The sequence below is a fragment of the Numida meleagris genome, chromosome 16, assembly GCF_002078875.1.
Source record: "Numida meleagris isolate 19003 breed g44 Domestic line chromosome 16, NumMel1.0, whole genome shotgun sequence".
Lineage (NCBI taxonomy): Eukaryota > Metazoa > Chordata > Aves > Galliformes > Numididae > Numida > Numida meleagris.
Genome location: NC_034424.1, coordinates 2,579,763 through 2,868,120, shown reverse-complemented (window position 1 = coordinate 2,868,120; position 288,358 = coordinate 2,579,763). Strand labels below are relative to the sequence as shown.

The following is a 288,358-nucleotide window of genomic DNA, read 5'->3' as shown; positions in this document are numbered from 1 at the left end:
GAAGTAAATTCCGAGGCACCGAGATAGTGGATACTGATGGAAAATTGAAGCTCGAAGGCCCAGTGCTGACAGTCAAATTCAGAAAACCAGTAGAACAGTTTCTCCCTTTATTTTTGAAGTGAAATGTCACTTCTTTGGCTACCAACCCACAGCTGTTCCCAAATACAACTGCTCATCACACCTGATCTCTTCCAGGAAGTGTTAAACAAGGCCAGTTCATGATTTCTTTCCACAGAGGGCGGTGAGGCCTTGGCACTGCTGCCCAGAGCTGTCAGTGCCCATCCTTGGAGGCACTCAAGGCCGCGAATGGGCCCTGGGCAGCCTGAGCTGGGGGGTGTCCCTGCCCATGGCAGAGGTTGGGACTGGATGGGTTTAAGGTCCCTTCCAACCCAAACCATTCTACGATTCTACCTCAGTTTGTTCTCAGAACCTCACTGGAAACTTACAGCCACGCTGTCAGGCCTTGTGTGCTGGATGGGATGGGGCAGCATGAGGCCAACGGGCAACACTGTCCGCTGAGTTCTGAGGGAAGTCCTGGCTTTGGGCACAGGGCAGTGCCTCCTCGCAATGCCAACAGGAGCACGCGGCTACCAGGAGCTGTCAGGAGCCGCCGCAGAGTCGGGAACTCACAGCTACAGGCTGCGGCTGCGAGTCATAAGCAGCTCTCTGTGGGCAGAGTTTGAAAGAAGAGGCCAGAGCAGCCCATGCAAGCTGCTGTAATTCGTTTTAACATTATCAATAACAGACTCCAGGCCTCCCTCGGCCCTTTCAGTGCCAGCTCTTGCATCTTGCTAACAGCATGCTTCCCGGTAATCAGCCCAGCCATAGAATTACCTAAGAATTTATTTCTCTACGCAGAAAAAAGTTTCCCCCCTTTGCTGAGCAATGGGAAGGAATAAAATCGAGACTTTGTTTTGCTTTACTTTCCAGGAGCTGAGGCTGGGGGAAGGGGAAGGAGGAGGTTGCTCCAGCACTGACCACTTTGGCCGTGCTGCAGAGATGTCCCAGCCGCACAGCGGAGTGGAAAGCAGTGCTCCACACTTCTGGAAGTTGGCTGAGCCTGTTTTGCTGGGAGACTACAACCAGAGGTGACAGGACTCAGTTATGAAAGGGGAATTTAGGTCAACAATCAAAGCTGCAGTCAGGGGGCCCAAGAACAGGGAGCTAAAGGTTGGGGCTGTTTTTTTCTTTAGCATGCTTTAATCGTTTAGTATCAAAGCACAGAGGAACGCTTGAAAGAGCAAATATTCTACAGGAACCTATAGAAAGCTTTTATCTGTCCAGAGGAAAATAATTAAAACCGACAGATTTGGGTTAAGTATCCCCATGTTCCACACAATTGGATAAGTCAGCGAAGATCCACTGGAGCAGTTCTTGAGTTCTGCACTGGATATTTCATGGTATGTTGTTGAACCCAATATAGTTTTACAAAGGGGAGAAATAATCTTTCCTTTCCTTTGCCATGCTTCTCCCAACCCCCAGCTTCCTTCCACAATAGTTAAATAATTCAAAGTCCAGAGTACTTAAGGCAACATCTCTGTCTATACCATTTCCAAAGCAGCTGAGAGGCCTCCTGAGGTCAGCCCCTGAGCCCAGGAGTGTCTCAAGCAAACCACCTGAGACCTGCTCAGGTGGCAATGTACTAAGTGAGGAAAAGGGTGTTGTTTGCTGCAGCTATCAATCCAGCTAATTTCAGGCCAGATATTAACATTTCCAAGCTATGCAATAGGATTCAGATCCAAGACAGAAGGATGGAGTTCTTTCCTTTTGACATGAAAGGCAGCACCTTCTTTCTCTAGAAATACAGGGACTAATACAGCAATGCCTGTCTAATGCTGAGAATTTGGTACAAGGCTCTTCACAATATCAAATTTTTTATATTGTTGCCATTTAGCATTGAACTACGCACATTTTCTGTACCATTTTTCAAACTCCTAGATACTCATATGCTCAAGAAGATAGCTGGAAGCCTGAAACAGGGAAGTGAGAAAGGCTACAACAGCAGCGCATGAATTTGTAGTTGCTAGTTAGCTACGAACATTACATAAATCCTTCACTTCTGATAAGAAAATCATGTAGGCTGCAACCGAGCAGCCACTGGCATGGACAATCATATTAGCAACACTTCGCTGAGCCCATTGTGAGAATATACCCACTAACAGTATATAAGAGCTTACTGCAAACAGAGCTGGTAGGCTGGAGTTAGTGAGAAATTATTAGATTGTGGGGGATTTTGAGGTGTAAGTGAACACACAACACTGCATAACCATGTGGCACAGAGGAGTGAGCTCCAGGCCTGGCAGCATCGTAACAGGGTCATCCCTGGACCGCGCACTGCTTTTGCAAGGGCTCCTCTGTATATAGGATCAGCATAAACAAGTATTAGTGGGAAGGGTGCCTTCTTATCTAGATCTCCCTAAGCATTTCACAGCAAAGCTGCAGAACCAGTGGAGACTGGTACTTGGTTAACAAACTGTGGCTGTTTATAATCCAATAACTACATTTGGGCAGGCTTTTAGATGGATGGAAAAAGCACATCTTTCACAAGGGTCAAACTTTAGGCCCTGCTATAAAGCCCAGGACAACAGGAACATTCCATAGAACAAGGGTAAGAATTTTCTAATACCTGCAGGATAATTTATTTCACCCACCTCGTTCTCAGAAACAACCAAAAATTTTGGGCTGAAGCTTGGAAAACCAGCACGTGTCCGTGTTGTTAGAGATGATCACAATGAGAGCACACTTGGGAACAGTAATTAGGATGGTACAGCCAGTCTCTGTTGGGATACTACTGCAAGTGCAGCCATTAGCATGTTCCTGCAGAAAATCACTGGTGTATGTCATAAAAGTGGAAGACTTTTAACCAGGTTTGATTCAGACAAGAATCAGGTTGGTGGCCACCAGCTTTAGACACACTACTGTGGCCCACTGATAATAAAGCAGTTTGGTGTTGCTGAAAACCCAGATATTCTTCAAGTAGAGACTGGGAATGGAGAACCCTCAACAGTTTGTTGGCTTAACTCAAAGCAACCTGAAAACTTCTCAGCTTCAAAGCTTACCTGCGCTCACTGATCAGCAGAACCAGGTTACAAATTAACCGTCCCATTGTAGCTCAGGCAGTGTGTTCACCTTTGGAGAAATTCAGCTTTTTTTTCCCACTTCGTAAGTGCATATTCCAAAGCATATGGGTACACATCAAGAGACATGCATGAACACTATCCATCTCTCACAGGTGCACGCACAAACAAACTGGGAGCACACAAAACCTACAAGGACATAAATGCAATGGCACGCCAGGGAACTGTCCCCAGCAACGTGCTCGGTGGCACATCCGCTACCTCTGCTCCCAGGTCTCCTCCTCCCTTCTGTGCTATTAGCCAAACACTGATTAGCTATCAAAGTTCTATTGACAAATTTACTTTTGAGCATGCTAACACAGAGTGACTTTCCTCCCTTTGGTAAGAGTTAATGCTTGAGAGCAAACAGAGAGTATCTTCTACGGAAGGGACAGACACGTAAGAACCACAACTTCCAGGCAATCTAAATGATAAAGTGGTATTTCTGGTCTCCTTTCAGAAAACAGCAGAGAGAATTGATCATAAACTGGGTCAAGATAGGTCAGCATACCTCCGAGCAGATCAGATGGCCAGAGCATCCCAGGAGGAAACGCTCTCCTGGAAGGATTATTAGGGCCACATCTGTGCCATCAGATGACCGCGCACAATACCCATCAGCTCACTGGGAGTTCAATATGGCATTTCCTTTCAAAATGTGCTTTGTGCCTGACAAGCACTGCAAGTCAATCAGCTGCAGCAGTGGCTGAGCCCGGAGCCGTGCTGGAAAGCCTCCCGACACGCTGCCCCACGGAGCCCTCGCCACAGCCAGCAAAGCGCAGCGGCAAGCAGAGGAGGTCCGCGCATGAGACTGCTTGTGGTGCTGATCAAAATACATAGCAAGAACTGAAAGGGGGACAACAACACAGCTTGTTTTGCTTTTTAGAATTCCCTAGTCACTGACCTTTACAGCAGCTTTAGGGCAGCACTGGAACCAGCTGAGCTGTTACTACTCCCAGCTGCAGAGAGAAGAGCTTTTACACCATTGCACAATGCGTGTGTGTTTGTAGGGGGCAAGTTAGGGCTAGAGAACAAAGAAGGAAATCTAGTGGCACCTAAATCAAACATTATGATCAATGAGGGAGAGGGAAGAGAACCTGGGGAGCGGGAACAACCTTACAACCTTTCCAGGATCAGACAGATGGCCAATATCCACATTATTACAAAAACAAAACGAAAACAAAAAATTCCATGAATGCAAACTAGGGCACCCTGCAAGGAGACTGTAAAAATCACATCATGATAGCTTAGACTTGTCTTTGTAATTGAGGGGCATTTCCACATGAAACAGTTCTAGTTATTTAATTGGATTTTGAGAACATTCTTGGGCAGACACTTTGTGAGCACAAAACTGAGTGGTTCCAGTGCATTTGCACTGATTTATACCATGCGAGATCTTGGCCTCTGTGAGAATTAAATCTCTTATTGCAAAAGTATCCCAGATCTAATCCAGACTCAAGTATCTTACCGCATCTGGCTTTCCCATACGACTGCATCTTTCCCATACTCATAGAAGCAACCGAGGGATATACCACCCTTACCAGAAACGTTGCAGATGCAGTGCACAGAACAGCATGCAGTACCAGCAGGCAGAGCAGAACTCACTGGGCCTCTTTTCTGCTGTCCCTTTTAACAGGGATCCAGGTCCTCTCTAATCACGACTATTTCGTGCCTCAAATTCCCCGCTCCATACTTGCATATAAGTTCCAAACCCATACACAAACCACAGAGATATTTTTGCTTTCTAGGAAACATCCTGCTGAAAAAAAAAAAAAAAAAAAAAAAACCTGCCTCTCCAACATGATATAACTACTATAGTATGCATTCCAGATAGACTGTAGTCACCACACACTAACTTTAGTACATGATCTTAGAGCTCTGTTTTCCCTGCTCAGTTTGAATCCAAGCTCACTTGTTTGGGCATCATTTTCCTTCTGGAAATACCTGAGTCTGCACTTATGCCACACAAATTGCAGTGATCACTTGATCTGTGAGCACAAGTAAATAGACATCTAATAAGAAAGTCTCACGTAAATACTAGCAATGTCTTAGAAGCGTACAGACACAAATTCACACCTATTACACTGAAGGCTGGAGCTTAACATTCAGCCCTTAATTCTGAAAGGACGAGATGGGACAGCGATGGGCAAACCTCCAAAAGGTCATAATTCTAGTTCACTTTCCATGAGCGTTGCCAAAGTCAAATGCTTCTCAAAAGTAATTGACCTTCTCAAGTCTGCAGAACTGGGAGAAAAAAAAATCTAAAAGAAACAAGCTACCTTGGAAGATTGTTGGCAATTCTTATGTTTAGCTGAGCAGCAGGAAATATCGTATGTTCAACCCTTCTTATGTTATTTCAGCCCTTCCACTTTTGGTTAAATCTGGAACCAAAGAAATGAAGACTAACAAAAAGGTATGTACACGTACTACCTTCTCTGTGCGTATACACTCACACGCACATGGGTTTGCAGGAGCAGGCTGGGGCATTTTGAGCATTGGGCTTCATTCTTTATTTTGAGGGAAGATCTCCAGATGGGGTTGGATCACACAAAATTCGTGTTCTGAAGCAGAATTTCATTACCTTGGTCAGGTCTTTGTTCTGTATTTGTATTTTCAACTTGGCCAAAGTCACAGGAACAGGTCATTTCAGCATAGAGCCTGCATGCCCTTCTGGACTGCTGTCCTGCCCTGAGACTGACAGACAGACCACCCGGCAAGGAAACGACAAGCAAAAGTCACCCCAAGCTTATTTTCTGCTTTCTCATTCACTTCTTTGTTTTAAACAATGTCTGCCGTGTTAGTTTCACAGCCCTGACATTGTCAGTGCTCCAGTTTGCAGTGGGGAACCTTGATTTTGCTCCCTGAAGGTCACATTCTGTAGTTAAGCTCTTGGTCTCACTGAAGTCAACAGTAAGAGTCTGAATACCTTCAATGAGAAAAGATTTTAGTCTTATTCTTGAGCTGGTCTTCAGACTAGCATTAGTCTTTTTAGACTAGTTTTGAGGCAACCTCTCTTGGTTAAAGGTGACAAAACCTAAATAAGATGAAGATCACCGTGTTACACTGAGCCTGACAGTTCAACCACAGCAATGCCCAGGAATCCCAACAAAGTGACCAGAGTCAAGAAGAATCCATAGTTATAATGGAATATTAAAGGATTTGAAATCAGAATCCTACTGTTTGCTTCAATTAGTTAGAATCATAAAACCATAGAGTATCCCAAGTTGGAAGGAACCCACAAGGATCAACTCCTGGCTCCACATAGGACTACCTAAAAATCAAACCATATGTCTGAAAGTGTTGTCCAAACACTTCTTGAACTCCAGCAGGCTTGGTGCCATGACCACTGCCCTGGGGAGCCTGTTCCGCCCTCTTGGTGAAGAACCTTTTCCTAATATCCAGTCTGAACCTCTCCTGACGCAGTTTCTTGCCATTCCTGTTTCTGCAGTAATAACTGAAAACCCAAGAGTGATCAGACATTAGAAGCACTCAGGCACAATAGGGGGTGAGGACTGAATTAAATCCTCTTTAAACAAGAATTTGAAAAAACACTGAATTCTCATTTAAAAGAACCTGGTGACAGATATTCCACCATCCTACTCAGAAAGGCTTTTCAATGACTGACTACTTTCATGGCCCAACCAGTGCATTTTCTCTCTGTTCTGAAGTTGCTCAGTTTCTGTGTGCATTCATTGGATTTACTCATATCCTCTATTATTAGATTTCCAAACTCCAATTATCAGATTAATGTTCCCTAAACATATACTTAAAGATCATGATGACCAACTCACCTCTTAATCTTCTTGAGTCAAATGCTTTAGGACTTGTTACAAATCCTATAATCATTCTCATGATTGTTTTTTTTTCTCTAAATCCTCTCTCATACAACATCCTTCTTAAGCTGTGGATGGACACCAGAACCGTACAAAGTGCCTCAGCAGCAGCTTCTCCATTGTCAACACAAGGATAACACAACCTCCTCGATCCCGTTCAACGTTTCCTTGTTTACGCAGCTAATGATGACCCGAAACCTTTGGCCACAGCATCACACTGGCAGTTCACATTCAGATGCTTTATCTGTTCCGACACAGAGTCGCTCCTACACGCTTAGCTTCCAGGTGAAAGATCTTTCCCCCACCATCCATCCTTTATGCATGACCTGCCTCCTGTCTTTCTTTCTATATGTATGACTTCACATTTGGCTTTATTCTGATGCATACTGTTTGCATGTTCTCAATTTATGAAAACACCCAGATGAGAGTCCTGTTTTGGTCATTGTTTACCACTCCCTGAACTCTGCAACATCTGCAAATTTTATCAGCACTGATTTTATGTTTTCTTGCAGGTTGTTGACAGAAAATATTAACTAGTAAAGAGCCAAGATTGCATTGTGCTGAATAGGAGGGAATGTGGCCAGAGTCACTGTTCAGGCAACAGCACTGTTTTTCAGTGGGGGGAAAACAAATACCTGTGATATTCACGAACACAAGCTCACACAAGTCAAGACAAATTGACAAGCTGAGATTGGCAAGAACTGCATCTTTTTGTCTCTTCAGCATTCTACAACCCCAGTTTTCATTTTAGAGCTGCACAGCACTGCAGGGACCTAACGTGACCCTAGCCAATGGGAACTCTTGGCCAAGCATTTCTTTCTCTTTGCACAACGGAGTGGTGTTCGCCATGTACTGTATGACACACAATCAAAGAGCTACAGTGGTGTAATCACCGCTTCCTCACATGCAGTGTCTCTCTGAGGGCTGCTGAGAGCCATTCTCCCACCCTCACCAATGCCAAGGACTGAGCCAAGGACACCTCAGTGCAGCTGCAGAGAAGGAACTAAAACCCCAGAGCAACCTGTGCATCCCCAGCTATTCTGCCACAAAACAAGAAACCTGCATTTGCAGGAGAGAGAGCCTACTTATCTCTCAGCAGTGTCACCGCTGTCTAACCAAATACCCTTTCTTTCTTCCAAAACATCTAATTTATTGCTGGAGGAAATTGCTGTTCTCTTCCCGAAACCACCAGTAAAAAAGGAACCTTTTGCAACTGCCTTTGTTTTCCTTTCTGCCAGTTACTCTCTGTCTGTCCTTTCCTTCCAGAACATCTACTTGCAATGCCCATAACATCCCCATAAAAACGTGTGCCTCGTCATGCTTGCCCCGTCACCAGTGTTTGACAACTGTCAGAGAAACCCCATAAAAGAAGCCAGGCTGCAAGCTCATCAGTGCAAAGGACACCATGTGTGGAACACATTGACAGCTCTCAATAAATAACATCTCTGCTGAACAGCTGGTTGGAGCGCTTGGCTTTAGAAGAATGTCGTTCACGTTACCCATTTACGTGCGTACTTCTCAGTGATGCACTGAAGATCCTGGGCATGGGGAGCGGAAATACATCACTTCCAGAAGGCACCGAAGTTTTTTTTTTTAATTGTATCTGAACAGAATTTTAGATCCTGCTTCAAGGTTTACGGCTCATTACAATAATACAGTTGTGCAGTAAAGTGTTGACTTCTTGATAAAGATGCTCACCCTGAGGGAGAGGTGATGAGAGACAGGCAGTAGTAGGAAGGGCTATCCCCATCTTAGTTCCTTCCTCCTTCTCTCTCAAGAAACACATAGCTTCCATTTCACTTAGTGTTTTCTTAAGTACCAGAGCACAGAAACTGTCAGAGTGGATGTTCACTGTCTGGCCATCACAAGTGGGATAGAAAACACACAGTTGGTGTAAAAACACCGCGTCTATCTCTGCACTTGAGGCAAAGGGAAGAGTTCAGTGCTCACCTTCCTGCTGCTGGGAGGTGTCTTTTTCTCTGAGTGCAAGTGCTCCTGGCCCACCTTCATTGACAAGCCCCAACCCTGCAGACAGCAAGCTGCAGAAGAAACACAGATCCCCGTGCAGGATCATTCTGCCTCTGTGAGATGCAGCTGCTGCTTCTTTCTGGCTTGTTCCATGGAGTCTGCAGGTGTTTGGATACGGCCTTTTCCCAGTAAAACTGGTGGCATGCTGATGTTTAAAATTAAATAAAATAAACCCCCAGTATTATGGCATATAGCTGAAGACCACCCCAGTTTGAGCACTGCCTCTGGTGAGACACAGAATGTAAACAGTCTGTTTGATTAAACCACCCCTAGCAAGAGGACTTTGGGGAATTCCAATCTTTCCCAGCTCAAAGAAGAGCAGAAGATATGCTGGTACTCTGTCCTTCATTAATTCTGAGCTCTCCAAAGGGCAAAAATGAAGCACTCAACTTTCCTCATGGGACGAATTGTTGATAGTTATCCTGGAATTCCTGGAGGAAGCTCACCAGTATAAATCAGGTCTATTTTCTCCCCTTCTTTTTTTAATCTGTTCACAGACAAAGAGATTGTGCAACGACTGATAAACTTTGCCCATGTTGCAGTGCAAAATCCCCATTTCTGATTGTCTGAGAGGGGGAGGTGGAAAGACCACACTGGAACTGTCTTACAGATAAGGCTATTAATTACATACCAGAAAATATTTGTGCAATAAGAACCGCTCTTTCAACAAAAAGCAACAGATAAGACTGTTGGAAGCCACCACATTTTAAGGTACAGAGATTCTGCCAGCACTTGGAAACTTTTAGTAACACATCTGAGCTTTCAAGGTTCTTAAAATTAAAAGTGGGACCACAATTTTCACATCTAGAATAGTTGGGAAAACTCCTTCATCCTCACTTCCCAAATGCACTCCTGGGAACAGGAGCACTGCATGGCTACCACACCTCTGTACGAGTGAGGAACCACAGCCCTACCACTGCAACCTCCTCACTCACAGAGCCCTTCTCCATCCCATCATTTTCCCATGCATCCTGAAGAGCCAGAAAGGCTTTTCAGAGGATTCCAATGTCTCCTGGATGGAACCAAACAGGTAATGCCCTCACGTCCCATCTGAGACCACCAAGGTGCACTGCTACAAGCACAAGCCAGAAGAAGCCACAAGACAAAGACCTTTTGTTTGGGTTTCCCCTGTGCTGTGGAGGCCTGGGGGGGGTATCTCTGGAGCATGTGAAAGCAACTTCATTCAAGCTTGTCTCCTTGCTTGGGGTTCCCAACTACCGTGTGGGCATTACTTCAAAGCAAACCGACACAATAATTTGACTCCATCGTTTTTTGTATTTTCCCTGAGAGAGGGAAAAGAAGAGCAGGGCACATAGAGAGGTTGACATCTCATCAACTAAACTCCTCCAAGCAGATGTAGAGTAGGAAACATCCAGTAACCCTGCTGGCTCCAGCCCACAGCTTGGACCTGAGTGCACGCTGATTTTCATTAACTGACTTGTCTTCCTGTGAACTTCCTCCGAGGGTGTTTGTTTATAAACAGAGGAGGGGATATTATTGCTGGAGATGGGACAGTATGGGAAGGGGTGAAGGAGCCTCCAGCCACAAGACTGGAGAGCAGAGCTGAGAAGTGTTTGTTGCTGGAAACACAAAGGGCTCACTGTAAAAGCGGTATATGGCCTACTTTTACAGCCTAAAGGGAATAGGTTAGGTGTACGTAGAAAATGCTCCAAGAAGTGAAAACAACCCCACATTGTACAAATAGTTCCCACTGCATCATCATAACCATTACACAGAGCGACAGTGCTTGGAGGCCACATCCACTTCTCAGCTTGTTTGTTTTCCCCATTGCACGCGCTGTATCGGCCCCACACTTGATTGCCAGCCTGCAGCAGCCCCCTGGTTTCCTCTCCAAAGGAGTAACTCTGGGTTTACACTGGTGTGCTCAACAGCAGAATCTGGCTTGTACTACATACCCTTCCCTCTGCCAAGTACATGTTTCAAAACCGTGTGCGTAATGCATTTAGTTAACATTTGCTTTTTCTCCTGGTACTGCGTTTCTCCCTGAACATCTCCATTCATGAGCTACAGCACAGGAGGCTTCCAATTCTTGTCTAGTTTGTGCTGAAAATAATTCCTATTAAATTATGACTGGTAGAAGGTGCTGTTTTGACCTCAGAGAGGCTGCTCTGTTTACCCACAAGGCAGAAGCAAAAGAAGACAGTAGTAATGCAAGCTCCAGATTTCAACCTTAGCACCTCAGCCTTTACAAGCACAGATGCTGCTGAACTCAGAGTAAAATGCAATTCAAGTGGATCACACAAGGCACAGCCTTGCTGTTGACATTTCCAACAGAAGCACTGGCTGTTCAGCCATGAGGGTGTGCACTGGGTGCTGACCCTTCCCCAAAACAGGCTGCAGTTACCGGGGCACTAACACGCTCTGTGCAATGCCTGGTCTGCAACCACACATCTGCTCCAGGTGCAGCTTTAGGGTAAATTAGTTGGTTTCGCCCTTAATTAATACCCTCAGCTATCCAGGGCCAGTTTTTTGCATTTTGGAGGAAAACGCTTAGCAGCTACAACTTACATGTTTGAAGATCTGTTTCAGCAAGTCAACATACTAAGCAATGTGCAGATGTATCAAAAGTAGGAAAGCTTTCCAACTCAGAGAAGGGCCCTGAACCGAAAGGCTTCTGTGATGTTTGCTCTTCTCTCCCATTCTGGGCTGCATACACTGCTGCATTTGAGAAATACAGTAACTCTTGCTTATTCCAAACTCACCACCACGTCTGGATCAGAGAGATAAACTCAAGATTGTTTCATTTTCTACCATGTCCAAAGAGCTCATGTCCCTTGTTGCCAGTCTGATGCTAAGTGAAGGGCTTCGTAACTACCACTAGCACAGCACAGTGGTCCCCCAGCAAAGAACCATCAATAGCTACAAGGAACCAGCCTGCAGGAATTAAGGTGCATTGACTCCACGTGCAGAACAACCTAGGCTGAGGAATAACTACCATCGCCACTAAAAATGGGGTTAACAAAAAGCCAAGCCTGCTGCAATCAGTTTCCAGCTCTGTCCCAAACACACAGCAACAGCTCAGACAAATCAGAGCATCCCTCTGTTCCTCAGTTTCCCTGAATTGAAGTGCAATGCCCCCCTGGGAAACGTATCCCAATTAGCAGAATGTTTTGAGGAAGTTACCAGCACCACACAACTGCAATCTTACTGCACGATAAAGGAAAACAACAGCACCAAAATACATTAGGACACGAGAAAAAGAACCTACATTCAAAACGAAGTAACACTGGTAACAGCGAAGGCCCATCCTTTCCACTTCTTCCCCTGTCTTAAATAAAACAAACAAAACAACGGTGATAAGATCTCTTTCCTCAATCCAATGGATGATCTTGGTGAATATGCTTCCAACACTAACAGCGGAGAACAGGCAAGGAAGAGAAGGAAGGAGGAGAGAAGCCTGCAGCTGATGCCCCGTGTTGGGAGCAGGCCTGCTCTTCTCCCAGTTCCAAGACGATAGAAGACTCTGGGGAATCAGAGGAGGGAGGAGAAGATGGGTCAGAAGAGAGAAATCCATATGGGAAAGTGATTTAAAGCAGATAAACAATAAACTCCATAAGGAAAAGGAGGAACACCACAGCAGAGGGCCCTAAGTATCACTCAAAAGGAAGACTCAAGGAAAGCCTAACAGACCCCAGGAGTTAATCAGCAAAGAACAGGGTGGTTTTCTTCTCCAACCCCACAATTCTTTTGCTTTCTTGAGCTGGTGTCATATCTCTCAGATGCTGCCTCACCAGGCCAGCTCCAGATGCTTCTCAGTTTCACTTCACCCTCACTCCCTCTTTGTGAGAACAACTGCTCCCTCCTTGTTTGTGCACCGCCAGGATAGGTATTAAACAGAATCATACCAATAATTCCCAGAAAATATGCATGAGCATCTGCCTGCCTCAGTGCACAAACACTGAGCCTGCTCACCCTCTGTTCCCACAGCAGTCCCAACACTGCGTGGCTGAAGCCACCAACCCAGGAGCCAGCAGCCTTGGTCTGCAAGGAGGGGATGCCAACCTTGCATGGGGACAGAAAATGGCAACTAGAGAGCATGAGGCTTTCCACAGCACGGGCTTGCTAGGGAGGAAGAAAACAGCAGTTGTGCAGAGCAGGAAAAAGGGAAAGACGGGGGAATCAAGGACACCAGATAGCAGAGAAAGAACTGAGACTATGATGATGATAAGAGAGGGTGGAGGGATTGGACGGGAAAGTTACACACATCACCCAGCAAAACAGAAAATCGGGCAGCGTGTTTTGAGTAAGTGCTCGTTTTAACGCTGAAAAAAAGGGAGAAAGGTTGACAGAGACGGAGGCCAAAGTGGGATTTGGAGTATAGCAAAAACAACTAGAATAAACATGTCCCCTTCCCCTGGCCAATTTCTCTGACGTTAGAGCTTTGCAATTTTTCTTTTCTTGTATCCAAAGCAAGAAAGGACAGCAAAATAAAGGATGATAATGCAAGGACCATGAAAGGGTTTGGGATGTAGAGGAGGGATGCAAAAGACTCTGAAATCAGAGCCTAAGCCAGAGTCAGCCAAGGTCAATGGTATTTTTCATGATTTTGGATAGGTTTAGGATCAAATCCATGCTGCATGCGTAAGTCTAGACACACGAATACATCTCCATTCTCACTAAGGGATAATCTGACTTGTATTTATGCTTGTTCACAGTTTTAACTATGATACACAGTGCAGCTTCACTTGCTGCTGCAACCTTAGGGACTCCGAGCAGTTCCCAACTAAGCAAACTGTTCAGACTGCGATGAAGAAAGATGGCAGAAACACTCTGGGATAAGATGCCCACTTATTCTCTTCTTAATTCCTTTTTATTTGCCTTCTAGAGTTCTGCTCTGCTCATGTTTAGAGTAAGAGTACTTTGACTTTATGGATGGCTGTGGGGAGAGCAAACTATATAAAAGGCACTACCATCAAATCAAAGCAGTTTACAAGATCTGCCACTTGTGTCAGAATACATAGGGAAATAAACAAGCTGCTTTTCCTTGATCACTGGAGTTTAAATGCTCTATTGATCTGGGGAAAAAATCAAAGGTGCTTTGGAAATTGTGTGCGTATGTGCATGCGTGCTCACACCAGAGAAAATAAAGAGGCTGGGGAGAAGCAGAAATTAGCAGAAGACCAACCAAGGATTTCTCCTCCACTGAAAGCTGAAATAAAACCAAGGTTCACAGTCAGATGCCAGCTACCATGAGGTAGGGAAACGCTCACAGAGCAACGTAAGATCAGAAGGAAGGTACACCTTAATTTTTAACTCCTCATTTCTGGGGAAAAAAAAAAACAAAAAAAATGCAGGTACTCAACTGTTCTGTGCCTATAACACACTAACCAAATGCCCAGAACCAGGAAAATAGAAAAGCATAGAGCCCTTTCTGTATTTGAAATAGGATGAATATATAATGAAAGATTAATACATAATATATAATGGTTAAATGAAGGGAAAGATGACATCAGAGTGGCTGATATAGCTTGGAGAAAAATGTAGAGGGTTTTGATCAAACAAGACTTTTCTGATCCACGTTCAGAATAATGGGGGAAGAAGCAAAAATGTAATAAAGTGAACATGGTCACTCTTCCTACGGTGGGATATAGGAACTGCCACACAGATGACGATCAGAGAAGGGTGGGAAATGGTTGATAAAATATTTTTCTCAGGAAAATGGGAAATTAATCAAAACAGACTGTCTGTGGGAAAGGATCAGCTCTGGCAGATATTCTAACTGAACATTTCAGTAGAAGCTTCCTAACTGTCAAAGCACCTGATTCTTTTGTAACTTTTGAAAAATAAGAAAGCTAGTGTCTTTCACCAGAAAATGTTTTTCTTTCTCATAGTTAACATAGTTAACACTTTTCTAAATCAATGCCTTGGATTTCTAGGTACTTACGATGTCAGTCTGCCTCTCTTCCTGCCTTACATTATAGCGGTGACTCTGGGTCTTTGCTAAAGATCTTTGGTTTACAGTAGAGCGCTGGGAAATTTTCTGTGCCCTGTGCTATATCAGAACCAACAAAGTGGATATTCTGTGAATGTTTGAACTAATTATCTACTGTTATATCCCTGACGCGGCAGGGGACTAAATTTGGCAACCCAGGTGGTCCTTTCTCTGCTTGTGCTCCTGTAATTTCTTTCAGAGCAAAGAAAAGAGGAGCTGAAAAACAACAGCTAAAATTGGAAGCAAAACTATTATATGGGAACATCTCAGCTGACCCCTCACGGAAGGCTTCATTTTAATTTTTTTCCAATACACCTTTTTGAAAAAAGACGCTATATTTTGGCTTTGCATTCTTGCTCAGGCCGATCTGAGCCACGGAAATCCAAGGTGAATGCGCCCAGTCCATGCCCAGCTCTGTGAGCACCAAGCACCCGCTGCTCCAGGGGTCCTTCTGCCTTCGGGCTGCTCAGGCACACGTCCCTCTTGCAACAGACCTGAAAGGGTTTGGGGTGAGACAGAATAGGCCTCTTTTACACCTGCTCCAGCGCTCAGCAAGACCCAGGGATCTGGGATTTAAGCACATCCTACAAGTAAATCAGGCCCAAGCGAAGCTCAGCTTGGCCAGCTCGGCCTGGGACACATCTCAGTGCCTGCAGGAGGCAGCCGTACGTCACTGAGGAATCTAACCTGGCCATCACACATAAAAAGGCAAACTTCCCTCTTTATTACCATTTTATTGATTAGAGTAGCCCGCAAGGAAGCACTACAAGGAAATAAAACACGTTCTTCAGACTATATGGTTCTGACTCTGGTGTGTAGAGCCTTGAAAGAATGAGACTGGTTGAAACTGGAAGTCTTAAGGGAAGAAAAACCTCTTTTCGGCTCCCGTTTCTGACTCCTGTCCCAGCTTCTGCAGGCTGGAGGAAATGAGCTGCTCACCAATATTTAGTAAATGACAAACCACGCCACATGTTTCCAGTGGCCCTATTAGTATCTGCTTACCCAGGGCTGCAGCTGTGAAGTGGGGAATCGTTGGAACTCCGGGATGTATGGTGAGCTGTGTCCCATGGGAATGGTGTGCTGGGGGCTGTCACTATGCTGGAGCGGCCGTGCACCGTCTGAGCCCCTGCCACCCCGTCCCCCGGGACCTGGCGCACGCCAGCGCTAATTAACGACGAGCTTTATGACTGTCTCATTCTATAGCCCTTCATTTCAGTACTTCATTACGGATCAAAGCAAGCAAATCTGTGGAATAAAAAGGCAACAAGCTGTTGAAGATGAGAAGAAAATGATGCATTATCCATCTACCCACGATTTCAGTGCCAGTGAAACTCAGTGTAAATTCACTGTCGAAGAGCTCCCTGAGCACCTGCTATGGGGATCGGCTTTGGGGACAGGGCCCAGCTCACTGCTTCCACCCGACGTGTATTAATTCAGTATCAGACTCCAAAACTCCAGAAGAAGACCAAATAAAACCAAACCCCAGATAAAAGAAAAGATATTCTTAAACCCCGTGGAGGGAGCAGTGTCAGTTACATATCTTTATGACATGCCCAACGACTGGTCTCAGATATAGATGTTTCTCAGACTCTCACGTGCAAGAGCTGCGGCTTTAAGAGAGCTGCACTGTGCTGATTTTGGCATTTCTTTCCCTTTGGATTCTGCTGCAGTTTTATGTTCACCAAGGACTGAAGTTGGGAAAACATAGGCACTCCCTTACATATGAAGCTTTATTAAGTTGGGATCATGCTCTCTGTTGGCAGGCAGAGGAACAGAGAGACAGAGGAGAATGAAACCAGGAAGGCAAAAAAAAAAAAAACCAAAACACAAATAACTTTCACTCTTCAGAGCAGGCACGCCTTCCTACTCCAGCTCCCGCTGCCGATCATTCATCCCGCTCCTCTCAGCTCCCAGCCAGTAAAGAGTCAACATCTCCTTCCTGCGAAAACATGAGCTCCTGCTCCTGAGCCATGCACCAGAAAACACCCTGACAGGGACTCAGGAGGATCCTGTTTCTCAGGATGGGGTTGCATTTCCACAGCAGAACTGAAATATCTTTGATTACAACAGAAGCAAGGTCAATGGCGCTTTGAAGCGTTCTACTTTGCATGGCACGCGTGTTATCTAACTTGATTACGGTCCGGACCTTAACTCCTTCGTTCACAACTGGAGATGAATTCAAAGCCTGGGGGGGAAAGCACGCAAACCTGAGTGATTAATGCCATGTAAGAGCGGTGTGCTGTGCCATGTGATAGGCGCGCACTTCCAAGGAGTGTCCGTCCAAGAATGATGTGGCCCGGGGAGAGACCCAGGCACGCACGAGCCAGGGCCGCACCGCGGGAGCCACGCGAATGAGGCACAGCCCAGCTCCCAAAACACTGCTGAGGTTTTGCGTAACACGGATCAATGGGTCAGACTTCCAGTTTCCCAACTGCTTTCCCTGACAAATGCCAGAACAGATATGAGCGAAGTCAAACAGGGTGGCAATAACATCACTGCCAACCAGCGTGAAAATTGGCAGAGCCTGGCACCAAGGGCTGCCTATCATTAGAGACAGGGCACGGCCCGGCGCAATGACGAACCCACTTAACAGCGCTGTAAAATTAGCCATTTATGAAAACAAATTGAATACTGCAGCAGAGGGTGACGTAAGGAGAGTTGGCTCCAGACAGAAACAGAAACTCCTGTAGCAGGATTAGCAGAGGAGCTCCTTTCTATCAGGGCTCAGGCATGGAAGCTGATAACAACTTGAGTCCTACGTGAAATTTTAGCAGGCAGGATCCCCCCATAGGCTCACGTGTGGGTGTGCGGCTCCTGCACGACTTGCAGTGCCTACTCCTATGCCAGCAAGGAGGGAGCGCAGAAGGGCTGTCAGCACGGGCAGAGGGTAGGGGCAGAAAGCAGATGAAGATACAGGCAGGACTCTGTAAATGAGGTGCTGTCCAGCCAGCCCTGCCCTCCCCTTCAGATCGGTGCAAACACAATTTCCCACTTTGCAGCTGCAATAGAAGTTGGGGAGAAACTCTCTGTCTGCAAACTGGAGCCATTCCCTGCCCACCCAACACCCAGAAGGGCTTTGGCTTTCAGCGAGGTCCTACAGATGTAACATCAGCAGCAGAACAGGGCTCCGGAGTCTGTCACATCCCAAAACAGTGAAAACGAGAAAGCCAAACGTTTTGGCAGCCAGAACCCTTGATTTCCTCACGGAGGGAAGCGTAATCTCTCCCTAAGCTTGCTGCAGGTCTGGGAGGCTGTGGTGTGCGGAGGATACTCCGAGTGAGTTCCTCTTGGACCTCTTCCAGGTGTTTACACACAGAGCCAAACCTGGCTCCTCTTCAAGAGTGTGTGATGGGGGGAAGGGGGAGTTTAAAAATAAAATAAAAATCACAGAGCCCTCCCGAGCAGAGCTGCGAGCTCAACAGTGCTAAACTGGGGCATTTCTTTTCATTTTTCACCATGGAATGCTATTTCCATGCATAAAATGGGTCAAGTGTTTTACACAGGCAACGACCCAACCTCCCCCATCCAATCAAAGTATTTTACTACAAATGATCTTTGTGTGTGTTTGTCTGCGTCCCCTATTGTATGAATTACAGATACTCGCACCAAAGACAGACAGAGGCTCTCAGATGCTGGATTAAATACAAACAAAAACACAGACCGTATTCTGCCACTGATGAGATCTGTGTAAACCCAAATTCTGCCTCCGCTAAGCTGAAAGGGAAGCGCTTTGAGCCTGGGGGTTTAGGATAAGATTGGGAAACAGAAGAGCGGAGCACGAGAAAGCCTTCTCCTGTGGAATTCCTCATCGGACTGCCCTACTGAAAGCAAAGGGGACCATCCCATGCCCGGCACCTCCTGCCCACCCCAGCAGCCACACACGCTGCGTCCCCCTCCCCACCGCGAGCAGAGCAGCTGCGACTGGGGAAAGTGAAGGAAACGCGCTGCTGAGTTCATCGTAGTTTTTGTTTTCTTTCGGACAAAGCAACTTCACCAACAGGCGACGGCGGCGCGGGTCAGGGACGGGGCAGCGGGGACGGAGCAGATGGCAGCGGACGGCGGCAGGGACGGGCGAGCGGGGCGGGCGGCGGTGCCAGCAGCGCAAGCATCCGCCTGCTCTAGGAAGTGCCTCCAGTTAAAGGGAAAGGGGAAATCCTCCCTGTCTCTTTAAGGCATCCTAGGACATGGAAACTTTGTACTTTCAGGGAATCTCCTTGCCAAAAGAGCTGTAAAACATGTCTTTCACCCCCCCCCCTCGCTCCCCCCTTCTCCTCCCCCCCCGGCCCGTTTCTCTTTCTGACTTGCTTCCTTTTTTTAAGGGCATTTCCATTTTCTATGACTTCCTTCAGAGCAAAGATGGATGTGGCGACATTTATAAGGGTTTGTAGCCCTCCAAAAAGTATCCGATTTCACGACAACTTTGCTGCACTTTATCACTACAGCGGGGAGAGGGAGGGAGATGGCGGGAGGGAGGGGGAGCGGGCGCGAGCGCGGGGGGAAAGGACCCAAATCCGCGATGGGCTCGTAAAATTTAAGCAAGAAAAGTGCAATATTCCTCATTATTGTTCAGCTCAGACAGCTCAGCCTGGTAGCTGCTTTCAGTACTAAATGGTTTTATAGGGCTATTTGACCTTACAATCATTTGTGTTACACTTGCCGTTTCTAAGGGGAGACGAAAACACTCGACATCCTCTAGCTGCAGCGCGAGTCCCAGCCCCAGCTGAGCGCCGAGGGGTTGGGAACTTTATAAACTCATTTGATTCATTTGAGGTTTCACAATAGCCAAAAGTTCCTTTATAGCTTTTTGGAAACCACACGCTAACCTAGCATCTACAAAGGTAACAGTGAAAGTACGCTAAAGAGCTCATAAAACTAAGGAAATCGTACAGGGACCTTACGCATGCATTTCTTTGCAGCCACACACTCGACATACATTTCTTTCCATACGTACACACAAGCTACTTTTAAATGCTCTACTTACAGTTTTCTGACCTGCAAATGAGTTACAAACCCACCGCAAGAGCTCTCCCTCCTGTCTGCATCTCAATCCATACACACAGAAATACAGAAACTAGCCCGGATACTGCCATTTCCCTATGCAAAAGTTTACATAACTTTTCCTGCCAGCATATACTTTCGGAGAGTTTGCCGAGCCCCAGTTATTCCACGGAATATATGTACAAGAAACACACCCGTGCATGTTTACACACGCACTCGCAGACGTCCCTGTGTTGCAGGGCACACACGCACATTTAAACGTACACACACGTATCCTATACACACGCACGCCTACAGCTGGCTGTTCTGCCGGCTCCCGAAACGTACAAGGGATGCTGCAGCCACGGGCACGGCGAGCGACCTACCTGCAATGACAGCCGGAGATCTCTGTCCTCCTTCAGCTTTCAGCCACACTTGCAAAGTGAAGGCATCTCGGGGCAGCTCAATATCTGCCTTCAGCCGCAGCTGATCACCTTGTCCACTGAAATAGAGCGCCCTGCTCGGGGTAAGGGACTCCTCGCCGTCCTCTACCTCCCGCTGTTGCCTCCTGCGGGGGACATGCCCAGGCTCCAGCCCAGCAGTGGAGCGCCTTCCTCGGGCTAACCTGGTGGCACAGGTGCCCGGGGCAGTGTAGAGGAGCTGGCGGCTGTGCCTGGTGTCCCTTCTCGCCCTGCGGGAGCGCTCGTCCATCCCACATTCGGGTCCACTGGCTAGGGCTGTACAGAGAAGCGCAAGAGGCAGCAGCAAACTCCAGAGCTGCATTTCCAATCTTCCCCCCCCTTCTCCCCTGCAAATCCTCCCGATCTGCCAGCTTTGGGCTCCTCCTTGCCTTGACTTTCTTCTCTTGTTCACCCTTCTTGGTATTTGCTCTTTTTATAACCCTTCTCAGTTGCTTTTTCTTTTCTTTTTTTCTTTTTCTTTCTTTCTTTTTCCTGCTTATAGATTTTTTTTTCCTTAAAACAAATAAAAATAAAATAAATCAAAACTCCCTCTTGGTTGAAATGTATTTCTCTGTTCTTCCTCCTCTATCTGTCTTCTTCTCCTCTATTCCTCCACAGCTGGAATTCCTCTCTCTTCTTTTCTCTGCTGGATTTTCTTCCCTTTATTTTTTTCTTCTTAAAAAAAACACACGCACACACTCACACGCACACAAAACAAAACAAAAAAAAAACCCAAAACAACCCCCCAAGCTTTCTCCAAGACTCAGACCCACTGATTTCCCTCCCCCCAAAAGATGCTCTAATCTATTTATTTTTTTGGCCTCCTTTATAACATAAGCCACAACCCCCTCCTTCCCCCCAACCTCCCCCCCTCCCTTCTTCTCCACAAAATGAAAGAAAAGAGAAAAAGCCCCTCAGAAGATGAGTAAACAAGAATATGCTAATCTACTCTAGGGTGCTCCACCTTCCCAATTGAATGATTCCCATTAAAACTGCAGGGATCATGACTAATCAATCAGCTTGAAGAAGCAGATAGCTCCAGAGGTTCAAACAATTTTGCTGTTTTCTTTTTTTCCCCCTTCTCTTCTCCTCTTCCTCTTTCCCCCTATCACTTTCTCCTCTCTTATTTATTTTTTTTTTTTCAAGGAGACAATCAAGATGAATGGATCAATGTGACAAAAATCCTGCACCCCCCTTTTTGCAGTCTCCCCAGCTTTCTTTCTCAGTCCAGTCCAAAACACACATTCCTATTTTTTTTTCTTGGCAAAAGAGAAAGCTATTTCTCCTCTCAGACTCCCCGTTGCACTTTGCTGGTAAACCTTATGCTCCTCTGCAGCACATAAAGAGTCTTGAAACTTGAGTCTCAGATATTTTTTTAATTGCTTTCTTTCTTTCTCTCTTTTTCACTCTCTCTCTCTCTTTCCCTAATTCTTTCTTTTCCTCTTATTATTTTCTTAAAGTTATGCAATCAGCCAGGCTCCCCCTTTTGTGGTCCCCCTCAGAGCGGTTGTGTGCAGCTAATCCAAATGTTGCATCAAAAGGTCCCCATCGAATCATGAGGAGCTAAAAGGAGAGAAGCTTGTTGGAGAGCAATTGCCTTCCAGAAGCTGTAGCAACAGAGCAGGATTTGGCTTTTGAATGCTCCCAAAGACTCCTGTTGTTGTTGTTTGTTTGTTTGTTTTTTAAGTAATTAAAAAAAAAATTATAATTTTGTTGATGGACTGAGTCAGAAAATCCTCTCCCAATATTGCTAGCTTTTCAGTCTAAGGAATCCAGCTCCCCTGGCTTCCCTGGCTTAGTTGTAGCCACAGGTAAGATTCTGGCTGCTTGCTGGTTTGAAGATCTCTTTCTGAGCTGGGACGTTTCTCTTTTTTCTCCTCTTTTTTTTTTTTTTTTTTAAATAATATTTTTTTCACTCTTGAAAGGTCTCAAAAGCTCCCCCTGATGGCAACAAAAAGTATTTTTCTAAGTACTTAATAAGTGGAAATAGCAGTAGCACACTGAACCAACTGGCCGCTATTCCGCTCAGATGAAACCCAGTAGAGTGGAGCTGAGTTACAGCAAATTCAGCCTCAAACCCAGGAATTCCAACCGCCCTCTTCTTCCATGTCCAACTCAATGACCTCCACTCCTTGTTTTCCTACAGACAATCTCTGAAGAGTTTTCCTGGGACCGCAACCTCACTGCTTTTGCAGACTACCCTATTGGTACGAGTCATGATGGCCACTTACACTAGAAATACACCTGATGAACTTAATGAAAGTAAATACTGCAGCGTGGAAGAATTGTCATGTATTTTCAAGGCTTCCAGGAGATGGTTTTCCAGCTGCTCGCCAATGTGCAAACACTCAGGAATGCACAACTGGCATCTGATCTTCAGCGATGCCGCACAGAGCCACAAGGACCCACAGGAGTCAACAAGAATCAGAGCTGATCAGCCCCTTCCACGCAGCTCTGCTGCCAGCAGAGATACAAAATACCAGCAACATCCATGAAGTTTTGAATACAAGACCTCAAAGTAATTAAGCCTCTCGCCAATCAAGAGGAAATGGGTAGGTAGCAAACAAACTGTACCATGGTCTAAACTCCCACAAACGTCCCGGGGAACTCAGAGGGATGCAAAAAAGCCACTTACACATCCACGTCTGCTCTGCAGAGCCTGTGCGCTCCAGTTTACTATCATAATCCAGCACATAAGGGATACTGAAAATCAAGCAGAAAATCACAAAGTTAACGTGAACGGGCTCAACTTCAAATCCGAGCTAAACCAGGAAGAGCTGTGATGCCCGGGACACTGCCTTCCCCACTGGAAACCTCTCCAATGTCCGCAGGAGCTGTGCCCTGGATGGTAGGACAGGTTCTTCAGCTGAAATAACGTGGCTTCCAGTTTTTCCCGTGGAGAAAGTTAATTCTGCAAAATCAGAATGGTTCTTCAGGGCATTGCGATTTGGCTGAAATCATCAAAGAGAACTACTGGAATATTTCAATTTGATGGCATTGCATCATTTCATTTTGAACATATTTGACCTTCTACTCTTAAAATAGCAATGGCAAGAGCAAGTGCTTCACTGTGACCAACTTGATGTTCCAATGCAGTGGATTACAATTCCTGTAACAATTTCAGGAGTATTCCTGCTACAAACAAAATGCCCAAATCTCAACTTCCTGTATTTATAGAGGGCAGAAGAAAGTACGAAGAGATGGAATTTACTTCTAGAGGATAAATTACAAGTTCAGTCGGTTTTACTTCCAAGACATTGCAAAAGCGTGAAGAAAATGTGCTGCATAAACTCCTGAGTCCCGAACGATAAAGAACAGAGAGTAGAAGAGTGATGTGATTTTAAGAATAGGGAGTAAATCTGGGATTCCTTAAGTCCATGGGTCAGATCTAACTTCCCTGACAACAGATGAAATTCTACCCTGCACAGATGGACATTTATTTTCTGCTTAAGCCAGTACTTAAGTGATGTACGGGCCTTCTGGCAGGGGGGTTTCTACCCAAGGAGAATAATCCTCCTGTTGAACTCGAGTGGAGTATTCTCTTAAGTAAAGGGAGCGGGATATTGTCCTGCATCTACAGATATTTTCACAAGGAAAAGGAAAAAAAAAAAAAGCACCAAACCCTACGTACATATATAGAGACAAGAATTAAAATAGATATTTATGATATTATGCCAAAAAAATAGCACTGAGCTACATGCTGCATGCAGTCATTATAAGTAGAAATACTCAGCAGGAATCTTAGCTGAAGCTGCCAATAACTCCCAGGTTCAAGACTAGAGCTGAGTGAATAAATCATAACAAATAATGGTTTTGTCAAATTCTGACTTTTTTTCCCCTCCTATTTGCAGGCTGACTGCAAAACCTCTCAAATATGTTTGAAATTACATGCCCGTTTCTCCCTCATATTTAGAATTTCTTTAAGGCCAATTAGCACACAATTTGCCGTAATGTACACATTTTCACATTTGTTCTGTGGCAATTAGGCGAGGAAGTCACACAGCATTATTTTCGGCTCCCTGGGGGTCACGTTTAATCACTCATGGTATAGTAAAATTACTAATTACACATATGACGGGAGACTCCACAGTTTGAAATCTTCTTCGTCAAGAACGGTGTTGAATCTTCAAATTACTCATGTGAAGGTCAATTAAAAGCAATGTTTCTTGAAAGGCAGGCTGAAAACTCTGCCAGACGCGGCGGAATTGAGGCCCTACTATTCTGAGCAAGTATTTGTACATCGTCGCCCTCGCTGTGCACAACTCCATCAATCACAGCGGAGGTTTATATGGTTTTTACCCCTCACCGACATCCCAATCAAGTCTCTCTGAACTTGGCCTGGGTTGGAGATGGCTGACGCGCAATCCAACAGCGACGCTGCTCAGAATCAGACAGGGCCCAGACACCAGATTTTAATGCAACGTGTTGGATTCAGGGAATATTTTATGCAATCAACAGTGGTATGATAGGAATCAGGCTGCCTCCACAGAATAGCGAGAAATGAAACCCAGAGAGCCGAGACCAGCGTCAAAGCCACGGGGATCTGGGCATTCCGGGCTGCGAATCCCACACAGCCCAACACCTCCTCAGCATCCGCGCCGTGAGACAGGCCTTACGTGGAACGCGGCCACTGCCCCTCGCGAGCCCAGGAAAAGGCAGAATCAGCAATAACTGAAGAAACAACCATAACAAATGTCACATACGCTCAATCCTGGAAAAAGATTTAACAGAAGACCTCATTTGGACTCGGTAAATTTGCCGATTTTTTTTTTTTGCTGTTTTCTCTGTCTGTCCTTTCTCCTCGTGTTTTAGAAAGGACAAAGAATTGAACGTTGCGCTCCGTGCTGACAAAAACCCAGAGTTTCGGAGGGTTTTACTACTGCCTGCGCTTTCACAATGCCATCTAACGACCCTAACTTGAGCAGAAACCAAAACACCAGCACTATGTTACCTTTATTAGTGGGTAAGGGACCCTGGTGCTGTTCCCCGAGTTGCCCCACGTGTGAAACACACACGCTGTTACTTCACGTCCATGAAACAGCCTCACGTCAATTTGAAATACACCGTTTAATCCAGAAAAGTTTCCTGGACAATAAAGAAAGAACTGCAATAAATGACAATCAAGACTAAACACATAATTGATGGCTTTACAAAGGTATCAGTAATTTTATAAAGTAATTTGCAGTCAGTGGCTATAAATTCCTACTTAAACCTGGCATACCACTCTTTTTTGCCCTGCAGAGAGCTGTATTACCTAACAATACTGATGCCTGTTTGCCTGGAATTCGGTTACTTTATCCTCCAAATTTCCCACATGAAATATCGTATTTCCAGAGAAGTTACATATTCTTTGTATTTTTTTTTTTCACCACATTCTTGAAATACATTCTCGGGGGTTGGGCTATAATCTCTATTCTACAATGTTGTGGGGAGAGCAAAAAGTGATGTTTCTCACTGTAGAGGATTTAAACAATGGGGCAAATCCTTCCCCCTCGATTAAACCCCATCGATTCTAATTAATGCCATGGGCCCATCTTCGCTCGGCCTGCACGCCATAACCCAGGTGTTGGGGTCAGATCATGTGAGTGAAACCCTCGCTGGGTGCAAGGAGCCACCCACCACAGAGCGTGGCCAGGTGCACCCCAATGCCCTGCAGCCACGTCCCCAAGGTCCATGGGGCAGCCCTGGGTCCCCACTCAGGTCTGTGGGGCCATGTCCCCACCCAGAGAGCATCGCAGGGTGAGGGAGGCAGGTTCCTAACCCGGCGGACTGATGGGGGCAGCAAAATCCCAGCCTATAGCAGGAGATGTGAGCGGAGGAAGGACCTCCTGGGTCCCAAAAGTGCCCCCAGGCCCAGGGGCTCCCTGAGTGCCCTCAGTGGAACCCAGCTCCCAGCTCCCTCCCAAATCTCCTGGCACCGACTCTGCACCCAAAGCCTTCTCCTCTCACAGGGTTTGAAGCCCAGCAAGGACACAAGCACTTTGCCTCACCTTCCCCCTCATGTAAGGGGAATGCCTGTTGTAAAAGGCTGTTTGCCCACTGATTTAAGATTCTCAGATGAAATCAGGGTGCTGAAACCTAGAACTGCAGAACACTATTTTTATTGCTTCCGTACTTCCAATGAGAAATTTCTGAGAGGCCATGATGATGCAGTATTATCAGCATTTTCCTTGAAAAGACGGGTAAAACCAAGAAGAATACCTACAGAGATACTCTGATTTACCGAATGTGAGATGTGCTATGTGGTTTCCAAATCATCTCACTCAAAAGCCACGTATCCTCTGCTGTTCTGGGGGGTTGGCTCACATGCTGGTGAAAGAGTTCAGGTATTCTGCCTGAAATCCCATTAGTGTTCTAGTAACATGAGTTTCTATCAGTTATCTGAGGGACCCAGCTGGGAAGGAAAGGGGAACAAGACAAGCATCCAAGTGACCAAGAAGGGAAAAACTCCTCGTGATTGGCATCTCCCAGTGATTTGCAAATACTGGTGGTTGGGTTTTGACCTACACACAAAAAGTGCATGAGGCCATTGCTTTACTCACTCCAGAGCACTTTCAATTTGTCCAGGAGGGACCAACCCACTGAACGATAGAATTATCAGCACTGCACAGTCAAACAAATGTAACAACAAAAAGACAGGCTTATTTCGTGGGGGTCTCCTTATGTAAATACACGGGACATCAGCAGATACACTCCGCCCAACCAGCAAGCATCCACAACCCAAAACACGGCTGCAGTTGCTGGCAATCAGTCGCTGCCCCATGGGCAAGTCTCAGCCAGGAGGTCAAGCGCTGTACAAGCTGCAGAGCCTAAACAATCCTCTCAGACCTACTGATGCTTTTTCCCCCACAAGATAAATAACATGCATGGGTGCAGAGACAGAAGGGGGCTTTTTTAGGAAGGAAAGCAGGGCCTCTGCTACCTGGGTACCTGTTCAGAAGATACATGGAGGGCATCAGTATTCCAGTGCTCTGCTTTGACATCTTCCTCAAGCCATACATAAAGCACTAACAGAGATCACCACCAAGTGTCCTGGTGGGCAGCCCTTCACCCCACGTGCCGTGGTACTTCATTGGAAGAGCCACCCAACTGCCCTGATGGCCAGGAGGAAAGCAAGGTGCTGGCACGTAAGTATGTGTCGGGAGAAACAAAGAGCAGAACTCAGAGGGGAATGTGTGGCCCAGGAATAATCTAGAAAATCCAACCATATCAGGCCGTGTTTTGGTATTTGCAGGCATCATCTACAAGAAAGTATAAGATACCTAAATGTTTTTCCTAAACTAAATTTCTGCTTCAATGCCAGTACTAACAGGATTAACAGGAGAAACCTGTTGTGTCTTGCTATTGAAGAAGATAATCAAGCAAATGATAAACAAATTGATCAGGAGACAGACACTGTGTGTCATTCTGCAACAAGAAAGCCAAAAGACTGAATTCAGCAGAAAAACTTCTCTCTGCATCTGAGAGCAATTCCCAGCGAAATGGGATTTCCCCTTTCTGCTTTCATTTGAATGGCATTTGAAAAACACAGCTGTGAAGTCCCATGCATACGAGGTACGGAGCCAAGCGGGGAACCCTCCCAGCCAGGCCCACAGCCCTCAGCAGCTCGGAAGCGAGCAGCCCGGCGTGTCCGCAACGGCACCAGGGCCCAGCATGACATCTTAGCTCAAACACTCCCACACTTCAACAGGAATCTGCTCTTTGCCCAGGCATGGGTCCTCAAAATTGTGGAGCAACGCAATTATCACCCTGCCCGGAAGATATGAGCACTTTTCAGTCATGTGCTCAAGTGAGGTTTCACGACTTTCTGTCATCCCCTTGCACCTGAACGAAGCCCTTTCAAACACCTTGCACCCGGCACCTTCATCCTCCCGTGCCCCCCCAGCACTCTGCCACCAGAATCCACTGATATGAATTGATTTGTCAAAAGAAAGTTGGGGTAAGGATGTATTAAATGAAAACATTCCACTCATACCTCCCAGGCTTCTTGGTGCAACTGAGATTCCTCAAATACAGTAAAAAAAATTAAAAACAACAACAAAACAAGACAAAACAAAACTGAGAAGGAAAGAACAGAAAGGGTGGAAATAGAAACCAGGCAGACGAAAAGCAGAAGGAAAAAGAAAACTAACAACAAAACACAAATAAGTTGGAGGACAGCTCTCACTTTTAGTTGCAGTTTTGGGGGTTTGGGGTGTGTTTTCTTTGGTTGAGAATTTGGCCCAGGTGGCTTTCTGTGATATGTCACTGCGGGACATAAATACAATATAGCAAGCATTATAGGAAACCATTGCCATATGTGAGGGTGGTGGCAGCCTGTGCTTTCCCAGCCACCCCCTATTGCTTTCGTCTGCACTAAAGCTACGTTTAAGCCAGTGAAATCCATCTCTATCTGCCTTAATGTACAAATACATTTTCAGCCAAGACCCACCACTGGCTACAGTTGTATGGCAACTCTCAATCGAAGCGTCTAAGCAAGGTTCTGACTTCATCCCCAGTTCATGGTTAATGCATTTAACAGGATTTCCAAAAATTGCCTTTGCTCTTTGAGGCGATACCCGGCTCTCCAGTGATAGGTAGCAGATCCCTCCGATGCAGCACTGCTCGCTGTTGAGTGTCAAACCCTGTTTGCCCACTAGCATAGAAAACAGAAAACGTTGCACAGACAGCGATAAAAGCTGCAGAGAACTGGATCTGAGGATAGTATAACCTTGTTTGTACCGAAGGATATTGCATGAATCGTCCTTTTAAAACTGCTTGCTATTGCACAAGGACACCTGTGTGCAGAATTGGACATACAGAGGGACAGGACTGTGGACACGTGTGACCCGTGGTAGCTGCAGTTCAGATACGCAGCCCAGGCAGGTAACAACCTGTGAGTATGGGAATGACCTGGTTAAGAATCTCAGGAAAATAGAAAATTCCTCAGGAGGCAAAAACTAGAATTGAAATATCAAAATTTATCCTGTAGCAAAAAATAGCCTCCTTTCACTTCTTTGCTACCAATGCTTTAAAAAAAGAATGAGGAAAAAGAAAAGTGTATCAAATGAAAACCCAAATAATACATGAAAATATTCTCCTAAACTAAATAGGCATAGAGTCGCAAAGCCCTGTATAAATTCAATAATATTCGTAGAAAACCTTGAAACCTACAGACTTAAACTTAATTTTCTAAAGTACATTTCTATAGAGCAATACAAATCTCATTAAATTCCATAGTTCGTGATATTTATACAAAAAGGTACGCGTTGTTATTAAATGCTATATGACCCACCCAGAAACGTTAGTAACTCTTTCTGGGATACCAAAATCCTTAGTTCAGGCATCAGTTTTTTAAAATAATAAAACAGTCTGGACTGATTTTAATTTGATCAGACTTGAGTTGTTTTCAGAAAAGTGCACTGAACAGCTACAATGAAAAATGGAACGGCTCTATGTCCGCAAATGAAATCAACTTTGTTAGGCATATTCACAATATTTCAGCTCCTAAAATGTCGTATGCTCCAAAACGGTGCATGCTTTGTAGCAAATAACGCCTTGCCAGGTTTTAATAGAAAATGATGTCTCTGGAGTCTACAGCAATTACTTCACGGGGAGTGTGGGCAGTTGTCTTGCTGAAGGTGAGCGAGGTGATGAGCTCCATTGTATAGGTTGGGGCAAATCCAACAGAATACAGAGCTATATCGGCATATTTGTGCCTACTTTTCCAATTATTTTAGTGCAAGCAAGGGATTTCATGACGAGTTGATGCTTACACACACAACTGTTTTCCAACCTTGTTAAGTGCGGCCAAGGTTAGTAAGTTGATCTGATTGCTTTTGATGGCCTTCTGTAACGTGGTTTGTTGGAAGACATCATGAGTCTGCATTCCTCAGAACCTTACCTAGAATACTGCCAGGACGTAGCAGAGGGACCACAACAGAGGTGAAGCACACAGAAAGCTCAAGCCTTCACCCTTCCATGTCTAGATTCTTTTGCCAGCACTAAAATCACCAAGACTGCCATCATTAACATGCAATTAAAAAGCGAGAGTTTCAGGCTCAACAACCAGTACTTTAAACCACATCCGATGTTGGTTTTTTTTTTGTTTCCTTGTTCCACTAACTTACTTTCAATAAGGCTGATTGTAACAATGGCATAAAACTAAGAGAAAGGGGGGAGAAGAAGAAACATGTATTGTTTGTTTAGATTGGGTCACATCACTGTGAATTTAGACTTCATTTTTCTCTCAATTTTGTGCAAAGATTGGCTTTAAGAAGAAACACATTTCTGGAATTGGGAACCTACAGCATGGTGCAGCTCTCAAGACGCCATGCCAGAGTGCTTTTTTAGTTATTTTTTAGATGAGTTTCCCATGACAGATCATGTCACAAGAATATTCCACATCCCTATTTATTCAGCAGAGAACTTTCTCTCAAAGTTTTCAAGGGGTTCATAAACTACAGGCAGAGAGTTTCAGAACCAACACCTCTGGGCTGGAGGCATCCAGCCCAGGTTCACCGGAGCCAACGCCTTCCAGTTTCAGCTGCAACTTAAGATTAAACTCAGGATGCTCATAAGGCAACAGACCTGTTTGCCTTTCTCTGTTCTCTCGCTGCCACCACACCCAGGAGTAAAATCCTAATAGAGCTCCCTGAAACTACGGGTACAGCCTCAACAACCCTTTTAAGGGTACAGAATAAACCTGCTCGGTGATTAAGATGTTCTTGACGTTAAAGATTACTAAACACATGATAATTAGCATACACCCCTAAGTCAGCTTCAGCCAGAAAAGCTGTAAGAAACCCGGGTGCAAGCCATTTTGGAGGTCCATGGCAGGAGTCACTGTGGGAAGCTGGCTGAGGGTCCCAGCTCTTGAAGTTCTCAGCTCCTTCAGGTTCAGCCCATGAGCAAGAGATGAACACAACTGGTGCAGGATGCTGCTCTTGGGGAGAGCACGGGAGGCCAGTGCCCCAGCCAGCCTGGATCCTGAGGAATGGGTGGGATCCTCTCCCAGAAAGAAATGGCACTTCTCTCCCACACTAGTCCTTCTCAAAACGGCTGCTGAAGCCAGCCTGCTTTTTGTTCCCAGTAATCACTTTACCAAAATTTCAAAGGCATTATGTAACTGAAACAGTGTAAAGTTATTGCTACCGACATTGTCAATAAATCATTAACATTTCTTAACAGGAACAGCACAACTGTTCATGTCATGGCTGTCTCATTCACTTTCAAATCAAAGCTTTCAAATTAAATATTCATTTAATATTTAAATATTAATGCAGTCCCACTGTTTCTGTAACAAATATTAATTTCTTATGGCATTTCCAGGCAAATGCATATATTATAAACTCCATCTCCCACAGGAGGGCCCTCAGCCTTCCCCTTCCCTCTTCCAGCATCATCCTGACACTGGGCCAGGAAGGGACTTTGAGAGGAGGAGAAGGAGGGGCAGCCTGATGCAGGGAAGCAAGGTGGATAATTTAACTTAAAGTGTACCCCATTCCTCCCCTCCCACACAACCTCCCCACCCTTAGATCAGGATATCGAAGGCTGCCATTATATCTCCCGCCTACAGAATGACTCATTCATACATTCAGCAATTCCTGTTGGAAAAAAAACAGTGAATGCCTCTGTCACCAGAGCCCATTACAGAAATTAAACTTTGCAAATCATCAGGGAGGGGCAAGTTTTAAAGTCTTTCAAGGCGCACGCCTGGTCTCCCAGGCCTCAGTAAGAGCAGAAGTGATTTGACAATAAGCTTTTACAGCCTTAACGCCTCTGGTAGGCAACATGCACGTACCTGGGTAGGAAGCAGGTCAGAGGAACACAGTACTTCTCTCTTGTATTTTTTTCATCTCAAGTAAAAAGACACCGAATGGCAATTGGCAGTGCTATTTCCATGGCTGTACCATAGGTTGATTCCTACGTGTCTCACAAAGGGCACTCCTTGCCCATCCATTCTGCCTCCTGTCCCATGCAGGGAAAGCTCTGGGCTTCCAAGGATGTCACTCAAAAGGAAACTCAGATTGGAAGCATCCAGAGCACAAGCTAAGATTACTCACTGATAAATGTCCACGATGCATCCCCACACACACAGACTAATTTTCTACACAGTTTACTATAATTACTTCTGTTGCTTGTAGCTTCCTTATCCCTCCTCTTGGGACCATTAAGCCTCAGTTACTCAGAATGAGAAATAAAAGCTCTTCGGCCTTCAGGCTCTTTCATGTTTTCTCTCACTATTTCCTTCTCCAGTCATGAAGCATCTCGGTTTTTGTTTTTGCAAAACACTTTATCCACATAAAACTCATTCACATGCACGGGAAAGGAAATTATTCCTTGTCTCAACTTGCTAATGGCTCCAGACCTCCCTTTCACCACATATGAGCCTATGGGCTCTTCGGAATGAGGTTAGCATTATCAAGAGTTACCAACAGGCTTCTAACCTGAGTGGACATGAGCTGCAATTGAAAAACTCTGGAGATGGATTTCAGCAGTCATTTCTGATTGCTTGTTGGATATTGACTCAAAAATGGTGTTGAAAGATTCCTCTCTCAGAAGAGCAGGAGGTGCTTGCCTGGAGGTACCATGCAGCAGGAGCTGCGTGACTGGTACCATGTCTCTATACCCTTCTAACCCTGCTACATGCTAAGCCTTTGTGTTCTGGCATTCATGACCTGAGTGCTTGATGGGCTTATGGGAGCTATGTTTTCAGTTAATTCTGAAGAGGAGAAGACAAGAGAGCTTAGGAGAAAATCCTGGCTTAAATCGAACCTCACCTTTTGTTGTGGCTTGCTGTTACAGGGCAAGAGGCAGAAGCCAGATAATCGCCTATGATTAAAATCACAAAGGACTTTGACAGTGCCAACATCAAGCACTTTTACCACTGAGAGAGGAGCCTGGGTGCTTAGCCTGCCTGAGATGAAGTTGGGGAGCTTACACATAGCAAACTTTCCTTCAAGGTCAATCCCATACAGAGACGGGCTTTCCCTGGAAAGCGTGCTCCTGTGCAGAAATCAGAGGCCTATGAATCCCTGGCTACTCACTGGCATGAGAGGTGAACCCAATGCTGGAATCAGGTTTCCATGAAGTCCCAGAAATCTCATGCCAGTGTACAGCCACCACCTCCAGAATCACGGAAGCCCACCAATGTGGTCAGGCAAATATCCCACCTACCCATCAGCCCTCCTCTTACAGCCCCCACCACTCTCCCTTCCCTCCCAGCAGCCTCTTCTTGCTAAACGTATCCCTTCCCCTCCTGCCAAAACTTGTTCCTATACTTCTAGCCCCAAATGTAATATTTACCTCCCTTCTTCTTTCCTTGTCTATAATTGCATCCTTCTCTTCTCTTACTGTCCAACTCCTCCACGTTCATTTTCTTTCTCCCATTACTCTCACTTTCCATTCTCAGCCTTCCCACTTGTAAATGATACCTGTCCTTCTTTATATTCTGCTTCATCCTTTCTCCTTCCAAAGCAGCATCCAGCTTCTGGAAGCATTCAGTGCCTATTTTACCGCTGTTCCATAAAATACTTCCTGATCTTTTTTTTTTTTTTTTTCCCTCTTAAAAATAAGAGAGATGCTACAGAAAAATAAACTATATTCATTTTTGAAAGTCCCTATGCCCATTAAGCCACCTCACTCTGCTGAGTTCTTTACAGCTCATCATAAAGCCTCCCGCAGTCCCATTATAGTTGACTGAGAATAAAGCATGGCTTGAAAATAATCCCAACAAGTCTAGCATTACTGATTTCCTCCTGTGCTTCTTAACCTATTTACAAAAATCAACATATTAGGAGAAGCACTCCACCCGCAGGTTTTAAGGGCAGTGCCCAAAGGAGAAGCACGGGCAGCTCCTGCTGCATCCACCAAGCTCTTAGCAGTGCTTGAGCAACATGGGGAGGGGCTGCAGTGCTGCCAGTGCTCACCTTGCCCTGTGACACAGGCTGCACGTTTGCTATGGATTAGGGCACCGTTGAGTGACGTTGGTCTTGTTTTTCAACCAGAGATGAGAGGGAGGATGCATCGAGGCCTCCAGAAGGGACACAAGTAAGCAAAACAGAAAAAGTGCAGGAGGAGCCCCAGCAGCAGATGGCAATGCTGGAATGGGCCCCAGGCTTGGCTGTGGGAGCAGCTGACCAACGGCCACTTGTGTTTTGGGGTGGACATGCAGGAGGAACACGAAGCATGAGTCAGAGCCACACCTCGCGCGTGGCCGTCAACTGTGTCTGATTTTGTTATGCAGGAGGACTCCAGCATCAGAGGGAAGGTTTCCTGGGTCCTCGCCAATGAAGTGATGGCTGAGGAGGATATTAGGTGTAGCAGGATGTTTTTCTAGCGATGGCTGAAGGCAGAAGCTAAGTCACTGCTTTGGCTTCCCTTCTTCCACACCTCCACCAGGGATCAAAATGGATCCCTCGCTGGAGGAAAAGCTTTGGCTGTGCAGTCAGTATAATTCACTCACACTCTTTCTGACCAATTTATTTTAAAAATATTAATAATTTCATTAGAGATGAGCACATTTTCCGGCTATCCAGCTCATTCTCCCTCCCTAATGCTGACACTTCAAATATACTGTTATAGAGTTATACCATTACTGGATTAAAAGGATGTCACAGACAGTGTCAATTACGAATTCAAGTGATTGCATTAAGCGAAAAAATCTCCTGAAAGTATTAATGTCAGTTGTCTGGCATTATTCTCTGTAGTTGTGGTACGCTCTGTATGTAGGAAGGAGAGTTAGAAAAACTCTACCTCCTGCATCAGGAGAGGGGTAACGGTGTCCCGAAGTTTGTCTTACCTCTATTTAATGATTCTCAAAAAATTTCATACAAGAGAAACTCGAGATTGCCAGCAACATCTACAGTAGCACAGGCTCGGAGACTTTTCAGCTGATGGATTTTTGTTCCTTGAAAAACAGAAGTAAAAAATTTGCCACTAAAACGCCAAGCCCCCAAAGAACCATGAGCAACATGGAGTCCACAGGACCATGCTCCATCGTAGCGCACAGCCAAGCAGGGCCGTTATGGAGGTATACAGGTTTTCCCTTGTGTTGTCTTTCACAGAGCTTCTTTGGCTACCTTTGCTGGCTCTAAAACTGCCCCTACCTTCAGCTCAGACCAGGCACAGCTTTTCTCCTGCCTTCCCACAGACACTGGGCAGGAACTGCCATGCCGTGTCAATGTCACCAGCCCCACCAGCACGCCGCACACAGCTCTGTTTTGCTTCAATACTGGTAATACTCTTCTCCAGCTATCACATGTACATAGCTGCTTGTCCTTTCTCCAAAATGGTGACACCTATCCCTTGCAGCCTGCAAGACAGACAGAATCATACATTCCTACCAGCTTTGCTCTGTCTCAGCTCTGTGTAAACAGGCTGAGATGATGATGCATCCCATGGAGCTGAGCTGTAAGAGCTGTAATAATGACAAGTGGCTACTCCTACCTGCCACTACCCAGGAGAAAGTCTGTGTACTGCACACTACCAAAAAAGTAAGCAGGGATTTTTATAAGGCTAATTAGGACTACTGCATTTTATAGGCAGGTGAGTGCCAAATGCGTATTTGTATCAGAACATGTCACTTCACACAACATACTATGTCCCAGGTGCCGAGTCACTCCATTTTTCACTATTTCAGTTTTTTGCCTTATCACGTTTTCTGCATTTTTTTTTTTAAAGCAGCCATCTGTTGCAATTATAGCAATGAATTGCACCAGCGCAGATGGAAGAAAATTCGTAAGGTTGCAGAGTCAAGATTTCAGTGATTAGGAAATCCCTGAATTATGCTCCATTGTGCAATCAAAAGTTGTTCCCCATGTGCACACACTCTAAGAGCCGCCTCCCGAACGCTGCAATCACATGCTTCCTTATCACATGCTGCTTACCTCTGCCTCACTCCACGCACAGATCCTTGCTCCAGGAATGAACTGGAGTGGTGAGAAAATGAAGCTTTAGTTTTTGCACGTGAGTACGGACAGCACAGAAGAGAGGGCTCTTCCTTTGCCATCCATTGGTAGCTCAGGTGCAGAAGCTCCTAAACCACGCAACCAGCACGGCCCAACAGAGCATGAGCTGCAAAGACAGCCCCAGTAAAATGCACATCAGCAATACTGGAGTGAGGCCCCCACTGTCATCCAATGTCAAGTCCGTGTGAGTGGAAGTTTGAGAGTTTCGCCTTGAAACAGCTGTGAGTTTGTTTGGTTTTTCTTTCTTTTTTTTTTTTTAATGGGTAATACAACATAATTTCCTCCCAATTTGTTCCTGGAAAGAGAAGAGTAGTTTGGCTCAAATCTTTTAAGAGATGAAGCAGCAGAGAAAATTTCAGCCTGAAAGAGTAACTGAGGAAAATGTCAAGGTTTTGTCTTGAAGGCATTAGAAAACTGTAACCTTGGCTGGTACTTCTCATTCAGCCTATACCCTGAATTAGCTACATCAGAGGGCATTCCCTTTTAGTTAGGTTCAATGTTCATGTTTTTTGTTTGTTTTTCAGCCACGAGCTCTAATCACATTTTCTCTTGAAGCAATACAAAATTAAGCAAATGGTTTTGGCCAGAAGAGATGGAAAATGACAGAAAACAAAGCTTCTGACAGTCTGAACGCTTCAGTTCCAACCTTTCAAAACGATGGGATTCAAATTTTCCCCCCATGTGAGGGTCTGAGACCCATTTTACCTCTGTGTAATTCTGAAGCACCGAGTGCCGACTTCATTTTGAGCTGCACGAAAACTGCCATCTAATCTGATGCCCTTCATTCCTTGAGGGGAAGACGCTTCTCGAGGCGGCAGTGACAGGAACCCAGGGGACAGGTGTCACCAGAGCTCTTCTGCAGGCTGGACTCTTTTGTATGTGCAAGATCCATGAGTCTCTTCCTAGGAGTTTTCGGACGTAAACTAGGCTGAGCAAAGTACTCCCAAGGCTCTGCTTATGTAAGACACTGCTTTTCCTCTGTGGGTATGGTTTGGAAGATGCTTTCTAGAGAGATACTCCTCAAACATGTATGAACGCCTCCGTATTTGGCTAAATTGTCGGTTCAAGGTACCTTTGCGTGATTGTGCAACCCCGACCTCCATGTGCAGCATTCACTTAGCAGGGACAGATCTCTGCAACAGCACTTTGGTTCACCTCTGGAGAGCTGGCAGAAAACTGGGGAAAGGCCATCACTGAAACTATTTCTTCAAATCACTCAAGTCCAGAGAAGCAGTGATGTTCTCCCTACCCTTGGAGCACTTGGAGTACTTCTTCCAGGGGTAACGTATTGCTCCATCAGTTACTTCCACAAATGCATTTCTTCGCTCTGGGAGGAGGGGAATTTCCCCAGTTCACTGCCCAGCTCCACCGTCTTGATGATAACAGAGCTATTGAAGGCAGTTCTCACCTTGGAGAAGAGAGGTCAGCTGTGAGCAAGGGAGGATGCTCATTCCCTTTGCCACGTAGGAAACACAAGTCAGATTGTGCTATGCTATCAATAAACTCAGTCTATTTTTTCAGCAACAAACTATAAGTTTTTCCAGCAAGTGCACTTATTATAAGTTTGTTTGCCAAGTGGAGTGGTGTTGCCTCCCTCCTTGATTATGGTTAAGTAAAAGTGTTTTTGTTTCAAATGGGAAAACAACTGGAACAGATTCTCTGGCCATCCAACACTCACACGCACCTCTGGCATGAAGTTTATCACTCAGCATGGGTGGGAGGGAGGAAATAGCTTTTTGGATGCCCCTTGCTACAATATGGGAAGCTGATCATGATAGAAGATAGCCCACAATCTATTATCTTTGACAATGTTTTACAAAACTGTCACAGAGGTATGCAAGGCAGAGAAAAAAAGCTTTAGGCCAAATCCCTAGAAAACACAAATCGATGTATACTAGAGAATTTGCCGCCTTGTCTAGAGCATACAGAATTATTCCTGCCAAATTACTTTATAGAGAAGTTTGGGCTTTTTTCCTGGTGCTGGACAAATTACTTGGAGACACAGTTTTGTTGGTTCTTGCACAAGAACAACCTCTTTATCCATCCAGCCTGCACCTAGCTCAGCATCCTGCCGCTAACTGCTTCCAGGTGGCAAAGGGAGTGCCTGGACCAGATGAGCTTTCAGCCTAGCACAGAACAGCAGGTGATGCCTGAAGGTAAGCCAAAAGCCTCTGCTTCTTCATCCCAAAGGAAAACGAGCAAAGTACCCACACCATTTCATGGGCTTCTGTCTTAGAAGTCCACAGATAACTGATTTCACAACTCCCTAAAAATTGTATGTCTGTTAGCCAGGCATTTGTCCTTACCTGCCACCTAGCTCAGTGGTGAAAGCATGTGTGCATTTGGAATATGGAGCTTCGGGCACCCCCCTTCTGGGATTTCAGATGAAATACCCATATTTCACCAGCAGAGCAGAAAGGAAGCACAACCTGTTTCTCTCATCTGGGACTATTAGACACATTCAGACTGGGATTTCTTATCTACTGAAGTTTCTGAGGGCTGACCTGAAGGACATGGGCTCGGTTTCCTTGAAATAGCACACAGCATATCACGCAGTCTGTCCCAAGCTGAACCACTGAGTAACTGGAGAATGGAAAAATGCTGCCAGCGCCCGAGTTGCACATTGCCACCTCCCACTGTAAGCTCCTTATCTGGGGAACGCCTGGTGAACGGGACAGCAGAGCTTCTGCCAGAGAGCCCCTGTCCTTTCTGGGGGCCCAAATGGCCCCTGACATCCCACTGCAGCAGCAGAGCTTGTCCTAGGCAGGAGCAGACCCTGTACCACAAGGCAGGAGGAGGGACACACTCAGTGACCGAGTGCACCGACGAGGATCACCCTTCCCAAGCTTTCACAGTGCTGCGTATAACGCAGCAGGATTCTGATGAACATGGAGGGGCAACGGGTAGTTTTGCCATCAGAGGGAGTAAAATGAGCTTAGGTGAGCACCTAAGGGTGTCTGGCTGGCAGACCGCCTGCTTCCAACACAACCCAGTGAACTCAGCTCCACCGCCAAGAAAACAGTGAGATTTGTATTTTAAAGTGCCTCGTTAGATCAAGTGCTCGTAGCCAAAGCTGAGAGCAAGTCATAGTGGGAGGAATGGGGTGGTGGCAGCTGGGAATCTGGCAGCTGTGTGATCTCTGGGGGATACAAATGAACATGTAAATTTCTATATTAAGCAGCAAACGCATCTATTAGGGTAAAATTGCTCCAGCTTAATTGTTAGATAGGCATGTTTGTTAAAATACAATTTAAGCAAGATCGTATCGTTCTTCCTCACTCAAGAGTGTATGCTCGATAACGTCGTTTGTCAGCAACTGCCTATTATGTTAAATAGCTGAGGAATTGCTGGATATCTTTCTGCTTAGATAATAACATTAAAGTTTCTTGAAGCATTTTAGAAGTCTGACTAATCTCCCTGTCTCTCTATTTTATTTTTCTAAAGTGAATTTAGTGCTGGTGAAAGGTTCCAGATTGACAGCCCTGGAGACAGGAGCGGATTGCTTATCCACGTAATAGGCCCAGGCCAGACAGCTGCAGCCACGCTCCGCTCCCTCCAGCCACCAGCTCCCACGCTCACATCGTCATTTTGGACACTGTACGGTAGCTTGCTGCATGTGAGATGGTGACGGGCATGGCTTTGTCTGGCTGATATTATATGGTTCCCTTTATATCCAGGGAGGTCGCTAAATTGAATCAGTTCTGGAAAGGCAGCAGGAGCCTTAGTCTTATCCCCATCCTTTTGACTATTAAGGGAGCGTTAGGACTTCGACAAAGGAGCAGTGAATAGGGAGAGTTACTCTACGTGGCACGCTGATCTGCAAAATGACAGCACTTGGGCGAGTGGCCTTCATAACACACAAAGCAAATAACTGCAGCCTCAAAGCAGTCTTGAAGTCCAAGCCTGAAGAAATGCCTGTAACTGAGAAGTAACAAAGACGTGGAAAACAGTCTTGGGCTGAAACTGCCTAAAAATGCAACAAATGGAGCTAGGTGAACAACGGAAGATTTGTTTGCCACCTCCAGAGGAAAACAAACACATTTGTTTGACACAGAAGGAGCTGACACCACCCGGCTGCCTGGGCAATCATCAGCTGGCAGCACTGCTCAGGAACCACCACACCGAGCTGCACTGCAATGACAGCCTGGCTACGGGAAAGCTGATGATATGTGGTACTAATGCTGTCCAAGTCCCTGACTCACAACTCGCTCTCATTACCAAGCAAATCTAACCCAAGTGGGTAGATCTGGCTGCTATCTCAAACGAATGAGGAGGATATTTTCTTTGGCTGTCATTTCTGTTTTCATTTGCAGGAATGTTATTGGTCTTCGGATGCCATCATGGCACACGTGGAGGTAAGAAACTAACACGGGCTGTTATTTCTCCACGCCTTTCTTTCCCCCAGCCAGCGGCATCCGAACATCCACATTCAAGCCCAGCAATAGCAAGCTTGCTACTATATTGTATTGGGGCAATTTCCAGCATCAAATCTTTCTGAGTGAAAAGCCATCCTATACAAGATAAATGACCTTTACTCAACAATTCTTAAGTTGCTCTTGAGAAACTCTGTAATTGTTGGAGGAGGGAGGAGGATAAACCACAAGCCTCAACAAGGAGGAAGGTTTTACACAATAGTTCCTTGTTTTCCAAAATTTCCCCAAACAAATATCGTGCTGGCAAATTCCATATTTCTATTTCAATCCGTTCTGGCTGTCAGAAGAAGAATATCTGCATCCTCAGCCCTGTGAAGACATATGTACATTCTTAATATACACATAATGATTGCTGCTTCATGCAGCTACTCCCAGGATGCGAAGTTTTGTTTGTACACAAAAGCCTTTACAGAACAGGGTTTTTGTCTTCTTATATACTTATTCAAATGAGCTCAGATATCAATTCAGATTCCTACCATGGGAATATTACAATTGCAAATAAATTCTCTTCTATTCCAAACATTGACTATTCCAGGACGCAAAGTGAAATTGCAGACATTTTGGTTATAGCTGTAAGCAGTACACACATCCTAAGTGCAAGGAGCTGAGCTCACCCCAGTCCCAAAATTGATTTGGCTCCCACAACTCTGCAAATTAGGTTGCATATTTCCATGCTCAAGTACAAAACCAACCTGTAACTTTAAAACTTAATATTTAAATGAAGTGTTTAATGTTTACACAGTAAGTTCTTTTTCTAAATTTAAACCCTTGCCTAAGCAAGACAGAAAACAGTAATGGGTGAACCTCAAACCATTGGAAGGTTGAGTCCAGTTCAGAAGCTTATCCAAACCTCTTCTGTGTGTAAAGAACATTGACTTAGAGACTTGAAAGAACATGAGTCATCGGGATGCGGCTCTGACTTATAGGCCATCACATTTTGAGTGATGGCCCCCACGTTCTCTTTCTGATCACCAATTTTGCTATTGCTTTCAAATTTAATGATGCTGAGTCACACTGATGACAAAATCTTTGGAAAACCAGTTTAATCTGCCTGCAGAGCCAGAGCCAAACGTAGGTCTGTCTGAGCACTGCCCTGATTTGCTCCCATCTCAGCCTATTCCAGTCCACCCTGGAACATTCCCTGAGGCCAGGGCTGATGCAAAGGATTATACAAAATTAATAGATTTGCGTTTGACTCCCCAGTCATCCTATTACCAGAGGTATTCCATAAAGGCCCTCAAATTTCACCTGCAGCACCTCTCTGTCAGCTTGGTTTATGTTAAGAGCCACAGAAAATTGTCAAATCAAACCTTGTGGCTAATGTAAGATGTAAGCAGCTGATGCAGTAGTTACATAAACTCATGACAACTACATTCACCCAAACTGCACCCCAGAGCCGGGCAATGCACCAGGTTTTTTTTTTTTTTTCTCAATACTGAATGTGAGCCTTAAAGAGAAAGCTGCGTGCTCTGCCGCCATCCTTAGGGACCTCTCTCTAGAGACTGCAACATCCAAAGCCTTAAAAGGCAGCCATGGCCAGGTCTGGGCAAACTCGAGGGCCTTCAGAACATCAAATGCCGCTCTTGATCTGCTCTAACTCACATTATTCGCCATTAATCCACCAGGTTGAGGCATCCCGTCTCATTTTATCTAACTGTTTATTGTAGGGTGATACAACCCACCATGGAATCACAACAGCCTTTATACACCAATAAACAATTTAAATAGTCATAGCTCAATGGTCCAGAAATAATAACCATTTTTATCATTGAGGGATAAAGGGTGACAAGAAAAGTTAATAAAAAGGGAATAACCAAGCTTTCTGGAGCCTAAGCTAAACCTGATACAGCTCAGAGTTTCAGTTAAGTCATTGTCTTCTTCAGCTTAATTCCTAGTGGAAATAAACCTAAGCAGTTAACCGGTGCCATTGTGTCCAACAAAAGGAAAAAGGAAAAGAAGAGTTTTGCAGCTAGTGAAGCACGAGTCCCTAAGCAAACACACACGCAACCAAACAACAAACCAACAACCAATCAAAAAATAAAATAAAATAAAAAAAACCCAAACTGTTTAAACCCAGGGTTCACGGCCACTGATGTAAATGGGACTAACTCTTCAGTGACTTTATCAGCTTCTCCATCATAATTGCTCTGCCTTGATGGAATTACTTCATTAACATCTAGACCAACCTCACCACTCTGCAGTTGTTCATCTCAGGGCAACAGACTGACCCTGCAGAAGCAGGCAGTGGCTGTGCCATAGTGAACTAGCTGGACAATGTCTGGCTGTAGCAGAAATCTGTCCATCAGTCCTTAGCCTTTCTGCTATATCACTCCAAACAGAAAAGAAAGGACCAACAGAGAGCCAGAATTTAAGAAACATTTACTGCCTTTAAGTAACAGCAGTAACTTACACCAAAATTATCCATCATCTATGACACTTCCTAGGACTTTCTGGTCTCATTCCTGTGACGACTTCAGAGAAGAAATCTGTGCTCTGCAAGGACCTGGGTTACATCCTCTGACGGCAACATCACAGGAATCTAATTCAATCAAGGGAACCCAAATAACCAATTTTTATTCTTGCAACTTCTGGTGAATTTTATTTCTGTGACTTGAGGTGATTATTTTTCCCTTTTGATACCATTTTCAGTGCATGCCCTTCATTTCCCCTGTGGAGCCAGCCCAAATGTCACAGAGACTATTAATGGTGTATACTTAACACACATACTCACAGTATGTTCATTCTCAGGAAGACTAAACATTATTGAAAGGTTACAGCATTTATTTTGATGTGTGTCTGTTTAACCAATTCTAGCAAATGTTACACAAACACGAAATGGGCTTTCCTTCCCTGCTCCTCACCAGCCATCCCGAGCCATCGGTTTTTAAACAGAAATCCTTTCTCAAATCAATGAGGAATTTAAAACCTGATGTCACGTGGCACATGGAGACGGTTCAAATGTACAACCAACAAATACGTAAAGAAGAAAGAAATATTTCATCCTTTCCCCTGTAACCCTACTGAAGCCCGTTAACAGATTCAAGCTCACCAGTTTCTACCAGCTTCTGGCTGCCCTCAGTGGCCACGTCTCCAGCAGTAATATTAGGAAGAACCAGAAGTTTGGTTTCTCACTGTTTTGATTCTCATTTAATGGATGAAATTTGGATGCACTTCTTGCGATTCCGAAGGATTTCATTGGGACTGAGCACAACAGTCAATAAATAGAGCCCTTCTTGCGGCTGTTCCTAGCACGGAGAAAACAACAAACTTATAAAACACCAGTTAGAATTTAAATTTGCACAGGATCCCAGCTGCAGTTTAAAGTGGACCTAACACTGTGCATTCATCCTCATCAGCCACCACTCATCGGCAAAAGTGGGATTAATCATCTCCACTATAGCTACTAACAACGCTATTGATTATGTGTTATTTCTAGAGAGTTAAACCCTTAGGGCAAAAAAAACCAAACCAAACCAAAACAATAACAGAACAAAAATAACACCAACACAGAAAAACCTAAAGCAAACAAGCCTTTCCCTCCTCTTGAAGGGCAACTCTGCATAAAATCACTAAGATTTATTGCTAGGGAAGCCCCACACCACACCTTGGTTGACATGAAAGAGAGTCAAGGGCATATGAGGCCACAATCAAGTCAGGCAGCTTCTTCCACCTTGTTTTTCCACTAGCTTACAAGCTGCTTTGGACAATACATCCAGTGCCATCAAAACACTGTGCTAGCAAGAACACTGTCCGCACAAAGCCAGAATCATACAGCAACAGCAGCTAATATTCGGACAATTAGCAAAATTAATGAATAGGTGCCCTCAGTATACATCCCCAGCCCCCCAAAAAAGCCTTACATCGTCAGTCACCAATTAAAAGTCAGTGTCTTGTCTTTCTGCTGCAAGAAATTAAACTGACTGGACTCCTTAAGCAAAAGGACAAATGCGAAAATAAAGTCAGGCAAAGAAGGCTGTCCTTTCCTCAAGCACTTCGCTGCTCTGACACCTTGTCCTTGGACACTAAGCTGCCCTTTTTGTCAGGAACTCACCGCCAAAGCCACCCAGCACTGCCCTCCTCCCCACGCACCTTCCCACTGCCGGCAGCGCGGCACCTGCTCAGGCTCTGCCCACCTGGGGAAGCTGGAGCAGCAAGGAGATTTGCAGCTAGCAAGTGGTGTCAGAGCCCATGGAGGCCTCTTAATTGCTCCCAAAGAGCCCTGCAATCCTACCTGTGCCTTCTCCAAATGGAGCAGTGTCGAATCATGGGTGATGTTATGGGGTGAAGGAGGAGCCCGGAGTTAGGGCAGTAGAAGCAGAAAAAAAGAGCAGCCCGCTCTCCATCCCAGCCACTCTTCCTGCTCGCCGCAGTGTCCTTATGCTCGCCCGTCCCAGTCAGACTGGGCAGCACTTGGTGCGCTGCCTCCAGCCGAGCAGGCTTGGAAGAGGGAAGGAGAGAGACGTCATGCCTCGTCTGGAGGCAGCAATCCTTGGTCCTCAGGAGATGACCTTGAAAAGAAATGCCCTTCTCAGGGCAGACAGCCCAGTGATGCTATGGAAGGGAGCTTAGCAGCACTAGCACAAATAGCCATTGGCATTTTCCTATTGCCAAGACCGCAGCCTTAAAAATAAGTAAATAAAATAGAAACCTTAGACTGGGCAACATCTTCATTCCTTAGCCAATCGTGAGGAGTAACAGAGAAGGTTGCACCCTCGGCTACCAGAGAAGAGAGTAGCTGGGGCAGTGGATTTACCATTTCCACCTGGAAGCACTGTTTCATGTGATTTTTTGCAGGCTGGTGAGCCCCACGGTGCCAGGGCCCTCTAGGAACACAGCAGCCTAGGTGGGGGGCCCGTGGGGTTCACAGTGACCTGTTCCTATCATGGCATGCCATGTTGTCCCTGTGCAGCAAGGACACCTGGGGGTGACCACTGGGGACACCCCAAGCAAAAAAAAACTGCCCTTCCCTCATCCCAGAGGATGAAGTACAAGTACAAAAACTTCAACCCAGCTGGAAAGAAACAGGAACTACTCCCAAACACGATACGAAAGCTCTTACTCGAAGTTTAAAAGTAAATATTTCCATAATTCATTTTTCAATTTCATGCCACCTCTGCAATAATTATTTGCGGCGAAGATTCTGCCTGCCAAAATGTTACAGAATGCTACCAGCACAGAGAGAGACATCTTTGGGAGAGTTCTCACCCAGCAGTCCCACAGCCACGAGAAGCAATGGATGCAGACGTGCCTGGAAAGGGGCAGCCAGGGCACGATGTGGACCCTTCCCCAAGGCAGGTCCCAGCCATTCCGACTGCCCTCCCCTGCGCCTCCTGTTTGCAGCAGGGCTGGCAGCAGTGGAATTTGCCCCATATTCCGACAAAACAGAGCCCTATGGGGTGCTGCGAGGCTGGACATGTGCAGAGCTATTTCGGCAGAGGACTCAAAACAGCTGCATAGTTTCTGACCATCTCAGCACAACAAGCCCATGTCAATACGCGGAGAGGAATGCGGAGACCTCAACGGTGCCTCTCGACACCCATCTGTTTTTTAGAGTCAACTTCCCTGAACTCCTCTGCAAACTATTAGCACGCCGAACGTCCAGTTGAGGGCTATGTTTTGTGTGTGTGCTTTAATTCCAAAGTAAACTCTTTTGCCTCGAGAAACATGCAACACAATAAACTAATTTGAGCTGAGCTTAGTTTAATCTTTCTGGGCTTTTTGTTGTTTTGATCTGATCCCAGAAGTGGAAGTCTGGTTTAGGTATCGTGTTTTTGTTTTGTTTTGGGGTTGAGGTTTTTTGTGTTTTTTTTTTTTCCCCTCATTCTGGGATTTGCTCTCCACAAGCCAGATTCCTGGATTTGACAAGTTCTGTTTTATGCTACTTACACTACCACCTGCGCAGCCAGGGAGATTTAAAAGGCTGACTTCTCTGTTGGTAAAAGCAACAACAAGCAAACAGAGCTGCGTTCAGGACAGGCTGAGAAGTAATTGGCTTCCTTTCTTCATAGGAATTTACAGACGTGTCCTTCCCCGTTTTCCCCTGTACGCACCCAATCCTTTTCCTCTTCATAATGTGCTTGATTCATCTCACAGAAGTTCTCCTGACGCGCTGGCATTGTTTAGTAATCCTCTTTTTTACACTCACTAATTATCCCTGCCTGAAGATGAAGTGACGGGGAGCCACCCCGTACCCATGCTGCCTCGGGGGCTGCAGTGGCCATTCCTGTTGGGCAGCATCACCTCCGTGCCAGCTCATTGCTTCTGTCACCAGGCCAGGAAGACCCAGAGACCACAGCTGTCCCGTCAGGAGCCCGGTGATGCAATTTGCCCAATATCCAGGCAAAATGAGGCCAAACTTCCTTGCCTGGTGAAGTGACTCACACTGCACGCAGAGTCCTGCATGGGGTCCAGAGGAGGTCTGGGTGTCCTGATTCTCTTGTGTGGCTCAGCAGACCACGGCTCGAGCAGGAAGGGTGGGGAGTGAGAGCAACGAAGCAAGGCAGAGTGAGGGCTCACTGCACCCCACAGAACCAACCTGATGGCTGGGAGATAAGCCTGACCTTCACAGTTCTGCTGCAAAGTTCAATTTTGGAAAAGCAAAGGTCAAAGGACTGGAAGTTTTGCTCAGTTCTTGAGGAAGGTCTGCCAAGCACTACTGTAGCAGCCCAACTTTCTGAGTACATCACACTACACTAACAGAAAAGGAAAAATAATAATAATAAAGAAGGAACAAGTAATCCCTTTGTATAAAAATAAAAGCAAATAATGTACTGTAAATACAAAAGTTATGTGGAGAGGTGAGATTTGACAGTACAACTCAATGGGATTCTCCAATACAGTGTACAAATCAGAAAGCTGCCTTAGAAAAAAAGTGTTTTTCTTGACTTCTCATTCTTTCACAGTAGTATCATTCTTTAGTCAGTAAGACAAAAATAATATCAAAAAAAAATAAAGGCCAGCTGTTCCCAAAGGTAAGTGGGACCCTTCCTTCAATCTGTGCACCCTTATCTTCCCACTCCCTCCAGGCTCTCTTCCTCCACTCAGATAAATCAAAATGAGTAAAGCACATTGGGATACAAGAGAACACAATGACTAAGACCTTGATGTGTAATAATACGTCTGTGCTGTAACTAGACATAAATCTTTTAAAAATTAAAACAGGTGAGTCAAAGCTACAGAGACCTTTCTAAACACCAGACAGAACCAAAAAAAAAAACCCTCATCCCACATCAGTACACATTCAGTTAAAGTATTTTGTACTTAAATAAAGCTGCCTATTATTGTAACTGCAAAACAGCTCTTCATTTCAGTTTGGCTTGGATAATGAGGCATTGAGTAAAAGCAGCATCCTGGACAGACACCACCTCGAATGGATTCTGTCTCCCTCCAAGTCACTCATCTTCACCCACTGGAGACACAAGGACAGACTGTTACTTCAAGCCGCTGCAAATCAGATGCTGTTTAAGAAGAGCCACAATTTTGAAAAAAAAAAAAGCACAGCTTCTTGTAAAGATTGCAGCGCTTGTTGCTCCACAGAGCAGGATGAAGTGCCAGCAGGTGGGAGGAGATACAACCACTGCTGCACAGCAGATGCAGCAATGAACTGGAACCTGGAACCTGGAACTAAGTATGACTTGCTGAAGGCTGAGCTCCTGTAGGACTGAGACCCAGAACCTGTATGCCAGACAGCAACACATCCCTACACAGCCCACGCTGCAGTGAATGGCACCCAGACACACAGAGCCACAGCTTCACAAACCAAATTGCTCTCCCACTGCCAACACTATCAGCTTGCAGCTAAGAAGCTACTAAGACTCACAGCCACAAAATGCAGAGCTGAGAATAACTCTATTCAGAATCAGTTGATCAAATAGGCCATAAAATACATTAAAAAAAAAAAGTGGTGTAAATGAATATTCAGTCTATGGTTGACAAAAGATAATTCCACATCAAGGTACTCTTGGAACACAGGAATGTAAGATATTCAGCTCCAGGCCTAATCCTGATTAGGTGCCTTAGGCTAAAAGGAAATACTTTATAGTTCTGTTACAAAACATGAATAAACAGAAGCCTTCGGTTACAAAAAGTGAAAACTGAGTAGGGATTCCAAGATTTACCCCATTAATCACAAATTACTAAGAAAAGCAAATCATCAAAGAGCTCGCTTTGTTTCCTCCGTTTTTTTCAAAGCAGGAGCAGCCACAAAAACGTAAGAACCGGTGATAAAATAGCAACGATTGTGTAGCAATTGCGTCTAGGATGTTCATGGTCAGTTGTTCATGAGGATGGCTCACTTCCTAATGGAAGGGCCAGGTTGTGCAACAACTGCTTGCGCAGGGAGGAGTTACGGAGGCAGTGGTCCCGCCGGCCTTGGCGGAGCTGGGAGACGCCCGTCCTGAGCGTAGGGGCCGTGGTCTGGCCATGGGCTGCGGTGATTCAGGCAGCAGGGCTTCGGCTTGCCTCCTGGGAAGCTGCGCTCAGACCGTCTGGGCTGGAGGTGGAAACGTCTCGTTAGATCGTCCAGCTCATCTTCCTGCCAGCGCAGGTTTGTCTCCAAAGACATTTTCTAGGATTTTGTCCAGACTGCTTTTACGAAGGCCTAAACAACGGGATTCCACCATCGCGCTGCAGGGACTATTTCATAGCCCAGTGTCCTTTGCTTGTAAACATTTCCTGATAGCCACATTTATTTCATGTTGTTCCCATGTTACTCTGTTATTTGTAACCCCAGACTGCTCCCTCTCTGGCAAAGGGATGGCATAGAAGGAAAGCACAGCGGGATTCACCCTGCCCAGGCTGCAGCGGCGTATCCTGCGGTGGCAGGTTTCTCTTTAAAGGAAATAACAAAATTCCACTTCAGGAAACAAGATGTCCCCCGGATCATTACGATTTTAGCAGCGTTTGGTCATCAGCTCAGCAGACCTGGAAAGGATCTCCCTGCTCTCCCCCTTCCACGTTTAGAGGCTCTGTATCCCACAGTCACGTTACACCCCCACCTTGTATTTCTTGCTCCTTCTACTCCACAGAGTCTCATGTGGCCATATCAGTACAGAATTGTTCCTTTTATTTCATGTTGCTCTGGACTTAAGGTTTATACCCAAGAAACCAGCGTACACAGCATAGCTGACTTAAGTCTATTTAGACTCTCTGTATCATACGTTTCTCACCACACCACCGTATGAATCCTGAAACTCTGATAAATAATGCATTCTAGCAAAAGATAAATCCATTTCCTTCTATTAGCTACAATTACAGCCTAAAATAGTGCGGGAGTTATTGGGTTACTAAAGCAGCCATAGTTTCATTAAGAGCATTCACCATTCAGATCGCACGTTGAGCCCAAATAGGATAATTTCACGTTCACCTTTCCTTTGGTCATTTTCCCCCTCTACTTATTGGCAGTGAGAGAGTTACCTGATTTGCTCCTTCACTTTCCAGATCCTAATAGAGGCTAATGAAGGAATCAAGCCTTCCTTTGCTGCATTATTTAATCCCACCTGGGCATAATAAATGGGAAATCCCCAGCACTCTTTACAATATTTGTAGCACTGGGCCACTTTTACGACATTAATACAACTGGAGTATTGTTGTTTCTTGAGATTTTTAGAGAGGTCTCACTACTAGGCATTTTCTCTCTATGTTCAGCCTGAGTTTTACTTATTTTCCTGCCTCTGCCTATAGGTTTGCCTCCGTTGGCTCAAACTAGACATTTCTGTTTCTCCTTGGTATTTATGTGTTTGAAGATAGTTATCATATGCCTACTTAGTCATTTTAAACCAAGCAGCCATATTTAGCTCTTTTTAATCTTCTAGTCATAAATCATCCCGCCCTGGTCTCCTTTGCCAACATCAGGAATGTTTTTCTATAGTTCCAGAAGTGAAACATGCCCTGGTTAGAAAACAGCTTGTGTATGATTGCAGACAGAAGAACAGATTCAGAAATTACAAAAAAAAAAAAAAAAGGAAACTTGAGTATCCTCCAGCAGGTAAAATTCCCATGAGTTCCGAAGCCGGTGCCTTAGGTTTCCTGCTGCAAAATCCTTAAAGAACCTCAGAACTAGGTAACGATATATCAAAGTATGCAACAGCACACCTAATCATTCATGTCACTTCTGACCCTTTGCCACTTGGGCTCAGGGCACTTCCTTCCTTGCACTTTGTTAAACGTGTTTTTAATCTGCTTAAATTGCACAGCAACATGGCACAATGTAAATGGGCGCATGACCTGAGCAATTTTTAAAGGACTTGTTTTACAAAGGTGGTTCTTTCCCATTTGGCCAATGAAAAGGATTGGGCCATATCTTGCCTTGTGTGTAGGCAATGGATAAGAGAAGGATGGAAGGGAGTCCCAATTCCCTCTTCCCTCATTGCTGACCATGCACTCCCCTCTACCTACCTTCAGTCATCCACTGCAGGAGCAGCGATGCTGTCTGTCCTGCCTATGGAACAGTCCCAAGACAAGGCTGCTGTCTCTTGCACAGATGTGCAAAACATGCCTTGCTGCGAGGCAGAGATGCTTCTGCAATCGCTCTGCCCAAGGATGCACACCCGTCCATACTGTGCACATGCTTGTCTGCTGTTCCCATTCACTTTGGACCTTTCATCCTCACTTTTCTAATGGGATGGTGAGTAGGGAGCAGAGATCCCAGGTAATTATCCTGTAAAAGAAACCACTCTGTATTCTTCCCCTCCCCCACCTCACCCCCCTTTATTTAAGAGTTAACTCAGAGGACTTCCGTGTGTAATCAGCCAAACATTGCGGTACAACTCTAAAAGACAAAACAAGGGCTTTTTTTTCTTAATACATTTCTTCCACTGTTCACTTGTTTATAGGATTCAGTCATTCCCAACACGCCAAACCTGGCAGGACTAACTCTGATCCCACGTTCAGCAAAACTGCTGCTGTGTTTATATATCCAAGGGGACTTTTCAGAGAGGGAGAAAAGCACCTCCAGTACGTTAATTCCTAAGGACTCAACGATTAATGAACTAATCTTATTACACGTGCCGGGGGCGGAATCCTGCTAGATGAAACCTGAGCTAATGAATTAAAGCCCCCAAACTCCTTTGGCTGCATAAACATGCTTTTAATTTCAGCTAACCTTTCAGTAATAATCCTTTAGGATTTTTTTTCCATTATGCTTATACTTTCTGAAGATACGTGACTCCTCTTGGATACAAGCTCCTTTGTTATTTTATTTCTTGGAAATATTTAGCAATGTCCCAATAACTTCTTGTTAAAAGTGTATTTGCTTTTCCTGTCCTGAAGGTTGTAGCTGAGTTTCCTCGCTCTATGGAAGGCCTTTGGCTTTTTACTGAATTTTTACTGCTGGGAGTAAACAAAGAATAGGAGAAATGTTTGCCATATGTTGATATAATGGTCACATTGTGGGAGGTGAGCCGAGAGGAAGGTTGCCCCCCCTGACATCATGGTAGAAGTGCCCTTTTTCCATGGTTAAAGGTGGGTATATAAATTATGGTAAATAAAAACCAACTTGAACTTTCACTAAGGACTTCAAAGGAAACTCATAACCCATATTATTACAGAAGTTGAAAAAAGTTGAAAAAAAGCATTCCACATGTTTAGGGGCATTGCTCAGAAAGACACTCTAATTATGAGCAACTTATGCACACACGAGACCAACTCCCACACAGGGACTCCCATAAAAGTCACTTTTTCCTGTGAATGCCTTACATGCCATAATGGATAACAGTAGAGAAAACACAGAGGTAGAGACTTTGGACAATCTTTCAAACCTATTCCTACCTCAGCACCTTCTGTTCAATTTAGATCCTTATCACTCTCCTTTTCTTTACTGTTTGCACACTGCCCATGGAAATGTATATTATTCTGTTTTAGCATTTTTATGAATCTCCATAATAAATTAGGATTGAGGTAAGAACATATTGGTTGAGTCACTAATTAGCCTGCAACCATGGTCTTTATTTGAAACAGTTTGAAAGTTTATTCTGGGAGCATCAAAGAGATTTTCATGTCTTACGACGCAAAGAAAGTTGTGAATGAATAAATGAATACTAAACATGAAGAACTCACTGCCTCAACAATCCATAAAAAAAAAAATAAATTCCTTTGCAATTTTACACCAAGACAATTACAACCATGCAAAACCTCAGGTGGACGGGGAGGATCATCACTTTCATCGCCACCTCGCTGGCTCTGAAATCCTGCTGGGGAAGACTGGGTGGAGAGAACTTGTCAAACTTTTCCTTATGTCCCGTGAACAGCACAGTCTCTCCTTCAGATAACCAACATGATGTAAAATGTTTCCTTCTTCTATTTCAAACAACGACAAATCCCATTACAAATTCAGAACATATCCGCAACTAATTTGGTTGGCTTGCAGAAGATATGCCACTTTCCCTATTAACTAAATAAGAAAAACACCAAAATCTGCAGGCAAACACAACTCTCCTTTCTAAGTTTCACTCTGATGAGATGGACATGTGTAAACATCATGTTCATTTTATTTGGGGTTGGTTAATACCTTTAGATAGCTTACATTTTCTTGACACTTCCTGGTCCTACATCTTCCAAACACGATTTTAAAATAATTTTTGAGTTCTACTGCCCCATTTTCTGTACTGGGAGACACACAGACAACTGTTGGTCACAGTCAAAATCAAAACATCACTCATTCAAAAATGGATTAATCCTAGCATATCAGGAAAACAGTTGACAGAGAGAGAGCAGGGAAGCATCAGGGCAACAGACTTGCAAGCAATAACACCATGTATTGAAATTGTCAACATAGTCATACGCATACATTGACTGCTCTGATGCAGTTTAAGGCCCCCAAACTTGATCTTTCATGAGAAAAAATGCCATGCCTTTTGCAGATCAAAGTTCTTTGCTGAGAAAATGGCACAAAACCAACCATATGGAAAAGGTGAGAGATGTAAAGTCCAGAGTAGCCTCTGGCATGCCTGGGTATGCAGGGGACCTGGGCTCTTTTCCCTTTGCCACCATGATGCAGCCTCCTCATGTGCAGTTAGTTTGTCTTGCCTACGTAGACCTGGATATCAGTAAAGGACTAACTACATGAGGCCCAGTTTTCCACAGGGACTTCAAGCTACAATGCAGCACAAACTCTAATAACTTAAAAAGCCTCACTTTGGGCAAAATGCTACCCCACGGATGTGTTCAGGTTTGTCCGAAAATAAGTGAGATATTTCTTCATGGAGTCTTTAGCAAAAGTCTTCGGCCAAGTCTTTGGCCAAGCACACTACAGGGAAACGAAAGGCGAGTGGGAATGGCTGTGTCAAGGGATTCCTGATGTACACAACACCAAATGCTGCTGCTTCTACCTCACTGCTGAGCACCACCACACCGGCAGCTGCAATGAACCCGCCTTGTGCATGTGATATCCTCCCCCCTCTGTCTTTCTTTTTCCAGGCATCTCACTAGAAAATATCACATCTAATAATACGCCTCACTGGCAGAGTTTACAAATAATTCTTTAACTGGGATGGTGGAACAGCCACATCGGGCCCTGCTGGCCGTGCTGTGTGGCGGGGCCTTGTGTTGGCAGCCCCCTGTGCTGGGGAGGCCCAGGGGCCATGGGCTTGGCACGAGCCGCTGCTCATCTTCCTCCCGCGGGTTTATTCCACACGCTGCTGCTGGCTATTTTTTCCCCCTAGACTCCCCCTTCCTTCAGTGTCATAAAATAATACGCAAGTATGTGATACCTCAGGAATTGGACGGGGCCGCTGTGAGCGAGAAAAAAAACAAACAACAACCTGCTATTTTACATTCTCTGGAAAAACGGGTTATAGATTCTATATTTAAATAAAGGTTAGAACAATAAAGCGGCAGGTTTTTTCCACAGTTAATTCTCATCTCCTCAGACAGCAAATGCTGAGTAACTCCTCGGCCCTCCTGCGTCCCACAGCCGGCCAAGGCACTGCTGTTTACCGAGTGTCTGCAGCCATGGTGCCAGCCGCAAGGCCGCTGCTTGTCGGGGAGCATTCCGCTTGTCACAGGGCTAAAATAAAATGGGGGAGGGAGGACAGAGCGTAGGCTGGGGCCTGGGGAGGGCCTCTAGTGGGACACAACCAGCGGCGTGCACACGCGCGAGGGGCACGGCCTATTTTTAGCCAGCTGGAGTTTCCACGAGGATTCCTAACTCTCTAGTTTCATTGGGGCGGGTGTGCTTTTTTAAGAACGGGTCATTTGAAATTGTGGTCGCGTTGCTCTACTTCTTTCCCTTCCAGCACGAGGCTTGGGATAAAAATAACAAACCTATCAAATAAACCAGCAATCCCACTGTATGATGCAGATAAGGACTGGCCCAGAGTCTGAAGCCAGGCTGGTAAACGAGAGTGGGGTATGGCCCAGCCAGCACTGGTGACAATGGCCGGTGTGGGTGCTGGTAGTGGCTGCTGGGTTCAGCGCTGGGTCTGTGCTCTCAAAGCTGCTTTTCCCAGGCTGCAATGAAGTCGGATTTACCCACTCAAGCCAATCGTGGTCCTGTTTTCCATACACATGCAATTTCTATACGCTTCGAAATAAACAATACACACGAAAGCCAAGCTCTCACGCCAAGTCCTGTGATGCCCTGTATGGGACCTGCCCATTGCAGCCTCTCAGGGCACTCCCAGCGACTGCCCAGCACTTTGGCTGTCAGCTCCATGGGTAGGTACTTGCACACATCACCTCCTGACCCCAACATGGCAATCCACCTCCTTCCCATCCTCTCAAGAAATTGTTATTATTTTTTTTTCCCCTGCCTGACAAGGCTAAACTGTCTACTTACCGTTCCCCACACGGCAGCAGCAGCTGGGAGCATCTGGCATGGGACATATGGAATTTAATTTCCCAATATTTACATAGATTGAAACAATTCCGACTCCAGACTTCAGAAGGCCTGTTGCACCAGACCTCAAGGCAAAAGCTTTCAGTTCATTTCGTTTTTCTCCTCTTCTTTTGGCGAATGAGCTGGGAATACCAGTTTAAAGTCTGCACGGGCTTTAGGAAGTTGAAAGATACTCAAGTCCTTGATCTACAAGGCTTACAGGGTAAGTGCTGCTTTTTTGCTTCTGGGGAATCCAAAAGGACTTTTAAGAGCCCTAGCCACTTTAGAAATATCTTTTTTCAATGACCTTGACTAGATTTGAAACAGCCCATTTGAGAGTTCTGCACATGTGGCTATGGATAAAAGTTTCTTTGTAAAAATAAAATAGCTAAAGGGAAATATTCGGTCGTACAGAGGAGAATGAAAAGGGACATGTCTAGTGCTGATTGCAGGGCCAGCGCTGTTGCTGTAGAGCAGGGAGTTAAACCAGGACGTGCTCCTGAGCAAGACAGATGCTATAAGCAAACGGCAACGCAGAATGTGGCTGAAACCCTGTACTCCTCCGAAACAGTTGGTTGTCTTTACTTTGCTGGTCAGCTACTATCCATGACATTTCCAATAATTGCAGAAACAGAGACTTTAAAGGTGATGGAGTCCATTATCAACAAAGAATTGCCAGGGATGGCAGCACACCAGTCCAGCTTTGCAAAATCCCTCTTGTAACAACACTTCAAGAGAATGGCTTAAAAAATATCCCACCTCATTTTAAGCAAGTTCACAACACATTCATCAATTAGAAAAACAGATAGGATGCTTGTCTACTTTATGGCTGTCAGTGACCAGAGTTTTCACATGGCACTGATGCAAATGCAAATACCAGCAGTATCAGTCACAGAGCTCCTTCACTGTACAGCACCGAGGACCTCACACATAGCTGTGCTATTTGCCAGCAAAATCCCAGTGGCTGAGCTAGAAAGATAGTATGGTTTCCTGGGAGAGTTCATCCAACTGAAAATATGCCTCTCACTTGGTGTATACACATTTTTTAAGACAAAGGTAATTATTTTTAGGAATGCATCGAGATGAAGCCAAAACGGGACTTGGATCGACAGGCATAATTTAGATTCCTGTGCTCAAAACGGCAACCTGAAAACTTCTGCCAACCCTAAAGGCACCTCACTTGGTTCCTTTGAACTCCCCAAACTCCTCTGGTTTTGCTTCCTTGCTTGCTCAGCTGTTCCATGAAGAACGCTTAAACTAGCTTGGAGTTGCGGCAGGAACTCAGATCTCCTACCACTGGCAAAGCGGTAGGAGGCCTTGTACTTTTTACAAGGCCCCATATTTTTTCCTCCTCCTCATCCAGTGACTCTTGTATTCTTATTAGGAGACCAGGAAAACTAACTCCAGTACTGGAAAATGCACCCACTGCAGCACAATGAGCTCCCTGGGCAGACATCTTTCTTGGAAAGAAGGAAACTTGGGTCTGAATCCTCCCAGACAGAAGAGAAAACTGAATATGGGTCTCCCGACACCATGGCTAAGCATTTAGACACAAAATTGTCACGTAAGAAAGGGTCACTCTGGAGAATCTGACCTACCACGAGAGTCAGGTCCTCAGCCTTTACCTAAAGGTGACCATCTCTTTGATAGCACTGTTCTTCAGATATGGCCACCTCTAGAGATTGTCTGCAGTGCACAAGGCAGATCTCTGCTTGTGCTAAATTAGAGCAACTGAGACTGGAAAGTTTTAAATCCCTACTCCTAATTGCTTATTTAACTTGCTTGTTAAATTTGATTTTATACTTGTGTGCCAAAGGATCTCCTTGTTATGGACTTTAAAAAAACCTAATAATATATAGTGTTTTAATATTGGGTTCGTTCAACTTTTGTTACTCTATTTAGAGGACCTTATTATACTTTTATTGCTATAAAATAGCTTTATTCTCCTTATGATTATTTTACAGGGCTCTAGATAGTTGATCTGGATGCTGTCTTATTAACTGTACCAGGTGGTAGAAATGCCAATTATCCTCTTTAATATCCGTAATTCAGACTTCATTGCAAGGCTGACCTCAGCATCTCTGATACCCCAGGAGGAACTACATTATATCACTGAATAAGGGGTCAGAGATGAGAGAGCTTTTGGCAAGGGACTTTCGCTGTGTAGATGAAAGCATCCTGATTAAAAATGGTGCTTCCTGCACAACACTGCTTTTCTCACACTTTCCAAACTCACAAGAGACTGCTTTCTAAAGATGGGTAAAATGATCCCTATATGGTTCATGTAATATCTGATGTCTCGTTTTAGGATTTTTCAGGATGAAAGATACTGTAGTATAGTTATGCTTCAGGACAGGTTGTTCAGCATCCAAAAGTAATTGGTACTAAGAAAGAATAAAAAGATAGTGAGACGCCCCTAGGCTGCTCGAAATTGGGCTTTAGAATCTGTATAAGTAATTTACACAGGCTCTATCAGCTTCCTTCCCAAACACTTTCTAGTGTTAATGCATTTGTCCTCACAAATCCCCAGGAGGCAAGACTTCTAAAAAGCAAACAAATCAAGAAGTCAGAGCACAGGGGCTGAGAACGAAACAGCAACAGCTACAAGTGCCTCTGCTCTCATTTGGGATGTTTCAAAGAAAGGAGACAGGTCGGAAAATCAGGTCCCTTCCAACTTATTTGTAGGACTTAAAAGATGAACCGCTTTCTTCTGAGCCCCAAAGATTCACTAAATAGTTTGAAAAACCCAGCCAAAGGCCCAAAGGCCATCTGTGCGGAGCGGGAACAAAGCGCCAGCGTGCCGTACTAGAGGCCCCTTACACTTCATCCTATAGCTCCTGCAGGATGTCCCAGCAGCCCGGCCACTCACACCCAGTGGTGTCACACCACTGCAAACCCCGGGGACAAAAGGCAGAATCAATCCCAGGGTGTCAGCAGCCACTTGTTTGTACAGGAAATACAAGCACAGCCTTCTGAAAGCCCTCAGCCCAAGTGTAGACATGAAATGTAGACTATTTTCACAAGTGTTCAGCATGCAATCTGTTTGGCTCTTTTGAAAATCTGGACCTTATTTAGGTGAGTAAATGAGAGCCAAGCTATTTTCCAAAAAAAAAAAAAAAAAAAAAGGGGTTTAATAGAAAAGTCTGCTGCCTCTTATTCTTAGGCCTCTAAGTGGTGTGGGCTGGTGCATGGCTGGTGACTGGCTTTGTATTCCCAGGAGATCCTATGGCTTGCTTGAACATCTGTGGAAAGCCAACAGAAAATGGTGCACAAACAGAGCAGGGAGCAAAAAATCAGCTTCACGCTAGAGCAAATGTTCAGGGAAAAGGTTTGCATAGGTCTGGTGTGAACTGGTTCAAAGTCAAACCCGCATGCTGGTCTTCTGGCAGCTAAATCCATATTACAAAATCCCATTGCCTTAGTTCACTTCAGAGTTGTCTCAGCTACTCATTCCTGTATCAGTGGGAAATTTGGAAGTGACTTTGGATTTGCAGTTTCCTTTTGATAAATGTATTAAAAATACCAATATAACAGCTTTTTATATCATAATAAAAATACATGGAGGATTAAATCCTGCCTAACTCTTGCTGAGTTGGAAGCAAATTTGCATGCTTTCCTCACATCCAGATTCGATTACGCTAACTCTTAATGTACAACATTGCCAGAAATGTTTTCATTAGACGAAATTGCACTTGGTCCAGAATGTGGCAGAAGAAATGATCTTTGGCATGCGTGGTAACAGGCCCTTTTCACCAACCTGAGAACTCGACATGGGTTTTTAATTTCAGCTGGAATTGAGTTTAAAAACTGACTTTTGGATCAGCAAGAGATTGGACATGATTATAGGTAATGCTGGACTTTGGAAGTCTTGGACAAAATCTTTTGGCCAATAGGAGTTTTGCATTATATTCCTCAGCTGGGAAGCTCTGTGCCAGAGTGTACTCACATTCACTCTTGACTTTCCTCCTCTTGTTATGAGTGTATTTTACTCCTTAAAACAACTTTTTAAAACCCTTTATTTCCCAAAATAATTTAGCTGTGTCTGGAATTGTACTATCCCAAACAGTTTTTAAAAGTATTGATGATTTTGAGAAGCACGTTGAAATAGCAGCTCTGAAAGGAACTGCATAAATGAAAAGGGATTGAATGGTTGACAGTCTTGTTTCTTTTTTATTGGCTCACTTTGTACTACTACTACTGATTGACTACTTAATCAATTAGCCGGACATATTTCCAAAGTGTCTTTTTTATGTAAGCACCTTTGGCATTATTCATTGCCAACTTAAAGAGAACCAATAATGGTCTGAACAGTAAATGATGATTATTCCTTCCATTAGATTTATATCTTTACATAAAAAGTACTCAAATCATTCCCACTGCCTTGCTGGAAGTCAGCAGAAGCCAAGGGACTGCACCTCCATGCGTCTGCAGAGTGATTCCCCTCGTCTTCCTTGGGGCCTGGGGACAGGAGTACACTACCACTGAAAGGAGAGCGCTGCAATGAGGGACTGAAACTAACACAGTTTGGGACTGACAGCCATCTCATGGCAGTGGGCTGAGTTCTGCATCACTGAAGACTCCGAGGAGCACAGGCAGCAAGGTCTGTAAGTAAAAACGAGAATCAGGTTGGGAGTTGAGATTAAAATGAAGGACAGACTGAGGTTTCTGAAACCAGCCAAGAAAGCCGAGGTCTCAATCTTGCAAAGTTCCCAAGGCAGGCAGAAGACACTTTAATTACATGATCAATACAGTTTCAAAGAAAGCACAGAAGCCACAATGACTCTGAGGGCAAAAACATTATTTGAAAGGTAAAATGAAAACCTACTAAAGTAGAACATGAGATCTCTGCTCTAGAGAAACCAATGTCTGCTCAGTCTCCTACTTGTTTAGTTTAGAAACATTTGAAGACATCTGAAAAAGAAGCATAGACAAAACTATGCAAGCGCCACTCAGAAGCTTCCCAGATCCCTCAGCAGCCGTACAGCAGAACTGCAATCACCTGCAATGAATTCATCCTGCCCAAACGTCACATTGTTTACTGCACAATCACGGGACTCCCATCACGCAGAAGAGCACTGGCAAATGTGTTGTCCCCTCCTTCACTGCTGCTGTTTCCTTGGACAAATTAATGAAGATTTCTTCTTCACTGAGAAAGTTCTGGAGTCAGTGTCCCATGAGAGACATCAGAGTGAGATGCTGCGGCAGTAAGTACATAACCTACCCTTGACTTTACCAATTAAGGTAATATTCCATAATTAGAGCACAACCATCAGAGAAGATGAAGGAACAAGAGCAATGATCTCTACTGCCTTTATTTGTCTGTCTGAGGAAAAGCTGATTTGTTGAACCAAACACTGAAGTGATAAGTTTTAGTCGCATTGCCATTTTAGAAGAAAATCACGAAGCGATTCAAAAATATATTCCAGAATGCCCACTGAGATGATAAAGGTACCCACCTCGATGTGGGAAGCCTGGATTTGACTCAAGGCCTGAATAAAGAAAAGAAGCACTCTGCATTTGAATCATCTCAATCCAAGCAACTGGATGGTGATGGTTTGGGAGGGATGTAATCACATCTTCTCACCTCCCCCATCCTGAAAAATGTTAACAGTTTTAAATCTGAGAAAAAATGAAAACAAACATTAGAAACTCAAAAAATGTTTTTTGTTGAATTGAGTTCTCATTTTCTGGCCAACTGTAACAAAAACATTGTGGAAGTACTTGAGGAAAGCCAGATTTTCCAGGCTGGAACGCAGTCGAGCCATTAAATGAAGACCATCACAGTTGTATCCCTCCTGCAACAGATAACTGTGTCATTTCATCACTTGCAGAAATCTGTCGCCCTCCATCCCGAGAGCACTGTGATTGTCAGCAATTAGGTAACGCCATCATGGCATAACGCAGAAGACTGGTATCAGAAAGAACAACATTGCATAGTAAATATAAGCTTGAGAGGGAGAGGAAATTTAGTTGATAAGGGTAAAAAAGGGCAAACTGGCCAAGAAGGACTTTCTTCTGGTATGCAAAGTCCTGTTTCTGCATTCCTTATTCTACTCTTTTTTCTGTTCTGTTTACTGGAGAAGTAAAGTCTTTGTGATGGGATGTTATCAGACTGTACATCTGCAAAACCCAGCTCCATCAGACACATCTAAACCAGTCCCACCAACTCCTTACACAGCAGAACATGCAAAAAGAGGAACACTCATCCCTGGTCACACCCCATGGGGTTTTGCTGTGGCTTTGAACAAAGCAAGTGTCCATGGAACTTCCACCAAAACTCAGCAGGATCCTGATGCCAGCTTTTTCAGGTTCCTTGAAATGTCCCCACTAGTATCAAAGCTGCCCTTTTCCCTTCACAGTCAATTTCTATTGCCCGGAGCTAGTCCACGTCTAAATTTTATGGACTAGGGATTTAAGGGTAGACGCATCCAACAGAATAATAAAACATGTCCCTCCCAAGGTGTCCCTAATTCCCTGCATTTACAGAATGAGGACACTGCAGGTTTTTATTACTGATGAACTCCAAGAGCAAGAAAATTTCTCTGTACTTATTGAGAATGATAAAGATGTAAGCGTGATTATTAATGTGCATCTCATCCATTTGCAATTATGCAAATACACATGCAAATGAAGCAAAACCTTTGGGCTCTTGTCATCTTGCCAATGCTTCCCTCTGTGGCGCAAATTTTGGGTAACACTCCTTGCTTTAATATCAGGTCTTACACTCAGGGCCCAGATGCAGTTGGATTTTGAGCATCTCGGAGCCAGCTATTAACAGTATGGGGCTCCCTTTAACTTAAACAGATGCTCAAAGCTCTTCATACCATCCCCAAGCCTCCAAGCTTCTCTAGGGCAGGTTAGGAGGACACCAAACCCACCAACCTCATGGGAGGCTTTGAAGTAAAGGATGGATACGTGAAGGAAGGCAGTGAGCATCGCTCCGCTTTGCTGGGTCTGTAATCACTCAGGAGACTACTTAACACTGGCTCACAATGAAACTAAAGAGTGTGCTCACCTTTCTGTTTAATTAAAGCACAAAATGTAATTGGTAATTTGTTTGGGGGCTCTCTTGGGATTCTGAGGAGCAGACCTGCTGAGGTGAAACTCATCTGGATGCAGCTGGCAGCGTGCTGCCTGCCCGCTCAGACACTGCTCGCCCTCCCCACCGCCTGCCCCTGCCAGAAGCAGGATGAACCCACCTCCTGGAGGAATAAATCTGTTGCTTTAATTCCTCCCCAGCCACGCACACATTGAAAATCATGATAAATGAAGGGGCTATAAACTTCCTACGAGAAGTGCTGACTGTACATCAAAGTTAGCATATTCTCAACGCCGGTGTTGGGGGACCGACTGCTGGGACAGACCATGACTCCACATAACGGTGACACTGAGGGTGGGGGCACGTCCTCCTCTGCCCCTGGAGGTGCAGTGGCTGAAGCTGAGCCTGGAGCTGCAGCCTGCCCTCCTCCTGCTCAACTTTAAGCAGGAGATCATGCTGCAGGTACAACAGACGTGGAAGCCCACTGGTTCTTCCAAAAGTTGTGCAATGCACACAGAAAAAAACAGAAGCTGAAGATGATCTCTTCTTACACATAAACAAGACTCCTCTGCCTTACAGCCAGCAATTTTAGTCCTGAACACAGGGAGAGAACATTAAGAACAAAGTAAGACGGAGAAGTAAGTAGGCACATGATGCACTGGGTAATTTTCCCTGCAATGCAGTCTGTGCCCTGCATTCTCTCTCTTCAAGAGATGTTGAAACCAAACCCTGATTTGATTCCCATCAAAAAGAGCCACGTACATCTCCCAGATCACAAACGTGTGCAGAGAAAAGCATTGCATGGGAGTACCTGCAAGGTGACTGCTGCCAAGGCAGGTTCTGTAGGAGCCTCCTACACGTCCAGCTCCTATGGATCACCCCCAGAAGAGAAACTTTTTCAAGGGAAGACGAGAAAAAAATCAGCAATCAAAACGGGTTAAATACAAAAAGGCCCAACAACTGAACTGAGCAAACATTTGGCAGAGTATTTTTAAACTTTCTTTGGTGACTCTGGGACTGCAAGTGTGGGTGGAGGTGGAGTATAAGCCCTGAAGAAATCCGTTCCCAGCCAGTTATCTGCACGGCGATGTCAGTGTGCAGAGCGTTCCGCTGTGCTCAGGACAGCAAGGGACTTCGAGTCCTGGCCAGGGCCAGGGAGGATTGAGCAAGCGTCTTCTGGAGTGCTTGCATTGTCCCTCTCATCTCAGCAGTGGGGGACCAGTCTTCTACCTCTGCAGGGGTAGAAGCACAAAGAGAGTTTAAAAGGACCTGGATCTGCAAGGAGCTCGTCTCCTGAAATACATTCCACAATCACGCCTGGTTCCCCACTTCAAGCATTTCCTGGAGGTAGAAATCTTGCTTTGCTTCTTGCAAGACTGCAAAGCCAGTTCTTCAACACTTCTTAGTGTTGGGGTGTCCAGAAGGAATCTGCCCTGCCCCCCTCATCCCATCAGCTCAGGTGAGAAAATCAAAACAGCAGCGGCCAACAGAAGATAATCCACATCTTTTTCACAATCTTCACCTTCTAATGCAATTCAGAGTGAGATCCCCGAAGAACCACAGCTCCTTTCTCTTGCTGCAGCACTGCCACCGCCAGCGACCGCCCGCCTCTCATGCTGGGCAATGCACCAACACATGAGGAAGGAGAAAAATGGAGAGGAGGGAGCCAAGATTAAAGAAGCCCTTCTCACAGCACAGAGCAGACACGCTGCTGCAAACTGCACTGATTTAGACAGGATGGTGTCTTCCTCAGCTATGCAAAACAGTTGAAAGGAGAACACCATGCACCAGCCAAAATTCTTCATGTAACAGGATTGTCATCACAAAAGCAAGAGACGTTAAAAATGTGCCAAGTGACACCAGAATTTGAACTCTGAAGTGCTGCTGCATTGGAACTCGCTCCTCAAGATAGCCCCTTGGATTGACATAGGCCAGTCTGCGTTGAGAAAGTTGCTGTAGGTTGAAATGCAGAAGAAACTGGCTCCGTCTGCTGATATACTTTGTTGAGTCTACGCTTCACAAAAAATGCAGTGGCACCATTCAAAGTATGAGCAGCATAATTCATCATCAGCAAGATACCGTATGTGCTCAAGTCATGGACACAATTTTAACCTCAAAAATCCAGGTGCAACAGTTGGGCATGCTTGCTTAAATTGTCAGAAATGTACTGCTTGCTGTAAATCAGGACTGATGATTCTATAGTGGAAAATATCTTGCTCTTACCCAGAACATCTGGGTACCTCTCTCTATTCAAAATCCTGTTTTGCTTGTGTCCCTTAGAAAAAGCAGAGAAAACACAGGACATAACAGCAGATTTTCAAAGCAATTACAGGTCTAATTCTCAAGCACTTACAAACCATTATCTGAACTAGCTTTTCAAAAGATTTCAGCAAGATAACCAAGCAGAAAACAGATTTTTAATCTCATGCAACTAACTCCGTTAGTTCAACCATTTTTCTTGTCCCAGCAAAAGGGAGAGATTGCTGGACTCATGAAAAAATATTGATGGTTTCAAAATTTGGGGCTGGGAAATGCTGAACATCTTTGCATTGAAGTTGTACTTTTAAAATATTCCATTAAAAAAAACAACAACAACAAAAAGGGAATATTTCATTGAAACGTTCTTCCTTCTGTTTCAGAAGTGCTCGATTCCTTCTGAACCCCAACACGGTTGGGTATCAGGAAAAATTTCTTCTCAGAACGAGTGCCCAGGGAGGTGGTGCAGTCACTGTCCTTGGAGGTGCTCAAGGAGCGTGGAGATGTGGCACTGAGGGACACGGGCATGGTGGGGATGGGTTGGACCTGGTGATCTTAGAGGTCTTTTCCAACCTTAATGGTTCTGTGATTCTACGTTCTCAGGACATGCATTGAGAAAGGTCCAACCAGGGCCCACTAAAGCACGCTGGAATGGGGTGCTCAGCCACCGCTGTCTCCTGTGTGACATGACCTGGGCTGGGCGTTCACGAAGAGCCCTGCACAACCATGCAGACACTGCTGGAAAAAAATAAAACTCCAGCAACCAGAACAACGTCAACTTCAGTTTTGCAGCTTTTTCACGTTTCCTTTCAAAAGGGAAAAGTAACGAGGAGCCTGGGAGGACGCATTACCGCCGGCACCGATCCTCCATATGCATGTGAACTCAAGTAACCTCTTATTCATCCAGGCCCTGAAATAGGAAGGCACAGTTCTGGACAAGCATATTGATCTGGATTCCTGTAACTATCCCTTTGAAACACAAATAAACTATTGTTAAAAAAAAAAGCCAACAGATCTCAGTGTGTGCTCTGGTTCCTTTGCAGTGTGTACTATCTGACTACAATCCATCTTGGCAGTGGAACAGCTACGCAGGCGTTCTTCTGAGCCAGCTCTAATGTAAAGGGATGCCAAGTATGTCTTCCCTTTTGTATTTACTGTAATAGTCTCAGCTTTCCCCACCACTGGGAGTGCTGTTGTGGATCAGCTGGCAAAAATACACTTATCTAAAAGGACCACTGTAATTCCACTTGAAGCTGAGCTGTTTTGCAGGGGTTGTCGGCGAGGACCTTCTCCCACATTAATCTGCAGTGAGTAATGTCGTGGTGCCGGCACTGGCACGGAGCTGACAGCAGCGCCTGCTCCCGCCTCCCCCCATGGCCTCAGCCCGGCTCACACATTGCTGGCCTTGGGGGGGCTCTCGGGTCTGAGCTGTGCTGGCTGCTCTGGAGGAAGGAAAGCGAGGGTGAAGCATGACAGCAGCGGGCCCTGGGAAATGCAGGCATACCGATGTTGAATGTAACAGTGCTGCGGTGCAGGCAGGGCTGTGCTGGGCTCCAGGAGCTATCAAGGAGAGGGTAAGGATATGGGATGTCCGAGCAACTCTCTTCATGGAGGAACAGGAGAAAGGCACTGGAGAAAGGCTGCAGTGAACTGCATCACTGCACTGAGCAGCCTCCACACAGGGCTCTTCTGAGGCAGAGCCATTTGCCAGCTTCAGAGCTGCTTCTCACTGCTTCTGCCCAGAGAAAGATGCCTCCACGTGGCTCGGTGACACTGCTGGTAGGTCCCTCAGAGCAGCTGTGCAAAGAATGTTTTGCTGCTGCTGGGCTTAACGACGCTAAAAACAAGAGCTAGAGACCAGCTTCCATGACTTGCAGTACAGTTAGACCCACAGGTCTCAGCACCGCCCTGAGCAGAGCACTGCAGGGGCAGTCAGCAGGCAGAACCGGCGCACTGACAGCAGGCTGCATTTGGCACACAACACAGACGAGCAAATCTGTGCTGGATTTTGAGGGCAGCCCATCTCCACATTCTTTTTCAGAGCTCCTACACATGCATGACAGCCTGGATCCCAAGGGCTGACCACTCATGCCATTTTTTTGCACCTATAGGAAGGAATGATACAAATCCTCCACCAGCATGACAGCACATCAGGCTTAGCACAGCTCTGTTGTGTTCTGCTTTGCCACATCTGCCCAATGTAGCATGACATCCTCTCGTAACAAAACAGAGAGGGAGCGCACCGAGGATTCCTTTGCACAGGAGCTGAAGGAGGAAGAACTCTTGTTTGGTCTTTCCAGCAGATGCTCTTGGCTATCTAAGCTTTGTCCAAGGGATTGTGCAACACAACACAACCACTGAAGTCTGCACAAAGGAACTGCAGGGAGTAATTTCCCATGGGTAACAGCAAACACAGCTCTGAGAAGTTGGGAGTACCATAGGTCTGAACCCAGCCCATGTGCTCTCCCCTGCAGCAGGGCACAGCCACCACCCAGCCTCCCTCTGCTCTCAGCAGCGTACGATAACGCACAGGTTTTGCTACGAAGCAAAACAAACTCTCACCAGGAGTTCAGGAGGACTTTTTGTTGTTGATTTTCTAAGGTGATAACTTGTGTAAATAAACCACCTCCCGCAACCGCTTAACATATAACATATTATACCATTATCCTAATTTATATTTTGTTAAGCCTTAGGGGATTTAGCTGAGAGAGCAGATCCATTGAAGCAAGTGCTACAAAGACACACAGTAGAAAGCAGTCCGCGCTTCAATGGATTTACAGTCTGAGCAGACAAAAGACAGGAGAAAGGAAGAATTATCCTCCAGGCCCCACCAAAACAGCCAATAAACTCACCCCACTTCCTGCTGACTTGTGCTCCAGAACGTCAGCTTTCATTAAAAAAAGCAACAACAACAAAAGACATTTCTAGCTCCTGTGGTTGTAAAAAGACTCTTGAAGACACGCTAAATCAATGCAATCACATTTACCCAGCTATGCAGATGACTCTGGAAGGAGACACAGCCATTCATCTCTGACAGAGCCCAAATAATTACAAGTTTCTGCAGCCAAGGAGTTCTCCATTTCAGTGCAGCTCCTCTCGGTTCTTATTGCCCTGCCTTACTTTGTCCTATCTGACATCGTGACTTAGCTTCCTATTTTCTATGCCCAAATCAATGGCTCGGTGCATGTTCCCAGCAATACTGCAGGCAGCAGCTCTGAGTTTTGGTGCCCGAGCTGGTGTGCATCTTGCACTCAGCAGTAAGAGCAGCATCACATGGTAATAAAAGATGTGGGTCTGAAGTGTACTGTGCTGGAGCAGACCAGAGGAACAGATCAAGGTGAGCAAAGAGAGAAAAAACACACCAAAACAAACAGCCACTGGCCACAGCAAAACCTCCTGCCTAAAGCATGGAACAGCCACAGTCTGGGGGACAAGGGGAATTTCATGGAAAGGAAGCAAAGCAGTCTTTGTTGCACTGCTTGGGTGAGTACCATGAAACACGTGAATCACCCACAGGCATCCTCACTGTGAGAAAAGAGTTCATGGGATTTCAAAAAGCATCCCCACTGCACATAGAGACAGGAAAGAGCTCATGGAGTTCGAAGTCAGCACCTGAGCCAGAACCAGATTTTCTGCAGTGCACCCACCACTCTTCCCTTCTTTTCCAACAAGACATGTTGCATGCAGGTAAACCTTACTACCTGTACATAACCACAGGCATTGAGGGCACACAAAACTGTTCAAGACAAGCCCAGGCCTATCCTCTCCTCCTGGAAGGACAGGCCCAGTCAAGGTGGTGTTGGGAACACAGCACACTGGGAACACGCTGGAGCTTCCACCACCTGCTGGCATCCTTGAGACAGATCTAGCTCTGCGAGCTGCACCTCCCCTGCCAGCAGGAAATAAATCTTGTGGTTTTAGAGTTGGAGAGTGAATCCATATTCAGTTAGGAATTTATGGTGACTTTATGGATCCCACAAATGCTTCACTACCACCATTTTCTGGAAACTGTACAATTCCTGCAGTTCATTCACTGCATTCAATTGCTTTTTTTTTTTTTTCAGGGAAGCACTTCTAATTGCTTTTTTACAGATATGGGTCTCTGTAAAGAATAGAACATGGCTCATATTGTATAAAACGTTACCATAGCCTTTTCAACTATATATAGCTTTTACAGCTAGTTTTAATTTCCCCACAGTGTTCATCCCAAAGGGTCATATCCATCCCCTGTGCAACTCCAATGGCTGCACACCAGAGTATGTTTGACACAACAACTGCAGTGCTACAACTCACACAACGCTTTCTCATGCGATTTCTGCCATCTCACAAGGGCTCTCTCCTTTCAGCTCCAACGCCGTGTACGGCGGTAAGCAAATACCTGCAGTCTGCACTGATTTACAGATATCCGGACGCTGTTACCATCCCCTCTGTCCCCATGGATGTTTGCTTGTTGTTGGGTGGGTATATTTTGTTTTTAATATCGCATTGGATTGTTCCACTCTTTCCCTGGGAAACATCCGTACGCATTTTTGCACCACAAGCACTGCGAAGCCAGTATCAATTTTCTTCCCTTATATTAGCCCCTCTGGTACCTTTATATTAACCCAGAATGAATCGCCGGCCTCCCAGTCATTTCTTGCTACATGCAGTTTTGAGAAAGGGTATAACTCACATTTCAGAGGCCTGATGTCCTCCTCAACTGCCAAACAGCCGGTGCAATGGCTCGTGTTTCCTCCGTGCACGCACCGCACCGTACATCCGGGCAGCCCCTGGCAGCTCTTCTGCTTTTTCTCCCACTTCTGAATCCAGCATTCTGGCAATGCAACCCCACTGCAGCCGGTGCAGCACGCCCAGGGGAGCAGGGAGCCTCCAGTCGTCCCACCAGCAGGAGCTGTTTCCACCCAACAGGGTTAGCTTGTACAATCAGGTTTTGCTGCCAGCTCGGTGTCCTTCCTCTATCCACATGGCTCATCTTTTTGCTGAACTGACTCTGTACAAAAAGACAAAACGTGCGTGCTTACTCTGAGTGCCTTGCAGAAATAAGCCCCATACCAAAATCAAAGACACGGCACACAAGCAGAGCTGACATTCAATCAGTTGGCCATCATGGCAAAATCCAGGTGAGCTAATAACAAGAGCAAGCCTGTTAAGTATCTGTTGGACCGGTGAAATCTGTGTTATGGTTAAGACTGCAGATGGATGAGAGAGTCTAAAGCACCAGAAAATCCACAGACCAGTGTATGCTTCACACTGTTTGGAGGAATAGGGGAATGCAAGGGACACATTAGTGACTGCGGATTTGAGTCTGGAAAAGAAAAACCCAGCTGTGACTGCAGCAACGTCCCCTTTTCTCACAGGGGCATGGAGCACTTGACAGTCAAGACTGAATGTACACTTTCCTCTGCATTTCCACTCCAGAAAGACCTCTGTCAAACTTGCTGACTCCAGCAACTCTTCTGGGCCCTGTGGAAGTCACTCCCCAACCCAACAAATTCTTCCAAGATGAATTTTCCCTTGCTAAGGGAATAGTAGTGGCACAAGAGACCAAGAGACCCAGAGGCTGAAGGGCATCAAAAAGGTGCATCTCTTTGCACCAGGAAAAAGGAAATTAAAGCAATTATTTAAGGAGCAATGAAAACAGTGAAAAGAAAAAAAAAAAAAGAAACAATTTTAACAAAAGAATAGGGTCTAGCAGAGAAAAGACATTCTTTTTTCACCTTCCTGGGCAGAAGTTTCCTTTCTTCACTGGTCTTATCCCCTCCACTCTCACAAGTGTTGTCCCCATTTTACTCATGAGAAACTGGAGCATAATAGAAGTTGGTTGGGAGAGGCCGAGCGAGGTTTGTATAGCAGAGCAAGAATAAAATATTTACAGCATTAAACATCCAGTCCTTTTCTCCTTAAGGCACCGGCAGGCTGAGAGGTATTGACTTCTTACAGCAAATTTGTCTTGACAGCTACAGTAAATCTGTCTCACGACAAGGGTGTTAGGATCAGCCCACTACACTGCATGACATAAATCTATCCCTTATAGTTTGAGGAACAGGTGTAGATTTGGGTATTAAAACCATGGAAATCTCCTGTTACAAAACCCCAAACCTCATGAAAAACATCTGTTTCTTTTAGGGTCTGAGGTCCAAATCGCTGAGGTTCGTGAAACCTTTGGTTGGGGTAAATACTTTTAGTTGGGATTAAAAACAAGGCTGTGATTCAAGAAACAGTCTTGGTCCGTAGCTTTGACGTGATTTTTTGGTACTTCTGGACAACTGATCCTTTGGCCATCACATGGGAGTTGGTTCTACCTGGTCACCTTACTTGGAGGTTCTTCATGGAGGGGACCATCTACCTGTACAAGAACACACAGTGCTCAGGATCTGAAGCCCAAAAGCAGATCCGGACGTCAGATCACTTAAAATACAGCATAAAATGCTATCAGACACATTCTGATATCCCCCACATATTAGCTATGGTTTGATTTGTTGTGGGTTGTTGGTTTTTTTTTTTCCCCCCATGAAAATTCCAGCTGGAATCCCATGGAAAACACCCAAGGGCTGCCCATGGGAGTCAGCACAAAGTGAAAAAACCCAAATCCTTCAGTCCACACCGGTGCCACAACCTCCCCCACCAAACCACGCTCCCCCCAGCCCACCTCACACTGCACTGCCAGAGGGCAGCTACAAAACAAAACGGAGCACATATAAAAATGAACGTGTTCATAATAATTCAGGCTGCATTAAGGAGTCACTGTGAGTACTCCATTGGTAACGCACCGCATACATTCGTCAACCAAACACAAATCCATTTGAACAGATTTCTCGTGGCCTGTTGTTTTTGAGGGGAAATATCCCCAAGTCTCGGGGCTGATGAGAGCCCACACTTTCCCTTCTAATCTTAACTGCCTATTATTAGCAACCCCGTTTATAGAATGCCCCTCTGCCTTATATATGTTCCAAGTTCCTCAGTTTTCCACTCTGCATGGGTATGCGGCAGGGGAAGACACAGAGCACTCAATTACTGGCATTTCAATGTGCCTTTTGCAGCACACTCCTACACTTGGGATAATCTAATTACACAGGGCAGAAACCTCACCCAACCATATATTTTCCTTAGACCCTGTTGCCACCAGCTACTTTTACTCATTGAAACAGAGTCCCCCTCTTTTTTTTTTTTTTATTTCCTTCTTTTTTTTTTTTTTCCACGTCGTTAAAAATTTATTATTTAGACGGATGATGACATCATCTGGAAAGGGACCCAGGCTGTGGTCATCAGGGCCTTTTTCTGCATTACAGAGAAGCCGTTTCTCCTCTCTCTCTTGCAGATCATTAATTTTTAAAATAGAGCTTTGCTTTAAATACACCCAGCTCGTTTTGCTTTCTACTGATGAGTCAGAGGAGCTGTCTTTCAAGCAGGCTGGTGCCCCCCATGCCATGCTCCCTGCCCAACCCAGTGCGCGTGTTCCCTGGTGCAGCTCCGGCTCGCTCTGTCCCTGCAGAGCCCATCACCCAGACCTCACCTTGTAGGGAGCAGTTCTAGGCATTGCAGTTCTGCCCTCATCCACTTAACCTTTCATCCAGCCCTAAATCAAAGGGTAGTGGCTGCAGAATGCATCACCTGAGGGAAGAGGAGCGTGATTTTTCTCAGCTGTGTGTATTTCTTCGTCCTTTGGCATGCATAAGACTTTGCAAACGTTTCCCTTACTTAAGGCAGCATTTTGTGGGTGCTAGTGCCCTCAAATGAGTTTTATCACCCCCATGCACATCTAGGTATTCACAGAAGCAGCAGCCACCTTGGAAATGCTTTAACATGACATAGCAATCTAGGAGGAAGGGACAAGGCAGGTCTCATCTGAATGAGGATGCAGGACACGCTTAGAGAAAGGGGTTGTAAACATCACTTAATTTTAGATACTCAGCCCGAATCACAAGACTAATCTCTCCAGACTTCTTGTATACTTAGTAGGGGAATAAAAACATTTCAGAAAGCAAGTTAGAGGAGAATTAACTCCTCTAACTCAGATATACTCTCCCTCCACGGACTAAATGGAGAAAGAAAGCGATGCAGGGAGCCTCCTAACTAAGCTGCAATCCATATAAATGGCTGCAATGAGCCCAGAGGAGACTCGCTGCCATGGGGCTCGCACAGCGGGGCAAGGGCTGCCCTGGGCTCGTTAACGAGCACAAGTGGCTCCAGCTTTGGTTTTAGGCTTACTCCAAGCACAACACCAGTCTTCCAGCTGTGCTGGGGCACGAGTTCAGGACAGGTCCATGAAGAACAGTGCTCACCATTCAATCATCTCCAGCTATTACTTTCCTTAATGCCTTGTTTTTCACTGAATTTTCCACATCCTAGAACAAGCCCATCCCTTAGCTTATGAGCACTCAGATGCTACAGAAACCCTAGCATGGTATGCATGGATTCAGGTTTAAGAAAAATAGTATGACAGTCACTTACTTTGTTGTTGTTTTATTACTTTCTATAGCTCTCTAGTCAATAAGGAGAGCTGTCAAAGTTTGTACACAGAAAACAGTGTCATACATAGCTTGTGAGAAGAATATGAAAAGGTCAGAAGTATAAGCTGGCTGCTACATGGATTTGTGCTGTAATATTTTCTTGGACTCGGTGACAAAACCCATCAGAAAACTCGGAGTGCCTTGCTCCCTCTCCACTGGCTGCTCCCCCCTCCAGCTCCTCACCCCGAGCACTGACAGGTCCAGAGCTGCCTCCTCACCCCACGGGCTTCCAAGAGATAAGCTACAGAGCACTCAGCGAGCCTCCCTTCTTGGCTGAAACAAGCAGAACAGATGGGAGAAGGAGATGAAACAAACAACAAAAAAAGAGTAAGCATCACAATCAAATGCATTTCACTGCACTTACGTAGAGTTATAACTACAAGAAGTATTCTCCTAACGCAGTTTCTCCGGGGAATGACAAGGGCAAAGAAGGAAGGATGAAATGCTATATGGTGATAAATGGAAAAGACCAGCCTATAAGATGATCTCTGGAAGCAAGTAGGCTCTGCGCTATGGAAATTTTTGAGGGGGAAAAAAAAAAAAAAGTCTCTCAATTTCAGATTGCAGCAGAGAGCTTGCTTTAAAACTCCCTGCTTCACCTGCACCTCTGGCTGTCCTGTTTACTTCCCAAGCTCCAAACACCCTTCCCTAGACCTCCCATTGCCCCCCACGAGGACACTGGCCGTCCTCCTGCTCAGCACCCAGCGCTGAGCCCTCTCCGCTGCCTGTCCCAAGGGTGCTGCTGGAGGAGGGGAAGGCAAGAAGACGTTGAAATGAATTAAATTATGGTCGTATTAATTCAGGGCAGCCACCCAATCCTTTCATCATCTTGATTCTCTTGCTACTGTAGCGATCTATAAACGTTATAAACTTTAAATGTTCTATGTACTTCAAGCTTCATAGGAAACTGCTGCTACTAACAAGTGGGGAGGAAAGGGGGATGCTATACAGCGTTATATACGAGACTGTGGAGCCCATGCATACACAATCTTACACTGAACATTCCCAGCACTTGGGACGAGGCTTCCAAACATGGCACAGCTCCCAGGGTGACATCTGAGAGGACATTTCCAAGCCCCCCAGCCATGAGTGATCACGCTTTCCATCGCTTGGGTCATTCGCTGCCTCAAAAGGAAATGTTGCGGGGCTGTGACCGGTGCCGGCACACCGAGCCATTCAGCCTAACCCTTCACCCTGCAGCCCAGACAACCACAGGCGTGTGGTTTGCAGAAAGTTCCCTGAACTTCTGAACTCTCCTTTTTTCTCTTAGGTGGGGAATTAAGTGGACTTAGTCAGAGGGAGCTGCAGGCAGGGGCTTTGAAGATGAGGAGCTGGCAATGATAATGCTCGGTGTGCATGTGCACGAGGCATTTTTTCCCCTCAGCCCTGACTACCACGTTCTACTCCTCGATGAGAAAAAAAACAACACCAGGAATGAGGGCAGCAGCCTTCATATGGCAATGAAATCACTTCTTCCTAATCACCGTTGGAGCCTCGGCAGCAGGAGAGCAGCAGGTCACAACCTAATACCTTTTCCAGTCATAAATTTCTAGATATCTCCAGTAATAGGTCTGAGCTCAGTTTACTGGAGCTGGGCTTTTTTTTTTTGTTCGTTTTTCTCAGAATAGCCTTATGGAAGAGCAGCTTCTTTACAGGTAGCGCCCGAATTTATGGAGCTTTGTCTCATCCAGAGACTGACCATTAAAGTCCATATTTACATCTACAGCCAAATGGGTAAACAAATAGGCAGCAGTGCTGAAAGTCAAACCTCCATTAACTGTCATGCGACTGAAGATGAGATGGAAGCACGCAGGCATCGAGCCTAGCGCCGTGTGCTTTCCAGGAACGGAGCTGTGCTGCCTTCTTATCTTCCAGAAGAAGGATCGGGAGGAAAACCTGCAATAGTTTCGCTCTCCTTCTATAAATGAAGATCTTGTTGTAAACCAGTGTTTTCTCTCTCGAGCCAGCCCCACCACCTGCACGCGCCCATTCTCAGCCTTCCACCTGCACAAGGGAAAGTTAAAAAAACAAACAGAGCGCTGGACACGTTTTGTAACCAAAACATCCAACAGCAGCAGGGGAAAAAACCCAGGAGCGCGCACACAGTAATAGCTATTTTCCTTTCCCCTCGAAGCACCACAATGAAGCAATTACGGCGCGTTGAGCTTCCCAGCCTGCGTCAGCCAAAGCCAGCGGCTGGGCGGCACGGAGGTGTGGCGGAACGACTCCTACCAGATATGATTCACTAGCAACAAAAACAGCCCCACGGTCCCTTTTACTTTCAGGGCATGAGGACAGGTTTTCCACCAGCGGGGTTTTCCGATTAGAGGAATTCCGCTGTAATAGGATTGATGACATAGGTGTCAGTACGAAAATAGGAAGGAGCCCGAAGATTAGGCTAAGCTGGGAGGCTCCCGTACCTGAACCGCTGCACAAAGCTCCTCGTGGTCCCTGGAGGATGGGAAACCCTCTAATTTACCAGAGAAAGGAGGACGTGTTCATCTGCAATGACCCCTCTGGAATTACACTGAATGCAGAACGTACGAATAACACGGAACGCAGCGCCTGGTGCTGGGCACGCAACGGGAGCCCCCAGACCAGACCACGGAGCACAACATAAATTAGAAATAGATTAAAGAGCGTCGCGTAGCTGTGTTCAGTCTCCAGGCATCAAACCAGAGCCACTCTATGCGTGTTATGTTCCGAGATGTGTTTTCAGTTCTGATGGCCTTTGGCATACAGCTTTCGTCTGAATGTGCCTGTAGATTTGCATTTGTTTTAACAGTACGAAAGGGGGAATTGGCTGCGATTTCTACGTTTAGTTAACTTGGCACTTTCTTTTATAAAGATTCTTTAAGTCTTTTTTTAGAAACCTAAAAAAAATTCTACGATACACCCACTATAAAATTAAATTGAAGGACAGGCACGTGGGAGAGAAATACTATGACAATTTTTCTCCATGTCAGCAGGCACTAACAGCTCCATGTTTTGCATTACGGCACACAAGCCTTTGTAGTTGTCTCTCGCAGAGATGAACATTTGATGAGACATAGAGCTGAGGTTAGGGGCGTCTGAGACTTCTGTCTGCTATCCCGAGGAAGTCTTCATAGCACGCAGGTTGTACCTCGGTGGGGAGCCTAGTGCCACAACCCTGAACGCAGTTAAAGCCCACGTTGGTCTGACAAACGACTAAATGACTGTAGAATACATTTGAGGCGCTGTTTCAATATAAGGTTACACGTTTTTGCAGCTTGGACTCACTTGTGCTACTTGCAGCTCGCGGTGTGCACAACCGGAGATGCGAGTGGTGCATCTCTCAGCCAGATTTTCTGTAACCATCAACCAGTGGGTAGCGTTCCTGCAAGCAATTAGGCAGATGACTTCTTCCCATCCAAGGCTGTACGACCACAGCAAGTGGAATCATCATTTTACACCCAGAATGTGCTTTGGATGAATAAACAAAGGGAGGCGTAAAACTAAAATACAAAATGTTAATTTTCCCTGACTTATTTTTTTTTTAATAGATAACAGAACAATGTCAAAATGCGTGAAGAACAATTTAACTGCTCTTTCACATGAATGAATCAGCTACATTATATGGGTCTATTAATACCAGATTTCTAGTAATAGATAAAACCAGACCTAGATAGAATAATTCATAAGGAGAACCAACACCCATGGCATTGGCAGGAACAGTGTATGCTGTCAAAAAAAATGGCAGGAAAGGTCATAAAGCTTCTACAATAAAATAGCTCATAGTAAAGACTTTTGTCTAATAAAAAGACAAGAAAATACTAGTGCACAAAATCTCAAACTAAAAAAATACTGTTGTGTGCCTACATTTATTTTCCATCCCATCTAAAATTGCTTCCAACCCTCATTCAGTGAGGAGTAGGAGAGCAGGGGAAATGGGAAAACATTTTCTTACTTTTTTCTCTTCTCCAAATCTCATAAACTTGATGGTATTTAGAGAAGAATGAAGAATTTGTATCAGCTCAGTCCATCAGTTACAGAACAGTCAGTCCAACCTAAACTTGACATTTATCATTTGTGGATATTCCACCCCAAAGCAAGTGCGAAAGACATGAAAGCTTCTCACTCAAGTGAGTATTTGTCTTACATACACTTGAATGTACAAACAAGCGCCGTATGTACACACTCGTTACTGTGAACACTACCTTAACTGGGCACCAAGAATCACACTTGCCTGCCCAAACCATTTAGGAGCATGTCACCCACCAGTGACATATTGAAATGTAGCAGCATTCTCTATTGTGCTAAAAGATGTGCTGATTCATTGATGCTCATTCTTTCACTTCAATAGCAAAGAGCTGAGCTTGTCTCAAATAAACACGTGCAAATAAAGCCACCCTTCTATCAATATATCATGTTTTGTGTACTTCATGCCAATGGGAAAGATGTTGTAAGAAAAGTAGTTCGAGGATGGTCAAAGAAAATTGCAATTAATCTGCCAGAAAGAGTTATGGTAAATATTATTATTATGATTATTAATGATTTGTAAAGCACTGTAAATCTCCATGACAGTAATTATGATGCTTTGTATATATAAATTTGGCGTTCCGCATATACAAGCACTTGGGCTTGAACTCTTCCTAGATCATTAGGAAATCAGAGGTCATATCATCGGTCACTTGAAAAGTAATTTCCTGCAGATTTGCTGGCAATTCTCAGATTTTCCCTTGCTGTAAAAAAGGTATTAATGATTTCTCTCCAGGCAAACAAGCTGAGATGGAGGCTGTGATTAGCGGCCTTTCAAGCACCATGACCCAGAGCTGCAGAAGAGCAGCGAGGCTGGAGCCCCTCCTGTGTCCCCAGCACAAATCCCGGGTGGGTGCAGGCTCTGGGGATGAGAAGTGGCCAGCGGAGAGCCTACACTCTCAATATGTTGGTAGTTTCCAAAGATAAACTGGATCTGTAGAAAGCATTAATCTTCTGGGGCCTCCTCTTGGTATGCATCACTTAATGTATAGAGAAGGGCAGCGGGATGGAACTGATCTGTGGTTTTCACGCTAAACCTCCATGTGCAGGAACTTCTTCAAGAGAGGAACCTTGGTCCTTTCCAACCCCTTTCTCAAGGCCTAGACTTGGGTTTCTGGAAATCTGTGATTCCAGGTAGGGAATTCCCACAAAGCATGACTTGCTATTAAAAGAGGAAGGAGGCAGCTCCTTATCTCCTCTTGCAGGATCAATAACCTTTATGCTGGCAGTGCTTCAGCTGCACTTGGTGCTCTGCCCTCTTTTTCAGTAGATTCCTCCTCTGGCAATAAGCACAAAGGACATTACGAGTCAATTTCATTGAAGATTAAATCTGAGCTTCCTCTGCTCAGCTAAATAAGCAGCTTCTGTAGTCTAAGTACCAGACAAAAATAATTCACCCATCCACCTCCCCACCTTTTAGGCCAGGCAGTAGCAGGCAGGGAGCAGGCAGGGATGTGCTGGGGGGGTGGGCAGCCTGCAGGCACAGCAGAGCGAAGGGATAGGCACTCACAGGTTGAACTGATGGTGGTGGCTGTGAAGCAGAGCACAATACTGACATTGACTCTCACTGCTCCATGCTGCTCTAACAGGGAATGCCCAGTCAGGCTGGGCTCTGACATGACATTATTTCTCTATAAAAATCCTAAAACTGTTGGGAGTGCTTTATCCACTCCATTGTGACCAAGTTCAATAGCCTTGCAAGTCCAAGCCTTGGAGTGATGGCTTTATGGGAACATCAAAAGCAGCGAGAGCCTGACCAGCCCTCCTGGACTCATGCAAACATCTCCTACAAGGAGCCGAAAGCGGCTGCAGGCGGCGTCCATTGGGAGCTTCCCAAAAGAGAACCCATCCTGAGTTACGAGCGGGCCCACACACGCACACGCTCAGCTTCACAGTCCATTGCTTTCCCAGGAGCAGAGTCTGTGTTGTCTGCACCAAGGCAATATATCTCTTTATGGCCTGCCAGTGACTTTACAGAGAGATAAACAAAGCTTTTAAATCAAAAGGAGACGGAGCAGAAGAAAAAAGTTTGGCACCCCAGAACACAGGCTGCTATTTATTTTTTAACCCTTCCCAACAAACAGGAAAGCAAGGAGTTCCTTATGCAGGATCTAACTACCACAGGAGAAACTGGAAACCCAAGGGTGGAAATTTAAAGGATTCTCCTAAATTTGAAAATGTATGGCAAGGCCTCTGCTCAGGGAAGCGTGGGCCTGCATCCATTTAAAATAATCTAAGAAATATAATCTGAGAAATGGATGTGCCACTGAATGGAGCTGTAGGACAAGCGGCCCTAAAGTACTACAGTCTCAATTTGCTGTTAACCAAAGATGTGAGGTGAGACTGGACTTGAACGCTTGGGGACAAGGAGGCACATCTGCTACACACCTGCAGCACCAGGAGAGAGATCCTCGCACAAATCACTACTGAACCATCACACGTTGCCCTGAGCTGTGGAGCCTTAAAGTCAGGGAATGGCAAGTAGGACTGCAGCTCCACCAATGGCCAGATGGAAACACTCCAGAGCTGAGTGGAAAGCTGAAATTTTCAAAGGAATAAAAATCCAGAGCTGCTGTGGGTAGCAAAACATTGGGAGGACCCAAAGCATTGTGGTGGCTCATTTCATTTCAGAGTTTCATTTCACCTGTTACATTGATTTGGGACATGGTTTGTATACTTGGTGCTGGGAGGACAGAACACCTCTCTCTCTCCCTGTCATAGAATCACAGAAACATAGAATCACCAATGGTTGGAAAAGACCTACAAGATCGTCCAGTCCAACCATCCACCTATCACCAATAGTTCTCACTAAACCATGTCTCTCAACGCAACACCTAAACGTTCCTTGAACACCTCCAGGGTCAGTGACTCCACCACCTCCCTGGGCAGCCCATTCCAGCGCCTGATAACTCTTTCAGAAAAGTAGTACTTCCTAACATCCAGCCTAAATCTCCCCTGGTGCAACTTGAGGCCATTCCCCCTCGTCCTGTCACTAGTTACAAGAGAGAAGAGGCCAACTCCCAGCTCACTACAACCTCCCTTCAGGTAGTTATAGAGAGCGATAAGGTCTCCCCTGAGCCTCCTCTTCTCCAGACTGAACAATCCCAGCTCCCTCAGCCGCTCCTCATAAGCCCTGTGCTCCAGACTCCTCACAGCTTCGTCACCCTCCTCTGAACACGCTCCAGGGCCTCAATGTCTCTCTTGCAGTGAGGGGCCCAAAACTGGACACAGTACTCGAGGTGGTGCCTCACCAGTGCTGAGTACAGAGGGACAATGACTTCCCTACTCCTACTGGCAACACTATTTCTGATCCAAGCCAGGATGGCATTGGCCTTCTTGGCCACCCGGGCACACTGCTGGCTCATGCTCAGCCGAGCATCGACCAACACCCCCAGGTCTGTTTCCTCTACACAGTCTTCCAGCCACTCTGCCCCAAGCCTGTAGCATTCCCTGGGGTTGCTGTGGCCAAAGTGCAGGACCCGGCACTTGGTCTTGTTGAACCTCATCCCATTGGCTTCAGCCTAGAGATCCAGCCTGTTCAGATCCTTCTGTAGGACCTTGTAACCCCCAGGCAGATCAACACTTCCTGCCAGCTTGGTGTCATTTGCAAACTTAATGAGGGTGCACTCAATGTCCTCATCCAGGTCATCAATAAAGATATTGAAGATATTCCCTTCATTGCCTCATAGAAAACTTCTGGTGCAGGCAAGAAGGTTAGCAGTGTGTATGTGCACAGAGACTTGTCTCCCTGTTTGAAGCCAAAAAGGGACACTCAAATATCCCAAAAAGGGATATTTTTTAAGATGGCAAATCATTTCACTAAGCTACAACAAAAGACCTGCTCAGGTCAGGTCTTGCACAAGATGATCTGCAAAACTCACTTAGAATACAGACGAAGCTTCAAATTCCTTCCTGACTGCTTGGAGCTCTTCCTCTCTCCTGCTGCACACTCAGGGGCAGACAGAACCCAGAAGCCCAAACCCAACACAAAGCAGCTGCTCCCATGGCTTTGAGCATGAACCTTCCCCAGAGGAACCCCAGCACCTCAGCACAACAAGACATGTTGTGGTACTTCTGGCTGCTTTACACCCCTGACTCCAAGTACATAAAGACAACTACATATTCTGATTTTTTAATTATTATTTCTAGCATTTGTTTTTGTTTTTTTTTCTCCTTGTGATCACAGCTGAAATTCCTACTAGCCCACGGGGAGCAGAGAGCAGTAACTTTAAATGGCCTCATAGATGCAGCCATGGCCACAAGCCAGCACTAATTTCCAATCTTGCTATGTTGAAGAAAGAGGGTGAAAAAAAAAAAATGAAAAGAGAAAGAATGGAAACCAGAAAAAACAGAAATATCCCTTAATGTTAGAGAGAATTGGAAAGTCCTGCTGGTGGTTTCAGTGACAGGTTTAAGTTTCTACTAAAAAAAAAAAAGAAGAATTTGGAATATCTGTTTAAAATCAGAGTGAATATTTTTCCTTAGACACAGAACATCCTTGTGACATTCAGGTCTTTGCGTACTGCAGGCAGGGTGGAATTTTACTGACCAAATAAAGCATCGTCACTACTTGAGTACAGCAAACATTTGTAAAAACATATTAAACATGTCATAAATTAACTGAATTTGGGAGCCTGTAAACACTCACTTGAACTTACAGCTCTTTGATTTCACCAGCACATCCAGATACATGCATGCCCAGAGGACCTTAAGCCATCCCTTAACCTGCTGCGGCATTGGATTTTGACTCCTTTGCTATTTCCCAAACTCTCTGGACCTATTTGGTCCCCTCACCATTCCCTCCCCTGACCATAGGTGAAAACTAAGAGCACTCAGGAAAAGATATTGTGCAGTCCTTCGCTGTAAGCTCTTGCTTACCAAAGTCATGTTTTTACCATGAAAATATGCATTTTCACCAAGCACTCATTAAGACAAAGTAAAATGTTATGCTGCATAAGGAACAGATGCAAAGCAAAACAGAACTCCAAGAGGAATTCTGCAAGGAAGCACGGAGCTGCCCACATAGGTTTGGCTGAGAACATGGAGATGTTCTTGTAGGGAGCAGCCTGCACCAGCCGAGGCTACAAAGTGAAACTTTAAAACAAGAGATTTAAAACTGATGGGGACCAGCAGGTAAACCAGGTTTGGTTTAAAAGGAGTTACAAAAAGAAGCATAAAATGCTCAAAGGTGTGAGGAAATGCAAAATATAAAAAATAACAGCTCATCCTATTATACCAAACAAAGGACTGGGCTGTTCAGCCTGGAGAAGAGAAAGCTCTGGGGAGACCTCATTGTGGCGTTCCAGTACTTGAAGGGAGCTTATAAACAGGAGGGAGAGCGACTTTTTATATGATCTGATAGTAGGAAGACATGGGGGAATGGCTTTAAACTAAAAGAGGTAAGATTTAGGTTACATGTTAGGAGGAAATGCCTTACTCAGAGGGCAGTGAGGCCCCGGCACTGCTGCCCAGAGCTGTGGGTGCCCATGGCCGTGGATGGGCCCTGGGCAGCTTGAGCTGTTGGGGCAGCCAGCCCATGGTAGTGGGGTTAGAATTAGATGATATTTAAGGTCCCTTCCAACCTAAGCCATTCTATGTTTCTATAAGGGACAAGAAAAGACATCTCCTACCCTCACACTTTGGTTTCTTCCTGTCCCACCTGCCGGCTTTCCAAATTCCCTGGAGAACCTCCCATGGTAAATGACCTTTGTTTGGAGGTTGCCTCTGCTGCATTCCCTGGAAAAGGATGCACTGTCACACCGTCTCCTTCTGATCTCAATAACCACTCCTCAAGGCTGCCAGGCATCTCACTGCCTCAGGTGCTACAGAGATGAATCAATATTCTTAAAGCAGAGCCATTAGACCCAGTGCTTAATTTTAGATGAAACAGCCAGCGTTAGTTCCAAAAAGCTGCCACTAAAGCCAAGGAAACTGCTACTGCTTTCAGTGCAAAATCTCCCTGTTTGCCTATGGATAATCCTGGTGCAGCATTAGATACAGAGCCAGAATGGCAAACCAGTAAAACCATGGTGAGAGGTACCCCAGGAACAGCTTGGAGCACAGCTGTAGAGGTAAGGGGATGATCAGTGTTGGGTGACAGTGCGCTGCTTCACTGTCAAATGCACACAAGCTTTCCTCCACCCTCAATTTCAAGTCCTCTTGTTCTTCCCCTATTTGACAGAAAAAAAAAAAAAAAAGACCAGAATCCTGAGATAACACTCAATGCGACCTGTGGAAACATCATTTATGTGACCCACAGCCAGCATGGGAACACAGTGCCCTAGGACCAGAGGGTGCCTCCTATGGTGCAGATGCACCTTTTCTCCTGAATGCTGATTGCTCCTGTAGGTCTGATGCCAAAGATCCCCTCCTGGGAGACCCCCTGACCTCTTTTTTCACCTCCCTGCTCTGCGGGAAGTTGAGAGTAATTTTGTAACTTCGTAACTGCCTGAGTTTGACTCACTCGAATCCAGCTCAGCCCATCACAACAGACATCAGGTTTTAAAGAAAAGGAAAAAAAAAAGTAAAACAACAACAACGAAACAACAACAACAACAACAAACCCAAACGACTAAAACACCCGAACAACAAAAACAGTCATAATTCCTCAGCCTTTTATATCAGCTGTGAGCCCATGAAGAAACTGAGGCAGTGTAGTCCAAAAAACCAGATGTTAACTGAGGAGACGCGTCCTGCACTGCAGGTCCTTGGCAGTAACCACCGACCTGTGCTAAAAGCCACATGTATCTGAACTGCCTTTAGAGGAAAAGTGACCCTGTGAGCAAAGACTGGAAGGGATCTGGGGCAATGACCAACTCAGCTGCTCCTTGTGTAGAGTGCCAATGCCCAGGTGTGCAACTGTTACCTGCTAACAGGACACGGAACTGAAGAAATGCTGTAAGGAAAGGTGAGGCTGAAGGGAGATTTGATGCAGGAGGGTTGGGGCCGGCTGGACCCCGCTCCCAGCCCTGCCAAGGCACCCTTTGCACATCACTGGAACACTTTGCTCTGGTTCTGCATTTAGCAAGTGGATCTCATCGGATGGCCTCAGCTCCCTGCAAAGCCCGCGAGCCTCTTGCTCCCAGTGTGCCTCGAGACTCCCAGCAGAGGTTACTCAGCGAGAACAGACACAACAACAGACTGCTGACCATCCAGCTTTAAACCTCTACTTGAAAAACAGCACTGAGAAACACGAGAGATGCTACCGTGCACAAGAGAATGAATGGGCAGAGCAGCACCCATGGCGAAGCGCAGCTCAGCCATAAGCTCACCCAAGGACAGCTCTGCTTTCTGGGCAGACACCTCCGCTGTGTTGGCAAGCAGCCCACGCAGGTCTGTATTCTGCCAGGCTGATCTGTGGTCTGTGGGGAAAAACAGTAATTGTTTCTTTTATTTTTCATCTCCCCCCTGCATCTCCCTAACAGCTTCGGCTGCAGCCACATTCTATTTTTTCCCCTTACAATTGTTTCAATAGATTCTTTATGGTTTATGGGTTGCTCGGTTTGTTGTTTTTTTTTTTTATTTTTTTTCCCCCCCTTAAACCGAAGCCTGAAATATGCTCTGAATTAAGAAAAAGCTCCATGTCACTTGGGATTGGACTGCTGCTGAACTGTTCCGTGTGTGTGTGCGCGTGTGTGCGCGCAACCTCCCGGCCAAAAATGCCTCGGGGGCTCTCCCTAACTGTTGGGGTCCTAAAAAGGGTCCGCTCTTCCTGACTGGCCTCCCTCCGACACGGCTGGGGGGAGAGCTCGGGGGGAGCGCGTTCTCCACCCCCACCAGCACCACGCTCCCTCTCTAGCACATCTGTCCAAGCTTGCTCACTGCTGGCCCTTTCCTTCCCCATATGCTACAGGCATTTTTGGCCTGGCTGAGTCCTCAGTGCATTAAGCAGGAGGCCCCTGGTTCAAGAAATCTCCCCCACTCACAGCGCAGCAGAAATGGTGTGTGTGCAGCAGAGGGGTGAGAAGAAGGGATCAGCGAGGGGAAGGAAAAAAGCGTGTGTGGGGAGGGGGAATATCTCGCCTGATATCTTTATTGGAGAAAAACATCTACTCACTGCGGGAAAATAACACACGGCTTTGGCTTTTAACCTGTTCTGTCGCCAGGCAAAGTGAAGGTGGGATTTCGGAGGGGCTGGCTGCAGGCTCCGTGCTCCGTGCAGGCTGTATCTCTAGCTAGGGCCGTTTATCCGGGATGCTGCAGCTGTGCAGCAAAACAACACACTTCAACACACACAAACACCCCCACCCCCCGCTTCCAAACAAGAAGCCTTCTGGATATCGCTCCGTTCAGTCCCAGGTTTAAGGCTGGAATTTGGGAAGCGGTCGCTGCAGCTGGAAAGGGTCGGGTCTGGCTCACGCTGGTTCAGGGTCAGGCACGGGGACGGCCAGTGATGCCGCACAGCCGGTGCTCCGCTACCTGCCTGCACCCTGCTGCGATTCTATGAGTTGACAATTGTACTCGATGATCTTAGAGGTCTTTTCCAACCTTAACAATTCCATGGTTCCGCTTCTCTCAGCTTCACACAAAGGTGACGGCTAGCAGAATGGCTTAACTTCCAGCGTGCAGGTCCCCAGCACGCCTCACACTGCTGTTCCAAAGTGACTGAGGGCACTGGGTGGCAACCGCAGCCGTGCTGAGGCTGAGCGTGCTGGAACTGAGTTCACTGGGTTCACAGGGGCTGTGGCATTTCTGGAGTGGGATGACATAGGGCCACGGCAGCCCCGGACCCACCTGGCAGAGCCTTCCCACGCAGCCAGCAGAGGCTGGTCCTGAGGAAATGACAGGAAGGCATTTTGGGGGGGCAAACAGTAGAAATGCTTGGGTTTTTTTGTTTTTACAAGTATCATGAAACTACCTTTATGTCGTGTTTCTGTAGTCATGCATGAAATGCAAACAGCATATGATAATATGCTCTACTTGCAGTCTAGAAAGGAGAAAATGAAATACATCCCAAATGATCCCCAGTTTCAGCCATGAAATGTTCATCAGCCTCAGGAAGCTGTACACACATGGGGCTCTTACATGCTTTGACAATCCCAATCCTATGGAGCTTGTATCAAAAAGTCAGAGTGACCGACCACGAGAACTGGCAACAAACTGCCCAAGAAGACTAAGATCATATGGAACAATTATTCCCAGTTGTCTGTAGTCCAAATAAGTACAGGTGAGACAGACACTACTACACCTCTCCCAGAACACGAAGGATATTTCAGCTGAACAGGCACCTGGCCTGGAGGTTTCAATTTATATATGATCTAGAATAGCCTTGATGAAACTTCATCTACTTCATTCCTCACCTACTGTAAATCTTGTATCAGTGTCGGATGAATAAAATCTTTCATTATAAGAACTCAGATGCTCCTACAGCCCAACCTCTCTGAAAAACAGAGCAGGCAAACTACCACCACTCATCCATTTGGCATTTTATTCAGCCTTATCTTTAAATGCACTTACCATCACAAACCAAGAAATAAGGGTCAGAACTGCAGCCCAGCATATTCCCTCCCAGACGACCAGCTCTTCTGAAAGACCTCCAAAGAAGCACACCCAGTAACCTTCCCACACAGCTCCTTTTAGCGCTGAACTATCCTTGAAGCTAGAAAGCTTTTCTGAGTATCTTAACTTAATCTTTTCTGCTGAAAATTATGCCAATTATTTTTCTCCTACTCATTGCTGCTATGAAGAACAATTCATCACTATTCTCTTTCTAGCAATGTTTTACATATTGGAGGAATGTTATCACATCCCGTCAGTCTTCCCTCCTCTAGACTAAACAAATTCAATTCTTTCAATCTTCCCTCATAGGTTGCGTTTTCCAAACCTCTTATCATTCCTATGGCTCTCCTTTCGTCTCTCTCTAATTTGTCAAGATTTTTCTTCAACTGCACAACCAAAGCGGAGTGCAGCCAAGGCTGTACGAAGGTTGCCTGAAAAGTTCACCCCTCATCCCTTACCCATGAGTCTCACTACAGCTCTCCATAGCATGCGCTGTCTTTTCTGAACCACTTTTATGGCATTCTATCATACTCATTTTCTGATCTGCTTATGATGCAGTGTCCTGCATCTTTAATTGTCTTAATGTGTAAATACTGGTTCCCTTGTAAAGTATTTTCTGTTTTGCATTCTGTTCTGTACTTGCATTTATTTCGTCAGCCGTTACGATTTGTGCTTGGGTTTTTTTTTCAGGCATTTCAGGCTGCTAATTTCAAACAACCAGGTATCAAAACCACTTGAGTTCTGTTTCTCCTTTCCACAACGCTGCAATCCCACCCAGCACGACCTCTGCTAATTTTATCAACGTGGACTTTGTCGTCCTCCAAGACAGCCACTGAAGGGCTGAGCACTTCCCAGCTCTGGGCAGACCCTAGAAGGACCCCCATTTGACATCCCCTCCCACCTTGGCAGGAAACTGTCCCTATCTACTTTTTGAGCCTTAATTTACAGCTTGTTCTACACCCACGTCGCAGCAATTTGAAATAGAGCACGTTCCTCTACTTCTTCAACTGTGAGTACACCGCAAATGACAGCATACAAAGCCACACTAAAAACCAACACACGTATCTACTTCTTGGTTTTTATTTACTAGTTCATCTGTCCTGCAAAGAAACTGTACTGGTTTGACATGATTTGCTCTTGACAAATCCATATTTGCTGTTTCTTATTAACTTCTTATTCTCTGAGTGCTTGTAACAGCTCATTCTAGAAACTTTTGGGGTATTGAAGTGGGTTTTACTGTTCCATAATCCCCCTGGTTCTCATTTCCCCCTATTTAAAAATAGGCTCTGTGTTTACCCTTTGCCGGGCCTCTGACTCTACCTTGGTCATCTGTGAACTCTGAAAGATAATCTCTAATCACTCTGGGATTGTTTCAGCTAGATCCCAAAGTACTCCAGGGCAGATTTCATCAGGCCCTGCTGAATTCGTGAACATCTAAATTATCTACATTTTAGCCAGCACAGTCTTTTGCTGTTTTAGATGATCCCCTTGTTAAAACTTACTGCATTATTATACAATCACAATCAACTATTTTTTGGAGAAGCAACCAAAAAAAGGCATTGAACACTTCATTCTCTGTATCATTTGTTATTTCCGCTCATTCCTTTTTAAGTAACAGGCTAACTATCCTATCATTCATTGGTTTTATGTTTGCATTTATGTTTTTAAGGGGTTTTGATTCAGAGACTGATTTATGAGGGGTAAAGTAATGCAAGAGCAGGATCTGTATTATCTAGAAACTCAGATACCATGAGCACGAGCTGATGCATAATTTTTGGCTTCAAATATAGCTTAGAGGCCATTAAAAAAAGACAGCATTCCCCTGGAAATTAACAGAAGTCTAAATAATATAAATAAATGTGCAAAAGCTTCCGCTTTCCTTTAGGAAACTTTATCGTGGAACTGGTACACTCGAGACCACGTGTGCAGGCTTGTGCATCTGTGCATGAGATGATGACCAAAAGCATTTTGAAAAGTAAATTTAAATGCTAATATGCTGGATAGATGATTTCTCATCTGACCAAATCATATCCCAATACATTTTCTCCACGGATGTCAAAGAAAGAAAAGGAAGATGATGACAAAAGTACACAAAGCAGAGTAAGTCAAAGTTAGGTACTTTTTTTTTCCCCAAGTGTGGTCATTAATAAGAGATCCTTAGAAACCCTCTAGGTTTTATAGGGTTTTATGAGCTCTTAATTAAAAATGGCTGACATTTGAACTGAGGACTTCTGAAAGCTGTGTCTGGATGGAAACAGGAGGCTTGCCACTGCCTGATTTCCTACTTAAAAGCAGAATTATTCACAAATTCTAACAGACCCAGCTAAGAGTGGTAATGCCAGAGTGGATGGGTAGGGCAGCACTAACATCAACGAAAGAGAATGTCTTCCCAGGTTCAGACCAAAGCAGACTGATCAGTGAAAAGAATAAATGGTTCAGGAGCAGGTTGGAAGCATCAGGAAAGGAAAGGAGGATAAGGCTGGGTCAGTGGAGGCCAAGAAAGGAAAACAGAAGTGGAATTTGAGAAAGAGTCGGGCAATTGCAAAAGGTCTGAAAAGGATCTGGGAAAAAAAATCCAGACTTTCAAAAGAAATCAAGGTGCCTAGCTCCCTTTGGAGGTCTCAGCCTAAACTCCTAACTTTGGCGCAAACAAATGCTGCTTGAGTGAAGGCAGTGGAGACACTGCTCGCTTCAAAGGCAGTATTGCTAATTCCTTCAGACATCCCATCAGCATGGAAGAAATACAACTACTGAGCTTGTCCACAGTGTGATGATGGAACACCCTCTGTCTCCTCTTTATTAACTCACAGACCTCAGATAGGGAAAGCAAGCTGCAGCGCACCTGGAATCGCTGCAATCCTCTGTGCACCACAGCATCTACTGGATGTGCTTACAGGAGCCCTGAGAAAGTGCTCTGAGAGATCTGAGGCTTTTTTATCTATTTCCAAGTTGTACCTGAAAGCAATACATTTCTCTCTTGCATATACATCTTAACTGTTCTCCTATTCTTTGAATTTCAGGCTGCATTTGATTAACTCTGCAAAATATTTTGGGATGTAGTCAGGCTGGAACAGCATATGCAGAATAGATTATGATTATGCAGGGTGAAGCAGATCACTGAGCATGAGACAGATTAGCAGCTCTACCAGACAGCCAATCTAAAAGTCTTCTGCTTTTCATTGTGATTTAATTTAATTGAAATATTGTGGGGCTTTTTTTTTTTTTTTTCCAGTGTATTACTTGGAAATAGGATTTGTTTTCTATGTGGAAGTTTAACATTATTATTTAAGGGTGTTGCTGCTCTGGACAAAAGCCCTGTTCTACTCATCACTGAAGAGATGTGCTTGGTACCGCTCAGGTTTTTCTGTATCCTTGGATCTTCTTCACTGTTCCCACACAGCATTTGGACACTACGAGTCGCATGACACCAGCACAAGCGCTCTCCTGAACCTTTTGATTTAAAACGTTTTCTACAGAGAAGTGGAGATAAGCATCAGCAGCTGGACACGGAGCAGACCGCAGCCCCGGAGCCTGCGTAAATACTGAGGTTTCAGAAGCATGAGCTCGTTGGAGCAGCTCAGGGCAGGCAGCGGGGCACGGGAGCCCAGGCTGTCAGGGAACTCCTGCTCCTCGCGGCTCTGGACATGTCCTGGCAGGCCTAAACTTGCCCAAGGTTAAAGCCAGATACATTTCTGCATTCTGAGCCTGGGCCTGGTGTTTATATCGGCAGGGTGACATCAGAGGAAAGGAAGGATCAGGAATGGGGGGGGTGAGGGGCAGGAGACCGCAAGCGGCTCGGGGCTGGGCCGGGATCCATCCTGTGTTCACCCCATGGAACAAGGGCAAGGTGTTATGATGAAGGTGTGCAGACACGTGAGGGGCAGGATGGGGGGGAAGATGATGAAGTGCTCTCTGGTGCCCCTGTATTAATTAAAGAGTATTCTCTAAAGAAATCATCATCTACAAAGCTGTCTTCTATACAAAGGCCTCCTGTAGCTATTTGAGTACCTCCTGTGCGTGCTCCTGGAGCTTTCTGCACTAAAGGAGCTGAAGTCCCTTGTCCCCTCCCATCCCCACAGCCCCACCAAGCCCTGAGGGTCACCCTGCAGTGTAGGGCCCGCAGGAACCCATACAGCCCATATGGAAGCAGAGTGATTCCTTCATTGGAAACCAGGAGGCAATGAACGGAGAGGAATGAGTTGGATTCCTGAAAAAAATCACTGGGAACTGAGGAGCCAGCGTGGCCATCCTCCTCAAACATCCTCTGCACCACACAGAGCTGGGGCACTGCACTACAAGGTCAATCCAGAACTATAGGTTTATTAAGCACAAACTGTAGGTTTATTAGTTCTCTCTGCTACAAAAGACCTTTCAGCCTCCTTTATAACTTCATACATGTGGGTATACCCCTACACCTGGCTGCAGATCCTCTCTGGAATCCAGTCTTCCTCATGGTTTATGGATGTGGTTTAGTGGGCAATATTGGCTGTTGGTGGATGGTTGGACTACATGATCTTAGAGGTCTTTTCCAAGCTTAATGTTTCTATAATTCTGTATGAGATCAAGGTCTCCCAGGCAGATCCCATTTCAAGCCTTCCCCAGCCTAACGTTAAAAAAAGCTTACTTAATTATATCAATTTTCATAAAATCTCATTTTTTCCAGCATTTCCAACATCCTCTGGGATTGTGGTGGAATTAAGCTTTACCTGTATTGCAGCATTTATTCTGGTATCTTGCAATGTTCTGCGTATTACAACATGAAGGGAAATAAGCCAGCAGCTCCTCTTTCAATTTTTCTGATCAGAAGGCAACAAATAAAACCGCTCCAGGGGACTGCAACACAAATCAAACCCCTTCACCCAGAATACACTTCCTGAGAAAGTTGCTCTGGCCTCAAAGGTTGCCTTATTTTTTTCTTTTTCCCAACGTTATTCCGCTCAAAAGCTTCAGAGTAATTGTTCTGATCAGCAATAACATCTTCTGTTTTCCCATTTTATGGACATTATGTAAAGTAAAAGGACAATGAAGTAAAATGGATTTTGTCAAAGCCACCAAACCATTATAAAAGAAGATTCATTGCATAATGGATGCCCTTTTCCCCATAGGGACAGAAAAATACCCTGGCTTCAGCCTGATTTTTTTGTTTTGTCTGTTTGATATCTGATGCCTACCAGCAGGATCTGTAAGGAAATCTAAAGCATTTTGACTTGAATTTAATGGGATTTAAGCATTTACTTCTGTTGGAAATGTTGAAAACAGTATACTAAAGACCAAAAGAAAGACGAGTATTAGTCGCCTCCAAACACTGATACCTTCAACAATAACCCATTGGAAAACAGTAGAAAATGATGGTTCTGGAGGCAGCAGAATGCCCTGAATTTCCAAACATTTCAGATTATTAGCTCTCAATAACTTTATTTGGGGCTGCAATTACTTCCAAAAGTCAGCTGTCAGGCTTTAATGTTGTTTTCTTTTTCCTGTAATTGCAGATGGTTGGGAGATACGATGGCTCTAAACACTCACTTGAGGAACCTGAAAACTCCAGAAATAGATTTTAAAACTGACAGTGAATTGATAAGTTTTGAGACTATTCCACAAGGCTGAGAAATGGCGAAAAGAAAAGAGCAGGGGGAGATAGTACAAGAGAAAACAGGAACAGGCTTTCTCAAAATAACCAGAGCTCTGCGGCAGTAACAGGGGAATAACAGAACCTGCTTGGTGTCTGCATCCGCTCCTTTTGCCTTTACTCTTGTTGAGCAGTAGCATTAGTTTCACTGAAATCAATCAGCCTGCCTCTGGAGTCAGCTGTTATTTAATTTCACTGAAAAGAGAGGACAGAATCGAGCCAGCAAATACTATCACGTTTATAGATATGTTTTGTTATGTTACATGAGAAATAGTAGCATGGGACTGCTGGGAGTTTTCAGCCTGATAAAGCTATCGTATTTCTGTTTTTCACTGGGGATCTGCAGCACCAAAAGATCAAGGTCATGTTTAGTAGAGAGCACTTAAGGGGTATTTTACATATGAATAACTTTATGTTTAAGAGTTTACCTGAACTAGAGTCTCTACAAATGGCCTAAGACAAGAGAGATCAAGCAAAGTCCACAGCTGTGAGCGCCTGCGAGTCCCAGGTAGCGGCTCAGGACTGTAATTGCAAAACCATCAACTCTTTGCAGCAATAGCTCTATTAACGTCATCTTTTTCTCATCCCTGAAGATCATTTCTGCCCCTTATAGTCCATCTAGCAAAGTAAAATAGGGAGATACGAGCTCCAAGTTCCTCTCCATTTCTCTCCTAAATAGAGCCTCTTAGCTCATTAAGAGCGTCACACAGTCCTAAGCCTCTCGTTTTAACAAGAAGAGTTCTACCTGAAGTGCTTCAGTGACTCTCTTAGACAAGTCTGAAGCTCTCGAGACTAGTATTAAATGCACTAGGTGTTTCTTCTGCATTACTCAGGCCCTTCAAGAAGTCAGGGGGATAAATGAATATGTATTCTATATGTCAGATGGTTATATCAAAGCCTATCGGTGTCTAATTATGGAAAACAATCTGCCTATGTGAAGTTAACGGGGAAAGCTCTAAACAGAAGTTGATTAAAGAGTGCCTCTGTAGAGTACTTTTTGAGAGGTCATTTTGCTGAGTTTAGATTAAGATGGATGAAGGTGAGGTATTTGGCAGTGAATTGCATCTTTGAAGTGAATGACGAGATCAGGTTCTAGCATGGAAGCACAGAGGTTGCAGTGACATTCATCTGCAGGGGAAGCAAGTGGAATTATTAGAGGAAGAACAAACTAATCTGTAGGAGCAAGAAGCCTTTCTGAAGTGAGTAGCTGTGTTTACTTTCAAGGTGCATATGAACTTAAAGGCTGGTACAAGTCATTTGAGAGAAAATCAGTGAATGTTTTGCTGAAGGTAACGGCACATAGGGGATACTCAATAATTTTCAAGGAAACTCTTATGACTAACTTTTACTTCAGCTTAAATTCTTCGTTGTCTTGAACAACATTAGGGTAAATATGTTCTATTAAAAAATTCTATGCAGCCTTGAAGGTACCATCAAAGGTAAATCTGTTCAACCAAAGAGAGGATGCAGTTTTTTTCTTTATCTTCCCCAAAACACTGATTGTGAAAACAAAGCAAGGCATCGCCCTAAATGATTTGCAGATGATGGGCCTGGCTTCTTCCCCCCAAAAATGACAGCGCTGCTGAGCAGAGAATTTGACCCTGAATTCAAGCCTTTGTGAAGATTCCTACTGAGATGGAGTAAAGGAAATGCCACAAGTTCCCCTTTCTCAAATGGTGTTGGCACTCCTCATGACAATCCCAGATTTATTACATCTCTGAAAACATCCCACTGTGCTTTATACCTCCTTGTGGAATAGCTACAATTTACTGGTAGCCAGAAGCCATTAGGTGGATATGGTCCTTCCTCTTTCTCTTTGATTTCAACAAACAAAAATCCAATGTACAAGAAAGAGCTGCGGATAAGAACTCTACTGAGTGTTTGACTGTAAATGAAACTCTCAGTAGCTTATTGCTTGGAAGTGACAGCAGAAGTTGAAAAGTAAATGCACTTTGTCCAGGGCACAGCATTGCTAAAATAATTCCAGTCAAAGCACTGGAGTCAACAGACTTGGCTGATCCACCATGATAAATGCAACAGTTAGAAAAACAAACATCTTCACAAAGTTGCTGGGAGTTGACCAACATGAACAATCAGAAGAAAGTCCCACTCAACGCCCCTACAACTCAAAATAGCCAGTGAAAAAATTACCTTTCCAACGACATTTCTAACAGGTATGGTCAGACCCTGTTTGACATCCACCATGGGTACCTCACTTCCAACCAGCCTGTGGTACCAACTGTTCAGATGTGGCTGATTTCCATGATTTCCCTTATCCAAACAACTACCACATCTGAAAAGCACCCAGTATTCGAAATCTTCTACAGGACCTTCTGTTTTCTTTCCTTGTTGCTTGGCATTGTCGTCACGTCACCACTTAAGAGATGAGCAGAATGATTGCAGTTGACGTTTGAGTCCACTGCATCAACACTGGAAGTAATATGACTCTCATATTTACTAGTCCCGCTGCATTATTTCATACAGAATGGAGAATGAAATACAGTTGCATTTTTTGGCAATTTACCTTTTTTTGACGATTTAACTTAGTTTTTTTTGGCAATTTAACTTACTTCAAAGAGCATTTCTTTAAGTGCAGAGAAGGGACTGTGATGGAGAGAAATCTGTATGGGAGAACAGTGAAACAGAAAATATACCTAAGAATCGTCCTTTCCTTTGGACCATTTCCCATGGAGACTTTCAGCCTAATTTATTTGGTACTGTGAATCTCAGAGAAGTCAATGGAGTTCTTTGCAACTTCTAGAATAAGCCAGGAAAGAAAGATGCAAGTACTTGTAAGGAAATCCTTGAATTTCCTATAGCTTTTTATGCAATGGCTTAATGTCTAGACTCTTTCTTGGAATGAAGGCTCTGGATCATTTTCCCTTTTTCTCCCAAGTACCGCCCTGCATGACTGCAAGGCATGAAAAGTCAACATCCTTCAAACTATTCCATTGCTTTCACTTAATTTGCACCTTGCTCTCAAACTTTGTACAGCAAGGTTACCTTATAAAAAAGGATATAAATGGAAAGCAAAAGGATACTTTCATCACCATTATTCATACAGATTTCTGACTAATTCTGCATTTCATAATATCACAGTTCAGCAACAGATTACCATCTCACAGTTAGGTATTCACTTCCTAAATTATTTTATAAATCTTTTCATACAAGGTTAGGCTGCAGCTTTCCACACAGTGTTGCTCATCTCCGATTCATCCCATTTCCTGAGCTGGTACACCCAGATTTGTCTCCATTACAACCATTTCAGATCAGCAAACACTATTCTATTGACATCTGTGTATCAATGCATCACTAGCCTTGCTGAAATCCTACGAATATAAAGCTTTAGCTTTACTGCTGAGCTGGTTTTGTAAGCCCATCTCTACACTTTAATCATAGCGGGTGACAATATACTACGTTTTTTGTTAAAGAGACTTCACTTCTTAATTGATAGCAACTCCTACTTTAATATTTCAGAGACAAGCAGCCACTGCACGTTAACCCATCCCTGGACCAGGTGCATTTATCATCAATAAGGATGTCTGTAATCGACAGCACTTCCAGTTGCCTTTGTGCTCCCACTTAAATGTGCTCTCTTCTGAACTTTAACCATTGCCTTCAACTGCAGTGGTGATGCTAGCAGATAGCACCATTTACCAATAGTGCTCGTTTAATGTTAGAGCTAAAAAAAATCATCTCCCATCATGGATCTGGAATAAGATCCAAACTCACACCTCCGTAACCTCAGCAGCGCTACCCCAGCAAGTCACTGCTGCACATTGAGGTCCCCCATCCTGGCTGCAGAGGGGCAAGGCACTGCCTGCCACGCTTCCACCAGAATAACCAGAAAACAGTTTTACAGACATGGCAACTGCGCTGTCACTGCACATCCACAATAGGAGCTTGCAGTGATTTAACTACCAGAGGTTCCAAACTATTCTCTAATTTAACCGCAGCTTCCAAGTTTAAAGTAGAAAGCAAAGTTATGGTGGCAATGGCAGAACATTGCTGTCAGGGAGCCCTAAATCTGGGATGCATTAACCGTGGTTGGAGAGAGCCTATTTATTAATTCATAGCGTAGGTTCACATTTATTGTGTATTACTGTATTAAGTCACAGAGTTGCTGGTCTAAACTACAAGGAGCATGGGATCATCTAGAGAGTGAGGCCAGTACCTAAAGCAGTGATGCAAATGAGAGGCTTAAATTTAGAGAAAACCTGAGTCAGCTTTGGTGGAGGTACATGTGGTTAGGTGTTGCTGGTTTATTCTCTGTTTTAGGTCATCAGTAGCAGCACCAAAACTTTGCAGAGGTTTTTCAGACATTTAGTCTCCCTTTAATCATGGACCACTATCGTGGATATTAACACGGAAATAGGATAATTGAGTTATGAAAGGCCAGCTCAAGTTATCTCTGCCCATAATGCACTCCATGAGATGAGCCAAAGTGACAGGACAGAGCCTCAGAATCCATCATGTATCACAGATCATTTCTTGCATCTCTCAGCCACTGCATTCTTACATCACTTCTTTACAGGAGGAATGAGACAGGAACTAATGTATGCATGTCTTAGCACAGTATGTAATGCACTGAAGTCCTGACCTTGTTCAAAGTTACTAAGTGCTATTAATATATATAATGGAAATAAATATTAGCCTTCCTTTGCAGATCGAGCAACCTGAGACACAAGGCCCCCGAGCGATTTGTCAGGACCAACAGGGTGCCAGGTACCCTGACAATTCCTTTTATTCTAACCACCTGACAAAGTTCATTCCCATCCATCCTAGGGCTCCTGCAGGGAGGAGGAAAAAAAAAAAAAAAAAAGCATTGCCTCTAAAAATGCTCCTGCTTTATCAGCAAAAAGAGGGCGATAACAAAAACAGCTCAGGCCAGACAAAAGCTAATTGAAGCATATGGGCTCGAGCAGATACTTAGAAGCACAGCCTTAAAATAGCCCAGCAGGACTAAGGGATGAATCTTCTTCGAGCACTGCAACAAGGAACTGGCAGCCAGCAGCAAGGCTCGAACCGAAGCACGATAAAGCATTTCCAAGCAGGTCAGGCACCTGCTTCAGACTTTCTGAAAGAACAATGTGGTCCACTGTGCTGAAAGCAGCAGTGGCAAAGAGAACATATCCCTAAATCACTCTCCTCCTTGAGATGGCTGCCCAAACTTTCCAGTGGGCAGTCTGAGTCCCTACCACCCTACCATAGCCTTGCCTTAGAGACAGACTCAAATGTACGTATGAGATCATGGGTATGGAGGTGCTGTTGATGCTGCACTGAAGTAACCTTCTCTAGAACCTTGAATTTAAATGGAAAACACCATAGGCAACCAGACAAAAATTTGACGCACTGCCTGGTCTCTCTCTCTCACTGAACAGACTGTTTCAGTGCCTGAAAGGGGAATGCTGGATGGCAGTAAGTAATAGGCAGCATCCATTAGGCAGGATCTCTTTGGACACAGATCTGGGGGATAAGTTTTCAGTGTGACATTGAATTCTTCATACACTGTAGTAGGCTTAGCTTCTTTAAAGGAAATTCACTCAGAGGAATATAAGCCATTTCCAAGCATGAAGAGAGTACATTAAAGCACTGACTCAGGCTTTGATTCAGAAAAGCACTTAAGTACCCTTCTTGTAAAGGGATACTTTTCGGTGCTCGGACCTTGGAAAGGAAGGTGTATTGTGGTCTCTTTGGCTCAATGCCACCTATCAGGGCATAAAATTAAGCCCAAACTAATGCAATTAAGGAAGAATCCTTCACAGTGGACATATTTAATCCATTACTGCCCAGTGCAGCAGCTCTTGCACTGGGTCATTCCCAGGAGCCACGCACTGACTGGACAGAAGAATTATCCATTTGGACAAAAGCACTGTCTGAAATATTTAACAAAATACTATTGCTTTGCACTGCGAATTTGAAAGTGATGACACTGCTCCTCAGTTGTGATAGCTCTGCATGGGTTTATAATCTGACACAAAATTGGGGGCACTGGCAACAATGCACATGAAAGCAATTTCTATTGGCAGAAGAGCTTGTTGCCCTTAGCATCAATCCCAAGCACAGATACAGGTTGGGTGGAGAATGGCTTGAGAGCAGCTCTGGGGAGAAGGATTTGGGGGTGCTGGTTGATGAAAGATTCAACATGAGCCATCAATGTGCGCTTGAAGCCCAGAAGGCCAACTGTATCCTGGGCTACATCAAGAGAAACATGACCAGCAAGGCGAAGGAGGTGATTCTGCACCTCTACTCTGCACTCGTGGGACTCCACCTGGAGCACTGTGTCCAGTTCTGGGGCCCCCAACACAAGAAGGACATGGAGCTGTTGGAGCAGACCCAGAGGTGGGCCCCAAAGATGATCAGAGGGCAGGAGCACTTCCCCTATGAGGACAGGCTGAGAGAGCTGGGGCTCTCCAGTCTAAAGAGAAGGCTCTGGGGGGACCTTATAGCAGCCTTCAGTACCTGAAGAAGGCCTACAGGAAAGCTGGGGAGGGACTTCTTAGAAGTGCATGTACCGACAGGACAAGGGGAAATGGTTTTAAACTGAATGAAGGTAGATTTAGACTAGTTTTTAGGAAGAGATTCTTTACTGTGAGGGTGGTGAGACACTGGAACAGGTTGTCCAGTGAGGTTGTGGATGCCCCCTCCCTGGAAGCACTCAAGGCCAGGCTGGATGGGGCTGTGAGCAACCTGGACCAGTGGGAGGTGTCCCTGCCTATAGCAGGGGGGGTGGAAATAGATGATCTTAAAGGTCCCTTCCAACCCAAACCATTCTATGATGGGAAAGAGCCCCAGGGAACTGGAATCTGCATATGAGAACAGCATGAGAGAGCAGGTGTGGGAGGTGGAACCAGAGGTAGGATAAGTTTCACTTTCATTAAAAATGTCTGGACTGGAAGAAGAAAAATAAGCAAACCAGAAAGTGGAGTGGAGATGTGGAAATCCAAACACCACCGTTTCACAGCTGGCTGAACAATTTTGGGAAAGAGATTACTAAGAATCTCACCAAAATTGACCTTTTCAAAATTGTGCCAAAACATCAAAATTAAAAAAACCCTACAACAAAACAATCTCATGGAGCTATTCATCTTTACCATGAAAAGATCAATGATACTGATATCAAAGATTCTAAGCCACAGACTCATTCATCCTACAAACAACATTCATTTGTAATTCCACATCACTTTATTTCATGATGCACTAGGAAATGTTCAGTAGTGCATTTTGCAATAATAATAAACTAAAAGCAACATGAGATCTCAGTACTGTAACTTGGCTGTTAAATCTTTTCTTGAAAGTGCTGCGAGCTTGCCAGAATATTTGGTGAGAGATGTCAGGGTTGCAAACTGACACAGAAAGAATTAACCAGGTCCCATTTATATACTGCAGACTTCTCTTCTAGCTATTTCTGTTATGATTCATCTTCCAAATTCTTTGCAAATGTTTTTACTATAAATATTATTGACATTAATATTCTTATTGTAGGACACCTATAGTTTTAGTTCAAATTCCAGTCTGGGTTAGCTCCTCATCTCTCATGCTGTAGACACAACTTCTGCACGTCCCTTCAAAACATTCTGTAGACTCAGGGATGTTATGCAATACATGAAAATAAGATGGGTAAGGTAGGAGAGTTGCTTCCTTTCAGAAGAAAGAACTGATCTTGGGTGTCATAGCCAGGGCTACACGAGCAGTTAACAGCAGAATTAGTTATTCCTATTTTGGTCCCTTAATGATGTAATCATCATTCCTTGCCAGTTAGCTCTCTTTATAATTACAGTGTACAGTGACGCATGTTTCAAGAGTACAGACAAGCACAGAGTTCATATCATGTGAAGTGGGCTGTTGAGCAACGGCATCTGCTCTCTCAAGTTGGTCCATCTAGAGCTCTCCCCAGAAGCACATGAGCAGGCTACATGTAGATGAAGAACATCCAGCAAAACTCCTAAGGTTTCTTCGTAGCCCTATTCATAGTTTCCTTCCTGGTGCATGGCTCCTGAGGAAGCAGACAAGGCCTTCTCTGCAGCACAACAAGGGCAGAACAGCACTTCACCGTGGAACACTGATAAAAAGTCAGCAAATTCATAAAATCACAGAATTGTTGGAGTTGGAAGGGACCCTTAGAGGTCCAACTCCCTGCAATGAACTGGGACACCTACAGCTCCATCAGTGCTCAGAGCCCCGTCCTGCCTGAACTTGGGTGTCTGCAGGGACAGGGCAATCACCATCTCTCTGAGCAACCCGTGACAGTGCCCCACCATCCTTATCTTAAGAAACTTTTTTCTTATATCCAGCCTAAATTTCCCCTCTTTTTTTCATCCCCCAGCTTGTACTGATAGTGGGAGTTGCCATAACCGAGGTACAAGACTTTGCTCTTGGCTTTGTTGAACTTCATGAGTTTCTCCTGGGCCCACTGCTCGAGTCTGTCTGTGTCTCTCTGGATGGCATTCTGTCCCTCAGGCATATCACTGGATGCTTTTCCATGGAACTTAGGAACTTCAGATTTAACCACATCCTGGAAAGTGTTCAGACTAAGCCTGCTCACCTGTCATCAGGAGCTGATCCTCCTCTGAATCATTTCACATCTGTCTTCATACTTGTGTGACCAAAATTACTTTTGGCCCTGGCTGTAGAAGGAGGACAGTTTGGCTTTGATTTCCCACGACTCCATCCCCTACTTTTAAGTTTAGATGAAAAGAAAGAAAAAGTACAGCCACAGGTGATGCACTGTTCTGAGAGGAGGGGGATCCTCTTACTCTGGTTAGTGAGAACACTCCTGGGCACAATCTACCTCCTGGCAAGAAGCATCAGCTTAACAGTTCTTCCAAAGTCATGAATACAAATAATCCTTACTGTCTGCATCGGCCTTCAGCTTCCTGAAATACTGTGCAAAATATGAGCACCTATCTTTTAGACATCGCATTAGAACAAGAGGTTGGCTAGACAATATCTGGAACTCCTTTCCATCCCCACCATGCTTGGACGACGTGCTGCAGATAATGGCACAAGCTCTCATCCTCACTGGCCTCTGGTACCTTCCTCAGCCTCTGGACGCTGACTTCCTTGCAATTTAAACTTACAGCTCTTTGTCCTATTCTTCTTCCCTGCAGATAATTTTTTTGCCTTGCACGCACAGGATTTCTATGCAGATTTTACTGAGTGCTGTAGGAACACCTGGAAAGGGGAGCTCCTTGCTAAAATATCTAAGCTAGATATCTAAGTCAGAAAACACAGGAAATGAAAACTCCACCATTACTCCCATCTTGCAGCTGAAGAACAGAATACAGAATTGTAACATTTAAAAAGTAAGCAGGATATCAGGCGATGTCCTAATTGGACGCCAGCCTTAATGAGTTCCTCAAGATGTCTGCTGAGCCTCAACACTTGAGCCACACTCCTTCCAACCATTTCAAGGCAAGCACTATTTCATGCCTCAAGATAAGGGCTCCATATTAAAAAACCAAAGACTCTGTGGAGGCCATAAAATACATGAAGACTACGATGACAACATCACCACTCTTCTGAAGCAGTGAAAGGTATGAAGAGCATCTTGGGAAAGGCCTGAGCTGATCATGCTCCTTACGTCAAAGAAAACTCTGTTGGTTTATCTACTGATTCCTACGTCCCCTTTTATTTGTACTTTCCAAAGCTCTGCAAAGCAAGCCCAGGGTTTAATTATTTATTTATTTGGGATGCTGTGTGTCACAGTGACACATTGAGAAACTGGCATCTGCAATTTTCACATGTCAGAGTGACTGTAACTTGAACTGACAAAATAAATTGCTGTTCACACACTCCCACTGACTTTGTTATGTCCCTGAAGCCCTAGGCCTATTTTTTCAATTAAGATCCCTCCTTCTGCTGTCCCCCCTCTTCCTAATGCAAAAGCACAATGCGTGGCTGGCAGGAGGGACATGACTTCCACAGCTGGCAGCAGCTGACTGCAAAAGGCAATGATGTTTCTGATAACAGACAGCAAATAATTCTCCTTGGCTTTTCAGGAAAACAGACGTGTCCTTCCTCAGTCACCTCATACCACCAAATCGTTCCTGGTGCACAACATGACCGGGCTGTGTCAGGCTTACTCTAGTCTTTTGGCTCTAGACTTTGTGAAAGAAGTTGAGCGGTTCTACCAGGATAGATTATTTCTCAATTAAAATCAATAAAAGATCTCCTAATGAGGAGATTTACCTGATCTCTTAGTCAAGGGAATGCCAAAGACTTAGTTTCTTACTCTGGGCAAGTAAGAAATTATAGTAATCTCCCCAGAGTTGAACAGAGCATGCCATACACTGGGAACTGGGGAGGTGATAAAAATCTCACATATGGGAATATCCCATCCACTGCAGCTCCAGCAAGGGAAGATAATTGTGAATAACTGAGAACCCAATATGTTTGGGCTCATAAACAATTCCCCCACCTTTCCTTCGCCTCATTTCATGTTAGTGAGCCTGAGCCATCACCTCACTTCTGACTCCAACCTTCATTCCTTCTTGTCCTGTCACCACAGGCATGGAAAACATTCCCTTCTCCGCAGTGGCACAAGCCAAATAAAGCAAGCAGCAACTATTTCAAGCAGCAGAACTAGTAAGGCTCATGAGGCAATGCTGCCCGACTTTCAGTCCTGGGACAATTATACCTTGCCTGAGCCCCTGCCTTGGATTCCACGTTGTCTTCATTTGGTAAAATGCATCACAAGCTCCTAGGTGCTACCAAAGGAAAACATATTTTGTTTAACAGTCCAGGTTGACCCAAGTTGTTCCTTCATTTTGTAATCCTTTCCATCTATTTGAGCTGAATTTGGAGCAACAAAACCACATGTGGCTTGCATGACATTTAATTGCAAGTAGTTCACACACTTCTAAATTCCTTCCTTTCGTGTGCAGCACTACATATTTAGTCAAGGACGTGTTGGGGAAGGTCAGTAGGAGGGAAGAGGGGGAAGAGAAAACCATCCTCTGATGCACTGGCCATTCCAGAAGGAGCACTGCTCAACCACAAGAGCTAGTCATATGCATGAACAATTCTGTATTCCTACAGGCAGAGCTGTGAGGGTGAACTCAGCTATCTCATGACAGTCACTTACCAGGCAGCCATCAGCTCAGGGACATATCTGGGTGTCTCGTGGCCTAGGAGGTTATGAGGACACAACAGCTAGGTTACAAATAGAGTTATTTGGAGGCTTCAAGGTTTGCGGGAGTGACTACCTCACGAAAAATTGTCCTTCTGGGCAGTGAGACTGCCCAGAACATGGTGCTGCCTACCCCAGATGAGTTGTGAACAACAGAGCAAGGAGGAGAGTTAGGGAATGAAAGAAGGAGGGAGCCCAAAGACTCCACAGAAAGGCATTCTGAAGCAGTAGAATATAAAGTGCAAAGCTAATTAGTGGTATTTAACTCATACAGTTACTCGGTCAAGTACACAAGAACAATTATTGCATTTCCTAATTAAATGATATGGTAGAAAACAGAGTAAAAAGCAACAGAATTCATGTTCCTGAACAGCTGTGCCTGCACCTTGGTGCAGATCACCGTTGTGGAGCAAAGGGGCTGCTCAGCTCCTTAACTTGCTTTTAATCTTCAGCTCAGACATCACCCCAAGATTTCTGTGCTGTCCACTCCTGGTTAGCTTTTCACAGCCTGTCAGGAGCCTTCAAACTTCCTTCCATTTCACTTCAATATTTACGAGGGCAGGGCAGAGGATGCAGAAGTAAAATGGGAATAATTCCTTTCTAGGGCAGAGTCCAAACTTACACTTACTTGGTCCAAAATAGACAAAATATTTTCCCTTCTTCAGGTTTTCCCATGGAACATAAATATTAACCTCAGAGTAACTCTTCTCCCTACCCTTAATCTCAGATTCCCTAACTGAACCTGCTACTACCCAAAGAGGGCTGCTTACATGCTCCTCTAAATCCCATTCCTGGATGCTGTCACAGCCAGATGCGTCCATGCACATATGGATCTACTCTGGTCTGATTCTGTCCTAATTTCCACAAGAACAAATGGGAATAAAGCCTTTCCAGCCAACTGAATCTTGCATAGGAAGGTTAAGAGATGAGCATTAAGACAATGTGTTCAGCTCTCCAAAGACACTGAGCTCAGTAACAGCAGATAATATGAGAGTTTAACAGGAGAACAGAATGCATGAGCAGAGACATCTCCAAAGCATCAACAGGAGCTCAGCATCCCTTGGGCAGTGATGCCCACATCTTCGGGTATCACTTCAAGCCATGGAAATGAACCTTCCTTCTGAAGTGGGCATCAGAAGGACCTGTGAGACTTCTGATTTCATGCTATGGAGATCAAGAGCAACAGTTGCTCTCCTTTAACCTTGAAGTCAATCTAGTGCAAACAGAAATGGGAGGTTAAGAGCTGATCTGTGTATTGCTCCTCATCTACACAGCAGGAAGAGCAAACTTCTTCCCACTGACTTGCTGCTCCTCTGCACTCACTTCCAGAACACCCATGGGGTTTTTCCTGCAATGAGCAAGGCTTCCCCACACTTCCACAGCCCTAGTGGAGATGCTGGGTGACTGGAGGTATGCACAGGAGAACCAGAGTAAGCAATGCCCAGGTAAGCACAAATACTATTCCACACAGGCAGTCCAATGCTCTATAAAATTCCCTGAAAGTTTTGGGAGTCACAGTGTTTTACTGTTTGCTTACTCACGACTACTCGAACTACACAGAAAACAGCCTCTCATCCCTCAAAGCCCTTTATTCCCATATGACAATGTGAACTGCATATGCACAATACAGAGAAACTCCTCTGAAGGACCATCCAAGGAAGAGCAGTCTGACTTCACCACTACTAAAGCCACTGTGCTTTGAAAATGTACCTAGGTGCTGGCAGCCACCTCAGGTCATTGTAGTGCATCATGAGATCAAAGATTTGAAGACCAAATTAAACCTTCCAAGGTCAATGCCATTCCAGATGAAGCTCGTTGGGGCTGGGGAGCAGGAGGAAACAGCAAGGTCCCTTCCTGAGAACAGAAGAAGCAAGAAAAAAGGAGCAATCTAGTTTTCAGTTTCATTCTGTAGCAGAATAAATGTCTGAACCTGTGCGTCACCGAGCCAGACCTTGAAGCTCTCAGCAGAAGTGCAGCTTTCCCATTAATAGAAGACTCAAGAAGAATTCAACAGGGCTGAGACTGCCCCAAGGTGCTGGGCACTCAGCAGCAATACCCACAGGAGAGATCCAGGCTTTACTAGGCTACATCCACCAAACAGGCTCACGTATATTTTTATCCAGGATGCAGGAATTTTTGTTTTTCCAGTGTGATGCACACTACGTAAGTTACACACAGATGGTATACTAAACTGCACTTTTTTTCCCCAGAAAACTTTCATACAGTCCTGAATTTTTGATCCATCTCCTCTGGAGTATTCAGAACAGCCATCACTGTATTAGCTCCTACTCTGGAGAGCTGGATTTGCACCTGCTGGTCTCTGGAGTTCCTGTTAAATTACATTATTCCTTCACTCTCTTTTCTTCTAGAGCAGAATTGACTGAAGAGCAAAGGAGAATTTCAAGGTGAATAAAAACCCTGTGTTAAGCATGAGGTTATACACGGGGGTTATGGTATCACAGCAGCCTTGGCAATGCCCACGAATCCCCAAAGCTTTGATTTCGGCACTAAGCAATGCGGGTCTGAACATTCATCCGGAAATGTGCGCTGCGCAGAATTTTTTATATCTCACTTTTCTTTTTCAAAAGGTTCGCTTCTCCCTTCAGGTTCTGAGACTGAAAAAAAAAAATACCAAGAACATCGGATTCACCATTCGGGTCAGCCCAGCAATACATCTCTGCTGGCACCCTGCTGACAGACGAGTCGAGCCAGCACCAGCTGCTCCAGTGGTAAATATGAAACTCTGCAGTAGGCAGTTATGAAATAACCTTGGTAAGAGGAAGTTTCTTCCCAGCCTTATCCTAACCCCTATTATTTAGGAGTTGGCTTGCACCCAGAAGTACATAGCACCCAGTCACATGCATATACCCCTTTCTAAATTATCCTAACATAATTAGATGTTCTCATTAGCCTTACATATTTCTGCCATGGTCAATCATCCCATAAATCAAGATGCCAGCTGTTTACTTCCATGTCAGAGGCAGAATATTCGCAGTATTCAACAAATACTTGATGTTTATACTCTGTCAGGCCTCCCAGGCCAACTCTGACCATGCTTTGTGCACAGCAAGAGGCAGTTTCTGCTCAAGCAGGAAAAGAAACTGAGCAGTCTGATCCCAGAGCTGCATTGCCTTGCTGAGACGAGAGCAGGCGGGTATTTGGGGTGAGGTGCACGGCAAGGACAAGGAACTGGAGAGAGATCAGCATTTCCCACGCATCCTGGACTGACAACATTTTTGCTCACTCGTGGATGGCTCAGCAAGGTTTGGGATCACGGGGGAAACTGGTTTCACAGCCTGGGGCCAGCGGTGCCATGCGAGAGCCTTGCAATGACCACAAGACAGGGACACACGGAAAATGAGGATAACTTCAAGGGCAACTGGCTAAGCAAGCGTGGCTGAATGACACTAGGAATATTTTTAACTGTTTATGAAAAAAAAGGAGGTCACCAAAGGAATCAGATATGTCCAAAATACCAAGAAACTCCTATGCATATGTGTGTGTATCTGTATGTAGTTGTATGCCCTGCCTTTCTCAACCAGGCTCAAACAGTCCAAGCAAAACTTCATGAAGTTTCTTCTCTCCACTACCACACGCATTAATGTTGACGAAGAATTTTCACTGCCTTCCTCCTTCTCAGAAAAGAGTTAGGACAAGGGTATTTCTCTTGCCCGGGGAAACACTGAGTTATCTTCCATTTATCTGCAAAATTCATAACAAACACTTTTAGCGGCTTTTGAGCAAAAGCGAGCTTTTTCTATGCAATCTTTCATTCCTTCTCCAAAGCAAAGGTAAAAATAAAACTATTTTCACTTTCTTTCCAAAGAAGATAAGATTTTCCTTTGCTGCCCAGTGCTCCTCCACTCCATTTAGCACTTGTTTCCACTGCCGGGGAGATCTAGCTTTCAGCAGAGCTACTTTTCCTGGTTTACATGGAAAGTATACACAAAGGCAGTGAGCACTGATAAGAACTGGAAAGGATTCACTCAGCTCTCCTAAATGCCTCATTACTTCATCTGGACTTAGCAGAGAAGCAAACACCTTTGGATGTCCTTCCCACCCCGAACATAAGAGTGAACCCTGGATCACAGTAACGTCGAGAGAGCCCAGGGGAAGTCCACTGACAGCAGACTCAATTCACCTTTCACTTTACAAGTAAACAAATAATGCTTAAGGCTTTGTTTAGCTTCCAGCCTCTGAGGGTTTAGCTTCATTTGCTACTGCCTGCCATCCTTTCAGAGTGCCCAAAGTTTATCCAAAGCTCAGTCCGAACAGAAACAAAGGCAATGCATCCAGGGGAGGGCAGGGAAGGAGAGGAAAGAAATGAGCTTTCTTCAGGATCTGAATGCCCAAGCTGAAGCCAAAGAGCCTGCCAGGTGACACCATCACCTTTCTCACAGCTCTGAGCCCTCCATCACATCCCGAGGGCAGGAGGAGGGCAAGGTGGCAGCTCTGACCGCCTCAAACAGATTTGCAGATGCTGAATCATTTGAAGCTCTTCATGATGACAACATAGCAAGTATCGTGGTCGCTCCACCAGAACTGGAGGCCAGTGAGTGGAACGAAAAAGTCTTCCTTGCATCTATCTCCAGGACCTGTAAACAATGTTAGGGCGGCTCTGCAATTCTTTTTCCCAGTCTCCCACCTTCCTCGTATCTCACCCAACAGGATGTTTTCCCTTTAATCTGCAATGCCACCTTGTGGCTATCAACAATGAGAACATTTAAAAGGCCACATTTAAAATAAAATTCTAGGTCACTTTGACCAGGGATGAAAATACCACGTCTGTGAGAGAAATACCTGAGGTAGGAGGACAGAAGTCATCTGTAGATGCTCACATTTTCTCGAAGCTAACATCTGATGTGCATGGACTTCTGTGGTCCAAATCTGTACCGTCATAAGGACAATACACTTCTTATATAGGTCCACTGGTATCTGACTCTCCCTGCATGCTGCCAGGACGCTGGATAGATTGGGAGAGAGGTATGGGTTTTCTCCACATCCTTTCCACCTTATTTCCTGTGAACCTCTCACGTGACAGAGCAGCTGCAGCAGCTGTGATGTACCCAGGCACGGCACAGCGTTCCCAGCCCACCGCACCGACATTTCCTGCAAGCATGCAGAGGATTGGCTGAACACCCTCGGCGTGTGCAGGTATCCTCCAACTTCCACATTCATCATTTCCTCTAACACAGTGGTTCCTTCCCACCAATAATTTACAACCCCTTTTCAAGAACAGCAGTTTCAATGATTTCCCCAGGCAAACCGAGCTTTGTCCCAAGTAGAAGCACCTATTATGCTGAGCTCTCCACAGAGTGGAAGACCTGGCTTAATTCATGTTGTTAGATGTTAACCTGTTGCAGGTCTCAGTATCCCAAAGCCTTGCATAATCAGTTTTCAGCTGAAGACCTCAGACTTAAAATAATTCAGCATGTTTCGAAGTCCCCCTTTGAGTAGAGAAGTATTCTTCCCATCTCACAGCTGGCAGGCCAAGGCACACAAATACTGAACGCTTCTGGGTAGGGAGTAGCTGCCTTGCTATGCACAAAAATTATTGTATTTTTAAGCTTTAAAATACGATTCTTTCAGACAAATTAGGAGCAGCTGTCCCTCCCCGGGACAAGCTGGCTTCTCACAAATATTTGGCATTTATCATGCTCTTGTCCTTCGGCCACTAGGCTTGGTTTGTAATTAGGCCTGATATTAAAACTGAATAACCAGGCGATTGCTTTGGGCTGCCTTGATGTGCACTACACCTCATGTCCCAGATTTGCAGAAGCTGGAGGGAGGGGTTCTCACCTTGATTTCACCCCAACTCACCAGTCCAGCAACGGTCTCATTCCCTACTGCTGGCATCCTATGGAAGGATGCACCAGAGAAGAAGCCAGTACAGACCACAGATACAAGCACATAAGTGTGACTTAATGAGGTGCCTTTCCTTCATCTGCTCTCAGAAGGGCAAACAGGAATAACTCAAAGAAGGGTTCCCTCCTCCTTGGGAAACTTGCTGAAATTACCTGTGGGACTGAGCATGAAGAAATCTCTGCTCATGGTTCCGCCCCAACTCTATGGAGCCAGGATGCCGTGAGAGAACACGCTGCCCTAGGTTTATCCCACCTTATGTCATGCACTTACTGAAGCCTTTAAGTCAGAAGTCCAGGAGGCAAAGCCTAGGGTAAGCCTTCTAGTTCCCCACTCTAATTAATAAAGAGACAATAGTCCTCCTGAAAGTAATTAAGATTTTAGATGGGCTAAGACAATGTTTCCATAACTTACATATGCTGTCAACTGAGACACTGCCAAAGCCCAAACTGAGGTCTTGATGCATGAATCCGCTGCTGCTTCTGCATCCACAGGACATACTGCCATGCTGCAGAAGGAAGTTAGATGGCTTTGATGAGATTTTGGCATGTTATTCTTATTCCAGTTATCTAGAAGTGTTTTAAAAAGGTTGCTAGGTCACTTGTTCATGTCCTTTTCCAGAAACTGATGTTAAGTTGGTGGTACTCTAGCTCCTCAACTCTTATTTCCATGAAATTCACTGTGCTAGCCTATTCCCATGCTTCTGATTCTCTCCTTCGCAAGTTAACCTCGCTTGCAGCACCAGGATCTTTTCTCAAAGGTTATTAAATTAAATTCGTAATTCCAACCTATCTGAAAACACCTACATTATCCAAGTTGGCCTCAGCTCATTTTCACATACCTAGGTTGGGACCTTACAGCTCTGTAACGAGTCCTAATTACACAAATCACATAATTAGTGTTGAACTTCATATGAAGTAGAGACATTAAACAATTATCTTCATTGCTGATGTGTGTTGATAGCTTTCTTTCCCTCTTTCCCCATTGTACAGCAGAACAGCCGCTCGTAACAGTGGCTCTCAAACTCTCTATTCTGTTCTTTGGCCTTTCCGATTTTGTCTCTGCTCCTGCTACACTTCTGTTCTCATTCCTGGGAGCCTGACCTAGTTTCCTCTTTTTGCGTGTTTCTTTCTTGCATTTGAGGTCAGTGATGAGCTCATGAGTAAACCAATTTAGTCTCCTACTATACTTGCTGAATGGGATAGCTTGAACTTCTGGCCTTAAGACTCCATAAGGGTCTCCTATCTTTCCCTAAGCCCAACTTCTCAGATATTTTCTCCCACTTCTTAGGGTCTATTCAGGTTAGCTTACTTTCCTGAAAGCACTTTCTTTTTCTTTTATTGCGCTGTGATTTTTTGCTGTATAAAATACACCCACTTTGCCTTTAAACTCTATGTAAAGGGCAAAGAATTATTCTATCAATGGACGTTTTATCAGGACTTTGTTTACATTTCCATATAATACACGCTTAATGAAAAGCAGCAAGTAGAAGAAAAATACCGGTTGCTCATCAACAATAAGAACAGATTCTGTGGACACTCAAGTACTTCAGTTTACCAATGTTTTATGCTGTGCAAACACAGTACTTGCCAAAACCATTCGTTAGGCAGTACGAATTGAATAAATAGCTTCAAGTTGACAACATGTAGTGTTTTGGCTAGAGGAGATGTCTACCCAGACAAGTAATCATTTATGCATCTAACTCAGGCGGTACAGTTTTGAATATTGGTACTTGAAGCAAACTGTGCAAGCACAGAGGGGAAAAAATCCTAAGTAATTGATCTAATTAATCAATTTACCAATGCTAGCTCTTAGTGAGCATCTTAACAACTAGAGGTGCAGTGAATTTTATCAATGCATGTAGTGCACATTGGTTCACCTTCAAGATACAATGGAAACAGATTCCCACTCACAGCAATGAAAAAAAGCCAAGAATATGAATAAATGAATCTGTACCATTCTCACGCTGAAAATTGAAAATAAAGCACTGTCTTTCTGAAACTATTCCTTGTCAATTAGAAACTGAAATACAAGGACCGACACCGCTGTTCTAGTTTGAATGCTTATTACCCTGTCATCCCACTACAATGCAAATAATCTCACGAGCTATAACGTATTCAGTAATCACACATGCTACCTGGAACATGCCCTAAGGCTGCAAAGACAAAAAAAAGAAGAAGAAAAAAGGGTAAAATCCAGCAAACAAGGTAGGAATTAGAGAGGCTGTGGTCTCAACATGGCTCTGCATGCCACGTCAATTCTCCTGCCCAGCACATCCCTGGGCATTCACCTCTGCTGCTGGTGTTTTCATCGTTTCCCTGCCTTCCAGCAGTGCACCCTCACCTTATTCCTCATTCTCCTCATCTTCAGTCATGTTACCTGTGTCCTCTTTTTCCTCGGGGACAGGGCAGACAGTTAGCAGCCATTGGTTTGGGGGAGTCCCAAATGAGGGTCCAGCTTCACAATTTAGGTAGCTGGTGTCACCACTGAACTGGAAGATTTCCCAACTTCCTGCAATGTATTTCAATGGCTTAATAGTTCCAGTGGAAAATATCATAGTAGCAGAAAAAGCAACTGCTTTTTCTCACTTATTCTGTGATTAAGTGTGGGTGCCAAATCCTGGACAAATAAACGAGGTCTTTGGATAAAGAAAAGTGGAGAGCCACTCAACTTGGCTGAATTACGCTGTCAGTGGAACATCATATAAGTTCATCTGGGGATATATACGAAAGTCTTTGCACTTCACAGTCACTGAACGTCCTTTAACCTCCCCGAAGAGATCAAGATGAGATCGACTAACAAATGCCATTCCAGCAAATGAGCGTACTTATTTTTTCCCAATGTATATTTTTTCAAAAGCTCTGGATCAAGCTAGTGAGCTTCTGGTGCCCAGCACCCTCATTTATGCAAAGCTTGATTGGCCTCAGCCTCCCAGAGACACCTGAAGGGGATGCTGAGATAAGGCAGCAGCACTGCCCCTGCATCCCTTACAGAGAAATGCAGAGCAAAATGAAGCATTAATTCTGAAACCTTCAGAAGAACGAAGCAGAATGGATTCACTTGTCAGTAATGTCCGTACTGATCAGTATAAATGCATGTGGTAGCCGATATCGCAGAGCGCTGTGTGGATTTATTTACATAATTATTGAGAACTCACCCTCCTCCTTGACTTTGATGCTCGTACATATTTATTTACACAACACTGCACTGCTAAACAAGCCAAATGCTTTCCAGAAAGCCATCAGAAGAATTACAATTGTCTGAGCAATGGTTATTTCAGGATGATAGAAAAGAAACTCAACTCAAATCCTTTTAGCGACCGAAGCGTTTTCCCCAGATCCCAGCAATGCTGCTGCTGCCCTTGCCCGGTCACCGGCCTCGGGGGGCTCTGAACTCACACAGAGCTCGGCAGATAGTGCTCAGGAGGACGGGGGGGTGGGCTGAGGACCAAGACTTGATTCCATCAGGGTGATGGCTATTCGAAAAATTGTGAGAAGTGTCCTCTCTAACTAGAGAGAGAATAAGGAGGGGAAGGCTGATGGGTTCCTGTGAATGTATCCTCACCCACCTCAGCTGATTCTCAGACATTCAGGACCCAGCCCGGTGTTCACCTTCACACTGTGACGAAGCCTCAGCCCATTTCTGCCTCCCCAGAATGGGACGGCTGTAGGTCACGGAGCTGAGTCGGGATGCTATGAACATCATCACCCCGTCGCATTCTTGTCCCGAGACAGAGTGGCAGCTAGCTCAGACTTCACCTGATATGCCGGTATTTTAATACCATTTCTCATTACTTTGCTAAAAAGAAATAAAAAAAAACACACTCAGATGTTAAATCAAGCAGAGGAAGACAAATGTCAGCTAAGCTTTCAAGAACTTCGAAAGGTATCAGTTGGAGATTTTGGCAGGAGAGGCTCCGGTTTTACATTCATCTGGACGCAACATGTTTTTTTTTCCAGATGCTAACTGATCGCTAGAGTTACTCAGCCCACAAACAATGCCTGTTGTTTTGAAGCTGATTTCTCAACCTATTATGTGTATTCCTGTTTACAAACAGTGGCTGCAGCATGCAGAAAATCTGCGGGGCGCTTGACTGCACCCACTTAACTCTTCTGCCTGCCTGCATGTCGGCAACCCTGAAGTAGTTTTCCATGTTCTCACTGTCTGCAGCAGAAGCAGAAACCAAACCCCAAATACCGCTGCTCCCCAAATGGCATCAGACTCCTGCGGGGGGTAAGTGGTGGAAGGAACTAAGAGGAGCAGGGGAGGTATTACTGCAACACTTTGAGCAATAATCATTTTGTTCTCATAACAACACGAGATAGCAGCATGTGTTTTAAACATGTTCCTTGGTTTACATTCTGGAGTGTACGTGTGACTCCTGGTGGGCTCCTCTGGGGAAAAGGCAAACACGTGGGAGACATCCAGAAATGCAAAATGGAGCTTGAGAGACATCAAGAAGCAGGGAACGGAGCGGTACCTATTGCATGAGCCGCAGAACCACGGGCCTAGAGTTTTATCTTCAGCTCAGATTTGATCAGAAGTGCCAAAAGCAGAGTGTGAAAAATCAGCCAGAATCATGAAGCTGTGCCTGGCTCAGGAGAGGGATCGGATTCATGTAAAATTATAGTTCGAGCTGGTTTCCACCCAAGATCATAAATCCACCTAAGTTTGCCAATAGGATTGTGACTGTCAGCAAATCCTTTCTTTTGGCAATGCAGGATAATTTCAAAAGCTTCAGAATGAAACTCCAAGGGTTTGCCTGAACCATTGGTCTTTGTGGGAAGAGAAGGGTGAGGAACACAGCCACCCCTCGGAACAAACAGCCCCTGATCCCCTCGTGCCAGGACCACCCTGGTAGGGAGGTGGTTGCTGGCATTTCTTCCTCCACATTAGCATGGGCTGTGGGCACAGTGGGATACAAGGTAGGACATGACTGTGGGACATCCAACACTCACACTAGAGCTTCATCTGCCTCTGATTCACAACTGGCATCTCACCTGAGCCAGCTATCCAGGTAAATCAGCACCTAGGCTCCACGTGGGATTAGAAAACCGCATCTAACCTCTGTGAGGTCCCATAGCTATAAATGCCACTCGCTAAACCTCATTAAGTGACTTCCACCTAAGTTAGAAAAATACATCCTCTGCCACCATGCCAATGCCAGCCTTATGCTTGTGACACAAGCCAATGCCTCAGCAAGGGAAATGTTGGGTTAGTAGGGAAAATGATGTTCTGAAACAAAGGGACAATCAAACAACAGCACTTCTCAGAGCAGCAGGGACCTGCTTAGCATGCAGTGTATGGTGGCTCTGGAAAGCAACATTCACAGTAGTATTCTTTCCTGATAAGTGGAAAGGGCCTCTCGTATTTCCACTTCTTCCTGCAGTTCAGTACATGGGGGCTGAGGCTGTGACCATGACCTCAGCTGTCTTACAATGCTCCCCCATGGGGTAGCCCCACGCTTATCATTTACGTGAGCATTAAGTCTGCATGCAGCTCTGTGCATTGAGAAAAATCCCAGCACGCATTTCTCCTCTTCCACCCAATGCAAAACGGGGATTGATTTTGCTCCAAGCGAGGAGGAGCATTTGGAATATAATGAAGTTGGAAAGGGTGGAGTGGGAGTACAAAGAGATGAGTCCAAGCTCAGCATGACAAATGGTATACAGGACCACTTGGTTTTATTATACACTATCAAATATCTGTAACTAAAACAGCAGAGCTAATAAGCATGCCAATGTATATATTTACATTGCCTAAAATGTGCACAACCCTGTACAAAAATTAGAGTGCAACTGTTACAATCAAGCCGTTAGAGAAAACAGAATCAATGCAAAGCGTAGACCAGTTTTACTAACAAGCTCCCTGCTTTGCTGGCTCCCCTTTCCTTAGAAACTTTTCAGCAGAGCAAAGCTTTTCTGATCTCAGAATGAAGGAACTTCCTCAGGAAGCCTTACGAACTAATTGTAATGGAACTTCATCTAGCTAAAATGCAAACAGAATAGCAGTCGTGAGAAATACAAACCGCAAGCCAGCATCTCAGGCATGAAGGAAGTGAATTCCCTTTGTATTGATGTAAGGGAGAGGAGAGTTTACGGGGTACTCTGGGCAGTGGGCACTCTCTATCTGCCTCCTCTGGTCGCCTGGAGTGACTTCTGCCTTGCCGTTCGCTTTGGGCTGAAAAGGATGTCAGGGTTCTGAAGATTCTCCCTCTCCTCCCACCCCTGTTCCAAACCAAACAAAGGAGCTGAAATTGCAGAAAGTTTGTATGAATCAAAATGCTAATGAGGAAATGGAGAAAAAATGGTCTGAGTAAAGTGAAATGCTCTCTTTTTAAAGTTTAAAAATATCCTGGTTTGCTTTAGAGCACTTTTACTTGATGTTTCTTTCTCTAAAACTAGCTTAAATTCAAGCTATTGTACAGTTTAGAATTCTTTGTTGTTGGATAAAAATATCCATTAAAAAAACAAAGCCTTTCTCATGAGAAGTTTGTTATAATCCAGATTATTCCCGTCCATGAAGACATTAATATTTTTACTGAAATTCTTCCAAACCAGTTCTGCCCATTTATTTGGAGGGAGAGCTCTTCATAAACTTCAGATATTCAGTTTTGCAGCCTCTTTGATCTGTCAGTTCTTGCAGATTTTTATTTGCTCTAAGTTATTCACAGTGTTAGATGGTAGCCTATCCATAAGACACCCCTCAGTAGGATTTTAGGGGACAGCATGTTTTGCAGGCTGACCTGCACTAGCCAGAGAAGTTCAAGACAGTTGGCTCTTCCCATTTCCGTGCATGGGGATGACCAGCAGCCCTGCTGTAGGATGCAGCCAGGCTGCCTATCTCCTAACACAGGGAGCTGTCAGCCTGCACCCAGCTGAAAATACACCAGGGTTGATTGAACTGCACGCTGCAATAGTACAGGGATAGGAACAATGCTTCGTACCAATGTGCAAGGGCAAACTCAAATATGTGGGGAAGAACAAACCATTTAGGCCAGACAAGAGAAACTCTTCCAGGCTCAGAAGATGCCATAAATGAAGAACCAAGTGCTTGACAAAGAGACCTTGGAAGACAGAGATATGCCCCTGTCTGATTACAACTTGAACAGCATGACTGAAGACATCCTGGAGAGATTCTTGGCAGATAGAAACGTGCATTCAATAATTTACATCTCCTGAGGATCCACTTCTCCTCTACTGTCATGTCAGCTGGGGTAAAAATAAATCTAACGTAAAGAATAAATTTGCATGGCATTTTTATCCGGAAGGACCCCAGCGGAACTTATTTAGCACTTTGCCATCAAAATGTAATCATTGCAAAGGTCAAACACAACAGCTCCTCGTATACAACCACAAGAGATCAAATTTATCATGTCCACTGGAAATTGCATGAAAGAGTCATGTAACGAATAAAGTTTATGTCTTCTGGAATGCAGCCAGGATGCCAGGACTAAGTCGTCTCCATTTGTAAAACCTTCTTGCAACCAGAGGAAGAATTCTGATTTTCATGTTTTCCAAGGTAACCCCGACCATCAGATCCATCTCAAACAATACTGCAGTGTGCTCCCAGTACAACATCAAACCTCCAAGGCAGGCTGTCGTGCTACTCAGTGACCCCTGCTCCCACCATCAGGTCTGGAGCTCATTCTGCAAACATCTTGCTTCCAGTTCTCCTCTGGCCATGGCTCAGGTTCATGTGCAAGCTAGGCAAAACAACACACATTTTCCCCTGGCTATATACATACACCAGCAGATGTTTGTGCTGAGATTTTCAAGATGTACAAGAAGGTCTTTTGGTTATGTAAACCCTCATATGAAAATCTCTAGTTTCCCTAGCAAGCGTTGGAGGCCTCCCATCACATACTGTCCAAAAAGAGGCATCCAGAGCATTTTAAGGACAAGGTGTTTCTATCTGAAACACTGAGTGATCTTTTCACAGCAGTGAATTATTAAAACACTTATTGAGCAGTTCCTGAAACGAAACAGATGACTGACCTCTACCATGTGAATTCAGGCCAAGGGGGTCAGCTAAAAACCGCTCACACCCTTTGCATTCTCACAGCTCATTAGCAAACACTACTGAAAGAACCCTACCATGTGTCAATGAATAGGAAAAGAATTCACACACACACACAAAAAAGAATATTAGGTAATTTCATCTGACCATTATCCTCAATAAGTGCAATTACTAGGAAAGGGCATTTGCTGACTGCCTGCTGATGTATGCTGTTCCTTCCCACTTAGCATTAATATATCCATTGCTTTTATTAAGCAAATAACCAGAGACTCAACTCAAACTTGGCACATTGTTTTGTTAAATATTACACATAGAGCTATATGGATGGCTGTAATAGTCCAGCAATTCAGAGAGGCACTGAGCAGTGCTGCAGGGCTCCCAGCCCCCATAGCAGTAGATCCTACTGTCACTTACAGCTCAGCTTTGTATCCACAGATTCATTTCCTTTAACTTCATGGGTCATATCCATCTATTCCACTATTATCTAACCAGCTACTGTCCCTCTTTGTGATCTATCAACATTAAACTCTAAACATCAAGATCAAGCAAAATGATTTGCGATGACCATGAATGGGAGAAGTGGAAGGAAACGAAGATCTGTAGAAAGGTTAATTGGCCAAGAAAATAAGCACTTTGGTTTATATTTCTGCAGAGAAAAATGTTCAGTGTCTGCAAAATCAGTTAAAACTGCATTTTCAGCATATTCATAAATGTAAACACTTGACATGTTTGACTCTCATTTCTTGGCATTTCCATTGGATTTTTCACAGATTTAAAGTCAAGAACCAAATTAGTCACTAAGTCATACATTCTGAGCAGCTGCCATTTATCTCGTGTACCAGAACTTGCCCATGAAGAATGTCTTGAGAGCTGGGATAAGCCAGAATAAAAATGTCCTGATATAACCCTAGTATAGAAATCATTTAGGTAACTGTAGTAGGAGTTGGAAAATTTAATTTTCTCACCAGTATCTTAAAGGCCCTTACCGCAAGGTGAGTAGCTCTGAGACACTGCAAATATGGTTTCCTAAAGGATCTTTTTCACACCAACCCGAGTCCCCCTGGTGTGCACATCTCACTCCAAAGAACAGGCACTAAGAGCCTACACCTTCATCCAGCCTAGCTGCTATTGTAGTTACTTAGCTATAAAGTACTAATAGAGATAAATTTTAATAAATGTTTATTAATGTTTGAAATTAAGCTAAAATGCCTATTCAACAGCTCTCAGCTGCTATTAATATTAAATTCCAGAGCTTCGTGATTAATGCATACAGAGTTTTTATGACCTTTAATTCAAATTCCGAATCACTGTTTGATTTGGCCATTGTTAATATACATTTTTGTTGGCTACTCACAAATTGCTTTATGGTCTTGAAAGCATTTGAGAAATACCAGTTCTTCTGATGCAGAACAACTCTACTTCATTCTTGTATTAGCCCTCGTGTTTGAATTCTGAAGCGCCTGAAAGGCAGCAAGGGACAACAATTGTTATTACAAAACGTTTCTTTTGCCCAAGTGCTAGAAATCAATGGGATCAGGATTTCCATGATGCTAAGTGCTGTATAAATACATAATAAATGAAAGTCCGCATCACAAAGAGCACATCTTCTGAAAAGAAGACACATACATAACATCTGCTGAGACAGCTCTGCCGTGGGCTAGTCTTGGCAGAGGTGAAGCACCAGTAATAGATTTGACTCAAACCAGAAATGGTACACGGGAACACATGCTGGTTTATAAATATGCTAATACATTAAATTGTTTTGCTATCATACCAGCAGCTATGCATTTTGTGGAGAATAAAGGAAATAAGCCACCTGCATTCAAGGAAGGAGAACAGCCTAGCAGTCATATTCTGTACTCTAATCGCATGATTTAGGTTGATTTTATGAATGTCATAGAAGAATACATTGGAATAGTCAGTTTGGAAGCACACAATCCATATTTTGAGTGATTTTTATTTATTATGTAAACAAGCATTAAAATATGTATGTCATGATACCTTAGAGAGGCATAAGCCTCATTGACCACAAGTGCCGTAGACACTAACCATGGGGACAACTGAGTGAAGGTTGTGATGGATTCTCCCCTCCTACCAACCCCAAACCAAAGCAGACTCCTGCAACCCCTCACCCAGGACTGGTCCCGGAGCAGAGGATTCACGTTGTGCAGCTACTACAGAAGTTCACAACTTATTCACAGAGATCACTTCTGGCTTTTTGCTCCTTGCTTGTTTACAACCTACCAGTTACCCAAGGAAATATGTAAATAACTCTTTCCAAAATGGTGTTTTTGCAAGGAAAATGTATATGTAAAGATCTATATGAAAAACAAGCTCCTGAAACACAAAACAGAGCACAACGTAGGAGGAACTCAAAGAAACTATGTCACTATTCTTTGGTTTGGGGCAGGTCCACATTCCGCTCCCAATTCCTGTTTCAGTACTAAGCATTTTAAAACTCTTTTGCATCAGATGGAAACAAACGTAGCACCGTCCAGATTCCCAGCTGGGATTCAATGATATTGTAACCATCATCTTAATACTAAGCGATGTTATAACACAGAAATTCAGCACCATGGCTCTTTCCTCATCCCTCGAGGTGCAGGCTTACAGATAAGAGGAACGTGGGAATTCAACTCTTCAAACGTCATGCGTCTCATTAAAGTAATAAATTACAGTCTCTAATAAGAGAAAGTGATTTTGTTTTAAATTATTGCGCACGAGAAAAAGCCAACTATGAGCAAGGGAATTACTGAAGGTTACGTTCACTCCTTTATGCACCAACTCCAAGTGGGATTAAATTGCCTTGATACAGATTCAAATTTAATTTCAGAACAATGCATCATATTTCTCTGCGCAATGTCAACCTGAAGAAATAAATTATAATAAGCAAAAAGGATATAAAAATATGGTATCAGATACGACTTGTCTCCACTTCAGCTGAAGGACTTTATTGTTAGTCAAAAAAAGAAGTGAGTCATTTCTCCATCCACTGAACTTCTGACTCTGATACATCCCAGTGGCTGATGGGAGTGCACGGAGCTCTGGGCGAGTCCATCAGCCTCACTTGGACAATTCTGGTGTTTTCATCAGGATTGTAAGGACAGAAAATTTGCTGGTGCTATTTTTTTAGCCATTGAGTCAAATACTCCCTCCACAGCCATGAATCTGACCAGAGTTGACTTGACTTGTTCAGCACGATTGGTGCTTTCTCCCAGTTAAAATATATACGTATATGTAGCCAAACAATACCATCTGTTTACTGCTGTTGAAGATAACTTCCTGAATATGAAGCATTAATGTTATTCTTTCCCAGCATTTTTTTCAAGCTTGGACTTAATTCACGACACAGTTCAGCATCCCCTAAGAGCTCCAATGAATCAGACTCCATTTAAGTGACCACATGAAGCACCCACAGTGTGACCCTGGCTCTGGGTCCTCTCGCTAAGAGCAGCACTGGAGATTGGCTTTGGATGGTACATTTTGGCTCTCTTGCTCCCGAAGGTGTCTGAGTGAGGCTCAATATCCCAAAGAAAAGACAACCCCACTACTATGCTCCACTGAAGGGTTATTAGTTTAAGCCAAGTAATTCATGCTTTCAGTTTTCCTTTCAAACACAGTTTCAAGCTTTTGGACAAAGCTTCAATTTCTGCTAACAGCTAAAATTGTGCCCATCACAAGTGTGGCTGTTTCAGAAAGAACTGCTGTTGGATTCAGTAAATTAGGGCGAATTTCCCCTGCCTAGGAGAAGAAATACTTTCACCAGACGACGTCTGAGACATTTTCTTTCCCACCCCCACAAACCATGTGCGATGGAAAAAGTCACTCAGCAAAAGTCAGGTCCTAAATTAGGATTTACGCGACTGTTGATACTGGATCCCACTATTGAAAGGCAGCGTTCTCACATCGAGGATGGCTTTTTCATTCAGACTAAAGAGCAAGGCTCACAAAAGATAAAAACTAGCAATTGGCATCCTGCAAGAGATGTGGCACTAAGTTGCCTGCACTCGTACAAGGGCTTTTTGCTTATTTTTCCACAAATGCACATATCTCAGAGAAGAAAGAATATGCATTTTTAGTCCCCTGTATACTCACGTTTCTATAGCTTATGGCACAGAGAAGTTCACATCATACCAGAGATGGCTGAAATTGTTTTTCAGAATAAATAGTTTTCTTATGGGGAAACAAAGTACTTTTCCAAATATGGCTTTTTTTTAAACTTGTGGAAAACTGTTGACACTATTTAATTCTTCCACTGGGAAGAAGAACTACAACTCCTTGAAAATACGGAACTCTGTAAAGGTTCCATGATGCTCATTTTGGATTGTTTTGCTTTTACCTGCTCCGTCTCCTCCCCGTTTTTGTCCCAAAGGCCAAATGCAGATCCTTGCACAACCTCTGGTCACTGTTAAAGACATTGAAGTCTCTACAGAAACGAGTGCACAGAGGATGAGAATCATCGTGCAAGGACAGACACAAGTGTGCAAATGTGTGTAGAAATAACAAAAATCAGGGTCTTACACACCCCAAAATTTACTTGGTGAGTTAGGACACGGAAAGCTGTCGCTCTCACTCGAGACAGAAATCACTGGGTGATGAACAGGAGCACCATACCTAACACATGAAAATGTGGTGAGGTTTCAGCTGTCTTACCAGAGTGGGTACGACCCTCAGTTTAGAATAAAGCTTCACATCACAGCTGCCTGCCCATGCAGCCTTCAGACCTCCAGCTGCTCCTCACGTTCAAGCAAGGTGTTCAGAGAACAGAATCACAGAATCATTTGAGTCGAAAGTGACCTGTCATCTGGTCCCACTCCCTGCAATGAACAGGGACACCCACAGCTCCACCTCGTACTCACAGCCTCGTCAAGCCTGACCTTTGGCATCTCCACGGATGGGACACCCACCACCTCTGTGGGCAACCTGTGCCAGCGCCCTGAAGCCTCACTTCACATACCCCCTCTACTCAGAAACCTGCTGGTATGGGCACTAAGTCACACACACGTGCATGAAGAGCTGCACGCAGGCAGGACCGCACGTGTCACTTGTCTCTTTGCTCAGGAAGAATTTAATGTGAACAAAACATCCACAAGGAATAAACCTTCACGATGCTCAGAATAGGACTTTTTCTCCCTCTCACTGCTCTGTTCTCCCTTATTCCCTTTCCTACATCCAGAAATACAGAATATGTATTTTTAATAAGAATACAGAGATAGATTTCTAAAGAACCAACTATGCAACATTTTTTTTCCCCTAGGAAGCCAGCACTGACACAAAGGAGAATGCTTCTGAAATCCATCTGGCAGGAGAGACAAATCAGTGTTACTCTGACCATAAATGCCACAATTACATCTTTGGCTCAAGCAGCAGAGCTCACCTGAAAAAGTCTGGGCATGGCAGGGATAGCGTGACTGCATACAGAACGCGCTGCTGCACGCGGGGGCCAAAGCCATGAATGTTTCATCGCCCCGAGCCCCGCAGGACGGGAACCACGCGCTGAGCACTGGGGGGAACTCATGCTGTGCATCTGCAAATGAGCATCGCCTGCAAACCCTGCGCTGCTCCGGAGGGACCCGCAGGAAACCGGAGCGATACAAAGGGGGAATCAATGTGCTGCTGCTGAGCTTATGAGATGGCTTCCCGGCATACAGACGGATACCAAAGAAATAAATTTCATCTTGGAAGTCTAAGGCTTGACCCAAAGCTTATTAGGGTCAGTGGGAAACTTTCCGCTGATCTCTGAATTTTGATCCGGGTACGCAACGTGCCTTGTGTCACTTGGTTCTGTCACGGTAACAACGTGGGTAGAATTAAGTTTGAGCAGTTGGGGCCGTGCGATCACCCCCCACCGGAATCCCACATTGTTTTGGTAGAAGAAGTGGCTTCCAGATTTTTCAAGGGCTTTTGTGAGAGAAGAAAAACTTGGAAGTTTTAACCCAGGGAAAACCTGAGAAAAAGGTTCCTTCGAAAAATCCCCATTGCTACAAACAAAAACTCACAAAGAAATGCACAAAAAAAAAAAAAAAAAGTTTCTCTACTTTTGGGGCAAGACATTTCTTTTTAAAGTTTCTCCTAATGCATTTTTTGTCCTTCATGTTAGAAGCTTTGGTTCAGTGCTTTGATATCAGAAAAGGAGACCAAAACATCATTTACCACATCATTAGTCTTGATCAGAAAAGGAAGAATTAGTCAAGCAAGACTGGGAAGATTCCAGTAAACAAATTGAAAAACTTCACTCAGCTCAGCCACTTGGGTACCGATGCAGAACACGCAGCACTTGCTTGGCTTAAAAATAAATAAATATTTTTCTTTTTTTTTTTTAGAAAAAAAGACAAATAGATTCAGTCTGTGCAAAATGAAATCCTAAATCTGGAAAGACAGGAAGGGGAAATGGGTGGGAAGAGAGAGATAATTCTATACAAACAAAAATATACATTGAGTAGCCAGAAAAATGTTCTGAGCTTAGAGAACAGAGGGCCAGATCCTCGGCAGAGATAAATCAGCCCAATTCCAGCACAGTCAATGGAGAGAGAGCGCTCTGCACCAGTTGCCAGTCACATCCACCAACCAAGCTCTCAACCAGCTTGCATCTTGGGTCCTACAAAAAGTTTCCTCTTGGAGTATAAAGCCTGTATTTATCCACTGGCCTTAGAAAGTATGCACAGCTGTGACATAAGTAACCCCTGCTCTGTTTTTAAATGTATGCAAACATAAAACGAAGAAGAAAAACGACATTAAAATAATGTTAAGGATTTGGCTTGGGGCCATCAAAGCTAGGACATTCCAAGTCAAAGCTGAAACGACATCCTTAACCTTAACTCACCCCATTGTGCCTGGGTATTGCAGCTGCTGAAAGGGGAAAATCAGAGCGGTTACGGTCTGGCGTGTGAATGAGTGCTGAGGGACTCTTAAATCCATGATTATTTGGCTGCCGCACACCACGCACTGGATCCACGTGCTAGCAATCCTTATGCAATCTTTGCTGGGAGAGGAAAAGAAATATCCCTCAGGCTGCATTTGCACAGTGATGGGACTTCTGGAGAAAGTAAGGAGGCCGCTTATTTTAATTAATGCAAGATCCGTAATTGCGTTTGTTCAGCGGGCAAGGAGCAGGAAGGGTCTGGAGAGGTAACCCAGCATATGTGTGGTCAGCACGAGCCCTGGGGAGCTCCTCGCAGGGGTGAGGCAGGTGAATGCTTCGTTGCTCAGCTGTTCCCCATTCCAGAGCTCTTTAGCAGAGGCTCTTCCTGACAAGAAGGGTATACCTCCGAAATCTTTTTCATTCAGAGTTTCTATACAGCAACCCCAAATCTCCTAACAGTCAAAACTGGTTTTTGTTTTCAAGTGGAAAGTTGAGGTATTGGGCAAGCTGAGAATTTGGTTGAACTGGATTTTTTTTTTTAAATGTGGTTCCTAGGTTGGAGATTGGCTCCTTCCTTTCTTCCTATATTTTTGTTATCCATTCCATCTCTTCCTACTCTTTATCTAGTCCTAAAATAGCAGAAATAAGGATAGAAAACAACAGAAAACAGAAAGTAAGAATACAAAAAAAATCAGATTTTCAACACAACCTTCCAGGCCATATTTAGTCAATGCCATTGGAGTGCTGGAACCCGTCGGTAAAAACAATAATAAAAGCCTCCTGTGTAAGCACATCTGCATGCAAGCAAATAACACACAAATATTTAAAGTTTAACCTAATACTTTCTTGACTTAGGTGATGAACAACCATAGCAAAGCTGGTCAAGACAGTCTCTTGGGTTGCAAGTGCTGGCAGCACAGTCGGCTGATGGGCTACCAAGGCTCTCTCCAGCACTGATTTCCTTTGATTTATGGCTGGCCACACTTACACACATGCCCCTGGATTTAGCACTCAAATTATTTGGGAAAGCGATCAAGAGTTGGTAGCAAAAGCACAACCTGTTACCGAGATGGCCTCCAGGAACTTGTCTCTATATTCAGCTTTGCCGTTCCTCCAAGCAGCCCCACACATTATCAGCTCCCAGCTGGAGAATGCATAAGAAAAGGTATAAGCATTATTTTTACAGAACGCATTACTATGTCTGAGCCTCTCAGTTCCCACAGGGATGGAAAATAGCTGACTTGGTACAATGTCCCCTTCATATTTCTCTGCTTGCACAGAGCCAGCACATTTATGCCTATGTAAATCAAGCCCTGATCTCAGGGTGAGAAGAGACAGAGAGAAATGGGAAGACCCGAGGGGTTGGGTGTTCTGCTACTTTCCCATATCCCCCATCTGGATCTAAACACTGCAGCAAACTGGAGTAAATTGGAGCAACCTACAGAACAGGGTATCTCCTGCAAGAAGCAAACCATGCTTCAGATGGCTGTGACCAGAGGGATACATCTAGCAATCTTCTACTACAAGACAGCCAGTGAAATGGAACCAGAATGCTCATAGCCAGGTTCAGGGTCGTGCATGGGGCAGGACATCGTCCCAAGGACGTGGTGGAAACCTTCGTGTCTTCAGTGAACAAACATCTCCCAACTATTCTCACTTCTCAGGCTTTCCGCTGCTGCTGAGAATGCTTCTTTGCAATATAAAGGCAGTGGAATGGCACAGGGAGAGACTGCGCTAATTATTTAATCACAAAAAAAAAAAAAAAAATAAGGTCCGTTGGAAAATACTGATGAGCAGTCATATTTAACAGTCTGGCTATTATGTTTGATTAAAATACATAGCAAAAAATATTAATTGGGCTAGTCACACAGACAGCTTTATGTCCTGCAGCAATTCATGTAATAACAAATTGATTTTATGCGAGACACTGAACTAAAAAAAAAAAAAAAGGAGAAACTGGAAATAGCGCCTGAATGCATTATGCATCTTTAGTCTGAAGTTATAATGTATGTATGGCATAAAATGCTGGAGAGAAACAGAGTGGTTCCTTCAATAGCAGAATGGAACCTAATTCATTTAGTGTCCTTTGAATATTTAAACTCCTCCATTTCACATTCATGTAATTTCGCTCAAACGCTAAATGCTAGGCAGACTTCAATATTAAATCCCCCACACTAAATTTACAATACAGTGACAAGTTAAAGAAGCTTTTATATAGAAATGCCTCCAGCTAAAATAAGAGACAGTTGTATTTCAGCTCCTAACAGACAATTCTACACAACCAAAGTCACTTCCAGAAATAACAGCACCTTCTACCCCTCTTTGCAAGCAGAGCCAGAAAAAAAGGTTACACGGAGAGGAGTCCAATTCAGGCCCCTAAATCAAGGCCAGTAGGAGTCTGGTACTGAGATTTCAGTGGGATCCTGCCCATTACTGAAAGGCTGCCCACAGCTGTGGGTGCCACATCCCTGCAGGTGCCCAAGGCCATGGACGAGCCCTGGGCAGCCTGAGCTGGTGTGGGACAGCCAGCCCACAGCAGGGCTTGGAGCTCTGTGACCTTTAAGGTCCCTTCCAACCCAACCATTCTATGATTCTCTGAAAGGCCAAGAGCAGAGCAAGGGGTTCAGATGACAGGAAGCACGCATGTGAAAACTGCTACGGCTACGTAGAAACGGAAAATATTTTCCATCCTTGTCTGAATGATTTCCAGATTTAATTTTTTTTTTCCCCTCAAGTGTCTCTGAGAAGGATACATAGCTACCAACTTCACTTGGGCCCGAGGAAATAAGAACACAGTCAACTCAGCATGGCTCTGATCTAATTAGGAGATATTTGGGATGCTGAGTACAAGAATTTGACAAGAAAATCTGAACGCTGTGTTTGGATATGTGCAAATCCCCAGAGCACTTCTGCAAGCTCAGGACCACTTCACTGCGATGCCTGCATGGAGCTATGAGAACAACCAGCTGTCTGAGTGCCTTCGTACTCAACTCCACGCACTATTTCCACTTCCAGCTTCCGTATGAAGCAAGAAATAGTCTGAAATGATCTGAACAGAGCTAAAATTCATTTCAGCAAAAATGAAAGCATGGAAGAGAGCCTTAAGGCACTCATATTAACGTAAGATAGGGCTCGGGCACAAACATCCAGAGGGAAATCCAAGAGCAGTAAAATAAGGGTATGGTCACGCTGGACTGAGGCCAGCAGAGATGTCACAACGTGCACTCACAGCACAGGAGGCACAAAGAGCAGTGGGGAGTGCTCAGTTTGCTCTGTCTGGGGGTGGAAGGGGAGCTAAAGAGAAGGCTGATGAGGAAGTCTCAAAGTCTTCCACCACCTAATGGGGATATTGAGAAGATGGAGCTTGGCGCTTCTTCGAGGTGCACAAAGAAGCAAGACAAAGCGCACAGGTTGCAGTAAGGGAAATTCCAAAGGGGATAAAATAAGAGCAAGTAACAGAACAGACCGGCCAGAGAGACTGTGCAATCTCCATCCTCAAAGACACCCAAACCACAGCTGTGCCAGCCTCTGAGCAGCCACACCTAACTCAGACTCAGCCCTGCTGTGAGGAGGGGCTGGACCAGGAACATCCCAGTGATCCCACTTGCTACTGAGCAAAGTTATTCTGTGATACTACATTTGATCTTCTATTCAGAGTGTTTTTTTCCTAGGATAAGAGGGAGTCGGTCTTTCAGGAACACAAGTGAATAAAAAGATCGCCACGGCTTAAGTATGAACACCAATCTAAAAACCAACTCCATGTCTCTGCCCCTTAGCATGAAGCATCTGACAGTGAGCACATCTAGCAAGCACGTGTGAAATAAGAATACTCTCTATAGTGGTATTTGAAGCCTCTCGTTTGGTGATACGGACAGTACGCACAAAAATGATGGAGAAGAAGTTGGCAGAGAAACTCAGCTTTAACATATTCATCACAATGGCCCAGTGGTTAGTTCAGATCCAGTCTGAATGGGGACAGCACAGAATCCAAACAGGGCGAGCAGGCACTGGTATAACACCAGCAGCAGTCAGACGCAAAGGGAGGAGATCGGCCAAGTGAATGAATGCTCCTGGTGGCTCAGCGTCTGAGGAGCTTGGTCAGAAAACAAATGGTCAAGCCTGGAGCCTGCACACTGACCTGCAGTGAGCTTTCACTGAGCTGTATACACCACGTATGGTGCAGAAAAGGAACGCAGTGTTCAGTGTGCGTTGCACAACCGCTGTTTCCTACACCCTCCTCCTCAAGCAATGCATTTATTCCCCAAAGGAATTTTCCAGTCTGAGGAGCAAAACAAGCCAAGAATGTGTTAAAACAGGTGTTTCAATCAGCCCTGGGTACAAGCGTAGTCCAAGTGAGGTTAAAAATATTTGGGAATGATGTAATAAAAGATAATAAGTTTTTGCTGTATATTCCCCTCCACCCACGTAGTAAGTCAGCCTGTGTGGAGGCTGCCTGCTCTCTCTTCCCATAAAGCACGTGCTTGGGTTCAAGGGCCAGAGTCAGCTCTGTCTTGTGCCAAATTAAGCTACAGCAGCCCAGGATGCCGAGGAACCAGCAATGGCAAGTCCGGGCTTCGAAGGAAGGAGGAAGTTTGTGATAACACAGCACTGTTTGCATCCACTCCCGTGGTGGGTGTTAACGCCACAGGCAGTAAGCAATAAGCAAAAAAGCATTTGCAGTTGGAAAGTTGTTTCATTAGCAGAGAATGAGGCAACCAGTCAAACACGCCGTGCCATTTGTTTCCAGCCCCTGCATGCTTTCGCCTCACCGGTGATACACAATGCCTGAAATGAGAACGGATCCTCTCCCCAGCTCCATTTGTCATGCTGCAGAAGAGTGGTGCTGCTGACTTACCTGGTTAACACATAAGCGCGTTGCAACACACATCGCTACAGCTGCTATAGAAACCCTAATAGCGCCTGACTGATGATCTCTGTAGATGCAACTTAGGAAGAATAAGAGCTCTTCATATTCTCTCTACCTGTCATTAGAGAATAAACTCTTCGGGGCTTGCAGTCAATTTTCCTGGGGTGTGAAATGTGCCAGCAAGTCAAAGTGTACCCCAAGATCAATACTGAGGTATTACATGCATTATTACTGCTCTGTTTGTTGCCTCCATCAACTGTACTATTATGTGGTTTGTCACAGCAAACTGCTTATGGAGACACTCAGCACAAAAAGCACAACACAAAAGCCTCTTCCAGACGAAATGAAGGCTGTTAATAGACAACTCAGATCACTGCCATCCTGTATCCTGATCTTAAGAAAGACCAGACTGCTTCACTTGGAAAATATCACATCACTTTACATTCCACTCTCCCCAGCTATAAATCATTGTTTAAGACCTACCTGATTTAAATTTGGAGAGCATTCATCTGTCAGACTCCACATCTCCAGCACCTTTTGTGCCAAACACCCCCAGGTGTTCTTATCAAATACTCACATTAACAGCTCAATTAATTATGAGTTAGCCAGATCAAACAGGCCAGTCTCTAGCTTGGCAGGTAGCTGATGTTCAGATATCCTACCTATGCAAACTTTACAAAGTCAAGCAAATTTAGATTCTACAGGGCTCAGATCAATACCCCATTAGGATGCTGAGCTTATTTCTTCACTTGGAAAACTCATGAAAAAGAGCAGACAATCTGCTGTTTATCAATTCATCAGTGGAATTAAAATAGAAGAGCAATTCGCTCGGTATTAACTGGTACGTTAGTAAAGATGCAAACTGGGAGGCAGAGAATTGCAAAACTCTACGAAACCAACAGAGATCAGTGAGCAGTGCCTGCTCAATGCTTGTCAGAATCACCACATGGATGGAGCCCTTTCCAGGTGCTCAGCATCTCAGAGGACGAGATATTCCTGGCAGGCAGGGGATCTGCAAAGAAGCCACCCAGCTCCACTCATCCCTTTGCAAATCGCAGCCTAGCTACAGAGAACCCCATGAGCAGACTGATGGCACAGCGCCTTCAGCAGCCTTGGTACCTAGCAAACATTACTGGGGGCACTTCTGTGTTCACCAAAGCTTTGCTAACCAAGTAAAACCATCTGCCTTCCGAGCCCACCCCATTCACTCTCCAGGCTAATGACAGTGGGAAGGGATGCAACGCATTGCTCCTCCAGATGTAAGCTCTGTACATGGGATGACATACAAGGTCCTGCAGGCAGCCCCTGCTCCTTGCTTTGGGATCCTTAGAATCCCTTTGTGCTCACATAGTTTCTGATATCCCTGCACTTAGGGAGGAGGCCAGATAGAAGCCAAACTATTAATCCCACCTGCAAAGAAAGGGGAGGAAAAGCATGCATTCTGAGGCAATGCTAGAAGGCCTCAGCACTGCAGAGTTCCAAATCTCAGACCTCCTCTAATGCAAATTTTAGGACCTATTCCAATCACTGCTTTTAGTCACTTGAGCTTTGACAAATCAAATATGTCATCTACAAACCTGGGGATGACAAAGCCCTCTTGATTTTTTATTTTGTTGTTGTTAATGACGCAGGTTTTTATTTTAAACTGTTTAAAGAACTGAGTCACAGGTGCCTCCGGAAGAGCAATACTTTGCATTTATGGCAAATAACACTATCCTGAGCATTACAAGCAAAGATTAATCTATCTTCCTAGCAAACGTATGAGATAAGAAAGCATTATCTGAGTAATGTATTATTGATCAGATCCACGTACCTAAATGTACAGAGCAATATACCTTCACGCTGGTCATTCTTGCAGGAGCTTAAAGGACACAGGAATGCCTTAGCTATGATGGGCAGACAGCTGCTGCCCCTTCAGACCCCCATGGGCAGCCCCCAGACTGCTCATCTGGGAACTGAATGCAGCCTGGCCCAGACAAGGCTTCTCTGCTGGGGGAAAAGATCTTCCACCAGGTGGTGATCCACAGCTCCAAGTTCTTAATCTCTTTGTAAAAGTACATGTCTGATGGCAACAGATACGGAGCGTCACAAACACACTAATTCCACCAGAACCATCGATTTCGACTGCCAGAGGAAAATAAGTCAAGTGGAATATAAACAAAAGGAGATAAATCTTCTGTTAAGTTTTGCTTTCCCTCATACTTGGTTGTTTGTTTTATGATGCATTGTCTGCTATGATCTTTCACTAAGAAACTCCACTTCATCCACCAGGGCTTTCGTCATGGTTGAAAGTACTATGGTAATTGTTTTCCTCTTCTATTATCATTTATCTTTTATAAAGAGGTGTTAACTCTGACACTTGTGTTTGAAGGGCAGTTTTTCTTATTGAAAGCTTAGCTTCAGTATAATGGGAAAGATTAGAATGTCTTTAAATTGTCTCATTTCTTTACAAAAACATGACAGATAAAAGATTTCACACATCCAATTCTCTCATTCAAAGTACTGTCTTTAATTAAATGAAGTAGAGCACCTATCCTTCCTAATGGATACTTTTGAGTTTCCCAGCTACAGATTCCTCTCAGGAGCCTCCATCCTCAGTCTGCTGGTCTCTAACACATCTCTGGAAGACATTCGGAGCTTTTTAGAAAGCTCTGGAGTGACAAACTAAGTGACTAATGCTTCCATAAAAAATATAAAGGCCAAAAAAACCCTTTTTAATGCGAAACAAATAATCAGGAGGTGGTACTTCTCCTTGCTACAGAACATTGTGCTGACCATAAATGAGTCTTCCCCTCCTCTTCCCCCCCCCCAGTCCTCTTTCTTTTTTGAGGGAAGAAATATTTTTATTTTTTCCCTATTTGGAATGGTTTGCTTCTGTGTGAGGTGACAGTGGAGGCTGTAGCACTTCAGCAGCAGCTTTGTACGTGCTGTAACGCGAGACAAATGAGATCTGTGGAAGAAGAGATGGATGGGAATGTGATGCACCCATGTAACTTTTCCAAGGCAAATGAGGAGCACAAGGCAAATTTGCAATCCCCATGCCTACTCAACAAAAAAAAAAAAACAACAATGCAAAACTATTTGTCACAGTGACTTGTAAACATAAAGGAAACAAAGCGAATGATAGCCAGGAAAAATGGGACAAATTGGAAGCTGTGAATTACTCATATGAAAATGAGAAGATGAGCACATTCTGCATGCTTACAGCCACAGCACACATGAAAGGGAATCACAGTTTATACAGCATCGGACTTAAACAGATGCTTCATGCATCAAAGTTCACTGCCAATAACTCTCTTCGGTGAACATCACGAAGGTGAGAAGCAGAGCTCAAATGTAAAACCGCCTGCGAAATGATTTCGGATGCAGAAAGCAAGCAAACAAGAAAGGCAATCTTTTTCCCCCACCCCTACAAATCCATATCCGTGACAGTACCCCTGAAGGTCGTTTGCACAAAGTAGGTCAAGTGTTTCAGACAGATGCATGGTATTCAAGTGGGCACTGCGTCTCAGTGCATCTTGGTTTCTGCTTCGTGAACATTTTGTTATGCAGTTCTAAGGCACAACGCATTGTAATTTTTAACAATAGGATTACAAAGCACTGGGATTGTAAAGGCTTTGGAGCAGGGGCCATTTCTTGAGCTGGTACAGCACCAAGTACAATGGGGTTTTGTCCATTACGGAAGTTCCCCAGTGCTATGACGTTAATAAATTCTGATGTTCTATACAAGTTCGATTTCCAGAAATGCCAAACACCTGCAGCTGCCATTAGATAATGGGGCAGCTTGTTATTAATTATTCTCATGCTTAAGATGCTTCAGTTGCCCAGTCAGGGAGCAGGAACGATCCCACGTCATTGTAAAACAACCAATGCAACGAAAGCCAAGTGGGGTTGATTTGCGACTACCTAACGGCTATGAAGGCATTCAGTTGTTGATGCTGGTTGCAATGAGCGTGTTGGTCGATTCTCGTGTTGAGCATTCAGGGCTCCTGAAAACAGCACGCTGAGTTCTGCCAAGCTGCAGCTCGGCTGATTCCTTCCATACATCCCTACCTCACAGTTTTGTTATTTGTAGGAAGCTGAGCGCTGAGCTGGAATAAGTCAGAGCAGATACATTAGTCTATGGAAATACACTAATTTTTACCAGCTGAACATTTGTACCAGAAGCCCTAGCTCTCTGCAATAAACATTAACTGCATGAAATATTACTTAAATTAACAGAGCTGGTACTGCTGAATTTTCTTGTTTTTAATGTAAAATACTTATCACTTCTTCCATCTTGCACTTCCAGAAAATCAGGAGTGTTTTCACTGAGCTCATGTTCCTTTTTTTCCCCAGCTATCCCGACTGCCAACCCAGCAGCGCAGGCACGTGCTGGGCTCACACGGAGGCGAGCTGGGTCTGGGCTGGCTGCAATGAACTTGACAGAATGGTGCTTACACTTCTATGAAAGTGATCAGTTCTCATGCTGCTTCAGCTAAAGCCTGGAAAACAGCAAACCAAGCAGTCTGCAGCTCTGAGATGTTAAGCAAGCTACAGTTCCTGGTAAATAACATCATTAATAAGAAACAGAATAAAGGAGAGCAAAACGAATGGAAAGATAGATCTGGACTGGAGGTAAGGCAGGAGAGGAATGGTGTGTTGGACTCCAGAGCTTTCATGGTAATAATGAGACTGGGGTCCAATAACACAACAGTAATCATTAAGTTTATAGAAGTAAAGCACTAGAATATTCATCCAACCCTAATGCCATTTCTGCCTGCAGACTTGGACTGGAAGACTTACAGCCCTTCGGCGGCCTTTAGTGCCTGCCCTTCCCCTCGTACCAGCGGTGCCACAAGAATGAAGGCAGCTGGCAAAATTGAAAAGCAACCGAGAAAAAGAAAACAGAAATAACTAACCACAGTTTCGTGAAATTCAAACAACTGGAACAGGGGGGAAAAAAAATGTAAGTTGCATATTAGTCTGTATTTGTTATAACCCCACTGATTCTTCAACTCCATATGCCCAACCTGACGCTACCCCTAACATCAAGCCATGCCATGCTGCAGTTCCATGGCTGAACAAAGCCTGTCAAATTCTGGAAGCTTCAGCTATGGCAAAACTGAGGAAGCTGCCTAGCACAGTTCAGTCTCTGAATGAGAGAACAGGATGATTCCCAAGCCCCAGAGGAAGAATGTGAACCTTCACCCACGAGAAGGAATTCCCCTTAATGTACAGCCTGTGGGGAGAGTCCTCCACCCTGGTTCCTGGATACTGGCAATAGGCTGAGGGCCAGCATCATGCCTTGCCATAGCCTTTATATGGCCAACATGGGAAATGACTAATGGAAACCACCATTTCTGGCTTCTGTCAAAAGTAGCTAAGAATAACAAATAGCTATGTCAATCCCCAATACTGACTGGAGTGAGAATTTCCCCCAGAGAATAAGAGAACACGAGAACTATAGGGACAGATCAAGCGGATTCCCCTAATGATATCCCCGTTCTCCATGGAAAGCCTTCTTTTTTTTTTCTTTTTTTTTCCAGAAACAAGAGTCATAGGGTAAATATGACACTTGTTTCAGTGGCGCCTTTCCCCATTGAAAATAGACACATTCCTGTAAGTCCCTAAAGGAAACGGAGAGAAAAACAAACACGCGCAAGACATCAGCACTCAGGGCCAAAGGGAATACAACCAGGATGGGATATTTGTAAAGAAAAATATATAGGGAAAAGGACTTTGCCTCTGCCCTACAGCTTCTTGTTGAGAAAGATGGTGGCTAGAAGACCACAAATGTCGCAGAATCATAGAATGGTTTGGGTTGGAGGGGACCCCACAGATCACCTAGTTCCAACCCCCTGCTCCGGGCAGGGATGCCAGCAGCTAGAACATCTTTCTCTAAAAGAGTCAGAAATCACAAGAGAGGTAGAATAAATGCTATTGGAAAAAATCCCCTGCATCCAGCTGTTGTCCTGGTGATGCAAACACACGGGCCCTGTACACCCAGAGGTGCAGCAAACCTGAACCATACTGTGGGCAAGGAGAAGGAAAGCCATGCCCCTGCCCACCCAAAGCCAAGCGGCGCCCTGCACGATGCAGCTGCTCAGCAGCATGGCCCAGCATCATCTCCTTCCCTGAGCAGTAACTTCTCAATGCAGTTACACCATTCTACAAGGTTATCCCTTCCTCTAGTTTGCTCACTAACTGAAATCACCGCTCAGCACCAGCATGAGACCACAGCTCCAAAGCAACCTCAGGAGCAGCTCTGCACGTCACCAAAAGCTTTTTTTGTCCCAGGGTCAGAAAACACACGTCCATCATGTCAACATAAATATTTTAGACAAATAAATAAGAGCACTGCATAGGAAACACGATGCAAGATGCTCCCATGCAGCACCCCCTGCCAGAGGCACTGCAGAGCAGCTTCTCCCCCTCATTTTGCTGATTCCTTTGCACTGTGAATATTACCATGTTATTTCCACTAGGTTAAGGCTTCTAAATTAGAGATTCCAAATACACGAATCTTTTCTAACAATATGTTTTCCCCGCTAATTGTGGAGGATGACACTTGTATAAGCGCTGTCCAATCCCGTCGCTTTTTCGTCATGGAAAGCAATATTCTTCTTTTCCCACTACGCACTCCACGAAAGCTTATCTGCTTCACAAAGACCAAGAGCTGAGTCAACCCTGCTGGGATCCAGCCCTCTAGGCTTAAACACTGTGAGTGCTTCCGTCTCCCTCATTATCTAAAGCAATTAGTGGGGAGAAGGAAAAGACAGCATTAGAGCTGGCAGTTTCCTAACGGCGTCCCTTGGTACGACGACATCTCCCAGAAGTGCCTGTGTTTCCGTGAGCTGGTCTTAAGCCACGGGTACTGGATCCAGACACTGATGCACACTGCTATCAACTCCCCAGCTTGAAGCTCATCAGAATAAACGATGCAGCCAGACACATCAATAAATAGACCTGAAATGAAGCCCTTCATTTCAAATCTCTCCAGTAAGGTCCCTGAAAAGTTTGAGATCAGGAAGGCTACCTCGTGTGTCTGAACCACATCACTTATTCTGATGAGCTTCAAGTTTCCAGTGGGCCTGGAAAAATAACTGCAGCAGCCAATGTGTTTCTGAGATGTTTGCCCCATTCTGCTCAGCAGCACCAGGTTCATTTAAAAACCTTTGTAGTCGAGTTAGGAACAGACTAATCTAGGCTATAGCCTAGTAATCTTGATTAAGTCTACGTTTAGGGACCTTGACGCTTTGATAAAAAGTGAATTTTAAGCTCATTTAGAGCAATAGAACCACTTAGGTGGTATCTTTCTTGGAAGTCTGAATCATTGCTCAAGCTCAGCCTGATAAGGGTATCACTTCAAATTGCCTCTCTGCATTTAGAGCTGATACATACAAAACAGTGACTTCGTTTCTCAGTGAAGGATTTATGTCCAGGTATAATCTGCTACCTTGGAAACCATGGTCAGAAGAGCACCAAAGGGATGCTACAAAATTTGTCAAGGAAAGGCTGTCAATCTCAAGAAAGTATTTTTCCCCACTGGGAAATCCTCCCCGCTGGGGCTGGAACAACAGGGATCCCTTAAGATTTACTCTGCAACTTCAGGAAAGGTGCTCTCAGGGCAGATCTTCAGCTGAGGGTCGGCAGGCTTTAAAGGTCTCTGCTGGACTCGGGAACACTGGGCAGCACGTCACCTTTCCTTCCTAAGAAAAGAGCTGAGGAGGCAGTGAGCAGGATATGGAGTTGGCCTCTGGTTTGCTAATTCTCTGCAGATTCCCCAATCTCTTTTATTACCAGGACTTAAAGCTGCGCTACACGGAGCCAACGGGGATTTGAACATCACTCAGCAAACCAGCTGACTTTGATGGGAATTACTCAAAGTTCATGTAAGGGCTGGAGGACTGGACAGAAAGAGGGGAAACAGTGGAGGAGGATATTACATTTTTGGATGTAGATTTTTGGCTAAAGAACATATGAGATGGGAATAGCCACTAAAGAACACATTGAGGCCGCCTGGATTTCTCCTGAGCCCCTTTGCCTCTTGGCTGGCTTCAGATTCAGGTCTTCAGATCTTCATTCAGGTCTCCGGAGGCTTTCAGTAGTGCCTGGATTTCGACACAGCCTAGGCAGAGACGTAGGTGAAATTTAAATTCTGAATAAAAGCCTAAACTGATCATTATCTAAACCCAGGAAGCTGTTTACTCTTAGGGGAATGCTTAAGAGCAGAGCCTTTACAGATTTTGCAGCATCATCTGCTTAGCAAGCAGGTGAGCATATTAGCAGGGTACGCAGCCTCTACTGTTCTGGGAGAAACTTCGTGGCAATCCTTGTAATATTTATCACACCTCTTTGCCTCACATTAGCATGTTTTCTGGATAAACGAGTAAAGCAGCGTTGATATTACCCATTATCACCATCTGTTATCGCATCGGAAGAGAGCAGATTTTGTGCTTACGCTGATAAACTTCTACGTGAACTTTGTTAAGGGGGATCTGATCAGGAGAGCAGACCTGGCAGTCCTCACTCACGTCGAGCCACATAATGGCACTAATTCAGCTGCAAGGAACTGGGGAGTACTCATAAACGTCACATAGAAAGGAACAGAACAGAGAAAATGAACAAAGCACCAGAATATATACCAACACAAACAGGGCAAAACACCAGTGTAATCCTTCACCTAAACTCAGACTGAGACTCCCCATAAGAGCACACACATTGATCCTTGGCTTATGGGGCACAAGCAGCAGCACCAAAGCCCAAGACAAGATGCAAGGAAGACGCAACTCGGCATTCCTGGTCAGCCTCAGATCCCCTCAGGCCTTTGTATGTAGCAGGAGGTTTGAGAGCCATGAGTTCAGGGCTGCATTTCTGGAGCTTTGCCATAATATATTGCTTTAGGAAGTTTTACATTTTCCAGTTTCAATTCCCATCCAGAGCAGAAAACACTGAAAGAAAGGAAGACTGTAACAAGTGAAGCTCATCAATGTTTGTAAACATGGTAAACATCCATTATTTGCCAGATGCTTTCCAATAATTTAAGCACCTGCTTTATGGAACTCAAACAGCAGACAGGCATATGTTACAAAGAGTGTAAAAAACATGAATTTGCTTTGCAAGGGGGTAGACGAAACACACACCAGGCATCTTCAATCCAGTGTGCTTGGGTACTAAAAGCAACAAAGCAGGACTTGCAAAGATTAAGCCTGCCCACAAACGAAGACTCAGGTTCACTTGGTGCACCCTGCACTGAAGCACAGACTATCAAGGTGCAGATCTGCCAGCCCCAGAGCTACCTGGACAACAGCTGTGTTGTAAGCACCTTTATTTCCTTTCAACATGGAAAGAAAAGAACTTGCAATAACTGCACGGAACCTATTTTGCCTGCTCTGTCTGGCTTACCTTGAAGTAACTTATTTTTGCATCCACGTTTCTGTCTCAGACTGCAAGATTTGACTCCAAAAAGAGAGTCCTAAAATCACACACTGTCTTTCGCTACCCATTCTGACATACAAGGAACCTCCAGCATAGCTGAAAGCCAGATTTAATGCAGAGCAAAAAAGAAAAGAAAAAAGACTTCCCTTGGTGCTTGATGTGCTTGCTGCCTCTGCCAAATAGCAGGTACAGAAGCATCTCTCTTCCCTGGACCCTGAAGCCATTCCCCTTGCCAAGAGGAGAAAGGCTGCCGAGAAGGGAGAGCTGTGCTGGCCCATTTCAATAATTGATGCTACAATAAAAGTTCTGGCCTGGTGCCTGGTTAAGACGCTGCACTGAACCTAGATGCCAGGGGCTTCTTTAACTGCTCATGCTCACTGGGTCCTCCTTGAGACATTTTGAGAGCTACAGAGGCAGGCTTGAGTTTCCCCTGCAGGCACTGCCACTGCTAGAAATGTCTGTTCCTCATCCCCCCTACAGGACATGCAGCTTCTTGGGAGCCATGTGTGGTGGAAGCTGCCCTCTGAAGAGGACCTCCCTTAGGTTGCTGGGCTTCCCCAGACGAAGCCAACTCCATCAGCCCTCAACATTACATAGGCCCACGTATACTATATACAACACATATAGGTATACATGCTGTTGATATCTGTTTTACTACAGAGATCAGTTTCCTGGGTCCCCTTTTGTCTGGTAGAAGGGCACTTTCATGTGCCTGAGTTGGCTCAGAGAAGTTATTCATTCCCACCTAAGGGTCATTCCATGACATGAAGAGGTTAAACAGCCTTCCTGGATCACTTGGTCACCAGCCCCATTGTCCTCACACAACTCCCACAGTTCCTTTGCCAGCTGTACAGACAAAAACTGCACCACAGTGCTGAGAAGGAAGAAAGCTCAAATGATCCTAAAGAAAGCAATAGATTGAGCCTCAGCGAAAAAGGGAACACGCAACCTGTGTTGAGCTGGTTCTTCTAAAAGACTATGAAGAGAGGGAAAGGATCCATGCAAGCTGACATTAAGAGCATGCAAATTGCAGACTGGCTCTCTGGGAGATGAGATGTCCCTCAAATCTTGGCCAAAGCTCAAAAATGTCTGCAAGAGTGACTGACAAAGCCACACAGCCCCACAGGCTGGCAGCAGTGCAGGAGCCACCCAAGCCACCCTCAGTGGAAGAGGTGACACCTCTCTGCATGGAGACAGGCACTGTCAGGAACCTCCAGGAACTCATTTTGTGCTGTCACTCAGAAGAGCTCAAAGCTGAAAGACTTTGTGACCTGCTGAGAAGCTGGGGGGGATTCACCTGAGAGGGCCAATGGAAAGGGGCTGAGCAGCATTGGATGTCTGAGGTGTAAAGCACGTCAAGCCTTTGTAGTCTGCTGATGGATTCTGTAAGTCAAGGTGGAGCGTAAATGGCTTTAGCTGAGTTTTGCAATAGAGTAAAACTAAAAGCCAGAAGAAAGAGTTTGCATTTCAAGTGTCAGGCTTGCAATGAAGAAGTCAAACCTTCTATGTTTTCTTCCTCATCATTTTAAAAATCCAATAAATGAACGCACACAAAATAAGGCTGATAGCAGGGAGCTAGTGATTCCAAACAAGACCTGCCTGAGCAAAGAAGAGCTAAATGAGTTAAAGAATAAGAAAATCGATGTCTGAGGCCTCAGCCAGGCACATTTCCACAGAAATGCAGCTCAGGCAGGTAATACTGGGACAGAAACAAGAGCGTGCCTTTTTCTCTACCTGACTTGTCCTCGGTGTGAGGTGAACAAAATTTAGTGCTGCCCCGCACTTCAGTTGCGGTGTCAGTTTTTTCAGGCTGGCCTTGTTCACATCAATTACAGCACTGTTCACATATGCAAAGGGACCAGCACCATAAGCCCTGGGATACTCATGCTCAAAGTATTTAGTGTGCCCAACTGTACTTTGAGCCAACCTGCCAGTCAGTGTAAATCACAGCAGCTTCCCCAAAACTGACGCTGGAATTTTACCCCAGAAGCAGCCTCCAGCCTTCAGTTCAATGCAGCTCCTCATTGCCACAGGCCCCTCTGGCACAGGTATTTTACAGAGACCACTTCTGATCTCACTGGCATCCCAGTAAGGCAGAAGCAACTGCACCGAAGCTGACAGCACAAGTTCTCAGCTCACTTAAGTCACCTCCTTTGAATTTCACGAGCTGCGTCTGCACCACGTCAGGATGAGGGTCGAGGTAGGGTTATAGCACTTGAGTTCCTTGCTTCAAAAATAAGCTGCATCCCTCTGTCACTGTGTTTCCAAAGTGGAGGGCTAGAGGGTAATATCCGCATTGCCTGAAGGCCTGCTCTTAAAAACCTCTCCTAGGAATCCATCAGGTAGCCAAGAAACATTTTCAGCTACCTAAATTACTTTCAGACCTGGTTTTGATATATGTTGTTATGGAGGTCTCAATGCTGAGAGCTGCTCCACTTTGTTTCTCAGTGCAGAGAGTTGTTCCAGTTGTTTTTAATCAAACTGCTTAATTACAAAATGCTAGGGGACTCACTGCTTCTTTTTAAGTTCGCTCATTAATCTGTGTTAGATTCTGCTCAAATGAGTAATGGCATCCAGCCAGCTTGCTTCACAAAACTAACATTTAAAGAAGTAAATAACTGAAAATGGTTAAAAGGCATAATTATTTTTCTAATGCAACATCTAATTAATCCGTGAAGCTCACTGAAACAAGCTCTAATTGAAGAAAATACCTTAACAAGATTTTCAAAAGGAATGATTAGACATGGTTAGGACTAGGAATATTGCCATACCAGCCAGTGAAATCAAGCTGCAAAGTCACTCTCGCGTTTCTATTTATAAGCCAACCACAGGCAGGGGCTGAGAAAGGCTTCTGTCTGCCTGGCATGAGCAGCCCGATGCAACACGGCGTTGTTTGCGTCGGACTGAGGCACGACATGTCAGCCATTATCAAAGACAAGGTCCATCTAATCTCGTTATCACTCATCTGCTTGCTGATGGCGGTTCCAGTATTGCTGTGTAACATCAGAGGAATGTGATAATGAATAACTGACTCATGATGAAGCCATCATCTCAAAAGCCCTCTATGCAACTAAATGAATTAGCGCTTCTATGAGCAATGTCTCCATGTGACTAAGCTCCCAAGATAAACCAACCGTTTACCCATTAGCGAATCAAACTGGAACCAGCCCAGAACGAGGCTTCTGGCAGAACACCTTCAAGGTAATTTCCCCACAGCAAGCATGACAAGCGTGCCCTCAGGAGATGTGATCTCTTGGAAGAGAAACTGGAGACAGGACAGAAGCTATTGAAGATGCGGCTGACATTCTGGCTCCACCGAAGCTCTGCCATTTCCTAGGGGTCTTTAAATCCCATTCCCTGTTCTGCAACTTGGGAAGATGTGATGCAGGAGGCCAGGAAACCTGAGTGCAGAGACCATCGCCTCTTTGCTTCACAACACCAGCTTAGAGAGATTTATTTCTCTTGCCTAGGAGATCTGCTTGTCCAAGGCACACGTGGCACTGCGCGCTGCCATCGCATGGGAAACAACGCGGCCAACCCTTCACCGCGTGCTTCCCTCCACCACTGCAAACTCAGTGCCAACACTTTCCAGGGAGAAGAGGGAATCCTCAGGAAATCCCGAATATCTGAAAGCAAAACAGCTATTTCTGGCTTCAAGTATTCGTTTTTCGTTTTTGCTCAGGAGATTTTCTCCATCTTCAAATTCAACCAGCTAATCACATTTTTATAGCAACCAAAACAGGCAAAAGCTCAGAACCATGTACCAGAGGCAGGTTTGATTTCAGCCACACTCAGCTGATTACTGCACTTGGTCGCTGCAAGCCAACTATTATGACACAGGAAAAAAATACTGAAATGAGTTCAAAAAAAAAAAACCTCAGAACGTGCACCCAAAGTATTAACTGTTTTCCAAAGGAGCAAACATAAGACAATTCTTGTTTATATGTAAATATCCTGGAAATAAACCCACAGAATTTCTGCCAAGCTGTCCCAAAAAAGGTCTGACAGATCCACCACTGTATGGTTTCATGTGTATGTAAATGGCTGGCTATAGCTTAAGATGCTGCAGAACAGCTTTCCAAGAAACCTTAAGTAAAATCCAGCATCTGCACTTCTTATTCCCTTATTACATTTTTCGGGTTTTTTTTCCACATATTTTAGAAATGTTTTCCTCGTGATTTCTGTCCCTCAACTAACTTTGTCCAAAGCTGAGAATTAAAGCAAGCATTTCAGCAGACACGCTTCTCCCTTCCAACCCCTTATCAGCAAAGCGCTGGCGGGGAGGACCCCAGCCTGCAGCCCAATGTGGGCCCCTGCCAGCACTGGCTGGAACCTCCTCGCCCTGTCTAGACACCCTGTCCTGGGCCTGCACTTCCTTCCTAGGAAGAACTATTTTCCTAATATTCAACTTGCAGCTTCGAATCAGCTGGTTTATGGCCGCTGCCCCACTGCAAAGCTCTGCTCAGTCGCATCCCGTTGGCTGCCCATCAACCGAGCGCTTTGTGCTGGATCTTCTCCTGTACACTCAGGGAAGCGATGCTCTTAGTTTCACAGTATCAGAGGAATGCAGAATCATAGAATCACTGAGGCTGGAAAGACCACTAAGATCACCAAGTCAAACCCCAACCCACCCCCATCATGCCCATATCCCTCAGTGCCACATCTCCACAGTTCCTTAATGCCTCCAGGGATGGTGACTCCACCACTCCCTGGGCAGCCTGTGCCAACGCATTACCACTCTTTCTGAGAAGAAATTTTCCCTGATATCCAATCCAAACCTCACCTGGTGCAACTTAAGGCCATTACTTCTCATCCTATTGCTGTTACCTGGGAGCAGAGGCTGACCCCACCTGGCCACAACCTCCTTTCAGGGAGGTGTAGAGAGCAATGAGGTCTCCCCTCAGCCTCCTCCTCTCCAGACTGACCCAGCCCAGTTCGCAAAGCCACTCTCCATAGATCTGTGCTCCAGACCCTTCACAGCTTCATTGCCCTTCCCCAGACACACTCCAGAACCAGAAGAATAGGGCAAACCTGAATAGGAAGGAAACAATCTTCTGCATTTCAACAGGCACCCACATCCTGTATTGCTCAGGACTTCCCCTTCCCCATCTCTTATCTGGGAATGTGCAGGATCCCAGCAGCCAGTCCTCTAGCTGGTAGTACCTGTGGGCTTTGGCAATTGAGCATCATCACATTACAATTGGAAATTACATTGCCACTGGATCATCAAGTACCCAAATCATTCAGAAAACAACAATGCAATACAACTGAAGTAGAATAAATTAGTCTTTATCCCAGTTTTGTCATACGGGCTGTTCGCAGCTGTTACGTTAACATCCATCTGTCTCTGGTATTTCCAATGCCATTCACTGCTATCATTTAACAGCCATGCAAATCCAAAACCTTTCATCCAAATGAAGGGTTTGCGTGGGAACAGCTGGGCCGCCACGTGCACCCCATCGCTCCACTCCTGGGCAGCACACATGGAGGCACAGCACTGTGTGCCACTTCACAATGTTTCAAAGAGAAACGTGGCCTCTGTCCAAAAAGCCTATCGTGGTTTGGCCAAAGCAAAAGGCTCGAAATTCACAGCTAAAGCCAGCCCAGAGCCATGAGATTGATTTATTTAGGAGGAAGATGCTGAGGTACTTCAAGGATCTGCGCTTTAACACCACGTAATTGATACCAAACTCATAGAATATTATCAGGCTTGGGTAACGGGCAGCGTGGAAGAAAGTTTCTTAGAAGCAGCTGCACACTTTTTCTAAAAAGAAGAAATGCAGTACATACTTGGAAAAGAATGAACGGAACAGAGAAGATGACGCTAAGGCAGGGGTGTGTGGAATATTCTGACGGTGGCCCTCAGGGCTGAAGATGTTTCTCTGCTACACTGTAATGGAGAAACATCTGGACGGAGAAAGAATCAGAGAAAGGAGCCTTTACTACAAGCCCTGGTGCAGGAAGAGTGCTTACTTGCTAAAGAGAATACAGCAATGTTTTATGCCCGGTTCGCACAGAACGTCATTGTTAATGCCCGTCCATTATGTCTGCTGCAGGCAGATGCACACAAGTTCCAACCTAAACTGAGCTGAGAGAAATAAACTTCACCTTTCACGTGCAGCGCCGCACAGTTCCTCAGCTGCAGCCTCAGCTGATGACGTGCTGAGGGATCCTGCTACATCTGACAAGGCCAGAGCTGCATCCCTCACCTGAATCTGCGTTGGAGGTTAGGGCTATCGGATAAAAACCTTTTCTTTTCAACTTGTGTGCATAACCCTAGGCAGTCTCTGAATTTTAATGCCAAGCCGTTGCTTCTTTCCCTCGATAACCCTCAGCTGCCCCCACCCCAGGACAGCAGAGCTTGCAGCGTTGCCTGCCACACTTGGACCAGTTCTCCCTTACACCAAAGCTTTCAAGAAGCGTAAATTTTAGCTGAAAGGTCTTTACGCAGCAAATTGCAAATCAGGACAAGAATCTGCATCCTAGTCATTTACACTGTAGTGAGGGTAATCATCCGCAGTCCAATTTAGCAACACTCCAGACTTCTGCTCTGATGGATGTGACTGCGACACGCAGGGCAGCAGAGAATCGTGTCTTAGCATGCACAGGCATCCAGAGAACAGAACAGCATGGGGCAGGTTTAACAGTAATTGTATAGAGATCTATACCGCATTCTTTCCAGTTTCCACTAATTATAGCCAGCATATATATAACCTACACCATTAATGATATCCTGACAAATGGAAGACTTGAGATCTGTGGAAGTTTCAGCTTGGCATCTCTCAGCGGCATGAAATTGGATGAAACAAATCGTATTTGAGTCCATACGCAGGGGGTGAGGATGTGATTTTTTTTCCTATTCAGAGAACTTCTGAATACGATCAGCTTTGGGAGCCAAGCACAGGCTAAGAACAATTTCACATAAATACAGGAAGAACCGATGACAACACTTGGGAATAATCACAATGAGTCAAGACTGCAGAAGTCTTCCCAATGCTGCAGGATCACTTGGAAAAACAGTCTCTCATTTTCCAAAGACAGTAAGTGATGATGAATGAGGACACATTTATTAAGAGAGAACTTTGCATCCAGTTTTCTCTCAGATCACAGCAGAGGATGGGGTCTCTCTGTGCTGAACACTTCTTTCTAACGCAATAATCCCAATGTGCGCACGGGACCAAGATGCAAATAAGAACCTTGCTGACAGATTTGCTTAACACCCTGAAGGGCTATGCAGCTCCAGGAAGGAGAACCAGAAGGATACTTATTGTAAAGAAAATCTGTTATTCAACCTCAGTTTGCAGAGGTTCAAACAGAAGAACGTGTGTGCCTCAGGGAGGCTCCTCATAAGTGTGCAGTTAAAACCAGTACATATGGGAGTGCTGAAGGGCGCCCAGTGCCTCTGCCAGGGTGGGCACAAACTTCAGGCAATCTGAAGATTTTCTCCTTGTAATCCAGTTAATGATGCATGGGCCAAACAAAACCCAGTAGCAAAACGAACCAGGCAGCTGGCAGCTCCACAGCTTTTTTCTCCTACCGTGGATTGCCGCCGTCTTCTTGCACCGTGTTCACCTCCACCTTGGTTTTCCTCACTTGCAGGGCAACCACGTTTGGTTCCCATACAAGACTGCATTGCAATTCATTCATACTGGCTGAGAGATATGGGAATGTAAAGCATTCTCCACGCTGAAGGAGCCTGCAGGCAAGCTTCAGCAGACAGCCATGTGCTAAGCTAGAGCGGGGCACGCACGGGAGAAGAATTACATTTGGGTGGTGGCACAGGGGAAATTATGAAAGCAATTCAGAAGCATTGTAATGAAGTACAATGCACTGTAGTGCTGCTCAAATTCAAAACAGGAATAAATTCTTTCATATGTTAAGTGCTCCCTGAAGTACAGAGCTGCCTAGAGCACGAGGCCCAGGACGGGGGCACTGTGGTACGCGCTCGGAGCTGGGCCTGGGACACAACTGCAGCTGAAATTCAGACCAACATGCCCACAGCCCCTCAGCTGTCTGAGCCACAAAAGCCAAATTAAACATTGCTTCAGCTGCAGCTTACCCTTTGTACCTTTAAAACCATTATATTTAAGAGCAATGTCATTTATGAGCTGGCCGTGGGGAAGGGCAGGTGTCTGACACTGAGAAATCATTTCAGCTAGGGGCGATAAATCCCATCTATAAACTGAAAGCCTCTGAAATGAGCTCTACATTCAATCCCAGCCCTCTTTTTTTCAGTTGCCTTTACTGGGACAGACACCAAGCTCCAGACCTGAACATGCTCCACCACTGGCAGTGGCACAGCTGCAACCTGGTCACACCAGCACGTTGCTGGTCCAATACCTGCTGAATTCAATGGAAGCCTTTCAACAGGCTTCAGCAAGCTTTGGCTCACTCCCTAGGTGACACTGCATGTCTTTTCATTGTCTTTTAAGCATCACAGTATTGGGTGGTTAAAAGCGTTTTTCCCTCTGTCCAGCCTGAGCTGCTCCCAGCAGGAAGCTCTGTCCCTCCCTGCCCTGGGAGCCTTCCAGGGGAAGCACACGTGTCACCTGGGCACTGCCTAACAGCCATTTCATTTGGGATGGCTTAAGTAGGTTCTGACATTGAAACAACACCCAACTTCACTGGGGCACAGAAGGCATCAGCTGATGTCTTAAGGACGAGGTGGATCACAAAAATATGCCTGGCTGTTCTCTGGATACATGGACCGATCCACCGCCATCAACCAGGCAATGAAGGGGCACTGACTGCTGTATCTTCAGAAGACGTGGTTGGGTTAAAAAAAATAATGTCTCTCCTCCCCCCAAGAAATTCCCATGGTCTTTAATATGTTCGTTCCATATATCCTCATGGATTTCAAAATTAAGCCTTAGTTTTGAAGGCCTGGCAATCACATATGGCACTGACTCTTCCTCATGAATGTATCAGTGAAATTATATTGTAAAAAAAATACTACATAGAAAGATCTTGCAGAAAGACAATGCAGTTTTTCTCCCTTTTGTAACAACCTAAGCCAAAGCTGACACAAGAAGTAGGATGCAGAAGAAGAGAAACCAAACCAACAGTTTTCTGTCTGGAAACCTAGGTGAATAACCTTACCCAAACCGGTATCAGGTCAGCAGCAGTACTGTATTTCAGACAAGCGACTTCCAGGCGACTTCCAAGAGTATCCCAGCTGCCTGCCCTCTGCCCCAGCACCACGGGCATCTGCACCAGTCCCAGCAGCTATTGCTCAGTCTCTAAAAAGTGCCCAGTGTCACAGAGCAGAATTAAAACCCTCTTGAACAACCTGACATCTCATGCATGCCTTGTTTTGCTCTTGGTTTTCTCTTTTTCAGAAATATTTGGGCTTAATTTTTTCAACTTTTTTCTTAAATATCTGCGCTTTGCTGTTTAATAGGTTTTCACAGAACCATTAAGGTTGGAACAGAACTCTAAGATCATCGAGTCCAACCATCAACCCATCCCCACCATGCTCACTAACCACGTCCCTCAGTGCCATACATCCATATATTTCTTGAACAATTGTTTTCTGCAGCAATGTTTTCAAAGCTACAATCACTGTGACAATGTCACTCAGACCATACTTGGTTTGTAAAATCCAAACCATGCGTAGAACTGTAATGTTAAAGGAGGCTTTTGCCCTTTGCTCTGAGTCTCACTTATAATGGAGTGGCATTTTCAGGTGTCACGCTAGCCGTACGTTGTGTCCATCTGCAAGTGAGTGGTCTCATTTCCGTACATTTACAACCTGCAAAAACCATGAATAAACTTTGACTTTATGATTTTTCTTTCCAGTAAACTTCACATTTGTAACTTGGCAGAGGGAGCCATTGTATGCAACCACCTGTGCAGGCTTTAACTAAACACTCCAGCTTTAAAACCGAGAAAATACAAAGCGTTAACACCGCTTCGATAGATGCTTGGGTACCTTCCAACTCTACAAGACAGGCAGTGAATGGGGAGCACCTTCATAAAGTCTCTGCTCTCCTATACTGCAGAATGACATGGGAGTGCTGCCTTGTGCAAGAAGATTTACAGCATTAGGGCTGTCCCCAGGCAAGAGGCATTGCAAAGAAAGGTGCACGTGGGGCTCTGGGGAGGTCACAGCCTCTCCCTGCGCTGTGCTTACTTGACAAAGGTTGCTCGCAAGCTGGAAGCCACAGAGCTAACCCCAGCAGGGGTTTCCACTTGTGTTATTCTTAATATTTCATTGGAAAACACCACCAGGTCTGAACAAAGCAGCAGCCTTGTTCTGCCAGGTGCTTAACATGCTGTTAGTAGAAATGGCTCCATCCCAAAGAGTTGTAGGCTGTACTGACAACGAACAGAGGAAAAGCTTTGTTAACCACATTTCATAGATGGAAAATTGAGGCGCAGAGGGAAGAAAGTGACTTACTAGTGGCCACACAAGTCATGGGCAGAACTAGGATTTGAACCCAAGTCCAGCAGCGCCGAGATCCATGCCTTCACAACACTATCCTTAGCTGCTGCTGGACAAATTAAAAACAAGATCTGGCTGCAGGAAAACACTGAGCTTCTTCCAGACCAGAGACATAACACAGAGGAAAGCATTATAACTGCAGGAAAAGCAAATCTTTACCATACCCCAGCCTTCTTGGACTCTTCCCAAGCCCTTGCACTTTAACACTCCGAGGGCTTTGATTTCAGAGTTGTCAAGTTTCAGTTAATTGTCTGTTTTGTTAGGCTCTGATCTGTCATTTCTTCCACAAAAACCACAGTCTGCTGTGCCCGCCTAGGCAGTGTTACCTTTAAGTCTGAGTCCCTCTGACAGGGACAGAGGCCAGCACGTGTCCTTCCAACTGCCAGCATGGGGCTCTGGGGGACCTGCCTGTGCAGCCACTGTAGGTAAAGCTGCGGGGCTGTGTCCTTACAGGGGACTTCCCCTGCAAGATGGGGCCGAGAACACGACAAAGCTCTGAGCAAGAAGCCCCTGATCAATGGTCACAGCTCAGAATCAGTGCAAATAAACTGACATTGCTCGAAAGTGAGATCACTGGCAATTTATTCCTGCCCGAGCCCTACCAGAAAGAAAACAGTGTTTCATGTTGGGGCTTTTTTTCTCCTCTCTCCCGTTCTCATTTCTCATCTCTTTGCTATTTCCATGTGCTTCCCACCACACTGTGATTAATCTTTTCTAAGGCCTAGGGGACTGGAGTAAAGAGGTAAGTCAGACTCTATCAAAGACCCTACACAGAGGCAGCCAGGATCTGCCCCAGCCTTTGTGGGGCTGCAGCATTCCAAGAAACATTTTCCATCCTCAGAAGTTATGAAGAGTCAGAACTTTTACAGCTCATTAGTAAATCATTAATGAGATATTCCCTTTACCTCTCAACAAGCTCCTTGCTTCCCTCCCCCAAACCAATCCTAAAATCCTCCCGTGAAAAAGAGCATTCTGTTTTCAAGGCCCTGTAAATGCCAAAGTCCTTTTCTTCCACTCCCCAGCACATTTTCCATGAGCTGAATTCAAGCCCTGCAAAGCAACTGCCAGGGAGGTGCCGGGCTGGAGCCAACCTGCTTGGCGTCAGCAAGAGGATCACCGCTGTGCCATGTAGGATTTGTCCCTCCCTCCCAGCTCACCAACAGAACCAAGCTGAAGAGCAGGATCCCTGGTGAAAGCCTGCTGGATGCCTGACTCCAGGATAGATCCTACCTGTGCAGAAGGAACGTGCCAATCCGGTCATTGATGTCAGAGCACAGCCCGGGGTCAGCTTTGCAGAGTGCCAGGAAGCGCCTTTCCAGCACAGCCAACATCAGCAAGAGGAGATTCCATCAGTGCAGAGCGTGCTGGCCTAATGATGATCCTGGAAGAACAGGTATTAGAGAAACAGGTGTAGAACAGGCCTAGAACTCCTCTGCTGAGAAACAAGTTATTTTCCAAAGCAACAACTGCAAAAAAGATTGTACAAAATAGGGAGTGCTGCAGGATCTGAACACTGGTCTGACATACTTGAAAAGAAGAGAGGTCCTGCCGGTGTGACCAGGCCCAAAAATATTCCACAGCATCCGTGAAGATGTGGGTTCTGTACCAGATCCAAACTTCACAAAATTACGCTTGGGTTTATGAAACAAAAACGTTTCGAGAAATTACTTGTCATCTGACTTCTGGTTTTCTTTACCCTTTCTTAAATCAAGAAATCCCTCACACACATCTCATGGCATGTTAGCACTTTTTCCTACCCTCGCGGCATACTCAGAGCACCTGCACACATTTGCAGTGTTTTGCTGTGGTCATTCTACCAACATTATCAATAACCCAGCACTATTTGACAGCGTCCCCGAAGTCTCAGCTGCTGACACCTTCTGACTGAAAGCAGAATTCTCTGATGAAGAAACAAGTCTGTCCCCTGTTTGAGAGACAAGTCAGAGAGTCGGGCTGCTGAAAGATTAGGAATAAACGCAAGGGGCACCCAAAGTGACATGTTTAAGTATCACAGGGAGCACAGTGCTTTGCCACAGTGCTTTAGCATGTCACTGATGATAACAGGGCATATAAGCACTAAGTCTAGAGCCAAGAAGTTCTGCCGCCTGGAACATAACTGGAAATTCAAAGTGCAATTTAAATTTGTTTTTAATTAAACTCTAAAACAATTATAATCCACACAGGTTTTCCCTAAATAATTCACCAAAAATATCTTTGTCAACAACAGAATATTTCACATAGGACATTGCCTCCCGTGACATTACCTCTTGCAGTCTCCCAGAGATGCGCTCACTCCTGGGAACCAGGGGAAAGCAAGGTTAGAACCCCTCAGGAATTCCAGTTAATTTTTGCACGGGGCAGACACCTTAGCTTTGGTTACTTACAGCAAATGAACACAGCAGCTTTGCTTTTTGGAGAACATTAAGATGGTAGCTGAGGTGCCTAGCCTAAGTTATTGAATGGAAAACTACACAGAAAGCAAACTATTTCTCTACTTGCCAAAGTGCAAAGAGGGAAACCAGACAAGATTGAAATCAGCAATTCCAGCCCGACAGTAACATCAAATCTCTCCTAATGGAACCACATGCAACATAAAAGTGATCAATTGCCAGGATGCAAGTGTTCTGGTTGATTTCAACTCAAGTTAATTCTAATATCAAGGTACAACTAGGGGAGCCCTTGCTTATGTATAGCGCAGGTTAGATCCGGAACAACTCTTTGGTGGGAATGGAGTTCTTATACCTGCCCTCAACATTCTTTGGGCTTCCTCTGCTTTTATCTCCCTGGTTTTCACCCATGGTCTTGCAAGGACGAGACCCCCAGTGACAGCAGGGGGACAGAGGGGTACACACTGCAGACATACAGCCACTGCCACCTGCACGGGAAGGAGATGGGGAGCTCTCAACGCAACCGGTAGATGCCAAAATATTAGCACAGAGGTAATAACGTAAGGGACATCAGGAAAAGAAGAGCTGTGAATTAGGCCATGATTATGCACACCAGATGAAGCAAGAACAGCTACAACTAGTTAAGAGCCAAGCAAAACCTACCCATTAAGAGAGATTTGCATTTTGCGAGGGCCCAGAGAGACCTATTTTTCTATTTTATTTCTCCAAGCATCTTTTTGAGGGAAAGGGTAATTTAGCTCAAACTTTCCTTGGATTTCTTTTAGTGAGTGTAGTCTTTTTTTATTGAGAAAAGAACGATCTTTTCAGAAAAGTTATTAAAAAAGCAAGCCATGTACGTTCAATTAAAATTTTAAATAAGATATGAATTCATTTGCAAAATGGAAGTGCTAATAACCTTGGCATCTTTTAGTCAGATGCACTTTAAGAACAATCCTTTTCTGCACAAAAAGCATTTCATATAAACAACTTAAACCAGCTCTATTATAAGTTTTAGAAATAGGGATGTGGTTAAGAAGATAATTCCAGCCAGAAAAGGGCAGACGTTTGCAGGGGAAAATTAAGGGAATGTAAATCATTTTCCAATAAATATTCCATACACCATATTCAGCTGTGTGATATACAATGTCTTCTTCCAGAGATATTGCCTTCCCTCCCTGTGGATGCTGAAAGCGATTGCAGTATTAAGTTTCAATTGATTGTTAACAAAAGCCCAAGCCCGTTCCTACTTCTGATTCAATCCACTTAGAATAGCAGGCTGAGCTTTTCTAATCTCATTTTAATTTTCCATGGGGGACTGAGCATCCAAAATCCTTGAGAGGGGGCTGGAAGTTTCAGCTGTAGGATGTAACAACCTGATTCATAGTCAATGGAAAAAGACCTTCATTTAGCCTGGGTCCACAGCAGCCTCAGCATAGTCAGAAAAGGCCCCAAGTCACCCTCTTTCTCAGGAAAGAAAACATTCTGCCCAGATCCAACCTCCATATACACCTAACACTCAGCCTTTGGACGAAAAAGAATCACAAGAAACAGCCTTGAGAGATTACATTACAGCTGCCTGCTTTTCCTCAGGTCACTGTTACCGATGCCACACCACCTTCTGGGACTTCACTTCTGCATACACTACAAGGGCCAGAATCCCAACCCATACGTGGGGTGCAGCCAAGGACTGGGGGGGCATGAGACCATCATTCCCCAAGCTTTTTTTTCCTGCTCTGATCTACCAACACCACCTTGTACCTTTGCCCATCCGGCACCCAGCAGTAACAGAATAAGTTCCAGTTTGGGCACATTCACTTCTTTCATTCACATTCCCCCTTTCAAAAACACCCCTCAAATGAAAAGCAAACAGGCACCCTGAGCTCTTGGCTTTCTGAGGTGCCATTCACACAGGCCTGGCTCCTGTCAGTCTCATGCTGCCTTCCCAACCCAAGCTCTCTGGCAGACCCCAACTTGTCGTGGTGTTCCAATGGGAATTCCAGCTCTGTCAGGTGCCTGGGGACAGCCTCAAGACTCATTCAAACAGCCCACGTCCTTGAAAATCAGCCCCTTAACCTGCAGCTCCATCTGCCTCTCCTGCCCTACCTTAGCCCCCTTCCTCCCCACATACCTTTTCCCTGCAACTTCGACATTTTCAGCATTAATGGGATAAATACAGGAAATTCCTGCTGTATGTTAAAACAAAGTGGTATTACAGCAGTGCTTCAGACCAGCATATCAAGCTAAGAAAAAGGATCCGTTACAGCTCAGCTCTTGACCCTTTGTGCGACTTGAGGTACATTACAAGATGTACAATAAGCACAGAAATAAGCACATTTCCTGGAATACAAGAAATAGTTCAGGCACAGCACAACCCTCACCACCCCATGGGCAGCACCACTCAGTGCCTTGCCACTGCAGATCTGTTCTCCATACTTAATGAGGCAGATGCAAGCAACAGGCACTTGCTCTCTAATAAACCCATTCGGCCACTTTGTGATCATTAACCCAATGTTGCTGGGTATTCCTTCCTTCCTCACTCTCTCCCTCTCAATCCCAACATACGCCAGGCTTTGAAATCAAGCACGTCCCCCGCTCCCCAGCATCTGCTGTGCACAAACCACTGCTGCTCACTTGCTGCAGCACCTCAAGATATATTCCTGAGATCTAAAAATAAGCTTGTTACATTATTTGACAGTCAAAAATTAAATGAAATTGGAAGTAGAAATTATTTTCTTGATTACTTAATACAGGCCAGACTTTTACCAAAATATTTTGACAGGAGAAGATTTGTGAAAATAAATAGGCAATCAGCAAGTCATTGCTAACGGAAAAGAATGTATTTTTTTTCAGGGAAACAAGTATATATTACCTGTCACCACCACCATGTGAAAGTCATGCTTTAGAAGATGATGTGTTAACAGCACTCTGTCTAGAGGACAGCCCACCAGACAGACCAACAGCCAAAAAGCAGCAGTGCCACGCCGCGCATGGCAGTCGCTGCATTGGACCAAACATCAGTGATCGTTTATGTCTTTAGGAGCTCTTGGGGGCAGACTGGAGCACACATCTGTTCAGTGTGATGAGAACCCTAACCACAAACCTAAAAAGAGCAAAAACCCCTCACGTTCATGTTTCCTCCTCTTTTTCCTCAGCCCAGACACTCTGGACAACCTACACAGCGTAACTAGAGGGCACTCGCTTCTCAAACCCTCTGTGTCAAATCTGAAGAGCGGGCTTGAAATCGTTGTGCCATCCACCATGTCAGTACTTCAAACTAAATGAGTTTAGGCAAGCTCAGTGCCCTCCTTTCTCCAGATGAGGCATGGGACATCTCCAATCCAAGCCAGATGTCTGTCGTAGCTGGTTATGCTCATTCTGACATGCTATTTGTAACCGACTTAGTGAGTGCCAATGTTAGTGGAGCATGTCTTGTTTTATATCCAGGTAAACCACGTCTTTCATGATCTTACTAGGAGGAGTCTCAGGATCTGCAACAAATTAGCTGTTCAGTGTTAGCTAAGAATACGTGGTACCAGTCTGTTACAGCACAAGCAGATGATATAATTGCCTCCTGTTTTTAAAAAAAAAAAAAAAAAAAGGAACATATGAAATGGGTTTATCTACTTTAGGGATAGCATTAGCATAATTTTCCTGTGCTTGCCTCCTTTTTGGAACTAGTTTGCATAACATTTCCTAGAAATATACTCATATGTACTGCTCCATAGCTACCACATCACACCAGCAAGGCATTGCAACTGGGGCTAATGGGACGGGGGGAGAGGAGGGGAGCACCCGCACACATTTGTTAACACCAGCAAATCCAAGGATGGGCTGTGGCTGAGCCAGGTGAATTGTTCCAAAACAGCAGGACAACTCCCATCAGACTTACACAAACAAGGTCTGGAAAGATTACATTCGGCACAGAAAACGCACACCTCCATTTGGAAAGGCCTCACTTTGCATCTGGTGTGGTGTGTCAGATTCCATTTGAGATACTGGGCTCCGGAGACCAGCGGGGGAAAACACACTCCAGAGTACATGTGTAACATGAGGAGTTAATCCCACACAGGCATTCATCTTTTCAAAGTATATATTTCTGACAGTTTTGGAAAGCACGCTTACTATTTCCATAATGTTTGAAAACATACAGACACTTTCCCTCAGTGTCACAGCATCTTGAACTTCTGAGGCCCTTTTCGTGACACCATAAACTTCTCCTTGGAAGCACAGTATGATGTCAGAGGATGCAACAGTACAAGAGGTGAAGAGGAAAGCTGTGGGAGCATTCAAATAGCTTCTTTTGGCCTAAAAAAAATAAAATAAAAAACTGGAGTTTGATCCAAGAACATTTTGTTCATTTGCTATACAGGGGTGCCTTTTGTATGAGCACAGACTGTTTTGTGGACTCTGGTCCTCTGTAGTCACCATGAAACAGAAAATATACAATGAAGCTAGTGATGTGTTATCATCTAAGACTTCTGTGAATGCTATTTCTGTCTTATGTTCACTGTGACTGCTGGTCAAACGTTCATCCACTACAACTCGAAAGCAATGCGGAGTTTTAAATAATTATTATGGATATTTATAGGTTATTTTCTTCTCTCTTATCTTGTCTGCTCAGTTGGCACAATAAGGCTCATTAGTGTCCAGGTTTAAGTGAATCTTCCAAAATAAATAGCTGTAGTTTTGTGGGTTTTTTCAGCTGGTTTCTCTCGCAATCATCGGGGCTAACGATACTTGTATTTGTAATAAATGCATACACTTAGATATCATCTAGGTAAGCCAAACAAGTTTCATGCAAGCGTAACTGGACAGTTACAACTGTACCTACTACCTCCAGACTTGATTCGTGCTATAGTTCCAGCAGAGATTTAATGAACAAGTCAAATTTGATGCAAGCATTCTGAAGTTTTGCAGCTCTGATCAGCAAAATAAGTGTGCTAGATAATTAGAGAGCTAAGCTGATATTCATCTCTAATCCCCCAGATGAAAGAACTAGATTTCACAAGAACTGTTTTTGTATTTATTACCACGCACAGAAAAGACAGCACTGATTGAAGGCAAACACGAAGACGTTAACAAAAACCAGGCTATTTACTCACTCAGCCCCACTCAGCCCAAGAAACATCGCTATGGAACGACCACATCTGTGGTCACCAAGAGGCACTAGCACTAAGACCAAAGATGGTGTCCATCCCTTGAAGTAGCCCTACCAACACCCTATGGAGTACCGTGTTTGGGTTCAGACCCAAGCTGACAGGGCTGCAGCCACTCATGCTTGGAGCTCATGGCCCTTCAACCACCGCTTCCCACTTATTTCAAGTATCTCCACCTCTGAAGTTAAGGATAGGTCTTCAAAACACAGCAGGCTGCTCATCTCCATCCACCTGCCAAACCGATCAGCTCTCTTTAAGATTTCCAGCAAAATATTAGTCCGCAGTTGGCATGTAGCTCCTATCCCAAATGACTACAACTTGAGGAAGTTGTCTGGCCTCTGAACACAGGCTACCAAGCAGCTTTAGGGCCTGATGCCATTATTTTTTACTCATTTTTAATCAGTTTAATCTTGCAGATGCAAAACACTCACTGAAAATCAACAGGAGTCCTGGGGTGATGAATATATTTGGGATATCTTAAACTTTGTTGAAAATCCCAAGTAGAGCATGGCAGTTGGGCACAACAGGTTTAGCATCCACCTTCCATTATTACATTGGCATTTACACCTACACAGACACAAACACTTCTGATTAAAAAATTAAATATAAATGAAACCAAACAAACATCTCAGGAAGAATATGAGGACTTAAGCAGTAGAATGTGCCTCCGTATGCCAAAGGAAGAAAAGCAGGGAACAGATGGCTTTCTTGCTTTGTCTTCATACCGCACTCATACTCGCACTACTTCACATTTTGGGTTAATATTTTTATCCAAACCGAATGATTAAAAATAGAGACAGACGGAGGATTGTATTCCTTTCTATAATTAGGCAGACACAATGAGGTGAGTTCTCAGCATGGTACAAAGGAAAATAAAGCATCTGTAGCTCCATTAGTGATATTTCCTATCCACATGGGAATAACTTTTACTCCGATATATGCAATAGAAATGAAAATTTTCAAAACCCTCAAACCCACAAAAACATCCGGGGTTTACCATGTTATTAATGAAACAAAATACCACAAGGCCTTCTTTCAGGACAAGACTTCACTCTTCCTTAAGTACATGCTTATTTGCTCAGTGCCTTGGAGAATGAAGAAGCGGGCATCTTATTTCAATGCCAGAAATAACAATGGGCTTGCTCTTTTTAAACAGTTTGGATATAAAGCTGCCATAAAATCAGCTTTAATCAGAGTTCAGCATCCCAACTGAAGCATCACTGGATGAACACTGGCTCCATCTACACCCACAGTGAGCCTGGGCCATGGGGATGACATCTCATTATCTGAGATCCAGCAAGTGACTTTAGGATAATTACACACAAAGCAATAGCAACTTAGCTCTAGGAGAGTCACAAGACTCTGCAAACCAGAGCAACCCAGAGGCCAATTTGCTGAGGTTCCCATGCCAGGCAAAGAGCAGCCTGCCTATAACAACACTAAGAGCATTTGTGCCTCAAGGTTTACTCATAACTGAAATGCTGTCATATGAATGGATCAGAAAGGATCATTTTCTTGCAAAGCACTTAAGACTAAGTTACATTGCAGTAATTTACTGCAGTAATTAGATATTTGGAGTCTCAGATCCAAGCACAGGAGCATGTGCTTGCATGACCCACTGCAAGAGAGTTGGTACGCGCAAGAGCCATAAGAAGTGACCACCCAGGTCACCCATACTCTATGTAAACACTGCTGGGGAACTAGAACCAAGAAAAACAACTCATGAAAGGGTCTACCAAGTCCCATCAGAGTCTCTACTCTGCTGGGGCAGTGCCTTGGTAAGCTGGACAGGCACCACACCTGCTTTCCATAATGGATTTGTTCTTAAACAGCTTGTGTTTCGTGGATGACATCAGAACGATGGCCAACTCATTATTGCCAAAACAAAAAACACGAAGCAGGTGCCAAAAATAACATGAGGTCTGTTGTGCTCAACGCAAGTAGCAGGAACCCGCAGCCCAAACAGCCAGGACAGAGGGTGACAGCAGCAGCCAGGCAGGGCGTGTGTGCAGGACAAGGCCTGATGATTCGGCTTTTCCAACAAACTCGGCTCTATTTACAGCAAAGCACAAGGACCTCTCACGTCCCTTCCTCTCCCCTCTTCAGAACACAGGGATTGCCATGGTGACTGACTAGTGGCCCAACAAATGCAGCACCCGCCGTCAGCAGGAGCTGGTGCTCCGTGCTACAAAGGAAAAACACCAGGTCTGGGCAGCAGGCTGCTGCAGAACAGCTAGTCAGGAGGGGAAGGTTCCTCCTAATCCCCTTGCCATCTGATAATGGGTTATGGCTTCAGTAGCAGCAGACTCACACCTTGCCTGAGGATGTACACGAACACAAAAACAGCGTTAAGCATGAGTTTATAGGCACAACTCAAATCCAGCAGACTTCAGTGAGCAGAGTTTCCCTGTGCAGGAGCGTGCTCCCAAAGCGCAGCATCCCAGGTCACGGGGCCTTGCTCATCCCCTGCAAGCAGCAGCGCTTCTCTTAACAGCCTCAGCTGCCTGCTCCAAGATGGCATGGCCCAAAACGATGCAAACACAGATGCAAAATTTAGCCAGTCTTGGACAAAAAGGGCCCAAATTTGCTCTGGACATGACAACAGAAGTCTAGGGAGTTGCCCCTGCCCAGATAAATGGACAGCCCCGTGCACAGTCTCCCTGGAGAAGTAACACCCCTCAAGAAGGTATTTGAAACTGGAGTGGCCTGGGGTGCAATCTGAGCACTTACCGTAGGCTTTGAGCAGACCTCAAGGGTCAGACAGTGCCCATAGCTGGGCCAAGCCTTCCAAAGAACCCAGCACCGCCAAGAACTCCAGTCTCTTGTGGAAACATGGAATTGCTGCTGAACACTGACACTGCCAAGCGGCAGACAGATACAAATGGTACCTGACAGCCTTTTACAAAAGCTGTTCTGGTCCAGGAGTACTTTTCCAGTTGTGATGGAGGATTCTCTTGGAGAAATAAAGCAGCATATGGAAAACCCCCAGCACTGCATGTTCTCATAATTTTTGGAACACTGTAAATATTTGAGTCAGTAGATCTTAATCCATAAACACAGCTGGACTCAAGAAACAATGATGGTAACTTATTATAATTTAAACAATTGTGTAACAAAACAAACCAATGATAATCACTTTGGTTTTCTAAGTACAATAGGCGCAACCTTTTCACAAAGTTAACATGATGGTACATGCAATTACATAAAAATAAATGTACATATGCTAAGACAAATTATTCTCAGCTTTTAAAGAACACTGTAGAGGAATGACTGTGGAGGGAAAAAAGCTGTATGGTGCAAAGCCAGCAATTCATATAATGGACAGAGCTGGAATGGTAACTGCCAGCCAAAGGACATCCCTTTTCCCTTCTATCCTCTTCCAGAACATATTAGTTTAATTGCTTTATGACCAGGAACATCATTCCCCCAAGTTCACCCTCAATGTAAGCCCTTATGCACACAGTTTACATACAAAGAACTGGTGGCCGATCTCTGCTGTGATTAAGGAGAAGAACATTTATCCAAACTACAGAAGAACAGACCTGGGCAGTCAACTCACATTTTAAATAAATTAAGGGGAGCTTAAGTTCTTTCCTGTAAGTTCAAATAAGTTCAATTCCTTCTTATTTCCATTGCCTCTTTGCATTTTCATGAGAGATTGCATTCAGCAACATAACCTAGAAACAGAAGTAAACACAATGTGCTTCAAACCTAAGCGGGGTGCTAGCCTGAAGTTTTTACCAGGTCAAAAGAGAGGTAAAATAGGTTCAAGTAACACCAAAACACGTAGCCAAGACAAAACCTATGCAAAGACAACAATTTAAGTACATTTTCTATAAGCAAAATATTGATTGTGGCTCTAGCCTATTATTTCACTAACATCACCATGAAAACTCCAGCTTCCATATTTAACGCTTAGTTATCAAAAAAAAGAATAGCAAGACTCCCAGTCCCGCTCCTAGAATCTACAGAGTTCAGGCAAAAACTGGCAATGAGGAAGAATAAAGCTATTTTGTGGAGCACGGTAAAAGTCTGATATTCCAGAACAGCAACATTCATACTACCAGAGCTCGGTCCTCTTGCTTGTACCCCTCAGGAATCACAGGGGAGAAGCCTGCAAACAGGCAACATACAAGCTATGAGCCCAACTTCCAGCTCATGCCGAAATCAATATCATAAAATGAGAAAGCTGCCATCTGAACTAGTCCTAGTTCTAACATTTCTAGTTCAAAAAGAAGCACACAAGCAAAACAGCACCTTTTCCAGCCCTCTCCTTTGCATCGAGAGACAGATGAGCCATATTAACTGGAACGTTCAAAAAAAATCAAGTATGGAAAACATCAGCCCTACAGTACAGGTCTGGCAAAGTTATCATCAACTAAAATCAGGATCTTACAATAGGAACTGACAGGGAAATTCTAACGACTTGCGCTGCTTATAAATGCTAACATCAGCTGGGGAAGGGATGAAGCCACAAAGCTGAAATCCCGTTCTGAACTGAAACTTCCCCAAGTTTTCAGGGAACTTTGATAAAGGAGTTCAGCGCGGTCCAGGTGTAAGTGCAGGTCTTTCAGAAATAATGAGAAGGCCTAAGAGCCTAAGGTTCAGAGGAACTCTTCATTCAGAGTAGGACTACTTTTTCAATAAAGAAAACCGCAGCAGAGGATGGTAATTCCAGTTCCTGACACATGACCTCTAAAGTCAGTATGCTGCACTTCACACTTGAAATATTGCCTCTGCTCCATTTGAATATATAAGAGTATACTTTAAAAAAGGGAATAATAAATCTAGGACAATGACCACATTAATCCAGACCCCATTTGGCAGGGTCTGCCAAACAAGCATTAACAGCCATTTATGCAAGTTTCTAAATGGGAGATCATTCATTGACTTGCAAATGATGTCACCCTCTAAATGATGGAACATTTCTTTCCTTTTGTGGCTTTGCCACCCTATGTCTGCAAGGCTGCCAGGCAGGTAAACAGAATTCCACTTAATCTGTCTGCAGCTTAAAAAAAACAACCTACAGCTTGTCCACTGAGGCCAAAGCTTTCAGAGATGAGTGCCTAACGTTGGCCAACTAAATCCAAATTTAGGAACATAAACAAGTACCTTTTCTTTCTTTAAAGACTTTAAATAAGTATCTTATGCTCCACGGCAATCCTATCCCATGCTGTTTTTCAGTAAGGACCTCAAGGCGGGAGGTGAGAGAGAAGGGGGACATTGTGCTATCTGGATTTGTTGTCTCCCAGTGTCTTCCAAGCTCCAGTTTACTTGCATACCAGGACTGGCTGGAGAACAATAATTCTGCTCCACTAAATCCTTCATTACACATCATTGGTACAGCACAAGAACAGTTTTGCAAGAAATTTAGAGGGAGGTGAGAGAGCGACTGACATGGCTGAGAACAGACTCCCATCTGCTTTAAAGCAGCTCCACCTTACCCATCTTCCCAAACCAACAGCTCTGTCATTGGGGTGCCCCAAGCCTAAGGAGTCTTCCTGATGGGGATCTCAAGAAAAAAATATTACTTCAGCTGGCTTAAATGTTTTCCACGAATGGGAGACTTCAAAACAGTAAACAAACTTTTAATCAAACTATTCTTGGTTATCTCTATTTATAGGACACGAGTAGTTTTCCTAGTAGATAAGCTTGCAAATGCAATCTGGGATCTGACAGCATGACAGCACAGCTCCAGCGCTACCACCATTAACAAGAAGTCAGATGAGGGAACATTTTCTCATCATTTTCTTCACAACAGATCTGTGGTGAGGGCTCAAGGGAAAAGAAAGGAAGTTCCTTGAACTTTGGGAGTAGGAATGTAAGAAGCATTCACCCTACTCCCACTGGGGTCAGCAACAGGAGAATAGGCCAAAACTTCCAAAAAAGATTGTCTTAAATATATTGATTTTAGGAGTCAAGAGACTGAGTAACCAAAAGATGTCTCCTCAACGAACAGCTGTCCCTGAGCCCTGGTAGAAACCCCCTCTCTATCACTTATCTGCATTCCCTACAGCCCCACATCAGGTCCCCCGCCACCTGAGAACTCTTCAAGTGTGTGGGCAAAACATCTTCCAGTGTCAGGATGTACATACCTGTGTGCCTCATCTATAGCAGGATCCCGAAGCAAACTATCCTTAGCACCAGATAATTGCAAAATATTAAATGGGGTTAATGCAGATCTTGGAGGGTCTTCTCCCCCTGTCACACAGTAATTACAATTTTTCTAAATCAATGTTCTGAACAGGATCTTGCAGGCACCAGCCCAGCTTCATGTGGAGAGGCACATAGCAATGGGATGTTGCTATCAATTTCAATGGGATCAGGTTTAATACAAGATTAAAACTGAAGGAAGAGCTCACTGGGCTACAGGTTTGAGCCAAGGCCCTGTCAAGCCATTTTTCCTCACTTTTTGCAGCTTAAGTGTTCAAGTTTACTAAACTCAGAGCCATTATAAACTGCATCTGACAGTTCCACTTGAATATAAATTTTGGATTCCTGTTTTTCAGTTCTTGCATTTGTCCCTATTTAGTTTTCCCTCACTACTATTTTTGTAAATTATTTGCATCAGAAATAATGACTCACAAAAAGTTGCATAAATAGCTGCTTATGCTACAGTGCAGAATCTCTCCGTATTTCCAATCTGCTAAATGAGTGATTGTTGGGTTTTTCGGTTGGGTATTTCAACACAGTGCCCCAGCGTGCAAGGCAAAGCAAGACTGGGAAGTTCTGTGGTGTTGGGTTTTTTTGTTTGTTTTACACTTAAATAATCCAGCAGAAAATGAGCAGGACTGCTCAAGATTAGTAAAAGAACATCAAACAACTTGGGACAATACAAGATTACGGATTTTCAAGGAACTTAGATAGGAAGATACCATTAAAAATAAAGCAAGCATCAAAGAGTAGAGATAAATTAAAAAACCTCAGGTTGAGAATCTGAAAACAAGCTCATTTCAGCTGAAGTTCCCTCCACGCTCTGCATATTTGCTGTATTCTTTCTGGTTATTCTTGAAATTTGCACAATCTGCATGCAACAATTTCTCCCTATGCCTAAGCTTAAATAGGTCACGGAAGGCAATGAGCACAGTAATATGTGCCTCCATACCCTCCTCATCCTTCCCACCTCAGTTCAGACAAACCTGAAATCTCAAGCACGGCTTGTTTCATCCAAGACTTAACAAGACCGAAGGCGTCCACGCATTTAGAGTTCCTTTGCACTGTACATTCTGAATGCATACACACAAAGCATTTTGACCCTGAAGTAGACTTCAGGTCTATCTCAGAGGATAATCCAAAATGAGGAACAGGTAAACCCAACCCCCGGTGGAGGCTCCTTCATCTCCTCCTTTGGGGACTGTGTTCACTTGACAAGCTTCTTCTGTCCCCTTCCAGCTGGCTGGGTGCACCCCCTCTCTTCCCCACTAATGTTTATTCCAAAATGGTTTACAGGTTTTTATGTAAGTGTAGGGGAGATGAAAACTAAATATTAGCAAAGAAAAAAGTGAAAACGCATTTCGAGTTGAATTCTGAAAAGTCAGTGAGAACAAAATATGGAAAAGTTGTTCCAGATGGCAGGAATTTACTTGAGGAATTTCATTTAATCACATTCTTAGCAAGATGTTTTGATTTGGATGACATACATCAACTGCATACTTAAATTAACAGTCCTTCCTACTGAAGCAATTGCAAAAGTCCCAGGAGTAGGAAAGGGTTTCAGTGCTTTTAAGTCCAAGTACAGCATGTATGGAGCTGACAGTCTTTGTTGTTTCTCAAGGAAAAGCAGTGAATCAAGCCATGCTGCAAGCACGTGTCCATTTTGACAGCAGCCTGCAGAAGGCCACCTGCCCTCCTGAGTCCCCAGTCCTCCCCACATGGAGCTACCAAAGCAACCACCCAGCCCCATGCCTGCCCTGCTAGGCAGAACGGCTGAGTTGAAACAGGCGTGATGAGGTCAGAGACAAGAATCCCAGGAAAATGAGAGTCCCGGCTCCTACGATCTGATTCCAGTTCAGCAAGCCCTCGGGGCATTTGCCACAAGGTAATTCCCCAAATCAGTGCCCCACAGGAACGCTGCTGGGACAGCCCAAGCCACCCAGCCGTCACCAGGCAGACTGCAGAATGGTTTGGAAGGGACCTCAAATACCACTTCTTTTCAACCCCCTCCTCGCAGATCAGGCTGCCCAGGGTCCCATCCAACCTGCAAGTGAAATTTCACATCTCATCCCGGTTTCCCCCACGCTCCAACCATTTACCCACCTCTCACTAAGAAGGAACAGTTCTGAGAAAGCCATTTCATTAAATGCAGCACTTAAGCCGCAACCCCGCGAGACAAGCGATGTTCCAGAAATCCTACTTGCCTTGATTTTATTCTTAAAACCCTGGGAGGGGAGCGCAGATGAGGAGTTTTAACACATGAACAGGTCAGTATCAGGATTACAGCGCGGACAGTCTACATTTCTAATAGACTTCTCTATCTTGTAAGGCCACAGCACAGCTCAAACACAACAGCAGAAGCAGATTTCTGTAGAGGAGTTTATTAGGAATTGAAACGCAGTTTACGCCTGAAGTCCACATCAAAGTTTTTAAGGATGTGGAGAATTTCAGCCACCTCCAAAACACTGCAAATGCGAACTATCTCCTTGTGCAGCTTCCTCCTGCAGCTGTACTCTGAAGGGAGATATACATACACATACAGGTATGTATAGTAGTTATTCTAATAACTGTAATAAGGCCTTTTGTTTGGCGACTGTCTATTTCTAAGAAGTGAAGTATGATGAGATTTAGCTTGCCAGCTGTGCGTTTCACTTTCCCATATCCCCAAACAGAGATTTAAAATAGCCTGTTTATCAGATGTGTATCTAACTCGTATTCCACTGTGAGGTCTAAAAAAGGAATTTCCATTCTTACAAATGTTCCCCTTGTGAGGCATTACCGTCTGTTCTGATCATTGTAAAGGGTTCCTCTTTCCTTCTAAGTCCAAAACGCACTGAAGCATTTCTTTAATGACTACAAAAAAAGGCCAGAGGCTTTCTTGCTTTAATTTATATACAAATATATCACCAATTAAAAGGTAACTGTGAAGAATAGAGCTGATAATGGAATGCCTTCTGCAACCTCAACTAGGGCATCACTACCATGACATTATAATAATTAGTTAATCTATTCTCTAATTTGTCTCAATTTGCACTAGCAGAATAGAAGCTGCTGTCATCTTGATTTCTCACTGAACACAGCAGTAGGAAAAGGAACGGAATTTTTCCACCACCCACCCATTTTGTGCATAAGCTTTTCTCTCTTCTTTCCATCAACACCGTAAATCTGGAATACAGCTCCATTAAAGCAAATGGAGTTATATTCCAGGTTCAATAATGAAAGCAGAATCTGGCTCAGTACCACCAAAATACACCCAACTCATGCATTCAAAAACACCTTATCACTGCAGCCAGCCTGCTGCTTGCATCCTTGCTCCACTGCCAGGCTTCGCTCAGTGCACAGGCTGCAGCAAACGTCTTCCATCGAACTGAGACCCTGCCCTTTCCTCCAGCCTGCCACAACTCCAACCTGCAAAGGGCTCGTGAGAAGTTCATCATGTCCCCCATTATACTCCCCATTCAAAACAGGAAAAAAATGCAGATCCTCCTTCTGACTGGGCTGCTCAGGTGGAAGGGAACACGCATTCCCTGGAAACACAAGGGGAAAAAGAAGAGTTCAAGGCAGAAGCGTGTACCTCAGCAAGGCTCTCATATGACTTGGATGCACATTTCTTTCTACCCGCAATCAGCTATTCCGCTGCCACATCTGTGTGGCCAGGTATCATATGACTAATTCAGAACCATTAACAGGCATTTTAGAATCCGCATGCTGAAAGGTAGGATATTATCAGTGTATTTTCCAGTTAGTTCAAGATTTACACTTCTTGTCTTTTCAGAAACTATTTACCTGAATGCAGAACACTTGATACACCTCACTTCCCAAATGAAGCTCCATTTTGATTGCTTGCATGAGATGAAAGTCACCATTACCCAAAAAAACAAGAACGAAGTGTACAACACTGAGCAAGCATTTGCCAAAAAATTAGCCTTCAGCACTTTTTAAAATAAACATAAGGGCATGAGATGACATGAGATGACCCTTAAATTGCTTCTTGACACATTCTAAATCTAGAGAAACGAGGGAGATTCTCTGGAAAGAGCTGTAGAATCTTGGTATTCACAGTGTATTTTTAACATATTCTAAGAATATTTTGTATACTAAAACATGCAGCAAAACTGCAGGGATTTCATCTGGTTGTGAAAGCCCAGGGCCCAGGTGAAATGGCAGTCAAAGGAGTAGGTGGTTGGCTTGACGCAAGAAATAACCACTGGATGCTAATCAAAGTTTGCATCAATGGGATAACATACTTCCATTACCCCCATCCTCTACTCACCCTATAAATCAGTACTTGGTTATTCATTGACAGAAATTCCTTTTCCCAGCCACCCTCCTCTGCTCCCAAGACGCAAAGGACAAGGGACAAGAGGCTGAGCTGCAGACTCACAGGTAGATTGGAGCAGTACACCAGGACAAGCCTCAGCCAGCCAGGGCTCCCCATTTTCAGTGGGTGACCTTCATACCCAAATGAAAAGTGGGTGGTGTTAGTGCCACAGGAATGGGTGACGTGGAGAACAGCAGAAGGAAAAGAGGCAGTGCAGATGCAGCCTGGAGAGAATCCCCAGAGACTCTTTGCATCTCTAGGGTACATCAGCTGGGCTCCATGCACATACAGTAATGTAGCAGAGGATTTGCTGAAGGCTTTGGCTTAGTGTGAGCAGTCTACCTCAAAGAGATTTGTTTCATCAGAAGAGAAAGGGAAGAGAGTATCACAGCTCACTGTCCCACTATGAATGCAAAGAGCATTTTCCCATATTGCAAGTGAAGTGCAATGAACAGCAAACATCACAGGGCAAGTGCAGCCTAGTGTAGCTCCATATGGTTGCAGAGCCGCACCCGCTTGCACCACCATTTAATTTGGTCACAGTACCACGCAAGCTGTTTGTAAAGAGAGGTGTAAAAGGGCATCTTGTAATAGAGGTGTGATGGTGTAAAAACATCACGGTCCTCCACACAAGACAGATGGAAACTGGATCCAGTAGATGCAGGTGACTGCAAGTATTTACTTCCCTTCACAAAGTGCCAGCTCAGACTTAACTAGATAGGCTTAGCATTGCATCTAAATCAAAGAGACAGTAGTGCAAGCCTGAAGGATGAGCTGACAAGGACAGAGGAGAACACAAGGAGAATTTGAAAGAGGCTGCATTTCCTGGACCAATTCTGCAAAACTAAGGGGCACAATTAGCAACTTTCAAGATAATAAGTTAAGAAACCAGCACCGTGAAGACTGAGGCAAAGTCAGAAGAAGGGTGAGACACCATTCATTGACTATACAATTCTTAACAATAAGAAGCGAAGAACTGCCAACACATTTCTGCCTATTTCTCACTCGCAGACATTCCCCGCAAAGCTCACACAAACAAAGCTTTCAGAGCTCGGAGCGGCAGCCTGCTTTGTCGTACGTTCCTGAATAAATCAAGAAACTGCTCCGCTCTCATTTTTCTGAGGGGAAAAGTGCTGACCAGAGATGTGCACATTTAGTAGCAGTGCTCAATTCAGTGCATGGCAGCCAGAAGTTCAGCGTCCTCCCCCACCCTGACTTCTCCTTGGGCAATTCCTTTCGGGTACTCCAGCAGCTCCCAGCTCCCCATACAGGTTTCCATGGATCCTCCTCTTGGAGTCTCTCTCCCTCATGCTCTGTACTGTCATTGTGTTGAGGGATCCTTGAGAGTAGGCCACTGCAATAGCTAAAGAGAAGTAAAAGTGAACAACAGAGACGTGGACTTAGATTACATACAGCTCCAGCTTCCAGCCCTGTCACTGGGGCAGAAGGGAAGTGAATGCTTTAAGCAGAATGACAGTAGTTTCACACCTATTTTCACTCCACGTAGCAGACTCCTTAACAGGCAGGATGACAGAATCCCACCCTAAGGCCGTGCCTCAGTGCTGCCATGAGAACTCTCACGGCCTGCACTGCCTGTTATGGAGGCATCAGTAGTGCACGCAGCCATCAAGTTAAGGCAGAGAATGTTGTGATTGTTAATTCAAGATGCTCTCAGAGCTCTGTGGTGACCCAGCTGGCCATTCCTGCTCTTGTTTGTCCGAGCAGAACACTCCACAGATCGCAGTGGTTATGAGTAAGCAAGCAAGCATGTGTGCATTTCTGTTGACAGCATCTTCCCAGAAATGATCACAGCACCCGACTGGTACTCATGAGGTCTCACCCTCTTTAGATTTTTTTTCCAATACGTTATACATATGTATTTATAAACCCCATTTCAGATGAAAGCTGTTCCTTTTCCCTCGGCCTTTGATAACTTCCTGTAGACAAAGATGTACAGAAGCTGCCGCTTAGCACGGGGGCACTTCTTGCACATATTTAAGGATTGCAAACAGTGTTCTCCTTAGCCAAACATTTCCACCCATGGGGTGATGTGTTTACATTCCCTGCGGTACACGATCAGCAGTTACTTGGGATATACTGTACCTCCAGTGTTTCCAACCTAGCATGCCACATGCTGGGAGTCAGGTAGCCTCAGCTGTTTGACTTCTGAGAAACAGCTCCAGATGTGAAAGCCTGTTATCTTCCCTTTTTAGAGATGACTCCCCCCATTATTCCCTTTTTCCCTTACCCAGAAATCTGAAGACTAAAGTTAGCAGACGAATAGTCAGAAAATAGAAGAAATTACACAGCATACAAAATATGAAGTGCATTCAGATAAACCAGGAAAAAAACTACCAAAAAAACTACAAAATCTGTATTTCTCTGGAAAGACCAAGGCCTGTTTTCCAGAGCATGGAGATGAACCAACACATTCCTAATGCATCACCATGCCTAAAGATGGAAACACGTAACTTTAGATTTTCACCATTGCAGCCGCTGTATTTTTAAGCCCTCGGTGAGACACAGCTGGAGGCCTTGTGGCTATAGGTTATGGGAGATCCAACACATGAGGTATTTCAAGAGCATCATCCTTTGCTAACAAGTAATTTTCTCCCACAGTAATGGTGCTTCCATCCATTGTACTTATATGCAGTCCACAGTCATTGTGCCCAAAGTACTTCCTCACGCAGGGGGTGACATTGCTCACGAGTGGGAAACCACAGAGAGACTCAGATATTGAGTAATGCAGCAGAACAGAGCTCAGATGTGCTTCGGTTCCTAGGTAAAACTGACACAGACAGCAATTGATTTGCCCAACCCTACCGAGCTCATCTGTTGTTCTCCCCTGCTCTCTTCCTGCCTAAGCACACTCGTGAGCAAGGCCATCGTTTTGCAACATCAGCCATACTGCTCTACACATGGCAGCCTGCAGAACAAAGCACACTGAATGACAGGGAGCACAGGGGTTTATACTTGGCCTCTTGTCTCCATCACCTCCAGCAAGTCTCATGCATTCAGTCCAAAAGGCTTCTGCCTCCTTACCAAATGCAAAGGAGCTCAGGTAGTTCTGAGGACTGATGGCCCTTATTACCTCCCCTAGATGCACCTGAAGGGCGAGCAGCATCACTTATCACTTCTGACACAGATCTCACAGCGCTTAGTACTTCTTAATTAATCACTTATTGGAGACTTACGCACACATTCTATGCTTAAGATCACTGTTCAGTCACAAGCCGGAGCATGCTTGCCATCCACCTAAATTGCTAAGAAATGCCAGTGCTTTCAGCCAACTGAGCTGGCAGCAAGCACAAGAGAGGATTTGGAAGGAGAAATTGATCCATCAGGGAAGACAGCAGGCTGGACCACCCCTTCCAATTGTTGCTTAAACATTCAGGGATCCTTAGAAGGCAGCTCAGTCACTGCCATGCTAAGGGACAGCACAGCTACACCCCGCTCAGAACTAATTAGACAGGGAGGAGTTACTGCTGTTTCTGCACAAGACAGGAGTGGAAGCAATAGATCAAACCCCAATCTTGGACTCCTGTCGTAAGCACAAGCCTATCAGGAGGAGCTGCTGGCAAGCCCAGCATCTGAGGGACACAGGAATGTTCCTGATTGACCCCAATGTAGGCATCCCAACAGCTTCTCTGAAATTTCACAAGCAAGGGGATGTCCTGGATAACGGATGGGAGCCCAGCGGCCCCCAGATGAGGGAGTTTCCTCTGTGCACAAGTCCCTGAGTTATTTCAGCAGCATCTGGCAGTGATGCTCTTGTTAAAGCTGCAGATCTATTTATAAAGCCTGATTGTTCGTTCAGGGACAGCTCTCGGCATACGAGGCCTCAGGAGAGCTGGAGTGATCTGGTTAACAAAACATCCAGCAAGCTGGGAAATCAAGTCTGCTTTTGATTTATAATGCAGCAAACTAAAATTATGATTTGCCAGACTCATTTTGGCACACTCATAATTCAGCTACAGTTCTGATTATTTAAAAAAAAATAATAATTAAAAACCCAGCAAGTTTAATTACCATAATTATGGAAATAGTCACTGAGTGAAAAGGACTCAAAAATAATGAGGCAAACTCACACAGCTCAAACTCCACCAATTAACAGGATGTTAGGCTTGTGAGACAAGCCTTAGCAATGCTGGCACCATTGCAGAAGAAGGGACAACCCACCTCGTGCCTAGGTTATACTGCAAACCTATTGCACCCTCTTGTGCTGAGGTGTCAGCATTACTTTGGCTTGGCTGCTTCAGAATTAATCACTCTGCAGCACCTGACCTTCCAATCAGCTCTCCTGCAGCAGGGTACAGCCATGCATGCAGCATCGCAGCACCCATACGTCGAGGGCTTTTCTCAGCATCCAAGTGATGAAATAATTTTCCAGGCAGGACTGACTGTCACCGACTTCCAGGCTTCCACGGATCCCCTGAATCTTCCTCATGTAAGCTCCCACCTGCATTGAATTCAAATAGTATTGGAAGCTTTGTAAGGATACAGCATCCCACAAATCTGCTTGGCCAAGCAGAGCCAAACTGCACCTTCTGTAGGATTCCCAGAAGGGAAAATAAAGCCAGGCATCTATAAACATAACTATTTACCCCCGTAAAAGTTGAGTATTTCTGTGGCACCCAGGCAGGGGTACAACAAGCACTCCACTTTAAGGGAAGTGCAGGACTGGAGTGAGTTCAGAGGAAATCAGTAAGAACAAGATGCCTCTCATTTGATGTTTGTCAGACAGGGCTGAGCAATCAGGGAGCGTCCTGCCTAGAAAAGATCTGCAAATCCCCCCCAGTCTTCAGCCAGGCAGAAGTGAACAAAACCAACTCGCTGCGCTCCTGCTTGATACGACAAGGAGTAACAATGCTGACTGCAACCATGGGAGAGCAGGGGGAAACATTTGAGAGACAAATCCCTCCGATCAGTATGTTAAAGTACTCCTCACTGCAAATGGAGAACAGATGAGGCAGACACAGCAGGAATAACCTAAGGTAGAGCTGGCCCTTCCTTGAAGCAGAGCTGAGCAACGTGATTTCTTAACGTCCCTTCCAGGCTTGTTCCTCCTATTGCTTTCAGCTCTGGAATTGCTCCTCTCCGATGAGCACCCAGGCTTGTTTTCAGAGCATTACACACAGGCTGGTCGACCAAACAAACACAGGAACTGTTCTCTGGCAGTCGCATTCCCAACCCTCGGCACAGTCTGCATCTCCTGCTGGTAACACCAGCAGCAACACTAATTTGCAGCTCCTGAGCACTGTGAAAACAAAACATTTTGCTGTCTTAAATGCAAGCTTCAGTCTGCATTAAAGCTGGTTTGTTACGGCGTGAAAAATTATCAGGCACAGAAAATCCAGACAGACCACCACAAGTGTCTGAATCCACAGAAAGGAGGATCCTCTGCTGCTGTGAGAACAGAGCACAGCTTCCTTCAATCCTGTGTTGGCCCGTTCTTCCCTGAGGATGAAATCTAAATACGTTAAATGATAAAGCTAAAAAAAATAAAAACACAAAAGGGGGAACAGGACCACCACAAATCCATCACTGGAAGAAGGACAAGCTTCCCTGCATCTTGCCATCGCAGATACAAGGCTGCTGCAGGAAAGGTGGGGGGGGATCTGGGAGGATTTGCTGATGGGGAAGTTTCCAGAGCATCATTCTGGGCCCACAACAATTGAAATTAAATTGCATTCTGATCCATGAATCAAAGCGCTTGCAATTACCATTTCAAGGCAGGTGAAACAATAACAAATAAGGAACAAAGAGATGTTTCAAGTCTTTGCTGATGCACTCTGAGCTTACTAAAGAAACTGCTAACCAGACACATTTTCAACAGAGCCAAGGTGATTGCCTGCGATAGCCCCAGTTAATCAAGTCTTCTAGAAAAATGGGAGTAATCTCCTCTATTGTAAAGTAGTATTTCAAATCTTCTCCAGCATCCAATACAGCTTTTATGTTTAGATTTAGAACAGGAGAACAGAAACCACATGTGAATTGGGCCAAACTGCACTCCAGCGTAGAAACACTGCGACTTAAACCCCTCAGTATGGGTTAGAAAGGCACGCAGGTTCACACACCATGCAGTTGTCCCTACACGTGGGCTTACAGCATGCTAGATGCATTGATGATGAGTTTTACATAAAATTTATATTACAAGGGTGTAAAATACAGGCTTCTCCCTCATAAGGAGTTATCTGCATGCTGGCGGGCCTGTTCATGTTTGAAGTCCACGATAAAGGCAAAGATTGCTGCTTGCACTACTGAGTGACTGCTGTTCCCTATGCTGCTGTGAATTTTGACCAGTGCAAGCCATTCTGCAGCAACGATGATCTTTCCAAACAAAAACAAATTTTGTTATTGGGCTGAACAGAAAGGAACAGCCTTAACACTGAGCTTATGGCTCAACAGGTACAGAAACCACAAGCATTACTCATCCCCCAGTCCTCCCAGCTCAGCCTGTGATCAGAGCATGTGCTAACCCCCCTAACAGCAGGGCTGGAAGCCACGTAGGTAATCTGAAAACAAAGCTGGCCTTTTCTGATGGGCTGATGGAATAGGAGTGCTTGCTTGCAAAAGAGAAATGGGAGGGGAACTCACTAAGCCTCGGTCTCAAGGGAATCTGCGGCTGGATGATTTCTGGGCACCCATCCTGCTCTTGTTCTCCTGGAGCCCAGGGGCACTATGTTCCCATCCATGTGGGGTTCATCTGGTGACAGCAGCCCCCACCCAGCAGTGAGCCCCCCTGCTGACAGGCCATGGGGTCAGGACCCACCACGTCCCGTGCACCCCCCAGGCCGGGCTGCAGCTGAGCTCAGTGAGCTGCATGTCCAGCACAGCACCATCGCAGCCCAGGTTCCGTGCTGGCAGTGTGACTCGTGCTCCGAAGGTCACCTGCTGCTCCAACCCCCGAGCTGGGGGAGGAAGGAGGAGGAAACAGAAAAGGAAGTTGATTTTCACCACAGCTGCAAGCTCCAGCTCTAAACCACTAAACCCTTTGCTCCTTGGAAAGCTGACTCCCAAATCCCTAGGTGTTTCATTATCTCTTGCACTCCCTCCCTGAGTTTCTCTCAGGTAATTGTTCCCACATAGCATCTGCTTCAATCTGAGCCAGCTTCCTCCTTCACTGAGGCTTTCCAGCATGAGTGAGGTGACAGCTTTGCCTCAGCTCCCTCATTCCATGCATAGGAAGCAAGAAGACTGAGGGAAATAAGCAGGTTTGTGCAGGGGCTGAACACACTCCCAGGTAGACTGGGAAATGCCATCCCCATGGGAAGCCACGTGTTTGTGACAGCAAAACAGACTGAACACAGAATCAGTGAGACCCCATCCCATTCACACGCACTGTAAAGGACTCCTGCACCTCCAGGAGGAACCCGAGGATCATCGTTCCCACACTGCTGCTGACAAAGAAGTGGTTTAGCACAAGTCACCAATCCTGCCACAGACTGCAGCCAGAAGGAGCTGCGAGAGTTTACATCTTCAGTCCCAGTTAGGTCACTGCAACCCCTCACAAGACAAGTGAGAAACCATGAGCTCATCCTTTGGCAGGAAGGGACGGACTGTAGTTTGCAATATTCATTGTAATTTGTGTAATTTAATGCAGAGGGTGAAGTTCTCAGCCAGGGTAAATCAGAGCAATGTCAATTTTCACTGCTGAAGCACCTGGGTTAGCCTATTAATAAGCTTAACTCTTTTAAAAAATTTATTCTGTTCACCTTGAAGATGACCCCTTTAGAACTATTTATTGTTTTTAGGTTGCTGTAACTGTCAGCTAATTGCTGGCGGGCCAGCGTTATAATAGGCAAAGTGCTTTCCATCATGGCTCGGTCTGATGAGATCTAGGTAAATGGAGAACAGCAGAGCAAGCATGCTTCAAAGATATTTTAATCAAGTTGTTAGGATGCATGTGGGTAATCGTGAATCTCAACAGGCAACTAACTCTTCAAATAATTAAGTGACTGGCTTTTTAAAGCGTAGCGATGTTCACTGGGCCAAATTCAATACTGCTATAAATTCCTGGAAGCACCACAGAAGAAGATGATCTATCAGTTATCTCAAGCTTTTCCCATGAAAAGAGACTTAGCAGGCAGGAATGCTTTTCATTGCTTTCAGTATTAGGAAGTAATACTACAGGACAGGGCACAAGAGTGGAGCACACACGCAGACTGGGTTATGAATACTGTGTGTTCAAAAAGGCCAAGAGACAAAAGAGCAATACAACACAGGCCACAGAATAAATCCTCCTCTTGATCCATTCAGGCAGTGTTATTCCTATTTTAATAATAATATTTAAGGCAATGGGCTAACATGAAGATCATGCTCCGGCCGTGGACATGTCTGTGAAGTTCCTAGAATCTGGATGAACATCCCTGAACATGGCCTCCAAACCCTGTCTTCTTTCCCATATCTTCCCAAGCAAAGTGCTACAGAAGCCAGAAGGCTTGTTTCCTGACACAGACCCAAGGACTACGGCCTCCTCCTATGCTATAGGTTCTGGGGAGACCATGCTGTTACAGCAGCTTCAGGATCACCTCCTGGAGGAAAGAGACAGGATTCTTCCACCAATCCTACACCAGCAGCATTCTAAGTGTGGAAAAAAAAAATTCACCCTTGGTTTACATTAAAAATAATATTAGATCCAAACATTTTATGCAGAGCCTGAGGCCGTGACCTACAGCACCTCTGTGCCTGCAGTTTGCTTTCATAGACGCAGACTTTTGGACTGGCTTTTAAACTGAAGCCCAGCAGCCGGGTAGGTGGCCACTTAATATCTCTAGGTACTTTCAGAGAAGATTAGGTGAAAGTCCAAATCTAGGTTGACATCCCCTCTCTCCGAGAAACAGGCCTGCAATAAATAAGGCTGTGTGCAAGTTGTTGTTCCTGCTACAGCGCTCTACTCAGCCACTTACTGCCAATATGTTCCTCATTAGCACTCTGGGAAGCTGTGAGTGCATAAGGCGCTCTGTGCAGCCCCATTTTTATTCTCTTCTCAAACACATGGAAACACTTGAAAATTAAGAGCCTTGGGACCTGTGCAAGGGTGACAAGTGACAAGATGAGGAGAGGAGACCAGAGCCAGCCCCTGACAAATTTGAACCATCCAGTCTTTAATCTGCAGCAACCAAAGGACTGATACTAAGCAAACCTAGACCTTTTCAGAAAGGAGATTACATGCATAATGGAAAAATTGTAGGCACAGGGAGCCTGGCCTACAAAAATTGGTTAAAATTAAGCACCTTCACTTCGCTTTCCATGATTAATGGAACTACGTGCAACTCAGTCAACATTTCCATCCCTCTCATAACCCATTGAGAGCCCCCTTTTTTTTTTCCAATCTAAGGAAAATGTAATTTTAAGACTTTGTAACATTCCCATAACTTATTGTGACCAGGTGATCAGCAGTTTCCTCCTCAAATACTATCCACCTCTTGAGAAGCAGAGCTGGCAATCAGAAAACAGAGGGGGATTGCCTTATACCTCCTACTCGGGGCAGGAATTTCCTTGCAGTTCCATAAGGCAAAGTGCAGAACTCACCTCCTTCCCCTCTTTCAGGGACCAGAAGCGGCATCCCTATACCCCATACTGTCAGGCCTGACGCACCATCGGGATGCCCGAGCCGCTCTATAAGCAAAAGGAGACTTAACATAAGCAGCAAATCCCTACTGAACTAGTCAAGTCTTAGCACTGAGCAAAACAGAAGCAGACCACTGGTGCCAACTGCGTAGAAAATTCAGAGTTAAATCTGTTGGAAGAAATTTCTGCATGTACTTTCATGCCAGTGGAAACATAAGAAAAAGCCTACATTCTCCACACTGGCACAGCAGGTTCAGCTTTGATCTCTCAGGAGGTTCATTTCCTTCATTAGGCTTTTCTTAAAATTCACTTTTATGAGCCCTTTTAATTTCCCCCCCCTTTACTCCCCCCCATAAAAGCCTTTTCAGATTCATTCAACAAAGGGGCAGGGTGGGGGAGGAGAGCCTCCTTTAACTGCCACTGAATGCTACCTGAAGCTGCTAGTCCTGCACAGGGACACCAGAGCCATTCACCGTGCAAGGCACAGGCACTGAAGGAGGGAAAAACCCCACCAAGGCAATAATGAACCACTGAAAGGAACAACGTGAGGAGAACAGAACCACTCAGCACGGATGAAGGGAAAGGTGAGGCCGCACAAGGAGACCTCCCGCACAACCTGGATGATCGCTGCGGCGAAACAGCGGGACAGCACTTAGAGCCCGCGTGACCCACGGTCTCCCCTCCATTTCCCCTCCAGTGGGTGCTGCACAACTGTTCAAACCAACACCTCTCCCCGTTTCTGGTGTCACACTGTGTATACAACAGACAACACAACCCTTCTTCCACAGGGGAGCTGCAAGGCTGAGAAATGCCAGAGATGCAGCTTAGAGAGGGGTTCTCCACTTGGTTCTACACTCAACTGTTCAAGTTGCAGTGCTACGTTGATTACAGCAGTTGAGCACGTGAGGTATGGCTGCTGTTCCTATAAGGGGAACTCCTCTCTTCCCACGTTTCCCTTTGAAATGCCTTCCCCTACCTAACACAGTAAGGAGAATTGAACTCAGCATCTCTTACTGATCAACTCCTCGCAAAACAATAGAGCACACATCTCTTGTCTGACCTACACGCAGCCACAAATCACCGCGTGGAGTTCAGTTCTCCAAGTGGAGGGTTGGATCCTTCTCAACAGCATGTCACCTTACACCACAAAAGCCTTTTCAGTAGCAAGGGATGGAGAGGTACGGCTGCCCGGGCTGCTGAATCCAGTCCCTCGCTTTTGTACTCGGCTGGACTGTGTAATTCTATTCACAAGCAGCAGCTTCATTTTAACAGTAGTTTGTGGCTTTACCCCCACTATTCCCATTAAAAGCTTAGCTTCTTATGATTATCCAGTTACTTGGAGTAATTTAAACAATGAAGCAATCCAAGTAAATTGTAAGATTATTCACCAGCTCATTTGTGTAGAGGAACTTGGTTAACGTCCTTGGAAGCAGATACAGCTCTTAATAAGAAAACTGCCCTGGTTCCTGCTGGGGCTGTAGTGAGCCCTCAGGGGTTGTCCTCGGACTTACAAGGTAACAGGACCCGCTTTGCACTCAGCCCACTCCTACTGGAAAAAGAAAGAAGCTGCATTTTCTAGAGATTGTCCAGGGGACAGATTCTGACCTGAGAAGGAGCACGAAACATGAATTCCCCCACAGAAGATTATTCAGCTTTCTGGTTTTAAGCTTGGTGTAGCAGAGATGAGATTCTGCCCTGCCTTTTCTTTTCTTGGGTGTTCACTTAATTCACTGCAACATGAACACAACTGGATTTAACAGGACTCAACAACTGCAATAGCTCACAGGGCTTTTTTTTTTTTTTTTTAAAATAGTCCTGGAACCACAGGCCTCCACTTTTCTGCTGCATCAACCCCAGGCCTCCCCCAAGCCCAAACTCAATTTCAATTACATTTAACAAAGCTAGGTGGATGGGCAGCATGAAGTCAGATGAAGTTCAGTGCAGACAAATGCAAGGTAATGCACTTAGGAAAGGATAATTTGAACTACACAGGAAAAAAAAAAAAAAAAACAGAATGCTTTAGTGAGATAATCATCTGCTGTGCTCTGAGACGTAGGGAACTGAAGAGTATAATGGAAGGAGATGGCAAGTCCCTTCCTTAGGAAGATGTTCACTCCAGCTCTCAGTAACGTGAGCTCAACCCAGCTCCAACACTGCAGCAACAGAGGAGCTGAGATCAGAGACTGCAGGCAGGTAGGGCATGACAAGGGTTCCAGTTCAGCAAAGCACGGGAGGGGATGCATGAAAGAGCACCTCTCTGTGCATCTCTGAGTCACAGCAAGCCAGGTCTGGGTACCTGGCCGCAAACTTCAGGGCACAGGGACTGCTCTCCCCCTAACAAGTTTTAGTTCAGATACCAGGGAATTACGAAGCCTTGTACAGATCTTGCATTAACTGATGTTGAACAGCACTCACAGTCAGTTTACAGGCTAGAATCCTGCACCTCAGATCTCAGAGATCCTTTGCACCTGCACTGCCTTACACACTGCCCCATCCTTGGGGGCACCCAAGGCTGGACTCTGAGCACCTGATGGAGCTGTCGGTGTCCCAGGGAGCGGGACCAGATGGCCTTTAAGGGTCCCCTCCAACTCAAAAGATTCTGTGATAAATAAAAGCTAACCAGAACCAGCAGCTCTCCATGGTGCCATCTAGATTTGCTTGAGAGCAGAACAACTTGGCATGCAACCTGAGCCTGCTGATGTCAGCTGGTGTCCACGCACCGCACGCCCAGGGGAGAAACTCATCACTTGTTCACAGCAATGTAGCAGGGCTGAAGACATCAAGCACTTGCCTTGCCTCCTGACCATTGCCTTAAACACCCAAGGTTTGCCCTTCCAAACAGCTCAAGAGGTCAAAAAGCATAGACAGAGGAAGCACAACTCTTCAGAGTGCTCCCAGAAAATATCAATGCCCACACAGTGCTTTGCTAGCCTTCTTTGACTGCTGCAAGCTCCCGTCCCTCCAAGGAAAGGAGAGCTTGCAGATCTCATGGAGCATCTCCCAGGCTGGACCCTGGGCACGGAGCAGATTTTGTGAAGTGTGGGGCCACCTGATGGCAGAAGCAGGCAGCACTCTAAAGCATCCCAAATGCTGCACTGTTTGCTCCATTCATCATCTGTAATTGAATGCATGTCCTGGGGGGTGCACTGTGCAAGGGCGAGAGGAAGGGAGGGTACTTATATTTGTCTTTCCAGATTTAGTTTGTCTTTATCTCCAGCTATTTTGAATGTCATGGGGAGTTAATGAAGACATGTTGCGCATCTGCAACGCATGGAACAACTTCTCTCCTGTCTCAGCATATTAAAATCTTTCTTACTTATACGAGGATTTACAGAGAAAGAATAAACAAAAAGGAAGAGAGATAAGAAGAAAGCAGAAAGAGATAAGACAGGAGAAGAAAAGGAGGAAATTCCCTTTTTAAAATTTCAGATCTCAAGGCTGCATCACAGAACATTTTCCAGTCCCTTCTTCATCCTGGTCTCAATCAGAGATATCAACCCTGGAAGAACTGCTGCTGCCTATTCAGCAGGACATAGAAACACCCTAAGCACACCATTAAAGATCAGCTTGCTCCCTGCTACAGACCCAAGTGAGGGCACGTAGCAGAGAGGAATCGAGCAAAAGCACCTTCCCCAGTGAAAGCAGCACATCCCCAGCTCCTGGTGGTGCATACTTGCAGCCACCTGAGCTCCCTCCAGCTATGAAGGACATGCCACACAGCAAGACCTCACAGCTCCCATCACTGGCACAGATATTTGCTGAATATTTGTAGTTGCTATTCCTGTGTTACAGACAGGAAACTGAGTCAGACAGCAAATACAAGCTCAGATGTATAAAGGCTTTCTAGCCTCCAACCTCAGCCTCAAGACAATCCCTGGCTTAGATCTCCCTGGTCATTTCCAAGAGAAGAGATGAGGCAGCGGCAGAGAAAAGCCCTTTCCCTAGGATATCCCATCCTCAGCTCTTCCCCTTCCCAGGAATTAGAGGCAAGAGTACAGACTTTCCTTAATCATGGGGCTGTTCTCTTCAAAATTAAGATCTTCCTTTTCCTGGCACTTCCCATTCCCTCTCTCCCCAAGGCAAGATCTGGCACACCTCAGATGTTCTGGTTTGGCCTGAAGTTTTATTTAGACTGCTCCTTGCTTTGGGGATTCTCTGTTTATATCATCGGAGGGTGTTAATAAGGGCAGAATGGTTTCCAGATCCACACCAGCTGACTGGATTTCCTGAATCCACGCCATCTGTAAAAACAGAAATGTTCCCTTCTCCTTGTACACAGCGTCATGGTTTTATGATTTTCGGTTATCGGTATTCCACATCATAACATCATGTAGTGCACTGGGAGTTAAAGAGCTAACGCTCCAGTTCAACAGATTGTGGATAGTTCCAGGTACCTGGTTCTCAGAAGAGAAGAACTACATTCCCCAGAAGACTTTGCTGTTCTGTTACCATTTTCTGGTCATAGGGAAAGATAAAAACTGTTCGCATATCATGAGACGTTCCCTCTTCTCTGCCCATCTCTCGTCCCAGCAGCATCTCGCTCCCCAGCCATCTCACCATCGGTATTAGAGTAAGGCCTACTTTAATTTTGGACACTCTCTCTCATTTTCTTGGATTTATGAGCTTAAATTGTAATTATATTGTATTATATTGTGTTATTTTGCATTCCAATATCTTATTTAGTAAATTAGTTTGTTTCTCCTCAGATCGTTGCCGCTGTTTTGTTTTTAGGCCCATCTCCCTTTTCCCTTTCCCAGGGTGTGGGTCCCCCACCCCAATAGTCACGGAACCAGGCCGAACCTGACCATAAACAGTTGACACAAAGATAAATGCATTAAGGCCAAACCTCCTGGGGCAGGAGCACAGGAGAGATGTGGAGCTCTGGCCAAATGAAACCCAGCAAGCTCTGGAACAAGGTACAGAACTACCACTTTTAATATGGAGGCACATCTGAAGACATGAAAGATGCCATCACTCAGTGGAGTGGACAGAAGAGTTTGACATTTTAAAAAAGCACACTAAGGAATGTTTGGCACCTTTCTCAAATACATCTGGCACCAACCACCCTCAGAGACACAGGAATATGCAAGCTTAGGCCCCAGCTGGTATTATAGCGCTTGCATATCCCTACCATCCAGCTTTGCCATTTCAAGCCAAGTTCAAGTCATCAGCCACACTTGACAGCAGTACACTCGTTCATGTGCCCCTTGATCATAGGGAGACAGTGCAGCAAGAAAGGAACCTTGGAGACGGGATGCATGAGGTGCAATGCCTGGGTGTGCAGCTGGCTTGCTGATAGCACCGGGCCCATCAGTGGGCAGACTATTGCTCATAAACCTGGCACCAGTTCAATATCCGATTTCCAGTCTAGAATGGGCTAGTGCACCAAACTGGGATCTGAAAATCAGCTGTCTCAGCCAAGACTGCCAGCCCCTCGCACCACAATGCTTACCAGGTTCACACCAAGGCACTGACATGAGGAGGTGAACACTGGGCTGAATCAGCTTCTTTCCACTATTTGTTCTCCCCATCTAAATGTTTCCCAGACTCTTAGGAAGGAAGTGACAGCTAGCAGTAAAGCAAAAAAAATTCATAATTCTAATGCACCAGCAGAAAACTCTCTCAAGTGAGAGCAGGCTGAGGCAGCAATGCATTAGGCTGGCTGAAATGTCAGCAAGCAGCAGTGAAGCACCCACCAAGAGGCAGGCTGAGGAGGTCTGTGGGCAAAACCCCTTAGCCTGGGACCTGCACCCAAGACTAGCACATCTAGTTGGCATCATGCACACTGACCCAAGGCAGAGCTCTCACTCATCCCACATCATGACACTGCTCTGTAATTCAGACACATGGACAGTGCTGCAGAAGGGAAGCCTCACTGCCATTCCCAACCTCCAGCTCATCGCTGTGCACCAGCCCCACAATTTATCTGACGCTTGTGCCAGCCAGCTCCACTCACCAACCCATGCAGACAAACAGCCAAACCACAAGAGGAGTACTTAGCTAGTTTGGCAAATTGCACCAGCTCAGTGCATCTGATGAGCTGTTCAGGGAAGGGCAGAGCTACACAGCTTATCCTTTCCAGCAGGAACAAAGTGTTCGTCACGCTCAGACACCGCATGTCTCTTCACAACAAGCTGTTTGATAAAACCAGCCCTGTTACAGGAAGGGATGAAGACAGCAGTTAAACTGGAACAGCAGTGGGCAGCCAGCAAGAGAGGCCTAGGGAGTGCTCCAATGTACAGGGACTCCCTGCGTGGCAGAGCCACGTGCCCATCCCATCCCATCCCCGTGGCTTCCTAAAGCACACATCTCATACAGCTATGATAATGCCAAGAATACATAACACTAGCAATCCAATTCAGACTGATTGTTTTTGTTAGAGCATAAAGTTATCTGCACCCCAAAACTGACAGCTGTGCCCCAACATGGGGGGACCCTGCATCCACAATCACCAAATGCAGACTGCAGCATCGCAGGTATCGCACAACCCTGCGTTTGCAGAGGTGCTGGTGACTGCCTGGGGAATGACAGGCCAGAGCTGGCTATTCATTTTGCTTCCAAGTGAGCAGAGCCCACGTGCGTGCTCCCAACATAACCAGATACCTATTTCGTGTTTCTGAGGGATTTGGCTTCGTAGTAGCATAAATGCTGTGGTACTGTGATTTTCAGCGTTTCAGTCCTTGAGCTGATCTGAACAACAGCTTGGACCCTGAAGTAAAACAATGCTGCTCACTTTACACTAGCATCTGGTTTAGCACATGACAAGTATTCACCTAAATTAAAGACAGCAACTTGCTACACCTTCTAACACCACCCCAGCAAAGCAGCCCTACCAGAACCAGAACTGCTCCATTCTAAGCCTTCTTACTGTAACAAAAAACTACACTAACATATACATACGAAGTTTTGTAGCTCCCACCTGCATTCTGTAGCTTCCATCCAACCAAATAAGATTGAGTTAACTAAAGCAGGTTTTTTTTTTTTTCAAATTCCAATGCAACAGATGAACTTGGTGATAACTGTATATTTTACCCTCATTAACAGAAAACCCGGCAATCCAGTTTGACTTCACAAACTCTGAAATTCACGACATATCGAAAGCTACTAATTTTAGACTTCAGTGCAGTTTTCTGCTCTATAAAAAGGGCCTTGGAAGGTTGTAATTAACTACATTCAATAGCAATGGACCATCTAATCCCCAAATCCTCTCCCTACCAATAGCCAAGAAAGAGTATTTCAATCTTCAACTTCCTTATGCTTTAGCCAGGCTCCCTAAAGTCACTTTATATGGCTTATGGTTTAACTGAAGTTTAAAAAGTATTCCCTTCTGGTTTTTTTCCTCCAACCTACTAACTTCACTGCCTGTGTAAAAAGCATCTTTATCCCATTTTTATGCTAAGAAGCTTACTATCAGTTGCAGTATTACGACTTCCTCTCTACCTCAGTTTTGCAATGCAATTTACTCCAGTTATTGCACGAGTAACCGTTGTGATGGCAGGAGCAACGATCACTGTTCGGTCCATTAAAGCATCTCATTGTTTCACACCACTGATTTCTCCTCTAAAATTATTAAGAACATGAAAGGCAGAAGTCTCACTAGCTCCCACAAGCACAGGCGTCTTCCAGCTCTTCCATGAGCCCTTCCAAGGAGCAATGCTTCACCGTAGCCCTGTGCAGCAGTGATTTGCTACAGATTACATTCCCAGCTCAGTATTTCACATGCTACGTAGCTCAGCAAGTTTGCTGAGCTCTTTAACTGCTGTCTCACATGCAGCACCAAGCACAACAGGCATTTATTTCATACTAAGCTCACTAGATGATATCCCAATAAAAATGTTTTCCAGCCTGTACAAATTAGAGAGATTACGAGGGAATCTCAGTGGAGAACCTTACATAGAGCTATCGCCTCTAACTTCTCCCTCTTCCCCTTAAAACCCACTGACAGCCTCTCAGAATAAAGCAAGCCATTTGCTGTATCTCCCTTATCTTATTGTACATCAATTTCTTGAAACATTCATGGGATCACTATGCATTTCATTTACCCTTAAGGCCAACCCCTCTGCTTATTAAATTAAGAAGATGAATGAGAGATTTGCTCTCTTGCTAGCAGCCCAGGGGATTCATTAGTCAAGTAAATGATTGCACTTGCCTCAAGTTATGCTACTGCAATGTGTGCAATGTGTCTTCTGATCTCAGCTCCCCATGCACTTTTTGGAAACAAGGTTGGCTTTCAGACAGGTCACATTTAATTCCACTCCTCTGACTTTAGCAAGCGTAGAGACGGGCCTCAAACTCACTATCCCCTCCCTTCCTCTGCTCAGCCCTCCTTGTGTTTCTCAGAACAGGCATGAAGGGGAATCAAGAGCAGCATACAAGCTCTGAATATTTACCCGTTATGGCTGTTATCAAGTGCAGTTAACATTTTAGCATTGACATCAAATATGGATTTGGGTACACAGAGACACAGTACAGTAAGAGAACCACTTTGTGCGGAAGGGAGCATTTCTACCCAAGTCAGACCACTAATTAAGCATGGAGTTAACAGGTAATAAGTTCCCTTTGCATTCAGAGAGGAGTTGGCTCTCAAGTACCTGCATCCGGAGGGAATCAGCATCTCTACGTATGATACTGGGAAAGCAGAAAGAAAAAGGCAGCTGAGAAATAGGCCGAAATGCACATCACAGTTAAACTGCACTCAGGTGTGGAGGGGAAGGGGAACTGGACCCACATGAACTCCAGGGACCAGATCCTGCTTTTGCCAGACTGCTCGACAAAAAGCAAACTCAGGATGAACCAGTCTCACTCGCACAGCTGGGTGAGCACTTCAACCGCTCGCTAAGTGGCTCATTGAAGAGACACCCTCTAGCGAGCTGCAGGAAGATAAGCAAATGAAGATTGAGACACGCATTTCTGCGCATCAAGTCATTTACACGTTGTGCTGCCTCGTACGTGGACGACTGGAAACAGCCTTCTACTTGTAACGCTAGAGAGATGTCACAGCAAAAGGCAGTTACGGGGTAACAGACATGCAGTAAAGCACGCTCCATTTTATAGGAACGACAGCAAGAGCCAGGCTACCTATCACTCCGTACAACTCGCACAGACACCCCGGTGGCTCTGTGCCCTGCTGCCAAGCCTGGCAAGAAGCATCAGGCACCACAAGAACTGCCCAGGTGGTGAAAGTTCCCCCTCAAAGCTGTAACCACAGATGAAAGATAGAAGAGTTCGGGGGCTTCTCTCTTCCCAGCGCTGCACCGGGCACTCAGAAACACACAGTCCCACGAAATGCGTCACTGCCGCGTTACAAGGGATGCTTCCAGCACATCAGAGGTACAGATCAGCAGAAGGGAATTCCGCCATCCCAGCTAACATCACAGTCCTCCCTCCCCTCACCGCTGAACGCGTGTTTCTTTACTGCCCAGCTTTGCCCCACGTTTCTCACCGGACCTTCACCAAGTCACTCAGCCTGGCTCTATGAACAGCACGCGGTCGTTCTCACCTTTTGTTAAAAGAATAATAACGCATTTAAGGTCTGCAACCTCCCCCAGCTCTGCAGGCCCCCCCTGCCCCCAAGCAGGCACCAGCACGCGCCCTAGGGCCGGGCTCCTCAGGGATCCGCACGCACCCCGCTCTCCTCTCACACCGCTCCGGTTACTCCCGCACCGAACGCACAACTTAAAGGAGCTGCCGCCATCTAGCGGGGCTGCAGCACCCCGGCACCCGCTGCCGCCCAGAGGACGAAGCCAAGGCCCTTACCGGGGCTGCCCTCCGCACGGCCTCGCTTGGGGAGCGGCAAAACCCGCGTCCTGGGGAAAGCAGCAGGCTGGGACCGAATAGCAGCGTCCTACGGCCCCGCAGCGGGGCCGGGGCTCAGCCCTCACCGCCAGGCGCGCGGCAGCACAAGGCGCCGAGCCTGCCCGCGTGTCCTCACCGCACACACCTGCAGCTGGGCCGGGCTGATTGCAAGGGCGAAGCAGAAGGCAGCGCACGTGGGTTGTCCCGGTACCGATCCGAGCCTGCTGCAGGCGGGCAGTGCTTGGGGCTCCTGCTGGCTGCAGGGCGCGCTGCCTGCTCCCCGGCCAGCCCAGGAGGTGAAGGCCGCGCTTCTTCCAATGCCCGGGGGCGGGCGGTCTGCTTGCCCCGTGAGGACGTGGGAGGCTTTGGGCTCGGTGCTGTCAATAGAGCAGAGCAGGAGCCCTCAGCGGGGGCCGAGGGGATGGAGTTGGCGCTCCTGTGGTGGGGTTAAGTAGTGCTCAGTGCTGCGCAGCTTGGGGATAGAAGAGGAGGAACAGGAGAAAAGCCTACACCTTCAAAAGGAAGGAATCATGCTGCTTCTGAAACGTGGGGCAGAGCAGAATCTCCACAACTGCTTTTGATAATGACAAGAGTTGGCCTTGATAACCTTTGTGGGTCCCTTCCAACTTCAGATACTCTGATTCTAAAAGCTGAAGCTGCGTGACTTGTCTGTGCCGAGGGGAGAGGCAAAACCCAAAAGGAGGAGGCAGGTCTCTGTGCAGCAATGTCAGGGAGAGGCCTGGTGTCCTGAGAGAAATGGGAGCACAGTGAGGCTGCCCGTGGTAGAGGGGTGTTTGCTGAGAAAGCTATGCAGGTGCACGCATTGGTGAGAAAGTCAAAGATGGGCGATATAAACGTGCTTAAATAGGTTACTTCCTCCTCAAAAGTACTTACGCATTATTTCAAACAAGTCTGCGTCTGCAGTTTTGTACAGAGTACGTCTGCAAGAGCTCTTTTGCGTGCCTCTGCCTGAAATCTGCACAGCATGGGTTTATTCAAGGAGCTCTTGAGATTACTTTCTTATCCTGAGAGCAAGGAAGGGATTTGTTCCAGGTACGGAGCATTAGCTGCAAGTCACAAAATTCAGTAGCTAATATCTCTAGGAATCAAAGTACTTTTAACAAGGTTGATGTTAGTAATTTTAGGGTATCTTCTGGGGAGAGACATAGAAAGAACTACAAGGATAGAGACTAATGCCTTTTCTGCAAGTAGTGGAAAATTACCACAAGTGTTATGTTGAGTATAATGCCTGCAGTACAATGCCTGGAACGTGCCAGGACATCACCTGGGCCAGAGCGCCCCGTCAGACAATCACATTTCTTAATGGGGCTCAGGTGGGAACACAGCACAGGGATTGAATAGCAGGGTTGCTCTGCTGTGGTCTGTGATAGCTCCCATGTCCCTCCTGGGACACTGCCTGCCAGAGGGGGTTTTGCTATAGGCATTGGTGTAATGTTGCAAGTGCAAGGAGGTTCTTTTGTCTTGGTGTTGTCTCAGTGATGGGGTTTCAGAAGCACTGACAGCTGTGCCATCAGGACTGGTGTTTCAAGAGCAGCCCTGATTGTGCTAGGCACAGGGTTAACTTCAGGCTTGTGTTGTGGTAGTCAGACGTGGCAAGGGGACACCTTAAAGCAAGGCCATTGCAGTTGGTGAAGTTCTGAACTGAAAGGCTGAGGTTGCCCCAGGTATTACACTGCTTGCACATGCATTGTGTGCACTGGAGCTTTTTTCCCTGGGATAAAACCCACAAGCTGGCAGTCTTTTGCCTAGCATTGCATCCTACCTCTCACGTTCTGCTAAAGGGTGGTAGCAGCAATTATCTGACCACTATTAGCCAGATAACTATTTTGTGGTATCAGTCAGAGTGAGAATATAACTGGGAGACAAATAAGCAATTTATGCTTACTCCAAAAATAAAAATCAACCCAGGTGTAACACAGCAACAGCAGCTGTATACTTCTCCCTAATTCAGGCTGCCTTGTGAGCCTCAGATGAGTTGTAACCAGCTCACAGGAACCCTCGCTCCAGCCGATCTCAATCCTGTGGTGTAATGCTTGCTGGCCGATGTGAGTCCCCAGCAAGGAGGGAGATGCTCAAACTGCCATCCTGCCTGGGGACTCAGTTTTTGGAGGCTGAAAGCACTGCTCTCCTCTAAGTTGCCCTTGGAGTTCCCTCTCCTCACAGCAATCCAGGCTCTGCCTCGCGTGCCCTCAGGCTCTCTGCAATGTTTTGATAGGCAATCTGTACAGTCAACAAGGTTGATCACACTGTTGTAATTACAATGATGTCAATTTAAATGTGATGACTTTGCTCATTTGCATGTTACAATCATCACCTCTGCTATAACAGCATTTGCCTCTGGAGCTATGGAAAATCTCTACTGCTGCTGAGCTGTCTTGGAAGGGGCAGAAAACTGTGAGCCCACTGAAGAGGTGATGGTGGTGGTCTATGCAGCATGCCATCTTGCTGACAGTGGCACGTCCTCATGTGGGCAAAAGCAGGAGGAAATATGCACTTAGCTTCAGGCAGCACTTGAAGGCAGCAGAAAGCCATGGGAAATAAAAGCCAATAAAAGTTGTCTTCTGCTTCTCAAAGACAAGGATGTGGCTGGTGTTTGCACAGCATACACCACGATGCGACTTTTGCATATACAAAATTCAGAGCCAAGCATCAGCACGGTGGGAGAAGGGTCTGACCCTTCTGACCTATTGCCCTGGAGGACAAATACACCATTCCTGCTACATCGGAATGCAAGCAGCTAAAGCAGTTGCTGCCACTGCACCAGGCTGGGAGAGTGGCAGAGAGGAAAGTCAATTAATATGTGTGGGTTGAGTGTCAGGAAGGTCAGGCATAACAGAAAAGAAGTCAGTCATTTGTAATGTTCAGCAGAATAAAATCATAATACATGAGGGATGTTATACAGACAGGCATTCATATGAAGAGCACATGAAGACTAGGTGTGCTGTTTTGGAGATGCTAAACTTGGCACGTGCAGTTTTTTGCAGTTTCTGGCTTTTAAGCAAGCAAGAGGAATATCTGTTGGCAAAAATCTAACTACCTCCTTGGTTTGTTGAGCCCTTTCCATATGCAGCCCCAAGACTATTTTGGAATAACATCCGTGTTTATAGGTCGTATCACAGAAAGAATAGCCATACATACTGATGTTTAAATTGAGCCTTGGGTTTCATGTTGTCTGTGTGAGTAGTGTCTCTCTGGTGGGCATGTCTCTGCTTCCTAGACCTGTAAGCATCCAGTGCGTGGACACAGTGTACCACTGATAAATGAGAGTGCAATAGAAACAAAATCTCTTTGTCTGAATGCCTTTGAGTCACTGGTGACTGCTGTAAAATTTCAATGAAAGGATAGGACTGGAGAGCTGCACTGGGCCTGGGGATTTTCAGAGCTCTGGTTGCCCAGTCCCACCAGTAAGGCTTGGCTGGCTAAGACTGCCCAAATGTCCGTTTGGATTTCTCAAACAGATGGGCTCATCTGAAAAATAGATTCAATTAATAAAGAAAATGAAAAATATGTACTTTGCATTTTGTTTTGCTTTGCTTTGAGATAAAAATCTGGCAGGCTCCCATCATTTGGAAGACTAGATCATTATTCATTGCTAGAAGATTTTGTTCCTGTCTAAGGGCTGGTCTGAATGTGAAAGCAGTTTGCTCTGAGCAGCACAGATCTCCTCTAGCATATAATACCTGTGGCTCAAGTACCATGTTCAAGCCCCATGGAAAGAGTTTATTATGTTACCATGAGGTTTTATTATACTGTACCTATTTATTAAAAGATGAGAACACAAGTCTCAGTTTGAATCACGAGGGCAGGTACATTTTACCCAGAAATGAAATCCACACCTGAGAGAATTGTGTGGTGTGTGACTGACAGAGATACAGTGACATCCCATCCTCTGGGTCTGAATTCAAACTGTAGTGGATGAGGAATGAAAATGGGCTTGTGTCTGTGCTTTGTCTTACAGCACAGGAGGATCACATTGATCCCTCATAGGCATTAGCACTGTTCAGAGCTCTTGGGCAAGAGAATGTGGCGTAGAGGGGTATGGGCTCTGCAGTGCAGGGGTTTGCAGTGGGAAAAGATGGGGTACTAGTGTGACACCACTGGTGTGTGGATGTGTGAGCTAGGTTGGCAAAACAGAAGACATCTGCTGGATGGACAGATGGATGCATACTGGTACAGAAAGGAGGTTGTGGTAAGGTAGAGGTTGGCTTCTTCTCCCAGCCAACTAGTGATAGGATGACAGGTAACGGCCTTAAGTTGTGCCAGGGGAGATTCAGGTTGGATATTAGGAAGAATTTCTTCTCCAAAAGAGTGGTAATGCATTGGAACAGGCTGCCCTGGGAAGTGGTGGAGTCACCATCCCTGGAAGTTTCCAAGAAAAGGGTGGATGTGGCACTTAGGGACATGTTTTAGTGGGCGTGGTGGTGGTGGATCAGTGGTTAGACTTGATGATCTTAGTGGTCTTTCCCAATTTTAATGATTCTGTGATATCATTATGTACTATACTTAATTTCACAAGCTCAGCAACATACACAGACACAAAGGGAGAAAATGAGCCCTCCTGCCTTTGTGAGGATGGACTAGTGTGCTGCACTGTACCACTCACAGTCCTTCCCCATCCATCTTTCTCTTTTTTCATCCCTGAAATTAATACACATACGCTGGCATTTGCGTATCTCTGTTCAGTTGCCAAGCAGAGCACCCTCTTCATAGACTGACTTTCTGTGAAAGATGGAAGTGCTGTGCAATCTCCAGAAGGTGGCAAGCTTTCAATACGTGTTGCTCTGTGCTTCTACTTGTTTCCCCAGAGCAGAGGCAAACTCGGACTATGGGAGGCTGGGGCACTTATGGAGAAAATAGCCTGAGCTCAAGAATATGTGTGTGAGAGAGGGAGAAGTGCCCGTGTCAACGGCAGAGGGAACAACGTCCTGCTGGAGGCACTCACAGCCAACAGGCAACTCAGTTTGTCACCCTCCGGGGCAAGGCACTGGGAGACAAAACGCTTTCCGAATACACTGGTTTTGCCACGGTGTTCTGCATGCACTAAGACGTGAGTCAAATCCATCCCTATCAAAAGAAAGGAAAACCCAGATGGCCTTGAGAAAATCTTCTTTTCCCTCTGCAGGTCGACATTCATGCTTTAACTTCCTTCATCTCATTCTGTTTAGAGGAAGCCATACTTAGTCACGCAGATATGACCCTGCAGGATGGCAGCAGTTTCTGGGCATACACACCAGCAAAGCAGGCATTGGTGTGTGCTGCACGTACAGCTGGGTGCTGAAGGACCCACACACCGATAAGCAGGCACCTAGTTCAGTAGATCCAATTCTGAGTCGTATGACCACGAGTCAATCATCTTACCCCATAAATAGCAAGCACCTAAGAACCCCTTTGAGGGTTCTCCTTGCAAGCACCTGGCTGCACCAGAATCTCCCTTTGAGCAGGGACACTTCTTGAGGTTACTTAATGCCTGCACAGAGATTCACCTGGGACGCAGTGATGCCTTGCTGACAGATCCTTGGTAAGAGATTTATTGTTTTCATGCTATGCTAGCTTTGCCACAATTTGAGCTTAGATTTGTTGTGCACCCCCCACCCTCTGCATAGCAAATAGTCAAAGCTATTTAGCCCTTTCGAATACTGTGGAGTTGCTTTTATCATTGTTCAAGTTACCATGGTAATTTTATATCAGTAAATATCTTTCTGCCTTCCTCTTACGAGTGAAGTGTGCAGTGCTTCAGTGTCCATGACACGTGCTAGGCTGTGTCTTTTGATGAGGGCAGCTTTTCCTCCTGCTCTTTGCCTCTTCAGGCTTCAGACTTCTTGGCTCAGGTGCTGTCTCCTATGTATGTGCTTGCACAGAGTCTGTGACATTCCAGTTTAGTTTCAAGGTTGTGAACACCACTGTGAGCAAGAGAGAGCTGGGGTGGCAGCAGAGCTTTGGGGCAGGTGGCCATCTCCTCAGAGCCATGCCTACACCAGCTCACAGATGGATTCTTCCCCTGCTCAAAAGAAAGACTTCAGAGTACTTTCTCAAGCTTTCCTAACACTGCAACATGAAAGGCAAAGGAGATGAAAAAACTTCATTTTTTTCAGACCAGCTTAAGTTTGGAATATAGGAACCCAAAAAATAAAATGGTCCAGTACGCAAACAACCTCAGCTAACCGGGTGACAGTAAATAACTGTTATTGCTGCTAACCATTGATGTAGGATCAGCTTACACCAAAGCCTCGGCATGTGCTTTGTTGCTCTTTCCTAGTGAAGGCAAATTTCAGAGCAGACAAAAGTTTCATGGTTAACAAAAGCAAGGCAAGCCTGACAGCATCCTTCCTCCAGCTCGGCTGGCACTGAAGCAGAATAAACTGCCCCATAGCTCCTGGAGTGAGTAGATGTGCTGATGTTTCAGGGTTTTTAAGGATTCAACCAATTTTTCAGGCAGCTGATAAGAAACACATGGAATACAGTTCTGGTTACCTCAAACATCCCTAAGCAGCACCATGCCAAGAATCTCTTTTGCACATCCCTGCTTCCTACATCATCCAAAATGAAGAATAAAATTCTGTCTTCCTTTCTCTTCTGCTGGTGACCTCACCAAGCACAGAAGTGGTGCTGGAGGTGCTGGAGAGGTATTATTACAGCCTTTATGAGTGTTTGGGGGTGCATAAATGTATATAATACGTGGATAATAAAACGTACACCCTAGTCTGTTCTTATTTCCTTCACAAAGCTCTTCCTCCTGCTGCAGAATTAACTTTTCTTAGATCCTCATCCTTCCTGCAAAACTCTTCTCCTCACCCCATGAAATCTCTCCTACTTGGGATATGTATTTTAATACACTGGTTGAAAGGTAAGCAGGGCAGTGCAAAAGGAATCGCTGCAAAAGGATAAAGAATTACCCTTCAGATTGCTGAGACCACCCTTTGAAACCAGTGTGGATGCCTTTGTAGAGCAGGGCAACTTTTCCCAGACCTGCTTCTGATAATCCCATCCTGAGAACACTGTTACTCATGGCAGCATCTGACTGTCTTCCATTAATTATGTCAAACAGTGGTAATAGACAACAGCTTATCCTATTCAAGAGTTCTCTTCTGTGGAGAAAGATCTGCTGGTTTTCAAGGCGTGGATGAGATATTTGGGAGCAGCCCTGGCACCCCTCCAGCAGCTCGCAGATTCCCTCCTGCGCCTGGAGGGCTTTGAACTCCTCTTAGTACTACACAAAAGTGGGTGAGACACAAGGAATGGCATCACTGGGGGTGCTCTCAGTGTGCTGTGCTCTTCTATGTGTTGCCAGGAGCAGAAGGAGGGATGGAGCAGGGCTGGTGGGACTCTGGCCTGGTATCACTTGAGAGTGTTTGTACTTTCATCTATCATCTGGTCTGGCTCTCCGCCTGGGGAAATGAACTCGGAGCTTTTCCCTAATAAATACACAACCAATCCAAGAACAGCATCAATTACTGACAGACTCATCAGGGACATTAGCAAACGTGATTGCACTCAGAATTGATTGTCCTCGCTGAGATAACAATCCAGCCAGACCATCCAAGGGAAGTCAGCACTGCCTATTTATAGAGAATGAAAAATTTCAGCAGGCCTAGACAGTGAACTTTGAATATATGACTTAAATGTGGCAGCTCAAAGGTTATTCTGGGTCTGGGAAAGCCCAAATGTATGTGCTTTCTCTGTATCAACAGTTTTCCAGGCACAAGGGCACTAGCCAGGTCTCCAGGACTTCTGCGTAAGTCACAGCTGTGGTGGAGCAGAATAGTCTGTGAGTATCTGGAAATCCTGGAGGAATGCCCGCAGTGCTTGCTTAGATCAGGAGCAACATTTCTGGAAGGGAAGTTGAGCTCGGTGTGCTCACTGTACTCACCCTGGATGCGCTGTTCAGATCAAACATGCTGACTCCATCTGGAATCCTGGTGGGAATTCATTAGTGACCTCACTGTCTCTTCCCTTTGGTCATAGAGGTCCAGGGCACAGACATCTGGTTTCCATGCACAAGTTCCAAGTGGCATGTGGGAACTTGCCTGTTCAAAGAACAAGAGGATTTAGTTAAAATACCAAGAACACCTTACCACAAGCTGGAATTACTGTCAGCTGCTCTTACTGCACATTGCTGGCCCCAGATCCATAGGAATATAAGAGGCTGAGAGGCCAAATTCTGACAACAACCTTTTTCATGGCTCAGAGTGAAGCAGAGCCCCTGCGTCTCTTGAGCATGCACCTTTCTGACAGATGTAAAACAAACTTGGAATTCTGTTCAAAATGGGATGAAGCCCACGTCAGCTGAATATACGTCTATCTAAAAATTGTATTCAGTAACAGAAATTAATTTTTGAAACGCACTAGATTTTATAGACTAAAACAATGACTTCATGGTAAAGCGGCATTCCATTCCTGTGTGAAATAACACAGGATGCCATTTCTGTAATTTCCTTCTCGCTTGATCATGATAACATGGCCCCCTAGGCACTGGAAAACCAGAGGACATGTGCCAAGGGGAGGGGATGGAAAAGGGAGAGTCACCAGTAATACAAAACACAGTGCAGGAAGCGGTGTTTGTGAGTGTGACAAGGAACATTTGTCTTTTCCTTCATCAGTCATTCATTTTGGGGAAGAGATGATAATACTTTCTGAAAAGCCTGCAAGTGACTCTTAGAGCTGCTCTGAACCAGCTCCCAGGTGGAGCCTTGCTCGCCATGTAAATCCCTTCCTCTCTAAAGCTTACGATACAACAGCAATAACAGAAGAATATGTACCTCCACCTACCCTTGATCATTCAAAAATGGTAAAAGCAGAAAGCAAAAAGCGTGGCAATGTTGTTTACATTTAGGTTTAACCCTTTCACTCATATCTGCTCTGACCTGCTATGACTGATGGTGGCATCTGTTCTTTTGGAATGAAGCTACAAATATTCAGGGAAGGGAGAACAAAACTAAAGGCCAGGGGGCATAGTAGTGCAAGATGTTGGCTACCATTTTATTTCACATTTGCAGTAGTAACGTACTCAAGGAAATGACAGCTGGTTCCTGTCTATGAGGGAATTTAGGCATGGTTCTAGCACACTTCCCAGAAGGAAAGGATCGGTTCCTGTGCTGCAGACTACAGGTTTAATGTACATGCATTCCTGAGCAGCTAACTGGAATTAAGTTTGGGGCTGATACACTATTTCTGGATAATTGTTTTTACCAACCTAGGTCATGAACTGAGAGAGCAGTTAGCTGCTGGCATTTTGTGGTGCTGCAAAGACCCCTTGGTGAATGAAGACGTAACTGCCATGGAACAATCTTCTCAGACCTGTTAGAAACACTGTCCTTTCAGATATGTGTGATTCCTTAAGGCAGTAAAAGTGCATCCTCAATTTTCAAAAAATTACTCTTGCTGAAAGATGCACCACAGAAAGCGAAGCCGGACAGACTGCAGTTCTGTGCTTTGTATTACAGGACAACAAAGAATTCAGATTCTTTCTCTATAGCACCACAGAGGTGTGTCTATAATACAGAGAAAGCCAGGTATCCTTCTGACTAGTGGCCAAGGTGTCCAAAACCATCTTATAATTCTAACTGCCCACATAAAGGCAGTTAGAATAGACACATCCAGGTGTCCTGAGAGGTTTGCTGAGAATGAGATGCCCCCGTCCACAAACTGTTTAAGATCTTTAGGACTGTTCAGTTGATCTCACCCTGATTCGTTTTTCAAAAAAAATGTTGAGAAGAGATTGAATGTATTTGGAAAGAATCGGAACCTGTGGATTATTTCCAGTCAGACTCACTGAGGAGATGAACCAAGAGGGCAGGAGATTAGAATTTGTGCTAAAAGCTAAGAGGACTGTATCTTGAGTCCTTGAGGAGACCTGTTAGGGACTCCAAACCTGCAAGCTGGTTCTGCCTAATTCTGATAAAGATCTCCAGCTTGCTTGTTGTTTTGGTACTCCCATCATATTTATCTGCAGTCTCAGAAAATCTTCAGGTCACCTGAGATTTTAGATGTACCCAAGTTACAACTTTGAAATGCAACATAAGGCCGATCCATGGTGTTAGGTCCCAGCATATCCGAGGTTCAGAAGATGTTTGTCATCCCAGTGAGTGCAGTTTCCCATTTGAAAAGTACAAAGGGTGCTCTGCTTCTTTTTGCAGCATCTTACCAACTTCCAGTTTCCCAATGGTCTGAGTTTCTGATGGGGAGAGGAGAGTTGAAAGAAGTGAAGACCATGCTGGGAGATAGCTACTGGTAGGCTGGAAGGTAACATATTTGAGGGCACTCATCCACTCACCTACGTGGACACATAGGATATGCTAAAGCATGGAGCATGCTTACATTTGAACCTCAAGAAAGCTACAAGGCTTAGCCAAAGTGCTGATAAATAAGATGGAGAGAAGGCACATGAGGATTTAGAAACAGGCTCAGACGTGAAGTGACAGTGTAAATTTACACGCTGTTTTCATTCCCCTGGCTAGTGCATCTTTTTTGCATTATTTCTTACTACATAAGTGAGCAAGTACGTCACATGTAATGTTACATGTTGGAATTGGCTTGACTGAATCAGTGGTGTGAGAAACTTGCTGGGGATGATCACATAGCCAAGGTCAATGTATTCTTAAATTATTAATAAATGCTTTCCAATTAATCTGCTTCTGCACATGCAGTGGTTCAAGCCTGGATGACTGTGGGGAGCTCAGAGGGTGAAACACACACTGACTCCTCGTCCTCTCTCTTGTTTCTCCTTCAGAGAATCCTCCACAGGTGTCAGCCCATCTTCGCCTTGGATGGGGCTTTTGGCTGCTCCTCTTGACAGCAGAGGAACCTGTGCAATTCCATTTAACAGGGTGGAAAAACTTACTATTTCTATTTGGAAGTATTTCTTCAGCAATGTGACACACTCACCTCTGATGGGTTCAGAAAGGTTTCCGGGCTTGAGACCAAGTAAAGAAGTCATTGCAATCTGAACTGGGTCTTGATATTTCCCCAGCATGGTCCGCCTTGGTGATAATGCCCTACTGGTGTTCTATGGTTCTATGATAATCCCTGGGGATGCCAGTGAATGGCCTCCCAGAGCTTACAGCAGCTGCTCCGTGCAGCTCAGAGCCATACATCCGACATGGTGCTAAGACCATGGAAGTAGCTTAGAGCCAAAGGCAACTGAGGTTATTCCAGATATATATAAATTGCCGCCTGTGTGGAGAAAACATTAACTTTCATCCTTTCTAGCAAATAAACAGAGGAACAGAGATGTTTTCCTGAAGTTTGTCTAATGCATTGTCCACAAAGTCAATGGGGTAAATATGCTATAGTAATAACAGAAAATTCTGGAGTGAAAAGTAAGGCCAGACAGCCAAATAATGAGCTAGATATCATGTGGAGTGAGAGATCTCAAAAACAAAATGGTGAGTTCCTGCCTTTTTAGTGTAAGGGGAATTGAGGGTTGGGTTCGAATGCCAGTGTCTCCGTTACGGTTTTGGTTCCTGGTCCCATGAGATGAAATCAGTCATCTGGAACTCCTGGATGCTGCGGGCGCAGTGCTGATCAGGAGCACATTTCCCTGGTTGTAGAGTGGGTGCAGAAAATGTACAACCCAGCAGTTCTTTCAGCCTTCATTAGGAATGGAAAAACACCCTTTTAATTTGCGATTATAGGCAGTCAGTGATTGTTCCTCCCACTCTGCAATGTCTATCATTAGCAATTTAGATCTTTAGAGAATTTTGAAATGTGAGTTATTTTGCATTTATATTTAACTGACGAACTCATGCTGGCAATATGCAATCAGGATTTCTATATGGAATTATCGAGGGGTTATTTTTGAATCTCACATTCTATTGGAATGAATAAGCACATCACGGGAGTTTTTTTAAGTAGCTGTTAATCCAGAAATGCACTCTGATAAAATCTTAAAAGTGTTCAATATCGGTGTTTGACATTCTTAAAGTTAACAGTGGTTTAATCCAGCCTTAATCTATACTGTTTGAAGAACGGGTCTTTAAACTGTGCAAATTCCACATCCAAAGACAGTAATGTAGTGATTGTCCTTTACCTCACACTGAAGACAAGAAATCCTAAAGAAACAAAACGCTAAGCAACTGCATGTTTTTTTCTTTCTTTTTCTTACATGACTGATAAATCTGGCAAAGAGAAGTGGAGGGGAGAGCTTCACATCCAGCATCAGTCCAGAGACACATCAGGGCAAAGAACAGAGAACTTTGGTCTGCTCTTGTCTGGACCATCCCAAACCCTGGGGGCTTGTTATGTACAGAGGCATTTGTGTGTGTGCTTTAAAAAAGCATGTGAGAAAAAATTGTCGTTGCCTACCTAAGTTCTGGCTGCAAAAATCTTTTCTTTGAATGCAGCCACTTTTAAAGCAAAACAGGAACTATTTTAGCAATGTTAGATCTGAGTTTTAAAAAGATATATAACTCCTGGAGTAAACTGCTATTTTCCTGGCAACTTATACAATTTCAGTTACAGGGATCTGGGAAACTGGTGTTGAGAAACTTGGCTTCAGTCCTTTACCATGAGCATGATGGTTTATATGGTCAACATGCAGACTGTACAATAAGAGACTTGGCTTGGGAGCTGACATGGTGGAGGACAACTACCACATCACAGCACAGCTTCCCACAGTCATCCAGGCTTTACTTGGAGGTCTTCCATGAGAAAGCAAAGCGTGATTGAGATCATATCTCAAGCTGAACTGATAGGGAAGGGGGAATCCTTTCCCAGCTGGAGGCTGATCTATACATATAAATATGTAAAGTCACAGCTTCCATTAAAGTCTATCAATCACGAGTGTACTGGCATGTGATAACTCCTCTCAGTCTGAATGATTCATAGAAATGACCCTGTTTTCACCAGCAAGGGAGAACATGCAAGATCTTTGCTTGGAAACTGGCAACACCAAGAGTTTAGCAGAGAGATGGAAATAATGTACCAAGTAGAAAAAAATGTGGGGGAGGATGTGTGCAGAAAACAGTTTGGGAGTTTAGGAAAATATCCAGCCTCCCACTAAGTTGCTATGGGGTAATTAATAAAATGTTTCATTCTCTCCATCTTCTCTTCCAACCTCTTCCTCCCCAGAGGCAGGAGCTATCATCAAAGAGCATTTTTCTTTGGCATCGTAGGTTAATAATGATGGATGGTTTAAAAGGATCAGGTTTGGCAATGATCTCATCTCCCACTATCGAACATTAATCAGAGTACGGTTGACCAAATGTAGGTGGAAATGAACATAAAACTTCTTTGGTGTCAGCTGGCACGCCAGTATACACTACAAATCAGTAGAAACATTACAGATAGTGGATGTACTAAGAGCTGACAATATGTACTCAGCTGCTTCCATTTTACTCACCCTTATTGTTTTGTGTAAGCTGACAGATCACCTGCCAGTCTGCTCACACCACGGGGCTCCAGCTAGCAAACTATTCAGTTTGTAGCAACACACATCCAAAAAGACTGGAAGATCCGTTGGAAGAAGCCCAAGGAAAAGCAAGAAGAATGATCAGAGCTCTAGAAAATGTGACCTGTGATCAGAGATTGAAAGGACTTGATTTATTTAAGTCTGGAGTGGAAAGTCTAAGGAAAGACATGGTAAAAGTGCTTAAATATGTGGAAGGTAATTGCAAAAAGGAAGGAGATAAAATGTTTACTGTATCCATTGTGATAAGGGCAATAAATCATAAGTTTAAAGGGTAACTGAGGAAGTTTTGAAGAGACTACAGAGAATGAACAGGAGTTGTGAAGCCCCTGAATAATTTGTGCAGGGAAGCTGTAGATTTCCCAAGGATGCAGGTTTCCAAGAGCAGGCAGGTCAGACTGCTGTCGTTAGGCAATAATTTAGGTAGAGGGGATCCAGCCTTGGGTCGCAGGGCTGGCTAAACAATTTCTTATGGTCCCTTCCAGACTTTTCCTATGATCTGTGATAAATCTGTCACTCTAAATGAAGAACATAGGAGAAGTATACTCATCAACAAGAGTTAATGTTGACAAAAAAAGGTTAGATGCTAAAAACCTGATGGATAGCAATCCCCAGAATGTCTTAATAAAATCATATTTTGTACTGGAGACTGCAACTTAACCATCAGATAAAACTTATAAACAAGTGAAGAGTTCTTTGTATTGTGACTAGAGACTGGGGCTAGGGGAAATTCAATGTTCCACTCATTCATTTTGAAAATATTCTCATTAGTAATTGCCCCATTTATACTTAGAGGAAAACAAAATGTTCAAATTCCTGGCAGCAAAACACTTCCCTAGTTGCAGATAAATATTGACATTGGCTTTAAGTCAGTTTACAAAAAGAAATTAAAAGAAAACAACAGCTCCAGTGATGCTTGTCAGAAGCATCTTTTGAGAAAACGTTTGGTGAGTGTCATTCTGCAGGACACAAAGTCAAAACCATTCACTATTAATGGTCTGATTGGAGTAATCAGAAGTTCCTTGCTGAGCTGGGATGCTCCTGCTGGCAGTCCTCAGCCCCTTGCCCATCACAGAAGGCAACAGCACTGGCACAAATTCACAAGTGTGTGTTTTCATATTAGTTCACCATGACTGCACTCTGTGAGTGTTTGCATCTTCCAGGATTGATGCTTGTGCTTTGGTTGGGCATTTGGTGGGGCCTGAGGATAAAAATATGGGGCCAAACCCAGAGGAAATGCCTAAAAGGGTCAACACCTATACTGTGAATACCTTCATCCAGTCTCTCAGTGGGAGCTCTGGTTCCAGTCACATCTGTGTCCGGGAGCTTAGTGGTATGAAATGGTATGGAGAAGCCTGGAAAGAAAAAAAACAAATTATTACAGTTTACTCTTTATTTGTGCTTAGACATCCGTGGCTTGGCTTCTCTGGGTTTGGACCTCTGACTGCTGTTAGGCTTGGAGTCAAGAAGGTGGGCTAAGCCTGAATACGGTGGTTTACATGAGTTCTCGATCTTTTATATCTCATCTCCAGCTAGCAGCTTTTTAAGAGCCATTTTCTTCCACCAAGCTTTACAGTGCATAGCTCTTCCAGCACATAATGTTCCTTCCTCCCCTCTGTGGAAAATAAATACTAATAAATTATAATTATGATAACAGTATTTTTATGTTGTGACTTCTGTTTCCAAAGCTGTCCAATTTCTCACTCTTTCCTACTGCTGAGGGTTTGTTTCGTTCAAGAAGCGATGCTTTTTCCCTGACCTCTAACCTTCATGCCCACAGCAGTACTTTTCTCTGAGATGAGAAGCCAGAAGATCCTACCCCCCCTAAAAGGCAATGGAACCACAGCTCTCAGCAGAAGGCAGCAGGTCTCCTGACCTTCCTAGCTGCCAGACTGCAGCCTGCTGACTGCCCCGTGCTGCCACCAAGCCTTCTGCAGGAGAGAAAGGTTTCTTTAAGCCGAGGATACACCTATGAAAGCAGGTTTCAGGCAAGGGAGGTGATTATTTATTGCATGTTTTTTTATGAGTGGCACTGGCACTTCATTTATCTATCAGGAATATTTGGCAGCTTTCATTTATATGAGTGATACAGGAAATAGCTGCAAAGAAAATAGAAATGGCTTCGGTTATTCACAAACTGTTTGCAAACAAATCCCAAATCCTTAATCGGTGATGTCTCATAAAACTTTGACTACTATGTTCACAGCTTCATTCTTTTTTTCTGCCTGGGACAGACATGAGAAAATATTACAAAAAGACCCACTTACCAGCTACAAAGTCATGCTATGCACAGATCTGATATGGACTTGCTGTTATGTCTTGGAAAAGTCCATTGCCTCCCCGTGCCTCAGTTTCCCCACTGGCTGCATGGCAGTAAACCAGTGTGTACACTCAGCTGACATATTCTGTCAAAACCCGTAGGAGTCTGGATGTATCAAAGGGACATGAAGCGCTGTTAACAGTGCACAACTGGCTACCTTATCTGTAGGTAATTTACCTCATCTTCCAGCCACTGATACACAGATGATTTGTCCTGCTCTCCTTAAGGACATTGATACTCAGGATTTTCCATTAATTACCACGTGAGCTGCATGGCTGTGAGGCAGCTCTTCATGCTGCGGGCAGCCACGCTGCATGCTTGGGGGCTCAGGAACATTGCAGTCAGGAGGGACTGCTGGCCTTCCTGCTCCAACATTTTCTGTTGGCCAAGCCATTACGTTTCACCTAATTATTCCGAACCAAATGATTTATATTTGCCTATAACATCTCTCCCAGCAAGGCATCCTGATTGTGTCTGAAGACATCCATCAGAACAGAACTTCTCCCAAGAAGTTCTTCAGCTCCCGATCTCGTTGCCGCTTTGCCGCCGGATAACTGAGAAGCTCAGTGTAGTCCACGTTTTTTTTCCAGAAAGGTGCTTATGTAACATATTTACTCCCCCTCTTGCCAATAAAACATATTTAACCAATTTATGTTGTTATTCTGAAGCATTTTCTCAGCTTTCGTGCAACTTCTGTACTTTCCTTTACAAGTTTTCACACTTCCTACAGCACCAGAACAACATGCCACAGCAGAATAGTTTTGCAGTAGATGTGATGGCGCAAGACATAAGTGAGGCAAGCTTTGTGGAGAGAGATCTTTGCACTTTATACTTTAAGCTATATACTTTATGCTTTATATTTTAGGCTTTAGACTTCATGCTTTATGTTTTATGCTTTATACTTTATGCTTTATGCTTTGTTAGAGCAACTGAGTTAGAAGTTTTCATGTACATGGTGTTTTTCAGCTTTCAAGTCCTAGAGCACTGACATGCAGTGGGACTGAAATACCTTGTTGTCCCTCTATTGATCCTCTTATGTATAACAAACAATTGTATTAACTTCCCTTGTCTGTGTGAGAGACTGACAGATACTTTGGTTGGCTTATCTGCTCTGGCCGTAGTGCTGTACCAGTCACTATAGACACCCGAGACATCATGCCCTTAGTTTTTGTTGTGAACTCAAGTTGTCCTAATGTAAACCAGTAAAAAATAAAGATTGTAAAATGTGTGCTGAAGATTTTTGACAACTGATTTTTTCCTGAAAGATTAAATGGCATTCTGCTGTCCAAAAGCTGTCATATTGTTTGTGTTTGTTAATCTCTTCTGGAGAGGTCCCTGAAACTCATTTTTATCTCTGGCACATCCAACATTCCCTGGTGTTATTCTCTGAACATCACTTCTTTTCCTTCTGATTCATCCCTTGGACTTGTCTTCTCCTTGAGGCTAAAAATGGCTGTGCCTTGCATGAGACAAGCTGCCATGCAATATGGAGCAAATCCCAAGTGTTGCTTTGAAATGTCCAAACAATGAAGCAAAGAGTGATGTTGGGAGAATGTGTGAAAGGGGTCTGGGCCTCCATCAGTTCTGGCCAAAGCCCTCGGTGCTTCTCTCCATGACCTCGTAGCACAGAAGAGACTCTTCTGTAAACACGGTTGGTCAAGGGTGTCTGCTTGAGGAGAATTTCCCCCGTTTAAGAATTAAATAAGGGAACTAAGGAATACTCCCAACTGAATAATGTTTTTTATCCTAGTGCTGTGTTTTGGATTCAGCCACTGTGAGTACATAGCTGAGGTAATCCACTGTATAGATATGTATAGGCATGGCAGCATCGTGTTCATGCTAACAAACTGCCCCCAAACTGGGACACTCAGAGAACTGATCGGCAGCTGATAGACTAAGGAATCTCACAAGAATCATCCCAGAGGGACTCATCATTTTGGCAAAAATTGGATTGTATGGATCTGAAGGGAAAATATTTTTCCTTATGGGGAATGTGAAAAGCCACGCGGATAGAAGAACGTAGTGTGTTTGGGCTTCTGTCTGTTTTTCTCTGCTGTGTTCTTAGTCGAGGGACAAAGTTTTGATCTGTCTACACCAATCCATTTCTTCCTACTATGAAGATGAACTGAAAGATTTTCTCTCTTTCTAGGCTAACTCACTGTGTATCTTTGACATTTGACACACTGCATGTAATTGCTACATCAGTACATGACTGCTTGCTCAGAACTTTGTCCGAAGCACTGGAAAACTACTGCAGCCTGAGTAATGCAGATATCGGATCCATCTGCTCTGGAGACGTTTTTAATTCCTATGATTTACTCGTTAATTTTCTCTTCTCTAATTACACACGAATGTAAGCAGGGGGAACTGGAAGAAGAGAAACAAGAAAAAAATAAAAGAGCCAGCTGCTGGGGAAGGGCTGCACTTCGTGCTGCGGGCACTAGCCGGCGTGATCCCCACAGGCATTTCATCCTGCTCTGCCACTCTTCCTCAGAGACAGGCTGAAATGAGCAAACATTTTCTTTCTAGAAGAACATGAGTCCCGGTTTTAGTACCCTATTGCCTGCAGCTGATCAACAAGTTGCACAAAATACAATCACACAGATATGCATTTTACTGTGATGTTACCAGTGCCTTTTACGTACTGCAATATTTTTATAACAAACGTGTACTTTATGGGCATGAAGGTACTCATCTTCACTCCTTTGATGAAAAAAACCTTGAAATTTTCATTTTTTACCAAATCTGAGACAGAGAAATAACCAACCTAAGGGCTCAGACACACCAAGACACTGCCGTGTTGGATGGTTTGAGTCCCCAGGGAGAGGTAACCCACAAAGGTTTCCTCGCATTGCTCTCCCACTGCAGCCAACATCCTGTACCTTGCTCTCTTGAAAGGAATTTAGGCAGCTCATTTCATGGAAATCAATCACAGTGAAGCCCTAAAATAGCATCTGAGCAGTGACTGACGTCACCTATGAAGTCTGGAGGTGAACCTGGTGTGAGCAGACCCTTCCCAAGCACCGTGATTACTGAAACATCCCTTTGTTGGTGGCTCTGAAAGCACTACAATAGCATCTAGAAAAGAAAGCCAACAACCTGTGGAGGCTTGTGTGATTTTAGTTTACTAATAATAATGTGTGCTAATTTAACTTCAGATTATTAGCCACATGTTTTATGTGAGATAGCCATTTAGAGGGAATGATAAAATACAAAAACAAACAAACAAAAAAACCACCAGAGTTTTTCCTGACTTTATGATGCTTACTTATAAAATGTTATCTTAGAGTATTTTATTGTTAATTTTATTATTTCCAATTTTAAAAATTCCACCGGCAACAAAAGCCACAGCAGACCACACAGGCTGCATTTCTGCAAGCTCAATTTAAAGCACTCTGCCTCCCATTCTGCAATCCGAAAAGCTGACAAATTCCTCTCATCCCCCTGCCCTTGATTTTTAATAGCCTCGCCAAGATGCAGGTGTGAAGCACGGAGGTGTTTGGTGTCACCAGGTTTACGAGGCCGTGACTAACAGGGCAGGCAGAGCTGCAGGACACGGCTCCCAGGTGTGGGGCTCAGCGCTGGCAAAGCTGCAGCTGTGTGATGGGACCGAGTCTCAACTCTGCTCAGCCCTTCCTGCACTTCCATGCGAAGAAACCCAAGCCTGCAAGCCTGAAATGTGAGCTAGAAGTGCATGAACAGGCCCGTGGGGAGGACAAGAAACGCAGTTTATTGCAGGGGACCAAACAGAGGCAGCCATACAGTCACATATCAAGGTATAAGTGACATGAACACCGTTACCTTGGAGCTGCGTTTCAACACTTCCTCTTCCATCCAAGGGAAGGTGAGGGCGGGCTGTCTAGACACAAATTAGCACACACACAGGCTCTACCTCAGTGGCACAGCCTCCCTATGGCTGCAGGAAGCAGGGGCTCAGGTAGGCCTCGTCCCCACCACTTCCATGCACGCTGTGTGGGGGCTGTGTGCAGCCATGCCAGCAGATCCTCCTGCTGCCCTCTGCCTCAGCACTTCGCTGATGGCTTCGGCAGAAAAAGCCAAACCTTTCCCACCTTCTTCCACAGAAACCTCTTGCCCAGGGGTCTCATAGATTTTCTGTAATAAGCACTGAAATAACTCTGGCTCTGTCCATTCTGGTAGCCAATCTGTTTTCAATCCTGCACAAGGTTGGGGGTGGGGGGGAATGTATTTTTGACAAGTGTTGCTAATACTGAGTCATTCTCTAGCACAGACAGTCTCTTGGGTTTTAACCTATAGCTTTCTTTTTCACCCCACTTAGTTCTTCCCACGTGCAAAGTCATTTGGCTCTGCAGAGGCCCTGTCATGGTTATTAATGCAATCTGGACCTCTGTTTATTCCTCAGTGCTCTCCCAGCACAGCTTGGTTCTGCATGGGAGTATCTTCAGGCAGAAAACAAAACACTTCAAAGAAAAGGCCCCATTATCTTCCTCCTCCTCCTGTATGTGCTCCCTAGGTGGACTTTGTAATGTCTGCACAGCTCTTGGCAAAGTACCAGATCAGTAGGAATGTAAAATACATCTTAGTGACATGGAAGCACTTACATTTTAGTGTTATATTTCCTCTTCATGTTTTCATTCTCCTGTTTGCATATGGAGTATTCAAGTTCAGAGGGAGATCTGCAGCTCGTGTCATCTACAGTCACTGCAAGAAATACAGCACTGTCTGGAAACTGCACATGTCCATACCCTGCATCCCACAACCAGACACAAACCTCTCTCTGCAGAAGGTGCCATCAGACTGGTGCCCTCAGAAAGAGCATTCCCACTGCCCTAATATTTGAGGCAAGCGAGCAGTACTCATTCTCCCATTCAAAGCACACCTCGGGTCTTGAGGCTCTCTTGTTCATTTAAAGTTGCATGTAGACACAAAAGCTGTGTTAGGCACTCTGGGTGGGTACAGTGCCTAAAACAACGGAGTTGCTATTTCTGATGGGATGTAGGTGTTAGCACATTATAAATAATAACTGGCAATTATAACAGACATTTTTCAGAAAGATATACTCAGACATTTTACAGAAAGATATATACATATATACTTTACTTCCTCAACATTATTTATTTGTTGCCATCTGGCAGCGTGCTCAGCAAGGAAAAATACAATTAGATATGCCTTATACTGTGCCAAGAATATCAAACAGTGTAATGAGTTTCTCTGCATATATGTGCTATTTCACCGCTGTTCTTTACTGAATTGAAGGACCTGACTAATATTTTTTCATCAGTTCTTACAGGCAAGTCTAGTGCTTTCGCTCTGGGTAGCACTTGGATTTTTAAGTGTTGGAAGACTCAAATCATGTTACTGACGTTAATTGCCATCTGTAGTTAGGCGCCTGTGGGTTAAGGCAACGTCATTCAATTCAATTCAATTCAATTTGATCTTTGACGTCCTTTTCACCAGGCCATTCTATGATTCTATGGTTCTGTGATAATTCCTTCTGTTGCTGAATGAAATACCTGTCACTGCCACAGCTTGCACTGTGATCTCCAATAGTTTAAATCTTCTACAGAAGATACAGCACAACACCATACCCATGACTGCTACAGACAAGAACACTGAAGAACAAACACCACTCACCCACAGCATTAATCATCGTTCCTGCTTTTTTGCATTATGTGACAAAATGGACACAGTCTCCGTGAACCTATAAGAGTAGCTCACCGCCCTGGAGGTGCTCAGAAATGGCTGCAGCTTTGAGCAGGCTCACCACTGCTGCCTAGGGTTTGAAGACCGCAGTGAAAATGAATGCAGGTCAGTGAGTCAGTTCCTTGAATTTCTTCTGTTAACCAGTTACGGGAATGTCTGGTTCACCCTGTGGAAGTTCCCTGTTAATAATGCAGAGGAGCTTGCTTTCCACACTAGTGGTGATGTAGGTGCAACTGGAAGATGATCTGTTTCCTTACTTTACAGCTCCCTGCAACAACAGGAGGCTCTATACAGCAGGGCTACCTCTTATGCTTTGATACGACAAGAGAACATTAGTGCTGTATGGCTCAGTTTTGGAGATAACATTTTATTTTGAAATTTTGCTATAACTCCTGACCCTCAGGAGAGGATACATATTCTATCCTATGGGTGCCTGAGCACAAACTTCTTGGCATTTCATACGTTGTCCTTTGTATAGGTGCTGAACTCACTCCTGCAAACATGGTAAGTGCCTCCTTGGAGGTGCTGGTAGCTCTATCGTTTCTCTGTCTGCAATGGGAGGGAAATGGTGCAGACGAATGTTTATGGTGCCATAAAAACCAGCAACAGTAATGAGGTGGTGACATGGGCAATGCAATATCTGCACTGCTCCCAAGCTGTGCCTCTGTTCAGCGGATCCATCATCACTGCCTCATGGCACTCCCCCAACTCTATGGAAGGAAATCCTCGACAATCATTTTATTAATAAGGAACAAAGTACCAGCTTAGAGATGAAGGTGCTAATTGTGGCACGTCAGCAGCCAGAAGAAACAATTCCTCTAGGGTCACACACATTAATCTCCCATGGCTGCTGGTCAGAGTGAGAGGCATTCCCTCAGTGGTGATGACAGCTGCTAATAAGACAGCAAAGCGCTCTGCAAGCATGACCATTAATGCTGACAGCCAGGAAGCTGGGGATTCTCATCTCAGCACAACTCATTCTCTAACAGTCACGTATTGGATAAGTGTGAAGGGATATAACAGAGTCCCTTGTAGGAAGGAAGAGAGATGTAATAGCCTTCCACGCACTGACTGCTGCGCAGGTGGTTAAAGCAGCACAGTTCTGACTGGGTCACACTTTCTGGACCAAAGCAACTCCATGATGCTGTCTTGACATCTGGCTGTTGTAACAGGGATATGCCTCAACAGGGCATCTCAATAGTGAATATTTTCAGAGAAAGAGATCTACCTACTTGTGCTTACATGATGCACTTGACAGCTGGCATCTCAGTATCACAGAAGTGCTGTTTGGAAACCATTTCTGGGAGTTCAGTCCAGTCTCCCATTTGGCCATGGGGCTATAACAGCCAACACAGAAAGCCCCAGAGCACAGCAGTGACACAGCCTATCTCGTCACCTGCTCGTTGCAGCACTGTCTTGCCAATGAAGATGTCTTCTGCAAGACTCAATGTGAATGTCCTTGGCCACAACTTGTCACTGAAGCACATTTAAATTAAGTAATCAAAGAAAGCAGATTTGGTCACCACCTGTGCTCATGTATTTACTTGAAAGTAAGGACCTCAGGCCCACTTCCAAATACTCATCCTTGTGTTTCTTGAGCTTCCACATTCACAGAAATTCCTAGAAGGACAAACAGGAGACTTAACTCCACAGGCTGGCAGAAATTTATGCCTTAGAGAATAGCAGTTTCTGATTCCATCCAGATTTCGTGACCCTTTCTAGGGACAAATACCTCTCCTCCTCCCCCACCTAGGGCCTGTTGTTGTTTCCTGAACTTGTGACAAGGCATAGGACTACGTTAGTGGTTTTTCAAGCTCCACCAGCAAAACTGAAACTGTCCAATCTCTTCCTTTGCAAAACTTCCAGTTACGCACATTCTGTAATAAGGAGTTGGTGTTAAGAGAGGCAAGAGCACAGACTGCTATGCCATATGCTGAGGCACATTATGGATGCAACAATAGCTCAGCCACGGTGTGCACAAATACAGCCACATGTCTGGCTGGAATCAAACCATACTCTTTCCCTAAGCTGACAGCTTTCCTCCATCCCCTTCTACAAGACCCCAGCTGACCTCAGTACCGAATGAGCCCCTATCCTTTCTCCCTCCTTTGGTCCATCCATCTATTACTCTGAGGCACAAATGGGCTGTCTTGTGAATTAGAGGTTCCAAGAAGAGAAAAGTGTTGTATCAGTCAAATTCCTGCACTTTTCCAACTTGTAGCTGGGCAAAAAATAGAGCCCAGTAGGTTGACAGCAAAAAGAAGTAGGGAAGGAAGAAAGGGGGGAAAAAGACAGAAAATGTGTGAATTAAAATTATGAAATGGAGAATAGAAGATAAGGTCTGGGAAAGCAGAGAAGGGAATGAGAATAAAGAGGGAAGATAAAGGAACAAAGAGAAACTTTGAGAAAAGTAGCATATATCCTCTGCCCAAAGAGTTACCATAGATTTAGATTTCACTATTAAAAAAGGGAATCAATGGCTGGCCCCGAGCCCCATGCTGGCAGCCTCTGCCGTTCTGATCTCAGGACCAGCATCTGTCAGCAATTTTCAAGAGGAACCATTAGAAATCACAACGTTTAACAGTTTGTCTTGGCCTTCTGGAATCTTACCACCCCCATCTGCTACTGAAAAAAAAAAAAAGCGGGGGGTTGGAAGGAGGAGAGGGGAGGAGAGTGGAAGAGGAGAAGGGAAAACAAAATGGTACTTGTATGATTTAAGGTGTGCCTTCCTCTTTTCCCCTGATTATATGCTACATCCGCAGAGGTGAAATATAGATGGTGGTTTTGGCCTCGTTCCTGTGCGCTCTAGCAACAGGGGTGCTGGTTGAGGAGTGCCCCAGGCTGGCTGGAAGTTCCCCGTGAGCGGGCTCCAGGCAGCTCTGCTGGGGAGGCTTCCCAGGAGCAGGACAGACCTGGAGATTTACAGCGCTTTGCAAAGCCAACTGCTCCTGACACTCCCGACACAGAGTGACTTCTGGGCATCTCAGACATAAATCCTACAGAAAGGGAAATGAAGCATTTCCCAGAAGTGGTTCAGTTGCACGGCTACCACCAGACGATTTATTCCATCTCTTCTACCCAGATCTCTGAATAGCGACCCACAAAAGGCAGCGTGGGGAGCGGGGAAAGGCAAGAGCAGTTTCTCAGAGCATCTCGCCAAGCCTGGGCATGTGCGCTGCTTGGTGGTCACCTCCAGAGAGGGCACTCGACAGTCACAATAAAAAGCTTCTTAAAGGTTTTTAAGGGCTGATTCTGCTTGGCACCAATATAATCAGCGTTGCAAAACTGAATGAAGGAAAACAAATCATTGCGGTGAGGTTTGAATGCGTTTTCTACAGTGCCAGAAGAGTGAATTGAAACCACTTTGCTGAAGGAGCTAAGGGATGGGCTGTCACCCTGCGCCAGGGAGCTTAGGAGCACCAGAAGCAGGTGTCTGGTCTCTAAGTGCTGCCAAAATGCAGCCCCAAATTTAAAGCATTTAAATTTACAAGGGATTTAAAAGCCCACCAAAGGCAGGGGAGTTTCAGGTCCCAATCTGAACTTCAACGCTGCTTCAGTTTCTCTAATGAGCTTCCGCACTGTTTGCTCACAAGGGATTGAGGCCTGCTTGTGTGTAGCAGTCTTCTGCAGTACGAACCTCGCACGCTCATACTATCTGTTAGGCTGTAGAATCATAGAGTCATAGAATTAGCTAGGTTGGAAAAGACCTACAAGATCACCTAGTCCAACCATCCACCTACCACCAATAACCCCACTAAACCATGTCATCTGTAGTGTATCTAGGAAGCATTTCCCTTCTGCACTTTCTGCAGTGCTGGAGCTAGCATTCCCAAGTGAGACCCTACAGAGGACACACCAGTAATCCTGGCCTCGTTCATGTATTACAGCTTATATTATATATAGCTGCTCGAATTATTGAGCCTACAACCAGAATTGGAAGGAAGAGGGAAATTTCTCTCCACGTGAGATTATCAGGGATGGAGCACTGAGGTGGTGTTACTCTCCTCAGTGGGACATGGGACGTAGCCACACCTTAGGGTTACTTGGAAGTTTTATTTGACAAATTCCTTGAAGCATTAGGGCCCTTGTGCTCTCTCCCGTGCCATGATCTGGTTATGACTATTGGCTTTTAACAATGTGATTTGTGTTTCATGGCTTTGGGAGGTATTTTGTGGTTTATACAAACTCAAAGACCATTTGGTCCTTGCCAGTTCTGTGCCTTGCCAGACTGTGGAGAGAGTGTGCTTGTGAGTTAGGCTGAGCCTACAACATTAGCTGGGAGTGATGGAGGATAACGTGGATTTTGACTTGGCACCCCAGAGACCAGAGAGCCGTACTTTGTGTTCATGTTCCTCTAGCAGTGAAATGCATTTGCTCACAGACCCTTTGAATTTTCAATGATATTATACTGCACAATGTCTAAATTGGCAGACATTTGAAAAGTTGCTCCTGGGCAGAAGGGCACCTTACCAGTGTAACTATTTGATTTACTCTCCCTGCACAGAGGGCCTTCCTGCAGATCTCAGATGGCCCCAGCATCTCTCTTGGTCTCAGGAGAGGTGAGCACCTTCATCAGCTAGGTCAGATGGAGCAAGGACTGAAAGAGAGACCCCAGGGAGAGATTTCTCTCAGCCCCTGCTTAGCATACAGAGATGTAAAAACCTTCCAAGCAGAGAGGAGTTCAATGAGTTTTTCAGATAGCCTGGACGCTTGAATCATGTGCAAACACAATGTGACTTGCAACATTTCATAGCCCAAATTCCAGCAAGACTACATAACAAAATGCAGTTTTATGTAATATTTGCATGCCAGGGTGACGGACAAGGGACAGGCCAGATAAGTTCAGTAAGACTATTCAGCAGTCAGCACGGTCTTGGCTATGAGATGCTGAGCTGCCTACACATTAAATATTCATGACATTTGGAGTCATGAGTTGTAGAAGAATGTCTATGGCAGGCCAAATGACACTTGGCTACCTTTAACGTTAGACTAGGTGCCACACAGAGAAGAGAGGAAACTGTAGGTAGCAGGCTGTTTTAGATGACTGAATAGATAACCTCCTATTTTACACCCTTGTTTTACACTTGTAAGTTTTATTACTTGATTCTATCTCTATTTTCATTGCCAATTAGCTGAACAAGCCACCTTTTAGCCAAATTTTTTTTTTTTTTTACTGAAAGAAAATAACGTTTTCTGGCTAGTGTGACATGACTCAAGATTTCAGAAAGAAACAGAGGAATCTTAGCATCTGTTTTCACATTGCCTAGACAGGGACAGACCTCAATTAAGCATCTTATTAAATGTGTCTCCTCCTGTGTTCTATCAAGTCTCAGTGGTTTTGCTGAAAGTTAAAATTCTGCACACATGCTCACCACAGACTTCAAGTCCAAAGGTGGCGGAACTGTCAATAAACTAAGTAGTACAGATTAACTGCAAAGAAGATGGATCATGGAAACAAAAAAAGATTGTGGCAGCTTGGCTAGAATCAAGGAACGCTTTAGATCCAAGTATATTTGGACCTCTACCTGGGGAAGCTATCTAGTACAAAATATTCTTAAAATTAGAGCCAACAGCTTTTAAATTCATTTGATGCTTTTTCCATGTCGTTCAGTTTGCAACAACTGGCTCACTTGATTGATGATGCCCTTTTAGCTCTCTTGCACGCATCTCTGGCAACCCAGACCTCCCCACTGCTACAGTTAGGATAATATGTAATACATAAGAATCAATCAGCCTATTTGGACACATGAAAAATACAAGAAGAAGTAAATAATAAAAAAAAGATCTTGAGTTTTCCAGCAATGTCTTTTCTCTTCAAAATATTTAAAGTATTGGCAAAAGATTTGTATAAACACAGAGCTTGTTTTTCTAGACCTAATCCCTGTATGTGCCACAGCCTGTCCACTCATTGCCCTTGAACTAGACCCTCAGCTACCACGAAGCAGCTAGCACTAAAGAAGTCAGTAAAGCACCACTGCTTTACACCAGGCAGAGACTACATCCATCACATCCTTCCTGCACAAATTCCCATTTGTTCAAATTGTTTAGACCTCATAAAAGCCTGCCTTCTCTCTCAGAAGTATGCAATACCTGAAGAGTTTACAGTTTCTTACCATGCATAAACTTCTCTCTCCCTTTAATTGTTTGATGCCTTCCAGCAACTTATCTCCGTAATCAACTCAGAAGAGAACATTTCTGGATAATGCTGTCATATTTCCTAAAGCAAAACAAGTAATTCAGAGCAGCAGAAAAATTAATTCCCTTTGGAAGTTTGTCTTGATTTCAACACAGCAATGCGCATCCGTGTGAGCTGGGGGATTAAGTGGCTACATCCAGCATTCCTTGCTGGGTCCAACAGGGCAACTTCTTTGGGATTTCTTTAACTTTCCTTCATCAGAACCCTTACTGAAAATTTTGTTGTGGAACGGATATTTATCTGGTTCCGTGAGTTTGAAATAGAAACCTTAAAGAAGAGAAACAAACTTGAACCCGAAGTCAGCGGATGGAAGATGTATTTCACGTGTGCGCCAAGTCACAGAGAGGAGTCCAGGAAAAGCAGGTGTATCTCTTTTCACGAGTGTTCAAGTAAATGATAACCATTCTCTGGAGCAAAAAGTGTGCTCCACATGACAGGAACTGATGCCTGCAGAGTGTCATGAGCTGAGGTTTTGACCTTCCTGCATCATTAAGACCAAGCATTTCATTGAGTTCAAGGAAATTAAGCTCCAGAACATCACTGAAATTCAGAGATGTTAGTTAAGTCTAATATGCTGTTTTTTATCCCATTTAAATGTCTATCAGTTCCTGGCTGTATAAAGCAATGCTTGCTTATTGCTTCAGATCACATGTACTGCTAAAGGTTTCAAAGGACATATTCCATTTTTCACCCCAGAGGTAAGGGAATTGCAGTGGGAAGATCCTCTCTTTTCACAAGCCAGGTAGGGGAAGATGACTGGCACCTTGGGCTTGCTGGTAAGGAAGAGAGGAACTTTACCCACAAAATCTGTGCAGCAGTGGCAGCTGTTTGGCACATCACTCTCCTGCTTCCATGTATTTTAGCCATCTGGGAGAACAGAGACAAAGCAAGTTCAAGCTGCGAGTGCTCTTTTCTGCGACTCACATGTTGGTGAATGGTGCCAATTCCACTGGTGAACTTCAGGGAGAGATTTCAGCATATATCCACCAAGAACTAGCTCAGAAAAGATGGCCCCACGTTACTGAAAGCAGCTGGAGTTCTAACCTCTATCTGCTCCTCACTACTGGCTCCAGCAGCTGGTCACCAAAACTGACCCTTCAAATCCTTCCTGATCCACTTCAGTGCGAAGCCAGCTGTGAGCACCGCCTCAGGCAGTCCAGAGCACAGCAGGAGCATCCACGGGCTGCTGCAGAACTTCAGCTGTACAGGCAGCATCCTGTGTATATATGGGAGGACTGTTAAGAGACTTGCAAAAAAAAATTTGTAGCCAAACTGCAAACACAATGGTTTTAGGCATTTCCAACTGCTTCCCAAGTGGCTTGTAACCATTCTGGCAAGAAGTAAGTGGGGCAAGTATCAAGCATAGTCCTTAAGAGCAGTCAACGAAAACAGCTCTGGACTGAATGGTGAGGATGGTGTTCATTGCTTTCCTTTATGAACTAGAGACAAATATGAATGTTAATTCAAGGTTAATTCAGCTTTGGTAAAAAGAGTTACCCTGACAAGCAGGCTATGCGTTCCCATCCATGTGTTGCTGGGATAAATGGAGGCATTTCCTGGAGGTCTCCACCCTGCAGCCAGCTGGTGCTCCTGGATTCCATCCCCACAGGACTTAGTTACAACTAAACACCGTAGCTGGCCTCAGGTCTCACTGACAATCAGCCACTCACAGCACTGCATCAGGAGACACTGGGAAAACATGCCTGTAGATCACGTGGCTATGCAGTGCCCTGTCCTCATTTCTCTCTTACTTGCTTCTGACAATCAATTGAATCACCTAGTGACATCTCTAAAATGACTTCATAATTTGCCTGGAAAATGATGTATGAGGAAAACACGTCAGGGCAGTTACACAGGTTATTCCTTTTCCCTGGAAACTATGGGACAGATTCTTTCTCCCAGACTGGAGTAAAATTATGCACTTTATGGCAGATACCATCTTCCTCTTCATAAAAACACGAAGTGGTCCTCTACGTGGCAGCAACTCGCAGTGCAGATGAAATAAAGCATTAGTATAGCAGGGGGAGGCAGAAGGCAGTGCAAGAAAGCAGCTTCTCTCCCTCTGTGGTGTTGATGCGCAGCCTGCACACTGCAGTCATCTTGGTCCTGTCCTGCAGCCATGTGATGATCCCATCGTGTGGTCTCTTTTCATTAAGGTCTCTTAAAAAGTACCAGCTGAGGAAGTCATTTTGCACAAAGACCTTTTAAAACTCATTTAATCCTCTTTTCCCTCCTTCCCTTGTGCTTGCCCTGCAAACCCTGTGAAACTGCCTGTCCCCTCGCTTCTGTGGAAGCAGGCTGCTGCAGAAATGGAAACTCTGTGTCATAAATCCAGCTGATGTCAATTAATATAGACCCACTGGCTTTTATGGAGCTGCACTAACTTACAACAGCTGAGGGTGCAAAGCTATTGACATTCAGCAAATCACATCAATTTGTAATGGAGTATTTTGGGCTTCAACCTCAGGACTGTACAAAAAAATTCCAAAAGCTCTATTCAGAAGACAGGTGTGGATGACGCTATAATGCAGTTATTCCCACCGAGGAGTGATCTTCCGCATGAAGAACAGGGGCCAAGGGCTCTTTGGCTGCGAGAGATTTCAGGGAAATATCTCTCTTACTTCATTGTGGCTGGTAGAAATATACTTGCTAAATCTAAAGCGACCCGAGGTTTGAAAAATGCTCAAATCTGTGCATCTGCTATGAGATTACTAGAGGCTGTTGATTCGCAGATAATGACACAGTCTCATACCTACTCCTGTAGTAGGGTCCCCTTTGGGAAATCCAGAATGGAGGTGGGAAGGAAAAAGGAGCCCTGAGCCTGGGGCTTGGAGCAATGCTGTCACCTGCTAGTGAGGTCTGTGTTATCGTCTTACACTGCTACGTAATGGTGGTAAAAAAGCAGAGCAAGCAAAAAAATTGCATCTCATTTGTTTAATATTTGCGCTGTATTTCAACCCAATGAGCAGCTCTTCAGCAGCAGGGCACAGATAGAGATTCCTGCCCTATGGCATCTTCCTTTTGCCATGTAAGAAATGAGAGCTCTGCTCTTGACTCTGTGAAGAGTCAGGGACATCCAATGGCTCCAGTGATAACACCCACCAAAGAACTCATCAGAAACCCTTAAACATTGGGAAGCATGGCTACACATTGTGATCAGCAGCAGGAAAACAGGATCAAGTCTTCACATGTGCTGGTAGTAGAGTCAGCAGAAACAACAGCAATTCCAGCATAAGTTTGAAATCATATTCACCAGGTGGTTGGAAGGAAAATTCAATATTTAACATAGGAATGTTCTTTCAATTTGCTAAAACGTCAGCAAATGATTCCAAGCAAAGCATTTTATTTGGGCTTCAGAGAAGCACTCTTTTTTTTTTTTTTCAAACCTAATCACTATGCTTTTCGCTTTTTTGGGAAAAATAGAAATAAAAAAACAGCAACACATTCCCTTCAAATCAGTGCTGTTTACCCTCAGAACTGATGACTAAATTTTGCTTCACAAACTGTGATCAAAAATGACCAATTTTCTCTTTTTACTGTGAGAATAAACAAAAAAGTGTCTGGTAAGGATGTGCCAAAGCTCTTCTGGTATTGCTGTTGAGCACTCCATTTCTCTGTAATAACCCCTGCCTTCATCCATCCACCAAAGCCCTTATTACATTGTGGTGTCCAGAACCAGAAGTGACTAGTCAGATTCTTATCATTTAAATGGAGGTCATAATTTCCCTGCTGTGGTCACAAAGCTAAGCAACTCTAAGAAAACATTTACAGCCCTAGCTTCAGATTTGGGTCTGACTTGAATCAATCAGGACTGGAGAGAGACCCTGGCCAAAGTCAACCAAGACAAGAGGGAGGGAAGAAATGCGAGACAGTCTGGAAAAGTTTAGTTGGATGGAGCTTAGTGTCCAGAAAGTGCTGGGGATGCAGACTGGGATCATTTATAAATCAGAGAGATGTCAGTAAGGTTTTGGTTTTATACTTTAAAGCCTTTTTGCCCATTTAATGGCAACCGTTGGCATTATCAAGTTTAAACAAACCACCTTATTCTGAGGGTCTCCTAAAGAGTATGTCCCACACCCCTTCCCAAACCGAGCTGCTCCTCTGAGAACGAGTCACCACACTTTGGGCCACAATGACACAGAGAAAGAGGAGGAATGCTGCCTTGCCACCCTCACACTGAGATGCTGCCAGCACCTACACACAGCATTTCTTGGAAGAGGAAAATGCCACTGTGCAACTGGGTATACTCAAGACTACAATTAAAGAAATCCACCAGCACCCTGCTAGCAGCTAAGAACACAAACAGAGAATTGTGGGCTTTTAATTTGATTCAGATGGAGATTGTTTTGATGTATTAACATGAAAAACAACCAACTTATGAGAGGTAGAAGCTAGAGATAGATCTGACCAAACCGACAAAATCAGCAGTGCACTGGGTCCGATGCACTGGCGGTGTGCAGGGGAGTGTAAGGATGGGAAACTTCCTTTCCAAGAAAGACATCATAGGAATGAGACAGGACAGCAGTCTTACAGAAGCTCTTGTTCACTTTGGATCTGTCTCTTCCAGAATTCCTACGCTCCATCAGCCTCAGCAAAACTGTCTTGCACTTTGGCTCTGAAAGATCTCGTGATGCCTCTGGTTCCAGACAGACTGGTTTCGGAGAGCTGCAGAGCTCGCAAAGGGGAGGCAGCAGCAAGTCCTTCCTGTGAAAGAAGGGGAAGAGGGCAGTGGAAAAAGTTGCCTGCATATGGCCTAAAATAGTAATAGTCTTACTGTAAAAGAGAATGGAAAGGAAAATCAATGAGAGAATTCACACGTATAAATAGAAAAAGGCAGATGCTAATGAGTCACTGCTCGCTTAGAGAACTGAGCCATTGGCCTCTTCTTTGAGTCACTGGCACGTCCTGCAGCAGCAGCAGTGACCTCCTGACATGAACCTCTTTAACAATTCATTACTCACGCAGTACATCTTCCAGCCATTTAAAAGCTCTGTGAAGGACTGAAAAACATGACATCATCTCCTGTTCATGCTGTTGCCTACCTGAAACACACACTGGCTGCTGGGGGAATTCACTCTCGTGTATGAGCAAGAAGAAACAGAGTGTGTAACAGGGCAGGTGCGGAGCTATAGGCAGACAAGGATTCCCCTGCTTGCAATCTTCAGTGAGGGTTCTGGAACTGGAGTTCTTTATCCTCAGCATCAACTCTACAGCATTGATCAATCACTAGCAAAAACTGCCCAGGCTAAGCAACATCAGTGTGAGAAGCTGTAGTCAGCTCCACTGTAAAACATCACCTCCTCCTCTAAGTCTACTGCAGTAATTCTCGATAAAGCTATGAAAAATGTGTTTCTTGGTGGTAGGAAGGCAGACACCCAGAGGTATTCTGAGGTCCAGATGTGAAGCTGAAGGGATGACTTCATAGGGGAGGAGAGAAGCACCAGGAGATAACAAGAAGCATCACAGAATGCTCAGGACTGCCAGGCACGGAGGTCTGGCCTCAAGGTTTGGTGCTAAGCCATTAATCCATAGACAGAAGTTTGGGGTCTGTAGAGTGTTTGGGGGGCTTATTTCTTGCAAGATTCTTTTGGGCTGGAGGATAAGTTTTGTATGGCACATGGAGCATAAAACACACTGTATATAGTGCTGAATAAACAGGCTTTTAAAGAATGCAGCTAGGAGAAGTAACTTATTGAAATCATATGTTAGTTTTACGTTGTGTATTTCCAGGCCAGGTTCCATCAGCTCCACTTCCTTACATTTTGGTCTGCTTATCAAAGGCTACCCCAAGGTCCTTCTGTCTTCCAGACTGCTGCGTGAGCTTTCCCCTCGATGGCTTGCAATGGAGGACAGTCAGTCCTAGGGCATCTTTGGTCTGCACGGATTTAACCTCAAACCAATGTAATTTTTCTTTCAGAGCTTTTTTCCTACCCTACAATCATGCTTAGCTTCTTTCCCAGGGGCATGATACAGTGATGTCAGAGAGAGGAACCATTTCTGATTCCAAGGGCTGATAGTGGCAGTAGTACCTCTTCGTTCTCATACTGCCATCATTCCAGACTGTCACAGAGGTCCAAAATTGCAATTAGAACCACGATCAAGCCCTGAATTGAGATTCCCCCTTTAGATCTGTCTCCACTCCAGAAATCACTCCAAAGCTTGTAAGAAATGTGAGTAGATGTCATAGGAAATACGAGAGACAGAATTGTTAAGAAATTGATTTCATATTGATTTTGAGAATAAAGGACTACAAGAAAAAGATGAAAGACATTTTGTGGCTAGTATGTGTAGCTAGTTTGTGCTTTGGGAAAGAGTGTGCTTCAATTAACGCTGTTCTGGAATGAACAGAAATATTGCTTTTAATTTACAGTGAACAATGTCCTTTCCAATATACGGAAGGATCTGCTTATGGAGAAGAAAAGTTGGGAGAAAGAAAAGGTAATTTTTAAAAGGGAAAGGTAAAGGCTAGCAGATTAAAAGTAATAACTTGATTCTAACACACTTTCTAGCCTCCCCAAACCAGATGTGGCTCTCATAAATGCATTATCCAAATGACTTCTAATATGCACAGGTGATCTTTTATTTTTTTCTCCAACCTGAAAATTTGTCTTAGATTTAGGAATACTGATGTCTACCTAGCAGGGAGGATGAAGGTCAGTTGTCAGACAGGTTGAGCTAAGATGTTATTTGGACATTTACTGCAGAGTGCAGTGTTATGATTGCTATTTCAGAAAAGGGAGCATCCAAGGTCAGGTAGAAATTTATGGGGAAGATCTGGACCCCCTATGAATGACTCGAGGAGAAAACATGAGACAGAAGTTGGGCAAAATAGGTACTTTCCATCTCAGAACTGCACCCAGACTAGTTCTGGCAGTTAGACTGTAGGAACAATTTAACCCAGGGAAAAGGGTCTTCTCCCAGCAGACCCTTTCAGGCAGAGAAAGTGAATTGTTTTTGAATGTTAGCACTTAATTACTCCCTCCTACAACTGACAAACATCATCCCAGACTTGTAATTGCTTTAAAACACTAGCCAACTGCTATGGGGAAGAGGTTAGAAGACCATAAATATTGGCTGACAAAATAATGGAATGGATTCAAGCTCCTACGCACAGGAATGCATTGGGTAATATCTCCCCGTGACTTGGTTCTGACTAGGGATGAGCTTTATTGCAATTATTCCAGCTATTCATATCCTTGGGTACTGATGAAAACAGAATAAGTTAGAAATTTTGCAGATAATCAAAAGGCAAATATCTCCCAACATCTCTGGGGAATCAGAAACATTTGCTCAAGCAGTTTACTTGGAATTTATAGACTCTGCCTTTGCCGACTCTACAGCTGTATTGAGCAGGATCCAGAAACTCAGTTAAGAACAAGCCTCACTGTAGAAGACGGTGTATTATATATGTGACAGTCAAATAGTTGCATGTAAATAACTTAGAATCTAAACAGAAGTGAAAAAAAAGGAAACAAAAACAAAGGGCGCAGGGAAGGAATGAAAAACAGATGAAGCTGAGATAGATGCAGTTTCCCCAAAGCTTACCAAGGACAGAAGCTGTAAGTCTTAACCCAAAGTCTACACTAACTCTGTTTTCACATGGAAGGACGGCGATGAAACTGTGATTCATACAGGAAAGTCATTTAAGTCATTGGTATTATCAGCCTTACTACGTTGAAACTGGAAGGTATTCTTCCAAACCACATCATCTTTCAACTAGGATCAACATCTGAAAGTTACAGGTTTCACCAACAGATCTGATCCCTTGTGAAGTTAGATATTTTGAACATCCAAATAGAAGCAAAAGCAAACTAGAAAGGTTTTGCGTGTAAATGTGGTTGGAATGCCTGGTTAACAAAGCAGCTGTGATTTGGAAATTTGTATATGCTTGCAAAGAATACTTTAAGGCAAAATTCTCCATTACAGAGTTCCCTCCAATAAATACATATTGTCAGTGAAAGGACTGCAGGAGGGACAAGACAATGCAATATTTCACCTGTAGGTAACTACACAGATTATGTATTTGAAAACAAGTTCTTTGCAATACAGGAAAATAACATGAAGGTCTACAATTGTCCTTATTTGTGCAGAAACGTCCATGACAGCCCAAACATCTTATTAACAGTCTCAGAAAAGAGCATTAATTTTTATTAACTTCTGCAGAAGAGGTTGTGTCTAGACCAGCATGGAACTGAGCCTTCCAGCCTTGGCCATCTACCCTTCTGCAAGCAGGCAAAGCTCTTGGTCTGCAGGAGACCTATGAGGTTACCTGAGCGAAAAGCCAACAAAGTACTTTCCTCAAGTTGCTCTTGTTACCTCGTCTTTGAACTAGGGAATGCCTGAAGCTCAAAGGTAAACCCCAGATCTGGCTGAAAGCAACAGTTGTGTGCTCCAGTCTGCCTGCAATTTAATTGCTCTTCTAGTTAAAGCAGATCTGTAGCAAACATGTCTGGTTTTGATTTAAGGTTATCAGTGAGACAATCAACCACAGCAATTTGTAAGCTATTAAACAGATTAACTGCTTAATCGTTAGAACAATGCACAGTGTGTTTAGCCTGATCTTGCCTAATTTCAATTTCTATTGACTGACAGTTTTAAAACCAAAGATGAAGGAAGAGGTTCCCAACGAGGTCTTCAGGCTCTGCTATCGCACCCTTCAGCTGTTTCCCTTCCAATCAGTTTCCATAGCCACTGCTTTCTCTTAAATTAACAGGGGCGTTGCTTTCCTAGGCAGGAGTCAAAATTCAAGCAGAGCCGAACACTGAGGGCAGAGGTGAGTTTGTTACAGGATTAGAGGTTCTACCACAAAGAACAGAAAACAAAGTACTCTGGGCACACTACTGTGCAAGCAAGCAGTGTGGCTGGAAGGACATAGATATAGATGGAAGCAGGGATTGCAAGGCATAGAACGAGAGTCGGTAGTTGCAGTATTTTTAAATTTTTGCCTGTTTTCTTTCTTTTTTTAAAAAAAAAAATTGTTGGTGTTTTGTTTTTGTATCCAAAGTCTGCGAGCTAAATACTGAGATGAGTCACGGGGCTCCTTTCTGCTTAGAATAAGACAGAAAACTTGAAAAAACTCATTCACAAGCCACTTGGGAATGGACGCTTAAATGAGCATTAGGTCAAACTGTTAAAGTGGATGCCCAGCACAACCCTGCCAGTACCTACAGGCCTTGCTCGGGAAGCACCAGATTTATTTTGGTCTGGTGACATCTTTGCAGAGGGATAGTTGGGATACATCGATGACAGCTGAAGCAGAAACCACAGATCTGACTGCTTAGAACAGCTGTAGCTGAGCGTGGTCTTTAGGAATAGGCTTTTTTCAACCATCTTAAATAAAAGCAGCCATCTTAGCTCATCTGCAGACAGTCTGTGTCCTCCATTTAGCTCACAAGATTAAACCATGAGAAAATAGACAATATGCCAGAGTGGTTATGAGAACTTTTATAGTGACATTTCTTATCCATAATCCTTGGCACATAAAGGGAGCTGCTTCTCCACCCTAGCCAGGGCTCTGGCTGGCTGGCAGTGCATCTAGCTGTCCTGGAGCAGGATCTTCTTAAAGTTGCTACAGAGGGAATGAACAAAATGGCTCCTCCAAGCAATTTTCCGGACTTCAATAACTTGGTGTCATTATAAATCTTCTCAGTGCCACTTTGAGGTTTCAGTGACCTCGGTGAAACATCTCCATCTCTTCTCTTGGCCTTTGGTGGCGGGGAACAGCTGCACTCACAGCCAAGGAAGCAGAGAAGTGCCAGAGCTGTGCATGCTGTCCTTTGGTTTTCTGTCTCTCAGGCAAGAAGATCAAAGGCCCAGTGAATGGCTCCAGAGCCCTGTGCCTCTGAGCATCAGTGAACCCTATCCAAAAAAGGGAAGCTTTCTCATTGTTTGTAGTGAGGTGGAGTCCCTTGAAGTGTTTTCCAGGAGCTCGAAGGAAAAGCACACAGCCTGAACAACAGCTCAGACTGACTGCAAAGCTGCCACGGATGTCCCTGGAGCTCAGGGAAAGTGCAGAGCAGGACAGCAGGAGATATAACAGCCCTCCTCGTATATTAGTATCAGAAGTGACCACCACCACGTCCCTTTTGGGCTTCCATCCTTCGGGAAGCAGAAAGATTAGGAAGAACTAATATATTTCTAACAAAGATATGCTGGAAGACAACTAACATTAACAAAGCAGATATGAGTCTCAGAATACTTCCCTCCCTTCCTCTCTGCCACTCCTACCAGAAAGGAGCATCTTCATGTGCTATTGGGAACATTTCCTGTGGTTAACCAGGGTGCCTCCTTCTAAGCTGCTCTGTCTTCTGGCTCTGCCATAATCACACACTATCCTCGTGCTGCTCCGAGTTACTCTGTTTATGTTTTGAAAAAGCAGCTATGATCTGCACTGAATTAGAGCTCCATAACAATAGAAACTGTAAGACTCTGAATTCATTTCTAGAAAAAGTCGTGAGGAAGGGTTTGCTGGAAAAGAAAAGATGATCTCATAGCTCTGGTGATTGGATACATACTTGGAAGGGGTATCAGCTTGTACCACTGCACAGAGCTAAATCATTTCATCCAGCCTTTTCACAGGTGGCCACTTATGCATTCCTTGTTTGACCAGAGCCCCAGGAGCCTGATGTGCAGAAGCACTAAGTACTCACAGCTGCAGCTGAACTCAATGGGAGCTGGGAAGAAATAGTGCTCTATACTGAGAAACACTCTGAAAAGAGTCAAGCATTGAGGATGTCTCCATAAGGGTCCGAAAGTTTGAGGTTACTTCTGTGCTGTGTCCCCACTTCCCCATCAGTCCCATCATATCCAAGTGTAATGGAAATGAATAAAAGAGGGCTTTTAAAATGCCAAAATGCTGTAGTCATAGGTACAAAAGAGAAGTGGAAAAAAGAAATCCAGAAAAAAGAACTCAGAATGGACTTGAATATTATCCAGTAAATAAAGCATGCAATTGATCTAAACAACAAGGAGAGCAGTTGCTCATCCTCATCATGAGCAGTTCTGAGTCACATGGGGAGAAAACGAATCATGTTTTTTCAAACTCTATCATAATGCACATGTATAGAGGAACCAAATTCAAGTTACCCAGGAACTATAGTTCTGACTTTTCCCAACCTCAGAAAGTTTGGTATTACAATTTCAAATGCTCTTATATAAAATTAACATGTAGTGGAGGGCCAGGACTTTGCCACACTTACAGACATTGAAGTTAATAGCAATTGTTTAGCTAAATCTCCTGGACAACTCCTAAAGCTTCTAGCTTCAACGTTTTGAGAGAACAAGGAAATACATCTCAGCTGTCCACAGATGCTTTGCAAAGGAGTTGTTCTGTTTGTTTGACTCAGGCACAGTGGAAAGAAAAGAAAGATGCCCATCAGGTGAGTGGGGGTAGCAAAATAGTTTTTTAGCCAGGAGGCTGCAGTTTAACTGCTCTCAGAGATTTCATGCACGGCCTTCCAAAAACCAGAAGAGCAGCTGCACAAAAGGGATCCCAGAGCCAAAGCCTGATCCTACACTTGGTCTCTGCAGCAGAGCCCTGTTGGTGCCTGACCTGCCACCTCTGCAGCTTAGCTCATGGATCAGTGTTACCATGAGACACAGTTCTTCCCCTGACTTCCAGAGCAGTAACCATTATTGGAAAGCCTCTCCATTCAGGAAAAGCCAAGGCAAGGAACTTCATCTTGGGTGGTTCTGAAGCAAAGAATATGAGATCATTACTAATCAATGGTTGGAGAACAACTCCAACTTGTGAAACAGCTCAATGCTGTGCCTGGAGAGCATCAAACCCACATGTTCCATCATTCTGCAGACATGAACCTCAATGGTTAGGACATACAAGAGCTTACTGTACGTTCCTATTTGGTAAGGATGTTTTACTGTCGTCCCCTGGTAGGTGAATTTAGAACCTAGACCGACACGTGTCACGCAGTTTATAAAGAGCTGAAGAAAATCTGAGCACCCTTATTTGTAGCATAACTGAGAGATGAGAGAACCCACACGTGCATGGTCTCCTGGCACGCCTTCATAACACATTTGTATACAATTTGGTTTAGCAAACTTTTTTTGGTTAAACACTTGAGTTAAACTGGAGCCTTTCACAGATACATGCATATCATCTTAAGTTACCATCAGTAAAAAATAAGTCAAGAGCAGGAAGACAGGCATATTTGTTCTAATTATTTCTGAGAACACTCGGATTTAAAATTGATGTTCATACTTAGCCAGCTCTGGTTAGCTTCCCAAAATCAGAATTCCAAAGTGCTTCCTTATGAAAATGAGCCCCTCTGACCTCTGATTGTTGCGTCCCCAGACAACTTCCATGATGTCAGTGCAAGCAAGACTTCCGAAGTGCTCTCCTGGGAACCATTCCTAGATTGGTACTTTCCAAAGGAACTGCTTCTCTGAAGACCTAGGGAAAACATGTCTTTGCTCTGTTCCTCACTCAGAGTTAAGAAAGCTCTCTAAAACACTGAATGAAGCTCAAGAAGTTGGTTGGTCACATTACTTGTCAATTACTTTTTAATTCATTGCTTTGTATGCAAAAATAAAATCCAGTATAAAACCCGAATGCAAACACGCTCCATTTTCTATGCTGGCAGAGATATTTTCTCACGCTTCTGACAGCTGAGTGACCTACTTTTATTTGCTCATGTCCCTGTGCCTCTGTGCTAGGAGGCACAACTGGGATGCAAGCACTATTTAGAAAGGGGTGGTTGTCTGAAGGACAAACGGAGATGTAGAAAGACAACATAATGCAGCATGTTGCTAACAATGACAAAAAAAATGGGCAAGTCTGTCCAGTTGATTCTGTCTTTGGTGAGCTTTCCTGACCTGTTTCTCATATGCTCTCCTACTTATAGGCAACTTTCATTCAGCCTCGTGAAGGATGGAGAGCCCACATTCTTTGCTGGTAACTTAATTGCATTGACTTCTGTGGATTTAAACAGGCAGTGAATTTGGATCTATGTGTGGAAAAGACACTGCTTCCCCAGCATAAATATTATTAAAAGGATTAGCAGGAAGGAATCCCCTCAGAAATGCACTGGAAACATGGCATATCTACGAAGAGGATGTTAAACTTGGCAAAACAACCAACAGCAAATGCTTACTTGTGCCAGGCTTCATGCAATCAATTCAGTAAGGCAAACAAAAGTCCCTTGGAATTGTTTTTCTCAGTCCTTCGGTTGCTTCTCGAGGCAAGCAGTGTGTCTAACAAGAGCCTGTGACAAGCTACATCCCACTCCCCTTGTTTCATGAAAATTTCCAAGGCTGGTGAAATTCCCACAGGGTGCAGCTGAAGGCTTCTGCAGAACGCAGACTCTCTGCGGTTGCCATCAATGTCATTGGGAGTGCTGCTGCTCTGAAGATCAACATTGGGTTATTTTTTTTTTTCTTTTTCTATAACAGAAGACAAAAAGAGCAAGTACAGCTCAGATAAAGGGCTTTCAAAACTTCAGTGCTTCTACAACATTTGTTTTGCGATAAGAGTTGAAAACTTCAGCCATTCAGGTGAAATATGAATGCTCTGACAAAATTTGTCTTGTAACATGATCTATAGCTAAAGAAAGAGAATTGTTTCTTTGTACCTGTATTTACTTTACTTTTTCTCCTTGAGAACCAGAGAATCCTTCAGGTGCAAGGTTTGAAAGAGATTCCTCCATCTGTTTCAGATGTTTTCAATTGCCATTTTTGAATACATATAAAAAGACTTTTTAGTGAGCTTTTATAATTGGTCCTAGATAGTCTCTGAATATGGATTTAAAGATGCTGCCCACTACACCACTGAAGCAACCTACATCGCATTACGCGTTGCTCACAGAGGCTGGATTCACCTCATCTCCCACGCTGCTCTGTTTCTCAGTTCTTGGCACTCGAGCACAGATTTTCCTCAGCTGTCACATACATTGTCCTAGACTTCATGATCTTTAAGGTTTCGATTGTACACCAGTCCTCCCAGCATGATGGCTTTTATTTTCCTGCCACACATTTTTCCTTTTCCCCACCTTTTTTTCCATTCAGCTCTGACCAGGGCATACTTCCTTGCAGGAAAACCGTGGCCAGTGAACCGCCTCTACTAAGCCAGGGTGTTGGTCGTTCTGTATACTCATTTCTTTGTGCTTAATTAATTTTTACATACCATGATAACAATCTGCTAACCTGAGTGACAAAGAAGCCTCTCTGGTGCACAAGCATGTCTGCTACAACAAAGAGGTGCCGGTGGAAGTGCTGTGTGTATACATGCAGTCTCAGCTTCTGCAGGAACATGCAGACTTCATTTCTCCTCTGTCTGCAGTACAAGTGAGGCACATTCCAGATGAAGTCAAATAATCCCAGAAAATCCCCAAAATTTAGACTTTCTGCAGGAGTATTGGAACATCCCCAAAGGCAAGGAGAGGGATTTTGCAGTGCATTCCACTTCTCATATGAAAATGATTGTTGGGAAATACATACAATGCAAATCACTCCAGCAATTATGAGTCTTCCAGCAAAGAATTCCTTCAGCTTTACATTTCTTAGAAAAAAAAAGATTTCAAAAAATAGCAAAGCATTATTATCTCATTTCAGGGTTATTTGTTCTGACTGGCTTTGATGAACTAACAGGTGAGGTAACTGCCAGGTGGTCTGTTATAAGTACGTAACAGAGTATTGGCTTCGATGTTTCTGCAAGCATGAATTCATGTCTCTTTCTTCTCTCACCACGTGTCTCTATTTAGCTAGCTAAGTATCAGCCATCTTGGTTATCCCCTCAAAAATAACACAATAAATCAGGAATAATCCTAGTGAAATCACTAAATGAAGCCAAGTTTAAATAGAGAACCAGGCCCCAAGAGACAGTGGTAAGATTTGAATTTGTCACAGGACAAACACAAAGGGCATGTGATATACCACTGGATCCGAGGTTTCTGAAAGCTTCTTTTCAATTCAAGTAATTAATACACAGAAAAATCAGATACCATGTTGTTCATAGAAAAAGCAAGTATCTTTATTTGGCCTTATAAGAATCTTCCTGTCAAACTAGAGAACGCTGTACACACATTGAAATGTACTAAAGAAATGAGATGTTTCTAATGAATTTCTTGCAGGGAAACAACATCTGAACTCTCAAGTGAGCCAGCAATTGTTGGTGGCCTTTTTGAAATATGCTGTTGGTTTCACCCCATTTTCTAAGTAGATGCATATCCACATTAAGCATGTGCAAAGTATTCATACAGATTTGGGTGTAGGCTCGTAATTCCAAAATTTTTCATTTTGGTTGTGATTTTGAAAAACCAGGCCAGTTTGGCATAAACAATCTCTTCAGTATAAAATGGGTTTAGCAGAAATGGATTTCTTTTACAGAGAATCCTGTGACTCACACAGGCCAACGAAGCAGCTTTTGGAACTGGGCTAGCTGGGCTTTGTTCATGACGTACGAGGAAGGTGGACTCGTCAAGCAGTATCTGGGAGATACCTAGAGCTAAATAATGACCTGCTTCCCAGGTTCAGCAACATCTTTCTGCCAAGTGCTTTATCTAAAATAATTCTTCCTTCAGGGGAAAGGACAAGAAGATGAAGTTTTTTAGTTTCTAATCTATTGTTTGTTACATTCCTTCCTGCACGCTAAATCATGAAGTCTTGATCTATTTTGTACTGAAAGGAGAAAATGTAGTGGCTTTAATCTCACTTCTGTCCTCACATTTCATTTCTCTATTTTTGTAGTCTGAAAGTCACAGTGCTCACACCTCAGGACAATGTCTGAGACAGGGAGCTGCTCTGTGGTGGAGGGGCGAGGGAATTTTTACTTTGTTTCTACTTAAGGCTGTTCCACTCTGAAGATATTTACAGTTCTTTGATTACACAAACAAGGGAGCGAGGATGAGATGCTGCCTGGTGGTTAGAAAAGGACATCTGATTTGATTGCACTGTCCAGCCCAAGGACACTTTCATTTAAGAGAACAATACAAAGAAGACCAGCAGCTCTTTTTCATTGGAAAAGATCTTTCAAGATGCTGAAGGGGATGAGATGTAAAACAGAGTGTCCTCAGTGTTTCCTTACGTTCTGGAGGTGACTGCTCTCTGCTTAGAGCTTTTTTCCCCTCAGAGACTTTCCGTGCAGTGCTCATACAGAACAGCAGCAGCACTTAATTCTGCGCTCCCAAATCCCTCCTGAAACTTCGGCCATGGTAGCTACCAACAGAAGTGACTTAAGATGATACAGCTGGCAGAAACAACGAGCGAGAAGCAAAGGTGAGCTGCCTTTAAAGTGTAAATGGAGCCCTTATGATGTAACCAGAAGTCTGCTCTGGCTCCTGAACCTCAGGAAACACTTCATCCTCACAGAGCTGAGACATGACACACATTAACCAAAGCTCCATTTAATCAGCTTAGGAACCTGAATAAGGCTAAGAGCAAAAACAGCTCCCAGCAGTTCACTGCTAAGAGTTATTCTTTCTAAGAAAATCTAAGAAAAAGAGTAATTCCCAAATACCCTATCATTTCACAAGGATTTACAAAACACTTTTAAAAGTATGCTTCTCAGTGATATGTGTACTGTAATTAGTCCCCTTACTTGACTGGGATTTTCTTTATGATATTCTGGGTCATTCAGATTTTATCTTCAATACAACTGTCTCCTGTTCACATGCATTTTAGCAGCACGCATCTGAGAGTGATCCGTTGGGTATTCAGTTCTGCTCCCTTGCTACTACAGATAGACATTTGATGGAGACTTCCATAAGTTTGTGTGCAACTAGCTCAGCAGCATGCTGGCGTAGATACCCAAATCCTTCTGTGGTTCTCTGTCAAGGCACAGTACTGTCATCTGTGTGCAACGGGGCCAACCGAGAATCCCAGTCAAGTTCACAGTGATGAAGCAGGCCTGAGGAGAAGCCAGAAGCAAGCACAAATTGGTGAGTCAATGCTTGGTTCATTGATGGTGGCCAGAGTCGTACATGGCCTAGTGATCACGGACAGCTCCATAGCAATAAAGCAGATTTGAAGCCAAGCCAGGAAGTGAATTTGTGGGCCAGGGTGCAGATCAATGGGGCTCATGCTTCAGCATAGCTGTGGCTGAGCTGGACACCAGTAGTCCTGCAGCACCGACCAGCCTTGCCTGTGGCCTCTGCCATGCCCATGGACACAGGGGGTCATTCAAAACCCAGCCCTGGGACTGAGCTATCACATTGTGCTCGCTGTGCTGGAGGGCTTGAGCCCGAGCTGGTCAGCAGAGCACAGCTGCAAGCTGCCTGCAGCCCTTGAGGCAACACAGGCCCAGGCTTCTGGATAGTTTAGGCCAAGAGCAGGACAGGTCACGGAGCCTGCTGAGTATGGGCTGTAGTGTTGCTGAGTTACTCTGCTTAGTAAGCAGGTTACTGTCTGCCTCTTCTGTGAACTTCCCATGGTCAGTGGTTCCAAGGCAGCCTGCCTGCTCCTGCTGCAGCACAGCTGTTTTGTGGGGCAGTGGAAGAAAAGTGAGAAAAGTGAGGCTCAGACCATGAAATGAACATCATGGCGAAGCTTTTAACAGCTGGTGTGAAAAGTAACCTCAAGTTCTTTTGGGGTTAGTATATCAATAACTTGTTACCATACAATTCATACACTAGATGCAACATAAGCTTTCGCAGTACGCCAGGGCAGAATTCAACTATCCACATCTGCACAAGATCATGCTTCCTCTGCAGTGACAAGAGAAGGCCATGAGTATGTGCTGAAGAGCAAAGGTGACTGCAATGGGTTTTGTTTACAAAACAGCCCATGGAAGTAGCGTAACCAAGTCCCACTGAATCCTCATGGAATTTACATGCCTAATTCCCTTATGCTTTTTTGAGGATGCCAAACATTAACAAATTGTGTGAGATGACAGCAGCAGCATTCTTAACCAGTGAGCACACCCACTATGTTTTTCCGTTCTCCCCAGTCATTTCGTCTAGGATGATACCCACGCTGTAATCCACTCATGGATCTCACTCCAGAGTGAAATACTTCCTTATCATTTTGTGCTCTTAAAAGCTCCCAAATGAGCGTTTAGATATTTTAACACTGATTTCTAAAGCAACACAGCCAGACCATAGACGTGGGACGTTTGTAAGCAGGGCTTACAAAGCAGGTAATCTGAAGATGACTGGAAGGATGCTGGCTCAGGCTGTCACTAGTCATCCCCCAACCTCTGTGACAGCCTGGTACTTTTCCTTACTGCTATAGCACTCCATGAATGTATTTCTTACTTTCAAGGGGTCAGATTAATAATTAATCAAGCGCAACTGAACATACACAGAGGAACTATTATCTCATCCTTAGTTTTCACACTGGCTGAGCACACCTGTTCCACTTATGTCACTACAAAAGGCAGAACTATCCAGGATAAGGAAAGAGAAAATGTCACCGCTGCAAATAAAGTGTAGCCCATTGTGTTATGACAACTTTGAGAAATCACTTCTGCAGATTTGCCTACAGTTACCGTGTTTCCCGACTATGTGTATTTTTGGAAGCTCACTGCTGCTGCCCCTTCTCCCTCCCACTGTGTCTGCACAGCTCCTTCTGAAGCCACACAACAACATGGCTAAAAAAGTCCTGACACCAAAATGAGGTGTTTTTAGGCAAGCTCACTTTAGCACTCTTGTTCAGAACCACACGTGGACAGTTGCCTTAGTGCTACTGAGGGCAAGTTAAGTGCAGCACGCGATTTGAAACTTCTTCAATGAGCTTTGCTGCCAGAGATGACAGCTGATTATTTCATTTCTGAAAATGAATGGGCCCTGTCTTTCTGCCCCGATGTCTGCTTATTGTTTGCTCAAAACGTTAAATAAACAAGCTTTCTGTTGAAAAAAAGCCACATATAGTATGAAAAGTACCGATGCTGACGAATTTCTTGATCTTGCAGTCTGCAAAAACCCTGCATGTTAGGTAAGCCGACTTTTTAAAATGTCAAGTGCTGTTCTGGATTAATTTAGTATATTGGGTTTATATTTGAAAGCCTCGAAAAGAGGATTAAAAAACATGTTAAGTATTACATTTAAACCTTAAAAAATTTCAGGGGGAGGGGAGGGTGGGTGGCCTGCTCTTTCAGTCTGACTTTTGTCCACAAACTCCACAATTTATTCTGCAGTACCTGACAGCACGGGATGGCTTACAAGCACTCCTACAACAGGCCAAGTTTTTTTGTTACGACTCAAGTTCCAGTCAGACTTGAAGGTGCCTTCAAGAGAGCACTCAGTTAACCCATTTAACCCAGAGAAGTTTTTTTTAGGGACACTAAGGCACATTCAGCGCTTTTACAGTTTCTTCTTGGCTCCACATTAACCTGACCTTGTGCACATAAAGACTCCACATATCCGATGACGGATGGTCCGCAGGCCTTGTCAGACCTTATGCATCCTTCACAACCCATTATTTCTGAAGTGCTGTTAGCAAGCAAACTCAAACAATCTTTTTCCCAAGCTGCCCTTTCACCCACGGCCTTGGCAAGCTTTAAGTGCAGAGCAATCTGAAAGCCTCTCCGGTTCAACTGACACGTTCCAAATGGATATTCAAGAAGAAACTGTTTATTTCAGTTTGAGAACTCCCTTTTCCTGGATCTTTTTCTAATAGAATTCGTGGTGCCCAGATGGTTTCTAAATTGAAACGGATTTCCTCCCCCTGCTCCGTCTCCCTTTATTTCTTCCCTCCTTTTGAAGACACAGAGACCGAGAGTTGCAAGTGATAGTTAAGATGAGGAGGCTGCAGTCTCATGGATGGAAATGACTGTGAGCCAAGGCACCCACTTTACTTGTTTTGGGAGACTGGCCTCTGCACCAGGGCACCAGGATGCCAAATAATGAGGTCAGCAGTTGTACAGACCCCTTTGGTTTGGGGCCATGCTCAACATGTCGTACATAACTAGTAGGTTTTTTGAAGGTTCTTCAGAAGTGGGCCAAATGCTGCTGGCTGTGCTATCTAGATACATCGTTCTGACTGGATTGCCACGCTGCTTCTCACCTAGAAAACTGTCACTATTGTTACAGCATTGTTTTCTTTTCCTTTCCACAACGAAGTTCATTTTTTACAAATATTCTGAATAAATGGTAGTTTTTTCCAAATCTGGATTCCCTGAGCAAAAGGTGCTCCACTTACCCCTAAAACACTGCATTTCTATTCCCAAAGCACTTTTGTCGGGGTAAGAAGTATTAACCTACTTGTCGGATAATCACAAAATGTATTCCTGATCTGCAGCTTGTGCTTGCACAAGTGACAGCCTGAATCAGGAATTTAACACTGCTCCCGGGCTGCTGCCTAGCATCCCTCCCATTCAGCTGCGTTTTGTCGTTGTTGCTCTGTTGAAATGGAACGTCTCCTACTTGTTTCTAAGAACTCTAATCTTAGGGATTAAAAGAAATGAAGTCTGACCTTTTATTATCCATGTTAAAACATCATTACTGACCACTGGAACTTCTGAAAGCCACGCTGGCAAATTTGCCTTTTCTAAAGATGGGACGCGAATTTATCAGATGAATGAAGGCTCCTTAGCTGCAGAAGACCACTGAAATTGGGAACATTTTTAAAGGAAGGCAAATTTGCAGTCCCACTCTGAGATCAACCAATCAAAAGTGGACACCAGTCAACTCGCATTTATAACATCAAGATACACAGGAAGCAATCTGCATCTTCCAGATTTTTCTGAAGGGTTAAACCTGGATGAAACTCCTGGGGAATACTCTTGTAGAAGATGACTTTTCAAGGAAGCTTTAGTACTTACAGATCAGAGTTCCAACTAATTTCCCAGCTGTTTCTAACTGGTCAGTGTAGAACAGTTGTCAAAGACAAAGCCATGACTTTGTTATTTGCTTTATAGCAGATGAGCTGTAGTCTTGACCACATGTCCAGGCATGTCAGGTTTAGGACTGAATAGAGATTTTGTGTTTAGGTACAAACTCGGCAGCACTGCCCTTTCCCCGGAGGAGCCGACTGCCAGCTCAGGGCTGGGGTACCACTAAGAGAGCTCCCATAGTGCTGGTGTCTGTTCATCTCCGCTTCTGCAACACACAGCAGGTTGTTTTTCTGGCGTAGAAGTGGTGCAAGACGATGGAGAATTAGGAAGAGTATGAATTTGTGAACCGAAGGAATGTCGTATTAGAGGATAATAAGCCGCTGAGCACATTCTTCCATTCCTCTGGCCAATTTAATTTTGAAACATTAAACATTATTGGCAGACACAAAAAGACAGTCTAGGTAAATAATATAGCTTATGCTTCATTTAATTAACTGCCTGAGGTACCACACATGAAGCAGATTATCCTTCTGAGTCCTGACTGAAGCAAGGTTAAAGGAATATTTTTAACATTACCATAATCTAATAAGTGAACAAATGAACAGATACTGCATTCAAGAGAGCTGTAACAAAATAACGATACTGCCAATGGGAGGTAGACTGGATAAATGCCAACGTGTTCGCTGCCCTGAAAATAAAAGACTAGAATACACACATATGGAATTAAACTAATGATTTGTTTGTCCCAGAAGCAGGTATCAGTAGAAGGAGCCCCTAGAAGGCACTAATAATGAATGCATTGCCTGTAAGGGAAGTGTTTATTTCTCTTTCTAGAAGGAGACAACTTCATAAAAGAGAGCATTAGAATTTGATATGCGTCCCAACATTTTGAGAAGGTTATTGATGCTCCCCAAGGACTGTCTGTCTGCAAGTGAGGGCAGCAGGCATTCCTACAGGCAGCTGCATGCATAAGAGAGTATGAGCAGAGGTCCAGACTGGCAAACCTGAGAAACTGATGACAGGAAGCATGTGCTGAAAAGCAGAACAGCCTAGTGAAAAGCATGGCTGGAGGGGGATGGGGATAAGGTGACTCATTAGGAAGGCTGCAGCCGAGAATACAAATTTTCAGAAAGTACAGAAGAAAAATGTAGCAAGGTACTGACTAACGAGAGGAATTTTTATGCAACATCACGCATCCTTCCCAAGTGCAATATATTGGCTAGCTCAGTATAGCTGTGTCACTCAGCCCTGAAGAAAAATAATGCAAGTGGAATGATATTCTAATTTGGCTACCTCACACTGAACAGTGGGCAAGCATCTTTGCATGCCACTGCAGGATGCCACACAGATACCCAGCATCTGGCTTTATCTCATAAACCTCAAAGTTACCCCAAGACACAACACAAGTCCAGCCTTAAGGAATTCTCTTGCAGTCTCACAGGCTGTGTCCGTACTGAAAAATACAGCAGGCTAAGTGCAGGGGCTCAAACACTGGTGACTACAGTCAGCAACATGCCACTGTTGGCTGTCTCTCAAGCACCATTTTGACCTGTGCCAATGAGCAGTCTGCAGGGCAACACCCAGATGCAGCTCTGAGAAAATCAAGTTCCAGGACCTATTTGGTAATGTAGGCAAGAAAGCATCATTCTGGTTTCCTTACCTTCCACTGCTCCAGGAGGCTTGGCACGCTCTGGAGCTCCCAGTATGCATTCATGGCACAGTGCAAGGCATTCAGCATTCTTACCAAGAAGACAGTGTTTTGATGGGCTGCAACACAGTTCTCACATCACTTCCAGCATCTTGAACTGTAAAAAAAGCACACAAAACCCAATAACTGTGTGTTAGAGTGAAATACACATTACAAAACCTAGCTGTACTGTGTGAATGTAGCCAGTCTGTGGCTGTTGGCATCTGGAGCAGTGAGTTGTTCGTGATTTATTTAGAAAAGAAGAATAGGCCTTAAATCTACAAGTTTACACTGATATAGGATGTGTCCTGAACCTACAGCCTTGTGGCACAGCAAGGCTCTCAGGATTCCAAAACCAACAGATAAGATTCTGTCCATGCATCCAGCCCTCGTTTTGCAATCCCATAGCACTTCTCAGTATTTCAGTCAAAGGGAAAAAGAGCCCCAATTTCTCTGTCTGTCCAAGCAACTTCCCAGAAGGAAACAAACGTGCCCACCAGCAAGTTTCATGCCTGAGATGCCTGCAAGGAAACGTTTCTGACATGTCTGCTTCATGGTAACTTAAGACCCGACTTTACATTTACATTGGTGGTATGCTTTCACACTTAAAAATGAGCTCAGAACATCCAGCAGCCTATTGCTGCCAACAGAGCTCCTAGTACAGACCTATGATCAGCATCACCCCAAGAAGATGCATCCCAGCCTCACATGATGCCCCTGAAAACACATTAGGAACAGTTTAATGCATTAATGGGGAGTAATGTTCTTTATGCATGTTAAGATAGACACTAGAAAACCAGCATGTATGTGGGATAAAAAATTAGGAGGAAATAAAAGAACTCTTTGAATGGCTATGAACACACTAATAACTGCAGTATTCATTCACAGGAAAGAATAGTTATGATATCAGAAACCACAAAGACATCTGCTTATTTTAGTGTTAAAGGAGATCCTCCCCAGGGGACACGCGAGCATCCTGCAGGGGCTCCCAGCAAAACCTCAGCAGAAGTGCGGGCGGCAGCAGGACACGCTGGCTCAGCCACGAGAGTGCATGTGAGAATCAGGCTGCAGGGACCCCTGCTTAGCAGCTCCCTGTGACCAGTGTCACCCTGCCAGCACCAGCCCTGCTGTGCACGTGGACACCCCCCTGGGCTCTGTGCAGACTGAGCTGTGAGCACAGCAGCATCGATGCAAGAAGCTCTGTTGACGGTGCTAAATGAGGACAAGTGGGTGGGCATTGTAGATTATCCTTTTTTTGTTGCCTTTTCAAGGTGTTTTTCTTGCTGGCTATTCTCAATACCTTCATGCCCACTTACAAGGAAAAAGTAATTCACCTCCAGTGATCACACATTAGATCTGGGGTTTGTAGCCCACCAGATGCTGAGCAGAGTCATTGTGGGTCCCTTCCAATGCAGGACATTCTTTGATTGTATGATACATAGTGCAAAAAATATTGCATGATATTATGGGATGGAGGCATGTAAAGGAAAATAAGAAGACTGACTGCTTTGCAGGGAAGCAAGAACTTTACTGTCAGAGTGACAGAGCACTGGGACAGGCTGCTCAGGGAGGCGGTGGAGTCTCCTTCTCTGGAGATACTCAAGACCTGTCTGGATGCTTTTCTCTGTGACCTATTGTAGGGAAGCAGCTTTAGCAGGGAGGTTGGACTTGATGATCTCTAGAAGTCCCTTCCAACCCCCTACAGTTCTGTGATTCCGTGATCCTGCTGCAAGTTGCCCTGTGGCGATCATTACTACTGGTAGCCGCACAGAGCTGTGATGTTCTGTAGTTGGAAGTACTGAGCTGCATTTAGTTATTAGATGGGATCTGGTGAGCTTGGGTGTGACTTCACAGCGCATGTTAAATGTTAAGATCCACATGCTCTGGTCTGCTCACTCCCCGTCACAAAGAAGGCACTTACCCTGGTGCAGCGTATGTTCTGACAGGCTGCTCCATGAATGAACTCAGCCTGTGACCTACAACAGAAGCCGGTGCGAGGTCTTCCTTCACATCACAGAACTCCTGTTAAAGCCCTCACATTTGCAGCCAATCACAGATATCTTAACTAACAGCTGGAAACAGAAGGGTTTCAAATCCTTGGGTTTTAGGCAGAGCGTCAGCCCTTAAACACAAATCTGTGCTGGCAGTGAATGGTTTTCATGGGCACATGGCCAGCTGAGGTGAAATCCATGCAGTCCTGAATGCACAAAGCTTGCACAGCATGAGGACACTGACTGCAAGCCACGGCTGGAAGGCTGTTTCTCTATATCGGATATTACAGAAATAATATCTGCATGTAGGATATTACAGAAACATCTCTTCCACGATCCCAAAGAAAACAGCTTTATGAGAGTGCAGCTGGTGGCAACATACATCATTGCTCCTCCTTTGCACTCAGCATTTCAGAGTAACTGCTGCCGTGCCCATGCTGCAAGGCAGAGTGGTGCAACCCCATCGGGCCCGCTCTGGGTCCCAGCACAGCACTGCGGAGGGGGAAGTAGATGGAAAAGGAAAATATTTTAAATAGTTTCTGCTACACTGTTTAAAAGAAAAGAACAGAAGAAAAGCTGCACTGTTGCTGTTGCTGTTTTGCTGTCAGTGTGTTCTCATTCCACAAAACACTTAAGCAAAAATCTATTAAAAGGAATAAAATATGGTGGTTTTTTGTTCTCTGAAAATTGTAGAAGTTGGTTTATTTGGAAAGAAGAGGCAAAAGGAATAGAGAACACCACACAACAGATGCTCGCCTAGTAGGTTAGTACACTCACATACTATAGCAATGAGTACAGTACAGGAAAATCTAAGCTCCAGGTTAAGTTAATTAACTTTTGATGTCTCCTCAGGGCAAGCAAAAGCAGAATGAAGCTCACTGTTAATATAAATTATACCTTATGAGGTGGTTAGTCTGGAAACACGCTTATTCTCATTAGAGAGAATACACGTACCATACACAGCTGTGGTGAGATGTACAAGGTCATGGTTTCCAAAAAGTGCTTTTCTATTAAAAAAAAATGTGGTCATGATCCTCTGAATCTCCCCATGGAGGACACTAAGTAGAGTCATAGCTCTCTGACGAACGTCTGAGCATTTGCATATCCCTTTTGAATTAGTCAACATCCAGGATTTGCATCATTTTATGGAGAGGTCTTTTCTGTCAGATACTTCTATTTATGGTACTTCAAAATACCCTGCAGCGTGCAGAGAGCAAGGCAGGTCACAGATGGAATGGGTATTTTCACGATCCCTCAGTTTGCATCAAGTTTTCTCTTGTGCAGAAAGAATCCAGCTACATTTAAGCTTTCTGTTGGGCAAGCTTCAAAGCTTTTTCACCTACTCAGCTTAACCAAGTGAGGTCTTTTTTTCCCCAGAAGTGTGCAGAACCTAATTTCTAAGGATAGTTTTTTTTTTTTCATGTAGATGCCTGCAGGTTCTTAAATGCTAAGCTTTTATTAATTTATCCTTGTCTAGGAGCTGCCAACCCCCTTCAGTCTGGTCCTGCCAGGCTGCCTGCTATCCTAAGACATTATCAAGACAATCTCTGGACTCAGGAAAAATGACAATTTTTATTTCTAGGTTGGCAGAAATATATCCCAGGAGTATAAAAAGAATAAGACTAGTCACCCACTCCCCAAACAACAGGTGGAACATGTTTTATTTCAGCTGGGATAATTAAGGCAAGACCAAAACTGCTATCCATTGGGCTGAGAGGGCTCAGTATGCTTCTGTATCACGAGAGATGCAGTAAGAGTTTTCTTTGCTGAAATAAGCTATGAGGTCAAACTCCTCACTGAATCCATGGATCCATGATAGATGAGCTGCTAGGACAGCACCGGCCTCTGACACCAAATGACTTACCAGCAGCACATCATTAACAGTCAACAGGAAGCCACCGTGGACCTTATCAGTCCATTGCATTACGACTTCCCAAGAAGAGCAATTTGTTATTTTAGAGCCTAAAATCACCTAAATAAAGGTATGCATGCCAAAAGCATTCAGATACGGCATTATGTCACCTCGTTTTTTAGAGGCACCGTCAACAAGTTGAACTTATTTTCATTAATAAAAACCATCAAATGTCTTATGAAGGTTAAAAAGCATTTTCTTGCAGGGCCAAAAGTCGTGTTAACTGAAGGAACATACATATCCTGGGAATAAGGCTGCTTTGAACTTACTGGGAAAAAAATCAGAAGAAAAAAATTGATGATAAGGAGTTGGATAAGAAAGAACATGAGAAGGAAAGTCTAGAGGGGAAAAAAAAAGCAAGGCAGTATCTCTGCAGAAACTTTATAGGGGTTTTAACTACCAGAAAATGTGAATCGGACGCTCGCAAGCATAAATGAGCACAGCTCTCCTGCCTTCAGAACTCCTGATGTACTAGGTGGGTCTCCTAAATGAAAACAAGGTGAAAATACTTGAAACTCTGGCTCCACACATGTCAGTAGAAGTTTTTACATCACCTTTTCCTTGGAGCCAAAACTTCACTTGAAAGTTTCTTGTATTTGCATTCACCAACAGAAATAGAAGATTGGCAGCAGAATGCATGACCTGAGTGTCCTATAGCCAGGTAGGAATCATCTGCTTCCTCTACACCTTTGGCAGGGAAGCGTATTCTAAGCAGAAGGGGTGCGATGGAATACAGCCATAGAGCACAAGATTCGGGCATGGTTTGAGCAGGTACCAGATCATCTGGGACTTGTCGAAGCTGTTGTCACCTAGAGCACAGTAAGCATCTTCTGTAGAGGCTGCGAAGAACACTGCTCTGTAAAGAAGCATAGGCAACCTCAGGGATAACTCTATCAAGTGTGAAAACAGCACAGATATTGCAAAGAAAACTCAGTGAAAATGAGTTCAGTTGTTGAACATGTATTCAGGACACCAGGTAGGACACTGTGGCTGTCATCATTACAGCTTTTCAGCTTGGATACCACTAATTAGCTTACAGCTAGGTTAATTACATCTGTCTGTTCATGATGCAGTTGAATCTCCCAGCTACCATGTCACACCACCAAAATTACACTGACTCCCAAGCAGAAGAATGGCTTAAAAAGCTTTGGCTGCAAAACTGTCCCTCTGCATTGAAAACGGGCTTAATTAAAAGAACTGAATGAAAAGCACTGAACAAGGACGTAGTAAACAAGTGAGAGCACACAGTGGTTTTGTCAGAGTGATGTGAAGCAACTCGGAACGAGTGCTAAGCGGGGCTCACACTCTGTGCAAGAGCACAAGGAACCAGAAAAAGATGTATGACTTTCTACAGACACACGATGAAACATTTCCTTTTATTGGCTGCCAGCTTCGCTAACTCCCCTAAGGCACTTCTTTGGTAGCCTGGCCTGACCAAATGCTTCCCAGCATAAAACAGCACCTCTCTGGACAGACAGATCATCCAAGAACAAAATGAGGATAATGCCTCCCAGAACTACCAAAAGCCTAAAAATGTTAACGATTGTTTATAATGCTACAGTGAAAGGGAATGCAAAGGAAGGGTTCTGCAGGCAACTCTCCCAATTTCCATTCCTAGTGAACTTTCTCAGACACGCATCTTCTCTCATTCACCACACAGCACTTAGCCTTATAAGTTCTTGCAATAAACACCTTATGCAGAGGCTGCTCAGGATGCTGCCCTAAAACAGCAGAGCCCATGCTGCTTCCAGATGAGCAATATCACCTATCACAACAGGGCTATTGTGAGTGGCCACTCTATGAGATTTAATTAAAAACTAGCAGACAGCAGCAGTGAGGAAGGCTCCCAGCTGCAGACAACACGCTTGGCACATCAGGCTTTGTTATGAAATCTTTGCAGTGGTATCTGCAAGGTGGTATCTGCGGGAAATAGTTTCATTTCCAAGCTGTATCCAGGGATTACTGTAGAGAATTCAAGGGCAAGAAAGGAATGGAGAAATGGCGTAAAAAAAGAGGTTGGCAGGTAGCTTTATGTCAAAGGTGTGTTTTGAATTGATACGGCTTTACAAACAGCAATATCAGTAGAGGAAAAGTCCCTTAAAGTTTACGTTCTCCCTCAAGATTCAAGTGAGAATGCATGCTGGTCACTCCTCTTCATTCCTTCCCCCAGCTTCCAAGTGGAAGTGTCAGCTCCAACTACTTACACTCCCTCACTTTAGACTTTCCTATGACACTGTTCGAGTAACCTTCAAATTTCCGTTCCATCAATTCAAAGAACAATAATCCCCAACTTTGGATGCATCGGATAAAGGGATTAAAACTGTGTACTGCTTACATGTCTCCAAGCTTTGCCTAAAACAAAGGGATAGGTTCCATGCATGATTCTGACGTGCTTAAAATCTAAGCTATAATGCAATAGGCTCAAAGATGATTAGGTGTTCTTCTGTAGGATATTTAACCACAATCATATCAATAACCTCTCATACTACACGCCTTTCTGCACCATTTGCAGCAGAAATGGTTCAAAACAGATTCCAAAAAAGACATGCCAGTAGCACACTCGTGAGATTTGCGCTATTTCAGATGGTTATTGCACCATCACTCAGCAGCCAGAACAGCCTGTAGAGACTGCTGGAAGACTTTTACTGGGACTGGTTTAACTGGGATACTGTAACATCCCATCTCCAGCGTAGGCTTAGTACTGCTGAATCTAAAACATGCAGTCTTCAGAACAGTGAAAATGCCAGTGTTGCTTGCAAGCCTGGCAGGCAATAGACAAACCAAAATAAGCTGGGTTTAAAGTCTTACACAGAGAATAGTGCTCTATTCTCTTTCTTTGCTGAATTCTGGCTCCTTTTGGACTTCCTCACAGCTGGAATGAACAGATGTCAATTGGATCTTGCTCCCTTGATCTGCTCTTTCCTGTGTTTCACTGTCATTTCGTCTCACCTGGAGGCAGAGAGGAAAGAAGGGAAACCAGAAAAAATCTCTTCCTCATATTCCTTGCAACCTCCTCCTTTCTCAGTCCCTTCCCCTCCACTAGCACAAGGCTAAGTTCTCCCCAGGACAGAGTTTGGATATGTGAGGAGCTGTGTAGAGCTGGGAAGCAGGCGTCACCACAAACAGGTTGTGCTACAGGAAGAAAAACATTGAGCCAAGAGCAAGTACTGGCAGGTCACAGTGCCTGGTGGAGTTTCCTCTGCTTTGCTGAGACACAGTACTCCAAAACCCTAGGGAAGTCAGCACAGGTTGTGGTGTGGTCACTGCTACAGAGAACAAACTTCTCAGTGCTATTCCAGGTCAAGTCTGCCATCAAGGAGCTGCTTCTCGCTGCAGACACGCAGTCCTGATGCTCGACTACTACTGTTTTTCCCAGCCCCTGCTGTATACCTCTGCCTTCACATCTGTGGTCTTATCTGGAATCATGCATTTGAACCATGCTGTGATAAAAGGTTAACATAATAAGTAACTGGCAAACCCACATTGCTGGCAGCATCTGGTGAGTGAGTCATTCTTGCTATAGGAGCCATTTCCTTTAAAGTGGAAAGAAAGGATATAATACAGAAATAAGCAACCAGTCATTGAACTTTCCATAAATAATATTTCCTCCTCATTTTCTATCACCAACTGACTCGAACTCCTTGCTCTCTCCCCTGCCATCTAAGTTCCCAGCTCCTGGTTCTAGTAATTTGTCAATGAACTGCAAGAGGAACAGCATGAGTCATCCCGAGCCCAGACAAACAGTAGCCCATGGGGAACATTCTCCCACTCCAGAGGGAGAGATTTTATTCCTTGGCTTTAAAATCTCCATGCAATTAGAACAGAAATGGGGAAAAAAAGCTGTTCCAAACATGATGTCAGTGTTTCCACTATTTCATAGGGAAACCATGTCCCTTTCCTATTTTAAAGATGAAATATTAGTGCTGATTTTCCTGCCAGTCGTGTGTGTGCGAGGAAAAGAGAGGGAAGAGGGAGAAGGATTTGCTGGATTCTTTTATCTAACTATGAAAATATCAAGAGCCTGCATCAGCTGAGAAGTGGGAAGCAGCTGGGTTGTATCTGGAGGGAATGCAGCAGCCAAGCAAACTCTGCGATGGAAAGCTCCCTGCACTGAAGAAAGCCTGAGATAGCCCAACCTTCACAGCCCTCTAACTTCTAAACTGTTACATGAAAAGAGTCCATATTCAGAAATTAGTCAAAGGTTAAAAAGAAGGAAGTGATCTAGGTGCAGAATGACTATCTGGCTATTCAACACTAAGAATACAGCTATTCTGACAGAATAAACTGGGCAGAAGAAGCCAAAGACTGAATGTAGGGGATCCAGCACGTCCATACACATGCCAACACCAAATTGTGGCTTCTCAGTCTGGGGTTGATGATTATTTGTCCTTTTATTTCTAGGGAGAAACTGGTTATCACCTTTGAGAACATTTTCTATCACTCTCTTATTTTTGTAATAAACAGAGTGCAGTGCTTAAATCCCTGTCTGCTGCTCTTCCCTCTCATGTGAAGCTCAGCAAGGAATGTGGTTTTTGTTTACAGAGGTAAGGAATTAAATACAGCTTGACCTTGTCTGCCCTATTCCATTAAATACCATCCCTCAGACATTAGAAGCAAAGAAGAGAGGAAGGGTACAGTCTCCCAAACACATCAACTCTCCTCCCAAACACATCAACTATCATTTTTTGCACTTATTGCTTTCCCTCATTTTGATATTGACTTTGCTTCTTTTGACACAAACAATGCTTGGCAGTCCTCTCACTTTTCAATATTGGCTTCTGAAATCAGAGATCACATCTGCCTCCCAGGGCAGCAGCTGGGGTACCCTGCCAATCCAGGAGGAACTGCAACATATGATTTTGACTTTATTATTCTATAAATGATGAAGTCATGGAGAACTGTCAGAGAATGAGACACATGTCCTTGCAATGTAATCCTGCCCTCACAGTTATCCCTGGGGACACTGCTACAGGAAAAGATTTGGGAAAAGGGGAAAACGGCTTTCCCATCAAGAGCTGAACTCAGACAGTACCTGTGGCTCAATCTCTGGCGGATTCAGCATTCTTTTGTGGTTATAGTGAAGTAACCCTGGGAAAGAAAAAGCCATGTGCTCAGAAAATGTAATCAGACACAGTGTGATCCATTGTCCTCTGCTTGCTTTATATTAAGGAAAATCAAAACCAGCTTATACCAAAAGTTGGAGACTAGACATTCTGTTCACGCTTAGCACGTAGCTATCGTCATCACTCCAAAAATGTAACAGCCACATGGAGAAGGGCACAGTAACTGGAAAATATTTCAGTTCTGTCATGCACTGTCAGTAAAGAAGGAAAGGATGTGTCTGAGCAATGTGGTGCTTCCACCATGCAGAGATGCACGGCAGCCAGCCTTGCCAGGCTAACCCTATCTGAAGGAAGAGCCACGTTAAGACAGATCTCCTTATATAGTGTAGCATATCTCGAAGAAAAAAAAATGCTTTCAAACAGAACTGCCAGGAATACCACTAAAAGGACAAGACTGAACAGGAAAAACAGGAGGACTCGGTGGCAATTGAACAGCAGCATTGGTGTGTGGGGCAAGAGAGCTCTTCCAGGCCATTAGGAGCATGGTGGAAGTAAGAAGAAGAGGAAAAGGAAGAAACAGAAAAGGAAGAACACAATTCTAGATCTAGGAGAGAAATAAAAAAGAGACACAGGGCAGATGATGGAAATATTTATGAATTCCAAACATCTAAACTTCTGTTTTCACCCTTAAACCAATGAGAAATAAATCAAACTTCATTCATCTTGTGTTCACCACTACGTCTCCAATGATTTCCCAAACAACGGCTTTTGCTACTGCTTCAAAGAGTCAAAGGGAATGCTACAGGAAATCTAGTTATTACTTTATTTCTTACCTAGAACAAAGTAATTTTTCCCCACAATTTCCAAAAGATCTGGAGTCTGAAGGAACATCTTGCCAAACATGAGAACTGGTATAGCACAAAGGATGGGCATTACAATTCTGCAGGGTCTGAATGCTTAACCACGCGTTCTATTCAAATCCTCTGACCTCAGGGTGGCAACTATTGTATTCTCAATCTGTAAACAACACCGTCCAGATTTTGTTTTTCCAGGAAATTTACTTCTCCATGTGTACATACATATGTTTGCTTCTGACAGCTGCCTCTGATCCTCCTCCTCTGTGTTACATCCACCATGTTCTTGAGCACCAAGTGTCTGTGGCCCATTAAAAGCTGAAGTCTGCAAAGGGATCTGTGGGAAGCTCCTCATACAGAAGGGCAAACGTTACTAGGAAAGCCCTTGCTGAACCATCAACACCAGATCAATTCCCTGCAGAAGTGTGTCATTAGTCCAGATAACTAATTCTGGAAGCTATTTCCCTGGGAGTCTGGGAGATTTTGAGAGCCACAACAAAGTTAAAAAGCATGAAAAAAAATAAAATGAAATACTGCTTCAAATTACTGAATTCCCTGTCCTGCATACAAGAGAATAGCAACCCATCCACCAACAAGAACCAGCTGAGTTTAAACAAAACTCAAGTCATGTGACTTTTCACTTACCAGTGGTGATTACACAATTGTTCTTCAGTTATATAAGCAAGCAGACTACACTGCCTGCAAATAATCAAGTTAAAGTCTTGAAGGTCCAGAGCTGTAAACATCCTTCCCTTCCCATTGGGAGTCCAAAGATCTTTTTGAAAGAAGCAGCATGGATCTCATTATACCAAAAATACCTAGTGATTGGATTTTGTTATGGGTAACATCTTTGCCAAATCTCATTTATAAACCTTATTTTGTTTTTAAAGATAAACAAAAGCCAAAAATACCAATCTGGTAAGCATTATTGCTTTCGGAAAGATGGGCACTATGGCAAAAGCATTTTCTGAATCAGGACAGTTTCATTTTGGAAGGATTTGCGAAAATGCAAATGTTTTAAATTGTTAGTGCCTTTCAGTTATTTTATTTCTCCTACAAAATGAGCAGAACGTACTGTCCAGTTTCATCTGACTCCTGTGAAGAGTAAAATGAAAGGAAGCAGAGCAACATCAGTAGCTGTAAGAAAACACAGTGTTTGTTATAGCCCAGAAGACTGCTTGAAGAACAAAATGAATGCTGAACTTTGCATTCTGGGATGTAAATGCATCTTTAACATCATGTGTCCTCAGTCCATTTACATCCAAATGAATCTGTAGCGCGCTCAGACATACAGAAGTGCAATAGCCAGTAAAAGTTGGTTTCCTAGATAAAATATCATGCTTCCAACCCTGCGTATCACTGAGATCCAAATAACTGCAAAAAAAAAAAAAAAAAAATCTCTGTGTAACACCTGGCATGAATTCAATAGATTTTTCTTCACAGAAATCCAAAAATCCACAAATGGTCCTACTAATGGTAGTGGTAAGGAAGCACTTCACAGTCTTTAATAGTAACCTATCGTACCAAAGTGATGTACCACCCCGCCGCATGCAGAACGGCTATCTTACTCCAGCTGGAGTTCCCTTCCCCTTATTGCTACATACTAGACCACCTCACAAGCTTTTTGACCAGCCTTAATCCTAAAGAAGTGTCTCTGTGCAGAGAAACCTCAGTGCAGGCTGCAGACGCTCTCCCAGGATGGTCCCAGCTGGCTCAGCAGCGCTCTGCAAAGCTCAGCTTCGACTCAGAAAGCAACGAGCTAACCCTGACCAGGTTTTCCTTACCTCTGATTACAATCAGCAGCAACTTGATGCTGCTTTTAGGCAGCCAGTGCGAAATCAAAGCAGCCTGCAGGACAGCAAGACATCACACAGCAGCACTCACCCCTGATGATTCCCTCTCCTCTAAGCTGATTAAAGTCAAAGTTAAAATCCATCCTGGCCTCCTTTCCACAGAAGTCTGTCCAGAGTTGGTTAGACCCTTACTGAACTGGTCAGTGATCCCAGGTTTGCTGCTGAAAGCAGAATCCAGGTTTTTGAGATTCAGGCTGCATCATGAATGATTTGCACAGTTCCCCTAAATATACCCAAAAATAGAGCTTTCAAATATCTGCAGTGAGACTCATATAAGGAGTAAAGCCCAGACTGACATAAATCTCAGAAAACGTGTTTGGTTCAGATGAGCCTAAAGAAGTTTAAACATTGAGCCAAATCTGTTTAATCTGGAAATGATGCTGGAAATCTCATAAAGTCAGGCTTTCTTGAAAGATTTGTAGTACTTCCCTATTTTCATGTGGTCAGAAATTACTAGTTAAAAAAAAATTCTTTTCATGCTATTTCAGTATTTCAGCTTTACATTTAGGCCAAAATCAAAGCTGTTTTAATTTTATTTTCAATAAGCTCTAGCCAGCCTGTAAAAAGAGGGTTTCAATTAAATTTAGGTTGATATGTTAAGATTTTTTTCATAATCCCCAATATAATACTCATATGCTTTCTGACCTTCATTAAAATATTATTCATCAGCCATGTTTCCATTTTACCAGCAAAGTTTTTAATTGGTATGGCCAAGGCAATCCCCTCATGTTGGGATAATACTCAGAAACACAGTGCAACCTCCCAGTTTAGCAAGGGACCCCTGCTTACGTTCCCTCTGCCACTGTCACTGTGACACAGCCAACTCCAAGGAGCCACCTGGGGCTGCCCAAACCACACAGCCCAAGAGCATCCCAGCAGCTGCTCTTCCCGCAGAGAGAACCTCTTGTTCTGCAATGCGAGTGCCTTGTTATGCCGAAGTAATCATCATCAAATGCAATTCTCTGGTGCCCACAGCAGGCCTTTTATCTGCCCCAGATGCTTGCTAATGAAAAGGGGTTGCTGCTCCTTCTGCTGAGTCCAAAAACTTTAAGTGGCAGCGGTGACTCCTGCCAATTCCGGATCTAACTCTAGGAAAGTTGCATTTTCCAACCCCACCAAAAGAAATGCTTGTCACATTATTCATGCATGTGGTCTCTTACCATATGAGGAGGCAGGCTGAGGAAGGGAAAAGCCAACGTTAATATTTGCACAAACCAACCCAGGCCAGAATCAGAACAAGTGAGACAGTATGTTCTTGAATCTTGCAGTGGAGACAGAGCAGTGCAAGAGTAACCTTCAGGCGGCAGATGAGGATCCCAAGGATGACTGCTCATGAGCTTTAACAGATTTTGAATCCTGATTCCTGTGACCCTGCAATATAATGCATGGATTATACAGTAACAGTGAAACAAGGATGCCACAGCATTGCATTTCTAGCTGTATGCCATAGCAAATGTTAGGTGCTGGCAATACTGCAGTATCACGAATGTCTCATACAAGGCTTTTACCATCAGGCTGTGCTACCTCTCCTTTGTGACCCACTCCCTATGGCAAGTTTGGAGATGACACCAAGTTGGGGGGAAGTGTTGATAGGGGTAGGAAGGTTCTACAGAGGGATCTGGATAGGCTGATTGCTGGGCTGAGGCCAGTGGAATGAAGTTCAGCAAGACCAAGTGCTGGGTCCTGCACTTTGGTCACAACAACCCCATGCAGCACTGCAGGCTTGGGGCAGAGTGACAGGAAGGCTGCATGAAAGAGAAAGACCTGGAGGTGTTAGCTGACAGCTGGTCGAACATGAGCCAGCAGTGTGCCCAGGTGGCTGAGAAGGCCAACGGCATCCTGGGTTGTGTCAGCAGCAGTGCAGCCAGCAGTAGCAGGGGAATATCATCCCTCTGTACTCAGCACTGGTGGGGCCGCACCTCAGTGCTGTGCTCAGTGCTGGGCCCCTCACGGCAAGAAAGACATTGAGGCACTGGAACGTGTCCAGAGACGTGCATGGAGCTGTGAGGGTTCTGGAGCACAAGTGTGATGGGGAGCGGCTGAGGGAGTTGGGATGGGTCAGTGTGGAGAAAAGGAGGCTCACAGGAGGTCTCATTGCTCTCTACACCTCCCTGAAAGGAGGTTGTGGCAAGGTCGGGGTTGGCCTCTGCCCCGTAGTAACAGTGATAGGATGAGAGCAAATGGCCTCAAGTTGTACCAGGGGAGTTTCAGGTTGGATATTGGGAAGAATTTCTTCTCCGAAAGTGGTAACGCATTGGCACAGGCTGCCCAGGGAGTGGTGGAGTCACTGTCCCTGGAGGTGTTTAAGGAAAGGGTAGATGTAGCGCTTAGTGGGCAATATTGGTGGTAGGTGGATGGTCGGACTAGATGATCTTAGAGGTCTTTTCCAACCTCAGTGATGCTATGATTCCATTCCATACCTCCTCTATACTATGGCATTGGGGTGGGGGCAGATGGCATCGGGCTGTGCTCTCCCTTTCCTTCCCGCAGACATGCCTCCTGCTGTGGAGTGGGGCAGATTTGCTGCATGCAGGCTCACATAGAGATGACAAACACGGTGGTACAGGTGGGTTTTTACAATAAAGTGCAACATACTCACAAATATGGATCGTATCCATTCGTTTCAATTTCTCTCTCTCTCAAAATGAAAAGTGCAGGCAAAAGCAAAGGGATCTTCTGCCATACAGGAATGTTCTGGTGTTTGGAATTTCTCAATAATAAATGCTTTCATCAGAAGCCCACTTTAGCACAAACAATCAAATATTGGAGGAAGTATTTCAGAGAAATACTGAAAAAGTACCACAATTTCTAAGAAAATCATCAAAAAGAAAACACTTTATTCAGAAAAACTACAATATATCCATAGGATATTCCTGTGGTTACAAATAAGATTTGAAGCTATGAACAATAGAACAAATTTCCCTTGAGTCTAGAGGAAAATAAACTAATTTAATTTAATAGAGAGCATGGGCTCTAGAAGTAAATCCATGGCAGTGAATGCTGGCAAAGAGCATCACAAAATCCTACCTTTGGTGCCAAAGGAATATTAGAGTTGTGAAACACACAGCTTGGAAAAAATCTGCTAGATTTTGTAAAAGATGTTTTGAAAAAAAAAATAAATTCCTTTCTAGCAATACTTTCAATCCTAAAAATCTTTACTGAGCAGAAGAGACCATCTCAGAGGAAATGTATATCCCATCCCAGAGTATTCTGGAGGTGAATCCAGAAAAGTAACTTGGCACTGGGGAAGATTGGTTTGGCAAAGCCAAAAAATGTGATGGAGACAGTTTATGTTCCAGATTCGATAAACTGGAGTAGACCACAAAAAGTTGTGGAAAACACAGACAAAGTAAATGAGGAAGAAGCAGAAACAAAGTCCTAGGAGATGGTTAAAAACTTTTCAGATGAAAAAGTAAGAGGAAGAGGTTGGTTTCCCACTAATCCAACTCTCTGGCATTGCATGTCAGTTGGCAATATAATATGGTGGCATAATATTTGGAGTGGCATTCGTGAGCATTAATGATAGGAAGGAAGAAAGTGAAAATAAAGGCTGTTGGCAGAAGAATTTCATCTTGATGAAAAAGTTTAGCAGCCTTGCTCAAAGCTTTCATTAATAAATGGCCATAAACTGATCAGTAATAAGAAGAGGATGGAAATGAGTGGGATTTTAATCATCATAAAAATAAGGTTTTGAAACATTCTGCTCACAGGAATGGTGAGGCTTGGTTTTGAGAAAATCCGTCTTGATGCATTTATGAATGCCATTGCAGTATGGTTGCCATAGAGTCTGCAACTAGACATGACCCCAAAAGTCCTTCCAGCCATGCTGCCTAGTTTCTCCAGCATCATGTCACACTCAGTGTCTGTGCTTTTTTCAGCATAGGGCTGCACCTCATTCATTGCAGCTCCCCCTACTGAAGTTCACCATCTGAATAAAAAGCAAAGTCATTTTCACAGGAAATGTGCCAGCCCTTCTTTCATGTTTACTGCAATACCTAAAGGCCTATCATCCAGCAGCCAGGCAACTTGGTTTGAAGCCTTCAAAATCAATTTCAGCAAGACTTTGGAAAGGTCTCAATGACAGGGTGGGCCCTCTTTCAGATGTCACGTTGTTTCCACAGCTAGATTTCAAATCCTTTTACTCTAAAGGTCAGAAATAATTAGCACCATGATCTTGCTCCTGCCCATCCCAGAAATGAAGATGATTTGTAACATTTGGACTCACATCCCACTTTGGGCTCCGGCATTGCTGAGGACTCAAACCAAAGCTAAGCACCTCATCAAGACCATGCATGAACACAGCTTGCTTTGCCAAAGGCTACATCCCTAGAGCTTCTTCACAACAATCACACAGATGATTTGTTTTCTTATAATTGGTTAGATTCTAAATATTTGATCTGAGCGTGGAGAGAAAAGCAGGGAGTCGATGCCAAACACCAGATCTCAGCCCCAGTCAAGGCCTTGCAGTTAACGTGTCACCAAACAAACACTGGTCAGGCAAACATCATTTATTTACATTGCAGCTAAGTCAGTAGCCAGCTTCTACCACAGAGAGACATGCAGCAAGCACAGCAATCTGCATCTGCACTTTGAAATACATGGGATCTAACAGGAAAGAAGGAAAGGCAGCCTCCTGCCAGCTGCTTGCCAGCCATGCTCTTGATGGGTGAACAGTTTTCCTTTGCTCAGCTTTTGCTTAGGACTCTACTCAAGCAGAAACAGCACACACGTGACCCAACAATGAAGTGAGGAGTACTCAAAATAATCTGAAGGACAAAGGTTCAGAAACACTGCCCTCAGAGTGGGCATTAATGGGAGATGCCTATGTAGATTCATCCTGCTCTTTGTATGCTCCCATGCTGCAGAACAGAGCTTGCTCTCACTTGCCTCGTTCATGATTAAGAACAATGCAAAATTCATTTTTTGCTTTGAATAACTCTCACATGAAAACAACTTGGTACATCTCTGGTTTTGCGAGCATGAGCAAATGAGAAACTTTACTATAAGTAGCAGCTCTGCAGCAGAGGGCTGCCAGGCACGGCTTCACATCCATCAGTAAGTTGCAGCTCAGAAGGGTTTAGAAGACAGGTTGGCTTGTAGCCATGTATGACTGGAGGAAGGAGAAGTTCTTCCTTCCCCCCTGGTCATGGAGGGCTTCAGACCATCCCAGCTAACTGATATCTTGGTGGAACTTTGTCAGTAGCTCACTGACACCTGAAGGATCTAAACCACAGCCAGTGGAGCTTGTATCAGCAAAGTCTCCATCGTGTCTGAGGTTGCATTTGCTCGTGAAGATGACCTTCATGTGACAGGATGAACCACCATTGTGTCTTTTAGCTGAACACACTTTTATTCACTTGCATGAAAAAAATGTGTAAGAACTTAGACTCTAATGTTGTTTGAAGCATAAGGAACTGGAAAGAAAATACTCGTGCTTCCCCTTGGGATAAGATAATCTATTTCAGGGAAAAAAAAAATCAATTTTCACCAAAAGCTGATGGTAATTCAAAACATTGTCTTTGCAAAAAGGAATATGTCGATATTTTAAAGGGCTTTTTGCTGTGAAAAATGTTTTTACTATATTAAATTCTTCTGTTTATGAAGGGGCTGCTGGAGAAGAAACCCACATAAGGATGTTCTTCATAATATCCCACTGATTTGAAAGGATCAGATTTTCTCCCCTACAGATTTTGTACTGGTATTAATTGATGTAATTTTCAAGAAATGTTGAGAGTTTTGTGTTCCTAAAACCCTCCAGTAATGGCAAGTCCACAGCCCCCTAGGCACTTCAGTGCCTCCCTTTCCTCAGGGTTTTTTATTTTTGTAACATTCCCTAAAATTTCCTTTCCTATGATTTAAGCCTTTCACTGATATTCTTATTTATACTGCACATGGAGAACAGTTTAATCTTTTGCAGCTAGTGCGTTTGAAGAACATTATGTCTCCCTCCAAGTTCCTCTCTTCACATTTAATGAACCATTCTTTCAGTCATACACCAAAGGTCATGGTTGTTTTCAGACTTTTGATCATTCTTGTTTTTCTCCTGCAGGGTTCCTCCAATTGCCCTTCATCTTTCCTCAAGTGCTTTGCCATTCCTGAAGCCCTGCCCTCCAGGAGGCAGGAAGCCGCAGATAAAGAGATCTGAAGACAGGGAGCAAAGAGACAAATAACAGCTCAGAATAAAACCAGTAGCATGAGGATGTTTGTTCATAGTACTTCTTGCTCTGTAGTACAACTTCAAAACCTCAGCATTATGAAATAAAAGCTTGGGGTGCTTATCTTATCTGAATGTGTTTGCACATTCTTAGCATGGAATCAAAGCTTCTTTAACCAGGGAGACCAGCTCTGTGATTTTCTGAACATTCATTGCTTTAAATTCGTTGAAGTCCACAATAGATGAGGTTTGGTTAAGCTGATCTTTTGTTTTTAGAAGCAAATCCATGCCATTACCATTCCCATTGCTCTCCAATTTTTCCAGTTTAACAGTGCAGTTAAGCCTTTCCCAATTTTTTTTTCTTTACAAAAAGTAGATGATGCACGCAAGCATTGCAGATTCCTTGCTATAACTGAGAGGAGAAAGCAAGAAGAGATGCACAACACAGCATCAGAATTTATAAGCAAGTTGGATGAGAGCGCAGTGACAGAGACCCAAACAGAAAGGAACACAGAACAAGCATCCATGAAGTGATGCAGCATCTGTTTTTTCTCTTCAAGTTTGGGCAATAGAGAAAAGCTACAAGGTGAAAACCCACTATAGATATCTAAAGCCAGTATCACCACATTTCAGAGAAGAAAGGAAGTGCTAATCGACTCAATTTTGACCACAGAATGGTTTCCCTCTCACTACTTCATATTTGTTTCTCTTCAGAAAATAAAGCTTCTTCCTCCAAAAAGAGAAGATTAGGAAACAGAAGATGCAACCTTGTTAAGGGGTGAGGAATTCACAGGCATTTCACAGCAGTCTTAGCAATTAACATGAGGAAGATAGCTCAAGTTGGATGACCTTACCACATGGCCACCATCCTGCTCCACAAGAAGACTGGATAGCCAGCACTGTGACATTTAGGCAGCACATCGATCATACCAAGCTTGCAACATGGAAGAGGAGAAAGAGGGGACAGAAAAACACATCAAATCCTGCTTTCCTTCCTTTAAAACCACTCAGAGACATCACTCACAGGCTTAAGATCTGATTTTGTTTCTTTAATGCAACTGTTTAACATGACTGTTAAGAGGGATGTGAGTGTGCGTACACACTGCTGAAGGAACGTTATTTACAGAGGATTAATGTAAACAGTTGTGCAGGCTCTGGCAGCGCTGTGATTCACCTCAACTAACCAAGTAGCCCAAACACATTCATCTCCATCAGCCTGAGTTGTGCTTCTGGGCTCCCTGTGCACTGCTCCTTATTTCTAACTTTCCATTCCCCGTTTCCAAAATGTTGATATATTGACTAGAAATGAAAGAACTGTTTTCAGTTCCTCTGAGTCAAAGCAAATTTGCCTTCAAAGCAGCCAGCTGATTCACCTTCCCCCGCCGCCCCCGTGTGCCTGTACCCTGACCACTGAAGTCCTTTCCAAGCTTTTCTCCCAAGCACGCTTAACGCCAGTTTTCTTGGGCTCCTGTTGACAGCCCCAAGCCAAGGCTATGTTGCAAAGTACTATGCTTTCCCTCTTTGTGCCTCTGTTTACTGATTAGAAAGGCCAACCTAGTTCAGCAAGACATTTCCCCCTTCTCCATCTTCAGCTTTGCAAAGTGACATGCACTTTAGCTTCTTCTGAGCCAGCTGGAAGGAAAGAGGCAGGTATGCTTTGCTTGCCCTTCTGTGCACCTGAGCTTGGCAGTCAGCAGTTGTGAATAGCACCTTCTCTAACTTCCCTACGTACAGGAATTTATAACACGTAGTAGAAACAGTCAATATACAGCAGTATTGAATAGGGAGAAATTAGATTCACCTCTATGTGAATTATCAGATTCAGAGGGACTAATACACTGATTAGGCAACGTTTCATGTCTACTTGCACCTGCTTTTGCATAGGAAAATAAATGAGTACTAGGAAAAAAATGAAATTATGTTTTATTTCTGTTCATACTAATAAAATACATATAAGAAAAAATGATTAGGGTTGCTCTGAAAGTAATGCCTCCTATTTTATTATGTTGGCCCACGATGTCAGAAGCGGATGTTGGTGGTAAAGCAGTAGAGGTTGAACTTTCCCACCTGTTTTCCATAACCTGTTGTTGCCATGAGACAGATGGCAGCAGAGGGGCAGTCTGACATGTCAGCGTTTGACATGGAAGTGTGTATGAAGCAAAGGAGCATTACTGAATTTCCCCATGCAGAAAAAATGGCACACATCGACCTCCATTTATGCTTGTGAACGTTGATGGAAACCTAACAGTGGATGCCAGCACAGAGAGGCGGTGGGTGGTGCCTTTCAGCAGTGGCAGCTGTGACAGTGGGTCACCTCAACTGGTGCAGATTAATACAAGCACGGCATGTAGGCTTTTGTTCACTGTCAGTGAAAACACACTGCTAACGGTAGTGACCATGTTGAAAAACAGTCCTTTGTAGCTTAGAATTTACCCTATCAAATAGTGGTGTTCTGCTCTTTGTATCTGTTATAGTTTCCATGGAAATACATAGGAGGCGTTACATTCAGAGCAACCTGTATAATTAACAATAATGAGAGGCTGAACAGTCAGAGTAATAAAGACTGGCTACTACAAAATATCTGATGAAAATACAAGAAGATTCATCAATTTCAAAAGAGATGCCATTTACATGAAAATGAAAGCAGCAGTAATTCCCACTAGGAAGTAACAGATCTTATCTCCTCCTTTCTTTTACAGTATCATCATTACCATTTATTACTTTTTGCTGTGCATCATAGATAAGGGGGGAGCTCCATTATATTGCTGTTGAAAATCAGATGAAAAATGCATCTTCACACAGTGAATCATTCCCAGCACAACGTCAAAAGCAAGGTGCACATGAAAACTCCCCCTGCTCCCCATCCAAGAGTGGTTCACTCCCTCCACGTCCCAGGGGAAACAGCAGCCCAGCCCCAAGGAGTGAGGCCAACCCAAGATGAGAGCAGCCCTGAGGCAGCACTGCAGTGGGGTGCAGTCTGCACCCCAGCAGAGCTCCCGTGAGAATCCCCTACCCATGGGGCAGCAACAGCAAGGCAGAGCACCTTGGTACACAGATAAAGCACTGAGCATGGAGCTCCACATACAGAAAAAGGCTGTATGTCATCCTGCTGCAGCAGCTCCGCACACCGACCCCGCACATACCTGGATCCAGCTTTGGTGCTTTGCTTAAGGCAATGTTACTGTGTTCATGTACAGATAATAAAGGGCTGTGTCAGTGAGCAGGAGGACAGTGAAAGCCCTGAGGGTGAGGCTGTACCCAGTCATCCTCACAGCTTGCAGGCATTGGAAAAGGGAATTTGGAAGTGGCAGAAGAAAAGACATCCTTCAGATACAGTTTTGGGGGGACAAAGAGCCACCTGAAACCTTCTCAAGGTATTTTAAGACACTCAAGCAGAGCCTGTGGTGTGAAAACTGGGGTGGAAGCTCTAAGGACAGCAAGCCTTGTGAAGGAGGGCACCCTGCTGGACTTTGCCTTTTCCTAATCCTGGATTTTTGTCTTTCATCTTCAAAAATATAATCAGAAGATTCTCTTTACTTTCCTCAGCACTGCTATATATCAGATCTGTAATGCATGCATAGTCATTGAGTGTGTCCCTGAGAAGAAACATGTATAGCCTGTAGGCTCTCTGAGCATGCATGTTCATTTCTGACAAAGAAACCACAAGCACAGAGAAGGTGCCTTAGGTAAGAGCATCCGCAGCTCACATCAGCCCTGGGAAAAAAGCTGCCTAGAGATCTTATGTCTTATGGGTAAATAAACACCATCAGAAATTACAGACTTCATCAGCACTTGTGATTCCCTAGGGAACACCAAAGTATTTGGCTCAGGGTCATTCTGCAGCCAGCAGGACCTGGCACAAGTTTACCATTTGATCATAGATCTAGATTATTACTCAGGAAGTTTTCTGTTTTTCTCAGACTGCCTTGTTTGCAGAGAATCAAATAACCCACAGCACCTACACAGTAGAAGGAGTCTCATTTTAAATATAACTTTACTTATTTATACAGAATGTGAGTAATTAAAACAGAAGTGGAACCCTTCAGATAAACACAAGCCAAGAACTGTTGCTGTAAACACACTGTAGGCTTTCTGCCTGCTGCTCCCTTGAGCCAAGCTGCTTTATTTGCACACTGGGACTCTTGAAAAAAATGATGTACACAAGAGATGCACATCCAACAGTCTTCACAGGGTGAGCTGTAGAGCTCTGTGGTATCAGTGAACCTTGAAGAGCTGACTGGGAAACAGCCTTTGCTGTACTTCTTTCTGGAATGGAAAATTCCTTCCTATCTTTATCTGCACATTTGAGAAGCCTCAGTTAAACAATTTTCCCCCCTTCTCTGAGTATTTCTTAACGCTAACTACATCATGTCAGAAATTTGCATTTTGATTCACTTCATGGTTGCTTGAATGCCTACTCAATAAAGAGAACCTCACTGCCTCCTCAAAGAAGTCACGCACATTAGATGTAACAGATCACCTTCTTAAAGTACTTGTTTCTTCATTTACCGTAATACAAGTCAGGCACTCCACTTAGACTAAATACTTCCCTTTTAGACAACAAACTGAGGTTATTCCCATCTTGCATGCCAAATACCTACAGTTCAGAGCTTAAGCACTGTATTGCACCTATTTCAGGCTGAGGTAAGATACCTAGCTTACACAAAATACAGAGCTAGTGTAAACCAAGTGGACACACAAAGGCATGGATGATCAAACCTAGCAGGAATTCCAAAAGGTATCTCACTAAATTACCTAAAAAAATCAGTGAAAATATTTGGGGTAATTTAAATACTGTGATGTGACAGTGTTTTAAAAACACTTACAAATGATTGTGTTCATCTTTGTTTCTTGCATGCTTTCTGAGAATTTATAAGGTGAGTGAATGAGATAAAATCTTACCCTGAGCTGAAAGGAAAGAAAACAGAAGCATGCAGACCACCTGGAACACAATCAGACAGCCTGTTTCGCAGATTCTCCTCATCTTCTCCAGTGAGTATCAAGACAACCATTCAAATTAGATGGATTTTGATAGGGAGAAAGATCAGGTGGGATCAGATGAGAGAGGATCTAGGAAATATTTGGTATTCTGCAAGGCGAGATATCTAGCTCCAAAGATGATGTGGGGACAGTATACATCAAGAGTCAGGCTGCTGTTTGCATGAAAAACTTACCAGGACCTGTCTGAAAGTGGTATAGAGGTTGCATAAAAGTGGGGTGCCCAAATCTGCAAGAAAAATCTTGCATTTTCTTGCAAAGCGTTTTCTTTCCTAAGAGGTTTTTACTCTCAGGTTAGTAACCTGAGTAGAGCTCAAATGAAAGTTCTTCAAAATCTCGTTAATTTGCTGTTAAAGAACAGTGAATTTCATAGCTGGTCCACAGATGCAGCTTTGGGATGAAAACCTAACACAGCCTGTTTACTTAAGCTACTACTAGGGTATATGGGGAGTTAGTTACCTCCACAGCTGAAGGTGCAGAAAGATTTGTCCTAAACATTGCTTTTGTTGCAGATTGGTCTTGTTTATTTCCTACCCACAGTTGGTTTTGCTCACTTATTGAGGAATTTGAAAGGAAAATCACTTCAGCCATTTTTCAGTTAGAAGAAACACAATTATTGCCACATACTTCCCCCACAGAAATACCTCACAAACAGCTGGAACTTTTAAGCACAGATCTTGGCCAGATGATAGTCTTGTCAGGGGTGTTTGGAGATATTAGGCATGGCTATAGTGAGTCAGTGTTGCCTTGCCCAAGCATTAAAAATATCACAAAGATTGCATTCCGTCATTAGATTGTTTGTCTTTTAGTTCTGAAAAATTAGGACTGACTAGTCAAGATTTTCAATGATGCCTAAAGTCAGGGAAAAGGAAAAGATACTCACATGGAAATACTATAGTCCAGTAGTTGGAGCTATACAACAAAATGCAAATGTTCAATGAGTGATAAGTAACAAGAGCTGGCAGTGTAGATAGAACTCGGTAAAAGAAAAAGCCAGTTAAGATGAACTTCACAATGCAGTTCACATGTTCAGAAACTTGAGTGTGTGTTTAGTGGTTTATTAGTAGTGTATCATGTCCATTTTGCCACCCAGTCCATACTTAAAGTCTATGAAAGACTGAAGGATTACAGGACACCCTTCTGAAGGGAAAAAATGCCATCTACAAGATCTGGCTCGGAAGCGTATCTGACTAGGCCTAGGATACTTGGCAGCAGCATAAAGCGTCCCTCAACTAACAAGGGAAAAACACAGTAATAATGTTGACACAGTTGTAATGTGGCGAAGCTTCCAGTACAAATGACATTCATAATTCTTCAGTTGAGTTTTCTTGTTAACTGAAGAATTGTTTATTTCTTGGTATCATTTGGTAGTCAAATTTATTTTTTTCACTGTCTTCCCTTTTAATGAATGACTTAGGAGTAAAATCTAAGCTCTTCACCAACTCACCTTGAATTTAACAGGTAGTTTTGGGCCAAAATGTTTGGCTAAAACCTTTGAAAGTATAAAAAAGTTTCTTTGTGGTATTTTCACCCAGGCTTGTTTCGCAAATTACATTTTCCATTTGTACTCAAAAGCAATGCTTTATGGCTTTTTTTTATAGTACAAAGATTAAATTACTAAAAACAATAACACTCAAGTCCAAGAGAATTATTACACTGAAGCAAAGTGAATGCTCTAGAGCTAGTGGGGGGAAAAAAAGGATTATTTATTTTTCTTATCTTTATGAACAGTGTTTGAAAAAAAAAAAAGTAGATTTTTCTTCTCCCGTTTTTTGAGTTATGACATCAATACAGAAAATCATTCCACTCCTACCTTTCATACCTCTAATGACTCTGGTCAGATTTATGCTCTCTTCTGAGAGGCATGCATTTAGGACACCGTGATTTAAGAGCACAGGGATTCCCATTATTTTCCACAGGGAAAGCACTGGCTCTCCCTGCCAGCCACGGGCTGAGGGAAGGGGCTCAGCACTGAACACAGAGTGATGAAATGTCACTCACCTGCCAGAAAGGGACAGCGGCTTTGTGCTCACACACCTTGCAGTGGATGCATGGGAAGAAAACAGAGCCTGCTAAGCTGCTTCAGCCTGAAGCAGTAGTTCCACACTGGGACTATGAGCATATTCGAGTAAGACTGTGAATATGTACGGGTTTTGTCAAGGCACAGCTTTCTGCATGCCCATCAGGGCACCCTGCGGCCCAGCAGGCCAGGCCACACGTCAGCAGTCTGGGGGTCAGAGTGTGGGCCTAGGCCGGGCCCAGCTCCCACAAGGCCCAGCTCTGGATTCCAGCAAGCATGAACTTGGTTTTTTTTTTTGTTTGTTTGTTTGTTTGTTTGTTTGTTTGTTTGTTTGTTTGTTTTTTACAAACAGCAACAATGAGCCTGGCTGTCTCTGCATTTGGAGTTATCAGGCCCAGCTCTCAAGCCTGACAAGCGGCACAATAACTTCAGCTGCCATTTCTTCCCCATTTGTGTTTCCTCAACCTATGTCCATCAGGGAGAAAAATCAAAGGTGTTGTCTGAGCACATCTGAAAGGCAGAGGTACTGAAATAGAAACTAACCGCAGCCTTTTTTTAAAAACAGCCTTATGATTTTTGGAAGCTTGAGATTGGCAATAATTGCAGTACATTAGACCCACGCACATTTCCCTGCTTTTGATTTTGTAACATTCTTGTTTCTGAAACACAGTGCTCCAGTAGGTGCCAGAGACTGCCACTGACTGGGAATCTAAAAAAATAAACGCATTATATTTCCATGTCTGTTATTCCATTTACATGTTCGCTGTGGGATAGGCAGGTTTTCAGTGTACAAAATCATAACAGCCTTTGCCTTTCCTACTCAGCATGGGAGCTGAAAAATATTGCTTTGGTCTTCTACTTTTTGTTAATACAACTGTTGCACAGCAGTCATCCTCTAAGCTTTAATTTGCTTATAGTCCTGCTTGCTATTTGTTGTTGTTGTTTTTTTTTCCACCCGTGGTACTATGTCCAGGCCTGGGGACTCCAGCACAAGAAAGATGTGAAGCTGAGGAGGCCATGAAGATGCTCAGAGGGCTGCAGCACCTCTCCTACAAAGAAAGGCTGAGGGAGCTGGACTTGTTCAGCCTGGAGAAGAGAAGGCTCCAGGGGCACCTCATTGTGACCTTCCAGTACTGAAAAGGAGCCTATAAATAGGAGGGAGACTGACATTTCACATCCTCAGTGTCCAACTTTTTGGCTTGCCTGTGCTGCATTTTCTGAAGAGGAATTTTCTTGGGCTTCATATAATATATATACTCCAGTAAATGCATATGAGTTGCAGAAATATGTCTATATATTGTGTGCTAGGTCTTTAGTAGCTTGGAGGTGTGGAATTGCCTTCAGTCTAGAAAGTGCCTGCTGGCTGAGAGAATGAACTAGAAGAACTACTACACCACTAACAGTGACTGCACTGCAATGAATCTGACTTTATTTCTGAGAGTAGGGAAAGCTTTTTAAAAAATCCTGAAATGGGGAGTGGCATAATGACATTAAGTCTGGAGTACTGTGATTGGGGTGGGGTCTTTGACTATAGACAGTTTAATATCTGGAGAATGACATTAATAAATAAAGTGAGGTGGCAATTAGAGATGTTTTAAATTCCTTTACCTACCTGTATCTGAAACACCTGTGTTAAATTTAAACTATGTTGTCTGTGTGTATCTTTGTGCTGTACAGGAACTTAAGTACTGTTTTAGGAACTGTGATGAATGTGTCAAGGCCCTGAGTGCACTATCAGATTTTAATGACCCTTATCAGCCTCATCTGTGAATTCCCCTCCACACCCTCTGCCCAGGGCCCAGAAACCATGTTTAAGGTTAACCGTGGGCTTTCATACCTCCCAGACTTCTGTTTTAGGTGCATGTCTCTAGCCTTATTTCTCACACAGATCTTGGACTTACGCTGGAGGTAGCTGCTCTCTTGGCAGGACTCCTTGTATGCATGTCTGTTGTTTGTCTCAAGTCCTTGTCTTGGCACTGTCTTTTGGATGGATATAACACCTATGCTGAAGCCTTCTTTCCAGACTTGTTTCCTCTTGCCCCTGACTGTGCTCTGTGGAGCAGCTGACATTTATTATTTCCTGATAAAATAGAGCAAATGCGGATTTTCTAGATGTCTTCGGGTCTTGTTTAAAGTGATCTGTGCAGTATTTCAATATTTTGAAGTCATATAGACTTTTTAGTGTTCCTCACAGCAATGCATGTTTAGTGTTGTTGCTACTGCTCATGCAAAGCAGCTCTAAGTTGCCTTGTTTTTCCTTTCTAGAGCAAGATGTTTTTATATGCTGCCTGGATTCTTCTTTCTCATTCCTTCTGCATTGCATGAGATGGTAGGTGGGAATATGCAGCCAGATGATAATAATTTATTACTGACCTGTCACAGGTGTTGAGAAGTCTTTCTAGCTAATGCTGTAAGTGGAGCATTTCTGTCCTTTACTTGCCTTTAGTGAGCTAAGGATACAGGCTGATGAGAGGCAATAGCATGCCTAAATTTCTTTTTCTTACTACGTAAGATTTAATTGAAGCTATGTGATGATTATTGGTGTTAGTTGTTGCATTGTCTTTCCTAAAGTGAGTCTCATTCTCTTCTCTGTGTCTGCTCAGAGTTCAGAATTGAGTTTGTTAGTACTAAGTTTGTTTCTTACTTCTCCAAGTATATACAGGATATATAGAAGCAATGACATTTGTCCTTACTCTTGAATAAGATGAATAAGCTGGGAGATTCAGTCACCTGTTAGCCTTTCTAGAATTATGATCCTGATAAAATCTCATTCTGATACTGTTGCAGGTGTTTCAGGGTATGGTTTTATAACCAAACAGGGATAGAGGGGCCAGGGGCTCTTAGGTTTGGGGAAAAAAAATCCTCTACTAAATTCAGCAACGTTTGGGTCAGTTATAACTCAGTACTGTTGTAGGACAAAACAATGTATGTATGTTATACAATACCAAGATGTATTTTGAGGAATTAATTTATCATCCCTCCCCTCAAAAGAAAACCTCTCTTCCTACAAAGAAAGAAGAAATTTATAAATGAATATTGGCTTTCGCTGTGAGCAAATACTTGTTTTTGATGGTAGAAGGTCAGACCTTTCTGTCCTGCCTTCTTGCCCCTCTTGATGCAAAGAAGCATTTGGAGTCAGAATCTAGTACCAAATTTGAATGTGTTGTTCTAGATGCATGAAGATATTTACACATTTGTCCTAGCCTGCGTAGGTGTATAGTATAAATCACCAAGTTTTAGCTATTCTTTACATAATCAAGGATTATGTAATAAGGATTTTGCCACAACTGAGTGCTGAATTAGAAAGTTCTACTGCTGTTGGTAGTATGTGAAATGAGGTATGTGTTGTGCAATAATGCATTAGAGTGTAACTCAGTGAGTATCTGTTGTATTCTAAAGCCATAAAATAAATTCTTTTAAAGAATGTTTTTCCACATTCCGTTTGGCTCTCTTTATGCTGACCTTAAATATGATGGAACAATCAGTCCAGCAGGTTGTGACTGCTTCTCCTTAGGCGTGAATTTATTTTGACAACCTGTGAATTTGCAGGTGGTTTAAAAGTATAGTAGTCCATCAGCTTTCAGCCATACCAATTGTTGGGATGCAAGCAGCTCTGGTTTTGTGTTAAAACTCTCTAATTGTTTAATTGCACTTTTCCTTTCTTGGGGAGGCACTGTGAAGAAATAGCAGAAGGCATAGCGGACTGTCTGCTTTGTCTTGTTACTACATCATGAAATATGTTCAGGTTAGCACACTTGTGCTTGTTCTGAGGAAATTATCACCTAAAGTCACCTCTTAGATTACATTTTTTTTACATTTTTCTTTATTTTCAAGAAAGCACTGTGCTGTTGGAAATGTTCCCAGACATAGCAGTATCAGAGGGAGTGCTTGTAAATATGGATTTTCTCAGACCCCTGATGGATGGAATTATTCTTAATTGGATATTGCTTAAATGTATAAATTCACTAAAATAAGCTACAAGTGGAACACTACTCAAAGGTTGTTCAAAAGTATTTGGCAAAATGAATAATTTATTATTTGTGGTGGAGACATGTCATCTAATCAGGAGGGAAGAACTGAGCCTTGAGCCTCAGACAGAAACAGGAGATCCCAATGTAATTATTCTGTTTGCATTTAGAAATGAAAGGGAAATCTAGCACTTGCAGCTAATCACACTTACAATGTGAAAAAAACATGAGAGTATGGGCTGTTTTTTTGCAAACGCACATTATGAGGACTGAACACTTTACTAAAGAACATAGCCCTAAAGCTGACAGAGACAAGGTGTGAAACATGCCCTCCCCAGGCTGTTCTGTGACTGTTTAACAATTTGGCTGCATTCATTCTAATGCAGTTTCATTAAATGCAAGACAATTCAACACTAAAGCTGAACAGTTAACATCCAGAAGTCACTCCTCTGCTTTGAGAGCATCAGCTTCCACCAGAAACCAGTAGGATACTCCCTTAAGTGTTGCAGGCAAAACTCTTTGAAAAGCCCGCAGAGAAAGCGACTGTGAGCCCTTGCTCCTTTCCATCTGTTTCTAGGAACAATTTTACAAAGCAGAAGAATTTAAAGCATCCATGCTTATTTTATTTCAGATAAAGTGTCCTGATCCCTCAGCTGTGTAGGTTCTGTGGTGACTTATGTATCGCAGTGTGTAGTCACAATAACATTCAGAGAAGGAAAATCAAATGCTGTGTGCTATCTGCTGGATTCATTTTTCCAGAGTCTTTTTTTACCTGACAGAATTATGGAGGTTGTCTGCTTTGCTGTAGTCGCAGTGGGGAAGCATCCTGAGGTCTGCTTTCCCCAAATCATAACTTCTTTTTGGTCTTTCTACTGGACCTAAACCTTCCATGCCACAGCAGTTGCCAATCAGTCTTTCACATTCACATTGTGGTGAGTCTTCAATTCTGAGTGATGTTTGTTTTCAGTTCAGAGTGATGCTCACTGCTGTGAGGATTATTACTTTGAGTGCTAAGCACTGAAAATAGTAATAGAAATTTCAGGGGGAGGGGATCCTCATGCCGCTTTTACAACACTATGAAGGAGGGATAAAGGAAACACAAAATGTTCTGCCTGGAAGCGTCCTGCATAAGTGTTAAATGACAGCATGTATGCGAGGTGACAGACTGCAGCATCTGTGCTGTAAATGCACTGAAATTAAATGTTCTCTTTTGTTATTACAGTTATTCAGACTGCAAAGAGTAAAATAACTATTCCTGACTGCATGGGGTTCTGTAAATAGACTTTGCCAAAACATAAATTGCTCAGTTACACTGGGCATTGAATATTAATGGTGCACAGGTGTATGGGAATTGCCAAGTCATGGCCTGAACCAATGATTGATCACCTGGTGAAGGGACACAGCCAGCCCTGGGAGCACAGGTGAAAGCAATTCATCTGTGCCATGGGAAGGGGTGGAACCAGGTTGCACCCCTCCCTAAGCCTCATTTAAGGGCTGCCTGACACAATGGGAGGTTCTGTACCTGGAGATTTCTCCTTTTGGAGTATTTGGTGGGCCCTGATCCTTGGGATGGGTAAGCAAATTTTTCTTTTTTTAGTTAGATTGTGACTATCATCTTTTTCTGGGTGATTTAGAACTAGACCCCTCTCATTGCTTTTCCCTACAACAGGCAGTGGCAATTTGCCTTAAAAAGAGGATGGTGAGTTTCAATCTTATGCTGCACCTTGCTTCTAAGCAAGGCAGCAACTGAAGTCTGAGACCTCTTATAAAATGAGGATATTAGTGGTCTATTTAGACTTAGGCAACACAAATTGGGGAATACTTCTTGATAACACAGTATGTGGCCTTGAGTCCCAAAGTGTGTGTGTGTGTGTGTGTGTGTGTGTGTGTGTGTGTGTGTGTTGACCTGCAGTAGCTGAGAACATGGCTTCAAACTTGTGCTCTCAGCCCCATGCTGCTTCTGTTACAATCCCACAGCTATAGCAGTATGCCTGCTTCCTCACTGGGTCTTACGCACTAGGTCTGGAGTGAGAGTTCCCTGAGTTGGATAGAAATAAAAGAGAAACTATAGGGCAAGATTAATTATGGAGGAGGAGATGAAGTGAGGCAGTGGTACTGAAAGAATTCTGGATTCCTACCCAAGGAGAATGCATGTAATGCTTGGGGGGGAAGGAAGCTGTAACAAAGATGTTTTAACCTGGCATAAACCGTAGTTTTCATACATTCATTTTAAATGAGGCTATTAAACAGAGTACAATGTACAGCAGCACTATGGGATGTTGGAAGCCAGACTGGCTCTACAATCTTGTATGAAAAGGGTGCACACAGCTCACTTATGTGCTCTGGAAAATCCTGACTTCTATTACGAAGAGGTGTGTGTGTGGTGTGTTATAAATCTTTGCAGGAGGAGCACGGTATGTTCTTTTGGGACCTGTATCGCTAGCACAGGGAGTTGGAGGCCTGTTACTTTGAATTATATTTATTTGGTTTCTTTCATTATGTCGGTGGGAGTTTTGGCGCAACAAAGTCTGTGTGCAACTGAATTTTCTTAAATACAAACATAAGAAGGTGGAAGCAATTGTTTTTCAGGCTGTGGTTTCTTATTCTCATCCAAGTACAGTGCTTGCCCATGCTGTCCTCAGGCAAAGGCTGGGATGCTCCATGCTGCTGGCTGCAGTGCTAGATTCCCTGCCTGCAAGGGATGCTGGGGAGAGGTGATAGCAAACCTCCCCCTGTTGAGAGGTTCCTGCTGCTACAGAATTAAGGGTACATGTACGCTGCTAGAGTTATTCCAGGTGTGAGGGTTTGCACATGCACGGAAGGCAAAGAAGAGCTTAAACCGATCTTACAATCTCAATTTTTAAGGATTAGTTATTTGCTTAACAGCATTTGAAAGTCTAATTTTGGTATCAACTCCACTCAGCTCTTTATGAGTATACTGATGACAAGCAGCTCCTAGCAAAAACTAAAGGCTGGAGTGCCAGGAGGCAGTAGTGTGGTTACCAGTCACTGAACTAACACAAAGTCCTGCAAAGATGCTTGTTCGTGTGAGATGGCCTTTTGAAATGTGCCTACTCAGACAAACTGGAGAAACTTCTCAACTAGGAAGTTCAGAGCAATCCTTTAAGGCTTATTCCTGGAAAAGTGTAATGTTTAATCATTGCTTGCCCCACTTCTTTAGCATGACACCATGTCTTAGATTTTTTTTCCTCCTCTGCTTTGTCTCCTTTCCCTGGTGCACATCAATATCCTCCCACAACCATGTGCACAAATGACTGTGTGCAGCTGTGACCTTACCTTCTGGCTGTGATTCACTGAGCTGCCAAACAACTTGCACTATTAAGCTGAGGCAGGGTTTGTCAGCATTCATCAGAAATTCACCTCGTTGTCTCAAAGAATGCAGCACCTCACCCAAGATGGCCTGGTGGAAACCTGAAGGATAAATGCAGTAGTTGATACGATATTTTGCAGGTTGCTAATGTTTTCCAGCTGTGTGATTTGTGAGGGTTTTGTGTATGACTGTGCTTTAGCACAGACAGTATTTGGAGGAAAAAAACAACCCACCCAGCTGACCCATAATCAATACAAGTTCCCTCCTATGCCCCACTGGTTCTGAAACTTTTGTAGTGAATTGTAGTAAATAATTGAGTTTCAGGTAGCATAGGTCTGCATCTTTCATGTTTATCCTGAACATGTATAAACTCCTTTTTTTTTTCCTAGTCCTATTTTCCACTGATCTGTTCTTGGAAGCTTTGTGGTGACAATGTTATTTGGCTTTTTTTTTTTTTGCCAATGCTACAATCAACACATTCACTGTATCTTCTAGTGGTGAAAAATAACAACTGAAAATGTGGGTGGGTGGTTTTCTTGTGGTTTTTTTTTTTGGTAATAGAATACTGGCCATCAAATCTAAATTTAGTCATCCAGAACTTTGTCTGGCTTTGAAATTGGGGCTCTTGGCCGCTTATTAGCAGAAAGAAATGGAAAGTCAACAAAACAAAGCACAGTTTGTCATATGTCCAGTTCAAGGGAGCAAGTTTAGAGTTGTTTTCTGTGGCAACTGGCTGCAGGCGGTGGTAGATTGAGTCCTCTATAAGACACTGTTAAAGGACTGCAGCTTCTGCTTCATGCAGTCTTCCTGCATGCGATGTTACTGTATGAAAGGCTTTCGAGGACTACAAGAGAAAAGCTTAATTAAGAGGGAAATTATCAATCTTTTTGTTTCCTGGGCGAATACCAAGAAAAACAACCTATATGAGCAGAAGTAAAATGAAGGATCCCTCCTGCTTTCTCTAAAGGTATCATCCTGAGATGCAGTTTACTGTGCTTGTTTCCATACAGTATGAATGCTTTGACCCAAAGAAGGGAACGTCCCTTCCTGCTGTCAGTGACCCCAGTGGCTGTGTGCACAGCAAGGCTGGTTAATCCATCTTTCATTCTACCTGCTGCTTTCTTCATGGCCTTGCCCCCTACATTTCTAGTTGTTGTAGCTGTGACTGCTGCCTGCAGTGCTCCTCACATCTGTGTGCTGGTATTGGATGGGTGATTGGTACTGGGCGCCCTTGGCTGTAAGTTCACAGGGGTTTGTGCCAATAGCAGATGTGATGGATGAAAAGGGCTTGCCAGTGTTGTGCTGGGATTTGGGAACAGTCTGTTATAAAGGCTCTAAGTTTGTTGGTGTCCTGACCATATAACTGAAATAGGCTTAAAAGAAGATGAGGAATCGTGAACATACCAAAATGTAAGGAGGGTGAATCGTCTGCTCCAAACTTCCTGCCTTGACGTTACACCTACCAGCTCACTTTGTCGCTATCTAGTATTTTCTTTGCTGTGCTGTTGAGCACAATTTCAGAGGCAAAAGTGTTAGGATCAGGGCTTTGTCAGCTTAATAAAACTGACTTTGTTTTATAAGTTTTCCAATTTTGGGTGGAAATGCAGCCATCTTTCACACGGTCTGAGCTTTCCTGCGTTGCTTTGCACTGCTTTGCATACCTTGAAGATCTAAATCTTCTTGTTGCAATTTGATCTGGCTTATAAGGCACAGTTCTCATTTGTGTATCTTTTGACTCTCCAAACTCTGCCTTAAGATGTTCAGTATCTGTTTGTTGTCAGATGAGAATCAGGTATAGTTCAGAAGCCAATAACATCTGTGCGAGCACTTAAACTCTAGTGTTTTGTTGCCATGCGAAGTTACAACTATGTAAATGAACTTACTGGCCTCGTAGAATGTTTCTCATGAAGCGAAAAGCACGTGTTTTGTTTTGCACAGCTGCTATAGAATCCCCTACCATAAGGTTAGCTCTTCCTAGAAGCATTAATCAATTTGTGTGCTCTCCCTCCTGTGCTATGACAGGCTACCTGTATTTCAATGGAAGCTGAGAGCAGCTGGTGAGTTTGTGTAGCAGGTAGATGAAGCTTTTGAAAAATGAGTGTCAGAATGCCATCTGGTGAAGAAGAGAGCTGCTTTCCACCGTTGCCTTGTGGTCTTGGCAAGCACAAGGTTGATGTGAATTCAGACTTTGCTGTGGAAAGGCTGATGCTACTTCTGTCCCATATGCCTGGCTTTTCACATATATTGAAGAGTTATTTCACTTCAGTGTTCTTATGCTCTATAATTTTGATATAGACTTAGATATACACGGAATACTTCTGCAACATTGCAGCTGTCAGGAGATTCCCTTGCCCAACAACATTCATGTGTGCTGTTTTAGCTTTTTGGGAAGAAGATTCTAATGCAAGAATCAAGTATCTTACCACATGGTGAACTTCAGTTTTCTTTTGTGTAAATGAAGTACTTCCCATCTGGTATGATGCTTGCACTGATGTGCAGTTGTGCTTACAGCTGCTTCTACCACTCACCTCTCAGATGCTGGAGTTCTGCAGGGAGTAAGCGTGTTTGCTGCTGTACAGGAAGTACCTGCTGAACTCCGCTCAGGGCAAGTAATCAAGGGCTGTTGAGGGGAATGGTTTGAACTGTAAACTCTGGATTAGTGAGTGCTGAAAGGATTTTCCTTTTCCATTCCTCTAGCCTGGCAGGATCTTCAGATAGGCAGTAGTCACAAAAGACATCAAAGTTCCTGGATGTGGCGAGAGTCTCACTTCTGATAGATACCTTTCTCTGGTTTTCCATTTAGCTGATGTTTTCTTTTCTGGTGAGATAGAGAAACTATCTTTTACTGAAGGTGCTGTATATCTTAGGCTCCTACTTCTAGCAGCAAGGTAGAGCCCTCCAAGCTTTCCAGGGGATAAACATTCCCAAGTTTAGATTAGATTCATGCAGTACAAAATTGAAATTCAAAATGGGGTGTGGGGTTGAATCAGTGGTAGACTTCAAGCTTGCTGAGGACAACACTGAGGCTTTAAGAGTGATTTGCTAGGTAGGTTTCTGAGTGACAGTTCAGCTGTAACATTTCCATGTTATAAGCAAAAGGGTGGGGGGGGGAGGGGAGAGGAGTGAAATGAGAGGATGTTCTTTGTGGATCTGGAGTCAAAATGTGACTTAATGAAAAGGTGTGACCCTGAAAGCATCTTAGAATCTGGTGGAGTTTGGATGGCAAGTTTTCGTGATTGCTATTGCAGCCCAGTTAGGATCTCAAGGTATGCTGGTAATGTGTCTGCTTGAAACTTGAGGTTCTTTTTATTGGTATCTTTGTGGAGAAACTTAATGATATTTCTCTCTCATTTAAATTTGCTTCTTACTGCATGGTGGAGACTTGTGGCTGCTAGAGCAGGCTGTGCTGGTATCAGTTCACTGGTGTGTTCAGGTGCTGCTTCTTCTGATTTTTTTTTTTGCGTATTTACCTATAGGACTAGGGTTGGAAAAACTTTTAAAACAGATTTCTTCTGAGTGAAATGAGAAGGCAGCTGTACTCTTGCAGTCTAGTTTTCCATTCTGTTGCATCAGCTGTATAGCAGCACGCTTCAAGTGAGCCCCACAAAGAAATGCACTTTTGGTGCTTCAACACATCTCATCCCAGCCTGGCAGAAATGCACAGAGGGAATGTACCTGTGCTTCAGTAACAAGGGAATTGATTTGAGATTTTAGGAGAAGGCTTACACAAAATTTGTACAAGCTTTGTACAAATTAGTGTACTCAACCATAATAACAACATATTTATAATCCTACAGCTAGTAGAATAACGGTCAATGTTTTATATGCTCTTCCTGAACAAGAGAAAGAACAACTCTGTCTTAGGGTACCAGACTCCATATTTCTCACCTTTTTTTTTCCCCCCACACGCTTCCTTAGGAGGTAATGTAAAAATGACTTGATCAATACTTAATTTATTGCCCTAGAAATAGCACTGGAGATCTGGCACTAAATCAAATGTATGTGGGGAGAGCGTGTTTTTTATGCTTACCATGAGTGAAATGATACTTTTAATATATGTATGAATCAACTGGGACAAAAGGAGCTGGAGTTTCCATTAACTACATTGATGGTATTTTTAAGAAGCTGTCTGGCAGATCCATTAGCTGTTGTTACAGCTTTCAGGAATTGTTAGGACTATTTAAACATCCCAATGCTCTGACCCCAGTGCACGTAGCATAAGGAAGCGGTGTTCCTTTGCTGTAGCGAATAATTCATTCTCAGCTTCTTGCTGGAGGGAACGTGGGATTAGCTGTAATGAAAGAATATCCAGAGATCTGTTCCTCACCCTGCTGAATTTAATCAAGGGTGGTGGTGGTGGTGTGGTTATAGAATTGGATGAGAACTAATAATATTCTTAGGATATGACCTAAGTTCTTTCAGCTTCTAAAGGATATGGCTGCTGGTGACAAAGTCAAATGAGCGTAGGACACCTGTAACTATAATTGCCTGTCTGAGCTGATTAAAGTGTTCCCATGTGGTTCAGGCTTCTGAAGAATCCTCCCTAAATTCTTCACGGCCAAGATATTTTTTTTAGGAATGAGACCACCTGTCTCTACAAAGTACTTCAGCAGCAGCACCTGAATCTGAGCACAAGTAGCGTCATTCAGGTTATGGCAGACCTGGGGCTAAGTCTGACTGCATCTCTTGTATTGAAATGTGGAGGTACTCACTAGAAAGTGAGGTAATGTGAATGTCTGATGGCCTGAAGGGAGCCAAGTCATTAACTCAGTTTGGGATCTGTCCCTCAGATACTCCAGGTACTTGCATCAAAGGAATATATTTCCATAGAAGCTGATCTTAGGAATGCTTAATGATGTAAAATATTGCACTAAAAGCAAGCATGGGCCCAAGATGAAGTGCTGAGTTTGAGCTATATGCTGTTCTAAGTGTTAATGAAGAGCTTGATTCTGATTTAAGTGAGGTATCCTTCTGCATTTGGCCTCTCTAGTTCAATCTTGATCAAGATTTTGTCACTCGTTACTTCATATTCAGGAAATCTCTTTTTTAGAAGTTCTGGTATTACCATTTCTCAGCCATGAGCCATTCCTCAGGAGCTTGATTCTAACTCTGAAGTAGGAGTATTGTGTGTGGTATGTACTCAACTGGTCCAGCTGGTCTGGAAGCAAGCACCAACGAGGAGGAATATGGATGCTGTCCAATGGTCAGGAAGCAATCCATAGCTTGCCTACTTGCATTTAACTTCTTGACTGTGTTCCTCAAGTTTCCAGTTGGTAAATTCCACGTCCATTTGTTACTTTGAGAAACAACTGTAGGAAAAAAAACTCCAAGGTCTCCAAATCCCACTATTCCTTGATTGTCAACATGGGGAGCTATAAGCAGCAAAGACACAGGTGTGTGTTTTTGTGAGATCCATGAATGGATGCTTTAGAAAGGGTGTGATTTTAATTGCAAGTCCAGGGAATTCCAGGAAATGCTTGGCATTGTATGTTTGAAGTACATCTTTGGGCTGAAAACAAGGGAAAGTTGAGTGAACTGATGCAAGCTGAAGCTAAAAAGATGATTATTTTTTCCCCTTTCTGACTTGAAAACATTGTATAGTCCTAGAGTAAATTGCTTTTGTTGAAATCTGGCAAAAATAAGCAAAGTTTACTGGAAAATTTCATTGCCAAGGAAAATAATGTTATGATCAGCTCTCTTGAATTAGTGATGAGCAGCCTGTCGAGATTGCTGATATACAGACTGAAGACAGGCTTGGCACTATGGAATTAGTTTCTCACTTGTCAGTGTACATCACTGCTGGTGTGACTCAAATGCCCCTGCTAGTTCACACCTTCTTGATGCATCCTTAATAAAAATTCTGTGTGTGCATCTTCAAGCAAAATGATCTGCACTGGAAAACTGGCTAGTCAAAACTAAGAGACAGAGTTCAGAGGTCTTGTCTATCGCTTGCATAGACTAAATCACATGGCTATTACAGGGAGTGGATAGCAGAAGTCCTTTCAGACAGACTTAAGATTCGGGTTTGAGTAAGGCATAACTGGTTTTTGATCAGTAGTGCATGGTCAAGGAGAAGGGATGAACAGGTAGCTGTCCTCTGACAAGTGGAACATCTCCAGGCTGTGAAGGGTACATCTTCTGTTCCCACTGAGGGATGGGGAAGGCTGTAGCAGCTGCCTCTTATCTCACAATCAAACACATTGAAGCAGTTGAAGTGAAGTATTTATGCTACTGGAATATTTGTTTATCTGATGGTCCTTGTTCTGATTCTTTTTGCTTTTCCAAAGAACTGAAAATAAGTGACGTGTGTGCCTTAGTATAAACAAGAAATGCATGACTTCTCATGTCAGTTGGAATTAGTAATGCTTTGTGGTGCTCTGAGTGATTTAATGAAATACTCATGTGTGTTGACGAACAGCAAGTAAACATCAATTATAAGGGAGAACAAGAAGCTGCTTAATTTCGCTTGTTTTGGCTTTAGATAGAAAACCTTGAGAACAGAAGGCTGATCTTTTAAGTCAGCAGCTCTTGATATTAAGGGTAATGTAGCTTAGGAGGGGAGAACTATCATGGGAACATACATCTTCAACAGTTTCTAAGAAGCTGTAGGAGTGAGGTGAAAAACAGGGCTACAAAAAGAAAACTGTTTTCAAAGATGAATCCTCTTCTAAACAGCCTGTTTCACTGAACAGAAGTCACAACAATCCAGCGCTGCTGGGGCAGGGAGATTGAGTGGCTATAATATATGTAGGAAGGAGAAGCTATTACAGCTGGATTACAGTGCAACAGCTCTGACGTTCTGTTTGCCCCTGGCTTGGGGTATGTAGGAAGTTGGCAGCAGGCTTTATTTTCACCTGTCCAGCCCTCCCCACTGACTTCTCTTTTCAATTCCACAGCCTTAAACAGGATGCTGTGTGAAAACCTGACTGCCTGCATAGGATGCTTCACTGTAATCCACAGCTTACAGCTTGGTATTGTTTTCTCCCTAGCTGGATGAACCTCTGGTCTGAAAAAGTGTGGCAACGTGGGCTTTTCTTTGGCAAGTTCATTGGAGGAAAACAAACAAGTATTTAAGGCTCCTGTTACTTGGGTAAACTTTGAATGTTTTCAGCATGTAGAAGTACCTTTGCAGTTTAAGAAGGTGAACCAGACTATGGACATCTTCTCTGGAGAATGCAATGTTTTTGCAGGCTGCTACAGTGATAACCTCATTGCAAGTGGTGCTGTTAGGTTCAACTCTGATTTCTTTCGAAGCCGTGCTATTCTCTGAGGCTTTGATATCATGGAAGGTGCACCTAGGTCCCAACTGTGAGAACAGAGCTTCATTTTTAATAAAACAGAATTATTTCAGGGAAGGGTAGATCTTCATAGAAGACAGAAGGGACTGAAAGCAATTGAAGAATACGCTGGGGGGGGAAAGTGAGAGCAGAGGGATTTAAAGTCAGCTCCAAGACTTTCTTTATTGGTGGTTTTTTTTGTGTTTTTTTTCTATGGGGATTGTGAAAACCAGTGTACCTTAGAAATCCATTTCTGGTTCTATGTTTTTGCATGCTGGATCTTAAAATGGAACTAGATGAAGCATTAACTAAAGTTTGGAGACAAACAGAAATTCTTTAGTTATATAATTATTAAATGATCATGCATCATTTTTAGGAGGAGGTATAGCAGAACTTTTTCCCTGGGATCTTCTAAACATTTAATTCTTCCAGCTTTGGGGCGAGTTCTTACAACAAACTTGATGTTTTTATTCCTTTGGAAGTTCCCTCAAGTTGTAAATTAACCATGCTTAATTTAAGGGTCGAATGGTATTGTGGATTAAAGCAGTTTTAATCTGTCAAGAATGTTTTTGCTTTGCCAGGCCACTTTATTACTGGAAGTTCTCATCTTTTATTTGGAAGTTTCAAAACTGTGCCCTTAAATATGAGTTAGTTTCACTGTCTACATTCGGCAGTCAGCAATGCAATCTTTGCTCAGATACTTAATCCCTCATACTTTGCTTTTGTATTTTTTCTACAGAAATAAGGCTTGGAAAAAAGCTGCTTCTACAGTGCTGACGAAATAAACATAATACATTTTTTTTGCCAGTTTTTTCTTCTAAACTGGCTCGATGATATTGTTTCAGGTAGGCTGTTGCTGTAGTACAAAGGCAGGATGGGCTGAAAGGATCCTTGGGCTGAAGAATGGTTTCAGCCCTGCTCAGCTAGTTCAGGTGTGATTTGTGCAGGTCTCTTCATAAGGGCTTCCTGTCCTGTTCATTTACTAAAGCACTCTATATTATTCAGATATCTGTCCCACCCTTTCCCCCAAATGTCATAACGTGGCTCTGGCAGCAGGCTGGGGGGTTCCCAGCTGCGGTGCAGTCAGTGGGCCCGGGGAGCAGGGCACTTCAGCTGTGCTTTGTGGGGGCTGGTGGCAGGAGATGTTTTGGGTAGTGGTGGTAGTTTGAACCCTTTCACCGAAAATGAGGTCTGAGATTTGGTGCAGATTCAAGTGCATCTGTCTGTAACTCTCACCTTCTTCTGCTGATGACCTTCTTGTGCTTAAATGCACCAGCTATGTTAGATGTCAGTACCATCCCTTTTGCTGGCATGCCTCTGCTGAAATAAGCAGTGTTTATGAGAAGGCAGTGCTTGATGATGCTAAAGACGACAAAACAAGGAGATGCTATTGATCAAAGGTCTTATACAGTTTTAAGGATGAATGCAAAGAAAAATGCTGTCATTTTTTTTCCTAGAATGAAAAATCCCTGGCTTCTGTGAGACGAGCTCTGCTCCTTTTCCCCTTTTCTTAACTGAGTGCTGAAGGCACCAAGCACTTTTTTCTTTTCTCATAGACCTCCCAGGAGCCTTATCTGACCATGCTGCCCTTGCTTTTAAATGGTTTCTTGCTTCCCTTCTTTCAGAGCATTTTAAAAACAATTCTGCCTCATTTGGTATGGTAGAGAAGCTAGCTGCCGAAATCACAGCTAAATCCGAAACAAAGCTGATGATTTGGACAGATACAAGCTGTGTGGGCTTCTTGCCAGCGTTATATTTGCTTTTGTTCTCAAAAAAAAAAAAAGTAGTCCTGGGAGATGTAGGCTTGCAAACAGTGAGTCTCACTAAGGCATGTGCTTCCATTGGCTTTTTAGAAAATGTAATTTTCCAGTCAGCCAGCTTCATGCATTATTTCAGGCCATGGCGTGTTGCTTGCTTTTTGATCAGATGCACAGCGTGATAATGAATTGGGGGAGGGGTGGGGAATGGCTTGCTGCTGGCCCCTGCAGGTTTTTGTAATTGAGTGCAAGTGTTTAAAACTGTGTGGTGTCCATTGTTAACTGTCCTTGTCTGGGTCCGTTTTACAGATGTGGCTGTGGGTGCCTGTGCTGGGAGCAACCTGTGTGTGTTGCTCAAGTGCTTGATCCGGCAAAGGTGAGGCTGTTGTTAAGAAATACTCGGTGCCTTATTGACAGGAGTTCTTACGCTGTTCAGCACCGTGTAAGAAAATGAAGAGGATGAAACATTTTATGGTTCTTATATTAATGAATTTGAGCACGTGGCCATTTTTAGAAACCTGAGCAGTCATCAAGGATTCAATATAACATGTGACATTGGGGAAAGTGTGGGACTTGAGTAATTTAATGCTGAATCCTTACTTTGTGTGCATTTCCTGTGGGGTTTGGGGTATGCAGCTTATTGCCTGCATCAGCTTTCTGCTGTTAAAACTGTTAAGATCATTTAATAGTTGCAGTACATTCAATACTGTAGTTTTTAAGCCCTGCATTAATAGGGGCTAGGTAAGTGATTAGCACAAATGGAACTGTGAGTAATCCTGTGTTGCCTTTGTCAGGTCAAGCTTGGTGCAAGTCTAGTAGCAAAAAGGCCAAATACATGAGATGTGAGATGCTGAGGCAGAAGAGTTCTGTTGGATGGACTAATTAACAGCCTTGGCCGGAAGATCATTACATATATTGTGGACCCAAAGCCATGGCTTTCAGGGAGATGAAAAGGAAGGTGAGATGGATGAACGTGTACTGGGAATTTAAAGTAGCAGGAAGGCTCTTAGTAAAGCAAGGTAAGAGCAGATTGAGTAGATTTGGAGGAAGATGGTGGGAGTAGGAAAGAAAAGGATATCCATTTACCAGCAGCCTATTTTCTCCTTCTGTTGGAGAGAACTAGGTAATGAAGTTCATTCTATATATGAAGAGAAGTTGTGGAGTTGTGGTTTTGTTTTTGTTGTGTGTGGGTTTTTTTTCCTGTGCCAAAGCTCTGTGAAAGCAGCCTTACCACCAACTCTTTTCTCAGGGACTGGTTTACCCACGCCATTCCTGTAAACAGTTTCTATACAAACAATTCAGAAACTTCATAGTGCAATTAATCTGTGTCACTTCTGTATTCTGCTTCCTTTACCTTACAAGGCAACCAGACCTAGGCAGTATTAGGAAGAAATATTTTTATGGACAGACAGGCTCTAAAACTGCCATCTACCTGTGAGATGACAGGCATGCTCAAATAGCAAGAAGTCTGATGCTGAAGTTAGGCACTTGGTAGACCCAGGAGTTGTTTGACATTGTCTGCTTTTCTGTAACGCTTCACTCTTCCTGCAGTGGTCTTACTTCTCCCATGACAACAGATTGTTCCTACTTTTAATCATCTTCACTAGGCATATTGCCTATTCTGCCTGGTATGTAAAGGCTCTCTAACTCTGCTTGAGGCATGATTTTCTGTTTCAGACTTAGCACTGCACTGCTGAGGCTGCATGGCTTCTGTCTCAGGGCTGATTTGGAGCATGGCAGGGCTGGCAGCAAGCTGGCTTAGGATGAAGATGCAGCCACACTGGCCAACAGCTGCCTGGGATATTATTTAAAATGCTACTGGAGCACCCTTCCATTAAGTGGATTTAAGTATTTATAGGGGTTGATATACTGAGAGCAAGATAAATATTTGTCTTTATATCATTGGCAGGTCAGTGGCACAGCAGGGAAGAGAGATTGATGTTCTCCCCTGTGTTTCTACTCTTTTCCCATCAGTGCTAAGCTGCTGTTGACCCTGCTGCCTCCCGGCTAGATGTCTCTGCTCATCTGGCCCTGACAGTAAACAGGGTTGCAGGATGGAATGCAAGCTAATGAGCTTGGTAAGGTCTGCTGTCTCGGGCTCTTCCTCTATGAGCATCGCTTGCAAATTGCTGTGTTTCTGACAGGCAGCTGAAGGCCCAGTGAAAGTATTTCCCCAGCTGACTGTTCATCTTAAATTTTTCCCAAGTCTTATTCTTGTTTTTGAAGACTGTGATCTGCCTAACGTAATGCAGTGTGAAACTTGTCATGAAGTTGCAACAGGTTTTTGTAGCAGTTCTGCATTGCATCTCCATTTTACCTTGCTGTTCCATCCACAAGACCAGGTAATGCACATCCCTGGTGCTAGCAGGATGGGGATATGGCAGGGCTATATTTATCCAGACTTCTATCCCTTCCCTTCTTTACTTCCTCCTTTTTAAGACTAACAGTATTTGGATGGTAATTCTAGCCTTAAGCCTTGTGTAAATTCATTAAAGAACTTGCCTTTTGAACTGGAATTAGTACTTTGTTAAAGCTGTTTGTGTGTTCTGGGTCATGAACCTTCTAATTAGAGGCCCAGAGTACATCTGGGCTGTGCTAATTAAAGCTGCCTGCCCTGGAGCACAGAAGCAGAGGCATCATCTCAGCACAGTCAAGCTCCCGAGATCTCAGTTGCAGAAAAGCCTTTAGCTTCTGCACTGGATGCTGATTCACACCAGACAAGCCTCTGGTGTGAGGATATGGTGTCTGCTTGGATGGTAATCTTCTATTCCGCAGCATCCTCACTGATAAACCTTCTAGAGTCTTTCTCCTAACAGAAGTATGATATTCTCTATTTTGTTTTCTACCTGAAGCCTGTGTTATAAAATCCCTGCTCTGGTATGTGGACTGTGTGTCTTCCAGCCCTGTAGCTCCTTGCCAGTTCCTTCAGAATCTGCATTGCTGACTCCTGATTGCATTTTATTAGGACCAGTAGCACATGCCTCTATTTTCTCAGCTTAAGATCCCTATTAGTGCAAGTTGTTAGCGTGGCACAAGCAGCAGATGTTCAGGTCCTGGATATCTGAAAGCATCTGATTTGTGACAGGTACAGAATTTCTGGAGAGAACAGAGATCCATTCAGAAGAAAATGATGTCTTTTAGGAGTGTTGCTCAGGTATGAAGGAGCTGGGTGTATGAGCAAGAGCTTTTGTGGCTCTGGATTCTTTGAAGTGTTCATTAGAGTTGTACAAATCATTTACTTATGGTTTGATACTAAAATAAAAATACTTTGCAATGGAAGTGTTTTTGATAAACATCTCGGGCTTTTAAGAAATACTTCTGGGTTTATTTGCCCTTTAAACTTTAAGCCACCTGACTTCAGTGTTCTACCTTGCTTGGCTTTGGCTCTTAAGACTGGAGTACTACTTCCTGAAAGAAAAACAAAACTGGCCACATATTTTGGCATTTATCTACAAGTGCTTCTGGTTGGCGAGGGCTGCTTTACTTTTTGAACAGGGCAAAAAATAGTCCGGATCTAGTTATCATCAGCAAAATCTATTCGAAATGAAGAGGCATCGTATGGCCCTATATGGTGCAAGTCTTGGCAGTACTCTACTTTGATCAAATACAAATCAGTCAGGAGGTTTTTCCCCTTCCTCAGCATCTCTTTTGGCAGAGCCTCCATCTGTGGTTAGGGCTGGACAGCCTGGTGGCTGTCTGAAGCTGAAAAGAATGCCCACCGTGGGATGTGGTGAATAGCTCTATTCATAAGTCATCTTGCCCTCCCCCTTCCTCCCTCCAGTAATGCACTTGAGGTCTCCAGGATACTTGTGCAACCTTGGGCATAACACACCAGGCGGTGTGGAGAAGAGCACAGTACAGCCCGTCCTGAGGAACAGGGGCTGCACGTAGCTCCTGCTTTTGGAGCACGTCAGAAAAGCAGCTCATGCTTCTTCATTTCCTTCAGTGTAACCCTACTACTAGTCACCTTCTCCAAGGCCCAATTCCTTCCATTTCTGCAGTCTGGCTCAGTTCTGCTTCCTAGCAGACTTCGTGTATGTGGAGGGGAAAATGGCATTGCTTCCTTGGGTGCAGAGGCAGTTGCGTGGGCTGCTGAGCCAAGTGCCTGCTGCGTGCCTCTTGTTGTCCTGCCATAAGGGCACATGATTCTGGGCTTGGGAAAGAACTTCTTTAAGGATTTTGAAAGCTTTTGTCATTTTCTGCCTCCATGAAGCTTGACTGCTGGAAGAACTTGGCAAACCAGTGAGCTGCCCTGCTCGTTCTTGTTTATTTTACCAGTGGAGAAGAAAATGTGGGAAGCAGGAGGGAAAGCAAACAGAAGGTGGGAGGGAAGGGATATGCAAGAGTTAAAAATAAAACCAAGAAACATGTAAGAGGTAAAAATGGAAGTGAAACTTCCTGAAGTTAAATTTATAGAATTTTGTAAATAAATGTTAGTCCTGAAAGGAATGATTTTCGTGGCTGGCGCAACAGCGTTGCTTGACTGTGATGGAGGCCTTGCCCAGTCAGCTGCCTCTCTCTCTCCATTCACACTGTTCTCCTGTGCCCTTATCCTGATCCTCCAAGCTGCACTAGGAAGAAGTTTGACTGGGTGATACAGCTACAGCCAATCTTTTAGCTCTGTCTACTTCCAGAAGTGTGTCATCTTTGCTTTGCAAGAAGTTCTGGATATGTGAGTGAGTGGCTGCGTGGTGCTGAGCTGCCTGCTGGGTTAAACCCCAACACATGATGTGCCATGAGGGTGATTCCTTAGAGATGGGGTCAAGCTCAAAGCACGACATATGAACTGGCATGCCTAGCAATAGACAGTCCTTGTCTTGAAGAGTTTTGAGATGTGAGGAGATGGCTCAATGCAAAATACCAGATGAATTGCGGTTCTTTTGAGGTTGTAACGTTTATTCCTTAAAGTAGCAGGCTGAAGGTGAAGTACACACTGAGAGCTGGACTTGCTGGTTATAAACTTCCGATCACATTAATGCTGTTTGCAGCACTTTATGCTGTCTTCATGAGGAATTAGGAACATGTATTCCTTAGTTCAGTGTATTGCATAGTCTGGGATGAACTGAAGCCGTGAGAGGATCTTTGGTGTAATAAATAAAAACATACCAAGGAGCTTTCAGGTTATATGTTAAATTACACCAGAACACAATGTCAGCTTTAGATCTACCTCACTTCTCTTCCTTCCAGGCTAAGAGGTGTCCTGTAATAAAAGCTTGGGTGGTTTTTTTTTTTCCTACTTCCCCGAATGAGCTGCTCTCATGTTTCTTTGGGTTACATATGCTTTCAGATACAGTTCCAGTCAAATGACAGCATGTTTGCTGGAAAAAGTGAGCTGAAGAGATGATGGGTGACTGGAGACTTTTTTTTTTTTGTCTGGAGTTCTGAGTTCACAGCTAGGAAAGCAGTCATGGCACTTGAAGTGCAAATTTCCCCTACATGGCCCGCTATTTAATTCTGCAGGAACATGCTGAGACAGACTTAGGGAAGAGGATGGGATTTACCCTTTCATGAGTAAAACTTTTCAAAGTGAGATGAAGAATAAAGACAAACTGTTTTCCTTTTCCTCTGCCTGGCTCAGGGGTTTATTTCTTTGGCAGTCTGGAAAAACGTCTGTCCCTCCCATCTCTCCAGTCAGTCACACCATAAACTGCTCATAGTACTTGGCTGCCCTGGGTGATTCCTTTCTGTAGAACAGAGCTAGCTCCACTGGGCTGTTAAATGCTTTGTTTTAATGTGTGACCACTGTGTATGTTTACGGAGCATCTCTTAAGTAACCTCATTTATCTGGTCCGTAAGAGACACGTTCTTCCTGTTCCTTCAGGTCTTCGGAAGAAGATGCTCTTCTGGTGGAAGCTGTCTAGTCTTGACTCAACAATTTTCATTCCATTGGACCTGTCGGTTGTCCCCACCACTAGAAAAAGCACTTCCTTTTCAATAGTACGATTTCTCCAGCCTGTGAAGCCAGACATGACTGGTCAGCTTTTGTCTGCACTGACTGCTGGAAGCTCTGCATCACACCTGGCCCCAGCAGCCTGCTTGGAGGTGGCAGTCTGGGTGCTCACGGCTGTTCTCTGACAGTGCAGGACCATCCTTCTGGAGCTCAAGCAGCAGGAGACTCAGCACTGCTCTCAGTTGTCCCTTCTGCCTGTCATTCCTACCAGGGAAGCTGCTGTCGTTTGCCTGGGGATACCTCTGTTAACAAAAGCCCCTATACTTTAAGGAGGCATTCAGGTGCTTGTTTCTTTCTGTAGCATCATGTGGTATGATAACTGTAAAGCAAGGCATGCAGTTGTGGTTTGGGAGAACTGACTTATTAGACTCGCATCCTAGCCAAGGTTTTCTAAACTGCTGAGGGTTTTTTTATTAGAATACTTCTTAGCATCAGGGCTGAACAGTGCTGCAGTAAATCAGAACCTGAAGAAATCATCAAACTGGCTCTTGAAAGAAGAGTAATCATGCATTTAAGGCCAAGGTTTTTCAAGGAGACAAGGATAATAACAAAAACTGTCATTCTCTAATACTTGCATGAGAGTTTGGGTATGTGGTTATCTAGGAGACAACCAATAAACATCTGGCTGCTCTCAAATCCACAGGGCTTGTTTCTTGTTATAGTTGGCAAATGGTATGTAGCTTTTCTTATGCAAAGTACTTGAGCAGAAAACATCTTCTCTGTAGTGAGGCACTGATAAAACTATTTAGTTATCTTTGTTTTCCTAACTTTGCCCCCTGACCTGATGGATTGCATTCCAGGTTGCATAGGACTGCCTGAGCCTTAAGCCTGGTGCTGGAGATTGCTGCTGGACACGAATGCCACTGGCAGCTGGACAGGCTTGCCTGAAGGGCAGAATGTGTGCTGAACACCCAACATCAAATCAGGACAGAATCTCCTGCATCACCTTGAGGCATCATTTTTGACCACTTGGGTTGTGCGCTGGTTGTTTCTCTCTTTGGGCTTCCAGAAAAAGTGGGATCTGATAACCGAACTCTCTGACCAGGTATGGTGGTACTCTCAATTACCTTTGTTCCTTCTGATTTTAATTCTTAGGAATTGAGAGGCTGTTTCTGCTGATTAGGTTTCACTGGCCAATGTACAGCTGGATGTGAAATGCAGGAATCCTGAAACGGTGGCAGAACTTGGAAGTTACACAGTCCTAAAACTGGAGAAATACAAAAGCTGGGTTGATTCAAGTAATTGCAGGTTGGAGGTTAACTGCTCTGTAGGCAAGCTGCAAGGCACAGCTTGGTGAGCAGGAGCTTTGGGCTTGGATGAGCTGACGTGCCAAAGCTGGCAGGAGAAGTTGGGTACCGTTGAAAGAAATGTTGTTCTTGTTAATAAAGTGGAAGCTTCAGAAGTTGAAAGTCACTAAGGAAACAAGAAACCTTGGCTCCAGTGGGACAGGGAGTATGTGAGGGTGTCTTTGTTCACTTCCAATTTGTTTTCACTCGAGCTACTGTTTCATCAATATTGTCCTCGAAACCTTGGCTGTTACCCAAGGAGGAAAGCTAAAAGTGATGGAATGCCTTTCCAAAAAGCATTGAAACAAAACGATTGGTAGCCTCACGAGGTCGAAGGCTTCTATAGGCAAGTTTCAGGTGTGGCTGAACTGTTGTGTATTAGGGCCTTTTTCTGAACAGTTCTCTAAGCCTGCTTTGAGAAACCTCAGTCCTTAGTGTATGGTGTAGTCAGCTTTAGGCGTGTAACGGCAGTAGCCATATTTATTACCTCTTATAAATCTCAGTGATTGTTGCTTCTCCTGGAGCTGCAGTAGGAGAATAGAGATAAATGACTGCATTGTCACAAAAACACTCTGCCAAAATCCTTGCTGTGTATCTAGTCTTCCTCTCTTTTTTTGGGGGGGGAGGACGGTGGAATAATGATCTGCATTACAATTGTTTCCCATATACGGAACCGTTCTTCAGCCCTGCTCTCTTCTTACAAATCTGTGTATCAATCAGAAGTCCTTGAATTCATCAGAAGTCCTTAAATCCCTCTTAGTTTTTCTGGGGAATGTGATGTACTTGACACTCTTAACTCTGTCTCAGACCATGTCCATGTTGCTTGAGTCTGCCTGCTTGCTCTGTAGGAGCAAGTTTGGGTTACTCAGTTATCAAGGCAGGCATCCTGTTGTGAACTGGATGCAGAATGTCACATTTGAATTTAACTGTGGCTGAATCTGATCTGTTGCTTAGAGACAGTCTTTCTGAGCAGTATTAAGACAGCAGGTTCCATAGGAGCTACAAAACATTTCGAACTTCAGATGAGAACTGGATCTTGTCTTTGCCTCGGTGATTTAACTTCTCATACAGCTGCTGCTTCTGAACAGGGGAAGCTTTCAAATCTACCTTAGGTCCACAGATGGCTAAATGCTTTTTTTTCCTAATAGGAGACAACTGTTGCTGTTTCCATCTTGCCTAAAGATTTTTGCTCAGAAAGTGGACTGGTATCTCTGCCAAAGATTGGCGCTAGTTCTGCTGCTAATGAGATTGATGAGAACTGCAGTCACCCATACTTGAAACATTTGGGCAAAGTTTTTGATAGATTCTAGACATATTTGTTCTTCAAATAAGAACTTCTATGGTATTGTTACCTCCATGGTCATTTCTCCCATACTCTAGGCCTAAAGCACTTCCTTTTTCTTCTAATGAGCCAAATGAGGTCTTTGCATTTATCAGTAATGAAAGGTATGTTTACAGCATGGTCTAATGTAGAAGTATATAGTTTAGTGTTCTGGAATCAGTTGGGTTTTGACAGGATTAAGCTATAATCTTACACACAAGAGCACACTAACTGCTGTCATCTTATGCAGCTATGATTGCAAGAATCTGAGCTTATGCATTTCAAGCAAGCTTGATGTCTGCAGCTGTGCTTCAGTTTGCAATAGATGTTTAGGTCATTGTGGGTATCCCTTGACTGTAAGCAGAAAGCTGGTATTCTGTTCACTTGAAAAGCAGGTACAGCACAAGTGTAGATAATGCTATTCTAAGGTGGAGAGGTTGTGGTTTTGGAAAGAGAAAGCACATCTCATTGCCCCCTTTGAGTGAATGAAGAGGCAACATCTTTTCTATGGGCTCAGTGACATGGGACAAAAAGAAGAAAAAAGTGATCTAAAAATGCACCTAGGACAGTTTGGCTGTGCAGGATTCAAAAGATATTGTTCTGAGGCAGATTGAACGTGGTGATAATTTGGCTTATATAAGTTCTGCCTTTTGGCTGCCTGTTAACACTGACAAATCCTGGCATAACAAAGCTACGAGGTGTGGGGCCAGCTGGTCCTTTGTGTCTGAACAGATCTTGCAGGCCATGTGCAGATGATTACAGAAATACGATGCATTCATCCTGGGTTTAGGTACCTTGTGTGGGGCTCTGGAACTAGTAACAGCAAAAGTCCATCAGCAATGTGGTGTACCAGGGCTCTGCGTTCCTGAGTGCTCTGCAGCTTGGAGGGTTGCAGCTAGCATCATCTATTTCCCTAGCATTTGCTTTCAGAACAACTCAAAATATCTTAAGTTTTGAAGTAACTTTTAGGCAGCCTTATCTATATAGCATCTAAATTTAGCTCAAGGAAATGTTCTTTGTGTTCATTATGGGCTTTTAGGATGTCAGAGAGAAGAACACTATGTACTCTGAATATACTATACTACTGAATTTGACATGCATTGTCACTCTTCAGCTTTGAAGCTGAGTATCCATCTCTGATTTTTCTGGAAACATGTTTGCCAGCTGTGGGAATGCTGAAAGACAGGGACTTCTGAACTGTGCGGTGTGTACAGAACTGCACAGCTGGAAGCCTGGTCAGCAAGGCTAATATGGGAATTGCTGATTTCTGTTAAAATGGAATTGCTATTGAGAACGCTGTCATTAAGTCCTGGCTGGCAAGAGAAGGGGTGTTAGACAACTGGGTGGCTTTGGGAGTTGCCCACGGAGAATATAGTGATGATTAAGAAAGCATAAATTGGCTAGCAAAGCCTGAGGGGGTGGATTAATCTGGCCTTCCAAAATTGACCAAATCAGGAAAACCATAATTACAACTGAGCATTAAGAAGTAGTTCCACAGTTTGGCCGGATTCCTATTTGTTCAAATTAACAAAGCTATGACTATAAGTCAGGATCACTGTTATTCTTGTCAGGGCTTCTCTTTGCAGTTGCAAATGCTTGAGCTTGAAAAGATGACAGAAGAAACACTTTGCACAGCTTGAGCTGCAGGGTGCTCTTGTACCATCTGTCTGACCTCTTGCACTGCAAGCAATACATTTTTTTGTGATTCCTCTATGGAACACCAACTTCTGTTAAACTGCTTCCTGAGGCACTTGATCTCTAGGTATTAAGGGAGAGATCCTGGTCCTCACCTTCTGGAGTACTGAGAGACTGATCCTTTGCTTGATGTATTCCAAAGGTTATTCACCACCTCTGTTAAGGAGCTGTACCTTGTAAGCTTATTTCCTTCCTTAATACTTGACTTTTATTCTTAACAATTTTTTGTCTTTTATTATAAAAGCCATTTAATGCCTAGTAGTTTTCCTTCCTAAGGATAAGCTTTAAATGTAATGACACTGACTAATTACAAGTGCCTTAGTGCACAGTCAAGGCTACTAGAGAATGCATTGTTTCAGAGTGAGGATCTGGGGAAGGTTTCAGCTTTTGGATCCAGTTCATGAGTCTTAGCATTTGCGT

At 44.3% G+C, this 288,358-nt stretch overlaps 2 protein-coding genes and 1 long non-coding RNA gene across 11 annotated transcripts in view; 1 reads left to right on the top strand and 2 right to left on the bottom strand.

Annotated features, from left to right (window-relative positions):
* Window positions 1-20,970, bottom strand: part of PAPPA (pappalysin 1) — a 175,090-nt gene extending 154,120 nt beyond the window's left edge. For both annotated transcript variants that reach the window (XM_021414277.1, XM_021414278.1), the window contains exon 1: window positions 20,291-20,970. In XM_021414277.1, the coding sequence (XP_021269952.1) occupies window positions 20,291-20,687 (397 nt within the window). In that variant the 5' untranslated portion in view covers window positions 20,688-20,970. The remainder of the gene's footprint in view (window positions 1-20,290) is intronic.
* Window positions 69,138-194,783, bottom strand: LOC110407056. Of its 2 annotated transcripts, XR_002443696.1 has the most exons (4): window positions 194,367-194,783; window positions 150,324-150,474; window positions 109,896-109,989; window positions 69,138-69,845 (listed from the first exon to the last, which is right to left on the bottom strand). It is a non-coding gene; the product is annotated as an uncharacterized LOC110407056 (long non-coding RNA). The 2 variants fall into 2 exon arrangements; XR_002443697.1 differs by lacking the exon at window positions 109,896-109,989.
* TNC (tenascin C) overlaps window positions 263,664-288,358 on the top strand; it is a 161,288-nt gene continuing 136,593 nt past the window's right edge. For 3 of the 7 annotated variants that reach the window (XM_021413965.1, XM_021413958.1, XM_021413959.1), the window contains exons 1-5: window positions 266,830-266,894; window positions 277,996-278,062; window positions 278,481-278,644; window positions 283,508-283,917; window positions 284,437-284,681. The gene's annotated coding sequence lies outside the window, so the exon portion shown is untranslated. Of the gene's footprint in view, window positions 263,683-266,774; window positions 266,895-277,995; window positions 278,063-278,480; window positions 278,645-283,507; window positions 283,918-284,436; window positions 284,682-288,358 lie in introns of those variants that run through there. The other 4 variants (XM_021413966.1, XM_021413961.1, XM_021413963.1 and 1 more) reach the window with 4 other exon arrangements.